Source organism: Mytilus californianus, unplaced genomic scaffold (assembly GCF_021869535.1).
Source record: "Mytilus californianus isolate M0D057914Y unplaced genomic scaffold, xbMytCali1.0.p SCAF_9, whole genome shotgun sequence".
In the NCBI taxonomy this organism is placed as follows: domain Eukaryota; kingdom Metazoa; phylum Mollusca; class Bivalvia; order Mytilida; family Mytilidae; genus Mytilus; species Mytilus californianus.
Window position 1 is genome coordinate 10,987,222 of NW_026262745.1, and position 255,993 is coordinate 11,243,214.

At 32.8% G+C, this 255,993-nt stretch overlaps 4 protein-coding genes and 3 long non-coding RNA genes across 8 annotated transcripts; 5 read left to right on the forward strand and 2 right to left on the reverse strand.

The window, feature by feature from the left end:
- The first annotated feature begins 1,040 nt into the window (after nt 1–1,040).
- Nucleotides 1,041–4,776, forward strand: LOC127714917 (uncharacterized). The gene is made up of 3 exons (XR_007987999.1): nt 1,041–1,255; nt 1,292–1,479; nt 4,513–4,776. It is a non-coding gene; the product is annotated as an uncharacterized LOC127714917 (long non-coding RNA).
- A 5,925-nt stretch (nt 4,777–10,701) lies between these two features.
- Nucleotides 10,702–20,350, forward strand: LOC127715783 (ankyrin-1-like). The gene is made up of 4 exons (XM_052221928.1): nt 10,702–10,708; nt 11,361–11,578; nt 13,401–13,545; nt 15,437–20,350. Exons 1-4 carry the CDS (start codon nt 10,702–10,704, stop codon nt 18,592–18,594), a joined length of 3,528 nt encoding a protein of 1,175 aa, XP_052077888.1. The 3' UTR covers nt 18,595–20,350.
- Nucleotides 20,351–37,902: 17,552 nt separating this feature from the next.
- LOC127714908 (PDZ domain-containing protein 8-like) lies at nt 37,903–83,669 on the forward strand. The gene is made up of 21 exons (XM_052220932.1): nt 37,903–38,073; nt 43,863–43,981; nt 45,214–45,292; nt 50,314–50,403; nt 51,128–51,304; nt 52,085–52,165; nt 52,508–52,721; nt 53,194–53,390; nt 60,828–60,910; nt 66,552–66,606; nt 68,446–68,916; nt 70,325–70,495; nt 71,533–71,676; nt 74,569–74,675; nt 75,069–75,275; nt 75,566–75,641; nt 77,114–77,208; nt 78,259–78,401; nt 79,499–79,722; nt 81,334–81,516; nt 82,659–83,669. The coding sequence occupies exons 1-21, from the start codon at nt 37,924–37,926 to the stop codon at nt 83,166–83,168; spliced, it is 3,576 nt and encodes a 1,191-aa protein (XP_052076892.1). The 5' UTR covers nt 37,903–37,923; the 3' UTR covers nt 83,169–83,669.
- Nucleotides 53,917–60,434, forward strand: LOC127714916 (uncharacterized). Its single transcript, XR_007987998.1, has 3 exons — nt 53,917–54,618; nt 56,151–59,179; nt 59,327–60,434. It is a non-coding gene; the product is annotated as an uncharacterized LOC127714916 (long non-coding RNA).
- Nucleotides 83,670–97,201: 13,532 nt separating the features above from the next.
- LOC127714909 (uncharacterized) lies at nt 97,202–124,569 on the reverse strand. 2 transcript variants are annotated; one of them, XM_052220934.1, is made up of 5 exons: nt 124,498–124,569; nt 118,095–118,624; nt 114,833–114,892; nt 108,710–108,766; nt 97,202–107,569 (listed from the first exon to the last, which is right to left on the reverse strand). In XM_052220934.1, the coding sequence occupies exons 2-5, from the start codon at nt 118,615–118,617 to the stop codon at nt 105,744–105,746; spliced, it is 2,466 nt and encodes an 821-aa protein (XP_052076894.1). In that variant the 5' UTR covers nt 118,618–118,624; nt 124,498–124,569; the 3' UTR covers nt 97,202–105,743. The 2 variants fall into 2 exon arrangements, with proteins under 2 accessions (XP_052076894.1, XP_052076893.1); XM_052220933.1 differs by lacking the exon at nt 124,498–124,569 and having other exon boundaries at nt 118,095–118,785.
- A 44,882-nt stretch (nt 124,570–169,451) lies between these two features.
- On the forward strand, nt 169,452–174,895 carry LOC127714915 (uncharacterized). The gene is made up of 3 exons (XR_007987997.1): nt 169,452–169,581; nt 170,087–170,209; nt 173,391–174,895. It is a non-coding gene; the product is annotated as an uncharacterized LOC127714915 (long non-coding RNA).
- Nucleotides 174,896–199,443: 24,548 nt separating this feature from the next.
- On the reverse strand, nt 199,444–201,425 carry LOC127715784 (uncharacterized). The gene is made up of 2 exons (XM_052221929.1): nt 200,311–201,425; nt 199,444–199,479 (listed from the first exon to the last, which is right to left on the reverse strand). The coding sequence occupies exons 1-2, from the start codon at nt 201,412–201,414 to the stop codon at nt 199,444–199,446; spliced, it is 1,140 nt and encodes a 379-aa protein (XP_052077889.1). The 5' UTR covers nt 201,415–201,425.
- Nucleotides 201,426–255,993: the final 54,568 nt, after the last annotated feature.

The window sequence follows — 255,993 nt, forward strand, 5'->3', positions numbered from 1 at the left end:
AAACCTTTGTCCTGCGACTTTCTGTCCGTTTACCCAGAGACATATATACACAAGGTATCAATAAAACTGGGTCTGCATGAAAAAATGACTTATCACATAATACCAGAACCTATGTTTAGCCGATAAGAAAATATAGCTGTAGGCCTAGTTGAAAATCTTTACAAATTATTTATTCTTTTAATTTCTGTTTGACTGTCTGGGTGCTTCTTATGTGTTTTAAATGCTATGGTCAAGTTTTATATACTGTTGTACGTCATTTGGTCGTTTTTTAAGTTTTTGCCATGGCGTTTGTCTGTATGTCTTCGACTTATAAGTTTTATCAAGGATTTGTATAGTGAGATTGGTTTTATATAATCTGCATCTCTTGTGCTGTATTTTAAAATGTATTACAATTGCTGCATCTTTACACATTCATCAATACACCAAAAAATATGAATAAAGCTTTCGTATATATATAAATAAGGAGATGTGGTACGATTGGTAATGAAACAACTATCCGCCAGTTCAAGTCAAAAACCTGATATAAGCAAATGTGACTTACTTACTTACTTTTGTCAGAGAGATCTTGAATCTGAATTCAAGGATACGAAGTGGGAAGGGTTTAGAGATGGATTAAGGTGAGGGCATGGGGGGCCGCCCCTTTTTTGGAAAAAAATTGGTCGATTATTTAGAGAATGAATGAAGCGGGCCCCTCTTTATGCATGACAGTTAGTGCCTCCTTATGTCATTTTTTGGATCCGCAACTGGTGAGGACTTCATAAAAAAATATTTAGTAAGTTTTTGTTTTGTGATAAATAATGTATTTAGACAGAAATAGGATAAAATAAACTACCGAAAGCTTAACGGTAAGGATGGGGGTTAACAGAATAGAGAATAACGGGCAAACAATAAAGATTAAAGAATAATGAAAATTAATGCTAAAATATGAGGAAAGAGATGATAAAAAAGTGTAAGTTTGTAGAAATATAGCAAAAAAAAAAAAAAAAGAACACAGAAAAAGAAGACTCCCCCCCCCCCCCCCCCCCCCCCCCCACAAGATCCTGACTTCAACTTTGACGCTGCCGGGATATTTTTTAGACAAAGTGCACGTATTAGTAGTCAGCCGAAACCACTAAGCGTTTTGCATCCATACGTTTTTTTTTCGGGATACTGACTGCATAGAAAACTATCAATGTACTAGTTAATGTTCTCGAGGGATGACCCTATTACAGAGACATATATACACATATGTGTAAATATGTCTCTGCCCTATTACGTGTCAGCTGAGACTACTGTGTTATAGTAGTCTCAGGTGTCAGTAACCTCCTCGACACGGTTCATTTTTACGGCGGCTCAGTTTTGTCTTAAGAATAAACATAATTGATAAGTTTCTTTCCCCTGCATTTCTCGATCGCACTTGTAAATAGCACATTGGTCTCAAGACATTGGTTACAACACTTGCCGTCAGTACTCAAAATTGGAAAAATATTAAATAAGAAGGTATAGAAAATTGAATTAATGCACACACACTATTATCAACCACAGACATGATGTTTTTCTCAATTTGCCTAAATCGTTATTCCGCAATACAACGAGGGTGAAAACCCACCACTTTGAACACAGTCACAGGCACCGGCATGCTGTGAACTTGTAAGTTTACCAAATGAGTAACTATCCATTACTTTTCTAGTGTAAAGTTTTATTTAATATATTTTTCCCGATTAGAAAACATTCTAAAAAGTTTTTTTTTAAGGGGAGCTTTATAAAAAAAAATGGGGCATGGCTTTATTGGGGGGTTAAACAAATAATTGGAAAAAAATGTTAAATAAATATACAAAAAAAAAATATTACAAATTAGTTGCTTTTCATGTGGGCCATTTTCTGTTGACAACCTTTTTTTTCTTTTGGTACCCCCACTTCCTTTTGACACCCCAGATTTTCACATGTTACTACTTATACATCTTCAGCATCATTTATATTACAGTACATCTCATTATATTTATAACACAATTATTATATATATATATACCTATATACCTTACTTGGATTCGAACCTCCACTCTTGGGATCTGTAGTCCACTGACTTAGCCACTAGGTTATGACAAGTTAGGTGATATGTGTTTTAAAAATAATTATATCCTTATAGGTAATTCCATATGGGGAAATCAGGGTTATTGTTGCACTTTAAAATAGGTAACAAAATACTTTTGTAAAGTTTAAATAATCTAATTAGCAATACAGTGAATTTTCAAATGAGTATTTTTCACACCCCAGTAGTTACACTGGTCAAAATGTATTGGTTTACTATTGAATTGATTGATTGATTGATTGTTGGTTGCTTAACGTCCAGTGGCAAATATTTCATGCATATTCAGGACGAGAACAAGTTAACAATAAATACAATAGGTAGGTTCTGTAATAGGGGCTTCCGGGATTAAGGTCGGAGAAATTTTGACTGCCACGGGAAATGAGGGTAAATTGGATAGGGACAGAAATTTAGCCTTGCAACAGGCCACCTACGGACCCCTCAAAGAGTTGTTGCAAGGGTTCTTAACGTGCAAAGAGCGTGGCACTCTCTTTACACGAGGCATCGGATTTAACGTCCCCATTCTGACCGGACGTGACTGCGAACTTGTACATCCCGCACAGCCAAACGGACGCCCCACTTTAGGGAGGGTTTTACCGCCGGTCGGAGGAAGACCAATGGTGACCATATTTCTATTCCCCAGTCACCCTTGGGGGGCTATTGAATTGAAACGTACTCACTATTTATTTCATTTTCTTTGTTTATTTGGAATTTATATTGATTTAACAAGGGCGATTCTTCAAGTCCATGTTGCAGTAAGGATAACACATACATGAATTTAAGAAAACTGGAAGTTATTAATAAACCGAAAAATGAGATAAGTGAGGAGGTATCATCAGATTCATCATCATTTCAATGTGGATAATTTAATATAAATACAAGTTTTGAAATTGACAATGAATATGAACCTAGTAAAAGTTTATTTTCATTGTCTGAAGAATCATCGCCTTTTGCTTGTGGTCAACAAAAAACTAGCAACGTAGTTGAAAAATAAAAATTAGAAAACTTTGTTGATCCCACTACATGCACTAGTGGTGCATGCAATAACTTAATTGAGAATCGGTGGTGGTCTATCAAACGACAACTGCCAACCACACATAATAGATCTAAAACTTTTGATAAACATTTAATTGAATATATGTGGAGAACATTATATTCAGATAAAACATCACTTTTTGACAGTTTCATTCAGGACATGTGTAAAGTATATCCCCTTTCTTGATTTGAAATTAATTATTCCAAAATAAAAATGAAATCATTATAAATCTCATTTTGTTTCATTTTCCTTTATAGTTATTATATATATATTACTATTGTACATCAAATACATATTAAATCAATTAATTTTTACAACATTTTTATGACACATATCCCTGTTCCAAGAAGTGACCCCCTATTTCTGTTTGACACCCCCATTTTCCTTAAATCTTAGTTAATACCTTGTAAAACAATTTTTTATTATTGTACATTAAATATATATCAATTAAATATATTTTTACAACATTATGGGTGGGGGTGCCATATGGTCCAACATTTGATTTGAAATGGCATATCAGAGAGATATATAAACATATATCATAGGCTGATCCGGGGGGGGGGGGGGGGGGGCTTTCTTGGGAAAAATTTGGTTGATTATATAGGGATCACTGAAGCATGACTGGAGCCGGCCCTCCCTTATGAAAAGTTCTGGATCTGCCACTGTATATTCATGAAATAAACCAACAAATTATCCAAAAGATGAATAATACTTAATACTTACGACTAAGATTGATTATAAGTATACTTGAGTCGGTTTTACAAAAAAAAAACTTACAATTTATCGTAAGTATACTGTATTGTACATGACTTAATTACTATCAATATTATTTGTAAGTTTTTTTGTGAAACTGACTGCTGAATTGTTTTTCCATGCTTATGGTACATCTAAGTCGTATAATTGTTTTAAAACCACCTCCAGGGTATAATGTCTGCTCGCCCATAGAATCTGTTTGTAGATATAGGAAGATGTGGTATGAGTGCCAATGAGACAACTCTCCATCCAAGTCACACAATTTATAAAAGTAAACCATTATAGGTCAAGGTATGGTCTTCAACACAGAGCCTAGTTTTTATCAAAAATGAAATATATTGATATTAATAGTATACAGGTTAAATAATTTATTCATACATTTTTAATTGACTGACTAGAATTATCATGATTATTGGGGAATTTGAACCATTCCTATTTTTAAAAAGGGACAAAAATAAAATTTATATATAATAACAGGGTGATACAAATGAGAAAAACTCAAGAAATTGTTTTCAATTAAGATAAATACATGGTTTTCAGTTGATTTTTAAAGCAGAGGCAGATTTAGTTTAAAGTTGGAAAAAATTGTTTGTACCAACAAAAATAAATACAGAAAGTTAATCCAGAATTATGTGTTTATCATTTTTTTTATGTTTAGGTTGCCAGCAAGATGAAAAGAACAATGCAGTTCAAAAGTCAAAATGTGGATAAGCTGCGGTACAAGGTCCTACTTTTGCAGATTTTCATATTTTGCATGAATGAATTTGAAGTTTATATCCTGGAGGGCAGAGAAAGAAAAGAAACACTTCAGTTTTCCTGCTTCTGAAGGATAAATGTAAAACATCTTGTTTGGTAAGTTTTATGCTCTGTTATGATAGTGTTTGTGCATCCATCTGTCTTTCTCTAAATTGTATTCACTTTAAGTTTTTGGTTACAGTTCTCCATGAACTTCAGTTAGTAACTTGTGGTTTTACATGTATATACTCAAAATTTAGTACTTTAAAATGTTCATGTATTTTTGTCGAGCCTGCAACTTTTGTCGCAGAAAGCTTGACATAGGGATAGTGATCTGGTGGCGGCTACGGCAGTGGCGTTAGCAGTGGGCGTTAGCTAACTTCCTAAAAGCTTTATATTTTAGAAGGTGGAAGACCTGGATGCTTCATACTTTGTATATAGATGCCTCATGATACGAATTCTGTCTGAAACATGTCCATTGTCCTTGACTTCATTTTCATGGTTCAGTGACTACTTGAAAAAAAAGTTCAGATTTTTTGTAATGTTAATTTCTCTCATATTTTGAGTAATAGGATAACTATATTTGGTATGTGCGTACCTTGCAAGGTCCTCATGCTCGTCAGAGAGTTTTCACTTGACCTAGACCTCATTTGATGGATCAGTGAACAAGAACTTAGTCTTATATGCACGATTTTTTTTATTAGTTGTTAGTGGCTTTGTACTAGCTGTCAGTAACTGCGAGTACTCTCAGATCTGTACTTAGTGTCTTTTTGTTGTTTGGATGTACAAGTACCCGGCCACGTCCACTTGTACTTGTAGTATTTGTATTTTTATCCATCTGATGAGTTAAGCCTCTTTCAACTGATTTTTTTGCGGTCGTATATTGGTATGATGTTGGCGTCGTCGTCGGTGTCGTCGTCGTCCAAAGACACATTGGTTTTCGCACTCTAACTTTAGTTTAAGTGAATGGATCTCTATGAAATTTTACCATATAAGGTTCAATACCACAAAAGAAAGGTTGGGATTGATTTTGGGGGTTATGGTACCAACAGTTAAGGAATTAGGGGCCAAAAAGGGGCCAAAAATAAGCATTTTTGTAACTTCCAGACATAACTTGTGTGTTAGTGTATGGATCTCTGACATTGTACCACAAGGTTCCATATCACAAAGGGAATGCTGGGATTGATTTTGGGGGGTAATTGCCTCAAATTATTAGGAATTAGGGGCCAAAAAAGGGGCAAAAAAACAAGCATTTTTCTAGTTTCATGACAATAACTTGTGTGTAAGTGTATGGATCTTTCTGAATTTGTACTTCAAGGTTCCATATCACAAAGAGAAAGCTGGAATTGAGTTTGGGGGTAATTGCCCAAAACGTTTAGGAAAAAGGGGCCAAAAATAAGCATTTTTCTAGTTTCCAGACAATAACTTGTGTTCAAGTGTATGGATCTCTCTGAAATTGTACTGCAAGGTACCATACCACTAAGGGAAGGCTGGGATTGATTTTGGGGGTAATTGCCTCAAAATTTTAGGAATTAGGGGCCAAAAAGGTAAAAAAACAAGCATTTTTCGAGTTTCAGGACAATAACTTGTGTGTAAGTGTATGGATCTTTATGAAATTGTACTACAAGGTTCCATATCACAAAGTGAAAGCTGGGTTTGAGTTTGGGGATAATTGCCCAAAACGTTTAGGAATTTGGGGCCAAAAAGGGGCCAAAAAAACAAGCATTTTTCTAGTTTCCAGACAATAACTTGTGTTCAAGTGTATGAATCTCTCTGAAATTGTACTGCAAAGTACCATACCTCAAAGGGAAGGCTGTTATTGAGTTTTGGGGTGATGAATCATAAGGGGGTTCAAAAATATTTTTTTTGGGGGGGGGGGGGTTTCCTTTTTTTTTCTTTAAAATTTTCCATTTTAAATTGGTTATTTCTGATTTATATATAAAAGCAAATAATTATGATATGGTTTGAATAGGTAAATTAAAATTTTTTAAGTCCTTAGACCACATTCATTCTGTGTCAGAAACCTATGCTGTGTCAAATATTTAATCACAATCCAAATTCAGAGCTGTATCAAGCTTGAATGTTGTGTCCATACTTGCCCCAACTGTTCAGGGTTCGACCTCTGCGGTCGTATCAAGCTGCGCCCCAGCGGAGCATTTTATTATTGTTCGTTCTTATGTTGTACTGTTACACCACTGTCCCAGGTTAGGGGGAGGGTTTGGATCCCGCTAACATGTTTAACCCCACCACATTCTGTATGTATGTGCCTGTCCCAAGTCAGGAGCCTGTAATTCAGTGTTTTTGGTAGTTTGTTTATGTGTTACATATTTGTTTTTCGTTCATTTTTTGTACATAAATTAGGCCGTTAGTTTTTCGTTTGAATTGTTTTACATTGTCATTTCGGGGCCTTTTATAGCTGACTGCAGTATGGGCTTTGCTCATTGTTGAAGGCCGTACGGTGACCTATAGTTGTTAATTTCTGTGTCATTTGGTCTCTTGTGTAGAGTTGTTGTGTTTTGGTCTGTTTTTCTTAATCTATAAGCAATAGGTCAACTATATGTGTTGTATGGAAGAATTGTAAGCTGTACATGTCTGCCTGGCATGGTTCATCTGATCTTCACCTCATTTCCATGGTTCATTGGTCAATATTTAGTTTTCTTGGTTAAGTCTGCTTCTTAGAAACTATAAGCAATACCGGTAGGTCAACTGTATTTAGTAATTGAATGATTGTAAGGTGTACATATATTTCTTGTCAGGTTTATATGACCTTGAATTCATTTTCTTGGATCATGTTGAGTTTATGTGATATTTGTAGTAAAGCTTTATATTTAGGACTATCAACATGATATCAATGATTAGTAAAGAAGGCGCAACATTTCAGTGTGTGCACTCTTGTGTATACATTAAACACCACATTTACTGTTTTTACCCTGATTTTATGGATCACTGAACATAGAAATGTCATAATGTGAAATTATAGTACATTCTTAGGTTAAAGTTTTAGGTTAAGGTACATAGCTTACCATGAAGTTGAATTTCATGCACATGTTCATTATGTGGTGAATTTTTAAATTCAGTGCCAAACTAAGATTTTGAGCCTGATTACATGATTGACTAGACATTGACACATGCTAGTGTTTGCCAGGCATTGTGTCCTGTACTAGGAATTTGTCCTGTACTAAGAACTTTAATAATACTCGCTGAGTATGGAGTTTTTGTGAAAGTTTAATATTAGTGAGATTTTTGCATGACATCCTGTCAACTGCTTGTTGATCATGTTTATACATGTCTTAAAATTAATATCTGACACATTGGTGTTTTGTGAACTTGGAAATAAGTTATTTGATAGAATAATAATGTTTTGAGATTATCAAAATAAAAAATATCCCATTTTTACTACATTGTGTATTAATGATTAAGTATATAAAAAAGAAGATTTAGGATATATGTATAACCATATATAAAAATGAGACAGCAACCGAACAACACAAAAATAAGAAAAAAAAACCAATATAATTTTTTGTATCAATGTTATAATTTCCAACATGTTCAAAGAGTTCAATGTATTTTCTAATTGAAATAAAACACAAGTGGAACTCTTTCAGAACTTCAGAAGCTTAAAGAAGTGCTGTTTCTATTGTTGGCTTTCTGTATAATATATTGCAAATTCTTGTGAAAAATGGAATTTTATTGTAATTACCTAAAGTTTTAACATTGATCTATATATATATAACTGGGGAAAATACCCAAATGTTATAAAGAAGAATACATAAATTGATTGTTATATAATATTAGAATAGGAAGATGTGGTATATTGCTAATTTGACAACTCTCCATCAGAGACCAAAGGATGTAGGAGGTTAGCAACTGATGACACTGGACAACCTTCAACAATCAGTAAAATCCATACCGCATAGCTATTTTTATTGAAAATCATATGTTCTTGCTACATGTATGTATACAATTTTTTATTATCCATAACTTCGGATTTTATTGGTTCTTTTTCAGAAGGATTGGAATTTATCACTGAGAATAGAAGGAGAAAACACAGAAACAAGGCCAAAATAAATTCAAAGACAAAAGTCAGATCAGTTATTATTTTCATCACTCAGCCAATGAATTGCAGTTCTATTAAATATCTAAAGATATTAAAACCACAATAATGACAATGTTCTGTGCTGAATGGCAAAAAAGTGGACTATACATTACGATCACACAATGCTGGATGATAAGAAACTATTAATTTTTTGGGTGGAGGGATATCCTGAAAAAAAATAGATTTATGTAAAAAGCTACTAGTATGTTAAGCCTATTAATAGAGTTTTCATTGATTTCAAATGGGAAAAAATTGTGTTTCAAAAAAGTGTTCTAGAATTCAGAAATAAACATATATTGATACTTACATTATCTGCTTTGTTGTTTAAAAGTTTATTTTTGAACAGTTATAGAACAATATAATTGCATTAACATTTCCAAGGAAAAAAAAGATATTCAACTAAAAAGATTCATCTTTTAAAAAACAATTTACTACCAAACAGAATTCATTGTAACATACACATTTATTTACTGTATATTTATAATTTGAATCATAGGATTTTATTTTGTCCCATGGGATATTAAAAATCCCATGGGATAATTATAGTCCCATGGGATTTTTTTTGTCCCATGGGACAACAAATATCCCATGGGACTACAATTATCCCATGGGACCCAAAAAAATCCCATGGGATTTAACCAAAATCCCATGGGATAATGGTCAATCCCATGGGATTTGCCTTATCCCATGGGATATTGAAAATCTCATGTTTTTCTAAATCAAATTACAAAATATATATAATAATAACAGCAGAAAAGCAATGAAATTATTGAATCCCATGTAATTCCGCACATTTTGGTTATTTACACGACACTGTAGGTCTAAGGAGAGGCGGCGGCGGATTTGCAAATGAGTGTTTTGCAAATTAAAAGTGTCCAGTGTTATATGTACAAACAATGTATAAGGTTTTTATCGGGGATCAGATTTCAAAAATCGATATCTGTTGAGTCCGAGCTGAGTATCTGCATTTTGATGTGTGGGGTGTATGAATAAACTGCCAGGTTCAATTGGACTGGGCCGTTAAAGCTGAGAAGCTCTCTCTCTCTCTCTCTCTCCCTCAGGGTTTATGAAATTATCTCTCTTAAGGTTATAAGTTATCTTTTTTCACATAATTGCTATTGAACTTTTCAGAATAAGAAAAATGGAGGATGCAATAACAAAAGAAGAAAGTAACTACTTGCGTATTGCACACCTTATTCTTAGAGTGGCGCCATCTGCAGTAAGGATCAAATTTGATGCTGAATTTCATCCAAGTGGTCTTCGGATAGTTCTTAACAAGAACAGATTCAAATATCTTGAACCACTAAGACAGAAAAGAGTCATCAATCAAAAGCAATGGGATCTTCTATTTCCAGTCTCAGGTACTTTATAAGGTGTTCTAAGAATATAGTCGCTGGTTTAATAACTATATGTTGCAATAATAAGCTGACAGAAAATTTTCATCCGGTAGAAAGATAATAAGTGTGGTCACATTTTTGTTAACTTTTATTGGCTAACTAAAACAAAAGTGACTGTTCCTCCTCCATGTCTGGAAGTACCGACTTTTTTTTACATATAGTAACAAATATTCAAAACTTGATGCAAATAGAGTTTTTACTTCATCATTGTAAAAAAAACGAATGTTCTTCTAACAATACCAAAATCAAGATACTATCTTCCTCATAATTTAATTTTGAATGTATTACTAACACCTCTTCTAATTTGTTGAAAGTTTTTTGTCTATCAGCTCATAGACATAATTTTATCATGTGACCGTGACGTCATCAACGTTCTTTCGTGATTTACTCCTTAAAAATGGAATTTAGAATTAAATTATAAGGACTGACTGTAATATTTTTTCTGTCTATTCGAAATAACCTAAAAAATGTGGTGCAAACTTTTAAATACATGTAACACGCTACGCGGATTATTCAGTATGCACCACATATTTGATGTTATTTCTTCATATCGGACAGAAAAAAATATTAGTAATTCCTTGAATAAAAAAAAAAATACAGTGTGTTCTTCAATGCACAGATGAAGCGTAATTGATATCTAGTAGAGATTTTTAAAATTCCACAAAACCATTCCTAGGGGCCGTCTTGAAGTTGCAGTAAAGTGAGAGTTTTTGCTACATCATGAAGGTCTCACTGTGACTTTGAGATCAATACAACAATAAAAGAACATTGCATTTGCTAATAGTTTTTTTTTTTTTTGCGGGCGTGTGAGTGAAAGGATCTTGTGTCATGAATTGATAACCATATCCTTTTTATCCATCATGTTAACATAGTTTATCTTTTGTGTTGTGTGGACGCCTAAAATGTTTGCCATATTTTTTTTAAGTATAATTATGCTAATTTATTTTTACAATAATGGCGTATTTTCCTTCCGATAACTTGTGTGTGTGTGCCTCATTATCTCGCTTTAGGTCAGTTTGTTTCTTGAAAATGCTGTGCATTTCAATGCACAAAGGTAGTATAAGTAGATCGACATCTACATATGAATTCTGCTAAAGTTGGTGATATGGGCCGTCTTGAACTTGCAGTATGGTGAACGGTTTTGAACCATGTTGAAGTCATAAATTGATACACTATAGCCTTTAAATTTCTCATCAACAATGATGCAAGCAGAATGGAGAATATTTTTAATTTCATATGGTTGATTTATGATAGTGACACATACATTTTTTATTACAGGTACGACATGCTCAGAAACTTTTGATGTTACATTGATGATCTGTCTGATTAGAAATCTGACAAATATAACTGTAGTCGATACTTGTCCTCATCTGATTGACACAAGTGCGGGAGCTGATTTATCAAGGATTAAATACTTCAGAAATAGGATAACTCACAGTGACAGTGGAACAATAACAGATGCTGACTTCATCACCTATTGGCATGACATCACACAAGTAAATTTTGGCTTTTTCATAGAATTTGATAAAATGTCGCATTTCAGTTGTACTAACCCCAAGGGTTGACTGCGGTTTAGAGATATGTTAATCCCGTCCTACAGTGAAAACCCGTGCTTGGAAAAGGATCCCGTTTTGCTGTTAAGGGTGTGTAAATACGCAGTCACGTCCGGTCGAAAAAGAGACACTTAGGCCAATTTCTCGTGTAGGCAGAGGGATACACACTCTGTGCGTTAGAGAATCCAGCAACACTGAGGAGTATGATTGGTATTATATTATAACGTTTTGAATTTTGTTGTTTTCCTCCTTCTGTCATGTCTTTTCAGGACGCGATGGTCAAGAGAACTCATCAAAGATACCAGGCTTATAGTTTGGGACAGTAGAGATGCATTTCGGTAACATACTACCTATCAGGCAAAAAAAATAATATGTGTGTTTCCTGTTACACTTTGAAAAAAAATAGGGATTTAGGTAGGGATTTTTTTTTATTTTACCATTTTTTTTTACATTGAGTCTATGGGAGGGACATTCTGACTTTAACAGTGCCTATTGAAAAATGACAAAAAAAAACTTTAGGGTAGGCTATTTTTGAGCTTAAAAATTAGGGAGGGTAGGGTAATAGGAAACACACATCTTTTTTTTTTATTTGGCCTCAGTGGTTTTCGAATCAAAACAGTTGGAGGACCAAAATAAAATACGAATTTGAAGAACATTAAAAACCGAAACATTCCGAAAAGTTGTGCCAAAAATAAACGCTCAATCCTAGTATTGTCAGGAAAAATGAAATGAAATTTAACAAGCCAAATAAATAGAAACGACTACTAGGCAAATATAGACATGATTTTTGAATTTATCTTCCACAAATTCTATTCTTTGTCGTTATAAAAGATGGAACCCGTTTCATTTTTAAGAATCGGACTTTTCAATGTTTCAACATACTATTAGTACTGCATATTATAATTTTACAAGTTAAAATATAAAAGTAGTTGATAGTTGCTATTGCATTAGAAAACTATTAAAAGGATAGACGTCTCTTATTTAGATTATCTGTTCCCAACTTGTTTTCTTTTCTTAAATTGTAGGGGTCTCTTAAACCCCTGGATCTAATAGTCTACGTTTTAATTAAAGGATTGATTAAATGCGACACAAACACCTGCTAAAGTTTGTAATTATTGAATTATTTAGAAAATTGTATTCTATAAAATAGACAGAACTTTCGGTACAATTTAAAAAAGGTCGTCAATATCAGAAGCACGTGAACAATTCATCAAATTGGTTTATTCGCATGTTTCATCTATAGTAAACTGTGACCTGGTTGGTTTGTCGATAATGGCTTTTGGTACCCTTTGAACTATCAAAAAAAAAAGAAATCCGGAGGTGTCGGTCAAGTCAAAAGCAGAATTCATGTTCTATTCGCATTAAAATGTATTAGTTTTTCTCGTTTGAATTGTTTTACATTTGTCATTTCGTGGCCATTTAAATCTGACTATGCGGTATGGGTTTTACTCATTGTTGAAGGCCGTACGGTGACCTATAGTTGTTAATTTCTGTGTCATTTGGGTCTCTTGTGGAGAGTTGTCTCATTGGCAATCATACCACATCTTCTTATTTTATATCGTCCTAATTTTGCATTCACTTCCCAATTGAATGTTAACTATTCATCCACCCTTCCATCCAATCGAGTAAAAATGCAAGATTTTAAAGAATTTAAAAATTTACAAATAGTATGGCTCATGGCAAGATTTTTCAATGTGAGTCAATTATTCCTCAAGTATTTTACATTAAATGTAAAATAAATTTAAATACAATATTTTATTCTTAGGCGTTAATTCGTCTTGGCGGAAGCACTTATCAAGAAAAATGCAATGACTTAAGATCGAGCAAGTTGGACAAAAGTGACAAAGAGATAATCACAGAATTAAGAAATATTGTATTGTCTAGTGATCCTATTCCCAAAGGAGTTCGCAGTGAGTATTGAATAGATTTATTAGTTTATATATATATACCATCTTTTCCACAAGTTTATTGTTTTCTGTTTTAATTAGTATTAAATTTATAATTAAGATCCATTTATTACATCGGTGATCCGTTTATTTGGCAATCGCCAATGGCAGTCAGCAGGATTTAAGAACATTTGTTGTTCGACCTGTTAGTCAAATACGTTTTGTTAAAATATACTTTTTCACTTTTTTGGTCTTTTGGAAAATGTTGTTTGTGCTGTATTTTGACCCCTCTTCCAAGAAATTTGTTTTGCATGCACATGTATAAAAATTGCAGGTTTTATCCAACGCAGTCATAGGACTGGTTTGAACGTTGTTTTCAATTTAGACTTATTTATAGTTTTTCGTTTGGGCTTGTATTATATTTGCCTTCGGGTGTATATGATCCGTCCATCCTATTTTGACTCTTCAAATTCAAGAGTCTATCCTAAATTGAGGTAAATTATATGGCCTTCCAAATACCGTTTCGATTCCTAACATCACTGAAGAGTTGAAATCCGGATATGGTGTACAAAAACCTTTGCACCTTTTGTTTGCGGTATACCATCTTTTCCGCAAGTTTATTGTTTTCTGTTTAGTATTAAATTTATAATTAAGATCCATTTATTACATCGGTGATCCGTTTATTTGGCAATCGCCAATGGCAGTCAGCAGGATTTAAGAACATTTGTTGTTCGACCTGTTAGTCAAATACGTTTTGTTAAAATATACTTTTTCACTTTTTTGGTCTTTTGGAAAATGTTGTATGTGCTGTATTTAGACCCCTCTACTAAGAAATTTGTTTTGCATGCACACGTACAAAAATTGCGGTTTTTATCCGACGCAATCATAGGTTTGAACGTTGTTTTCAATTTAGACTTATATATATATATATATATATATATATATTATTATATATATACTTACTATCCATCGTTATAGTTTAAAATATACTTGTAAGTTGCGTCTGCTGGTTGTTACGCTTATTAGCTTAAAAAAATGGCCTTGTAATAGATGCATCTACGGACTGTTAAAATGGTTGTTTCAGGGGTTCTTTTTATCGTTGCTTACTATATCGAATTAATTCGACTAGACGTAGCTGTGTATTTATACATTATGCACCGCCAAATTGACATAGATCTCGACATGAGTTTTGTTGCCAGATCGAGGAATGATAAGGCATTGTATTTAAAGTAACTGCTTAAAAAAATGCGCGCAATCGAATAACGTTAGTTCAAAACCAGTTGATCAATAAAAATCAAATGGCCACCATTGGAGGTAAATTTTTAATTGAAACCCTGTTCAAAATTACAATGTATCTTTTCTTTTCAAGAACTATTGAAGTGAAAACATAACATTCAGAAATAATCCTCCGAATGTAACTACAAAGTGTTGTTACCTTGGTTTTGATTAAGATTTAGATATTGCATTGAAGAGCTAAAGTGATAAAATTTGGAAGATTTTCAAGAAGTACTCTTTTGTAGAACCACTGAACCTATAGAAAGACCGCCAGCAAAAATTAAAATTTTTATTGAACAGTATGAGCAATTATGTTTTGATTTCTATTAAAGAACAAATGAAATCGAACCATACAAAAATTACCCTTAGAAGTTATATATCATATGTATTTACATTTTAAAGGATTTTTTGGACTAACTGGTCAAAATACATCTAAGTGAGCGATTCAGGTTCCTACATGAAAATAAAACTGTATAAATTATAAAAATCTACATGCATTTGTCCCAGAATTCCTTTAAGTTTTAATGTTCCAAGTAATGATTGTTTTATCCTGAAAAACAAATCGAATACATCAAAAATGGTACGTTTTACTTTAAATTCTTTTTTTTTTTTTTTTTGCCAAATTCGTATTTATTTGCAGGTATCCACATTGTAAAGATTGCCGAGTGGAAAGTTATCGAGGAAAAAGTAGTAGAAACATCAGCAATGAAAAACATTGAACAAGAGCTTCAAACACATGATGTGGTCACAGTAGTCGGACCTGATGGCTGTGGAAAGTCTACTTCTGTACACTATGTTGCTTTGCTTTTAGAAAACAAATTTGGTTATAACATCGTACCTTTAAATTCACCTGCAGATATTTTGCGTTACTATAATCCGGACTGCATGCAGGTATTTGTGGTAGATGATGCATGTGGAAAGTACTCAGTTGATTTACAGATGGTGCGGGAATGGGACTTAGCGAGTAGTGACATAAAGGCAGTTTTGAGTAATAAAACTATAAAATTATTGGTAACTTGTAGATCGCACATTTTTCTCAGTCGTCATTTTCAAATTATAAAATTACTGTCGGACTCAAAATATGATCTGAATTCTACAACGAACCGTCTAAAGTACAATGAAAAGGAACTAATAGCTAAGGCATATCTAACCGACGTTGAAATCGAACAGATATCTGAACATATAATGTTGTATGATTTCTTTCCGATGCTTTGTCAGATTTATAGCGCATACAAAACAGTTGATATTAAGACATTTTTTTCATTCCCGGTTCAGGTAATCCAGGATGATTTGACACGTATGATGAACGCAGTAGACCGTACAACATATGCTGTTTTAGTGTTATTTGTCATTTACAATAATGATTTGCATCAAGAACTATTAAGCCGAAGTTCAGATATCAAATCTATATTAGATGACATTGTCGATGTGTGTGAGCTACAGTTTAATCTGTCAAAACAAATTCTAAAATCCCATTTGGACACTTTGGAAGGATCTTATATTAGGAAAACAGGAAATGCATACCACGTTGTTAGTGATAAAATATTTGATATAGTTGTAGTCTTTTATGGTAATCACATGTTTGATTACATTTTGGAAATGGCTCATTCTGAAATAATTCGGGATCGATATCACTTTAGCTCCTTAGAAGATGATGACGTTGAATGTGTTATAAAAGTACAACTGGACAAAGAGCAGCCGTATTTTGATCGTGTAATTAGTGACATTAGAAACGGCTTTCTTTGTAATGTTTTTAACAATAGGCAATTGCTTTATACAGCATATCGCCAAAAGTTTGTCCAATATTTAGAATCCCAAACTGACATCAGCAAGCTTCTGGAAATGTCGAGCCAGTCCGAGCTGTCTCCTCTATTAACTATTGCTGATCAAGGATATCATGACATTGGTGAAACACTGATAAGTTTTAAACTTGATGTTGATGTTCGAGATAAAAACGGGAGAACTCCACTATTCCTATCCTCGAGAAAAGGGTATAAAGAAATGACTCTCTTGTTGCTGAAAAACAATTGTAACCCTAACCTCTGTACTAACGACAGACTTTCTCCTCTGTATGCAGCAACAAGTCAAGGCCATATCGAGGTTGTCAAAATTTTATTGCAACATGGTAGTGTACCCGATTTGTGTGACAAAAGAGGCAGATCTCCACTTTTGCTTGCCGCAAGCGATGGGAGTACCAAAATTGTAGAAGCCTTGTTGGAATGTAGTAGTAATCCAAATTTGTCAGATCAAGAAGGCACAACTCCTTTACTTATAGCAATACATTGGGGGAACACTGATACAGTGAAAGTATTATTAGAAAAGAAATGTTGTCCTAATTTGTGCAAAGAAGGCGTAAGTCCGCCTCTCAATGTCGCTGTTGCAAATGGGCAGATAGAAATAGTGAAATTACTGTTGGAGCATAAGTGCGATCCAAATTCCTTAGACAAACAGGATTTACCAACTTTATATGTTGCTGCACGAAAATCTTTCATTGAAATTTTAGACATACTGCTTCAGAACTTAGATGTAAATGACAAAACTCGTGTCGAGTCACTACTTACTTCAATCACAAGGTCAGAAGAACACGTTTTGAAGTTACTACTCGAGCATAAATGCATTCCTTCGAAACAAGAAAAACTTCCAATTCTTGGATGCGCTGTGCAACTTGATAAGAGGGATATAGCAGAAATACTTTTACAAAATGACTTTCATTCGACAATATGTAAGACTGGACAAATCACATCGAATAATGTACCAGACTGGTTGCACAGAAAATTTAAGAAATTGGTATCTCAGCAAGAATATATAATGAATCGCATAGCTAACACTGACACCTTATCTGCAGTCCCATATTCGAGTGATTGCTACTCAGCATCAGTTGACGTTTTCATAGGAAATACATTTAATCCTTATTCGAGAGAGGTAAATAGCTTTCCAATGCATGATGCAGCATACAGGAACAGAATTGAGATAATGAAACTGTTTCTGAAGTATAATTGCAACATGGACTTTGGTAACCAGACCAATGAGACGCCAATATATGTAGCTGCTCGATTTGACAATGCAGAATTAGCTGAAATTTTCCTGGAGCGGAGATTTAATCCTGATCTTTGTAATGAAGGAAAGGAATCGCCTGTGTATGCAGCTGCGCATAATGGACATTTACTGACTGCAAAAGTATTGTTAGAATACAAGTGCGATGTCAATCTTTGTAATTATCTCAACCAATCGCCACTTTACATAGCCTCAGCGAATGGTCATACAGCAATGGTGAAGTTACTTTTGAGTCATTGCTGTAAAGTAGATATAAATAACTACTTCAATCAAACCGCTTTGTATATTGCATGTCATTATGGACATGACGCAATCGTTCAACTGTTGTTGGAGCACAAATGCAATCCTCATTTGATCAACAAAGATAATCAGACGCCTATATATATTGCATCGAGGTATGGCCATACAGGAATTGCTAGAAAACTTATGAATGAAAAGTGTGATCTAAACATCTGCAATAAAAACAAATGGTCGCCACTTTGGGCTGCTTCGTCTTATGGTCATATACAGATTGTGAGGTTATTGTTAGAAAATAGTAGTAATCCTGATCTATGTGACAAGGATGGCGAATCGCCACTTTATACGGCTGCATCCAATGGCCATGCTGATACCGTGAAATTATTATTACAGTACAAGAGCAAACCTGGACTTTGTAACAAGGATGGTGTATGCCCAAAGGATGTGGCTGCTTTGAATGGTTATACAAATATTACTAAAATATTATCAGAACATAAGATAACGTAACAACAAGTATCATGTAATTGGTGTGATTCCAAACTTTTGATCACAATTTTTGCGAAGTCGATGTGATGTGAACTTGTTTAAGTTTAAAGTTAATGAAGTGTAAGTTTGCAAATAAAACCCATACTATGGCAAGCCGTTCTCGTCAAAACTATGTTTAAACCATTTTTTCGAAAAAAATCACACTGAGATTTAAGAACCTAAAATAACACACTGAGAATTCGAAATTACACACTGAGATTTTAAAATTACACACTGAGATTTTAAAATTACACACTGAGATTTAAAAAATACACACTGAGATTAATATGCAAATTACTAATGAATATTCATGTAATGAATAATTCAACAGATTAATATCTTAGTCTCCCGAACTCTTGTCATTATAATGAAATGCGGTTCCTACAACCAACATTCGTAATAAATTTCAAGACTTAACAACTATTTTTGTTAACTCATATTCATAAGTTTGTTGCCTATAATTCAGATTATTACTAACAGTAAAACGGGATTTTTTGCTTAAAACTATTTAAGCATGGTCCCTTTTCAAAAGTCTTTCAACTGTTACCCTGATTTCGCAAGGTAATCTTTTATATTTTTGTACGTATATATGCTATAATAGGCACTTGGGAAAAAAATTCACTGCATTGTTTGTATTTTTGCAGATTGTTCCAATGTTTTCTTATAATTTTAATAAAGTTTTTCACCATTTGGTTATATTTTGTAATGAGAGTAAGTGGGTATTGTTCTTGTTCTATTCGTCTTTAATAACGTAGTTTTTCTATACGTTGTACTTTTAATGTTTTTTATAAACCATTTAGCGCCAAATTGAAGGACTAACGAGTTGTGTCCCCTAGTTGTTTTAAGCTTGTAATAGATTCAGATTAAGTATGCTAATTAGATATGTGCGCATAAAAAGTGCGCACAAATCTCAGTGTGTAATTTTAAATTCTCATTGTGTAATTTCAAATTCTCAGTGTGTGTTTTTCAGTTTATTTCATCTCAGTGTGTCTTTTTGAAATCTCATTGTGTAATTTTCAATTCTCAGTGTGTGTTTTTCATTTTTTGTAATCTCAGTGCGTTTTTATGAAATCTCATTGTGTAATTTTTAATTCTCAGTGTGTGTTTTTAGGTTTTTTAATCTCGGTGTGTGTTTTTTTTTTAATTCTCAGTGTGTAAATTTTTCGAAAAAATGGTTTAAACATAGTTTTGACGAGAACGGCTTGCCATACCATACTCTTTGTTTAAGTTGTCCTGAAATACGATAAAACAATAATAGCAAATCTACCAGAAAATGTAAATAAGACAAGTCACGGTTTGAAGATATTAGTTAAGGTTTCTTTTATATGTAATTATGGTGACCTGAAGATTTTAACTTTAGTGTGAATAAAATGAGATGTGGGGTACACGTCAAAAAGACAGCAATCCAACAATGTAACCAAAAGACAAATAAATGGTAACTGCCAGTCTTCAGTAGACGGGTGGTCATACATTGTATTGTCTTTTGGCCGGGTTGGACAAATTCTTGCTTTTATGGAATTGTTTTGGGAATTTTTCCACGCTTTGGAACGGAGTAATTTTTCAGCAAAGTTATCAAAAGATGGTACCAATTTGTTATGTTTTCAATCCACATCTTGGAACTTCACACAATGTTTGTTAACTTATAAAGGTTATGCACCTTATGCAATGGAGCTGTATAATATTTTTTTCTTATTTTTAAATACATTTTTATATTTCCATGATAAATGTTTATAATTATTGACCATTCTCCAGTGTTTAAGAAAACTATGTGCTACCCTTGCCATTTGAGTCTTTGATCCATTTTTAACCGGATTTCCGATGGAAAAATCGGTTATTGATTTGGGGATGTACGGCGGGCGGGCGGGCGGCTGCTCAACAGTGTCCGTGCATTTACTCATGAACCGTTCAATCAAAGCGTTTCAAATTTTAATATGGTGTTACTGATGACAAATTGGAGGTCAAGTTCAATATTGATGATTGTAACTTTTACCGTTCAGAAGTTATGGTCCTTCTGATATTTAAAAATGCCAGGACACAAAAAAAATGTAAAATAATTCGGTTTTCTGTCACTCTGACAGCCTCTTGTTATACTTGGAAATATTCGAGAATTTTAAGGATTCAACATAATAAAAACCCTAGAAAAAAAATACAAAAAAACTAAAATATAAAAGGAAACATGGAAAAGGTATGGTTCAACACAACAATTTATAACACCAAATTAATATAACGTGACAATGCGTTATTCAGTTTCATTCATTCAAAACCTTTCTTTGTCTGCTTCCTACAAAAACTCCGACTAAATGTTATAGGTACACTAGTAGCGAAATGCTCTCTTGTAATCCCGAGTTTTGATTTGTCTCTATGTTTTCTCAGTCTATAAATCCCGATCAATGTGATGAGGAATATTGTTTATCTCAGTAGCAAGTTTTTCTATTATTTTGATGTACTTCTCTGTTTTACTCAATTGTTCTAGTGTGAGATACTGTTTCACATCGATGTCCTCATATTCTTTTTTGCGGATACCTGCTTTCAGATGTTTTGCCATACACATTAAGTCTTTTTCGGTGTATTTGAATTCTAAAAATGCCATCAGTTTCCTGCTTTCCCTCTCAGGGTTCCGTACAAGATTATCGAAAAAGATTATGTATTTCGGACCAACAAAGTCTTTCATCCATTCTTCGTTAAAATATCTCCACATGTCAAACAGACTAGCTATAAATTCTTTATATTTCACTGCAAAAATGCCAAGAGAACGTCAATTGTTAAAACGATGTGAGAAAAATTACATTTTCAATCAGTATAAAAATTTAGGAATGTGAAGTCTGGAACAATAGAAAAGTATCTTTTGTGTAATAAAGGTGACGAAATTAACTATAATTTGTTTATGTCGGTAACCATACTAATGTAATGTTATTTCGAAACTACAATCGTACATTTAAAAAAATAATCTGTTAGACTATGTTATATGAAATATAATGGAATTTTCCTATTTTCATTATTTAACGAGTGAATTACATTAGAAGCTTGTTACATTCATATGTTAGAAAATGTTAATCATTGTTGCAAAATAAAAATAGATGAGATAATTCATAGACATACAAATCTCAAGCTCTTCATAAGCTTATTCTTAGAGTGCTTCACACAGGTTTTAGCATGATACAATTTCCTGAAATCTACCTATTGTTTTAATCTAACCTTTCGAGCAAGCATTTCTAATCAAAGTACTGAGAACTTTCAATACAAAAAATATTGTTTGTGTGTGAATATATAAAGATAAGAAGATATGGTATGATTACCGATGAGACACTCAAGCCTCTGTCACCTAACATGAAACAGTGGTGTAAAAGCACAACATCGTGTTACTAAAGCATGATTTTTTGGTGAAATTGTAATCAGTAGTAACCTCACGGTGAGCGTGCTGAATATTGAAGATTTCCATTCCGGCGATAATTTTTTGCCATAAGGTTTCCCACTACAATTAGATATATAAAACGCAACGCAGATGCAATGTAGAATATGCATTAAAAGTAATACAAGAGTTCTAGCCAATATCTTTCAAAATTATTAGTATAGAGTTTGAGGCATTATAACAAGCTAAGGGAACCAGGTTGTTCAGTCTTGAGCCAACTTCCTCACAATTCTGATGAAATCCCCGTAAAGATGAATAATAAAACTTGTTGAACAGAGAAAAGTAAGAACGACATTTTAACATTCGCTTAGTTGTTCAATTCGTAGACTGGTTCCCGATCGCAATATTCAGTATGTTACACATATACCAATATCAGCTAATATCTGGAACGTAGTACCGTGAACCAGGATATTCAATTCGCCTTTTCCGAATCGATTGCATTCTGGGTAATACTTGCGTAAAAAGCGTAAACCAAGTCGCTGTGATTGACTGACAACGTCATACCCAATAAAAATTCAACCAATGAAGATGAAGAGACGTTATTTTCAATTTTGGTTACGAACAAAATATGAAATTACCCATAATCCTTTAGATTCTGCACCGGCGCATAATGTAAGTAAATGACTTACAATCAAAATCTGCTTTACTGGCTCCTTTTTCAATATCTTGGGCCTTTCGATGGCTAAACAGGGATGCATAGCTTTTATAAGGACTCCGGATAAGTATTACTGCCTTCTCATATTTGTGTTTGTCGAACCATTCTTGTGTTTTGATTGTAAGAACTGTTTCATCGTCAGTACATTCACCTTCAAAATTTTGTAACAATTTTTTGTCACAATATGTTGAACCCGTCAATACTCCTGCAAAAAAATAGAATTAAATGGCATCGCCGTGCAACAGGTTTTCGTGGTAAAAAAAGAGAAGAAGAATGTTACATTAAAAAACATTTCAACAATACCCCAAGCACAGTAGTTTTGTAAAACTTAGCCAATTATACCATCAAAGATATATGTAAAACGCTCACTCTCAATATGATTGAAAGAATCACCTGACGTTAGCTCTATTGCATGTCGAAGCAACTTGTTTCCCGATCCTGGATAACTAGCTAGAGCTGTCCTTTTCAGAGGAATTTTACTGAACCAAACAGTTTTTGGATTACAATCACCAGTTTTTAAGTCTTGGCTCCTGAAAAGAGATTGTTACCAAGGTGTTAAAATTGTACAACTGATATTTTCATATGCATTGTTTACTTTTTCGTCGCTTATTAATGACAAAGAATCACTTTATGCAATAATGTTAGGTATTTAAGAAGACCAGAGTAGAATAAGTGGTACATTGTACTAGTCAAAACAGTCCAGGGACATTACAACAAATTGTGTACACGCATCGCGACATGATGATATTGTAATCCATTTTATTATTAGGGTTTTTTTTGTCTAACAACTTGAATACATGATAAGTTAGATGGAAGTTTTTTTTTCAAATTTAATTACCCTCAGCTTGAAGTTGCATTATATTTTGCTTTTCGCTAAATATTTATAAATGCATATTAGCCCATATTTGTCCGTCACAAATCATTAACCTTGTGGACTTGTTTTATCAATGCCGTCAAAGTTATTATACGTTTATGTGCTAGAGGTCTATGGTTCGCGCATGTGCACGTTGTTAACATTGTTATTTTTTTCTTCGTCATTGACATTTTCTGTATACTAGTTAAGTTGCGTTGCTGATACGTTTAAAGTTATAAGAAGGCTAATATTTTTCCCAACAAATTTTGAACTGAAAGTGCTTTTACTTGTTCTATCGTTAGAGGTTTTAGATATTATCTAAATCGCATACAAAATAGCCGTGTACCTTACCTAAACTTTCTATCAAGAAATGGAAGCTTTGGTGTCATTGTTTCTTTCTGAATGATCAATCTGGAAAAAAAATGAACAAAATATGTTTAAGGTGGTACATAACACTACAGGGAGATAACTCTGTAAAAATCAGCTGAACGTTTTAATCACGTTCTATAGTTAAAGAAATATCTAGCTTCTCGATGATCAAAATAAGTGTTTGTCAAACTACTATATACCATATCCAATGATTTTTTTCCGATAAAGTGTGTGGTTCAAGTTTTTTGAAATTTTTATATTTTTGTCAAAGGGTCAAAGTAAATATTTTGTTTAAATTTTATGAAAATTAAACGAGCAAAATTGATTTTAGTCAAGGTGTTTGGTACCACCTTAAATCGTTTTTATAAGTCAGGGGATCCGTTCCATTTGCATGGTAGGAGGAGGCTTATTTTTGCCTGTTGAGGTTCTGTATAAGAAAAAACTTATTAAAGTTACCAGGCTTATAATTTTGTACGCCATACGCGCGTTTAGTCTACAGCAAAATGTGTAACTTCAGAGATTAGGCCCAAGACCACAATTAATGATCCAATATAATAGTTCCTTTTAATTAGAGTGTATTTTTTCTTAATTTTTTTTCTTTCCCTTCCTCACTCATTTCTTATTTTTTGTGGGTGGAAATAAAAAAAGGGAGGTGAAATAAACTTTTGGATGTTGTATTTTAACTGATTTTGATATGGAAAGAGTGATTAGGCCAGGTGCAAAAAGGTGATATTTACAGTTTTCGGAACATCTCTTGACTTGTCCATAGGGGTATGGATGTGTATTGGCTAAATTTGTAAGAGTCATTGGTTCAATCTTTCTGAATTTTGGATATATTTTTGGACTAGTACTATACATTACACACACAAAAGATTTGACAAAAATGCAAGGTGCAATTTTTTTAATGAAACAAAACGTTATAAAGAACTAATAGGGGAATTTAATTGTGGTCTGTGTTCATTAGGATAAAGAAAATGGGTTAATTGCTTTTGGTAAAATTTTAAAGGCAAAATATTGGGTTAAACATGGGTCAATATGGAACAATGACCGGCATGTAAAACATCAATTTATATTTTCTGTCATTTTCATGTTGTCGAATATTCAATCAGAAAAATTACAAGTGAAAAGCAAAAAAAAAAAAATGAAAATGCAACCATCAAACCCCAGTCAGTAATTTGTATCTAGAAAATTATATTAGTACTGAGGTTATAATATATATGTACAAAAACAAATATTGCACTTTTAATCGATTTATTACAATATCATTTTAAGAATAGTCAGAGTTTGCAGGTTTGAAGAAAACACACTGGTAAAATACAAATCACCATAGAATCCAAAATTAAAACATATATTCTTCAAAACATTTACTAAATTTTATCATCGGTACAAGGACATCATTCGTAAATATAAATCAACATGTAGACATCTTATACGTTCAGGTATTTCACATCCAATATTTTATGGTAATATTCTTTACAAAGCACAAAAATGTCGGCATTCACCTCAAAAGCTAACCAAACCTTTAAACAGACTTATTCGGAAGGGATATAGTTACGATACTGTTGTCAGATCATTAAGGATTGCATATTTTGGTATTAATATTGATTCACTCATAGGGTCTTTACATCGGAAATAAACACATTTATTCTAAAACCAGTTGTTGGCATGATACGGGTGATGTTCTTCTCGTATATTTTATGATGGTATGATTCTAAACCCCTAACGGGAGGGATTGTACCTGATTTTCATATGATGAAGACATATTCTTTCAATCAGTTTAATTGAGGTCTGGAGCTGGCATGTCAGTAACTGCTAGTAGTTCTTTGTTAATTTGTGTATCATTGTCATTTTGCTTAGTTACTTTTGTTATCTATTCTGAAATCGGACTCGGACTTCTTTTAAACTGAGTTTTACTGTGCGTATTGCTATGTGTTACTTTATTCTACATTGGCTAGAGGTATAGGGGGAGGGTTGAGATCTCACGAAACATGTTTAACCCCGCCGCATTTTTGCGCCTGTCCCAAGTCAGGAGCCTCTGGCCTTTGTTAGTCTTGTATGTTTTTTTAATTTTAGTTCCTTTATGTTTTGGAGTTTAATGTGACGTCCATTTTCACTGAACCAGTACACAATTTTATTTAGAGGCCAGCTGAGGACCACCTCCGGGTGTGGGATTTTCTCGCTGCGTTGAAGACCCAATGGTGGCCTTCGGCTGTTATCTGCTCTTTGGTCGGGTTGTTGTCTGTTTGACATATTCCCCATTTCCATTCTCAATTTTAGTATCCAAAAGATTTAACCGAAGTAAAAAATTCTTGTTCATGTACTTGTAAGTTACTATCACTACGAAGATAAAAATGGTCGCATAGAAATATTTTATGTATTGTCTGCTTATAATTCTTGTCATCGTTTGGTAGTAGGCTGTTTTTCTCCGTCAATGCTGCAACAGAATGAAAGAGTGTAATGACTACAAAATGTCTGCAACACTGATGTTCTGTGCGGAAAGTAGTTTCCAGAGTAATATAATTATAAACATTAACTTTCTAATGGAAAGTGTTATATGTTATTCATGACAAACATTGATTAACATACACAAAGGCACAGGAACAGTTCTTGTATTGCTGTTCTTCGTCTTAAGATCACATCGAGGACTTCAACACGGAGCAAAACCTTAATTATTGTTATTAAAAACGGGTTGTGTGTGCATATGTTGCTTTCCAATACGTCAATTTACAAAGTTGCTTACACATTTGAATAAATATGTTTTGTTTTGTTTTTGAGAAAATATAAATTAGGATTTCATCCTAGATAATTGCAAATAATTTAATGATATGTGAAAATGCTATTCTTTTCTTTTCCTTCTGATAACTTTATGAATAAAGAGATGATTCAGCAGCACAACTACACAATGAAAAACAACATACATAATTGAATTCACGGTCATCCCAAGATGGCGGATAAAAAAGTAGGTCAATATCTGTATTGTCTGTTAAAGTGTTTCTATATTTTTTTCTTTACAAAGCATACATTGGTATGATGTAAATTTATAAAAGATCCAAAAGGAAATCACAAATTACTACCGAGAAATATTATACGTATGAAACAGGAAATTCGATTTGAAAAAATCGCCAAGATGACCGTAAATCACAATCGAGATGACCGTGACAGTACCAGCGATTCATAACAAGGGTGACCGTAATGGGTTAAAAGATGACCGTAATTTGTAAAGGATGACCGTAATTTATAAAAGATGACCGTCAATTCTAAGAAATATCCGTTTTTGTCTTAATACCTTTTTTGTATCAAACAATTAATCATGTTGGTATAAAACGTATTTATAAGAGAGTGTTATCCTATTGGTTGAAGAAAATAAGACGTGCTTCAAAAACACAGTTCACCAAATGTATCTTTTTTACAGTTTTATAATTAACATTCAACAAGACATGCACATGAACAAGTGGTGAAGACATTCAACAAAAGCGCGATTAAATGACACCTTACAAGTAAAATGAACTAGAGGCTCTAAAGAGCCTGTGTCGCTCACCTTGGTCTATGTGCATATTAAACAAAGGACACAGATGGATTCATGACAAAATTGTGTTTTGGTGATGGTGATGTGTTTGTAGATCTTACTTTACTGAACATTCTTGCTGCTTACAATTATCTCCATCTATAATGAACTTGGCCCAGTAGTTACAGTGGAAAATATTTTGTAAAAATTTACAAAAATTTACAAAATTTATGAAAATTGTAAAAAATTGACTATAAAGGGCCATAACTCCTTAAGGGGTCAATTGACAATTTTGGTCATGTTGACTTATTTGTAGATCTTACTTTGCTGTACATTATTGCTGTTTACAGTTTATCTCTATCTATAATAATATTCAAGATAATAACCAAAAAGATTTGCTCTGAATGCTTTGGTTTCAGAGATATGAGCCAAAAACTGCATTTTACCCTATGTACTATTTTTTAGCCTTGTCGGCCATCTTGGTTCGCGGGCGGGGTCATCGGACACATTTTTTAAACTAGATACCCCAATGATGATTGTGGCCAAGTTTGGTTAAATTTGTGTTAGTAGTTTCAGAGGAGAAGATTTTTGTAAAAGTTTACGGACGACGGACGCCAAGTGATGAGAAAAGCTCACTTGGCCCAAAGGTGAGCTAAAAAATGGGGTGCACTCCAATTACAAGCCAAAAGATATTTTTATTTCTGGGATTCCTTTTAATGACATATAATAAATACATCTTATTAATAAAATTGAGAATGGAATGGGGAATATGTCAAAGAGACAACAACCCGACCAAAGAACAGACAACAGCCGAAGGCCACCAATGGGTCTCCCGCACCCGGAGGTGGTCCTCAGCTGGCCCCTAAATAAAATTGTGTACTAGTTCAGTGAAAATGGACGTCACACTAAACTCCAAAACATATAAATGAACTAAAATTAAAAAACATACAAGATTAATAAAGGACAGAGGCTCCTGACTTGGGACAGGCGCAAAAATGCGACGGGGTTAAACATGTTTTGTGAGATCTCAACCCTCCCCCTATACCTCTAGCCAATGTAGAATAAAGAAACACATAGCAATACGCACAGTAAAAAATCAGTTTAAAAGAAGTCCGAGTCCGATGTCAGAATAGGTAACAAAAGAAACTAAGCAAAATGACAATGATACATAAAAGAACAAAGGACTACTAGCAGTTACTGACATGCAAAAATGCCAATGCATGTACACCCATTGATATTATATCGTTTCAAATGCCATTGCAAATGTTCTTTATTTCAGATATTAAGTACATGTGTTATCATTATACCACCTGCAAATTCACATTATCGAATGTAAACAGCATTTTGATACCCACTATAGACAATCATGTTGGTCCACAAACATTTAGTTTTAGAAAGAAAGTTTTGGATGAAAACACTGGTCATTCTGCCTATCGGTCCGTACATTTCAGAGTTGAACTAACAAAACTTAAAGTGATGTTAGAAAGATTAAAAGCCAAATATATATTTAGAAGAACAAACTATATCATTCAAAAGATGTTCCTCAAATTACAAGCCAAATGATTTTTTTTATTTCTGGGATTCCTTTTATAATGACATACCACAACCATTGTCTCTGTTGATTGGTCTTCCATTTTGTCTAAGGCTTGCAATTAAAATAACAGAAAATGTTTTAAAAATACTACGACCAAACTAGTGAAGGTGGGCTCCAGCAAAATAGATCCTTAAAATAATCTTGTACGAATAGCGTATTACAAGGGGGAACCTTGTCAAATTGTGCAAACAGAATATTATTCATATATCAAGACAAATTTAGATTTTCATCTGCTTCCTGTGGAACCATACACATGGGCTCGATTACCGGATATTCATATGTTTAATTAATGTTTTTTTCTTCAACTTTTCGTCGTATCGCTGTCAATTTTAAGATTTTAACGTCGTTATCAATAAATATCTTATTGTTTACGAGCAATATGCAATTTACTATCATTGTCATGAACTCAAAATACGGCAAATAGTTAAAAAGAAATTGATTAAACATATTTATATCCACTAACCGAGACCCTATTGAGACAAACTCAACAAAAAGCTATGAATACAAATACGCATATTCTTAAAATTGACGGTCATCCTTTAAAAGTTATGGTCATCCTTGTTATATGTTACGGTCATCTTGAAAATATTTTAATGATGATTTACGGTCATCTTAGCGATTTTTTCAAATCAAATTTCCTGTTTCATACACATTTCTCGGTAGTAATTTGTGATTTCTTTGTGAATTTTTTATAAATTTACATCATACCAATGTATGCTTTGTAAAGAAAACAATATAGAAACACTTAAACAGACAATACAGATATTGAACTAATTGTTCATCCGCCATCTTGGGATGACCGTGAATCCAATTACGGTCATCAGCTTAATTTACCCCAGTGACTATAGCCAGGACATGTTGTAAACCCTTTCAACGGATCCCGCCAAAAAATGAGCCATCAAGACAAAATTCATGGACGATGAACATTAAAAAAAAACAACGTTATTCACTGCCCTGACTTGAGTCAAGTAAATTAACATGTGGCAATGTTCATCTATTGGTAATATGCAAATACTGTTTGATTTGAAAATATCTAAGGATGTCAAATTGTATGTGAATAATTATATTTAGTTAAAGTTCAGTTAAGTGAAACCTGGAAATATTTTCTTGTTAATCAACAGTATACTATTTGTCCGTTATCCTTTTTTGCTACCATTAACAGAAGCACCAAGATCAAAGCGTGAATTCAGTACAGTACGGCTAGTGGTTTATTATTGATGGTACGTGGTTCAACATTAAAAAAAAGTTGATGTATTGTTTTCAAATTTGTCAGCTCTTATCTTTATTTATGAAAATAAATTACTTATTGTGATAATAAGCGATGGAAATTACCTTAAACAGTATTTCTTTCAGTCATTATGTTATGTTACTTTGTACATATCATCGTATTAATTATTTGGCAACATCTGTACACTGAAACATTTGGTGATCAACGCATTAAAAATATCAAACAGGTGTTAACATAAAATTGACACAAGTAGATTTATCATTTTAGAAAGATGTAGACTAAGTTTATAGTTTTGAAATCAAATATAGTAAGTCTTCGCGCATTTTCTGTGAAGTATAATAATCTGAAAATCTACGTTATTTTGCGCAGGTCTGCAAATGTGAACCCGCTTGATGAATGTTGCCATGTAGCAGATCTGAAAATGCTTCCATTGTTAAATTTATAAATGCAAGGAGGTTTGAAAATAAATAAAAAGTGGCAAAACACACTAAATTTTCATTTCAACTAACAATTCTATGAAAGACAAATATTACGTACATTAAAGCAATATTATATATAAAAAGCCACCTTTCAAGGTGAGCGAATGATATTATTAGCATATTGTCAACATGTGTCATTTAACGCGCAGCTAGAATGATATTTGATGTGTTGAATAATTTATCTACATTTTAAGAAACAAGAGGCCGAATGTACCAATGGGACATTCAAAACTAAATAAACTGACGACCTCCATTGCAATAAAAGAACAGAGTTCCAATTCCCCACGCCAAGCACATATTTTATTTGTCCAGAGGCAATAACTAAAAGACTTTATAAATATATTACTTAGAGAAATGTGGCTTGAAAGCGCTTGCTATGCAATTTTCCGTATAATCAAAATTTCCAAGGGACCTCACTCTTTTAAAGATAATTGATCAGCATTGATTTCCAATTTTGTTTGAGACATTGCTAATATAAACCGTTGATATAAATTTCATGAAAATCTGACAAGAACTTTACATGTGAGGGCGCTTACAAGACCAGACGGACAGGCGCACTGACATACGGACGCCGGTATTCCAATGTCCCCCGCAACGCGTCGCGCGAAAAAAATGAATGACAACGAAAAGCCAAACAAGCCAAACAAAACACTACATATAAAACTAAAGATTGGAGGTGATTTCGGGTGTTCCGAAAGGGTAGGCAAATCCTTCTAAACTATTGGCAGCCATCATATTGCTCATGGTAAGTACATGGTAAGAAGTTAGAACAACTTAATTCGCCAATTGCCAAACTTTAATTTCGAACTATATCACCAAAATTAATTAAAGGCGATGCAGGATTTACGTCAATCAAAATATAGATCTCTGATTTCGTTATGCTCATGAAGAGTACACGATTAACAATAGATCATGCAGAGATGCAGTATCATTGAATAATCTGATTGCAATTTTATGTACAAGTGCAAAAGAGCTTTTCTATCAAAATATGAAGCGTAAATTCCTTGTTTTGAGTCATGAAAAATATAATTTTGTGAAGAACCATATTGATTCCCACAACAAATATTCAAACTTCTGCACTTTATATACCCTCTGCTCCGTCGTATTGCGTTTACATATCTCATTTAATAAGTTACTTGACTCGTGCATTTGTACACTATATGCGGACTTCGTTAACAGGGGTGTGTATACTTACAAATAAACTGTTTCAACCGAGTTTAATGAAGAACGATAGTTCATCGAAATCGACACTAAATACGTTGTTCGGTCACCATTGTGTATTGGTTGACTAATACGCTGCGTCGGTGTCTCAACTCATCAGCGACATTTTTTTGCGGTCTTAGATCTTCATATACCAGTATAGTCGTATGATCTGTAAATTTACCGATGATATGCTATTCCCGATAATAACATTTAAAGTGAATGTGGATTCGCAAGGCGGGTGGTGTAATCATGCGTAGTAGAAGACGCTTATATATACTCTGTCGACGCATCCGGTCTCGCTCTTTTTGGAGTTCATGCGATTCCCTCAGTTTTTGGTTTGTTACCTTGATTTGTCTCTTCTTAATCAATTTACTATTTGAATAGTTGTAAACTACTATCGCCTTAATCTGGCATTCTTATCATACCAAACTTTCATTTCAACTTGAGTTTTCTTTAGCAATGTGAGAGGCTTTTGCAATTTTATCTTTATCTTTAGATGTTCCTTCAAAAGTTTATATGGACCCCTATCAATATGACTAAGAATGAGCTTACAAATGGGCTTAACACGTAAAAATTATTGTACCTGTATGCTCCATAGCAGCAAACAGAAGCAAACAAATACCTTCACCCAAATGCTTTTGAAATCAAAACAGTTTGCCTTAATTATATTCTTCAGAGTCTGACGAAACTTGTTTTCAATAATAAAAATACCGAACAAGGTAAATTAAAAAAAGAAGAAAGTCCATAAAAACTGACAAAAACGAACATTAGACTACTAGTATATCAACAAACGAAACGAATGGAAAACAACTTCTAAAGCCAAATGAGATTTATAATTGTATATATATGCACTTGCCTTCAACTGCTATACCAGCTGATACATTACTTCGTGGAAAATTCTTCATAATAGGACGGAATTGACTTTGGAAAATCGAGTAACGGTAAAAACTTAAACAAACAACGCTTTTTAAATACTAAGTTACTAAGTGCTTTAATAAATTAAAATGTAAAAATAAGAAAATGTGGTATGATTGCCAATGAGACAACTCTCCACAAGAGACCAAATGACACAGAAATTAACAACTATATGTCACAGTACGGCCTTCAACGATGAGTAAAACCTATACCGCATAGTCAGCTATATAAAAGGCCCTGAAATGACAAATGTAAAACAATTCAAGCGAGAAGGTTAACTGCCTGATTAATGTACAAAATAATGAACGAAAAAACAAATATGATATATAGCAACAAACGATAACCACTGAATTACAGGCTCCTGACTTGGGACAGGCACATACAGAATGTGTCGGGGTTAAACTAGTTTAAAGGCGCGCCAACCCTCCTCATAACTTGGGACAGTGGTGTAACAATACAACATAAGAACAAACTATATAAATCAGTTGAAAAGGGCTTAACTCATCAGATTGATACAAAGCAGAAATACATCTAACAAAAACAGAGTGGACGTGGCAGGGTACTTATACATCCCCACAACAAAAAGACACTAAGTACAGATCTGAGAGTACTCGCAGTTACTGACAGCTAGTTCAACACCAATAACTACAAATAAAAAAAACATGCATCTAAGATTAAAATATCAATCAGTACACATCCAACATCCCATAGATTTAGGGTAAAGACGTCATTAACAGTCAGAGAAAAACATGACCTTGTGCAATACCAAGATACAGGTATCGACAGATTGTAGAGCCATGAATGTGCATATGTATATAAAAATAATATTTAGTTTGATTGTAATTTACTGGTAACAAAATCAATATTCAAAGATCTAAATTATAGTGTTGAATTGGTAACCTTTAAGAATAAGTTTACTTAAAGGATTAAATGGTTTATCAATGCTGGTATTGATGGTAGATGCGCTAAGGAATTTTCTGATGTGGTTTTCAAGTCCTCGTCCATTTGTGACGGCAGCTACAGTAATATGTAACATCATGATTTAGTTTTGGCCAAAAGGAATGACTTATAATTGTCTGGTCGTTTTTTACTCATAAATTAACAGGAATTGTTGCCTCGTGGTCTGGACTAAATTTTTCTTTTTCTGTAATCAGTTGGCACAACCTGCTGGTACATTATTCTCTATATAAAATAAGATGCGGTATGATTGGCAATAAGACAGCTATATATACAACAGACTCCAGGTGAATTTAACCTGATTTAAGCAACTATAGGTCATCGTGTGTCCTTCAACAATGAGCAAATCTATACCGTATAGTCAGCCATAAAAGGCCCCTTCATGACAAGATGTGTAACAATTCAAACGAAAAAAACCAACGACCTGATCCGTAATTCTTTACAACAGAGACATCAGAGGGTCTCCACTTTCTCGTCAGTATTCTTGACTTCCTATAAGCACAAACAGCTGATTACCAACTTCAACCTTCATTTATCTGAAGGTAAATCATTACCAAGCAAACAAAGTAATTATACCTTCTACTGTAAGAACAGGGTTATGCTTATTGTGACTTCTCCTGATATAATATAAATCATTACCAAGGCAAACTAAGTAATTATACCTTCGACTGTAAGAACAGGTCTTATGCTTATTGTAACGTCTCCTGATATAAAGTAAATCATTACCAAGCGAACAAAGTAATTATACCTTCTACTGTAAGAACAGGTCCTATGCTTATTGTAACGTCTCCTGATAAAAAGTAAATCATTACCAAGCGAACAAAGTAATTATACCTTCTTCTGTAAGAACAGGTCTTATGCTTATTGTAACGTCTCCTGATATAAAGTAAATCATTACCAAGCGAACAAAGTAATTATACCTTCTACTGTAAGAACAGGTCTTATGCTTACTGTAACTTCTCCTGTAACTTCTCCTGATACAATGTTCCATTTCAAATTAATATTATGAAGGGGAATATTATCCAAACTTACATCGACACCCTGAATCAATTTAACACTAATTCTCAGCAAATTGGGACCATATGCCAAAATTATACTTTGAAAATATATTTGTGTAAACAAACTTTTAATCATGCGTAAATGATTTATATATATATATAAGATTTGACAGATTCCAAAGCGGTTGATCTTAGCTCTTATTGTAAAAATAATATCGCTGGTCAAGACTATATGGGTCACTTTTTTCCACATAACAGATACGTTACCGTCATGTTTTATTACCTTAGCAAACGAACTTTCATACAAAGCGTCATTAATTAAATTATTTCCTTCAAAACTATTCTTGAGGTACCTAAGATTCTAAAAATAGTCATAAATCTTGATGAAATACCCTGAAAAGTTTATAATTTGTTCTTGAATCCATATCTTGACCAAATACAACTGTGAAGACAAAAAACATAACATAAAAATGCATTAAGATATTAATCCAAATATATTAAAATATCAATTATCATCAACTGCTCTTGTTAATTTTTTCAACTGTTTATATATCTCATCTTATTTCCAACTTGGAAGTGAACAGATCACGTATCTGTTGAGAAAACGACTTTGATATTGAAAACTCTGTTATATCGTCTCTGGAACTATTAACCATAAGTAAACTCTAAATATATAATATTTGAAAAAAAGAAGTGAGCGTAACGCATAAAACTTTAACGAAACCAATACAATATAAGATGTAACGTATCTGTTCAAGGCATTCAACAAATACGTTACCATATAGGAAACAAATACGTTACTCAATGTTTGCAACCTGAATTACAATACTTTAACATTATTTTTATCCTGTAGGTACCAAATTCAAATGTCTAATTCTTATCTACGTGTTAAAATATCTAATTTAATATATTAGCGCAAAATATATTAAAATATCCAGTTAAAAGCAGTACAATCGCCTAATTTGACGTTGTCCTTCATATATGTCTTCGAAAATTGCAGCTCATAACTTGTTGTATTGATGATATTATTCATTCAACATCAAATAAAAAAAAAATATTAAAGCAGATAGCTCATGTGTCTGAATTCCAAAATGGTACTTGTATTTCATCGTTAATCGAAACATAGTAACGGATTTTTTGGTACCGTATCTGTTTAACAAAATATTCTTAGTCTTTTATTTCAAATATTTTTCTAATAATATGTAAATTTTTTGTATGACAAACTACTTAAAATGACCGTCATAAATATGTACTGGCTGAATGGTGATGGATCGGAAAAGGCAACATTAGTACATGTTTTGCAAACTTTTTAAGTAGAACACTCAACAGATTTCCTGAGAATGAGTGAAAACAACTTCATCAATGGAAGACAATTAGACGCCTTTTAACATTCATGACCTCAGGCGCTATTGGAAGAGTAAGCAGACCCTACTCCACATGCGACACCCGTTATGTTGCTCGTGTAAGTACAAGCTAGCCCGATGATAAATCTAATTCGGTAGGTCACATTCCAGGAAAAGAGGACAGTGTTGTGGTTCCGACAATTGGAACATAATCGTCGTCATCTGTAAAACAGATATACGGTTTACCAACTAATGATGCCGTCTGTAAAATTTCCGAAGAGATAATTTCAACTTCACCGCATGGAACTCATGGTTAATGGCTTCCTTGTACGCAGCAACCCTCTCTCAAGGAAATCATGTCGGGTAAATCCATTTTCTGGAATGTCGTATCAAATGGGAGATATATAAGGAGACACAAAGCCTAAAGGCACAACGATTCATATCCATCCAAGCACAGGGAGTTACAACATTTTCCTTTTTAATAAGTTTTAAAGCGTCTCAATATTGACAACTCCAAGTCTAAACGTCACGGCCTTATTGCACCTTTTCTATTCCTCATTTGTATAGTCCAACTGGAGATGCATGTTATTACTGGTGACTTTAACATTGTCAACAACACTTCTCTGCGAAACGTATTAACCAACGGGTCGGAATACCCAGTTAGAAATTTTAAATACCAATGAATTCAGTCTAGGATTATGTCAAGCAACGTGACAAAGAAGAAGTTAATAATCTTTTTCGAATTGGTTGTGGCTGCGAGGTCGTTGAATTTAAAAAAAACTTTATGGGTCTATCACGCCAAGGATTTGTATAGTAAGATTACTATACAAATCCTTGATCACACTCATGATACATCAATCGTTAAATTCAAAGACCCAAATGTTGCAAAACACCTCAGGTAGTCAGGCTATATGATAGATACACTGTTGTCCTCGCAGACAAAGCCCCGAACAACATCTTTTATGTTTGAAAATATAAAATAGTTATGGTTTAATACAATGTCATGTTAACTTCGTATTCTTAAAATAAAACAATGCATATAGAGTCATTTTACTGTCATCAGAGACATATATATATATATGTCTCTGCTGTCATTTGGGGAAAGTTTGATAATCCAGAAATAATGAAATCAATATGTTACAGATGGTCAAGTGCATAAGAATAATAAAATGAACTATGATTTATAAATCACCCAAAGAAATTGAATTAAAAAAAATTCGCTTTAGACAACAAGAAATGTCCATCATTTTCTAAGTTTGGCCATGGTATGCACAGGAAACTCTATTTACATTAAAAGAGACGACTTTGTTAATCATGGTTTCTCTTTGAGATGATTAATATACAAACTGTATGCATCCGAAGCGCTTTTCTGTATTTAAAGCACTGCATACCTTTTTGGACAGGTTAAACTTTTAAAGTGTTATTTGTATCTTTACATGGGATTAAACTACTTTCGGTATTCAGATGAACAATTCTCGCGCGAATAATTACGTCCCCTGTTTGAACTCTCTATTCACACGAATCAGGAGCAGAAAAAAATCGAAATATTTATTTATTTTTGTGACAACATGATGCGGAATAGGAACACAAAATGAATCTAAATATGTTCTCAATACCCTTCTAAAAACTCAATCTTTGTATACAAGACAAACAAATACATCAAAGCACAAAAAACACCAAAACGGCGGGGGTAGTTGCAGACAGAAAATAATGAAAATAAACAAAAACATTGACACTTTTCTTTACTCGTCATACCTGGACAAATAACTTTGACTCATAATAATGGTGAGCTGAAGAAGTGGAATGTTGGTAGCATTGTGTCTTGCCTCTTTCATTATTGGTGTTGTGGTTACCATTCTAATCCAGACATTTGTCATCAGAAGACGACTTCTTGCCATTCCTTTAGAACCAATTCCCCACAAGCCACAGTTCTGTCAATATAAATTGCCAAAGGTGAGAAAAATGAGATAGAAAACAAAAAAGTTTCTAGGCCATGTAAGTCCTAAAATGATAGGCAGTGTCTGCGCGACCCCACATGCGGGGACGAGTAGCCAAATTGGCATTCGTAGGCTACGCGTACCCGCTTCTGGTTTTATAATTGGATCTTGAATAAAACATGAAATAAACGCGGAAATTTACATTTATTAATCACAGAGATGAGAATCGTCCCTGGTTAGTTTTTAAATATTTTTCCTTTAAATATTAGCTATAATTATTGATATAATGTAATCTATGTTAAAAAAAAATTAAATGACAATCAAATTAAAAAGCATAACAAACAAATGAGAAAAACAAAACAAAATAAAAACAGTTTAAGTTCTTAAATAAAAATATAAATAAAATAGATTATATACATATATACTATAGGATTAAACACATTTTTTTCTAGAGGTTATTGATGTGTAAACTGGGGCGATTAACTCACAAACTGAATAAAAGTCTGAAGGACTTTTATGTAAAGTTTGTGAGTAAGCGACCCAGTTTACACAATAATAACCTCTAGAAAAAATGTGTTTAATCCTTATAATTCTTAAGCCAAAGATTTGCAATTTTTAATTAACAATTTTTGTTCATAGGCTACTATTTACCATCAAATTCACAATTGGTATGTTGTAACTAAAGAGTGAGCCGCCATATTGACTTTCTGAAATCCATAAATGTTCGATTAATGCAATAGAATCTAAAATGAAAAAGCACCTGCCTCAAAAACTTCATGATATCTGAATTTGAATTGTACAAGTAACAAAATAATCTTCAGACAGAGTTTTCATTCGTATGAAGTCATGTTATGCCATGACATTAACCGGCAAGACGATTATTCATCATATTTTGCAGAATTTTATTTTATTTCAATTACATACGTTTTCCAAGCTTTCTTAATGCATTACTTCTTTGTGTCATGCGTTATAAAAAGGAATAACAGTTATGTATTTGTTTTTTTAATCTCAATTTGCTTAGAACCCCTAGATCCCATGCATTTATATCGGGCATGAATAGATCACAGTGAAGGTTATGAAAGTAGTTTCGGCAACATGGTTTATCGAAGTGTAAAACAAAGCAAAAATTTCTAACAGACCAATCCAATTCAAGTATTTGTAGATATGCAAATCATAGAAGAATTATATAGATATAACACCAATTCAAATTAATTTATTCATCATACATAACATTGTTCATTTCAACCTATATATGAACCAGGGCTTCCAAAATTATTTTTTAGCCAGCCGTTCATTTTATATATTATCCCGATTTTAATCCCTTAAGACTAAATAAACAAAAGGCAATTAATGAATTATGGTAATCAGTTGCTGAGTTGGCCATCCCAATGATTGATATTTAAAAAAAACGATATTAAACTTTCTTTGATTCAAATTCGAAGTTCTGACGTAAACTGATAAATCGGCAGTGCGTCATCCGAAGTGTGCAACATCAGCGTACTTATATCTGCCTTAGACTCTTTATTTGTGCAAAATAACGTTGTCAAAAACTTTACTTTCGTTTTTAAATCTGAAACTTGATGTTATCTTGACAATGGTAAAACATGAACCAGAGACGGATATGTAAATTCCGTGTACGTTTGCAAAGCATGAATGAGTGTAAGTAGCTCATTCTATGTTATTTCTTCAAGAAAATATTCGAAATAAACGTGAGATAAAGGTATCAATGACAATTTTAGCATTTTTTTTAAGAAATTAGGATGCATAATTAAATTTCACACCTGGGCACATGCACATGCGCACACGTGTACTAGTTCAAACAGAGACATGTCTCTGGTTCAAACAACGTGGTAATGACGATTTTTCATTTTCACCTCTTTAATTTTTTCATCAAATCTTATTTGTTAATGTATTTCTGATAATTTAAATCTTTTTGACTAAATTAATTAGATGCAAACCGGTGAAATGTAAGAAAATAACTTTGAATAGACCGTTCAATGTCCGGTTCAAAATAGTTTACCTGTCACCTGAACAGGTAAATTTCAGCTGTTCAACAACTAATTAGCCTTGATTAAAATGAGAAGGTATTAAAGTAGGGGTTGTTTTGATAGTACTTAATGATCATGTCACTTTTATGACCGGAAATGTGTGGCTGTTAAAGGCAAAAGGTTGGGTCAAAAAGATCGCGAATTATGTTAAAATGACCGTCTCTTAAGAAAGCCTTGAAATCTAAAAAGTAGATGACCCTTTCGTGCTTTGCCCAGCCGGACTTTTACCGGACATTATACAAATGTCCGGAATATATGACAGTTTTGGAAGCCTTGATATGAACATCTGAAATATTTCATTATATTTCTGGTGCAACAGTAGAAGTAGTAAAAGATGAATCCAGAGTTCTGACTGGATATATAATTGTCAAATTTTAAATCTATTTTTACACATATGGAATTTGATCTTATTACTTGCTTCTTTAATTTATGTATACACTAAAGCTTTATTTTTAGTCATTTTAGATATTTTAAAATTTTGGTTTCTGTTTTGCATTTTTCTAGAAAATTATTTTCACACTCAAGTTTTTACATATCTTTTTATACGACCGGTCGTTTATTGGTATGACGTTGGCGTTGTCGTCGTCTGAAGACACATTGGTTTTCGCACAATCACTTTAGTTTAAGTGAATGGATCTCTATGAAATTTTACCATAAGGTTCAATACCACAAAAGGAAGGTTGGGATTGATTTTGGGGGTTATCGTACCAACAGTTAAGGAATTAGGGGCCAAAAAGGGGCCAAAAATAAGCATTTTTCTAGTTTCCAGACAATAACTTGTGGAACAGTGTATGGATCTCTCTGAAATTATACCACAAGTTTCCATACCACAAAGGGATGGTTAGGATTGGCTTTGGGGGGTTATGGCTCAAACCGTTTAGGAATTAGGGGCAAAAAAGTGGGAAAAACAAGGGTGCCCTGGTTAATGGACAAATACATTAGTACAAAACATAATTTAAAGCAGTGTAAGGGAGGTAATTCAAATACATCATTTGAATTACCTCCCTTACACTGCTTTTAAATTATGTATAAAGTAATGGTTAATGAACAATTAAGACAATTTAAAAGCAGTGTAAGGGAGGTAATCCAAATACAATGTTTTGATTACCTCCCTTACACTGCTTTTAAATTATGTTTGAAGAAATGCATATTTATAAAGGAAGACCAGTAAAAATATCTGCAAATGTTGCATCTTTTTTTTTCAAAAAAATCCATATGAAAGATTTGACACCATATTTTGAATTCTATTATAAAATAGATTAAATTAGCACTATGGTAAATTTAAATGGGTAATTATGGTTGCAAACTCCATTGGAAATTTGAATTGAAATTATGACCATATCTTGAGGGAAAGAATTTTTAAATCTTAGGCCTCACACATGAAATTACCACACTGTGCACTTTAAAGGAGCCTTTCAGCAACTGAGGTCTCTGTAGGAGGCCTCTTGACCTCTTTTTACCTGCATTGTTAAAGGCAAAAGCAGGTCTAGTAGCCACTTGAAGTTTTCTTCATGTTCTTGGCTTTTATGAAAGGGAATGATTATTACACCGGATGTGACCTTGAGAGGTCATACCAGTGTTATGTTGCCGCAGATATTTCCTTGCCGTTTGACTGATAACCGCGAAGGTATTTTGTATAATTAGGCGGATATTATCGCTTGTTATATATTAATTTCATCAATAAATATTCATGAAATAATTTTTACAAACATAGATAAATGATATGAAAATGTTTTGTCCTGAGAAAGATATATACATGTATCAATAACAGATCATGAATACCGAAAATTTGTGTTAAAGCATGCGGAAGAATATCAAAAATTAGAGTTTATTAAAAATTCTAGAATGAAGATAGATTTTAAATTTAGATCTCCACAGGGATTTTGTTATGTAAACAAACACAAATTGTGTGTATTGTCCAAGGTCAAGGTACTTTTAGCTAACATTATTTTAATTTTGCTTTTCACACAAGTTCAATTGATACATGCTTCTACAACCTGACATTTGACCATTCTGGAACGGTTAAGATATTACATTGGCTAGTTTGGAATAAGAAAAGCAGATTTACCATTCTAGAGTGTCTTACATTAAATTGATCTTTTTTCAATTGAATCCTTAGATGGAAAAGTAACAGTATTTTTTTATCGTATATTGGTATCACGTTGTCGTCGTCAGCGTCTTCCAAAGACAGATGGTTTCCGGATAATAACTTTAGTATAAGTAAATAGAAATCAATAAAATTTTAACACAAGGTTTATAACTACTAAAGGAAGGATGGGATTGGTTTTGGGGGTTATGGTCCCAACTGTTTAGGAATTAAGGGCCAAAAAAGGGGCCCAAATAAGCATTTTTGTAGTTTCCAGACAATAACTTGTGTTAAAGTATATGAATCTCTCTGAAATTATACCACAAGTTTCCATACTACAAAGGGATTGTTAGGATTGACTTTGGGGGGTTATGGCTCAAACCATTTAGGAATAAGGGGCAAAAAAGGGGAAAAACAAGTGTTTACTGGTTACAGGACAATTGAGACAATTTAAAAGCAGTGTAAGGGAGGTAATCCAAATCAAAATCAAAATCAAAATCAATTTAAATAACAATGTTTGATTACCTCCCTTACACTGGTTAAAAATTATGTATTAAGAAATGATGATTGTCTGAGATACTGACCATAACTTGGGGGAAAGAATTATTTTTTGGAATAAGGGAAAGGGGGGGAGGTAAAAAAAATTTGAGGGGGACAATTTCTCATTTCAGATTTCAGAAATTAAAAGAAAATTTCTTCAAATATTTTTTTTTTGGGGGGTTAATATTCAACAGCATAGTATATTGCACAAACGCAAAAAAACGGGGTAAAATTTTTTTTTGGGGGGGGGGGGGGGTGGGGGGTCAATTCACATAGTGTATTGCACAAAAGCAAAAAAATATATATAAATTCAAATCGTATAACCAATTTGAAGTTCTTTGACTACAGTTATTCTGTGTCAGAAACCTATTATGTGTCAAAAATTTTATTACAATCCAAATTCAGACCTGTATCAAGCGTGAATATTGTGTCCATTTTGGCCCCTACTTTTCAGAGTTGGACATCTGCGGTCGTATCCAGCTGCGCTCGGCGAAGCAATTTATTTTAGCTTCAAATGGTCTTGTAATTTTATATTGGTCTGGAGCTTGATAATGTTGAATTGTAGTGAGTAAGCAATTTTTACATCTGCTGTGTAGCCACTTCCTGTTTGCTGATGGTTTGAAATTTCACAAAACTCATTACACAAGGAAAATTTACATTCAATTATTTTCATTCCTTTACATTATATCAATGTAAGTACTTTTTTCATGTCCAGTTGAACATAGTTTTGGAAATTCATCATCATTTATGCTTCAATACACAGGTTACCTCAATCATTGGCATGCAGTGATGAAGGTGCAGACCAAGTATTGGTCTTCATGGTCTTGTTCCTGTGAGTAGTAGCAGTCCAAATTTGTCCTTTCCCATTTGGGCGTGCCACTCTACAAAGTTTACCTATATAGCATGTTTAGCTAGGCCCAAATTGTTTTAAAAATCTGCTAATCCTAGTCACTTAAGATTGGAGTCACATGCCATATGTCATGTTAGAACTCACAACCTCAGTGTTGACAGGCTAGTAGTGTTAATACATAATAATCATGATAATGAAGAGGGAGTTTTATGCTAAGCACCTTATGTATACTGTATGCAAGTACATATTCTTAAGAACTCATAGAATTTATTCTTTCACAGGAATTGTTGGCAGTAATACGTGACCAGGACCAGAAAGGATTGAAAGAATCATGTATAGCATTAAATTTGGTCATACAGTTTTTATTCAAAGAGCTACGAGATACAAATCGTGTTCGAAGGTATGGTTACCTATATTGAAGCTATTTATAATTGCTGCATAGTTCTCTTGCTTTTAAAAGTCAAGTTTGACAAAGGAGAAGGTACATTTTGGGCTTATTTGGACCTGTAAAATCTCTCAAAATAGAACATTGAGCACTATTAAAGTCAGATTTTTTAGGCATTAGAAGAAAAGCTTTCACAAAATGTGAAAACTAGTCAAACCATGAAGACATAATTTGACTGGAAGGTTATATTTTTGTGCAAACATATGCAATTTAAGAGCATTTTTGCTAAATTGAAAGAATCATAGACAACAAGCATGAAAATCACAGCCCAAATAATTTGTTTCAGTATATAAACACAAAATACTCTCACTGTTAATATATTTTATTTACCTATGGTTATGCTCTGACACTATTCCAAACATGTACAAGTTATACATGTTATACAGTCACAATTATGTATTACATCAACATTTTACTGATTTAAAAAAAAACAAAATATAGTCACTTTTTGGCCTTTAACCCATGAAAAATATATTATTAAATTTATTGTTTTATTAATACACAAAGATTCAACTTTCATGAATTTTGATTCTGAACATAAGAGATAGTTTGAAATCTATTTGATTTCATTTAAGTGCCATTTTGTTCCTAAATTATACCATCTCATTCTGTTTTCTGTAACACTTGGGAACCATGCATAATTATCTGTAGTTATTGAACTAGGCTCAATGGCTTATTCTGTGAGATAGTCAAGCCCAGCTACTCAGACGTGTAATTTAGGCTAGTACTCATTTCTGGATGCCTTTTTGTTTTTATGTGTCATTAGGTTGATGTCTCATTGAAAGATACTTCACTTCTCTTTTTATTCACATAATTTTGTAGACATACTTTATATAACAAGAAATTCAAACTATAAGGCCAAATAAAAATATAGTTGTTTTTTATGTCTCCCTCCCTACCCTTAATTTTTATGCCTTCCCTAATACACTTTATTGAATTTTTTAGTTATGTATTATTCAAGTTCAGGGCATTTCCCTTAAAATTTATACAGCCTATATGTTAATATTTTTTGTAATAGAATTATTTTACCTTCCTTGCTACTTTTCCGTTTTATTTGCCAGGAGGTAGTAAACTAATATATATATTTTTGTGGCCTTATTATTGGTACATGTATTATTATTTTGATTGCTATATTTGTATACAAGATTTATATCCATAACCTGAATATCTGTTTTATTTTCAAACAGATGGGTAACAAAGAAAATGAACATAGAATTCAACGATATGCTTCAGAGTACAACAGGAAAATTAATAGAAAAAATAACAGTAAGTATGAAGATAGTACATTGGTTTAAATACAAATAATTTGTCTTTTGCCAGACATATGTATTTAATGATATCATTTACCACCCTTAAGAAATGAGGTACATTTATAGATAGTGAAAGTTTTTATGCCCCGCTGTAGCGGAGGGGGCATTAAGTTTTACCCTTGTCCGTCTGTACGTACGTCCCAAAATTGGTTTCCGTTCTCTAACTTTAGTTTGCCTCACTTATACACAAAGTTTATTACCACAAAACACAGATCAAGTTTGAATTTTGGTGGCGTCACTTTTACCGTTCTAGAGTTATGCCCCTTTACAAATGGAAAAATTGCTGATTTTTTTATTTCCGTTCTCTAACTTAAGTTTGCCACAACCAAATATTATGAAACTTATACACAATGCTTATTACCACAAAACACAGATCAAGTTTGAATTTTGGTGGCGTCACTTTTACCGTTCTAGAGTTATGCCCCTTTACAAATGGAAAAATTGCTGAATTTATCGTTTCCGTTCTCTAACTTAAGTTTGCCTCTACCAAATGTTATGAAATTTATACACAGTGCTTATTACCACAAAATACATATCAAGTTTGAATTTTGGTGGCGTCACTTATACCGTTCTTGAGTTATGCCCCTTTACAAATGGAAAAATTGCTGATTTTTTTATTTCCGTTCTCTAACTTAAGTTTGCCACAACCAAATATTATGAAACTTATACACAATGCTTATTACCACAAAACACAGATCAAGTTTGAATTTTGGTGGCGTCACTTTTATTGTTCTAGAGTTATGCCCCTTTACAAATGGAAAAATTGCTGAATTTTTTATTTCCGTTCTCTAACTTTAGTTTGCCACAACCAAATATTATGAAACTTATACACAATGCTTATTACCACAAAACACAGATCAAGTTTGAATTTTGGTGGCGTCACTTTTACTGTTCTAGAGTTATGCCCCTTTATAAATGGAAAAATTGCAAAAATTTTATTTTCTTCTAAATATTAAGTAATTTTTAAATTGGAGTTATCTTCCTTTGTCCATGATTATAGTTGAATCAACTACAATTAATGCTTTATACAATGAAATGTTTAATTTTGACTTCCACTGATAAAACACAGATCAAGTTGAATTTGGGTAGTTTCACTTTAACCATTATTGAGTTATGCCCCTTTATAAATCGAAAGATTGCAAAATTTTTAGTTTTCATTCTGTTACTTAAGTTTGCCCTAACCAAACATTATGAAACCTATACACAATATTCATTACCACAAAACTAAGATCAAGTACAAATTTTTTGTTTCTGTTTCCTAACTTTAGTTTGCCTCAACCAAATGTTATGAAACTTATACACAATGCTTATTACTACATAATACAGATTGAGTACCAAATTTGGTGGCAACACTTTTACCATTCTTGAGTTATGTCCCTTTATAAACACAAAAATTGCTGAATTTTTCCTTTCCGTTCTCTACTTAAGTTAGCCTCAACCAAATGTTATGAGACTTACACACAATGCTTATTGCCACAAAACTCAGATCAAGTTCAAATTGGGAAGCGTCACTTTTACTGTTCTTGAGTTATGTCCCTTTATAACTATATGATATGCAAGCGGGGGCATCATCTGTGTCCACATGTGGACACTATCCACATTTATTTCTATCTTATTTTTTCTCTGATACATATTGTATAAATTTGTGGGATTAAAAAACCCAGAAATAAACACTGAACAGCTGAAAAAAAGGAAAAGAGCAAAAAATGCTCCTTGATCATATAAATTCAATGGAAATTTGCATTGTAAGGCTATCTGATGCTGACAAATGCAGTAAAAAAAATTTTATGAAATATATTTATATCAGTGATGTTAACCATGCATAGAGGGACATAAATTTACCCGCTGTCTTTCTGTCCTATTCTCTTCAGTGCTGAGCTCATGCCTACATTACTTTTAGATATTTATGAAATTCCTATTGAAGGTTCATATTAGCAAACTGCAAATTGTAAGTGCTCTCACAACCATATTTTTTGTTGAATTTTTTAAAAAATTTTAAAGAACAAACTTTTGGAATTATTTCCCTGGTAAATCAAAGTTTATCAGGCAGGCGCCAGTGTAATTCTGTTCTTTTTTTATCACCTAGAAATAATAAGCATCATATTAAAGATGGTCAGTTTTCTGTAGTGGAAAAGAAACTTAAGGAATGCTCATTTCAGTATAATGTTTTATTGAACTTTAGATATGACATCTAAATGCATTGTGAAAAATGACTGATCTACTATATCATGTATATAGTCTAGAAAGTCAAGAGAAACTGAAGAAGGCTAGTGGCCGCTACATCTTATACATGTTTTATTTACATCAATATAAATAAGACGTGGTATGAGTGCCAATGAGACAACTCTCCATCCAAGTCACAATGTGTAAAAAGTAAACAATTATAGGTCAAAGTACAGCCTTCAACACAGAGCCATGGCTCACACCGAACAGCAAGAATGAACTATAATAATATTACTTCTGCTAAGCCTAACAAAAGCGTAACCAAATAATATCATTAGGATTAACTATACTCCTAAACCCTTAATGTTATATTGCATGTTTAGATCATTGAACCAGTTAGCAAATTCATAAAGTTTATTACACATTTTTATACGACCGCAAACAAATTTTTGTGGTCGTATATTGGTATGACCTTGGCGTCGTTGTCGTCGTCGTCTCGCGTCGTCCGGCGTCGTCCGAAGACACATTGGTTTTCGCACTCTAACTTTAGTTTAAGTGAATAGATCTCTATCAAATTTTACCACAAGGTTCAATACCACAAAAGGAAGGTTGGGATTGATTTTGGGGGTTATGGTACCAACAGTAAAGGAATTAGGGGCCAAAAAGGGGCCAAAAATAAGCATTTTTGTAACTTCCAGACATAACTTGTGTGTTAGTGTATGGATCTCTCTGACATTGTACCACAAGGTTCCATATCACAAAAGGAATGCTGGATATTGATTTTTGGGGTAATTGCCTCAAAATTGTAGGAATTAGGGGCCAAAAAGGGGCAAAAAACAAGCATTTTTCTAGTTTCATGACAATAACTTGTGTGTAAGTGTATGGATCTTTCTGAAATTGTACTACAAGGTTCCATATCACAAAGGGAAAGCTGGAATTGAGTTTGGGGGTAATTGCCGAAAGGTTAAGGAATTGGGGGCCAAAAAGGGGCCAAAAATAAGCATTTTTCTAGTTTCCAGACAATAACTTGTGTTCAAGTGTATGGATCTCTCTGAAATTGTACTGCAAGGTACCATACCACAAAGGGAAGGCTGGGATTGATGATGGGGGTAATTGCCTCAATATTTTAGGAATTAGGGGCCAAAAAGGGGCAAAAAACAAGCATTTTTCTAGTTTCAGGACAATAACTTGTGTGTAAGTGTATGGATCTTTCTGAAATTGTACTACAAGGTTCCATATCACAAAGGGAAAGCTGGGTTTGAGTTTGGGGGTAATTACCATAAATGTTTAGGAATTTGGGGCCAAAAAGGGGCCAAAAAACACATTTTTCTAGTTTTCAGACAATAACTTGTGTTCAAGTGTATGGATCTCTCTGAAATTGTACTGCAAGGTACCATACCACAAAGGGAAGGCTGGGATTGAGTTTTGGGGTGATGAATCATAAGGGGGTTCAAAAAATTGGGGGGGGGGGGGTTTGTTTCCTTTTTTTTTTCTTTTAAAATTTTCCATTTTAAGTTGGTTATTTCTGATTTATATTTAAAAGCAAATAATAATGATATGGTAGGAGATACACACCAAACAGGATGTGTAAATTATTATATAATAAGTTTTGTGCAATAGCAAGAAATTTTCAATTGCACAGTATTGCACAATAACTAAGAAATCTTCAATTGCACAGTATTGCACAATAGCAAGAAATATCCAATAGCACAATATTGCGCAATAGCAAGAAATTGTCAATTGTACAGTATTGCGCAATAGCAAGAAATTTTCAATTGCACAGTATTGCACAATAACTAAGAAATCTTCAATTGCACAGTATTGCGCAATAGCAAGAAATTGTCAATTGTACAGTATTGCGCAATAGCAAGAAATATTTAATTGCACAGTATTGTGCAAAAGAAGATACTTCGTATAAATTGCTTATTTCTTGACCAATTTCAATGGGGTTTTATTCTTGAATTCTTGGGGTTCTTTAATATGCTGAATCTAACCGTGTATTTAGTTTTTGGATTTTGTGCCCTGTTTTTAAATTGGTCCACATTGAGGTCCAAAGGGTCCAAAATTAAACTTTGTTTGATTTCATCAAAAATTAATTATAGGGGTTCTTTGATATGCTGAATCTAACCGTGTATTTAGATTCTTAATTTTTGGTTCCGTTTTCAAATTGGTCTACATTAAGGTCCAAAGGATCCAAAATTAAACTTAGTTTGATTTTAACAAAAATTGAATTCTTAGGGTTCTTTGATATGCTGAATCTAAACATGTATTTAGATTTTTGATTATAGACCCATCGGGGTCCAAAATTAAACTTTGTTTGATTTCAACAAAAATTGAATATATGGGGTTCTTTGATATGATGAATCTAACCATGTATTTAGATTTTTGATTTTTGGGCCCCGTTATCAACTTTGTCTACATTGAGGTCAAAAGGGTCCAAAATTAAACTTTGTTTGATTTCATCAAAAATTGAATTCTTGGGGTTCTTTGATATGCTGAATCTAACCATGTATTTAGATTTTGGATATTGGACCATAATAGGTGAATGTCCAATTTAAAATTTTTAAGTTCTTAGACCACATTCATTCTGTGTCAGAAACCTATGCTGTGTCAAATATTTAATCACAATCCAAATGCAAAGCTGTATCAAGCTTGAATGTTGTGTCCATACTTGCCCCAACTGTTCAGGGTTCGACTTTTGCGGTCGTATCAAGCTGCGCCCTGCGGAGCATTTTATTTTAAGACAAATTACCTTTATGTTTGATACTATGAATTTTATGTTTTTTTAATCAATGATTTTTTTGTCTATTTAAGTTAAGAGATTTCAATTTAGGACCAACATTTCCTGTTATAAATTGTGTTACTGTAGACACAGTAAAACTCTCAGAGGATGAATCACTAGAGGTATGTAACTCAATTATTGAAATGCAATATTTGATGATATCAGCAGATTAGTCTGAAATACAAACGTAATAGGAGACTTGTAGGTTATTGGTTGTTGAAGGTTGCTTAGTGCACCAGTAAGAAATATTACAAATTAACATGCATATTCAGGACTATTACATTTATATGAATATACCTACCATACTGGGTCTGATTTTGAACATCTGACATGGTCACAGTGTTCAGAAAGACCACCAGCATAACTATTTCTTTTCTTTTTTCCCAGATATACAGTTACTTTTTTATGCCCCACCTACGATAGGTTTAGGGGCATTATGTTTTCTGGTCTGTGCGTCCGTCCGTCCGTCTGTCCTGCTTCAGGTTAAAGTTTTTGGTCAAGGTAGTTTTTGATGAAGTTGGAAGTCCAATCAACTTGAAATTTAGTACACATATTCCCTATGATATGATCTTTCTAATTTTAATGCCAAATTAGAGTTTTGACCCCAATTTTACAGTCCACTAAACATAGAAAATGATAGTGCGAGTGGGGCATCCGTGTACTATGGACACATTCTTGTTTAGAAACAAATATGTTGCTGCACTGTTGTAAATATCAGTAAATGCATCATAATTTTCAATTGAAATTAGAAACAATGAATGCTTTTTTGATATTTCTTTCCACCTGGGTCATATTTGTGTTTTTATTATACTTAAACATTTTAATATAAGGTTTTATCAATTGCAGGAATTAGACATTATGGCAGATCTTGATTATACTGGTGGATTTCAACTCGCCATAGAAATAGATCTAGTTTTTAAAAAGTGGGCATATTTATCTGTTACGGTTACAAAATTGAAGGGCATTGGCAGGTTACAGTTTACACGTAATCCTTACACACACTGGTCTTTTACATTTTATGAGGTATGTTTATAGCAATTCATATTCAGTTATTACTGGCATTGATTTGGAGTGTTTATACTTGCTAATTATGCAAGATCACAATGAAAATTCCAACATTTTCTTTCTTGAAATTTTTTGAAAGGTAATTTCAAGATATATGAACCTTATATAACATCTTCAACATTTAGTTAATATATAAGGTATAATATTTTAAATACAATTACACTTGTTTGTTTTCATAGCTGTTTGTTTAATGATGTCAGTATTCTATGATATTTGACATCTCCATTATTAAGTAAATATATAAGGTATAATATTTGAAATATAATGATGTCAGTTTTCAAGGAAATATTTTGGGAGCCCCTGTGCAAAGAGATGCAGAATTTTTACACAACATATGGCCAATGAAACATGAACCATGGCCTTATTGATACCACAGTTATCTATGTACCAAAGGAGATAACCCTCTTATGATGGAAATGGCAATTAATTTTTCAGAAATGAGGTTCAGAAAATTTTATTTTCTTATAAGTTAACAATGGAGCTATACGCAAGACAGACTATTTAAAAAAGATATTGCATTCAATATGTTTCCTAAAAGTTTAGATATAAAATGATAATAAAATTACACTCATAAACTCATATTTGCAAGTTTGACTTTTACATTTGAAATCCAAACCTTGTTGTAAATCTGCAACAGAAAGATGAAAATGATGGATTCTACCTTTGTGTGTTGTATAATTTTCAGTAATTTTGTTTGTGCTTCATGTTATCAATAGAATTTCTTGACTTTTTGTAAAGAATCCAGTTGTAGAATTTGAGGTGGAATCCAAATTTGGAGGCCGTCCTGTACCACAAGTTACCTCTCTGATCATTAGTCAGGTTTGTTTCTTGTCAGTTCATTTTAGCCATAATTTCTATATAAATTATATGGATTCAAATTGTCCAAAACAAAACTACAATGAAAAATGGAACAACACTAAACATTTTGTTATTGTCTTGGTTGATATCAGAAGACATCCTAATAGGAAATTTCTAGGATGTGGCAATTATATAGGTTTTGATTTAGATAATTGATTTCAGCTGAAAAATATTGAAATTGAAAATCAAAGATCTGAAAAATAATAAATAATCCTGTTTCAAGATTTTGACAAATTCCTTTGCTAATATTGCCTGAATTTAATGAACAAGACCTAGACTTACAATTATTTGATTTGTTTACAGATAAAGAGAATTCTTAGAAAAAGACACACACTGCCTCATTACAAGATGAGATATAAGCCATTTTTTATCCCTCCTGACGAATCCTATAATCCAAAAGACATTTCTTTAAAAGGAAATCTAATAGGTGAAGGCCAGCTGGAGGTGAAGGTCATTAATTGCTCCGGTTTGTTAGTAGAGCATGCTGAGAGATATCTATTTTGTACTCTGAGTGTTGGTAAGTAGCTTATGTTTGATCTTATATGAAAGAATGGTAGCTGTAAATATCCTCTATCAACAACTATTGTTGATGCAGGGATCAATAAGGTATATTTAAAAAAAATAACTCCTCCTGAAACTTCTTTGTGAAATACTTATGTTAACCACTTACAGTGTAGACAGAGATTTATTGTCTCTTTAAAAAAAGAGGTATAATTATAATTTTAACAAATATTTTTTTATTTGTACAAGTATTTTAATTTTAAGTACTATAAGATATTTTTTTAATGAATTTATCATGTTTATGTATATCAATAAAGTTTTTTTTCAATTCATTTTAATGTAACTATCATTGCATTACATACATTGTAATGTCAAAGGTTAATTGGTTTAATAATGTGTGCTTACCACAGCCCTATAAAAAAATCATGGGGAGAATTGAAAATACACTATATAAACTGCAACATAAAAATGCGGTATACCTATTTCAGACAAATTACGATGGCTTGAGTATGAAGAGTTAAGAAAGAAAGTATGGGTAGTGTACGAAGTGAAGATAATAAAAGGAACAGCACAATCCATAGGACTTACTTTTAAAGATGATTTCATGTTGGAGAAGTATGAAGATGTGGTTGTCGTTGACAACGTAACTCCTAATTCCCCTGCTTCAGCCACTGATATTAGGAAGGTAGTGTACAATTGATTATTCAGAAAATTCATGTATTGGCAAATTACACACAACTTTTTAGAAGTCATACAAAATTAATTTACAAAAAAAATTGGGGTGCTTTTATGAGGTTGGAATGCTGTTGATCTTCAAGCGTCAAATGTCCGTTTTTTCGCTACCGTTACCATCAAATGAACCTTAATAATTTATCGTCATTCGTAAAATCTCATTTTGTAGCTACCGTTAGCATCAAATGGAGTAAAATATTTATCGTTAACGTTATTTTAACAAATATTTTACCGTCATTCGTCATGTGGGGTACCCCATTCCTACCCTCTTTTAGAACACTGAATGCTGATTGTAGATTATGTTACTTTTAAGCTTTGAACAGAAAGGAAATATTTTGAATGAAGTACTTAACATATCTAGATTTTATTATATATGGATTTTTGAGAGATAGTTTTTTAAAGGCAGTGCTTTAATGCCTTTCTAGTTGCCGTGTTAATATTTCTTTCCGCGATGTCCAACTTATCTACGTGGGGGGTCATTTAGCTCCAAGTAGATCCGGAAAATGTTGATTCTCTCCTCTTCTTATTGTGGTATAAAATGTTTTTTGTCTCATTTCATTTACATTGGGAAATAGAGAAACGATCATTGTGTTTTGTTAGTTTTAAAAACTTTTGATATATTTGTATTTTACATTATAAGCAGTCAACCGATTGACAAACTAGAATTATTTGAATTCCGTGTGGAAAGAGCTCGGGTTAATTTCGAGTGTTTTCTGCAATCTAGATGTTTATAAATCATTTCAGTCGTTGATATAATAATTAAAGGTCGACTGAACATGAATTATATTATACAATTTAAAGCGCATTTCTGTTTATGCACGCGAACCCGTCTAACGTTATTGTTATTTCGCAGTTATATAAAGTAGCAAATTATCGTTCCTGAATAGGTGGCGCCGTTGTAGCCGATCCTGTACTTCAACTTCCGGTTTCTGCACTGTGCAACTATTACAGTTGCATTTTTAATTAACGATGCCAAGTACTTGTTGTTGTGTACCTGGATGTCATTTAAGAGGAGGACATGCATTTCCAAATGACTTAAAAAGAAGGAAAAGTTGGATCAACGCCATGGCCCATACGCAGATTGGACGAGAACACGATGAAATCGTGGAGTCCATCTCAATCAGCTGTTGTTTGCAAGGCACATTTTACTGAAAAAGACTACGTGCAGGAAACTATTCATGGTAAAACTCTATTTTCTTTTTAAAATATATAGTTATATATGTAATCGCCATGCGAATAAACCAAAGTCAGTTTACAACCGCAATTATCGTTGTAGAATAAAAGGGGGTGGTTAATTCAAGACGTCATAATTTTTTGGATTACGATTCAATGTGATCTGTTTGAGATTTTTTGGTGCTTGCTACAATTATAATGATTTCTTACAAGAGGTATATCATACTGAGAATTATTTTAGCAGTAATTATGCTTATGTAGTAATGACAGGAATGCATAAGCTATGCCTCATAGACTTTCTTGAAAAATATCAATGACAATGTTAACAGGAACAAAACAATGACATGCTCTCATCTATATTATAGTTATTTAGGTACAAACAATGTATGTTTGTTGCATACGTCTCTCATTGTTTGTCCTTTGGATTTACATAACATACATTTTGATGTACATTGAATCAGGCTAACATAGTTTTATCCAGATTGTAATGAATAAATCTAGTTAATATTTTGCCAGGTTACGAGTACAAAGGAATTATAGTTATCTCGTACCATTGTAACTCGTACCAATGTCAACTCGTACCACTTAACAAAAACTCGTACCACTGCTAACTCGTACCATTGTAAACTCGTACCCACTTATTTAAATGCATTCAAATGGTGTTTAATGATGAATATATACTTTAATTTCACTCAATACCTCTTAAGTCTGTAAAATGTATATAATTTGAAATTACAATAACCAATTTGTAGCTAATTTTCCTTGTCTAATTGAAAAGAGAAAACCGTGGCAGATTGGCTTTGTTGTCTCCCTTGAATAGACTCTTTTTTAAACTTTTACTGACAACTATTTGATTTCATTTTTAATCATTCCAAATCAGTAACATTGAATAGATTTGGGTATTTTTCTATTGTTTCTAAAAGGAATTTTATTTAATGAAAGAATTTATTGATTGTGTTTAAAAGGTTTAAAATTGTTTATGACCAACAGTTAGACAGTATGAAATTTATTTTTATACAATATTCAGCACATTTCAGCAGAATATGACCATGCTTATATGATCATACAAGTTGATTAGTTAAAGATAAAAAAAACCAAGTTGATTAGTTAATAATCAACCAATAATCACACAATCAAAGGAATTTAATATATTTATTAGCATGGTAATTAAGAAATTACATTTGTATTTTTGTCTAAGATTTCATTAAAATCTGGTATAAATTTCAAAGATATTTTAATTTTTTGTATAAAGCTTAAAAAAAAAAAATCATAAAACATTCGTATTTTTGTCTAAGTTTTCATTAAAATCTAGTATAAAATTCAAGTAATTCAACTTTTTTTATTTAGTTTACCAAAAAAAAAAATCATAAAACTTTCGTATTTTTGAATATATTTTTAATGGTACGAGTTTGCAGTGGTACGACTTCCCAGTGGTACGAGTTTACGTTGGTACGAGTTAACTTGCTTCTGTACAAAGTATGCATTGCTAATGGAAGTTCATTTATTTATCAAAAAACTAATGTTTTATAACCTTTTTCAGGGCACAAACCCACCATACAGAGACTTTAAGTCTACTGCCAATCCCAGCCTATTTTCCTGGACCAAGCAAGAGACTGAATCGTCCGCAAAGAGAAAAATCAGGGCAGTTTCCTGTGAAAACAAAAGAACTAAACTTGATGAATATTGTAGTAGAAATCTAGAGGAAAGTTTTGATTGTAAAGTTGGTTTTCCTGAAGAAGTAATTCATACTGCAGACAGGATTTATGACTGTCCACCACCAACTGCCGAGCTAATGTTAAGCTTCACAGATGGAATTACGCAAACACCATCAATGCCTATATTTTCAGCAGAGAATTTTGAAATGAAGACACGTGACACAGCCATGCATTTTTATACCGGTTTAGAGTTGTATACTAAATTTTTATTTGTTTTGACCACACTTGGTCCAACAGCACATTGTTTGAGATACATATATTTTCAAATTGATAGGGTGTCATTTGAAAATCAGTTTTTTTATGACTTTGATGAAATTGATGCATTATACAACCAACTTTGAACTGTCTAGATTCTAGATTGAAACTAGTGTTAAGTATATTGTGTAAACATGGATTGTTTTTATGTCTGAACAGTGGCGTGAGGCTAACACTTGGCCATTTAGTGGTTTAGTCAGGTATTTTTCGCCATCCAACTTAGAATTAAAGTTTCCTACAACTTGGATTATTATTGACAGCACAGAATATCCCGTGATAAAACCTAAAGCTCCTAGAGCTCAGGCAACCTTTTCATCATATAAAAACAGAAACACTGAAAATACTTGTATGTTCGACACCTGGTGGTTTAGTCAACTATGTCTCTAATGCATATGTTGGTTGTACCAGTGACTGTGAAATAGTTGAAAGATGTAGAATAGTTCAATTATGTGATCCAGGTGACAGTGTGATGGCAGACAAAGGTTTAAATTTGAAGATTTGTTTGCTCACTTTTTTCAAAAAAAGAAACAGAATTAGTTCCAAAACTCTTATACGGGATAGAAAAGTCTCCAATTAACACGTGCACATAGAGCTAATTATTGGACTTGGCAAAACATACAAAATTCTAATAAATCCTATGAATGGAACTGAAACAAAACTTTCATCTGAAATAACATTTAGTTGTTTTATGTTGTGTAATTTTAGAACTTGTATTGTGCCAAAGGATGCATAAATAAAAGTGACGCAATGAAGTTTGTTCTGATATATATATATAAATATTATTTACAATTACATGCACATGTAAATTGTAATGCATATAAAAATAAGGAGATGTGGTATGATATTCAGTGAGTTTATCGAACCAAAGTGCATAAGAAATTGGTTAAGCAGTTACAGGTGTTACTGTCACCATACAATCTCCAACAATTAGAAAAACTTGTACCGTGTAAATAATTTCAGAGATCTTACAACTAAGTTTTGTTGTCTCACCTTGACTTTGGTGAATTGTTTATATCTGTTGATGTAAATATAAAAAAGAAGATGTGGTATGATTGCCAATGAGACAACTCTCCACAAGAGACCAAATGACACAGAAATTAACAGCTATAGGTCACAGTACGGCCTTCAACAATGAGCAAAGCACATACCGCACAGTGAGCTATAAAAGGCCCCGAAATGACAATGTAAAACAATTCAAACAAGAAAACTAACGGCCTAATTTATGTACAAAAAATGAACGAATAACAAATATGCAACACATAAACAAACGACAACCACTGAATTACAGGCTCCTGACTTGGGACAGGCACATACATGTACATACAGAATGTGGCGGGGTTAAACATGTTCGCGGGATCCCAACCCACCCCCTAACCTGGGACAGTGGTGTAACAGTACAATATAAGAGCGAACTATAAAAATCAGTTGAAAGAGGCTTAACTCATCAGATGGATAAATACAAATACTAGTGGACGTGGCTGGGTAGTTGTACATCCAAACAACAAAAAGACACTAAGTACAGATCTGAGAGTACTCGCATTTACTGACAGCTAGTTCAAAGCCACAAACAACTGATAAAAAAATCTTGCATCTAAGACTAAATTATCAATCCATAAGCTCCCTTTAGAATTTTATAAATTTTAGATTTTACATTATTGAGTTATGGGGTTTTATTCATTAAAAAGGGGGGGATTTTCCAGTTTTTGGACAACAACTCAAAAATGCTTTAAGCAGTTCGCATGAAACTTTGGTGAATTATTTATAGCTATTGATGTAATCTCCCTATTGATTTTCATAAATTTCAAATATGACATTGAGAAGAAATTGAACTTTATTTGTTTATAGTCTGGCAACAGATTTATTAAGTATTGCGCAACAGCACAGTGTATTGCACAACAGCAAGAAATCTTTAACTGAATATAAATTCAATTCATATAACTGATTTCAAGTTCTTTGACTACATTTATTCAGAAACTATAATATGTCAAATATTTAATTACAATCCAAATTCAGACCTGTATCAAGCTTGAATATTGTGTCCATTTTTGCCTCAACTGTTCAGGGTTGGACCTCTGTGGGTGTATCCAGCTGCGCTCAGCGAATCAGTTTATTACTTAATTAAGAACTCCTTTTTGTCGAGCCTGTGACTTTTGTCGCAGAAAGCTCGACATAGGGATAGTGATCCGGCGGCAGCGTTAGCTAACTTCTTAAAAGCTTTATATTTTAGAAGGTGGAAGGTCTGGATGCTTCATACTTTGTTTATGGATGCCTCATGTTACGAAGTTTCCATCAGTCACATGTCCAATGTCCTTGACCTCATTTTCATGGTTCAGTGACTACTTGAAAAAAAAGTTAAGATTTTTTGTAATGTTGAATTCTCTCTTATTATAAGTAATAGGATAACTATATTTGGTATGTGCATACCTTGCAAGGTCCTTATGCCCGTCAGACAGTTTTCACTTGACCTCGACCTCATTTCATGGATCAGTGAACAAGGTTAAGTTTTGGTGGTCAAGTCCATATCTCAGATACTATAAGCAATAGGTCTAGTATATTCGGTGTATGGAAGGACTGTAAGGTGCACATGTCCAACTGGCAGGTGTCATCTGATCTTGACCTCATTTTCATGGTTCAGTGGTTATAGTTAAGTTTTTGTGTTTTGGTCTGTTTTTCTTATACTGTATGCAATAGGTCTACTATATTTGGTGTATGGAATGATTGTAAGGTGTACATGTCTTGCTGGCAGGTGTCATCTGACCTTGACCTCATTTTCACGGTTCAGTGGTCAAAGTTAAGTTTTTGAGTTTTGTCTTTTTTTCTAATACTATATGCAATAGTTCAACTATATTTGGTGTATGGAAATATTTTATGATCTATATGTCAGTCACGCAGGTTTTTTTTATACCTTGACCTCATTTTCAAGGTTCATTGCTCAGTTTTAAGTTTTTGTGTTTTGGTCTGTTTTTCTTAAACTATAAGCAATAGGTCAACTATATTTGTTGTATGGAAGAATTTTTAGATGTACATGCCTGCCTAGCATGGTTCATCTGACCTTGACCTCATTTTCTTGGTTCATTGGTCAATGTTTAGTTTACTTGGTTAATGTTAAGTTTATGTGACAGTTGTAATAAAGCTTTATATTTAGGACTATCAACATAATATCAATGATTAGTAAAGAAGGCGAGACATTTCAGCGTGTGCACTCTTGTTTCATTCATAAATTACTTTATACTTGGAAATATAATTTTGCTTGGAGTTATAGTTTCTAAAAAAAGTATTGTCATTGAAAGAGTTGACATGTTGCAATGTACATTTATTCTACATAGTTCTATGGTACCAAATCAAAAGTTTATATTAAAGAAAGAAGTCAAAGGTTTCCCATCATAGTTTAGTTACATACATATTTTTTGTACCTGAGGTCGTTGAATATAGATCATTATATAAATAAGGAGATGTGTTATGATTGCCAATGAAACAACTATCATCCATACATTGTACTTACCAGTAACAAACCACATTTGCAAAGTTGAATAAAATACAGTTGATAACATTTACTTATTACTTAAAAGAAAATGCCAAACTATTTTAAACAGTATTTGACTATAAACATAGATAAAAAAGGTACTAACTGGACATAATGCACTAGTTCATAAACAAGTGAGAACAATCGCCTTCATATAGTGCTCAGAATATGACATTCATAAAACTTGTTCAATATCATTAGGGAACTCTAAATCTTAAATACTGAAAGCCACCTCTGATAAGTACAATGTACTATGCAAGATAATGATATAACTGGACTAAAAATACACACAACCTGTAATTAACTGCCTTTACAGCGCTTTCGCGCTTTGATTAATGTATGAACTCAATCTCAAAGTGATATATATTCAGTAATAATATATCTAGAAAAGAAAAAGTCAGAAAAAGTACAAGCAGATAATGTTAGATCACAAATAGATACAAAATTTTAAAAAGGTAAAAACATTATACATGTACCTCCATGTAAATGGATATTAAGGCATTTCAGAAATCTTGGTAAAGGGTCAGAAAGGACATTAATGATTGATTGATGTCGATTGATTCTGAAGATTGACCTTTAATAGAACATGTATTATTTACTGGACAGTAAGAGATTTGTATCAATAATATTCTATGACATAGAAAACTAGTATTTCCTGATGTTCCATTCCTATATATGATAGAGTAACTATTGATAATGTTATTTGTGTGATTTTTGTTTCCAGGGTGATGTATTAGTAAGTGTAGGCATGACAAGGATAACATCAGTAAAACAAGCTGGAAAAATTCTTAGAAATGTAAATGACAGGTAAGCATAGTGTCACTTCATTATATATACCTTGTTCTTTGAACACACAGAAATTAAAAATTAAACTAAGAAAATAACACATGATACATTATGACATGACCAAGTTACTTTTATTACTTGCATATTTTAAGATTGAAGTAAATAAAAAATATGATGAAAATAAAACGACATTTCATCCTCCTATATTCAATAAAGTTTCCAAGTTAGTTTGATATCAGAAAGCATTGATTTAAATAACATCAAACTGTACCAATTCTGCTGCAACATATGTAAATTAGACAATACTGTCTCTTCAGTGATGCTTGTTGCCAACTTATTTGAAAATCCAAAAACTAATACAAATTTTGAAGAGCAGATATAAAAAGGAAAGTACCAAATATATAGCCAAACCTGGACAATGGATCATAGCTATGCATGAGAGAGATACATATCTTAATTTCAAATGATATCTTAAGTTTTATAACAGGTAAATTTCAATAAAGGAATTTCTGTATTTTGATGCCAGTACCATATATAGTACTGAACTACTGGTCTGTTGATATTCCTAGGGACTAGAAGTCCACTAGCAGAGGTATCGACCAAGTGGTAGATGTAAAATTTACTGGTAACAATTTAACTGCACCTGATGCACATTTTCGCAGTAAATAAAAACATGGTAAATTAAATTGCCATGTACAGTGGAAGAAATTATCTCGCACACATTTGTCATTTTTTAAAGGAAGTGCTTTAATGCCTTTCTGGTTGCCGGGTTAATCTTTCCTTCCCCGATATCCAACTTATCTACATGGGGGGTCATTAGGCTCCAAGTAGATCCGGAAATGTTGAATTTTCTCCTCTTCTTATTGTGATATAAAAAATTTTTTGTTTCATTTCATTTACATTGGGAAAAAGAGAAACAATCAATTTGTTTTGTTAGTTTTAAAAACCTTTGATATATTTGTATTTTGCATTATAAGCAGTCAACCGATTGACAAACTAGAATTATTTGAATTCCGTGTGGAAAGAGGTCGGGTTAATTTCGAGTGTTATCTGCAATCTAGATGTTAATAAATCATTTCAGTCGTTGATATAATAATTAAAGGTCGACTGAACATGAATTATATTATACAATTTAAAGCGCATTTCTGTTTATGCACGTGAACCCGTCTATGTTATTTCGCAGTTATATAAAGTAGCAAATTATCGTTCCTGAATAGGTGGCGCCGTTGTAGCCGATCCTGTTCCTCAACTTCCGTTTTCTGCACTGTGCAACTATTGCAGTTACATTTTTAATTAACGATGCCAAGTACTTGTTGTTGTGTACCTGGATGTCATTTAAGAGGAGGACATGCATTTCCAAATGACTTAAAAAGAAGGAAAAGTTGGATCAACGCCATGGCCCATAAGCAGATTGGACGAGAACACGATGAAATCGTGGAGTCCATCTCAATCAGCTGTTGTTTGCAAGGCACATTTTACTGAAAAAGACTATGTGCAGGAAACTATTCATGGTAAAACTCTATTTTCTTTTTGAAATACAAGTTATATATGTAATCGCCATGCGAATAAACCAAATAGATATAAGAAGATGTGGTATGAGTGCCAATGAGACAACTCCCCATCCAAGTCAAAATTTATAAAAGTAAACCATTATAGGTCACAGTACGGTCTTCAACACGGAGCCTTGGCTCACACCGAACAGTAAGCTATAAAGGGCCCCAAAAATTACTAGTAACAAACAGGAAAACCAACGGTCTAATCTATATAAAAAACGGGAAACACTTATGAACCACATCAACAAACGACAACTACTGAACATCAGATTCCTGACTTAGGACAGGTGCAAACAAATGCAGCGGGTTTAAATGTTTTAATGGTACCAAACCTTCACCCTTTTTCTGAAACAATAGTGTAACATCACAACATAGAAAGACACACTATAAAATATCAACTGAAATAGCTTAACTCAATCAAAGGACATATTAACACCATTGAACATACACTGAACAAATAAATTTGACCTATGACACAATGTAAATACAAAATAAATAAACTAAGGGTAGAATAATAAAAGTAACATGTTATATCGGTAAGAAATGTTAAACAATTAAAGAAAAACAATATGCTCGAACAAAAATATCTCAGCCATTTGCAATAATTTTAAACACAGGTAAATGAAAATAATTTTGTTGTGAGGTATACGTGTACAGTACCAATAGAGAAAGGAAATATTTTTACAAAATAAATAATTTTGATGTTCATAGTACGAAGTGAAAATTTATAGTTATACCAAACACTTATCAAAGCTGGTATATAGACCAGATATAACCCAAAGTCTGTTTAAAACTGCAATTATCGTTTTAGAATAAAAGGGGGTGGTTAATTCAAGACGTCAAAATTTTTTGGATTACGATTCAATGTGATCTGTTCGAGATTTTTTGGTGATTGCTACAATTATAATGATTTCTTACAAGAGGTATATCATACTAAGAATTATTTTAGCAGTTATTATGCTAATGTAGTAATGACAGGAATGCATAAGCTATGCCTCATAGACTTTCTTGAAATATATCAATGACAATGTTAACAGGAACAAAACAATGACATGCTCTCATCTATATTATAGTTATTTAGGTACAAACAATGTACGTTTGTTGCATAAGTCTCTCATTGTTTGTCCTTTGGATTTACATAACATACATTGAATCAGGCAAACATAGTTTTATCCAGATTGTAATGAATAAATCTAGTTAATAGTTTGCCAGGTAGTACAAAGTATACATTGTTAATGGAAGTTCATTTAATTATCAAAAAACTAATGTTTTATAACCTTTTTCAGGGCGCAAACCAACCATACGGAGACTACTGCCATTCCCAGCCTATTTTCCTGGACCAAGCAAGAGACTGAATCGTCCGCAAAAAGAAAAATCAGGGCAGTTTCCTGTGAAAACAAAAGAACTAAACTTTTTATATTGTAGTACAAATCTAGAGGAAAGTTTTGATTGTAAAGTTGGTTTTCCTGAAGAAGTCATTCATACTGCAGAAAGAATTTATGACTGTCCACCACCAACTGCCGAGCTAATGTTGAGCTTCACAGATGGAATTACGCAAACACCAACAATGCCTATGTTTTCAGCAGAGAATTTTGAAATGAAGACATGTGACACAGCCATGCATTTTTATACCGGTTTAGAGTTGTATACTAAATTTTTATTTGTTTTGACCACACTTGGTCCAGCAGCACATTGTTTGAGATACATATATTTTCAAATTGATAGGGTGTCAGTTTTTTTATGACTTTATGAAATTGAGGCATTATACAACCAACTTTGAACATTCTAGATTGAATCTAGTGTTAAGAATTTTGTGTATACATGGATTGTTTTTATGTCTAAACAGTGGCGTGAGGCTAACACTTGGCCATCTAGTGGTTTAGTCAGGTATTTTTCGCCATCCAACTTCAAATTAAAGTTTCCTACAACTTGGATTATTATTGACAGCACAGAATATCCCGTGATAAAACCTAAAGCTCCTAGAGCTCAGGCAACCTTTTCATCATATAAAATCAGAAACACTGAAAATACTTGTATGTTCGACACCTGGTGGTTTAGTCAACTATGTCTCTAATGCATATGTTGGTTGTACCAGTGACTGTGAAATAGTTGAAAGATGTAGAATAGTTTAATTATGTGATCCAGGTGACAGTGTGATGGCTGCAGCAGACAAAGGTTTACATGTAAATGTGCAAGATTTGTTTGCTAACTTTTTTCAAAAAAAGAAACAGAATTAGTTCCGAAACCCTTATACAGGATAGAAAAGTCTCCAATTAACACGTGCACATATAGCGAATTATTGGACTTGGCAAAACATACAAAATTCTAATAAATCCTATGAATGGAACTGAAACATAACTTTCATCTGAAATAACATTTAGTTGTTTTATGTTGTGTAATTTTAGAACTTGTATTGTGCCAAAGGATGCATAAATAAATGTGACGCAATGAATTTTGTTCTGATATATATATATTTACAATTACATGCACATATAAATTGTAATGCATATAAAAATAAGGAGATGTGGTATGATATTCAGTGAGTTTATCGAACTAAAGTGCATAAGAAATGGGTTAAGCAGTTACAGGTGTTACTGTCACCGTACAATCTCCCAACAATGAGAAAAACTCGTACTGTGTAAAAAATGTCAGAGATATTACAACTAAGTTTTGTTGTCTCACCTTGACTTTGGTGAATTGTATATATCTGTTGATGTAAATATAAAGAAGAAGATGTGGTATGATTGCCAATGAGACAACTCTCCACAAGAGACCAAATGACACAGAAATTAACAGCTATAGGTCACAGTATGGCCTTCAACAATGAGCAAAGCCCATACTGCACAGTCAGCTATAAAAGGCCCCGAAATGACAATATAAAACAATTCAAACAAGAAAACTAACAGCCTAATTAATGTACAAAAGATGAAAGAATAACAAATATGCAACACATAAACAAACGACAACCACTGAATTACAGGCTCCTGATATACATGACTTGGGACAGGCACATACATGTACAGACGGAATGTGGCGGGGTTAAACATGTTAGCAGGATCCCAACCCTCCCCCTAACCTGGGACAGTGGTGTAATAGTACAATATAAGAACGAACTATAAAAATCAGTTGAAAGAGGCTTAACTCATCAGATGAATAAATACAAATACAAGTGGACGTGGCCGGGTAGTTGTACATCCAAACAACAAAAAGACACTAAGTACAGATCTGAGAGTACTCACAGTTACTGAAAGCTAGTTCACAGCCACTAGCAACTGATAAAAAAATCTTGCATCTAAGACTAAATTATCAATTCCGTAAGCTCCCTTTAGAATTTTATAAATTTTAGATTTTACATTTCAGAGTTATGGGGTTTTATTCATTAAAAAAGGGGGGATTTTCCAGTTTTTGGACAACAACTCAAAATTGCTTTAAGCAGTTCGCATGAAACTTTGGTGAATTATTTATAGCTATTGATGTAATCTCCCTATTGATTTTCATAAATTTCAAATATGACATTGAGAAGAAATTGAACTTTATTTGTTTATAGTCTGGCAACAGATTTATTAAGTATTGCGCAACAGAACAGTGTATTGCACAAGAGCAAGAAATCTTTAATTGAATATAAATTCAATTCATATAACCAATTTCAAGTTCTTTGACTACATTTATTCAGAAACCTATAATATGTCAAATATTTAATTACAATCCAAATTCAGACCTGTATCAAGCTTGAATATTGTGTCCATTTTTGCCCCAACTGTTCAGGGTTGGACCTCTGCGGGTGTATCCAGCTGTGCTCAGCGAATCAGTTTATTTTCTTAATTAAGAACTCCTTTTTTCATTCATAAATTACTTTATAGTTTCTAAAAAAAGTATTGTCATTGAAAGAGTTGACATGTTGCAATGTACATTTATTCTACATAGTTCTATGGTACCAAATCAAAAGTTTATATAAAAGAAAGAAGTCAAAGGTTTCCCATCATAGTTTAGTTACATACATTTTTTTTGTACCTGAGGTCATTGAATATAGATCATTATATAAATATGGAGATGTGTTATGATTGCCTTTACAGTGCTTTCACGCTTTGATTATTTACATATTTTTGTAGTGTTATGCTTAGATTGGAGAGAGCCAAAACTGGGTCTTCTGAAGATTATATAAAGGTTTGTTCATACATCAGTTAAATGTAACAAAACTAGCATGGTCTCTTATATCCAGCTCCTTTTTATAAATATGCATGTATAAGCCTAACTGTTTACAAAAAAAAAAAAACACACAAAACAAAAAAAAATAACAAAACATGAAAATTTTTTTTTTTCCTACAGAAAAATAAAATGTATGAGTAAAAAATAAATAAAAGCATTTGAAAAAATTACAATAGATAGTAAAATGTTGACCAACAATTTAATTTAATTTATTACTGATAAAAACATGTAAAAGTATCATGTTGTTACATCTGTTTTGAAAGTCAACTTTTATTTAAAATTAGGTTACTGATCCTCTTTCATTCCCCGCTACCTTGGCATTAATTCGTATCTGGGGCACATTAAGATGTAGAGTTATTTAAATTTTCATGGATGAATATTTAAGCGTACATATGAAAGTTGGTCTTTAAATGATTCAAGTCTACATCAAAGTAATTGCCATAAAAGTATGATGACAAGTAAAACAAATATGCAAAATCCAATTGTTTAGACCAATAACCTTTGAGAGTTCACCAGGTAGCACCTGTCTTAGTTAGTTTGATAAGATGGACTAAAGCTTTGTAATAATAAGTTACCTTTATTTGTCAATGTGGTACTGTAAATTAAGAAATTTTTACATAGATATAAGAAGATGTGGTATGAGTGCCAATGAGACAACTCTCCATCCTAGTCAAAATTTATAAAAGTAAACCATTATAGGTCAAATTACGGTCTTCAACACAGAGCTTTGGCCCACACCGAAAACAGTAAGCTATAATGGGCCCAAAAATTACTAGTGTAAAACCATTCAATCAGGAAAACCAACGGTCTAATCTATATAAAAAACGAGAAACTCTTACGAACCACATCAACAAACGACAACTACTAAACATCAGATTCCTGACTTAGGACAGGTGCAAACAAATGCAGCAGGTTTAAACGTTTTAATGGTACCAAACCTTCACCCTTTTTCTGAAACAATAGTGTAACATCACAACATAGAAAGACACACTATAAAATTATTGCAATTGACAATATGCAAACTAATCATTGCAATTTTAGGACATTCTGCATAAAAATTATGGTATCTGAATTTTAAATCCAAGTTTTTAATTTTGAAAAACCTGTTCTGTTGAGGACTAAGTCTGGTAAGGGTCATATTTGGCCCCAAATATTAAGTCCAATGTTTGAAGATAAAAAATATTTCAAGTGGATGAATCGGCACGTAAGAAAGTGAAATAGAACTTTTTTTTAGTGTAGCTTTTCTTAAAAAGCCTTATATTTACCCCCCAAAAAGAACAAAGGTAGAGATTTTGACAAAAATTGAATAAAATCCTCAGAATTTCTACCAAATTTAGGCCTAGGAAACATAGAACGCAGACTTTGACAAACTAAATACTGGTATTGAAATCAGATATGTAAAATGTTACAATAAATAATTTGTTAATAAACGATCTTTGTTGTCAACGCAGGTACTCTATGTTACCGGTCAAAAAAATAATCAGAAAATTACCTCTTTAATTTTCATGGAAAATCAATATGTGTGCTATATGTGACATCATGAAAAGTATGTTAATATGTAAATTTTCAACAAGTACAGCATATTTCCTACCTAGTCAATGTTTTAAATATGATTCATAGTAATGTTGGTCAATAAATCCTAATCTGAAATTTAAGCTAGAAATAGTGGCCATTTAAGGGTCTTATTGAACCTGCTCCTTTCTGATTTTACAGTATAAAATGTATATAACATAATTTATAAAAATTGGACAGTTGCTGACTTTTATATTTTATTGTTTATAATTTAATTTTGTTTAGGTACCAGATTCTGATAGTAGCAAAATAAAGGATCCTGCAGTAAAAGATGATTATGTTAACATTGTTATTAAACCATGTGATTCAGATGATAAACAAAGAGAAACAGGAAATTCTTTATCATCCAATCAAATCAGCAGAGACAGAAATTTCAAATCTTTATCAACTCCAAGTAGCCCCCATAGAAAGGTTTTGTCATTGGTCACCACAGGGAAAGAGTACTTAAGAAGGAGGGTGAAAAGTCACACTGTGTCGGAGGGTTCTGTCTCCATGACAACAAGTAGCCAATCAGACTTGAATATTCCTAAATCACCAACAGGTCACAGAATCTCAAAATCAATGGATTCTAGACAGTTGACTAGAACCATTAATGGACAGGATTTAGAAGATGACCAGCCTTCAGAACTTCCAATAGTCACTCAATCTGGAGATTTCTTTAAAAATCGTACGAACAGTGATCCAGGCTTTGTTTTGGTAAGTTTTAACTCACAGATATTCCTCTCTTATACTTGTTTACATAAGTTGCTAGTTTTTATTTGAAATAAAGTTTGTTGATAACACTTCATAAATGAATTTTGTCCTTGTCATCATTATGATTTCACCTTTAATAAATACTGTAATCTGTTCTTTCAAAATTCATTCTTAATTATGTAGAAAACTGCTAAATTATTTGAAAAAAAATGAATTTGTGTTTATTTCTACTGAGCTTACATGGGCTAAATACACACTATAATTCAGAACTGGTATTTGGAAAACCAGTAATTTTTGTTCCATCAGATGAATCATTGCTGACTGTCTAACCAAATGTCTGACAGTCCTTTGATGAATTTTAGGAAGCCTAAACCAATGTGTAGTTGACTATACTTTACAAACTGTTTTCATTTCTCAATTTGTGCAGGAGTTATATAGCAGGGGGCATTTCACTGCCACATATAGCAATTTGTTTCACCATGTCTAATTTAAAAATCCTAAATTCTCCTTTGAACACATAGAAAAAAGTTTGATACATAACACATAATTAATAGTGCCTGGGGATGATTTAAAGCATGACCTTTTAATTTTATACTGTTGTTTATAGACCTCTTATTGTCAGAATTCTCTTTTATCTGTGTATTAATAACTTCTAGAATTTTTATTAAATAGGAATTTGGGTAAATTTGTGCTATGGATACTACATGTATAAGCAGAAGGTCAACTATATTTGGTGTGTTGAATTATTATAAGGTGCACATCTTTCTGAATTCACGGCCTAACAACTAACCCTGTTCATGGCACAGCCTAAGTCAACTAATCCTGTGCACGGTATGACCTAAGTCAACTAACCCTGTGCACAGCACGGTCTAAGTCAACTAACCCTGTGCAGGGCTCGACCACCGTCATCTAACCCCATGCACAGCACAGTCTTAGTCAATTAACCCCTTGCATGGCACGTTCTAAGTTTATTTACCCTGTGCATAGCATGGCCTCAGTTAAATAAACTCAGTAAAAAGTTTTATGACAATAATATAAGCGAATTGCTGTATGTGCACATCTGCAGTGGTAATAGATAAGCTACATCTTACATTACATACATACGGTGAGTCAGAAATCAACAATAGTACTCATTAACTATGTATAGTATGGATATCATGTTGACATGACTCATTTGCATATTCATTTTTGAATACATATTAGGCATAAAAAAATGTCCATAGCACAAATTTACCCAAGTTCCAATTTAATAATAACTCTAGAATTGATAATAAATACACTGTTCTCTATCACTTATCAAATAGAGAGGACTATTTCTATTGATAGTTTATTTATTAGTTTACTGTAAACAAGAGGATATTAATCTTATTGTATTGTTATGTCAGCTTAGTATACTGCTTTTTACACACAGCTCAATAGTGATGATTCAGCATCAGAGGATGAAGATGAAGATCAGGATCAGACAGCTAAGGAACAGGAAGTCAATTCATTACCACAAGATGGCATTAGTATTAAATTGGAGGATGTTGAAAAGCAAGGTCTTGCTGACATGAAAAAAACTAAAGAAGTCAAGGCGCAAAAAGTAATTATCAAACAATTTCTTTTTGAAAAGCACTTAGATGATTAATACCAAATGTTACATATAAGTTTTTTGTCGGGCAATGAAAGTATTTTTTACCTTGTTGTAGGTCAATATGGCTGCAAAAGGGGACAAAGTCTTACATTTGGACACAACTGAAAATATATTGAACTTTTAAAAAAACACACATTCAAATAAATGTAGTACTGAAGGAGTATTGCTTCTTTTATGTGGATTGACCAACAAAGTCGTTCACAAGCAGGGGACTAGGTTTAACAATGTTACGATACATATAATATTTTGATTAATAGGTTCTCCTGTTTATAGGCATGAATTTGGACAAAGTTCAGAATTTTTTTTTCTTTTGAGTAATTTATAGTATGACATTTTTTATCTCTGTTTATTATTAGCAAATTGATTTTCTCCTTTTAAATCTTATTTTCTCAAATTTCCTCAAATTGTCAAATGTTTACAATTACATGCATCAGGATATCAGGAGCCTGTAATTCAGTGATTGTAGTTTGTTGCTGTATATAGTGTTTGTTTTTCTTTAATTGTTTTGCACATAAATCAGGCCGATTGTTTCTGGTTTGAATTGTTTTACATTTGTCATTGTGGGGCCTTTTATAGCTAACTATGCGGTATGGGTTTTGCTCATTGTTGAAGGCCATACAGTGACCTATAGTTGTTAACTTTTATGTCATTTGGTCTGTGGTGGAGAGTTGTCTTATTGGCAATCATACCACATCTTCTTATTTTTATATCAATTGACTTAAACACAATCACAATTAATATTGTATTATATCATGAGTATATGACCTGATTGTATCCCCGTATACTGTTATCATAATTTTGTTCAATATTTGGTTGCTCAAGGCTAATGGCATAGTAAAATATTTTTAAGGAGTAGGATAAAGATCTGTCTGTTTTTTAGCTTCTGAAAGTTAATATTACAGACAGAAAAAAAAACATTTAAAAAGAAAAAAAAGATATAAGAATAAAATGATATTTAAAAATATTCAAAATATTATTTGTTTTAGAATCCAGACTGGAATGAAGACTTTGTGTTTTATACAAGTCCAGAGGATAAATATCTCAATGTTTGTGTCTGGTGTAGGGTACCACCAAAACTTGATAAACATGAAAAAGTAATCAAACCTGGTAGAGAAACTTTGATAGGGCATGTAAGTAATGGAAAATGAAGTTGTAACAGTCAATTCTAAAGGTTTTGAAACTGCTAGTATATCTTTCAAGCTAATAACTTTTGTAATACAATAAAATATATAACAAGTAAGATTTCAGTTTAGAGACTCTGTGACAAATGATAGTGAAAAAATAATTTGCTGAACTTCAAACATGTAATCATTTTAAATCTAGATTTAAGCCTCTTTCCATATCATTTCTATTGAAGACAAGACAAGACAAGACAATATTTTATTTGAGTCTCACCTCTTATAAAACATTTACATAATATTACAACTTCACATATAAAACAAGAGCCACTCTAAAAAGAGTTATGAGAGACTATAAAAATGGTATATACATTTACATATATATACACACACATAAAATGTAAAACATAAAACATAATAAAAAAGTATACATTTTAAGAATATAATAAACATTTTCTTTTCAGTAAAATATCATAACAGATTTTGGCAGTATAAAAGTAAACATTTTCATCACTAAATAAAAATACAAATTTATCGTCATCTGACATACTATTAAAATCATGACAAAAAGAATTAGCATGATAAACAATACAGCACGAAAATCTGCATATAGTGGACATTTCAAAATTACATGTTTCTCATCTTCAATGGTATTGTCATTACATTTAAAACATATTCTTTCATTAATATGTAAGTTCTGATACCGGCCCGTTTCAATTTTTAGGGGCGCAACACCACAGGAAATTTTGCAAAAGCACTTCTATATTTTCCTGCAATAGTTTTACAAATATAATTTTCTACCTTAAATTCTGTTTTAAATAATGTATAGGTACGTAGTTTGGCATATTCATCGAAACCAACTTATTATGCCATTTAGTTTTATATAAATCAATAGCTAAACATTCTATATCCTTAATTACATTTATAGTTAACAATATATCACAATTACAATATGGTTCAAGATTATACTCTTTAAACTTAGTCATTACTCTGAAGCACCAGTTTTTAATTGGGTTATTTCCATACTTATATGACCACATAAATACTCGTTTGTTCAATCTATTATTGTCCATTTTACAAAATCTGGACCATAATCTAAAAACAGCTGTCCATTGCTTTTAATACATTGCATGGAGTCCAGCCCATATCACCATACAGAGATAAGTTTGGTATATATTTTCCTACACCCATAAAAAATCTCATCGCTCTGTTTTTAACTGCATTTATGCAAGAGAATTCTCTTGTTCCCCATATTGAAGCACCATAATCGATGACTGACCATACAAGTGTGTCAAAAAGTTTTGTATAAGTAGAGTAACAAAAACCACCATTTGATTTACATTTTGCGATCAACAACCCAAGAGCTCTACTTGCAGACTTGGCAATAGCTTTTGACATTAAATCATAATTTAAAAATTCTGTAAGATGTAAACCAAGGTAAGTATATTGTAATGCAATTTCAATTTGAATGATAGAAACAAATTAGTTTTTTATTAAATATCATCGAAGAAATAGTTTAATTGATCATCATGTTAATAAGACAAGCTGATAAAAATTTCACAGAGTGTTAGCAAGATTTTACTGTACTTTTGAGAAATTGGTGTAGCTATTTATAGCAAGTTACCTGTGTTGTCACTACATAAATAGACATGCATAAATATGGATATTACTTCGTTTATGAAACAAATAAAGACACAAACTATGGATGGTAGATATTTGTTCAAATAAATAATTAGGAAATTTGATTTATTTAATTAATCAAAGGATTCAAAGGCAGAAAACAAATAGTATTACATAACCAGCTGATCAATTTTTTACTCAAACATCGTGGTGTTGTACCTGAAAAAAATCTAGAAAAAAACACCCTAACCCTTTTCTAAAGCAGTGGTCAGGGCTAGTTACATCTCAGGATTAGGTGAACCCTTTTTTTTGCAGAATATTCAATAAATATACAAATATACTTATACCAAACCTGTCCTAAGTCAGGAATCTGATGTTCAGTAGTTGTCGTTTGTTGATGTGGTTCATAAGTGTTTCTCGTTTCTCGTTTTATATATAGATTAGACCGTTGGTTTTCCCGTTTGAATGGTTTTACACTAGTAATTTTTGGGGCCCTTTATAGCTTACTGTTCGGTGTGAGCCAAGGCTCTGTGTTGAAGACCGTACTTTGACCTATAATGGTTTACTTTTTTAAATTTTGACTTGGATGGAGAGTTGTCTCATTGGCACTCATACCACATCTACTTATATCTATTTATCGTCTAATTTAATATATCGGGTAATGGGATATTTTGCTGACATTTTGTGTATCCGATTTGGCGGAGTCTACTGTATAAAAAGAGAAAAATATATGCCTGCCAAATATGCCCTAGCATATTTATTAAATGTTACCAAACTGATGAAATTATACTTTGTAAAAATCGATTGGTTTATAACAAATAAATTTTATTATCTAAAAATTTTATTTCAGGTAATGGTTAATTTTAATTTAAAATTTCAAACTGAGAAAATTTGAAGCAGTTTTCATTAGTAATCATTCTCCATTTTCCTATCTTTTCATCAACACTTTTTATGTCATGCAATTACTTAATTATGCTTTAACACATTTTTTTAAAATTTTTATTTACCAGTTTGGAAATGCAAAATTATCCAGCTCACTATTAATACCAATTATGAGCTACTATTTTTGGAAAACAATTGAACAAAGTCTGCAAATCACCAATATTAGTATAAAGTGTAAATACAAAAGAGGATTTTTTTTTTACATTTTTACTGTTGTTTTGTCAGTTTTTAAAGTACAAAAAAGAATACACATAGAGAATATTACAACACATATGAGTTTTTATAAGCTATTTTTTCAAAATAATTCAATAATGCATGTAAAAAAAAATTCTTTTTCTACAGATCAGTTTGCCATTAGCAGATATATCTTTAGATTGTTTATTGACAATTCAGAGAGATTCACAAAGATGTGTTAATTTAGTTCCCCCAGAAAATATAGCTGGGGTTAGGTAAGTAAAAAATTTGACTATTACCAAATTCAAAATGTCTGTCACCATGTCATTCTTTAACCAATCAGGATTCATAATCATAGCACATTATTACTTTAAATTCAAGGTAAAGTTGATATTGACCAATAGATTTGTAGACTGAGATGTAAATGAGTGTAAATAAAGATTGAGGTTGCTGTTGGAAGTAGAAAGCTGGATGTTTGCTGAAGTTATTTCCTTTGCAAGATATTGACTTTGCCTTGAAATTTTTATTGGCCAAGGTTACTTTAAAACCATGTCCAATATGACTATATTTATCTCTTATAGTTCATCAGCAATTTTACATGTTAAAAATAATACAAGTAATCTTTGAAACTTTGAAGTTTTACTCTGAAATATCTAATTTTTTTACAGTCGAACAAAGTTCCAGGAATATATGAGCCATCCAGGATTTGATCATAGAATGTGCCATGGTGATATCACCCTTGGGTTTAAGTATGGATCAAGTCAGTCACCAGATACAGAGAGAAGAGTTCCTGAAGTCAAGGTCATCTCAGACAAGGAAAGTTCTGAAGAGTTTGTTTCGTTACCAGATTCACAATTGTTAGGACAAAAAAGCAGGTACTTGATGCTTTCAATTTTCCATTATCATTTAAATGAATTTTCTGAATACATTTCCTGAGACTTCTAGATCAAAGCTATAATTTGACAGGGTTTGACTCAAATAAATAGCTAGGAGATATTGCATATTAAATTTCCTTATGATATGATGCATACTTATGTCGTAATTATCTAAAGGAGAAAAAAGAGACAAAGGAGACAAAAATTAGTTTTATTGGAGATTTTTATGCCCCTACTGGCAAAGGGAAAACAGAATTCTTATACAATTATGTAAAATAAATATATTTCAGATTAGAGATTGGTAAACATGACTTTACAGCTACCCAGTTTACTTCAGCTACTTACTGCCATTTCTGTGGGAAAAAGGTTGGTGTATAGAAAATAAACAAAAGACCTTCAGAAACAAACAAAACAAAGCTCAAACCTGATCAAACAATCAATAAACTCTTGAATAACAGTTAATGCATCTATACAAATATAAGGTTTTTTTGTTTTTTTTTTAAACAAAACTAATGTTACAAAAACTATTATTTAGTGTTTGCATGACTTCATCAGTATTCTATAGCTACAGACTTTTACTTTAATAAGTATGCTTATTATGCATTATGCTGCCACACAAAAAAAAACATGGCCACTATGGCTAAAAGTAGAACACAGGAGTAAAATACAAAATAATCGCCTTTTATTAAAACATATTTTGACATTAAGAATGTCTTTGGGGTTTAAAATCAAAGATGAACATTATCATGAAATTAATTGCTTACTAAAAGTAAAAGATTTTCCATACACAAATGTTTCTGAAAATACATGTAGGAAAAAGAATGTTAAGATGTATGCTCTATTTAAATCATAATGTAAACATGGGTTATTTTACAGAAAAATACATGTCAACACTGAAGGAAAGTGGTATTAGAAGGAATATTTACTTGTATTTAGATTTATATGATGTATCTGTCTTGTTGTCTTTGGTTCTATTATTATTGTTTATTTCTTTTATTATTATTTTTTTTTACATTTTACTTCTACTTCTTGTGTTAAGTATTTAACTAACATGTATAATACATATATTTATATATTTTGGTTGCTAGCTTATAATAATGTTACAACAAAAAATCTGGTTGATGTATATAATAAAGGCACAATAAAAATCTGGTTGATTTTATATAGTAAAGACACAACAAAAAATTTGATTAATTGCATATAATAAAGGCACAACAAAAATCTGGTTGATTGTATATAATAAAAGCACAACAAAAATCTGGTTGATAGTATATATAATAGACACAACAAAAATCTGGTTGATTGTATATAATAAAAGCACAACAAAAATCTGGTTGATTGAAATCTGGTTGATTGTTTGTAATAAATGCACAACAAAATATCTTCAACAGCCAATTATATGAATATAAAGTAAGTAAAACATGATATATACTCTTCTTTTTACCCTATACATTTAGATAATGCTTCCAATACGATTCTAGTCCATAATTGAAATCTGTTTACAGGAAAAATGTGGATCTATTTTTATCAACCAAAAACTCAATTTTGGATAAGCAATGAAATCCAGACAATCTTAAATTGGATTTAGAACACCATATGATATAAATATAACAAGCATTTTTATAATAGAATAGCAAAAAAAAATAATGACATATTGTGGCGAAAATATTTTCTATTTCTTATTTTTCAAAATTTTGAATCTGAAAAAAACCCAAATAGTAGCAGTTGAAGACATTGGGCACAGACTTTGCCATGCACTCTCATTATTTAAAGCAAGACTCATTTATTTTGCTTATAATTTTAATGTTTGTGATAAAATATTATTTCTATATTTTCAGATATGGTTAAAAGATGCCTTCCTTTGTTGTATGTGTTCAATGATTTGTCATAAGAAATGTGTTGTCAGATGTCAGACACAGACACTCTGTACAAAGTATGTTAAAAACATGTCACAAATTATAATATTTTGCAGTCACCTGTTTATTCAACAAATATTTTTATCACACTTTTCTCAGAAACTACTAACTTTATTGACTTCTTGATTGGTTAGCAGCTCAGCAGAAATGAGTTGTAATGTGTGTGAGCTTTTTAGATCTGTTTTCCGATACTTTGAATTATGAGCTTTTTTTTAGCGAGACAAAGTGTGCATTCTTGTTTTTATGGCTTTTTTATTTACTGCAAGTAGATCCAAAGTTACAATTATGATAATAACTATTTGTTTGAAAATTTGTGTTACTTGTTTACTCAGTTTTGAAAAAAAGTAGAATTAAAAAATGTTTATGTTTACCGATTTAGGAACAAAGTGGTAGATATTAATTAAGTTTGGGCAAATTTCAAGTGTCAAAAGAAAAATTTTCCATGAAGTCCTGTTTTAACCTAACAGTTTGCTATTTTGTTGTTAAAATTGGAAATTATTTCATATTTTCAAATTCCTGAATGATTCTGAAGTCCTTGATACAGATTTTGATTGATTTATTTTGGACAATACTTAGCTGCAAATCTGTACATTTTTCAAATGTTATTAAATGACAAGATATGTGATCAACTAAGATAGATTACCAATGCCTCCACTTAAAGTAAACAAATTCTTAAAAAAGATTAAGCATAATGTAGAAATGAATAAATTTTGAAAATCTGAGAAAGACTAATGTACATGTATAAATCATATTTTGACTATGGAACACATAAAACTTCAAAGGGTAGTACACTTTGTCCATTTGGCTATGGGGGTAAGGCATTGTTCTAATGGATTTGATTAAATATTTTACTATTTCTATAAGATTACACAAATAAAATTACATAGCTTATTGGACAAGTTATTTAATTTGCCTGATTCTGTATGTTAATCTTCAAACTTAGGGCTAGCAGGAGGCTGCTGACTTTTACCATTGCCTTTTTTGAATAAGAGTGTATTGTTTTCATATTTAGCAAACAGAATTATGTTATCAAACCAGAAATATTTACTGAAATTTTCTTGTTACAGGGATGGTGCTATGATGAGGTCTAATCCTCAAGACAAATGGAAAGCTCCAATACCAGAATCTAGAAGAAGACAAAGCCATAAATCTGGAGCTGTTGGAATTCTGAGTAAATTCAGAAAAGATCCTAATGTAGAAAATAAAATAGGTTTGTCATACAGAATAACATTTACTTTCTTTAATTTATTAGTGGTGACAGAATAGATTGATGAATATGTGTTCAGCACAAGTAATGTATTTGTATTCACCACAAGTATAAAAATGATAAGATGTGGTATGATTGCCGATAAAACAAACCTCGACCAGAGACGAAATGATGTAAAACTTTTTAACTATAGGTCACGGTAAGGCCTTCCACAACAAAACTAGAGGATCCAAAAAGGTCTAAGTTTAAAGGCCATACCTTCTCGCAATCTCATGAAGTGATTTACTTCAGATTGCATGGAAGAGACAGTAAAAATAGCATCAACAATCTATTTAGTGTCCAAAAATGAGATCTGATGAAAGTTCCAAACAATTTTAATGTTCTATTTTTATTTAAGATTATATGTTTTTTATACAGGATACTATAAAATGCAAAAACAGGTGAGATTAGTGCAGATGAAAAGTCTCTCTAGCCTCCTATCACCAAAAACTAAAAAAAGCACTTGACATTTGCATCAATGGTGTATCATTGTTCATTTCTCAAAATGGTACATTGACTGTCACTGCCAGTAGGAGATGCTTTAAATAAAAAACTCTACTGCAGCCTGCACCGTTTGCCACTAGTCCGATGCCCCAGACTAGTTAAATTTTATTCAGACTAGTAAATTTTGCAAAGCTTTCTTCAGACACATAAGGAAAATGTCTAAATATTTGTCTTCGGACTAGTAGTTGGAAAAGATTTTCGTGCAGACTGCTACTGTCAGAGTATAGTCAAACTATTGATAAAGGCACTGTTCACAAAAAAAATGTTTACCTTCAAAGATTAAGCTGTCCTATGTTCATTTGTTAATTGAATTAATTTTAAATCTATTGACAAACAGATGCATGCTTTGCTTACAAAGATCTTGACAACAATCAGTTCTACTTTCTGTTTTACAGACCTTTCGAGATCCATTCTTTTCAGAAGAGAAATTAGAAAGGAGTGTTGTCAGATTCTTGTAAGGAAAGCATATACACAGAATCTGTATTTCAGTCAGATTGATGAATTTTGATAATATAATTGCACTCTTCCTATAGCTTAATGCATCTTAAAAATTGTAGAAATCACACAGCCTGCACCTTCCCCACAGCCTTCACCAAAACCATCCCCTCAGCCAAGTCCAACGTTTATCCGCAGAAGGAACTCTGCCCCGGGCACAGATGATGTCAAATGTGGGAGCTTCCTTGATATCACGAACATTCCACAGACACGTTCCTCTACATCAATCCAGGCATTGCTTAATACTGGTGTCCTGCCTAGAAGGTTATCAGAAGAATTGTTTGGGGTAATTTTAATTGAATGTTAATGTCAACTTTACTTTTGATACAATTCAGAATGTGAGGCAGGCCATAATCTTGCCGGCGAAATGACGATTTAAGTCGCCAAATAATTTTGAAAATCGCTAAATCTCGCCAGCCGACTGACTTCATAGCGAAGTCAAATCGCTATCAAATTCGGTAAAAGGGAGACAACTTGTGATTGACAAGTCTCACAGGTAAAAAAATGGCGGCTGACAAGGAAAATCGAGATTTTCGAAACGACCCAGGACTTATACTGTCAACGATCAAATTAAATAAATACAAAGGCGACTTTGAACATCCTCGGATATAACTTTCAAAACTGTTCAAACGGAGAACTGACCGTATGTTTAAGTTATCATTTTACGATGATTTTCATCTGAGGATGTTGCGTAATCACTCAGCTGATTTGTTTTATTTTTATTACTTACACGAGTCGAGTCGATCAATTTTACTATTCGGTAGGTTAAAGGTGGGAATTAACGGTAGATTTATTATATTCATTGAATAAAAATTGAAACATAAAAGGTAGAAAGACAGCTGATGGATAATGTGATTGCAAACGTACGACACTCGACCAGATTGTGATCAGCAGTGGATTTTTTCTCATGACCACTTCGTTGATATGGATGATATTTCAAAAAAATTATAGAAATTAGCTCTTTATCGGATAATTAATATGCGATTGAATAATATTTTCATTCATAGACTTACAATCTTTAACGATAATCTCAATTTACAACTAACACAATGTCCTGGACATTCAATAATGATTTACAAAATAATGACAAGTGGTGATGTAAATTAAATTCCCAGTCATGTGAAATTCATCTGGTAAACTGGGAATCATATTTTTCTGGAGTTTTAAAAATAAATTGAGGCAGATGCACATGAATTTAATGCATCAAAATCATGATAATATTACTAGGCTACTCCCTCATGTCCCAATCAACAAATTTTATTTAGAACAGTTCAACACAATGGTATCAATAAATAAATAACAACTATAAATTGTCTAAACCTTTTTATTAAGAACTTTCTATATATACATGGTGTACAATAACATATGAAAAAACTACAAGTATATCTTTTATTGAAGTTAAAACAATTTCCTTAGTGATAATCATGAAAACACGATGCACCCGAAACGGTAATGGAATCTCACTTCTCCAAGAAATTGACCACTTCTCCCTTCTCTCTCATGGAAGGAGAAGTCACTTCTCCCTCTTCAAAATCCTAGATTAGGCCCTGATGTGAGGCACTCTTTAGTTATAATTTATCTCTCTTGTTGATGATGATTGCACTTTTTTATTGACTATCCTGTTATGGTTAAAACATTAAATATTGTGTACTTTATAATTATGTAAAATGAACTTACTGTGAGTAGAAAAAAGATAGAAAAGAACTCATTTTATTATTGAAAATGTTTTTCACTGTATATATATTACTTTTGAAATCTGACATTTATACCTAATTATACAATTTATTGATTAAATGTAAAATTATATGGTGACTCTATTTGAAACAACATGTTTGGTTTATTAATTCTTCACACAAAAACCCTACACACAATTAAAAATAGCTTTATATAATTATAGAGTAAGTACAGAGGTGATTCGTCAGAAGATTCAGATTCAGAATCCAGTTTGTTACAGTTGAGTAAACAAAGGGCTAAAGGTCAAAACCTTGATGAGATGGTTGTGACAGCTGCCAAAGAAATGGGAAAAGAATTGTATGCTGAGCTCTCATTGGAAGAGAGGAAAGAAAAACTTGATACCATGGTAATTGTTTTGTTTATTTGCTGTGTCTTTTTCATTAAGAAGTATATAAAATTTTATTCAACGGTGGAAAATAGGGTTATTAATCATATATATAATAGCTTATTATACATGTAAGGTATGATAAAAAAAGATGAATATACTGTAAACACATTTTTTTGGGGCAAAAAAAAACTAGAGGCTCTAAAGAGCCTGTGTCGCTCACCTTGGTCTATGTGCATATTAAACAAAGGACACAGATGGATTCATGACAAAATTGTGTTTTGGTGATGGTGATGTGTTTGTAGATCTTACTTTACTGAACATTCTTGCTGCTTACAATTATCTCTATCTATAATGAACTTGGCTCAGTAGTTATAGTGGAAAATCAAAATTTACAAAAATTTACAAAATTTATGAAAATTGTAAAAAATTGACTATAAAGGGCAATAACTCCTTAAGGCGTCAATTGACAATTTTGGTCATGTTGACTTATTTTATTTGTAGATCTTACTTTGCTGTACATTACTGCTGTTTACAGTTTATCTCTATCTATAATAATATTCAAGATAATAACCAAAAGCTGCAAAATTTTCTTAAAATTACCAATTCAGGGGCAGCAACCCAACAATGTGTTGCCTGATTGGTCTGAAAATTTCAGGGCAGATAGATCTTGAACTTATGAACAATTAGCCCATGTCAGATTTGCTTTAAATGCTTTGGTTTCAGAGATATGAGCCAAAAACTGCATTTTACCCTATGTACTATTTTTTAGCCATGTCGGCCATCTTGGTTCACGGGCGGGGTCATCGGACACATTTTTTAAACTTGATACCCTAATGATGATTGTGGACAAGTTTGGTTAAATTTGTCATAGTAGTTTCAGAGGAGAAGATTTTTGTAAAAGTTAACGGACGACGGACGCCAAGTGATGAGAAAAGCTCACTTGGCCCTTTGGGCCAGGTGAGCTAAAAAGAGGCTCATAAAAAATTTTTAAGTCATTATTTGACCTCCATTTAAGGTTAGGTAACAACTCATAATATTATTTGACCTGATAGAAAGATTAGGGGAATATGATAGTTTTTTTCTTTCAATTTTATGTTAAACATCCCTATTTACATGAATAACTGTATTAATTCCATACATTTTTTTTGGTATTTCTTCAGGTTTCCAAGCTGCAGAAAGAAATAGATATTGAATCTGAAAATAAAACAGAAATGATCAAAGAGGAGATGGAGTCAGTAGATTCAAGTCAGAAAGAGGCTTTACAGCTAAAAATATCTAAATCTGATGAGAAAGTTGAAGCCTTGATGATGATGATGCTGCACTACTGTGCTGGTCTTCAATATTGTTTGGAGGAGGAAGAAGAAGAACGAAGGAAAGGTAAAGAAAAAGATCAGATGGCAATGTTAGAACAAACAATGGAGGTACAAAAGCTTACAGAACAAATTCACAAAGACGCAGAACAAAGCACATCTGAAAGCAGAGTGTTTGATTGTATTGAAAGTTCTAGTAGTGACTCAACATTTGACAATATACGATCTGATATTATATCTAGTTCTCTTGATGAGGGAAGTTGTGATATTAATACTGCTGTAAAAGATGGAACAACAAAGGAGTTGGACAATGGGTGTATACCTGAAGAAGAAAACCTTGAAGTAGAATCCACATTTTAATTAAGGCCTTTTTTATTGCTAACATACTTGTTGTATTCCTCTATTTTACAGTAATTGTTGTTGTATCCATAAAGTTTTTTTTTTAATTTTTTGTTAAATGCATTTTTGATTGTATGATTATATGCTTCCGATGTTTTATTGTAAGTTAAGGATGAAGAATATGTATGTACATATATGAACAAATTATTTTTTATTTATTTTAGATATATAGTTTAAGTTTAAATTTTGATTAGACTTGAGTCTTTGATATAATTTATTTTTGTATAATCCTATCCTGTAAATTATGATATTTTGTTATTGGCATAGATACAAGTAGAAAAATAGGCATACATAATTCTTGTTTGATACTTGTGGTGCACAAATGACTTAACAGCATGAGATTTAACAAAAGGTCAGCTTGATATTATTCAATACAGTTGGAGGATATTTTTATTACCTGAAAAATTTTCTGTCGTATTTTGTGAAAAAAAAATATTTTGAAAATAATAATGAATGATCTCATTTAGTGTTATTTCATTTATTATAAAAACAAGCTGTGAATTGCTATATAACCCATAAATAATAAATATAATTATGAAGAATATGTAAAATAAAAAGTAAAAATTCCAAGTTCGCTGCATTCGAAACTATACGATTAGATGGTAAAATCGAATAGTAAATGTTTTTAAGTACAAACATGAAAGACATATCAAATAAAGATAATAGCTGTACAGGTATTAAAGTAGTTTGGGTGTCAGAATTCAAAACGATGTATATTTTTTTTAATTTGGCAAATTATAGTTAATGTCATGTTTTTTTTTTTTGAAAAATCAAATAAAAAGTTTGGGTCGGAGAACTTCTTTTGCAAGATACAGGTTGTGCAAAATTGTCTGATTTTGAATAGATTAACCATGGAAAAAAAAACGATTTTGTGTGTTAGAAAGATAATTAAACAATAGAATTTTAAGATAATATATGAAAAGATAGCTCTTATGATGTGCTTTTAGAAAACAAAGAGATTAAATGGGGTCATGGGATAAATGTGTTCTTTCTACAAAACAAAACAGGAAGATTCACTACACATTCCTTTATAAAAGTTAGATATTCTAAATAATCTTTCCTTATATGGCTAAGTTGAAGAAAAAAATGAATCAACTAAAAGTATATTAGTTTAAAAGGGTTGATTTAAGGTTGTTTACCATGAAGTTGTATCTCTTATGAACCCTTTCACCTGATATACTTTTAGTTGATTCATTTTTTTTCTTCAACTTAGCTAGAAATATATAAACAATCTTTGTTTGACACATGCTTATCATTAATCCTACTTTTAGTGTCCATGTTTAGTAAGTACTAAGTTTCAAGTTGATGAGACCACAACTTCTTGGTGTACTACCTTATACCTAAACTTTAACCTGAAACATTTCTGTGTTCAGTGAATGGCAAAATCTGGTTCAAAGCCTTATTTGGCATATACTTTAAAAAGTGCACATCATAATGAACACTTAGTTTAAGGTTTTGAACTTTATTTTTGACAAAATGGACATTTTCCTCATGTTTACAGTGTAATTCATGAGTTGTAGGATTTGTGAGTATCAGCTCTCTTTCTGGTTTATTTCCCAACATGTACTTCTAGTGATTTTTTTTTTTTATATATATTTCTTAAAATAAAAAGTTGAGGTATGATTACCAATGAGTCAACTCTCCACAAGAGACCAAATGACACAGAAATCAACAACTGTAGGTCACTGTACGGCCTTTAACAATGAGCAAAGCCCATACCGCATAGTCAGCTATAAAAGGCCCCGAAATGACATATGTAAAACAATTCAAACGAGAAAATAACGGCCTAATTTATGTAAAAAATTATGAACGAAAAACAAATATGTTACACAGCAACAAACGACAACCACTGAATTACAGCCTTCTGACTTGTATGTACAAGTAAGTACCTAATACTGTGCAATGAGTACAGAGCAGTTCAGAATGTAGTATTTCTGTATTTATGCTAAAAAAAAGCTGTTATCGTGTCCTTTTACAGAAAGCAATAAATGTTCTTAAATTTCATAATACATATAGAATACTTCCAGACTGCAATTTTAGTAGAAAAATATCTATATTTTATAAAGGATTACTTGCAGGGAAAACACACATGGGAGATAATCGGCAAACATTTTAGGGCAGAAACTTACATTTTAAAGTACTTATTATGAGAATCTATGTGAAATAATTACCTCAGATAGTTTTAATACTTACATATATATATATATATATTGTCACTTTGTTCATTTGCTGTCACTCCATTCCAATATACCACATACAGATTTCATATACAAGATAATAAGACATTCCATTATGAAATATGTAATTATAGCACCTTTAACATGTCTTAAGATAATTCATGACTTATATCCAGTTGTACGTCAATATTGATGATAATTTGTATAATTACACCCCACTCTAGAAGTGAGCCAATATTGCATTCACCGTATCCATCTGTTGGTTTGTCCAACAAATATTTCCATCAATTTTTTTCTCAGATACTCTTGAACAGAATGACGTTATATTTGATCAACATCTTGGCAGTGATGAGTTGTAACATGTGGGCACTCTTCAGATCTGTCAGAAACCATTTCCGGTTTAAAGTTGCTTAGATTATTTCAATATATTGAATGAACTTAAAAGTTTTCATCGCACATATATTCAATACTACAGAACAGAATGACATCTTATTTGGTCAAGAGCGCAGTAGTGATGAATTGTAATGTGCATGCTCATTTTAGAACTGTCAGACACCTAATTCCTGTTTTCCAATACTTTTGAAACACAAGTGGGGGTATGCTTAGCTTAAGTATATTCTTCTTGTACTTGACTTTAAGTCTAACCAAGGATTGAAAGTTATATATTTGTTGTAAACTGATTAATCTTTTGTGTATGGTATTTTGTAGTATGGGTGAGGGAGCAGTTATTTACATAATTATGTTGTAAAAGGATTATGAGAATTTATTCTATATAAATTTTTTGATTTGCATAATGTGTAAAAAAAAAATACTCATACACATGTGTTTGAAAAAACTGTTCAAATGAATTATGTTTCAAGTTTTTGATTTAAACCTTTAATGGAGGAATATGATGCCACTTTTATTGCCACTTGAATTCAAAAAGTATTATAAATTGATCAATTAGAAAATTTCAGATGTTCATAAGACATAAGACAGTATTCATATTTTGAATTTAGTTTAACATATCGGGGTTACAGCCTCAAACTTCATATATTTAGTGCAAAACTGCAAAAACTGCAAAAATAGTCTCATTTTGAGATCTTATCTTTAAAATTTATATATGAAACAAGGCTTTACCATGAAAAAGATATTTTGCCACAAGATGTATTTTACAATGATATTAATGTGTCTAAAATATCTTTTAAGGTTATTTCTTGGCTCATATCTACATTGTGTATTTTAAGGTTATTTCTTGGCTCATATTTACATTGTGTATTTTGTTTCAAAACTATGCTTAAAAGGGCAATTCAATATTTAGGATCAAATACCTTTCATTTGTCAGTTATTGTATTTATAGCACATATGTTTGTTTTTTAAACCCCCTTTTGATGAACATGATTTACTGTAGCTTATTAAACATTAGATTTGTTTGCATATCATCAGTACCAGAAATTGGACCCTTTTGGGGGAATATCACATGACAATGCAGGGTTTTCCCTTGGGTCAATTTTCCTTTTCGCCACCCTTTTCGCCAAAACAATAGTTTTTTCGCCACTTTTTCATTATTTTTGGCCAATTTATTTTCCTTGCAAACAAACTAAGTTTCAATTTGCAAATTTGTCGTCTCATGTACATCTGGAATTGATTATAACAAACATGTAATATTAAGTCCCAGGGTACGTTTAACCCACATATTTATATTTCATAAATCAGAATGGATTTTGGAATGCCAATAATTATATTTGTACCCAAAACATTAGCAGGTCAAGATTTGTCTTAAAACAGTTTATCAGACACATCCAGTCTAAATGAAGGGATCTGAATAAAATCAAAGAGTTTTCTTAAATATGCATGTTCTACTTTAAAAAAAAACAACCATCTTTTCCTGTCTATCGGTTAAAGTCAAACATAAAATTAGGTTTAAACTTGGAGTGCCAAAACAATTGTGAAGTACACTCTTCAAAAGGATTTTTATACACCACACAATAAAAATTTGCATAGGGTATAATGTTTTTGACTAGTCCGTCTGTCAGTCTTGTTCTTGTCATCGAAACTCATATGAAACCACACTACAGAATTTCATGAAACTTTGTAAATAATATAAGGACATATTATGTAGATGTGCATATAGACATAAAATTTGCTTGCTCACATATGTTCTTTCATGTTTATAAAAGTTGTACAACTCATTTAAGTGACATGTGAAGCCATTGACAATGCAGTTTTATTAAACCATACAATTATCACCTTTTTTTGATTTGTTGAATGCTGATAGCCATCAAATGCTTGTACCTTTTTACAATCAGCTGATTACTGATTTTCTGTCAAAATCAAAACGCAGGTCAGAGTATTGTCTGATAAGGGAAAAAGTCATAGAAGCTCATGAAAATGGAATGATGTTGACTGTTATACAATGTAATTCTTTTGTAGAAAAAAAATCCTGAAAAATTTAGCATACAGTATCAATTTTTTGTTTTCCTGATCTTATATGTGATATCCATTTTTAGTAGACCTGGTAGAAAAATTTGTAATATTTATAAAAGCACAATTCAAGTAAATATTACTCCATCACATGTTCACCAAAACATATTTAAACATACTTAGTATAAAAATTTTGCTTATTTATAAAATGTTATCATATATGATTGTTTTCATACAAGAATAAGTTGTCTCTTTAATTTATTATATGTACATCATTCTGCATCTCTCTTGGTTTTTCTAGTGATACTCTAATCCCATGAGTCTTTGCCATGTGCAAATATTCACTTGCTAATCTTGCTTAATAATTGTCGCATTGCCAATCCATCCATACCTATATATTCCTTATATAACTCATAATTTAGAAAGTAAATTAATTCAGGACATGGTACTTTCTGCCCTCAAGAAAATTTTAATTTTAATTTAGTGCAGCCCTTATTTGTTTATTGAGGGGAAAATTATAACACATTGTTTGCAGATATCTGAATGCAAAGGAAAAGTTTGTATACAAAAGACTTGTCACAAAATGTTAAAGCCTGCTAAATGTCATTCTTAATATTTCATTCAGGTTTAGATATATGGTACCATAATTACCTGGAATCAGTAATGGCAACAAAAGGGAAGTAATTCATACAATACATTTCAAGAAATATATGTTTAAAAAAAAAATTATAAGAAGTTAGTAATTTAGCATATTACCATTTATAACAAAAAAATGTAAAATATGAGAGGGTCTGGTTGGGAGTCTTCATTTCTGTAGGCCATTTTCTCCATTCTTTATTTTGTCCATTATTCTCTATTCTTTATATTTATTGCGAAAGAAATGATACTTTTCCAGATTCACTTGAAGGTTATCTGTCGATTTAAACTTTTGCAAGTTCTTTTGTCCCATCAAATAAATACAATAGCTATTGTTCTCTGTGGAGTTTATTCAATGGGACCTTTAAATTTCTTCCAAGAGAAATCTATCACTCACTGATAAATTTACCAGGAACAAAAAAAATAAACTTTCAATGATGAAAATACATGTACCAATACTAAATAAGGACTCACACAACTGCATATGATGTTGTATTTATTCAATATCAATAATACATTTTCAATATGTTCAATATAAACAGTGATTCAAAAATTAAAATTTGATTTATGATCAAATTATCAATATTTCACCTATTAAAATTTGCTTTTTTTGTGTGTTTGACAAATAAAAACTTGAAAATGATGTTTAAATTAAGGCCTTCATAAATGTATTCTTTAACTAAACAATCACAAAAAATGTGTGTAAATTCATTGGAACCATACTAAATATTTTGTCAGAAATAAACTTTTTATAATTATTGCGAACCCAATGAAAGTTTTCCACAGTGCCATCTCTATCTTGACCAGGTATTTAAACTTTTGTAAGTTCACCTGTCCTATTGAATAAATACAATAGCTATTGTTCTCTGTGTAGTTTATTCACTGGGACCTTTAAATTCCTTCTAAGAGAAATCTATCATGCACTCATTGATTAATTTACCTGAGTAAAAAAAATTCTTCTAAATAGAGGAAAATACATGTTTTATACTCAAAACTGCATGTGATGTTATATTTATTCAATATTGATAATATATTTTCAATCTGTTGAATGTAAACAGTGATGCAAACATTAATAAAAGTTGACTTCTGACAAAACTTTCAACATTGTTCCTTAAAAAAAAAAATTTTTGTGTTTGACATGAATAAAAACTTGAAAATTATGATGTATTCTATAACTAAACAAAAAATTTCAATAGGAACATTGATAAAACTTTTGTTAGAAATCAGCTTTTTATAATTGAATCAATGTTTATATTGAACTGATTGAAAATATATTATTAATATTGAATAAATACATCATCACATGCAGCTAATGAGTATAAAAAAACTATTTTTGTCTATATCTAAGATAATGGTTTTACTCAGGTTATTTAATCAATGAGTGATAGATTTCTCTTAGATTACACCCCAGTTCTATTGTTATACTTCATAGTTTCTATTTCTGAAACAAGTGTAAATTGAATAGATCTATTGTTACGAATAACAAAGGATTTTGACCACAGGGTGTGACGAGCGGGGTTTCTGGAAACCCCTGCTTCTACATCCCGTAAACAAAGTCCATTGTTATTCGTAACAATAGAAATTGATTATTTTTTAAATAGCATGAACATAAGAAATTACTAATAGTGTTCACTACAAATTGTTTCAAGATATTAAAAAAACACATTTTAGGAAATTCCAATAGCGAAAAAAAGAATTAAGCATCTATTTTGAATACAAAAATAATCCTTTAAATACTCCTTTGCTTGAAGTAATTTTTTTTATCCCAGTCATATGTCTCTATTCTAAAGCATTGGTCTTTAAAAAAATGAGGATTCTAACTCCCGGGATCCCCCCCCCCCCCCCCCCCCCCCCCCACCCCCCGGTTACCCATTGGCCGATCTGGGGTGGGTTTCCGCGGTTTGGACCCAAAAAGATCAATGCATTTGAATGGTTGGACCCCCCTTTTCTGTTGAGTTGGGAACCCCCAGCTGGATCAGCCCCTGTTTGCCCCCCAAAAAGGGAGTTCCTTAATATTAAATCTGTATCTTTGTATGTTGAGCGTGTCTGGTAGTCGGGTCACACCTATCCCTTAGTATGTCCGAATATGAATGTTTGTTTATTCTCGAGAAGAGGGGGGGGTTATAAAACCATAAGATATAAAATACAGTTATGATTACCTTTATTACACTGATACCGGTCAGTACTTTGGGTTATAATATTGTCTTTATCTTAAGTCTCTTCTACCAAATCCAACGCTTGCCACAAAATGTCGTCCGTCTTATACCCGTCCATATTGACAACTGCATACAAGGAACATGAGGTATTGTTTGTTTGTAATAAGAATACACGAAACGGTCAACCTTGACCCTCTGATCCATATTAGCACAGGATTTAACGGGAATATGCAAAACAACTTGGCATTTGTAAAATATACTCACTTGTCAAAGTTTGAACGAAGGTAACCAAAGAAAGGTTACTAGTGGGGTTTCATGTAATAAAAAAAAATTCTTATAAATCATGGTTTAGTATTGTCAATAAATATGCTATCGTTTTTTTTATTCATTTAATAATCAATGTTAACAAATATAGGGTTTAGAATGGGGTGTAAGTTAGTTATACACCTCGGGATACGGTGTGTCTGGATAAGAAACCCCTCCGGCCTCCGGCCGACGGGGTTTCTTATCCAGACACACCTATCCCTCGGTGTATAACTATTACAGAAATTTAAAGGTCCCAGTGAATAAACTACACAGAGAACAATAGCTATTGTATTCATTCAATAGGACAGGTGAACTTACAAAAGTTTAAATACCTGGTCAAGATAGAGATGGCACTGTGGAAAACTTTCATTGGGTTCGCAATAAAACTGTTTATATTGAACAGATTGAAACTATATTAATTTATTGATAATGAATAAATACAACATCACATGCAGTTTTGTGAGTGTAAAACATGTATTTCAATGAACTATGTAGATAATTTTTTGGTCAGGTAAATTAATCAATGAATGATAGATTTCTCCTAGGAGAAATTTAAAGGTCCCAGTGAATAAACTCAAGGTAGGTATAGTGTCCCGCTAGGATGGTTGTTTTTCAAGTGAATCGGTCCACTTTTTTCGAGTGTAGATCTTTTTTTTTCGAGTAATAAAACATGCGATAAGGTCAATTAACTGCTATTTCATAATTATAATAGTTTTTTACATGACTACCCATCTTATTTTGAATTCTACACATGTTTTGAGCAACAAAGAAGCACAATTTCCTTGTATTTAACAAATAAAGTCAGTGTTTAATATTGTCCGTGTTTTTTTGAGAGCAACTGTGAAACAGTCCGGGTTTTTTAACAAATGGTCCGGGTTTTTTAAAGAAAAAAGGTATTCTTGACTTTAAAAAATGACTTTTTCTAGTTTATAACTGTAATTAAGTGAAGAACAATATCATATATTCCCAACAAATCACCAAAACATATTACTACAATGATAAAAATTAACCTTTTTCAATTTAATGCAAATTTTCTGTTTGGAAAATGTTCTACCACAACTTTCCAGTGTTAAATTAGAAATTACTGGATCCTTTATAAAACGGCCTTTGGAACATAGTGCAGGGACTCATAATCTTTTCAAGTTCATTTCATGCTACTTTTTTTTTTACAGTTAAAAATATTTTTTTGTGGTGAACCCTGGAGTTTTTAAAAAAGGAGTAAGAAACCTACTGGACAGCAGTGAAGAATCAGAAAAATGATATGTAATAAAAAATATTCTACTGAAAGAGGCCTGCCCCCGCCCCCACAAAAAATTATCCATTGATAAAAAAAAAAAACACACACACACTTAATCCACCCCATTTTTTTTCCCATTGACAATAAAATTTGAATTAAATTTCATATATAACTAACAATGAAATGAATAGTTCATCAGCTTAACACACTTTATATATGTACATCTCAATCCAAATTGTCTATGCTTACATTAGATTGTTGTCATCACGAATATATACTGTACATGAAATTTATAAGATGTGACAAAGAACAATATATACAAATGAATGATACTTGTTTATAAAATGTAAGTGTTAGTACACCATTATCAAACTGATGAATGCATTGGTTTCATGTCTTGAAAAGGACTTAATTTGAACCTTTTTTTATTGTTTTTAAACGTAAATACACTGACACATAACATTTTAAGCTATAGGAAATTTGTTTAATCACTCGATAAAACCTGGACGCACTGGAAAAAACCAGAACTGCTCTCGAAAAAACCTGGACATATAGAAATGAATTTAGTCTCAAAATGTCGTTCTCAATGCAATAACAAGAATTTTTGTAAAGTGTCTGTATATCTAAGGATATATGGATTGCGTGTATGCATTTCCTTTGACATTTGCATTGGAATGTGTATAAAAATGGCTTTATTCTGTATTTTGGAATAAAAGCATTGTAAGGCTAAATTTAACTTTTTTTAACGAAAAATAATGTCAGATTGATAATATATTTTTATCTCAAATACTTACATACCTTGTATAACCTTGTATATTAAACTCAAGCTTCTATATCACATTTTGTCAGAAAGGAAGTCTGTATGTTTACATTTTTGATCATATTCACTCGAAAAAAAGTGGCCACACTCGAAAAACCCTGATCAAATCACTAACCACGATCCTAGCCAAACACTATACCTACTGTGAAACTACACAGAGAAAAGTAGCTATTGTATTTATTCAATGGGACAATAGAACAGACAAAAGTTTAAATACCTTGACCAAGGGCAGATGACTCTGTGGAAAACTTTCATTTGGTTAACAATAAGAACCCAATTATTCTCCATTCTTTAGTTTTTTGGTCTGTTCTTTAATTTTTGGGTACATTATTTTTGCCCTTTTGCCCAATATTCTCTTTTCTGTAAAACCCCTCCAGATCCTCATTTGTGGCCTTTGAAACAAATGTTGCTGTTATGTATTAAGTGCTAGTATTATTTATCAAGCATAAATATTTTTGCTGAATATGCTATTCTGTAGTATTGTATAATGTTGGGTAAACTCTCTGTGATACCATGTGACGATCTATTTGGTCACATGATATAATTTTTGTGCTGGTCACATGTGTGCAATATGTATTTTTTTTGTTTTATCAAATAAAATATGTACAATTTGATGTGTTAATTTTCTGTGTAGTGATTCCATGACTAGTTAATAGTTGTTTTCATAGGTACCAACAGTTTGTAGTATTCAGTTGTTAAGGTTTGCACTCAAGTAAACTGAAGTGGTATCCTATGTGTAAGGAGTAATGCATACAAACATTTGTAAATCAGCTTTTTAAGTAGTCTGCCAAATGAACTATGATAAAATTGGATGAATACAAACATACAAACTACTACAAATGGGTCACATATCAAGAAATTGGCAAAAAACTTGAAGTGGAAATTAAGATGGAGCTGGGAATCGATTAATTTATTTGTTGCTTGTTTAATGTCCAGTTGCAAATATTTTGTGCATATTCAGGACAAAACCAAAAAGAATCATTACAATAGTTAGGTTCTGTAATAACTGAAAATGCCCTGACGCTTTGTACATTATAGTTCTATGGTGTGGGGGAATAGGTTCTGTAATAACTGAAAATGCCCAGACCCTTTGTACATTATAATTGTATGGTGTGGGGGAATAGGTTCTGCAATAACTGAAATGCCCTGACCCTTTGTATGTTATAATTGTATGGTGTGGGGGGAATAGATTCTGCAATAACTGAAAATGCCTCAAACCTTTGTATGTTATAATTGTATGGTGTGGGGGGAATAGATTCTGCAATAACTGAAAATGTCCCGACCCTTTGTATGTTATAATTGTATGGTGTGGGGGGAATAGGTTCTGCAATAACTGAAAAGGCCCGACCCTTTGTACGTTATAATTGTATGGTGTGGGGGATTAGGTTCTGCAATAACTGAAAATGCCCCGACCCTTTGTATGTTATAATTGTATAGTGTGGGGGGAGTAGGTTCTGCTATAACTGAAAATGCCCCGACCCTTTGTACGTTATAATTGTATGGTGTGGGGGATTAGGTTCTGCAATAACTGAAATGCCCCGACCCTTTGTATGTTATAATTGTATGGTGTGGGGGGAATAGGTTCTGTAATAACTGAAATGCCCTGACCCTTTGTATGTTATAATTCTATGGTGTGGGGGGAATAGGTTCTGTAATAACTGAAATGCCCTGACCCTTTGTACGTTATATTTGTATGGTGTGGGGGAATAGGTTCTGCAATAACTGAAAATTTCCCAACCCTTTGTACGTTATTATTCTATGGTGTGGGGGAAAAGGTTCTGCAATAACTGAAAGTGCCCTGACCCATCGTATGTTGTAATTGTATGGTGTGGGGGAATAGGTTCTGCAATAACTGAAATGCCCCGACCCTTTGTACGTTATTATTGTATGGTGTGGGGGAATAGGTTCTGCAATAACTGAAAATGTCCCAACCCTTTGTATGTTATAATTGTATGGTGTGGGGGAATAGGTTCTGCAATAACTGAAAATGTCCCAACCCTTTGTATGTTATTATTCTATGGTATGGGGGAATAGGTTCTGCAATAACTGAAAATGCCCCGACCCTTTGTACGTTATTATTCTATGGTGTGGGGGAATAGGTTCTGCAATAACTGAAATGCCCGGACCCTTTGTACGTTATTATTCTATGGTGTGGGGGAATAGGTTCTGCAATAACTGAAATGCAATGACCCTTTGTACGTTATTATTGTATGGTGTTGGGTAATACAACATAAAAGTATCATTTCATGGAAGTAAATTCTTACATCATTTACAGATCTTCAAATACTTGAAAAGATTGGTACATTAAATTTTTTCCTTGGTTTACACTTTGATAGACTGGTACCATTTTGCTGAAACTACTTTCGGAATCTCTGTAGCTATTGTCTATTTAACTTTGATATATTTGCATGATACACAAATCGCATGGTTCCAAGAAAGTTGAATTTGAAAAAAATAAATAAATAACTACGGGTGATTTCAATATAGCAGTACCATAATATTATTCACAAACTAAAATTTGAACACAATTAGGAGGTTTTAACATCAAATTGGTGGATTGTTTCAGAGGGGAATATATTTAATTTTGAAGCAAAAATGCAAATGGCAGGGGACAAGTGCTGTCAAATTGAACAGCAAACCCAGTTTTCCAAATTGTGAAGTAACCATTATATGTCCATCCACAGTTTGAATTGCTTGAACAACTCACAATTGAAATCACCAGAATATATGCCAAACAATCCAGGACCATAACTCCAGAATGTAGATAGGGAAAACCTCATTATGGAACTTGACCTTTAAAATTTACCATGCATCTATTGAACTGTTCTCATGTTATTGCAAAAAAATGACAGGAAGTAAATTTTTTTTAACCACTTTCCAATCAATCAAGGACCAGAACTCCTGAAAGTAAAAATCAATATTGTCAATCTTGACCTCCATTTCTTGTCTCGCCTTTTTCGTTGCAGTATGTGAGACATAGGTATTGCCATCTGGCAACAGCATCAACTATTTGTATAAAGCTTTATATTTCAGAAGGTAGAATACCTGGATGCTTCATACCTTGTATGCAGATACCTTATGTTCTGAAGTTTCAATCTGTCCAATGTCCATTGTCCTCGATTCATTTTCATGGTTCAGCGACTGCTTGAAAAAAATTTATATTTTTTTTTCATGTGAATTTCACTTATTATGAGTAATGGGATTACTATATTTTGTATATGGGTTCCTTGCATGTCTACATGTCAGTCAGACAGGGTTCACCTGACCTCGATCTCATTACATGGATCAGTGATCAAGGTTAAAGTTACATGATAAGGTCCTTTTCTCAGATATAAGCAGTAGGTCAACTATATGTGGTGTATGGAATGATTTTAAGGGATACATGTCAGTCTGGCAGGTTTCATCTGACCTTCACCTCATTTTCATGGTTCATTTGTTAATGTTACGTCTTTGTGTTTTGGTCTGTTTTTTAAATATTTTTAGCAGTAGGTCAACTCTATTTGGTATATGGAATGATTGTAAGGTTTACATGTCTCTCTGACAGGTGTCATATGACCTTGACCTCATTTTCATGGTTCACAGGCCAATGTTAAGTTTTTGTGTTTTGGTCTGTTTTCAAATACTTCAAGCAGTAGGTCAACTATATTTGCTGCATGGAATGATTATAAGGTGTACATGTTTGTCTGGCAGGTATCATCTGACCTTGACCTCATTTTCATGGTTCATTGGTCAATCTTTATTTTTTGTGGTTTAATCTGTTTTCAGTTACCATAAGCAAAAGGTCAACTATATTTGGTGTATGGAATAATTGTAAGGTGTACATGTTTGTCTGATAGAATTTATCTGACCTTGACCTCATTTTCATATTTCATTGGTCAATCTTTACTTTTTGTGTTTTAATCTGTTTTCAGTTACCATAGGCAATGGGTCAACTATATTTGGTGTATGGAATAATTGTAAGGTTTACATGTCTGTCTGATAGGATTTGTCTGACCTTGACCTCATTGTCATGGATCTTAAAAAATGTAAAGTCTATGTGATGCTTGTAGTTAAACCTTTATCTTTAAGACTTTCAACTTAAAGTCAATGGTCAGCTTTAAGCAGGCGAGACATTTCAGCGTGTGCACTCTTGTTTTATCAGTAACAATATATTAAAATTTGGAAAGCATCAGTTCAAAGGTTATCAGGTTAAAGCATGAGCTGCCAGCCCGCTGTACAACCCAAAACCAATAACCAATCATTGACAAAACAATAAGATATTAAATATTTTAAAATTTTATTTTTTATAAAATCAGATCTTTATGTATAAAGTATAACGATAAAATAAAAATGTGTATAAAATAATAATATTGCACATCATAGAATACATGCTCATATGTACAAAGACCAAATGAAAGGTTCCTTTTTGATTAAATAGTCTATTTGCCAATACCACTTTGAGTCTGTTATTACACACTTTTAACACAGATTGTGTCCCTTGGTGAATTATAGACTGGTTCTATACTGGATAAAATGGGATGCTGCCCATGTAAAGCATAATAAGTTGAAAGTAATATATAGGTGTTTTAACTAATATTTAATAATCAAAAGTTTGTAGCTTAGCAAATGATTAAATGGAATGAAAAGATTTGAAAAAACTTAGATTGCACACATTACGCACAGATAAATTTGGTATTTCTGCAAGCTCTTCATTGTCAATGAAAAATTTTATCAGTCCTAAGGGAAGCAACTAAAAATAAAATGCTTCGCCGAGCGCAGCCTGATTCCCGCAGAGATCGAACCCTGAACAGTTGGGGCAAGTTTGGACACAATTTTCAAGCTTGATACTGTCTGAATTTGGATTGTGATCAAATTTTTGACATAAGATAGGTTTCTGACACAAAATAAATGTGGTCAAAGATCTTAAAAATTTGAAATGGGACTTTTTATTTACCTAGTACAGTCTGATATCCAAAATCTAACAACATGGTTATATTCAGCACATTTAAAAACACCAAAAAATTCATTTTAGTTGAAATCAAACAAAGTTAAATTTTGGACCCTTCAAACCTTAATATGGACTAATGTGAAAACAGGGCCCAAAATAATAAATCTAAATGCACAATAAGATTCAGCATATCATAGACCCTCAATAATCCAGTTTTTGATGAAATCAAAAAGTTTAATTTTGGACCCTTTGGACCTCAATGTAGACCAATTTAAAAGATTTGAAGATTTCTTGCTATTGCGCATAATGTGCTATTGCGCAATACTGTGCTATTGCGCAATACTGTGCTATTGCGCAATACTGTGCTATTGCGCAATACTGTGCAATTGAAGATTTCTTGTTTTTGCGCAATACTGTTAATCTGTTATATATAATAATTTACACACCCTGTTTGGTGTGTATCTCCAGCCATATCAGTATTTGTTGCTTTTATATATAAATCAGAAATAATCTGTAATAATGTAAAAATGGAAAATTTTTGGAAAAAAAATCCAAAAAGTATGAAAAAAATTTCAGAGAGATTAATACACTAACACACAAGTTATTGTCCTGAAACTACAAAAATGCTTGTTTTTGGCCCCTTTTTGACCCCTAATTTCTAAACTGTTGGTACTATAACCCCCAAAATCAATCCCAACCTTTCTTTTGTGGTATTGAACCTTCTGGTAAAATTTCATAGAGATCCATTCACTTAAACTAAAGTTATTGTCCTGAAACTAAATGTGTCTTCTAAAGACGACATGATACCATTATACGAACGCAAATTTTTTTTTGCGGTCGTATAAAAATAAGCTGGTTCTCAGCTGAATACTACACTTGAGTTCAAACGAAGCAATAAAATTATAAAGGATTCCAGTTTGTTAAAAAATGGATCTCTAATTACACGGTAAATTACAGAATTGGCAAATTTACTTTATTTTTTTTATCACCAGTAAAGAAATACGCCATTTTGATGATTAAAATATATTAAATTTTCATTAGATTATTTATGAAATTATTAGTAGATACCAATTTGTTTTTCATTTTTGCTGCTTACATTTTTTAAATTATTTTTTTCAGAAGAATATGAAAAAATGTCAAAAGTTGAAATAATCCTCATTAAAGGGCAATAACTCCAATTATGAATAGTAAATTGACAGTTTCAGTCTTGTCACTTGTAGATCCTGTCAAAAAGTTTCAATTTTTCAAAATAAAATGCAACAACATTTAAATTGGTAAAAGGTGTCTTTAGAGTACAAGGAGCAGATTGATTGGTTTAATTCCATTTGAATTTTTTTTTTCATCATTTTTGCTGTTTAAAGTTCGTCTACCAATTATAGTTTTCAAAGTATGGTACCTGATAATAATTTTGGTAAAAAAAAACATATCTAAGGATAACTAGAGGCTCTCAAGAGCCTGTGTCGCTCACCTGATTCTACTTTGGTTTTGGAAATCATGTAAAAATAGATTAAAATCATAACAGATACCCTAATAATGATTGAGGCCAAATTTGGTTTTAATATTGGCCCCGTAATTTAATAAAAAATCCTGGTGGCCATCTTGCACAGTAAATCAGCAACAAAGTAGCAACACTTCATCAGTACCTCATAAGGAACAATTATGCCATGTTTGGTTTCATTCCATTCAGAAGCATTTGTATGTATTTCCCATAGGGTGTTATGTTAAACTAAGTCCCCTGCTGGTGGCCATCTTGGATGATGATTCGGCTACAAAGTAACAACACTTGGTCAGCACCTCATTAGGAACATTCATGCCATGTTTGGTTTCATTCTATTCAGTGGTTCTCTAGAAGAAAACTTTTGTATGTATTTCCCATAGGGTCCTATGTTAAACTAACTCCCCCTGCTGGCAGCCATCTTGGATGACAAATCAGATACAAAGTAACAACACTTGGTCAGCACCTCAAAAGAAACATTCGTACCATGTTTGGTTTCAATCCATTAAGCGGTTTTCTAGAAGAAGACATTTGTATATATTTCCCATAGGGTCCTTTGTTAAACCAAGTTCCCCGTTGGCAGCCATCTTGGTTGATAGATTGGCTACATAGTAACAACACTTGGTCAGCATCTCATAAGGAACATTCTTGCAATGTTTGGTTTCATTCCATTCAGTGGTTCTCTAAAAGAAGACATTTGTATGTATTGTCCATAGAGACCTATGTTAAACGAAGTCCCCCCGCTGGCGGCCATCTTGGTTGATGGATTTGCTACAAAGTAACAACACTTGGTCAGCACCTCATAAGGAACATTCATGGCATGTTTGGTTTCATTCCATTCAGTGGTTCTCTATAAGACGACATTTGTATGTATTGTCCATAGTGTCCTATGTTAAACGAAGTCCCCCACTGGCAGCCATCTTGGTTGATGGATTGGCTACAAAGTAACAACACTTGGTCAACACCTCATAAGGAACATTCATGCCATGTTTGGTCTCATTCCATTCAGTGGTTCTCTAAAAGAAGACATTTGTATGTATTGTCCATAGGCTCCTATGTTAAACGAAGTCCCCCCGCTGGCGGCCATCTTGGTTGATGGATTTGCTACAAAGTAACAACACTTGGTCAGCACCTCATAAGGAACATTCATGGCATGTTTGGTTTCATTCCATTCAGTGGTTCTCTATAAGAAGACATTTGTATGTATTGTCCATAGTGTCCTATGTTAAACGAAGTCCCCCACTGGCAGCCATCTTGGTTGATGGATTGGCTACAAAGTAACAACACTTGGTCAACACCTCATAAGGAACATTCATGCCATGTTTGGTCTCATTCCATTCAGTGGTTCTCTAAAAGAAGACATTTGTATGTATTGTCCATAGGCTCCTATGTTAAACGAAGTCCCCCGCTGGTGGCCATCTTGGATGATGGATTGGCTTCAAAGTAACAACACTTGGTCAGCACCTCATAAAGAACATTCATGCCATGTTTGGTTTCATTCCATTCAGTGGTTCTCTGAAAGAAGTCATTTGTATGTATTGTCCATAGGGTCCTACGTTAAACAAAGTCCCCCCCCGGCGGCCATCTTGGATGATGGATCAGCTTCAAAGTAACAACACTTGGTCAGTACCTTATAAAGAACATTCATGCCGTGTTTGGTTTTTATTCCATTCAGTGGTTCTCTTGAAGAAGTTCAAAATGTAAAAAGTTAACAACGACGACGACGGACGCCAAGTGATGAGAAAAGCTCAGTTGGCCCTTTGGGCCAGGTGAGCTAATAGTCTATCAGGATTCAACAGACGAGCATTTTTGTAGATCTTGTATTGCTGAACATAGTTTTTTTCATGATAATTTTCAAGATAAAAGGCAAAATGCTGAAATTGATTCATAAGCATCGTTCAGGGGCAGTTAGTCTTTCAAGGAGTAATCTGATCAATTTTCAAGTATGGTAATCATGGTAATGGCAAGTAGGTAAATCATGTTATTTCAATCCATTTTACCCCATCAAATTATATCTATCTACATGTATTATGATTTCCCAAGGTATTAGACAACTATTTGTGATTTACCCATATGTGTAAAAAATTGTCAATTCAGGGTAATAAGTCTTTTGACAAGTCATGGTTGGTTAGAAGTGACTATTACAAGATACCATTTAACTTCAAGGGGGGGGTTATGGTTTTTTGTCTGAGTCAGGAAAAAAATTTTGCACAAAGCACAATATTTTATTTCAGTTTCAGCGAAAAACGCTATCAATCAAATTATTTTAAAAATTTAACACTATAAGGTATGGGGAAAATCTGGATTCAGAATATTTTTTTTTTTTGTCATCTGCTTGACCACAATATTTTTTTTCATCAAATTGGAGATCAGAATATTTTTTTAGGAAAAACCCATAACCCAACCCCCCTCCCCTCCTGAAGTTAAATGGTCGTTCCCTAGGGATTATTGAGCCCAAGTTTGGTTGAACTTGAGTTCAGTGGTTTCTATGGGAGATTTTATTTTAATTGCATGACTGATTGCAAGGGCGAACACCTAATGCATGGTTTGATAAAATTAAATATTGAGAATACATTCATGTATAAAAGCTGTGCCCCTATAAAAATTAAATATTGAGAATACATTCATTTATTAAAGCTGTGCCCTAGAAAAATTAAATATTGAGAATACATTCATCATGTTCATGTATTAAAGCTGTGCCCCTATAAAAATTAAATATTGAGAATACATTCATTTATTAAAGCTGTGCCCTAGAAAAATTAAATATTGAGAATACATTCATGTATTAAAGCTGTCCCCCTAGAAAAATTAAACAAAAAAATCCTTAATCAACATTTTGGGATTGTGCGATTATGGCAATTTAACTTCTTATTTTCTGATACATCAAGTTATTTCCCTTCATCACAATTCTACATGAATTTCAATTGTACCCTAATGGGCCTAATAACAGGTAAATTGTCTGTTTATTATTTGTGTCCACCTTTCTTAATTTTTTTGAATATTTGTCGTACATGAAAAATTATATAAAATATAAAAATCTTAGAAACAAAGTGACTCTTTCAACATAGAGCAAAAGCTAACTGATGTATCTCACTGCAAGTTAAAGATGACCCCTAACACCAGATTGAGTACTGTAAATCATAAATATTTGCGTTCATTTATTATTGTGACGGTTAAACAATTGAAAAATATGTGAGATTATTATAAAAATTCGTATAGGTTCCACGGAACCCAGTGTCTCGCCTACTTTTGCTGTTAATCCCAGGCTCAACAAAAATGAGGAAAAAAATCAATAAAAATATTCCTTTAGATACTATCTTTTGATTGTAAGACGCTTCTGTCAAAATTTGGTATAAATCCAGGATAGTTTATGAATCTAATAAATGTATGAATCTAATAATTGTTTTAAAAACTTTAACTGCAGACTGTATTTAATGTTAACTGGAAGAAAAACTAAGTCCATTTATAAGTAAAATACGGATAAACAGGTACAAAATTTTAACAAAATTTCCTTCTAGATACTAGCTTTTGATCATAAACAAGCTTCTGTCCAAGTTTGGTACAAATCCAGGATAGTTTAAGAAAATTATTAAAATCTTAAAAACTTTAACCACAAAGTGAATGTATTATTTCCTGGCAGAAAAACTAAGTCCATTTATAAGTAAAATACGGAAAAAATGATTTTTCTTTTTTAACAAATTTACTTCTGGATACTATCTTATGATCATAAACAAGCTTCTGTCCAAGTTTGGTACAAATCCATGATAGTTTAAGAAAGTTATTAAAATTTTAAAAACTTTAACCACAGAGTGAATGTAATGTTTCCTGGCAGAAAAACTAAGTCCATTTACAAGTAAAATACGGAAAAACAGGAATTTTATTTTTACAAAATATACTTCTGGATACTATCTTATGATCATAAACAAGCTTCTGTCCAAGTTTGGTAGAAATTCAGGATAGTTTAAGAAAGTTATTAAAATTTCAAAAACTTTAACCACAGAGTGAATATTTGTGGACGCCACCGACGACGACAACGACGCCGACGGAATGTAGGATCGCTATGTCTCGCTTTTTCGACTAAAGTCGAAGGCTCGACAATAATATAATGAAATGCTGCATAGTCAGAGGGGCATACAAATTATACTTTCAAAATTTGAAAATGTGTTTTTTTTAATTTTTGAGAAACCAGCTATCATGCCTAGTTTTTGCAATAATAAAAACAATGCAAATTTCTGAATTTACATAAACTGTTGATCAAAATGTTTACACATTCAATACAATTTAAATTTACAGCAAATCTGCATGATACAAATATTTTTGTTATAAATACATGTATATATATATATATATATAAAAAAATAAGAAGATGTAGTATGATTGCCAATGAGACAACTTAAGAGACCAAATGACACAGAAATAAACAACTATAGGTCACCGTACGGCCTTCAACAATGAGCAAATTCAAACTTAATTTCATGTATTTCATCCAAGATGATTCCCTGAAAATTTTGCCATTTGAAATCAAGTAAACAATAATCAGTCAGCCTAATGTTAAAACATATATCTGTTTTATGAATCCTAGCTGCCATATAAAAAATACAGTTGTTTCATGATACAATTGATACATCTGTTTTACGTTAAGTCTCATGTTACAAAGTTCATATATACCAATACTATTCTTCCCTTTTAAAAACATTACCTACTTTTAGCCATTATAAACTACTTCAAACGAAAAAAATCTTTTTAGGAACCTATATCAAATACTTTAAAGGTCAAATACAATAAAATTTTATTTTTTTATTTTTGGATATTGCTTTTGACAGTTTTATGATTGCTGGACATCCATCTTCCACTAATTTGTTCTTTGACTACTATAAAACTAAAAAGAGTACAGGAAGTATAATATCATTTCACTTGTTTTAGCATTAAGCCTTGAAAATTAGTCATGTCAGTACTTGAATACAAAGTATTTTAACACTAGAAAGACTTGCCACTGGACACCAATCAATCAAAAATCCATCAATACACAGTACTTCACAGTTTTTAGAAATATTATACAAAAATTAATATTCAAACTTAATTTCATCTTAGTTTCCTTCCAACACTTTTTTTTTATCATTTACTGGCCTCCCTCTCTCTATATATATAGCTAGTTATCCAAATTATCTACCTATCCTTCTGCTCCACAGCCACCTAATCATTTTCTTGTTTGATTTTCTATCTTCCTAAATATGCACCTTATACATAAAATATTTGCTACTAAAAGTTTAATAAATTTGTCAAAATAGGGGATACTACAGATATGGATCACTTCAAAATATATATATCTCATAAGAATCATGAGATCAGATTGGCTTAACCCCAATTACAAGTGTCTATAAAACATTATTAAAAGCTCTTCTACTTGATCGGCCCTAAACTTTGCAAACATGGTAAAGTGACTTTCTATAATACAGTCAGTCAACATCATATTCATTGTTCTTTAATAAATGTAATTCCTAAACATTTCTATATCTTACATGTTGGATAGGCTCAGGCAATAGGTCTGTATGGGGTTTACAGAAAAGAGAATAACCAAATGATATAATGAATAGAGAAAAATGAACAAAAAAAATCAAACAATTGTTGAAAAAAATAATAGTAAAATCATTTTGAAAATTCATGAGAATTTTACAGAATAAGCGCTATTTAAAAGATAAGGAAAAATGACTTAAAACTTTATAGAATACGGAAATTAAGGATCCCCATCCAGATCTACACTCTCAGCTAAAGGTCAATTGCTATAAAATAAAATAAATCAAATTACAAAATCTTTTAAATTCATTATTATTCAAAAATACAATCATATGACACACAAATTTAGCAGTTTTCAGATGTTTGATTTATTTTGCTGGCACATAATTATGTCAAATCTTTATACCAATACATTTAAGGGGCTTCAGTGGCAGGGTGGTCTAAGTAGTCGAACTACTGCATCACTAGCCAGTCAACACTGAGGTTGTGAGTTCGAATCCCACACTCGACTCCAATCTTAATTTACTAGGATTGTCAGATTTCCTACCGAAGGTCGGTGGTTCAATATACCGGGAACCAATACAGGGCATTATTTTTCACTTATATGGCTTTTGTTTTCATGCAGTTTTTAGGAAGTCATTTAATTTATATGTTGTAATGAGCACTTATCCATATTATAATTTCTTGTTGTCTAAACAAATAGTATTAAAGGCCAAAATAAAATCAATTCTGGTAACATTTTAAATAAAAGACTGACTTGTTTAAAAAAAAACTGTTGTGTTCCCATACATAAACATGATAAAGGAAGATAACTCCGGAAGTAAACACATTTTGACAAAATGAAATGATTTATGACAGACAGTCATTAAAGAATACTACAGCTAGACTTATTTTTTATTCGCAGTTCTTCTTCTCTATGACACTGATCAAGTTCTTCCTTTTCTCTCTTGAGTTGTTGGTCATTTTTATATCCGTATAATTTTCCGACAAATTCAGAATCCTCACCATGAGCCCTGATTGCCACAATAATGTGTTTATTAGAAATTTCCACATGATCTTTAAGTAGATGCAGTGATTCATTGTTTCCAAGATGACAAGCAGCCCACATGCATTTTTCTCTTGTACAAAACCACCATTCTATTTCTCTTGCTGAATCTTTAATAGGTGGATGCATTAATATATGGCTTGCAAGTCTTAATTTTGGTTTTTCCTGATGAAATAAGTACCATAAGAATCCATAAAACTGGGATTTTTCTTTCTGTAATAATTCTACATAACTATCAAATTTATTAGTGATGAGATGCTGTTCAATGAAGTCAACAAAGGCCTTATCATCTAATGCTTCGTGTGTTGCTACATTGTCAATATTTCCATCTTTTATCTCCTTAATAAATCTTTCCAATAAGATTTGAAAATGTTTTGGATAAATATGTAAACATAAATCTCTATTTTGATTGTTAATATGATTTCCATGTACTGTAGCAGTTCCTCTATTACGATTTGATTTTCCAACACGCACATATTCTATAAGAAATTTACTACTACATTTATGCAAAGCAAGTGATAAACCTTCAAGTGAGACAGTGTTTAATCCAAGTGTCAAACAGACTGCATCACCAAATGCTTTATGGACAAATTCACACGAATTCTCTTCTTCATTGTATTTGAAATAAATACCATTATACCCTTTAATGGTGAAATTTGCTAAATGATTAAAAATTTCAGAACTTTGAGATTCTTTTATTGAACAAATTTTGGCAAGTTCTTTGAATATCAAGTTTTCTTCATTCCTTAAAATGTTTTCAACATGTTCAATAAAAACCTTTCCATCCTGACTTAGAATTAATAACAGCAAATAAAAGTGGTACTTTTTTCCTTCTTGATCTTCCATTTGCTTTTGCAAATATGTCACTTTGTCGATAAAAAGCTCTAGTGGGTGGTGAAAAAAATCAACACCCCTTCTAAAATAATGGTCATTACATACAAATTTGTAACAACACTCAATGAATCCTACAGGTGTATATATTCGTGAAACATGCCTGAGAGTTCTGGCAGATATTCTTGGGTTTTCCGATTCAAGGTCTTCATCCCTATAATCTAAGCATATTTGTACCTTAGTTAAATCTTCTTTCAATGCATATTTAAAGTACTCATTTATCATAAGATATCGCTCATTTTCATCAAAAGTAAATTCTTTTTCCATATCAAATCTGAATCTTTCAAAGTCTTTAAAAAATGGAAAATCTCTGAGAGAATTTTTATGTTCATTCCAAATGCTGTTCGGCATTGTTGTTACAATTAATATTAAACGAGAACGTTTTATGTATTCTAACATATTTGACAAAGGGCATTCCCAGTTTTTTGAAAATGTATGTTTGTTGAATGTACCACTGGATCCAAACATACCTTCTAACCAAATGATAGATTTATCGTTTGGATGTATATGTATACATGAATTCCATTGCTCGGGTGATGAAATTATCACAGGATTCAAATGGTTATCTGCTATCTCTTCATGAGTGTAATTGTACAATAATTCCTTAACCATAGATTTTTTTCCACACCCAAAATTTCCAGTAATGACAAGGAATTGTTCTCTTTCCAATTTTCTTGTGGCCTCTAGAAAAGCAACTGTTTTATCCATTCTTATGCCTGTGTTTATGTGATTCTGTATGACAACCTTTGTTCTTACTAAAAACATAATATTTGAAATATTAAAGTAGAAGTTTATTTGAGGAAAATTCATGTAGGCACCAATTATTACTGTGCATATTGCTGTGTGTTTGTTTTTTCTACATTGGCTAGAGGTATAGGGATTTAGGGTTGAGACATCACAAAACATGTTTAACCCTGCCGCATTTTTGCACCTGTCCCAAGTCAGGAGCCTCTGGCCTTTGTTAGTCTTGTATGATTTTTAATTTCAGTTCAATTATATGTTTTGGAATTTAGTATGACGTCCATTTTCACTGTACTAGTAAACATTTTGTTTAGGGGCCAGCTGAGGCCCGCCTCCAGGTGCGGGATTTTCTTGCTGTGTTGAAGACCCATTGGTTGCCTTAGGCTGTTTTCTGCTCTTTGGTCGGGTTGTTGTCTCTTTGACACATTTCCCATTTCCATTCTCAATTTTATTTACGATATGCATTTTATGTGTGAGAGGAAGGAAGGCTGTTTTTTTTTTTTGGAAAAAGTACTTTCAAATCCATTAGTATTGTTATTCCATTCATTTCATAATGCATAAATTTAGCTCCCACTATCATCTGGTGTTTTGTCTGTGATGATGATATACATTGTATGGAATGATTACATAAAAAAACAGAATTTAAGCTTATTGCATTTAAATTGAAATACACAATAAAGCTATACACATTTATGTCTTTGAACTTCACTTTTGTTTTCTACCAACCCACTCAATATTTTACATTAAAAATATGTAAACCAACAAATTAAAAAACCCTGGCCTGGCCCTTGCAAACATATACAGGACTAAAATGCAACAAAACCCAATAAGGGCCAATTTAAATAATAAACTGTTTGATAACAAAAGATATGTCTTGTCTGTGTAATTTTTATTAACCTTATTACAAAATTAAACAATAGCTTATGCCAGAAGCACATGTAAGTCTCGTTTCCATGAAATTCATCATTTTTAGTTCCATTTATTTTAAAAGAAACTATGACTTAAATTGCAGTGCTGAGAAAATATGGCAGAAATTTGTTACAGGCAGACAGACAGAGGTTACCCAGTATTTCCCAATCTTTTTTTTTCATTTGTCTGTGAGTTTGACCTAGGGCAAAAAAAAATTCTTTACTTTTCAAAAATGTGTAACTTACAATCTAAATTATCCAAAGTCTCACTAGTATGGCTGTCTGTTCTTTCCACAGGAGCAGCTGTTCATATAACAATTACATGATTAAAAGATAAGAATATTTTTATTCATAATCAGTATATTTATTATGTACTTACATTGACTTATATTTAAGAAAAAAGCTGACCAAATAAACTAATCAATATTATATATGTATCACAATTATCAAATTTATTACATTATTGTGTATTGTCCTGCATTGTCCAACTTGTGCTTATTTCAATGTTAAGATTTCAGAATTTGACTTTATGCTGATATTTTGTATTTTGTTTTTAAGGTTTATCAGAAGGAATTGAAAAATATGACCAGTTTTTTTTCACCCCCTAAAAATTCTGAGTACAGATAAACATCACCATATTTGGTTTATTTTAAGGCTTAAATTCTTTAATTAGCAAAGCAGTGAAACATATAATTTTTCACTTCAGTGGCTTCATTTTACACACTGGTTTGAACTAGAATTTTATTAGCATATATATATACTCTTGAATTGAAATCTACTCACTAGTAATTTTTGTCTCACCTTGATGGAGTCAAAAAGCGAGAATTAGGTATGCTGTTTCTGACGGCGTCGACAGCGTCAACAATGTATTAGTTTGTGATTAGGTCAGTTTAAGAAGAACAACTAGTGGTAGGTCTATGATATTTGGTATGCAGTTGTATTAGCATTGGCACATCTCATTTCCATGGAGATTATTTGGTCCTGTCCCCTCAATCATGGTACTTTTACTTACTTTACATGTATTAGTTTGTGATTAAGTCAGTTTAAGAAGAACCACTAGTGGTAGGTCAACGTTATTTGGTATGTAGATGCATTAGTATTGGCTCATCTCATTTCCATGGAGATTATTCAATCCGCCCCCTCAGTCATGGTTTTTTTACTTTGAAACTTTTGTTTACTTAACATGTATTAGTTTGTGATTAGGTCAGTTTAAGAGGAACCACTAGTGGTAGGTCAATGATATTTGGTATGTAGAAGCAATAGCATTGACACATCTCATTTCCATGGAAATTATTTGGCTCAGCCCCCTCAGCCATGGTCTATTGACTTTGAATGTTTTGCATAATTTACATGTTAAGTTTGTGATTAGATCAGTTTAAGAGGAAACGCTAATAGTCATCGAACAATTTTTTTTACCTAGATACCCAAATAACGATTGTGGCCATGTTATGTTAAATTTAGATTTGTAGTTTTAGAGGAAAAGATTTTTTTTTAAAGTAAACTGACAACGAAGACAATGGATGACATACGACAGACGACGGACACCAAGTGATTGGGAAAGCTCACACTGGCCCTTTGGGCCAGGTAAGCTAAAATGCATCTGGTCACTTTAATTCTTCAATGCCTGGTTCTTAACTGAAGTGAAGTTAGTAGAGATTGGTCCAGGATTCCTGGCTCAAACATTTTATGTTAAATAAGAAAGAACTATCCATATGCAAAATTCAATGGCATTTTTCTTCAAGTTCAAAAGGAGATAAATGAAAAAATCTAATAAAATAAGAGGAGAACTTGAATTCTATCATTTCAGTGTGATTTTCATCACCTTTGGTCTGTAATGTATATCTATGAAATATTAAGAATCAATTCAAATTGAATAAAATGCTCCGCTGGGGCGCAGCTTGATACGACCACCAATTTTTTTAACCCCCTTATGATTCATCACCACCAAACTCAATCCCAGCTTTCCCTTTGTGGTATGGTACCTTGCAGTACAATTTCAGAGAGATCCATACACTTGAACACAAGTTATTGTCTGGAAACTAGAAAAATGCTTGTTTTTTGGCCCCTTTTTGGCCCCAAATTCCTAAACGTTTAGGGCAATTACCCCCAAACTCAAACCCAGCTTTCCCTTTGTGATATGGAACCTTGCAGTACAGTTTCATAAAGATCTGTCACCAAGGTCCCACAGAGCACTGTTAGATAAGGGGGAGCTAACTCGTATGTGCTGGAACCAAGGGACAGGGGGTCAGTCTATCGCTAGACTTAATGTTCTGATAGGCATAGCTAAAACGCGAGGAAGGTTTTCATAATTTAATTAACGATAACAATTTTGATGAATGATGATAACAATCAATTAGTAAACAATGCCAAATAATAATAATAATTAAAGTACAAAGTAAAAATCTAAATATCAACTCCAAAGTAAAACTATTTCTCCTTACAATGTAAAATAAATGCCAAAACTACTAAATCATAAAATGAACTTAATCTCAAAATCAAAATGTAAAAGTCTAAAAAATAAAAGATTCCCAAAAGTATTTTCCAAAGTTAAATTATGAGTCAGAGATAAATTTTGTCTCAACACTACACAGTCAACTGGTAGACTGGTAGACAGTCTTATAGGTCCAGTATCATGACGTGAGTAGTGAGAGGTTACGGTTCCGAAACACTGACTGTTTTCTAAAGTTTTCTCAAAAATAAAAGGTGAGTCAAAAATACATTTTTGTCTAAACACTACAAAGTCAACTGGTAGACTGATCAACAGTCTTACAGATCCAGTATAATAGACTTTAGCAGTGCAAGTTAAGGTTTCCGAAAGGTGACTGATTTTCCTAAATTTCAGAACGCTATTTATACTAAATCCAAAAATAGATCAATAATACTCGACATGTAAATATTACTCTCATTAGCAAAAATAAACTTCTGCTGTTGTCTGTTCTGTGGTCGGGTTGTTGTCTCTTTGACACATTCCCCATTTCCATTCTCAATTTTATTTAATTAACAAAGCCTAATCCTATAATGTTTTGATAAAATCTTAAACTTTCAAAATGACATATGCTAATTACAATTAATATTTCAAAACAAAGTGCTTTGAGCAAACTGTGACACTTCAAGTATTAATGCCACAGCATAGGTAAAAATCAATTAAACCAAAATTAAACAAAAATGTTACAATATACAAACTTAAAATTTTCTTTCTAAAAAATAAAACATATTTTTAATCCAAAATAACACTAACACAAATATAAGCCAAATAACACACCATGACAGATCCATACATTTATACATAAGTTATTGTCCTGAAACTAGAAAAAATGCTTGTTTTTTTGCCCTTTTATGGCCCCTAGTTACTAAAATTTTGAGGGAATTACCCCCAAAATCAATCCCAGCCTTTCCTTTGTGGTATATATGGTACCTTGCAGTACAATTTCAGAGAGATCCATACATTTGAACACAAGTTATTGTCTGGAAACTAGAAAAATGCTTATTTTTGGCCCCTTTTTGGCCCCTTATTCCTAAACTTTTTGGGCAATTACCCCCAAACTCAATTCCAGCTTTCCCTTTGTGATATGGAACCTTGTAGTACAATTTCATAAAGATCCATACACTTACACACAAGTAATTGTCAGGAAACTAGAAAAATGCTTGTTTTTTGCCCCTTTTTTGCCCCTAATTCCTAAAATTTGGAGGCAATTACCCCCAAAATCAATCCCAGCATTCCCTTTGTGATATGAAACCTTGTGATACAATTTCATAAAGATCCATACACTTACACACAAGTTATTGTCATGAAACTAGAAAAATGCTTGTTTTTTGCCCCTTTTTGGCCCCTAATTCCTAAAATTTGGAGGCAATTACCCCCAAAATCAATCCCAGCATTCCCTTTGTGATATGGAACCTTGTGGTACAATGTCAGAGAGATCCATACACTTTCTTACAAGTTATGTCTGGAAGTTACAAAAATGCTTATTTTTGGCCCCTAATTCCTTAACTGTGGGTACTATAACCCCAAAAATCAATCCCCACCTTCCATTTTTGTGGTATTGAACCTTATGGTTAAATTTCATTGAGATCCATTCACTTAAACTAAAGTTAGAGTGCGAAAACTAATGTGTCTTCGGACGATGACGATGACGACGACGCCTAATCGTCATACCAATATACGACCACAAAAATTTTTTTTTGCGGTCCTATAAAAATTCAATGTTTTTTTTCAATTTCAACATGTACAAAGCAAAACAATTGAATTATGATAATAAATTTGAAATTTTTGGGACCATACAGACATTACATGTCAGTTCAGTGAACTTACTTCAGGCAAGAGTTCTTAAACATAGTTATAAAAAATATTTTCTCTAATTCTTCGTCAATTTATCCCTTCCTGCACCCATTGTATAAAAAAAATTTAATCAACGTGTGGTTCGTTCGATCTCAGTTCTTCATTGGTTAAAATCCGATTATGACGTCAAATTTACTTGCTTTCCTCTGAATTTCCTATTGTGACGGCATGAAAAAAGGCGACCATGCCTGATGACGTCACATAGAAAGAACACATCTTTTTACAGATCATTCGAAAAGACGGAATAAGTTTGCCTGCATATGGTTTGAAAATCATTAGAGAAAAAGATTCCACCACCAAATCTTGTGTAATATGATATTTATCCACTCTCGACAGTTAAATTTTAAATATTTAAAACGCTCGGCGAGCCTTGCGTTTTAAATTTGAAAATTTAGCTGTCTCGAGTGGATAAATATCGTATCACACTCGATGCAGTGTTTGCATGATTTTGTCCAAAATAGTTAATGCTCTTTGTCCATTTATATTGTTGACATTGATAAACATGATAAAATCAAATATTAATATCATAAAAAAACTTTTTCTTTTTCTTTTATTTATAAATTCATTACTTTTGATTTGATTGAAAATTAAATTCATCTTTATTTCTTTAAGTCTCTTCTTTTCTCTTTTTTTTTTTTTTTGGCATGGTACTCATTTTTGTTGATTTCATGTGTGTATATGGACCACAAATTAAAGTGTTTAAAGAAATACAAATTTCCTATATAGGCTTGAAATTTCCTTGGATTCTTTTCAAATTTCCTATATATTCTTTTCAAACGGGATGTATAAAGACACACCCACGTTCGTTTTGATCTATAAAGAGGTTAAACTCCTAACTATCCTACTGTCTGTCGATACATTTATTTTTGGCATTGCACTAGTCATGTTTTCTTTGACTGTCCATGACGTTAAAATACTAAATCCCTGGGATGTGTTATAGTTGATTTTAGTCTCTGATGCATGATTTTTTATTATTAATTGTTTTGGCTTTTAACTAGCTGTCAGTAACTGCGAGTACTCTCAAATCGTACTTTCTTGTTTATTTGACCTGTTGATACTAATTGTATTGCTTTTTTGTTATTTAATGTTATTCAGGGTTATATCTGGTCTATATACCAGCTTTGATAAGTGTTTGGTATTACTATAAATTTTCACTTCGTACTATGAACATCAAAATTATTTATTTTGTAAAAATATTTCCTTTCTCTATTGGAACTGTACACATATACCTAACAATAAAATTATTTTCATTTACCTGTGTTTAAAGTTATTGCAAATGGCTGATATTTTTGTTCGAGCATATTGTTTTTCTTTAATTGTTTAACATTTCATACCAATATAACATGTTACTTTTATTATTCTTCCCTTAGTTAATTTATTTTGTATTTACATTGTATCATAGGTCAAATTTTTTGTTCAGTGTATGTTCAATGGTGTTAATATGTCCTTTGATTGAGTTAAGCTATTTCAGTTGATATTTTATAGTGTGTCTTTCTATGTTGTGATGTTACACTATTGTTTCAGAAAAAGGGTGAAGGTTTGGTACCATTAAAACGTTTAAACCCGCTGCATTTGTTTGCACCTGTCCTAAGTCAGGAATCTGATGTTCAGTAGTTGTCATTTGTTGATGTGGTTCATAAGTGTTTCTTGTTTCTCGTTTTTTATATAGATTAGACCGTTTGAATGGTTTTACACTAGTAATTTTTGGGGCCCTTTATAGATTACTGTTCGGTGTGAGCCAAGGCTCCGTGTTGAAGACCGTACTGTGACCTATAATGGTTTACTTTTATAAATTTTGACTTGGATGGAGAGTTGTCTCATTGGCACTCATACCACATCTTCTTATATCTATTGAATGTAGGTTTGTCAAATCCTTGAATTTAAGTATCTACGAAAATCCTTTTTTCTCTCAATACCCCAAAAAGGACATATCCACAAATGCACAGTATATATATAAGAGAGGGACGAAATATCTATATATATATATAGCGCATGATTATCTATTTCTTCATTTATAATGCCTATCATACCTGTAGAAAAGTTGATATTATCAGACTGCAATACAGTAATCTGGTTTGTTACTGATGTACCTACAGTAGAAAAATAACAGGTTACTGACATCACTGATGTCCCTATATTGAAAATTTTACAGGTAACTAATGTACCTAAAATAAAGAAATATCAGGTAACTGATGTACCTACAATGGAGAAATATCATGTAACTGATGTACCTACAATAGAGATATATCAGGTAACTGATGTACCTACAATAGAGAAATATCAGGTAACTGATGTACCTAAAATAAAGAAATATCAGGTAACTGATGTACCTACAATAGAGAAATATCATGTAACTGATGTACCTACAATAGAGAAATATCATGTCACTGATGTACCTACAATAGAGAAATATCATGTCACTGATGTACCTAAAATAAAGAAATATCAGGTAACTGATGTACCTACAATGGAGAAATATCATGTAACTGATGTACCTACAATAGAGAAATATCATGTCACTGATGTACCTACAATAGAGAAATATCATGTCACTGATTTACCTAAAATAAAGAAATATCATGTCACTGATGTACCTACAATAGAGAAATATCATGTAACTGATGTACCTACATTTTGTACAATAGAGCAATATCAGGTTACTGATGTACCTGAAATATTAGGTAACTGATGTGCCTACAATAGAGAAATATCAGGTAACTGATGTACCTACAATAGAGAAATATCAGGTTACTGATGTGCCTACAATAGAGAAATATCAAGTTACGGATGTACCTTCAATAGAGAATTATCGGTTTCATAACAAGTGAGAATAGGATATCTCTTGATATCAACTCAAGTTATTCAATTTCAATATATAAATAACTCGAGTTGATATCAAGCAATATCCAATTCTCACAAGTTGCTTAATCTATTTCTCTTATGGTCAACACTCTCGTTGTGTTAAGGTAGCTGGGGTGTCTTCCTCCAGCTTGGGTTTGAAATAGCAGATAACAATATTAATTGGTCTAGATCTTTAATGAAATTTTCAAATTTCGAGAGCAGTATGTAATTTATGTGTAAGACTTTTCATGTTAATATAGAAAATTATGTGTTTTATCATATTTACGGCTGTATTTTACAAAAAAAAGAATATTTTTGTTGATTCATTTTTTTCAACTTTGCCATATAAGGGGAAATAACTCAGATAAAGTAACTTTTACAATAGAAAGTGTTGTGAATTTTTTATTATGTAGCAAGAAAATAAGTCTGGTGACCCCATTTTTTCTTTTTCTTATCTGAAAGCATATTGTTAGAGCTATCCTCTCATATTTTATCTTAAAATTCTATAGTGTAGTTTTCTTTTTATCTCACAAAATCGGGTTTTCCATGCATAATCTATACAAAATCTGACAATTTTGCACAACCTGTAGCGTGAAAAAAGCCTGGTGACCCATACTTTTTATTATATATTTGAAAAAGCATGATATAAATTACATTTTGACAAATTGTTAAAAATTCCATGGATCTACCTTAACTTAAAAATTCCGCAAATAGTTGATCGAGTCTTTTGCACATACAAGTATCACGTCATATGTCCTGTTCCGGTGTCAAACTTTAACATCAGACAATTTAAAATTTTTGGTACGCTTCATGCAGAATATAATAAAATTTGACATGGTCATGATGGTTGACAAAAAGAAGATTTTCAGGTGAAAAGTGTGATTGTTTTGTGTATTATTGAAGAAATCAAATATGTCTGTTGCCATGGAAGTAATGTATATCCTCTTAACCTTTGAAAGTCATCAATGACCTAACGAATAGCCAATGGAAATGTCGTTATATCGTCTCATGATGCTGGATAAGCCAATCAAATTAACGCAGATTTTCATATCACTTTTTCGTATCACACTCCTTGCAGTGTGATACGAGAAATATCTCTTCATGCAAGAAATAGATAACAGGCCGCATCCATAAGGGAAAGATTAGGTGACTGATGTACCTTCAATAGAGAAATATCAGGTACCAGTAACTGATGTTCCTACAATAGAGAAATATCAGGTTCCTAATGTACCTACAATAGAGAAATATCAAGTAACTGATATGCCTGTGTTAACCTTTCAAAGTCATAGGTTATGATATAGAACATCATGCATTTATGTGTACAATTTCGTACATACATGAAACTACAAAGTAAAAAATATGTTTAAAAGCATACAAAATCAAATCAAATATAAAAAATGAGGACTCTAAAATCTTCACCAAATTGGTTAAAAAATAGATTAAACTTTAGTTCATTTATAGGACTCGGAGGTGCAATGGGGACGCTGAAGTACGATGGTCACGTTGAACTGCGATGGTCCACGCAGAAGTACGATGGTCCTTTCGCTGAGGTGCGATGGTTTAGCATGACGTTTGAATATTGTGACGTTTTCAAATACAACATGGATTCGCAGGCAGGAAAATAAGGTTTTGTAGATGAAGGTTTCATGCTAACAAAGGAAAGGAAGGGAAAAAGAAAGTAACAAATGTTTCAAGTCCCAGTCAGTTTTGAGCATTACATGTGGAGGCAAATCATGGGGCGCAAAGTGGCTGAAAGATGAACTTGGTCAGCAAATGGGCTTACCAGTGTTCGGAATTATGCCGCAAACTTCTTGCACGATATATAAAGTATATTCACTTTCCCTCTGGTATCTTTCGCCCCTCTTTTATGTTTTGGAGTTTAGTGTGACGTCCATTTTCACTGAACTAGTACACATTTTTGTTTAGGGGCCAGCTGAAGCCTACCTCCGGGTGAGGGATCTTCTAGCTGTGTTGAATACCTGTTGGTGGCATTTGGCTGTCTTCTGCTCTTTGGTCGGGTTGTTGTTGATCTCTTTGACACATTCCCCATTTCCATTCTCAATTTTGTTACACAGTTTTAGCTGCTGGGTCCCAATTATTGTCACATTATCCCAATATGTCTGTTTGGGTTGCTTACCCAATTTTGTCAATGTTACAGAACTATAAACAACTGTCATGCATGTTTGAGGTTTAGCTAGCTATAAAACCAGGTTGAAACTCTTAATTTTTTTTTAAAAATGCCTGTACAAAGTCAGGAATATGGCAGTTGTTTTTAGCGTTTGATTTTGTCAGTTTTCATGGACTTCCCCTTTTTGAATTCGAGTTCAGTATTTTTGTTAAACTTTTTTAAAGGAAGATTATGAACATTCTCCTAAACAGCTAGTAAACATAGGGGCTTTTAAATTTAACAACAAGAACTCAAGGATTAAGGCCTTTATAGTTATCACTTACCTTCCTGTGATATGCATGATAACTGCTGCTGAACTGTATTTGCAACATTCAATGCACGATTTATCTTTTCTGGGCTAACATTTGAATTTGTTAGACACAATTTGCCTTCTTTGGAAGTTGAAATTGATCCTACATCTTCAGCAAATTGTCTGCTTTCAGTTGAATCATTGAAAATTGAAACTTGTTTCTGGTTCCAGTTTGGAATTTGAATTGGTGCTGACGATCCATTTTCAGTTGGAACTAGTTGATTTTTAGATTCATTTACATTAGATTTTTTGTGTGTAAAAGTATATACAGGTCCAAAATGTCCACTATCTGTAATTTCTTGCCATGATTCAAGTGATTGAGTATTATGACACACTTCATTTTCAACTAGAACAGAACAAGGATTGTTTATATCTTCATTTAAAGTTCCATCCTTCTTGTTTGCTACAACATTGTGTAATTTAACACTATGTGTATCACAATATTCTATGCTGCTCTCAACATCATTGTCTGTGTAACATGCAGCTGCCCTGGCCATTTTAGACCTTGAAAATACCACAAGAAAATTAACATAAATTCTTTTTGAAGAGGAATTGAAACCAGAGGCTCCAGATCTAAAAGGCATCTGTAGATCACCATGGTCTATGTGCATATTCAACAAAGGACATTCTCCAACATTGTAGACGAGAATTCAATTCACTGGGTTTTTTTTATCTTGTATTGCTGATAATTAAGTCTGTTTAGTTTCTCTCTATCTTCTTTAGTTTTTGCTCAAAACACAAAAGAAGGTAAAAAAAATCCTCATTTAAAGGCAATCACCTCTATAAATAGTGACAGTCTACTAACTATATCTGCAAAATTTGACTTGTTAGTAGATCTTGCCTTGCTGATCATTTCTGTGATTTAAAGTGTCTATTTTTATCTTTTATAATCTGTATTGTATATATAAGGCAAAACGCAAAAAAAAATGGTAAAAATCGTCATTAAAAGGGCAATAACTCAATAAGGAGTCGTCGGACGATTTTCTCAATATTGCCTTAATTGTAGATTTTGTCTTGTTGATCATTTTTGCTTATCTAAGTTTCTATCTATCTATTACAAATTTTAAGATATAAGGCAATAATGCAAAAAAATGGTAAAAATCGTCATCAAAGGGCAATAACTCTAATAAGGAGTCGACTGACAATTTGGACTATGTTAGACTTAATTGTAGAACTTGTCTTGCTGATCATTTGTGTATTTTAGGTTTCTCTCTATCTATTAAAATTTTCAAGATAATAGGCAATAAACTGCTCCGCCGAGCGCAGCTGGATACGACGGTAGAGGTCCAAGCCTGAACAGTAGGGGCAAAAATTGACACAATATTCAAGCTTGATACAGGTCTGAATTTAGATTGTAATTAAATATTTGACACATTATAGGTTTCTTACACAGAATAAATGTAGTCAAAGAATTTGAAATTGATTATATGATCTGAATTTATATTCAATTGAAGATTTCTTGCTTTTGTGCAATACACTGTGCTGTTGCACAATACTTAGTAAATCTGTTTTCAGACTATATACAAAGAATTAACAAAATAATTTGTGACCCCAAATTTTTCTTTGGAAAATTGACAATTTCTTAAATCTTGAGAGAAAAAAAATCCCCCCCCCCCCCCCAAAAAAAAAAATTTGTTTTTACCCTTGAAGAAATTTTCTTTTTAATTTCTTAAATCTTGTGGAAAAAAATTGCCCCCCCCCCCCCCCCCCAAAAAAAAATTTTTTTTACCCCCCAAATTTTTTTTATTTTTTTTTTTTTATTTTAGCCCCCCTCCCCTTTCCAAAAAATAACATTTGAAGAAAATTTCTTTTTGTATAATGTGGTACAATTTAAGAGACATCAATACACTTAAACACAAATTATTGTCTGAAAACCAGAAAAATGCTTGTTTTAGACCCTTTTTGGCCCCTAATTCCTGAACAGTTTGGGCAATTTCCCCCAAAATGAATCCCAACCTTCTACTTGTGGTAATTTGAACCTTGTGGTACAATTTCAGAGCAATCAAAATACTTATACACAAGTTATTGTCCTGAATCAAGAAAAATGCTTGTTTTGGGCCCCTTTTTGGCCCCTAATTCCTAAATGGTTAAGACCATCACCCCCAAAAACAATCCCAACCTTCCTTTTGTGGTATTGAACCTTTTGCTTAAATTTCATAGATTTAGAGATCTATACACTTAAACTAAAGTTATCGTCCGGAAACCAAATGTCTTCGGAAGACGCTGATGATGACAACGCCGATGTGATAGCAATATACGACCCCAAATTTTTTTTGCGGTCGTATAAAAATGAAAAAAAATGGTAAAATTTGTCATTTAAGGGCAATAACTCCTATAAGAAGTCGTCTGACATTTTTGACGTATACGGACAATTGGTAGAGCTTAAAATTCTATACATTTTTGCCCTAGTCAGATTTTCTCTATCTATAACGGTTTTCATAATAATAGACAAACTTGCATTTTACCCCTATGTTCTATTTTAAGCCATGTTGGCCATCTTGGTAGACAGACAAGGTCATGGGACAAATTTTTTAAACTTGATAACCCAATGATGATTGTGGCCAAGTTTAGTTAAATTTGGCCCAATAGTTTAAGAGGAGAAGATTTTTGTAAAAGTTAACAGACGACACCAGACGCCAAGTGATGAGAAAAGCTCCCTTGGCCCTTTGGGCTAGATAAGCTAAAAAAAAATTCAGTAAACAAATTAATGTCTTTCAATATACCATTAATTGAGAGCAGGTAGACTCATGTACCAGTTTGAATCAGACTTACCCACATTGTCTGATGAAGATACATTTACTTGTACAGGTAGTTTGATTATTGAACAAAACTATATAATTGATTGATTGTTGCTTGTTTAACATCCAGTGGGAAAGAATTTAAAAGGAAGAGTATTGATACTAACTGGCCAATGAGTGATGTGAGATTTTTTGCTGCTTGTCGATGGCCTCACTTTGACTTTCAGCTGAAGAACATACATGACATAAGTATTATACCCTTTACTTCAAACTGTAGTGATTTTCTTGGTTTTTGATAAAAAAGATTGGTACTGTTTAAAGTTCAGTGGCAAAATAAATGTATATTAAGGATAAGAACATGCCAATCTAAAATTTAAACTTACTTTGTATTAGACTGACAGACAACAAGTAATTTGAGAAGTAAAACTGTAAACACTTTTAAAAGTTATATATAACACATTTTCTTGATATTTTTCTGACAAGCTTGATCTTTTTATTAGTTAGAAGATCAGGATTCCATTTAAAAAACCTACTATATACATACCTATTAATGTAACCTCTATAAAGACGGAGGAAAAAGTTTAATGATGACATTATCAATATTATACCGTGTTTTTGTAACTTAGATAATTTTGATAAATTTAGATATTTAATGAACTGTTTGGAGACTGATGTTCTCATCAGATTTTTTTTAAATATAGACAAATGTATTTTGATTAGAAATTCATCAGTGGGAATAATTGCATAATATTGAAGTGGTTGTTTTGTCTATTGTTTGTTATAAGTGTCACAATTGTTGTCTCTATGTTTTATTTTTGTTTTGTTTTTCTATGTTTTCATGTATTTCAGCGATGATCCTTTTGTACTGGATTTTTATACTTAATAAAATTAGTTAGTTAGTTACATACAGAAATGTTCTTTTGCTCAATGAGCCTTTCAGTTTTAACAGTTTCTTTGAAATATGCATAAACAGGAATAAATTTTAGATCAGGACATAACCTTAAAGTTGGTCATTGTAAGTGTAAAGAAGACCAATTAGGTTACTTAAAATTGTTGACCTAAAGGCTAAATTTGTCTGGTTGCATGAGAAGTCAATGAATGATTGATTACAGAAAAATTCCCATGGGTACTTTTTAAAAGCTTTAGAGCATTATCGATATCTGACAACAAATGATTTAAAATGTTTAACTGAGTGAACCGTATCAAGTGAAACGCAGGGGCGTGTTTTTTTGTTCTTTGGTAGTAAACCAGAAGAGGTCCATTTCTATTTTTTTGAATAGGGAAGATCTTCTGGCTCTCTTCCACCTCTTCTTTTTTGATAGGTAGTTTAGACGGCAGAGGCACATAACAAATATGGCGTCGTTTAGTCTAAATGACATTAATAAATTTATGAATGCAGATATATTAGAATGTGAGCCGTGTTATAAAGTTGTTATGGTATGACAGTCTTAGTAGGACATCCCTGTAGGACGATAAGCTGGATAAATATATTAACTACACGGACAACAACAGTTAAGGGACAACTATTTGATATTCTAGGGAAGGGATTCTGATTGATTGGTGTTTAACGCTACTTTCAACACTAAGTTGGGCTATTCCGTGGTGGTCAGTTTAAATTTATGGATGAAGAATGGGGAAGGGAAGAGGGCATTATTAACTTTTTTAATCTGTCGCTAATTATGCCTATTTTTCAGCTCTTACCAGGCAACCATATTCATATATGAAATCCTCCTGTCCCCCACCCCAATACATAAATAAATATCAAATGTTTTTTTCTTCTTATTTAACACAAGTTTAAATCGATTGATTGTTTGTTGCTTATTTTAAACGCCCAGTGACAAGTATGTCATGCATGTTCAGGACTCGGTTCAGGAAAACACGAGTTTAAAAGTCAGGTATATAATATAAAAACGAAGAGATGTATGATTGCTAAGGAGGCAACTTTCCACCGGAGTTCAAATATGAAGTGGATGTAAGCAATTATAGGCAACCGTAATTAAGGCCTTCAACAATGACAACACCCAATACTGTATTAAAAGTCGTCTACAAAAGGCTCGACGTGAAAAGTGTGAGAAACAATTCAAACGAAAAAACTAACGGCCTAATTATACATAACAAAATAATTTACAAAATATCAAATATGAGTCGAGGCATGAACCAACGACAACAACTAAACTATAGGCTCCTGACTTGGGACAGGCACACAAAGAATATGGCAGGGTTGATATAAAAACGAAGATTGCCAATGAGACAACCCTCCACAAGAGACCAAATGACACAGCAATTAACAGCTATAGGTCACCGTACGGCCTTCAACAATAAGCAAAGCCTATACCGCATACATGTAGTCAGCTATAAAAGGCCCCGAAATCACAAATGTAAAACAATTCAAACGAGAAAACTAACGGTCTAATTAATGTACAAAAAAATGAACGAAAAACAAATATGTAACATCATGAACATAGCAACAAACGACAACTACTAAATTACAGGCTCCTGACTTGGGACAGGCACATACATACAGAATCATTGTGGCGGGGTTAAACATGTTAGCGGGATCCGGCCCAACCCGCCCCCTAACCTGGGACAGTGGTATAACAGTACAAGAACATGTTTGTGAGCGCTCAACCCTTCCCGAAGCTGGGACAATGGCGTAACAGTACAATATAAGAACAACCTGCACAAATCAATTGCAATAAGATTAACTCAAAAGATCGGTACGAGACACACAAAAAAAAACTTACATTAAGACAATAGACACAAAGCACCGAAATAAGAGTATTTGCAATTACTGGAAGTTTGTTCAAAGCTTTAATAACAACTAGTACTGAAATAAATCTTGTTCTCCCAGACTGAAGTATCAATCAGTACACAACCAACGGATTTATTAAAAAAAAAAGAAAAAAAAACAGTCTGAGAAATGTCTGGTATACATTGTATACTTGCATATTGATACATATACAATGACAATTCGAAAAGTGGTGGTCCGAAGGTTTTGACCATCGAAATTTTGCAATAGAAATAATAGTTAGGATCAGAAGATTTTCTTCAAGGACCACCAGAGAAAAATGATTTTGAGAACTTTCCGATATCTTTGCTTTATACAAAAATAATCAAGTTTGGTTACTTAAGATGTCCTTTTTGAAAACATTGACAATTTTTTTTGCAGTTTAAGATTATTCTTAAAAATCAAATAGTGGGGGTTTAAGTCAGATTTGTCTAGCAAAATTGAATTAGAGGAAAGAACAAAGAAAAATGTCACGAACAGAGCACACTTTTACAGTCATGTCTACCGGACGGATCTTAATTTTCTATAAAATCATCGTAAACTTCATTTATGTCATCCAACATAACAAAAATCTGCTATATTCGACGGCAAATTGAATTTTTGTTTTATTGATCTTCCGTAGAATATCTCCAGAAGAGGTCCAGGTTCATTTTTTTTTTACTCTTCACCAGAAGACATTCTGGAGATGTGCAGAAGAGACCAATAAAACACGCCCCAGGTGTTTCAAAGCAGGAACAATTAGAATATTGTGCACAAAAGTAAACAAAATAAATAAGTCTGCACAAAAACAGGTAAAAATAATACAATGAATTCATCAATGCTCAAAAGATCAAGAAGTAAGTGTTTCTTACTTTTTTGTCAACTCGAATTACTCTATTCTACCAGTCTACAGACTTCAAACGGGCACTTCAAACACATACTTTCGTTTTAAGACTGAAAGATAAGACTTAGAACCAAAATTGTTAATAAAAACATATACAAAAAAGTACCTAAATGAAAGTGTAAATTAACAGGGGCGTAGCTGCCGTTAGGCACTTTAGGCACTTGCCTACGCATAATTTTTTCACAAATATATTTTTTCATTAAAACAAAAATAATGACAACGTTATCTGTAGATGCACGTGAAGTTATGGAAAGCCTCAGCTGTCATATATTAGAGATTTACAAAACGTTATGCTGAAGCTTAAAATGTAAAGTTAAGACAGCGTGATGTTGAATTGAGTCACCAAAATGCTAACTCTAAATTACAATATGCTAAGTTGAATTTGCGCAATGTTGACTTGCAATGACAAGTGCTTTAGTCGTGATAGTATATATATAATGATAAGTCACGATGTTGTGATGATATGCCAAACACGCGTAACGTTGGGTTTAAAGTACATGATGTAAAGTTGACGTTGCATGATGTTAGCTTGCAGATTGATACTGCTCAGTCATCCACATCGACATCTATGATAACAAATAAAATGAATAGCTAAAATGTATGGTGCTGACTTGTTATTAATAAATGTTGAGCTGAGATAGTACGATGTTATATCATTGTGATATTACGATTGGTCTATCATGCAATCTGTTGATTTAAAACACCATGATGCACAGTTGAAAGTACATGATGTTAAGTTAAGATAACACGATGCTACACCACTATATTGAAACGAAAGGTTTACCATACAATTTGTTGACTTAAAACAACACGATGCAACGTGTTAAGCTAAGATGCTCACTGGAAACTACAGGACGTACAGTTGAAATTTTGTAATGCTAAGCTACGATAGCACGATGTTATATCATTATAATGTCACAATAGGCTTATTATACAATTTGCTCATTTAAAACTACACAACGTACAGATGAAAGTACGTGATGTTAAGCTAAGATAGCACATTGTTATATCATTAGACTGTCACGATAGGCTTACCACACGATATGCTCGTTTAAAACTACACGACGTACAGTTGAATGTACGTGATGTTGAGCTATGATAGCAATATCTTATATCATAATAATATCACGATAGGCTTGCCATACAATATGCTCATTCAAAACTACACGACGTACAGTTGAAAGTACCGTGTTTTTCAGCTAAGATAGCACGATGTTATATCATTATAATGTCACGATAGGCTTATTATACAATTTGCTCATCTAAAATTGCACCACGTACAGCTGAAAGTACGTGGTGTTAAGCTAAGATAGCACTTTGTTATATCATTAGAATGTCACGATAGGCTTACCACATGATATGCTCATTTAAAACTACATGATTTTCAGTTGAAACTAGGTGATGTTATGCTAAGATAGCATGTTGTTATATCATTTGAATGTCACGATAGGCTTACCATACAATATGCTCATTTAAAACTACACAACGTACAGTTGAAAGTATGTGATGTTGAGCTATGATAGCACGATGTTATATCATAATGATATCACGATAGGCTTGCCATACAATATGCTCATTCAAAACTACACGACGTTCAGTTGAAAGTACGTGTTGTTGAGCTAAGACAGCACGATGTTATATCATTATGACGTCACGAGAGGCTTATCATACAATGTGTTGACTTGAAACTACACGATGTAAATTTGAAGTAGTTTGGTCTTGACTTGAAACAGTAAAATGTTAAGTTATAAAAACAGAACGTAAAGTCAAAATAAAATAATGATAGGATGACATATACTTGTGCAGAATTGAAGATTTTTGGTGTTGACTTCGAATATAGAACAAATATTAGATCGTTTTATGTTAAATTGAAAGACAATAATGATGCGTAAAACATTACAGAATTATGTGAATTGAAACTGCAATTCTATGGAAAAGAATGAGGGACAAATCCCCAGGATTTTTTCTTCTTCATTTGCAAGTTCGGAGGCAAAATGATATACAAAGAAAGTTTTCCATAAATTCATAAAGCAAAAGAATTACCCATCGCTATATATTACACTTGAATATAGTTTTGCCGTATATGTTACATGTTTTGTTTGGATTTTTTTTTATGATTAAAAAGCAGACTTTTTTTATGAACAATATTTAAGAAAATATTTATCTATGTTGTGTGTTAATATCATATACAACATAATATTGTGCGTATAAGACTCATGACTGTGAGGGTCAAATTTTACTCATATAAAATCACATCTATGTAAGAGTTAACGGAGAATTTGTATTTACCACTCCCGTTTTCCTCGAAATAAAACATAAGAATCTGGAGTCTTAATCTTAAAAAAACAAAGATCAACTGATATGACAAATAATACGATTATAGCGCAGGACTGAGAGGGTCAGAGCTATATCAGAATGTGACCCCCCGGTCTTGTTAGAGGTATCTGAAAATTTGAATTTTCTTTTTCATGAAATAAAACAAAAGAATCTGGACTTAATCAAAAGCGATGCGATTACGATTTCCATAGAATGTCAGAGACAGTTTGTCGACTAGTTCGTTGAAAATTCGGCTAGGCAAGTAAAGTATGTCTTGTAACAAAGCAGGGTTTATTTATATTCATATCACACTTACATATTCTAGTCCTTATATGCATGTGATATTTGCCACTGTACACTAAATACAAATACATTTTAATCAATTCTTTTTTTATGAAAAGGAGCCTATCTTAAACACGTTCATCGATTTGACACCCTGTAGTTTATGTTTTTTGGGATTTCCTCGAAAATTATAACACATTCCTTCTTTACCACATATGAAACAGGATCTGCTTACCTTTCTGGAGCACCTGAGATCAACCCTTTTTTGAGGGTTTCGTGTTGCTCAGTTTTTGGTTTTCTATATGTTGCGCTTGATATACTGTTGTTTGGCTTTTGATCTTTTTTCTCTCGTTTATTTCGGCTCATGAGTTTTTGTCATGACATTGTCAGTTTGGTTAAGATTTTTACTATCCCTTTTGTATCTTGCCTTCTTTTATCCATTTTTGTGTATTTTTTTTGTCGATTCTCCCCTCCCCCTGAACAGTATAATAGATAGATAAATGAAAACAGAAACCCTTTTCAACAAAAGGAGATCTACAAATAACACGACGTGACCGAAGTTGTAAATTTCTTCCTCATTAGACATATTGCCCTTAGGGTAGATCGGGTGTCTTCCGCCATCTTAGGGAGCTACCATTTGATTTTTATTGGGGCTAGAATGAAATTTGAAACAAGAGGCTCTCAAGAGCCTGAATCGCTCACCTGTATTTCAGAGGAGAAGATTTTTAAATGTTGGCAAACTTGATGAACAAATTGTGTAAAATTGTCTTTAAAGGGCAATAACTCCTTAAGGGGTCAATTGACAATTTTGGTCATATTAACTTTTTTGTAGATCGTACTTTGCTGAACATTATTGCTGCTTACAGTTTAATATATCTATAATAATATTCAAAATAATAACAAAAAACTGCAAAAATTTTGTTAAAACTACCAATTCGGTGGCAGCAACCCAACAATGGGTTGTTCGATTCGTCTGATAATTTCAGGGCCGATAGATCTTGACCAATTAAACAATTTTACCCCATGTCACATTTGCTCTAAAAGATTTAGTTTTTGAGATATAAGCCAAAAACTGCATTTGACCCTTATGTTCTATTTTTAGCCATGGCGGCCATGTTTGTCGATGAATCAAAACTTCGGATAAAATTTATAAACTAGATACCCTAAGGAACATTTAGTTAAAGTTTGAAGGTAATTGGCCCAGTAGTTTCAGAGGAGAAGATTTTTTAAATAGTTTACGACGACCGACGACGACAGACGACGACGACAGACGTCGGACGACGACGGACGACAAGTGATGGCATAAGCTCACATGGGGCCCTTCGGGCCTCGGTGAGCTAAAAAGTCAGAATAAACTAATAAAAAAAAAGCAGGACCGAATAGAGTGAAAAATAAAAAGGCAGGACAGAGATTACAACTTAAAATGCCTAAAAAAAAAAGGCAGGACAAAATTTTTCGTCCTAGCACATAAAAATCACACGGTAGCTCCCTTAGATTCTCATATAGCTCAACACAATCGGTTTAGATCTAAAAAATATACACACATTTTTAGAGAGGAATGTTATTCATATGTAGTACTTTTCATCTTGATGAAGAAAATTATGAGATTCATCTGATTAAAACAGCTATTTGTTTTTGAATAAAAGAACGTTTTTTGCATATGTTTTTCAACTTTTCCATATAGGGGAGATAACTCGGATAACATTATTTTTTGTCGTTTTTTATTTTTTTTAATTTTTTGCCATGGCATTCTGAGTCTGTTTTCGACTTATGAGTTTGAAATCCCTTTGGCATATTTCGTCTCTAATGATGGAATGTGTAGGGACTTTATCTATTTTGTTTTGTAAACAGAAAACGAGTCTCGTGATCCCAATTTTTATTTTTATTTTCTAACATTGAGTTTTCCATGTATAGTTTATACAAAATCTGACAATATTGCATTACCTGTAGCGTGCAAAATGCTCTGTGGCCCAAACTTTTTATTATGTTTTTCAAATTAGAATAAACTACATTTTGGCAAATAATAAACCGATTTTAATTTAGACCACACTCATGAAAACCATGAGAGAGAGAGAGAGAGAGAGAGAGAGAGAGAGAGAGAGAGAGAGAGAGAGAAACTGTTGATACCAAAATAATTCATGGACTTTAACAATTTTTACAGATTTTTAATTTTTTTCTCTTTCTTTGAAAACACATATAGATAGAGAGAAGCTGCAAAAAACCAAGAAAATCACTATGGACAAGAAAATAAGTGACGGAAATCATTAATTGGCTTCTTATTATAAGTTATAGGGGTCATTGTCCATTAATGACTTTACCAATTTAAAAAAAATAAAATATTTTCTGAGTGGATATATACATAAACCTGGGCACTATCTTACTTGGTGCTGGAAAATGGTTGGCACTGCTGTAAATGATGTATTTTTTTTGAAAGTTGACGATTTAGACTGGAGGCTCTAGGTCAAATTTCATTAGGTTTCATATAGACTTCATGTATGAGCGAAAAGTATACAACAGAATCTACCATACTTTATGTTTGGGTTGGCCCCATGCAGTAGGATTCTATCACCTATCAATTCTTTTTGTTTTATTTCGTGGAAAAGAAAATTCAAATTTTCAGATACCTCTAACAAGGCCGGGGATGGGGGTCACGTTCTCATATAGCTCTGACCCTCTCAGTCCTACGCTTTATCGTATTATTTGTCATATCAGTTGATCTTTGTTTTTTAAGATTAAGACTCCAGATTCTTATGTTTTATTTCGTGGAAAACGGGAGAGGTAAATACAAATTCTCCGTTAACTCTTACATAGATGTGATTTTATATGAGTAAAATTTGACCCTCACAGTCATGAGTCTTATAAGCACAATATTATGTTGTATATATTAACAAACAACATAGATAAATATTTTCTTAAATATTGTTCATAAAAAAAGTCTGGTTTTTAATCATAAAAAAAAATCCAAACAAAACATGTAACATATATGGCAAAACTATATTCAAGTGTAATATATAGCGATGGGTAATTCTTTTGCTTTATGAATTTATGGAAAACTTTCTTTGTATATCATTTTGCCTCCGAACTTGCAAATGAAGAAGAAAAAATCCTGGGGATTTGTCCCTCATTCTTTTCCATAGAATTGCAGTTTCAATTCACATAATTCTGTAATGTTTTACGCATCATTATTGTCTTTCAATTTAACATAAAACGATCTAATATTTGTTCTATATTCGAAGTCAACACCAAAAATCTTCAATTCTGCACAAGTATATGTCATCCTATCATTATTTTATTTAGACTTTACGTTCTGTTTTTATAACTTAACATTTTACTGTTTCAAGTCAAGACCAAACTACTTCAAATTTACATCGTGTAGTTTCAAGTCAACACATTGTATGATAAGCCTCTCGTGACGTCATAATGATATAACATCGTGCTGTCTTAGCTGAACAACACGTACTTTCAACTGAACGTCGTGTAGTTTTGAATGAGCATATTGTATGGCAAGCCTATCGTGATATCATTATGATATAACATCGTGCTATCATAGCTCAACATCACATACTTTCAACTGTACGTTGTGTAGTTTTAAATGAGCATATTGTATGGTAAGCCTATCGTGACATTCAAATGATATAACAACATGCTATCTTAGCATAACATCACCTAGTTTCAACTGAAAATCATGTAGTTTTAAATGAGCACATCGTGTGGTAAGCCTATCGTGACATTCTAATGATATAACAAAGTGCTATCTTAGCTTAACACCACGTACTTTCAGCTGTACGTGGTGCAATTTTAGATGAGCAAATTGTATAATAAGCCTATCGTGACATTATAATGATATAACATCGTGCTATCTTAGCTGAAAAACACGGTACTTTCAACTGTACGTCGTGTAGTTTTGAATGAGCATATTGTATGGCAAGCCTATCGTGATATTATTATGATATAAGATATTGCTATCAGTGGCGGATCCAGAGGGGGGCGTAGAGGGCGTACGCCCCCCCCCCCCCCCCTTTGCTTGAACTTTTTTTTTTTTTTGTAAAATGATGAATCAGACTAGACTTCGTGAACTTTGCCATTTCCCGGTCGTGTATTTAATTTTTATGCGACAATTCTTTACTTATAAAGATATTTTTCGCTCGTATTTACTGTAATATATTATTGATTATGTCAGTCATATGTTTCGCTACTGTGGAGTTGATCTGTACTTTTGAAACGTCACTCAGTCATTTTGAAATTCAAATTACAGTAACACATTGCTTAGGCGGAGGATGACAAGCATGACGCCTTCAAAGCGACAAAGGATTGAGCAAGAACGTATTGACTTCTATTTCATATGTCCACTCAACAGAAAGTAATACTCTATTACACTCTCATGAAAAAAAAAGTTCCACGGCAATATTATTTACCTACGAAAATATGTTTAACCCCACACGCCCCAGCCAATTAATAACATTGCTGAATAAGGTACGGACCATTTGATTTGATAGGGCAGTCTGAGATATTTTAGAGAAAAAATTCTTACCCTGATTTTTGCCTTTAACAAAAATTCTTTTTTTTTTGGAAGGGGGGGGGGGGGGGGGGGGGGGGTTTGCATGTAAATCCCATATCTGACCGGAATGTCTGTTTCGCCGAACTGATATACTGAATACTTTTTTCAAGGCCCAACTGCAACCTGCCTGCTGGGTGTGACCTTTATGTCTCCATTTGTCGACCGTCATTCACAACTTCGTTGTCATTTGATTTTCAGACTCATTCGTAGCCGTTGGTTGATTTGGAACCCCTCACTTCCCTTGTTGAGTGAAACATTTCAACCAAACATTTGGATAAAAATTGCTTGTTTGTCTTTGTTCGTGTCGGTCGTATTATAAACTTCATTGAATAGCCGTATATCATGTTTACAACAAGTAATCTGTGAGGTTATGCTAACCGTTAACCATACAACAAACGAGAATTTTCCATGTCCATTTTTTACTGACAAATCTCACATCAAATATATTAGTACATAGCTTTAGATCCATTCAATCATTTTATAATAGACAACTAATGGGGAGAATGCGGCATCAAAAATGTTCAACCCAAGCTTACCGGCACTTTAACTATAAAATATACATACCCCACGTTAGGAACCGTCACTAAAAATGTGCATTTTACACTTATTTTATGTTTTGTAGCCAAAAAAAAAGGTCCGCTCGGCAAGTATTACATACTACGCCCCCCCCCCCCCCCCCCCCTTTCCAAAATCCTGGATCCGCCCCTGGCTATCATAGCTCAACATCACGTACATTCAACTGTACGTCGTGTAGTTTTAAACGAGCATATCGTGTGGTAAGCCTATCGTGACAGTCTAATGATATAACAACGTGCTATCTTAGCTTAACATCACATACTTTCAACTGTACGTTGTGTAGTTTTAAATGAGAAAATTGTATAATAAGCCTATTGTGACATTATAATGATACAACATCGTGCTATCGTAGCTTAGCATTACAAAATTTCAACTGTACGTCCTGTAGTTTCCAGTGAGCATCTTAGCTTAACACGTTGCATCGTGTTGTTTTAAGTCAACAAATTGTATGGTAAACCTTTCGTTTCAATATAGTGGTGTAGCATCGTGTTATCTTAACTTAACATCATGTACTTTCAACTGTGCATCATGGTGTTTTAAATCAACAGATTGCATGATAGACCAATCGTAATATCACAATGATATAACATCGTACTATCTCAGCTCAACATTTATTAATAACAAGTCAGCACCATACATAAACCCAACGTTACGCGTGTTTGGCATATCATCACAACATCGTGACTTATCATTATACTATCACGACTAAAGCACTTGTCATTGCAAGTCAACATTGCGCAAATTCAACTTAGCATATTGTAATTTAGAGTTAGCATTTTGGTGACTCAATTCAACATCACGCTGACTTAACTTTCATTTTAAGCTTCAGCATAACGTTTTGTAAATCTCTAATATATGACAGCTGAGGCTTTCCATATGAAGTCGTCAAAACTCTTTAATTATCAAATGTCATTTATACACTAGTCTATCATCCTTAGGGAATGGAGTATTGGATAGAATTGTATGTAAATTATATTAGAGCTTTGGTTCAGATCATTTCACTTCTATCAACAAATACATGAATGAACCTTAACATGCTCAAAACCATGACATTTTATTCTTAGATGCATGATTGTTTTATTAGTTGTTGTTGGCTTTCAACTAGCTTTCCACTTGGTCTTCATCCGACCTACACTAAAACCCTTGCCAAGTGGAGCGTCCGTTTGGCTGTGCGGGATGTATAAATACGCAGTCACGTCTGGACAGAATGTGGACGTCAAATCCTATGCCTAGTGTAGAGAGAATGCCACGCTCTCGGCACGTTAAGAACACTTGCAACAACTCATTGAAGGGTCCGTAGGTGGTCTGCTGAAAGGCAAAATGTCTGTACCTATCCAATAAACCCTCAATTTCCAATGGCATTTCAAGACCTTCATCCTGGACGACTCCTATTACAGGATCTACCTGTTGTATTAATTGTAAAATTTGTTTTTGTCCTGAACATGCATGGACTGTTTGCCACTGGACGTTTAGCATTCAATTAATCAATCAGCTAGCATTCAGTAACTTCCAGTACTCTCAGATCAACGTGTAATGACCATAATTATTCAAATTCCTTAGGTAGGAATTTTACAGTACAGGATATCAGAAAATATGAACTTCTTGAATTTTGTTAGATAGTATGAACAGAACAGAACTTTAACTTCTGGCTTTATTAGGCATCGACTGTGTGTGTGTATGTGTTTGTGTGGCCGGGGAGAGTAAAGGTTTAAGAATCAAAAGATGAATGGTCGATGCCTAGCTCAAAGGATAGTATTATTATATAGTAGTCTCAGTGTTTACGTGCATATTTTTTAATGAAGGATCGTCAAAATGTACTATCTATTGACGTATATATATATCAATTATCCTCAATCAAAAAGGAATAGATATGAAATAACTAAACAGGATGTACTGCTTAATTAAAGGGCTACGCTGATCTACGCTGGACAATGCATATTGTAAATATATATTTTTTTAGATTTCCGATTGTACTGCGTAAATTCATCAGTCAGATGTTATTGTAAAATTATTTATAATTCTTTGAACTTTTCTTCATGTATACTATGATAAAATTACCAGTAAATTTTATGTTTTTTGTACACAAAATTTTGCAACCAAAAATGATGAAAACGTTTTCCGTCGGTGTGCCAACAGTTTATTGGATACCTAACTACGCCCCTGATTAACTCTCAAAAACGCTAAACCTGCTGATATCGTACCACCCTTCAATTAAAGATCGTTCAGCAAACCTCTGATACTTATCAGGAAATAGTAGAATTTCTGAAATCATATCCAGGCTGTAAAGTAACCTTTCTGGAAATTCCGCCAAAAAAAATAACCCTCAGGGACAGCTACATGTTCAAACTCTACAGGGACGGAGTTCACCAAAAACAGACGATTTCAAAAGTCTGGTTTAAGAAACTGGCAACAAAGATACAAAAACAGTGCTGGGGTTGATATCATACCCAACGGTTGGAATATCCACGACGTGCTCCCTGGCTCAACCTCTACATCTGCATGTAAAACGATCACCATTTCAGCTTTCAAGGATTTTGGCTATACACTTATATTTTGGGATCTTGACTTGTATTGCTCTCACCTACCGCATATAATAATTGCTTCAAACAATTGCTCTCCTGAATCATTTATTAATACATATCTGCAGCTAAACCCGTCACCAAACAGAGCCTTTCAACGGTGAGAATATCCACAACGCGTCGGCTCTTTGGCTTTTCGATCGTATTCATACTCGTCTGAATTAAATATATGACTTTGGCTTACATCTCATACAAATCCTTAATACACTGCTTGGTGTAATACGCTACTGATCTCTCTGCTCTGCTCTGCATTTTCATCTAATATATTTGTATATACAGTGCCTCATAGATACACCTGCTTGCACACCTCCTTTCTCCTTAGTAACTTTTAGGCCGAACAATTTAGATCAATATAGATTAGAATAATGGCTTCATCAGAAGTTAAAACAAGACGGATTACCCGTATGAACCTCGAAACCTCACATTGAATCAACAATGAAATCTGGAAATAATTTGGTATTGGAACTTAGTACAGCAGCTTATGAGTATGCTAGGCAATGTCTCATCACAATACTTGATTGTTCTACACAATATACTGGGATGGTTAGACATAGTGAGGAAACATCTGGTGCAAAGGTTGACACATGCATTAAGGTATTTAATCGCAAAACAGATAATTCACAGGGCAAACATCTAAAATTCGTTGTTAATCTATACCATACAAGTTCAACAATGGTAGTTAATGGCTCTAGAGTAGATCTTTATTTGGCTGATATTCACGAACTATTATGTGATGAACTCTCCAAAAAGGGACACATGCTTACATCACTAAATGATTACATTACATCTACAATTTCAAAATTCATCAGTACAGTGCCAAATCTAAATCAAAATCTTGCTGCGGCAAACACAAACTATAATTTGGATGATCTAGCTATCGCATTTAGAACCGATGGAAGCAAAGATTTAAATGAGGATATAACTGACATATGTCCAATCTGCAACAAAATACCACTTCTAGAAACAATTGAATGTAGTGAATGCTCACTATGGATACATTATGAGTGTGCAGGACTCTTACAATCAGCCGTTAGTGCACTGAACTCCTTAGACTTTGTTTGTGCACTATGCACCGACAGTATGCTGTATGAGGAAGTCACAAATGTCGGTACCAAATCACAGAATCTGCATTCCGAAATGAACTCTTTAATAGTAAATGACACCTCTCCTGATACCTATGTGCGATTTCCCTCGCCACCTACTACTCTACCAGAATTTGATAAAAACTCTAGATCTGGAACAGATTTATCGGATGAAACTACTTTGGCGAAGGAAATTTATAACCAACACTATATTCTAGACAATACCACCTCTACATTTATCTCCAACTATAAAACACATGATAGGTGTCCCACCAATATTTCAAGTCATGTACCTGTCAGTGCAAAAATTGAAGTCAAAACAAACGTAAAAAATGAAATAGTCAAACCAAACTTTGCCAGACAATACAATCTTCAGTGGAAAGATCTATAGACTCCGAAACCTTTGATGCACTGATAAACGAAGAACTTACTCAATACAAGATAGAAAGTCACTCCTTGGAAGAAAACATTAAATTTCTGTGCAACTGTCTGAAAAAAGCGGCTACAGTTGCTGTACTATCAAAAATCATCAAACTGAAAGGTCCTAAATTCAAGGCATTACCTACCACTCTCAGCCTACTCCAAATCTGTAAGGAAGAATGTCATCTTTGGAAATCATATTGAAAACTTCAAAACAGACACAATTTTGGCTCAACGTAATCTAAGAAAACATACACAGATAGGGCACAATTTTATAAAGAAGTCATGGACAACCCAAGCAATGAAATGTTCCATAGACTTATTCGTCGTAAAAGAGGCAACCTCTGTAATGTCTGGCACAATATCATCCAAGAACTTTGCGAACAGGAAAATATTACACCAAAATTCAGTACTCAAAATATCTGCGATGCCATTAAGCAGCTTCATTCCGGCAAGGCAATAGATGAATTAGGTCTCGCTGCTGAACATTTTAAAAATTCTCCAGCAATAGTCACACAATTTCTCACAGACTGTTTTAATACCACCATGAAAGATACACTTATTCAACATATATCTAAGTCTGGCATTGTAATACCTGTACTAAACAAAGGGAAAAATCCAATTTTGATGGACAACTACAGGGGAATTGCCGTAACACCTGTCGTTTCAAAGCTTTTCGAATGTACCATACTGCCATCGCTGACTCAGAATTTCAAACAGTCGACACTTCAATTTGGATTTACAAAGGGCATGTCTATGCTTATGGCTGGGCTAATTATCACTGAGGCTAGAGCGGAAGTAAAACATCTCACAATTGAACCTCTGTATCTGGTTACTGTTGACAGCCAGAAGGCATTTGATGTGGTGGATCATATAATAATGCTGGACGCACTACATGATCACACCCAAAACCATCCCCTTTAGACTGTAGTAAAAAACCTTTACAGTGGTCTGGTCGCGAAGGTTAAATGGAAAGGAAACATCGGTGACAGCTTCCATATGCATCAGGGGGTACGCCAGGATGGAATTCTCTCACCTTTTCTGTACAAAGAATATGTCAATAATCTCCTTGAGGATCTTAAATCGCATAGTTTAGGACTTAAAATCGACACAAATTATGTTGGCTGTCCAACTTATGTAGACGATATAGCCTTCAATAGCAACTGCGAACAGGAATTACAATGTATGCTGTCAGTAACCAATCATCATGCCAATCAGGCTAGAGTAACCATCAATCCTTTAAAGACTAAGGCAGTCATCTGAAATAAACCTAAAGATATTAACAGATCCGATTTACAATGGACTCTAGGCAACAACTCTATATATCCTTCAGAAGATACAGTACTACACATCTTGGTATAATTAGAGCAGAAATAAAGGAAAATGAATAAAATATTGACGCACGTATCGGCATTGCGAGACGAATAGAATTGAGAATGGAAATGGGGAACTCTGTATTCCTTGATGAACAGTCTGGTTTGCACGGTACAAACAGCCTTAATCCCACACATCATACAAAATTTATCAGAGCTACGTCATTCCTCGTCTGTCGTATGACATGGAGATTCTACCACTTAACCAGAAACAATTGGGCATCTTGACACGCTTTCATGTAAAAACTTTAAGAAATTTCCAGTCAATGCTACTGGAGCTGTATTCCTCCTCTTAGGTGCACTTACAATTCATAAAAGACAACTCTCAATCCTTTACAACATTATTTCTTGCGACAATTCAACAATACAGGATTTGGTAGACAAACAACTAATTATGAATTTGGATAATCATCACAGTGTCTTCTGTAAAACTGGCTCTCCAAGATTATTGGTTTAAATTTTTTCACGAAGAAATCGAATCTAAAACTACTTTGGCACACTTGGATAAAACTGTTTTAAAAATTGGATCTGTACACCCTGTTTGGACCAGCTTATCATAAACTATTTCAGATGTTAAAAGAGGAGCAATAAAAATACGTCTCTTAACAGGAACTTACGTTTTTGAATCAAATAAACACAAATTTAGTGGTGGATGAGAGTCTTCTTTATGCAGATGCTGTGGAACCTCAATTGAGGACTTAACACACTTTTTACTTCTATTTCCAGCATTACATCAGCAGAGAAAAGAAACAATCTCCAAACTAAAGTCGATAGTGATCTCCATTATTGGTACTTCAGGATGGACTACAAAGTCTAAAAACAGTACATTTTTGTTGCCTGAGATTAAAAGTCGAAGCGATCTAGACAAAATTCGGAAAATGTCTACTTATATGTGCTATAAGCTGCATACCCAGAGAACTTGTATTTCACAGAAAACATAATTGGAAGTTAATTCGCCTAAAAGAAGAAGAAGATCGGTGACTGTCAAAGTGGATTGCATGCAGAAACCTTCAAAATCAATAAAAGAAGACACTATCAATTGTGCAAAGAAAATGTGACAATCTCGACTAAATATATAATTAACCAGATCTCCGTAGTCGCTCTTTTTTTGCTTGGTTGATGCGTGGAAGCACAATATATAACTCCAATCAATTCTCTGTAACCACCGACCATTTCATATAGGGGGTCGGCATGCATAGTTACCAATTTTCCGGAAACTTAGCCTGACCATATAATTAGGTGAAAAAGTAAGAAAAATGCATCCCAGTGTTGCTTGGCCACGGTTGCCATATGAACCAAGTCATTGAGTTTTCCCGTACATTTTGGGGGGATCTAGCATTCAAAAAACTACTTTGCAGGCATTCTGATGCAAAACCAGATTTTATTTAATGATATTTGTTAATAATTTTCAGAAACATGATTCTTAACAAACATAACACCAATGTCATATATAAATAACATTTTGTCTGAATATTGTCACAACCACAGGAGCAGAGGTCATTTTTCATTGTATTTGTGAAGGCAAATTATACACATTTAACAATTACAAAATATACAGTTTTGTATCCACCTCCATTTAAATTCTGGTAATGAATATAAAGTATCAATGTTTCTAGTCAACAATTTACGACAAAATATTTGGGATTCAGGGTGCTAGGATGTTTGCTATGGAAACCAAATTGTGTCATTTTTGTTTTTATCTTCAGAAATTCGACCATGTTATTAAGACTATCCGAAAACAGTAATTACTATTGAATTACTATGCTGTGAATGTAACAGTGGTTTGATTCCGCCAGTGTACTTTATCCGGCGGAAGAAATCCCCAGTGATTTTTATCCACCAACGAAAATTCACTAGGTTTTTCTATCCGGGTCCAGTGTAAAACATCCACCAGTCATTATAAGGTTCTAAAAAGGGTTTTTTGAAGGGGAAATATATATAAAATGTGGCTTTATAGTTTTTAGTGTATTTGGAACTTGCATAGTTGATTTATGTAAAAAGTGGAGAGTTTTCATCCAAGGAATGTTCACACTAGTGTTTTTAAACAAGGAATGATTACACTAGTGATTTTGTACCGGAATGATTGCACTAGTTATTCTATACCGGGATTAATTACACCAGTGCTTTGGATCCATCCATACATTGATGAAGTGATAAGTACTCATTTTCAACGCACGATATAAACACAATAATGCTTATTAACGAATAAGATTTAAATAATTTTTCTATGCAAATCTATCAAATCACATGCTTTTAAAATTGTCACTAATTGTAATATTTATTTTTACTGGATTGCCGAAGTATTTCTGTGTATTTGCTTTTCAGTCGACTTGGAAAGAAAATCATATCTTCTATGTCAATATAAAAGGATGCTTCTATAATTGAAACTTTATGTAAGAACAAATCTGCTCTTTAAATTTGGCTTGTATCATGTTCAATGTCCTGATCATTGATAAAGTATTTTGAGTTATAAAACATCCTCCTCATTATCATCAATATTATTTACTAGATTGACTCAGATTAATTAAACTGGTTCCTTGAAAATCATTTTAATTTTAACCCATTTATTTATGTAAACAATAAACCGGTCTAATATCAACAAAACAACGATATCAAGATCGACGCTTTCACACTATTTACACTATCCAATATTCTCTAGTGAAAAACAGTTACCCGGAATAAATACACGGCGGAATGAAAGTACGCTTACATGAACACTGTTGAGCATTAAATGATTCAATTTAAACCAAGATGACCTTTGATCTTGCGTATATTAATTGGATTTTGTCAAATTAAAAGTGCAACCACCCTTATTTGATACAAAAGAACCTAGTAACGATATATGTTTTGATTCAGGACTGTATGGATTATTATATAGACCAGGGTCAGGGGTAAATGTTATCACACTAGTCCTAAGAAACCTTTCATTTATAGTGTAAAAGTACCTAGCAACCATTTATTTATACTGAAAAATTGCCATGCAACCATTATTTTATATTAGAAAAGTGTCTAGCCACAATATTTACGGTTTCATTGAGACAAAAATCAGAAAAAATTGATATCAAACATGCAGTTTTCTTTAAATTAGTAATCCCTTTGAAGAACACACATTGTATGTACCGAATTGTTTAATAACACCAACTTGATTTTACGCATGCATAATCCAGAATAGGTTTAAAAATAAGGGGTTGATTACAATTCCAAATACAAATATAAGATGTGGTATTATTGCCAATGAGACAACTCTCAACGAGAGACTAAATATTATGTTTAAGACACGTCCTTTAAATCTACAAAAATAAGGCGAAACGAACAAAATTGCTTAGAGAACGAACAATTTATTTCTTTGCTTAAGGTTTGGCTTTTAAACAATCTTGAGGTTTTGTGTGGACAACCGTTAGAAGACTGGATTACTTATTTCATTTTTTTTTCGTCGAAAAAAATATTTTCCGCTGTGTTCACACCAAATTTTTACTTTTTTCAAATCGTATGTGCATCTGAATGTACAGAAAATTCATTTTCAGCATGTATAGGGCAAAATTATTGATCTTCATGTCTAGACACCATCACATTCATTTCATTCAGCATCCCTTATCCCAATCACAAAATATAGAATAAAATTGAGAATGGAAATGGGGAATGTGTCAAAGAGACAACAACCCGACCATAGAACAGACAACAGCAGAAGGTCACCAACAGGTCTTCAATGCAGCGAGAAATTCCCGCACCCGGAGGCGTCCTTCAGCTGGCCCCTAAACAATAAAATTGAGAATGGAAATGGGGAATGTGTCAAAGAGACAACAACCCGACCATAGAACAGACAACAGCAGAAGGTCACCAACAGGTCTTCAATGCAGCGAGAAATTCCCGCACCCGGAGTCGTCCTTCAGCTGGCCCCTAAACAAATATATATACTAGTTCAGTGATAATGAACGCCATACTAAACTCCAAATTGTACACAAGAAACTAAAATTAAAAATAATACAAGACTGACAAAGGCTAGAGGCTCCTGACTTGGGACAGGCGCAAAAATGCGGCGGGGTTAAACATGTTTATGAGATCTCAACCCTCCCCCTATACCTCTAGCCAATGTAGAAAAGTAAACGCATAACAATACGCACATTAAAATTCAGTTCAAGAGAAGTCCGAGTCTGATGTCAGAAGATGTAACCAAAGAAAATAAACAAAATGACAATAATACATAAATAACAACAGACTACTGGCAGTTAACTGACATGCCAGCTCCAGACTTCAATTAAACTGATTGAAAGATTATGTCTTCATCATATGAATATCAGGCACAATCCTTCCCGTTAGGGGTTAAGTATAATACCATCATAACATATATGAGAAGAACATAACCCGTGTCATGCCAACAACTGGTTTTTTAATAAATGTGTTTAGTGCCGATGCAAAGACCCTATATAAGTGAATCAATATTAACGCCAAAATATGCAATCTTTCATGACCTGACAACAGTATCGTAACTATATCCCTATTTAAAGGTTTTGTTAGCTTCAGAGGTGAATACTGACATTTTTGTGCTTTATAAAGAATATTTCCATAAAAAATTGGATGTGAAATACCTGAACGTATAAGAAGTCTGCATGTTGAGCTATATTTACGAATGATGTCCTTATACCGATGATAAAATTTAGTAAATGTTTTGACTAGTTTGTGATATCGAAAACCCTGGTGTAATAATTTTTCAGTAATACATAAATTTCTCTCGTTAAAATCTAAAACATTGTTACATACACGAGCGAATCGTACAAGTTGAGATATATAAACACCGTAAGATGGTGACAAGGTAACGTCACCATCTAAAAATGGATAATTAACGATAGGAAATGAAAAATCATCTCTTTTATCATATATTTTAGTTTTAAGCTTTCCGTTAATGATATAGATATCAAGATCGAGGAAAGGGCAGTGGTCATTGTTAGTATTAGCTTTATTTAAAGTAAGTTCAACAGGATAAATTTCTTTAGTATATATACTGAAGTCGTCATTATTAAGAGCCAAAATATCATCCAAATATCTAAAAGTATTATTAAATTTGTGTATCAGATGTTGTTTCGATGGGTCTTTGCTGATTTTTGTCATAAATTGTAACTCATAGCAATACAAAAAAAGGTCCGCAAATATATATACTAGTTCAGTGATAATGAACGCCAAACTAAACTCCAAATTGTACACAAGAAACTAAAATTAAAAATAATACAAGACTAACAAAGGCTAGAGGCTCCTGACTTGGGACAGGCGCAAAAATGCGGCGGGGTTAAACATGTTTATGAGATCTCAACCCTCCCCCTGTAACTCTAGCCAATGTAGAAAAGTATACGCATAACAATACGCACATTAAAATTCAGTTCAAGAGAAGTCCGAGTCTGATGTCAGAAGATGTAACCAAAGAAAATAAACAAAATGACAATAATACATAAATAACAACAGACTACTAGCAGTTATAACTGACATGCCAGCTCCAGACTTCAATTAAACTGATTGAAAGATTATGTCTTCATCATATGAATATCAGGCACAATCCTTCCCGTTAGGGTAATGCATGGTCCTTCTTTAGCTAGTAGAACTACTTTGAATCCACTCAATTGCTACTTTTGTATTCTGTGGATAATAAAAAAAAACACCTTCTAAAGAATAAATACATTGTATGTTCTACAAAATTTACTTTTTTTCATGTAGATTTTGTCTTGTTGTTCACATTTTCTCCCTATCTATTATAGTTTTTAAACTAATTGTTAAATCTCAAATTAAGTTAAAAAAATTCTTTTCGGGCAATAACTGCTAAAGAAAGTTGATTCACAATTTCAACAATGTTAACCCATTGCTATATCTTATCTTTAAGCTCGTTTAAGCTGTATATGTAAATGCTCTTTTGTTCCGACGTTGGAAAGTTCCGGGCGGAAAGAACTAACTAGGCGAAAAGTTCCGGAGGAACTTATTAACTAGTTACAGTTAACTTTGTTCTTCCTCTGGTTTAAAAGTTCCACCGGAACAAAGTGACTAGTTGTAAAGTTCCAACGGAACATATCAACTAGTTAGAAAGTTCCTTTTTGCCAAATTAGTCAAAACCGGAACTAACAAACTAGCCCAAAAGTTCCAACGGAACTTATCAACCAGGCAGAAAGTTCCATTTGGAGAATTGATGCAAAGTAAAAGCGCAACATATTATATTTGAACCTTTCAAAGGGAAACCAAGATACTGATTACAAAAGTCAAAAGGAACTTATCAACTAGCCACAAAGTTCCTCTTTGGCAAATAAGTCAAAACCGGAACTAACAAACTAGCCCAAAAGTTCCAACGGAACTTATCAACCAGTCACAAAGTTCCATTTGGAGAATTGATGCAAAGTAAAAGCGCAACATATTATCTTTGAACCTTTTCAAAGGGGAACAAAGATACTAGCCACAAAAGTCAAACGGAACTTATCAACTAGTCACAAAATTCCTCTTTGTTAGGGTTAGGGTTAGGGTTAGGTTAGGGCTAGGGTTAGGGTTAGGGTTAGGTTAGGGTTAGGGTTACGGTTAACTATTCAACTAGCTACATTGTTCCGGGACTTTTCAACTAGCTACTTTTTTCCGGAACTTTTCGACTGCACTCGGAATAAAACAAATAGTTGTAAAGTTCCATCGGAACGAAATAACTAGTTGAAAAGTTCCGCCTGAACAAAGTAACTGACGGAACATAGTGGCTGTTACATATATTCCTCTTTTTCCTATTAAAATTTTCAAGAACAGCAAAAAAAAAAAACAAAAAAAAAACAATGGTAGTTTTAGTTTTAGTTTACTCTCATGAAACCATGCAAGTACAAAGGTCACAAAGAAGATACAAACATGCATACAAAATATTAGGTGTGATAACATGAAAAAAATTTAAATAAAATGTTAAACAACAATAAAATAAATAGAAATAGATAAAAATAAATAAAATATATACACACACAAATAAAGAAAATAACCATGTTTAAAGAAATAGTTTAAGTGTTTAAATATGTTGCAATTATGGCTGAGAAGAAGGAGTAATTTTACTGTTGATACATCTTATGAAATTGCAAAACTGTCTGGGTGTCTTTGGTTTTTTGGAGTTAAACAGTGTGTTGAATTCTAAAACATTATGTCTCCTTATTAGTTCGTTTGGTATAAATCTTTTCCTTTCATCTTCTAAAGCCGGGCAAACAAAAATATTGTGATATTTGTCTCTGATATCTATATTCTGGCATATAGAACACTTTCTGTCATTTCTGTCAATATAATACAATCTTCCCTTTTCTGTTGGGAGTGAATAACTTGAAGTTCGGAATTTCCAAAGTGTATATATATATCTCGGTCATTGCTAATATTAAAATAATTTTCAAATTCCAAATTTTCCTTGAAAAGCCTATATGTGATGCATTTACGAGTGTTCTGGATAGCCGATTTCCAAATTTGTTTTAACTGGTCAATCAATCGAAGTTTGAAACTTTTCGGTAACCATTTTGTTAAGTCGGTATTTTGCACATGTAATGGGTTTGAGAATTCAGCATTGTCCAATATGGTTTTATGTACTTTATCCATACAATATCATCATTGCATGTATGATACCGAAAATATGCAAATTTACATAAAATGGATGATAACTTATTTTCATTTACCAGCAATCTGTACAATTATGATATCATTCTACAATTAATGCTAATTTCTAATGGATATCGTCCGGTTTCCGTGTACACGATCATGCTTGTGGTAGATCTTTTAAGATGTAGTAAATGCTTCAGGAATTTAAGGTGAACTTGTTCGATAATGTTATTTTTTTTCCAAATCCCCAAACTTCACATCCGTAAAGAAGAATTGGTGTCACTAGTTTATCAAATAAATCTATCTGACATTCTATAGATAAATTACATTGTCTTCCCTTTTCAGTAAGTACACTGTACACAGCCTTCAATTTTAGTTATGTCAACGTATTTTAACTCTTTTTCGTTGATCTGTTTTTCTGAAAGTATATTTCTATCTATCTTAGTTCTTAAAATAAAACACAAAACGCAGAAAGGGAGAAAAATCATTATTTAAGGACAATAAATGTTAAGGAGTTGATGTCCTATTAGCCTAAGTTATCTTAATTTATTTGCTTATTTTATATGGCTGATCTAATTCCGCTAACATTGTCTTCAAATCTATACTACTTTTCAAGAAAATAGCCATAATGGGCAAACATTATTATTTTTTTCAGTGTATTTAATTTAATTGGCAATCTATACAATAGCCATTATAAGGTGAAGTTTCTAAAACAGTAGTGGAACCCTATCTATACGATGCCACTGCAAAATGTAGTTTCTAAAACTATAACACGACTCAGTCTATTATATGGCTTTAAAAATTGAAGTTTTCTATTTTTTTCTTTTTTGTACAGTTTATTTATTTATTTATTTATTTAGCGAATAAAAGTCTTTAATGTCTTCATCAAAAGAAACATGTTGTTTTATGGTATATAACAGGAGTATTTAGATTGATTTAGATTGTACAGTGTTCAAATGATTACTTGTTTTACTTAGAAAAATAATCTAAAAACTATAACGATAAAATATCAATATAATTTGCACTAGAATGCACATGTATATGTACTGTTCTTTTTTTTGGGGGGGTGAATATCTTTTATTTCAAGTTACCTGGATACATAAACCCTAAGCAGTCCAGGGCAGCTGACAGAGGGGTCCCTGCTTTAATTTTACATATCCCATTTGCCAGGGAAAATACAAATGGGTGAAAAATACACTCTACATAATGATTATATTCAATATAAAAACCAACATCTGTTTTCAATTAGTTACTGTATTCTACACACCATGAAATCTTGCATTTTCATAGAAATTTATCCTTTTTAAATACAATTATAAAAATATATATAACTGTTATGTTTTCGGGTTCATGCTTATATATTGGCGAGTTTTGGATGTGTCTATGGGCCACTCAATATCTCTCGGCCGGAAGTCGGAATAAAATTCTCGGAACGTCTCGAAAGTTTTCGATCATTTATACAGGTAGTTATCTACGTCTTTGATACGGTCCCTCTATGGCTAGGCTACCACGTGACATTAACAATCAACGTAAATTGGAAAGTAAAACAATAAAGACTAAGTTGCAGTCAAAAAATCATTTAACTATTAGAACCTATTTGCCTTTTCATAAAACATGTTTTTTTAATAATGTAAATGATTATTAAATATTAAGTGTAATGATAACGCAATTATAGTATTCATGCTTTGAGACGATCCCTCTTCTCGTTGTGTGTAGTATTAATAAACCTGGGAATAGTTTATTGACATATAATGACCCAGAATAAACTGATTATTTCTGAACATTTAACATTTGAGATTTAGTATTGGGCTATTCCAGAAATAATCACCCCCCCCCCCCCTATGGAAGACATCAGCTGTGCAAAAAAAATTCCATGGAAATATTTTTCACCATTACCAAAATTTTCCGGAATTCCAGCATTTGGAATCATAATACAACTTAGAAATACTGGAATTTTTTTCATGACGCTATCAATTTGTCTGGAAATTTGAGTGTACAGGTTAGAAGCAATATTTATGGAAGACATCAGTTTTATATTTTTTGTCTGGAATTTATCTGTTTCTGTCTAAATATGCAAAAAAATCCTGGAACTTACTTAGTAATACATGTATATGCAGCCATAACCAAAAGAAGCGTAATTAAAAGTGAAGCGCAAACATATTCCTGACTAGAAACTACATTTTTGTATGTTTACCCGTGTATATATGTACACCACCATTCCAGGAGAACTTGGATCCAGCACTGCACATACCCCATCCTTTTTATATCATATTTTTACCTATCAAAAATGTATATCTGTCATAAAAGCATATAAATGTATTTATGAACAAATAATAGACCTATAGTATATTAAACTGATGAAAGTTACATTGCCATTTCCTCTAAACACATCAGAATTTCTTTTTATGATAGTAATGTAGTGTTTCATTAAAAGCACAAACAGCAAGTTAATAGCTGGTAAGAAATTGCATGGGAAAATTGATAGAGAGATAATTGATTTGACCTCTATTGGATACATTTACAACTGTTGTTATTACCCCATCAAAAAATTCTGACATCTGATTAGTTTCAGACATTTGTGATATAAACAGGCAAGTTAAAAACTTGACCTTCATCTAAATTTCCAGATTTTATCATATGTAATGAAGCTTGAAATAGTGACCATGGTGACCAGCTCATCCCTACCACTCAAAACATAGTCATTGAAATTGGATTTCCTGTTTGAAAATGTAAGTTATGCAACAACACTACCTGTTTAAGTTCACTTATGAATGCAATAATCATTCCATAAAATTTCTAGACCTTGAAATCTTCAAAGACGAACATTTCGAAAATGAACATCACAGTTCCTACAAAATATTTCAATGTGCAGAACTAATTAATGACCTTCATCATGTAAACCACACAAGTAAACTGATATTCTTAGGACAAAATTCTTACCATGAAACACTTAACATTAATTCAACATTTATTGAAATAGGTTGAAATAGTTGAAAATCAAAAAATCAAGTTCAAATTCAAATTTAAATTAACAAATTTTGAAATTATAATACATTTTTTGTAAATAAAAAAAAATGTTAACAAAATTTTTAAAAAAATTAAAAGAAATAAAAAAAAAATGAAAAACAGAAGGGTGGTCTCTGCTGAAAGTTTCCCTTTAATTAACACATTTCCGGAAAAACCCAAAACATTGCTACATAGCACAGTATCAATGAAAGGCCAGAGAAATAATTTGCACTAAAAATTATAGGTGGATATTGAATCTATTTAAAATAAACTGCTTCGCTGAGCGCAGCTGGATACGACCGCAGAGGTCCAACCCTGAACTGGACACAATATTCAAGCTTGATACAGGTCTGAATTTGGATTGTATTAAATATTCGACATATTATAGGTTTCTGAATAAATGTAGTCAAAGAACTTGAAATTGGTTATATGAATTGGATTTATATTCAAATAAAGATTTCTTGCTGTTGTGCAATACACTGTGCTGTTGCGCAATACTAAGTAAATCTGTTGTCAGACTATGAACAATTAAAGTTCAATTAATTCTCAATGTCATATTAGAAATTTATGAAAATGTAAAGGGAGCTTACATCAATGGATATAAACAAATCAGCAAAGTTTCATGAGAAATGCTGACAGCATTTTTGAGTTATTGTCCGAAAACTTTAAAATCCCCCTTTTTTTAATGAATAAAACCCCATAACTCAGAAATGTAAAATGTAAAATTTATAAAATTCTAAACGTTGCTTACATCAATAGATATAAACAATTCACCAAAGTTTCATATGAACTGCTGAAAGAATTTTTGATTTTTTGTCTGAAAACTGGAAAATCCCCCTTTTTTTATGAATAAAACCCTGTAACTCGGAAACGTAAATTCTAAAATATATAAAAATTGAAAGGGAGCTCATGTCAATAGATATAAACAATTCACCACAATTTCTTGCAAGTTGGTGAAAGCATTCTTGAGTTATTGTCCGAAAACTGAAAAATCCCCCTTTTTTTAATGAATAAAACCCCATAACTCGGAAACGTTAAATCTAAAATTTATAAAAAACGAAAGGGAGCTCACGTCAATAGATATAAACAATTCACCAAAGTTTTATGCAAATTGGTTAAAGCGTTTTTGAGTTAATGTCCGACATGTTGACGACGGACGGACGGACAGACAGACGGACAACGGTATACCATAATACGTCCCGTAAACGGGCGTATAAAAATTCTATTTTTTACTCTACATGTCAGGTATTTATAGAGTATGAAAAATCTTCTTTAAAAGTTTCCTGATATTGCTTAAAGGTTTGAGGAGGTTATTGATATTTTGTTAACTTCAACACTAGGCTGTATCTAAATGTTTATTGAACAAAAATAAGTCTAATCATCAGTAAAATACAGAATAGATTAAAAAAAACACCGTTTTTTCTAAAGTTGCTGTTTTGTCGAGAATAAACTTCTGTCCTTGTTCTTGAAATTCTATAGTTATATTGATGTCTAAATTCTTTAGCCCAAGACTATATCTAAATGATAACTTCAAAAATGACATTTTAATATCAGTAAACAATAAAAATTGAAACAAATATTTTAAAATTTTACTCTTGATCTTGAAGAAGCTATTTATATCATTCCAATGGCTTAAGTGCCCAAGTGTCTAAGTATTCTAACTACCGTATCATTGGCTCATTGCATAGGCGGATCCAGGGATGGGGCCCCCCTTTTGTGGGAAAAATTTTGTTGCTTATATAGGGAATCACTACGGGTTCTATCTACAAAAGACTCATTAGTGGCGCTCGAATCAAAAAGTTTAATAAAAGGCCTAATAAAGTATGAAGTTGAAGAGCATTAGCCCAAAATTTCAAAGAGGTTTCGCCAAATAGAGCTACGGTAATCAATTCCTGGAATAAAAAAATCTTTAGTATTTTGAAAAATTTTAAGTTTTGTAAACAATGTAAGTGCAAAACAAATTTAGTCCATTATATCAATGAAATATTGAAAAAAGAATACAAATCTGTGGATGCTATCTTTGTAAAGAAGAAGAATCTGTCGGTTAAGCAGAATATTCCATGAAGATTTAACAAAGCTTTTGACGTTTAAAAAAAAAAGAAATTTACCAAAAATGAACTTAAATGTGGATGATACTAGAGCAAAGGATTGCTATGTCTAGCTTTGGCGACTCTAGTCACAGGCTAGACAAATAGTAAATTGTAAAACAGGATGTATTAAGAATGTCAGTTTTTTTTTTTGTGAAATGAATATTTATCAATTTTTAAAATTTTCAAAACTCATTGGGGTTTTTATACATCATTGTTAATACATTTTCAAATTATGCAATTGTTAGGAGAACATTGCATTCAATCATCTTTAAAGTTTCATTCCAGTACACAATAAAAATATTTTTGAAAATAGGTTAATTCTTAAAATATCAGTAATTTCTTATTCATATCCATTTTACTTATCTTAGTTATAACTTATATGCTTTCATATGACAATAAAACACTAACCACAAATACTCAACTATTGCCTCGTATTAAGACTATAAATTTAAAAAAGGGGGGGATCTTCTGTATGTACATTAAAAAGTCAGTAGACAGTTTGCCACTGATTCTGATAACAATCTATTTATGTGTAACAGTATTTTGCAATCCATATTAGAGTCAATAGTACACAGCTGGTCATTTCTGGTCAGTCATCTACAATATTGTGGTAATTAGACAATTACCTGCTGTGAAGACAAACAATTGTGTTTGAATAAATGATGTATCAATTATCTGTTAATTTGTAAATGTTCTGGCTATTTAGTTGAAGTGACTGAAAATCTGGCATTTGTTAATAATGTTATAGGACTAACCCTAAATTTCATCATAAAATTTAGGATATCAAATTGCACAACTTATTGGGGTTAATTGATCCATATATATGAAAAGGGTGAAAAATACAGATTTTAATATATAACTAGGTTGAAATTATCATCTTCTTGATTACATCACAAGTGTCTGAAACAAATCATATGTTAGGATTTATTTTTGATGTGTTAACAAAGGTCATTAACATTAATTAAGGCATCAAATATTTATTAAACTAAATTTTCTCTGTTTTTATCTTTCCATGTGATATAATTTTCCACTAGTGAGGAGTCATAGATGCTATTAATCCAATCATTTCAACAGTTTTGGATACATGAAACAATTCAAGATAAAAATTATAGGTTGCACTTTTCATTCTTCTGTAAATAAAGACAATGCAATTTCCCTTAGGAACTACCTTTACAGCTAAAACTGTGCCTCTTTTACTATGAAGTGTCGTAAAAATTATATCCTAAAATGGAAAGTTATTGATATGTACTACTATTTTATTCAAAGGTCAAAACAAAGGGCTGTGCAGCATACTTTCAACATTTACATGCCCCGAACTTCTAAGAGTGTCGAATCCACCCCGAATCATATCTGGGAACCAGTACATAAACAAAACAAAATTATAATATCTACGAATAATATATATATCTCCCCAAAAGAGAGTTTGTGAAAAAGCTGTATTTACAAAGTGCAACCTATAAAATGAATAAAACGATATGTTGAATGCTCCTGCTCTCTAAACTACTATCACTGTATCAAAGTTTTGTCCCCTCCCCCATTATTTTTAAGTCTTTTAAGAAATGTAGATACATAGGGTATTGATCAGAACTCTTGTGTTTTATACCTGGAAATAATGGGTTGCAAAGCATTTCTGTTCTGGAAATTCTTAACGACTACCAGTAAAAATTATATGGAAATTACTCTACCCTTTGAAAAATTCATGGAATTTCTTGTGCACTAATAGACAAGAAGTTTGGAATTTTTTTGTCCAGATTGGAAATTTGTCTGGAATTTTAGAAAAAAATCGAGAAAAAAAATCTGGAATTCTAGTGTCTCCCATAGGGGGGATGGATTATTTCTGGAATAGCCCATTTCAATCATTGCATGAGAAAATGTCGGAAAGCATGAAGAAAATTAGGAAAACGATATTTCTGTAAAAATATTTTTCTAAGGTCGGATACACAGTGATCGGAGAGCAGAAAGATAATCAAGCAAAAGGATTTTGCTGTAAAAAAAATATCTAATTTCATTAATAAATACTACCAGACTAAGAGAATATACTTTGTTAAGGTCAAACTGAGACTGAATTTATTCCTAATAATTATAGAATATAATCAAAATTGTAATTATATACGTGAATTATGTCTTACATGTTTGATCAGTCATTACATTTATGAAAATTATTTGTAACGTATGAGCACCAATGAGCAGGGATGCGTACTCAAAATTAGCTAATTGTCTAAATTTTAAAAGGTTGTGAATGACAAAATACTTGCGTGGTTTCAATTCACAAGGATTTTAAATCATTGCATCTCACAAAAAACGTAAGTAATGTTTACAATAATCATAACAAAATTAATTACTATCATAATGTCAATTATTTTATACTGTTTTAGTAGGGATTTATAAGTCACTGCTTATATTTTGTATAGCAATATATTCATAATCCTTAAAAAAAGATTCATTTGATAATAAAGTGTCCATCCATTGTGTTGAACAGCTATACCATACGTCTTGATTCATTTACATTATACACCCTCTTCATACGCACACTATCGGTTTCCGTTCACAAAAATTCCGGATAAAATGTCAATGAATCCGGAGTCAAAACACTTGAGGTAGGTAGTTTGACATCCGAATTCAACTATTAGATTAATATATGTGATGACGCAAATGCGTATTCTTATTCAGAGTATCAGTGCATATGCTTTCTATTTACTATTTCTTGTGCAAAAATACCACGTTCAGGCATAAATGTTAATTTCACTCGCGAATGCGAATTTCCGCTTTTCTGATCTAAATTCAGGATGCGGTAGTAAGAGCTTGACATGTGATTTTCAAGCACGATCATCATTGCTAAAAAACGGTATTCTGACCTCTAGCTGTTTCTCTTTTGCTTTCTTTTTTGAGTAATTGTCCTTTTATAAATTTTGACATTTTCGAAATGCCAAGGATTTTCTACCTTAGGAATAGATTACTTAACTTCGTACTATGTTTGGCTTTTTTTTTTTACACATTTTTCATTCGAGCGTCACTGATGATTCTTTGAAGACTTAACTCGCGTCTGGCGTACAACATGTTAATCCTGATATCTTTTCATGTCTACATGTCTTTTTATATAAATTGGTTCTTTTGAGAGTATGTTTATGTATTCATAAAACTTCTGAAAATAAGATATTCTTCAAAACCAAGTTTCTCTGTAGAATATTTGGATTGATTTAAGAAAATCAGGATATGATCCTTAAAATTTAAGATGTTTTATGAGACCAAAATAAGTCTCTATATAAGAGGTCCAAATGAAGCTGGTGTGTTACTCTCAAGAAATATATACGAAACATTCTTAAAAGTTGCATGCCACAGGGTTTCACTTCACATGGAAAATTTATCTATACAATATCTACCATGAGTACAGATAAATTCAATAACGAGTTGATAATATGAAGGAAACTCAATAAAAAGATATGATAGATAAAATAAATGCATCCAGATTATAAAGCTAACTGAGTGCTTAAATTTATATTGTAATTGGTTTTTGCAATTTGCATTATGCATCCGGTTTGTACAAACTGGGATTTGCAATAGGTTTATGAAAAAAATGATGTACAATCCCAAGTAACAAATGAAATAGTCGATCTTTAAAATGTATATTCAAATAGTAGCTGTATATATACACATTTCTATTCACAACTATCCAACATTACTTTCAACTGACATGTGCAAGAATGTACACACTATTACATAGTTTTAATAAAGGTTGTTTAACTTCATCATTATCTTCTTCTTTTCACAGTCAATTATTTCAATTCAAATGGAAACAAAAATTCAGCAACAATTTTTTGGTGACCAGTCAGCGGTCTTAGGTTCACGTTTTGCTTTTCTTTTTAAAAGAAAGCAACTTGTTTTTCTTTCTAACCATTTGCACTGTTTAAGATAGATTAACGGTTTACCGCCAGCTTGGATTGTAAAATAATAGCAGTTCACAAAAGGTCTAGTTCTTTGCTTAAATCTGCAAATTTTGATTGGCAATTAATGGGTTAGACTGTTTAATGGAATAAAGAAAAATATGTGATTTATTGCAATATTTAGACGGAGTTATCAAATACCAAAATTTGTGTTTGTTCGGATCAAATTGTCAACTTAGCCATTTAAGGGGAGATAACTCAAATAGTAAAATTTTTATAAAGGAATCTGGATAAAGAAATTTTCATTTTTTTTGTAGCTAGAAAACAAGGTCGGTGACACCATTTTTCTCTTTATAATCTTAAAGTATATTTAAAAACCTATCATCTCATCTTTTATTTCAAAATTCTATCTCATAGATTTCTTTTTATTCACAAAGAAGTGTTTTTCATGAACAATCTATGCAAATTTGGGCAATTTTGCATGATTTGTAGCTTGAAAAATAGCACGGTGACCCATACTTTTTATGATATTTTTGAAAAAAAGCATGGGAAAATCTACATTCTGGCAAAGTATAAGAAAATTATGTCGGAGAAAATGTACACCAATGATCCACCTTAAAGATTAAATCCCATCACGTGTAAATAAAAGACAACCAATTATGAAATCTTTTGTGATTTAAATTGTGTTCTCGGTTAAATGCCTGTTAGATATTGACATCGACGGTACACGTGCTCCACACACTTTAGAATTTTCGATGAAGGATTATTTGTGAAATAAATGTATGTGCACTAAAATTTTCCTTGGAATTATTTTGTTATTCTACTTTATTTTATAAAGAAACAAAATCTGTGGTGAGTAAAATGCTATTACAAGAAAAGTATTACAATTATGTAGTATGTAATATAAATATGTATAAAATATAAAATCAACTTATATAAATAATGGCGATTGTTGGTAAATGAAGACCTGTGTAAACAATACACTAGTTCAAAATGTGCCTTTTTTATTCAAATGATAACTATTATAAAACCGAGGCACAAGTTATTCCATAAAAATGTATATATACATATATCTACAAAATGAGCAAACAATAAGCAAACTCGACTATTAATAGTAGTTACAATATGTGAGATAAACGGTCAAGTTTGTCTATTCCGAATAAGTTTTTATGTTGGATTTAGCGACCGTTTTAATAAAATCATTCATATCTTTCATAAAAATACGGACTCCGAGGATAGATGTTTCATTTAAATGCTGTTTTGTTGAATTTAATGTCGTTCCGACCTTTCCATATACTTAATTTTCCCGAAAACACTACAAAATTTCCAATATTCATTTGCGTTTTATGAAGATCTTGATTATATCAAATAATCATGTTTTTGACACCAAAGTTAAGCATTATATCTATACACAGAGATAGCAACTTTCTTATTTCTTCAATAATGATTTGAATTTTTTTACACTAATAAAATAGATACTCTTGGGTTTCAAAAAAATCGCCACTTAAGTGACATAGACAATCGGACTTTCGCATTTGGTACAATTTAAATTCAGTATAATGTACAGCGATTCCATTGGAATTGGAAAATATTGTTTGATATACAGACAGTATTTTGACGAGTACATTTATTGTAATGATTTTAATTGATTTTTTTTTGGGGGGATAACTTTTCTTTCCATATCATATATTTTGTTATTCTGGATTTTTATGTGCTTCAAATTTGTTGGATTACTAATGGCGCTTCTTAGTTTGTTAATCCAATCAGTGGGGATTGATTTCTTTATATATATTAGATTGTATTCGCATATCCAATTACGTTTATCTATTAGTTTATCAAATATTATTTTATAACTATAGGTTTCCGTTTCGATATTCCAAACATCTGTTATTTTGGCGATATGACTTTTCGTAAAGGAAGGGAAACGCAAAGGTTTACCTTTCCACTTTATAGTGTTGTTACCAAATATATCCTATTGTTTGAATGTTAGGTCATTTTACTAGTAAAGTTTACATCATGCAGTAACCGCCTTTTGGTAAAAATTTGACATTACTAAATAATAATTCTATTTAGATCTTTACAGGTACATATAAAATATTCAATATCAAATTTTTCTCAACGTGTTTAAGCCAGTATTTGGCAATTGCATTCCAACTTTGTGTTAGACTTTCTAAAATTCTATAAATTATTCAATAAGTTTGCTTTTTATGAAACTTTCCAAACTGGTCATTTTACCCCCCCCCCCCCCCCCCCTCTAAGCTTTCACCTAGACAACATAATTTTCTGTCGACAAGGCTGACTTTAGAGCCCTAAAACAAAATCCGTGAAAAGCGAGTTTATTTCTTTTTCACACTCATTAGGTATACCCCTCATCTCAACCTCGTATCCCAAAATAGGTATTAATTGTTTTTTATAATCAATACTTTACTTCTGTAAGTTAAATTTCTTGTTTTTCCAAACGTGAATACAGATTTTTATCTACCAATTATGGAATCCCATATTTTACTGTTATTAATGTTATAACAATGGTACACCCTAAAGCTTTTACGTTACCCTTGATCCAGAATACTTTTTTTAACCTTTGTTTTTTGCCCTTTAGCTTCCCGATAAACAAACCTTTAGATTTATCGTAGTTAATTTTTGAACCGGAGGCTTTTTCATATATTTCAAAAATTTCAAAGCCGATTGTTCGGATTTGTTTATAAGTTGCGTATCATCCGCAACGTAACATTGATAATTTATTTTCAGTTTGGCCGTTTTCCGTTGGTATTTTGATTCTCTGTATTTCTACAATTGCGCGAATGGCACATGCCATTGGTTCCGCTTGTATTATGAATAAAAAGTCTTATTGATCTGCTTATTGAAAAGGATTTAGACAGAAACCCATTTGTTTTAATACAAGTGTTGGCATTTTTGAATAGCATTTTTGTCCAGCTACAAAAATTATTACCAGAATTAAAGCCCTCAAAACCTTAATCAGCCATCCCCATTCGACTCTATCAAAATCTTTCTGCTGGTCTAGAAATATAATTAATCCCTCTATAACCATTTTCTATATATTCAATAACATCCTTTAAAAGTCTATTTCCATGACTTATATTTCTTCCCTTTACAAACTCTTTTTGATCCGGACGAACAATTTTATTTAACAACGGTTTTAGACGCTCTGCCAGCAACTTTGATATAATTCTATAATCCGCATTCATCAAGTTTAAAGGCCTCCAGTTTTTTTTTTTATATAGATTATCGTTCCCCTCCCTTATATAGTAAAGTTAACATTCCCTGGTATTGCGATTTACTGAGTTCATTTTCGTCAAATACTTAGTCTACCTTTACTACTTCAGTGAAATCCGTTTTGATAAGGTCTCAGTATATTTGATAAAATTCCGATATAATCACATCCGGAAACTTATCTTTTTTTAAGATTTTTAACTGTCTTTGTTTATTCATCAAGGTCAATTAGTTGTTCTATATTTTGTCTATCGTCGTCCGCCAGTTTCCTGTCAATACATCCGATAAGTTTTTCTGTGCTATTTTCGCCCAAAACCTCAGTGCTACAAACAACAACTCGGAGTAAAATTTAACCTACTATGATAGTATTGAATCAATGTCAATTTTATATTTGCCGTCCGAGCATTTTATACGATTCCATAATTATGGCACCCTCAACGGAGTTATTCTACGTTTCTTTTTTTCTGTTTTTTATTTTTCTTCCACTTTTTTTGTCCAGCTTATATCTTGGAATTCTATGAACCAATTGTTATGGAACTATTATACCATAATGTTAACCAGCATGTGCAGATTTGCAATCTGGGTATGGCATTTTCAAGATGGCCGCCGTTTCCATGGAAACAGAAAAAAAGTCCAAAAAAGCAATATGCTCCAAAGTTAATGAAACTTCACACAAATATTGACTGGCATATGCAGATGTCCCATTTGACTTTGGAATTTCCAAAATGGCTGCCGTTACCATGGAAACAGCAAAAATGTCAAAATGTTTAAAATGCTTCAATCTCAATGAAACGTTGTAATAATGTTAATTGGGATGTGTAGATGCCCTCTTTGACTTTGGAATTTTCAAAATGGCTGCCGTTACTATGGCAATGGGAGGACGAGGGTGCCATCCGTTATTGCTAGCAATTACAAATCAAGACTGAGTTTGTTTTTATCTTTCTGTTTTTCTAAATCTATTCTAAATGAGAACAAAAGCTTCCATAATGAGTCGATTCTGATTAATATGATAATTAATTTTAAGATCTTTATTATGTCTATTCTTACTTGTTATAGTTACTCTTTTACTGAACATTTTTTTAATAATTGCCAAAAAGACAAAAGTAGGCAAAACATGACTTTGAATGGCAATACATGTATGTGCCGATTGTCAATTGACTTATTTGTAGATTTTATTTTGTTGAACATTGTTGCTAATTACAATTTACTCTATCTAATATTGCTTTCTTTAAAAACACTTTAATCGATGAAAATTGTCACTGAAGGGCAATAACTCGCTAATGGAGTAGACTAACTTATTTTGATCATGTTGACATGTATGTAGTTCTCATAGATGTTTAAAGTTTGAAATCTCTCTGTGTTTTATAGTTTTTCAACATCTTGTTTTTGCTGTTTGTGTTAGCTGTGTATACAGTTTCTCTTTATCGACCATAAGTTTAAGAAAAACACAAAGGATACAATCATCACATGTAGAAGGGGGAAGTTGACTAAAGAATCATGCCAGACTTGACTTTCTTGTAGATCTTGTCTGGGTAACCATTTCTGTTGTATAAAGTTTTCTCGGTTTATTGCAGTTTAAAGATTACCTTTAAGGACATAACGCCTATATGGAGTCAATAGACAATTTCGGTCATATTGATTAATAAGTCTTGTTGGAAATTTTTGCTATTAAATTTTCCATCTATCTATAAAAGTTTTCAATACAAATAACTTAAATATGCTACATATAAAATAGGACTTCTCTTGAACTGAATTTTAATGTGCGTATTGTTATGCGTTTACTTTTCTACATTGGCTAGAGGTATAGGGGGAGGGTTGAGATCTCATAAACATGTTTAACCCCGCCGCATATTTGCGCCTGTCCCAAGTCAGGAGCCTCTAGCCTTTGTTAGTCTTGTATGATTGTTAATTTTAGTTTCTTGTGTACAATTTGGAGTTTAGTATGACGTTCATTATCACTGAACTAGTATATATATTTGTTTAGGGGCCAGCTGAAGGACGCCTCCGGGTGCGGGAATTTCTCGCTGCATTGAAGACCTGTTAGTGACCTTCTGCTGTTGTCTGTTCTATGGTCGGGTTGTTGTCTCTTTGACACATTCCCCATTTCAATTCTCAATTTTAATTTTACATAACTTTCTATTCGAGGCCCAAAGGATGCTATATGATTCACCTGGTATGTTTGCGTAAAATTGATACAATAAAATTAGAATAACATTCAAAAACGCAAAATCAAATTTTTATTCAACAGTGTCCTTTATTCTATATTAGTGTATTTATGTCTCTTCAGATGTTTTATTTTATCTACATATCATACGAATGGTTCCAATTTGCCCAGTAATTTCAGAGAACCAGACTTTTGCACAAGTTTACAAAGACGGCAGATGACAAGAAATGAGAAAAACTTTATTTGCCTTGTAGATGGCCAGGCCAACTAAAAAACTGGGTAAAATCGTCGTTTAAAGTCATTTTAATAAAATTGAGAATAGAAATGGAGAATGTGTAAAAGAGACAACAACCCGACCAAAGAGCAGAACACAGTATTTTTGTGATTTTCTATCTAAAATAGTTTTCAAGTAAAATAACTGTAAAATTTGCTAAAAGCGGACATTTGATTTCTGTTCTGAAAATTTTAAGATAGATCAACATCTACCGACAATATTATACCGGTAAATTAAGCAAAGAACTATCTTTTAGTTTCAGTGTTCTATTTGTACCTATACCAGCCATAATTGTTATCAGGTGGCAACATAATTATGTTTTTTTACAGAATGTTTTCTATGCATTATTACTGTTAAGTTTAATAACATTTGATTATGCAGTTTCAAAGGGAAATATTTTAGAAGGACAATGTACAAAATGATGACAATGACGAACGCCCAGTGTTTCTATAACCTCATAAAGCTCTTAAGATCCAGGTGAGTTTAAAGAAAAGATCTTTAAATAATGATAAGAAAAAAATGTTTTACATTTTGTCCTCAGCATTACAAAAATTTATGGTTGCTAGGCATTTTCCACGATATGAAAATGGCTTCTAAAGACTACTGTCTGTGACGATATTGACCACTTACCCCCTTGTTTTAATCCTATATATATGTCTGGGAAAACAGACTTAGTACTTATTTCGAATGATTTAAAGTTTTATGAACACTTAATACACACAAAAAGTATTTATGATGTTTTAAGTCAGAACAGGAGACAACGTGGCTGATGATTAACTGAAATACACATGAGCAAAATCATGTCAATAACTTATTCCTGTTCTTAAAATGAATTTGACGTTCTTGAAAGAAAGTATTACATTTTAGTTTCAAAATTTTTGTCACAAGGGATCAAAACATTGATGATTGCTAGGCATTTTCCAACTATATGAGAATGGCTTCTTCAGTCTTTGGTAACGATATTGACCCCTCAACCTTCAATAAGGATCTATATAACAGTTCATATTAGTCTGACCCCAAATATATATGGTTGCTAAGTACTTTTATATCAAGTAAGGGTCGTTGCTAAGAACTTTTGGCAGGACCTTGACCTCTGGCATTTAACCTTGTTACCAACTAAAAACAATAATCGTTTTGAACATTTTTTTATTCAAGGTATGGGTATATTTTTATCCAATTCTGACAAAATCTAATAAAATATAGACTCAAGGTCAAAGGCCAAGGTCATCAATAACCTTTTACCTTTAGATCAAACTTAAGGCCATTGAATGCGCAACATTTTGCAATTGATTTTCATCCTTTATCTGTCATAGTTAATGCGATATTTTAATAACAAGGTCTAAATTATTTTACAGAATAACAACCTGAATCCCAAACCTTTAGCTATAAGTGATATCACTAGGCAACCTTGTTAGTTTACATTAATAACTTCAATGTAAATGGGTGTAGATACAAAGTGTGTAATTAGTTCATGAAAAGTGCCTATATTTTGCCTTCTTTGATGCAATGAAAACTCCCTTATTCTAATCAGTGTTGAAACCTTCTCCCCTTTTCATTAGAATTATTTTTTATATGTTATCTAACTAATTAAATGCTAAATTTTATGAAACAAATGTTTCAATATTCATCAAAATTGAATGTGTGAATGATAACTGCCTGAAAATGATAATTTCTATAACTTAAAAAATGCAATTTTGTGCCAAAATCCAATGGGACCCGTAACCATAGCAACGGGGACATGAACTATTGTTTTTCAATATACATGTTTTATATCTTACATGTTTTATATCTTACATGTTTGTCGTAACAAACAAAAATTCAAAAAAATTTGAGACTATGCGTGTATGGAAGGGAATATCGTTGTTACCGCTGCAAACCAATGAGAAGTTCAATTACTCAAGAAAAGCTACAAGTTACAAATCAAGAAGTTTAACAAATAAAAAATAACATAGTTCCACAATATTCCACACGAGGTCGCTGTGGATCAATGACAACTCGTACCTTAGCCAACTCGTACTCAACCAACTCATATTTTTACCAACTCGAACCCAATATTTTATTATTGATATGCATTTAAGTTTTCATGTTCTTTTATATAATATAGAAAAAATACAAGTACAATAAAGAACAACTTTATTGATAGGTAATCTGATGCAATTTGTTTCCAAATCAGAAATATCTTAAGTTAATCATTCGTCTTAGACAATCAGCTCTATATTCCAAGCACTGTGTTAGACGAATATAAAACAGAGCGAACCAGCTCTTCGTCAACAAATCATGACACGACCCCAAACATGCCTTACTCTAGTGATACCCCACCTAGCTATAGACAGGGGCCGTCCCTTATGTCGTCCACCAAACGCAAATTCTCCACCGACTTCTGGTACGGATAGGAGGTTGGTGCAAGAGGACTATCTAAAAAGAAATTGACCAGTAATGGAACTGTAAATAGTGAATAGAAATTGAACAACGATAGCTTAAAGCGTTCAAGAAGATTTTTCTAGTTAGTTTATAAAGCTAGCACAGGAATTAAACATAGTCCAAACGTTTTTACATATACAGTTATTTAGATACTATAACAGATACGAACCATGATTACAAATGTAAGATCATACATTTCGCCCTTATTCCCCCTCCCCAAGCTTGACTTTTACAAAGTTAATAAGTAAAACTCAACGGACTTTGGTGCAGCATTTATTCCGAAATCTGTGTTTCATAAACCCTTCTATGTTTATTTTTCATTTAAACAACCCCATTCTATTTTTGTAGGTCTGGGCCTACTATCCACTAATCAGCCGCGGACTCCAACAATTTTTAAAAGGGGGTTCCAACACATTCAAGTCATATAAAAAGGGGGGTTCCAACCATATGTCACCATACAAAAGCCACTGATTAATGATCACTGATTAGAGCATTTTATGATTATAATTATTCAACATGTATATGAAATAAATTATCATTCAAACAATTTCATATAATCACTTACTTCTAAAGACGAATGATCAACTTTAGATATTTCTGATTTGAAAACAAATTGCATCAGATTACCAATCAATAAAGTTGTACTTTATTGTATTTTGTATATTATATAAAGTACATGAACACTTTTATACGTATTAATAATAAAATATAGGATACGAGTTGGTAAAAGTACGAGTTGGTAGAAGTACGAGTTGGTAAATATTGGGTACGTGTCGGTTGAGTACGAGTTGGCTAAGGTACGAGTTGACATGGATCCACATCGACTTCGTGCGGAAATTGCGGATCTATTTCATTCTTGATTTGTAAAACTTCTTGATTTTTAAAACTTCTTGATTTGTAACTTGTTGATTAGTAACTTGCAGCTTTTCTTGAGAAACTGAACTTCTCATTGGCTGGCAGCGGAAACAATTACACTGACACATTCTCACAACCTAAGAAATGTAGAATTTCATGTAACGAACGTTAACAAATCAAGAACTTGCATTTACACATTAAGAAGTCACATTTCACAAATCAAGAAATGTAGAAATTCATGTAACGAATGAAAAAAATACATGTTTCAAATTAATAGATTACATTTTACAAATTAAGAAATTGCATGTAACAAATTAAGAAACTGCATTTTACAATTTAAAAAATGTACATTTTTTCGGATATTCCCTTCCATATGCGTGCCGCAACTTGGTTAGTGGTTACAGATATTTGCTATATTAAGTAAATATATATATGTATATATATATCTATGCAAAATTATAGTACACAGTTACACTGTGCTTATCTGTTAATGACAAACACAGTTATTCCGATTGCCAAGTAACATTTGGATACTACATGAATTGGAAGAAAAATTAATGACTGAGAAATTAGACAAACTGAATATTTCAAAATCACCTTTCCAAGTACTGACGGAAGTAAGCAATTCGCTAGGTTACACATAGTCCAAAATTTTCGAAATATCAAAACACAGGTCAGCCTAATTGGTATTAATTCCTTGAAAAATACCAAACAAAAGAACTATTTAGTAGATGGTACTATCTTTTCTACTGGGAAGGCGGGAAAACTTAATGAGTACCGTAATATTGTGCGGCGAAAAATCAGAATGGAATCAAGAAGTGACTAGTGGAATACCCGAGACAGGGGCTAGTACTTGGACCTATTCTATTCGTTCTATTAATAAACGATATGCCTAAACCTGATCAGCCTACATGGGAACAAAGACTTATTTATTCGCAGATAATAATAGTAAAGCATTTAGAGATATATGCAAACATTCAGCGAAGGATTACAAAACATGCACTAGATAGGACTGCAAAGTGTAAAGATAAACAATGAGAATAGGGAAATCAATAATAGAAAAAATAAATTACACCTAGAAAGATGGAATACTACTTATGGAATATGCTGAATCTGAGGGAGATATTGTAGTATAGTAATAGATAATGAACTGACATTCGACAAACATATAACAAAATAGATGAAAAAAGGAAAATTCAATATTGGGAGTCCTACGTAGAACTACGGGATATATGTTGTACAACCCGTCTACTTTATTATGCACAGCTCATGTGAGGTCTCATCTATAATATGAAAATTAAGTGTGGTGACCATATAAAAAAAACCCAAACAATCCATCGAAAATGTTTAAAGAAGAACTAGATAAGTAAAGAAATAACATGTCTTTACGGCACAACTACCATATGAAGAACGATTACGAAAATTTAAATTACCAACTTTGCAATACAGAATACGAGTACAAATTAGGTCATATGGCACAATTATAAGACTTAGTACTATTACTAATTTGCATAGAACAGAATAGAATATACTTTATTCCAAATTAAAGGACCCGAAAAGGACAACTAGAGATTGTAAGTTTGATTGTATGGTTTTAAAACATGTAAACTAGAGTCTTTTCATGAATTTTTCCTTAAAAAATCTTTTATTAATTTGTAACATCCTTTCAGTTCTTTTGTTATACAGCTCATTTTTAGTCCATGAAACCCTCCTGAAGCTGAAAAATGTATACACAGATATGCATAACTGGACACACATTCTATAGTAGGATCATTAAATAAAATGTTTTGATGAAAGATTCTTCCAGCTTTATTAAAGATAACTATTTTGTCTTTTTTTGCATTTAAGTTTCACAGAGCCAAAGCATGTTTGTAAATAAGATGGGAGATCGTTAATACAAATATTAAACAGGGTAGGACTTAAGTTATACCTTGAAAAACCCATAGTTTCACAAAAAATGGGCTGGTAACTGAAACATGTACTTTTACACAAGCTTCTGTCCGCAGTGAAAGAGGGTCTTCAGAAATACTGTGAAACTGTTTACTCGCGTAGTGGTATTAACCATATGTGGATTCTTAAAAACTCTAAAGAACTTCTGGATGATTTTAAATCTCGGTCTTTTTCTGAAATTAGTTCTATCAAAACTTTTGATTTTTCAACCTTGTATACCACCATTCTCCATGTGAAATTGAAAACCCGTCTAAAAGAAATAATCTACAATGCTTTTCATCATAAAAATGGTAGCATACGCTATAAATTTATTACTTTGGGATACCATAAGGCATATTTTGTTAATAGTGAACAAAAGGGTAAAACATGCTATACAGAGGAACAAGTGATCAGTATGCTGGAGTTTCTTATTGACAACATATTTGTTGAATTTGGAGGTAGACTTTTTCAACATATTGAAAGTTTCCTATGGGAACGAACTGTGCGCCTCTCCTTGCCGACCTCTTCTTATTTTCATATGAATCGGAGTTCCTTCAGACACTTGTCAAAAACAAGAAGATCAAAGAAGCCAGGTTATTTAATTTCACTTTCAGATATATTGATGATGTTCTTTCCATTAACAATCCGAACTTTTCTGATTGGGTTCCATTAATATATCCACCAGAACTAGAAATTAAAGAAACAACAGACACGGCTTCCTCCGCCTCATTTATAGACTTATACCTCGAATTTGACATACACAGGCATCTCAGTACCAGAATCTATGACAAACGAGACGATTTTAATTTTGAAATTATCAATTTCCCCCACCTTAGTAGCAATATACCAACTTCACCTGCATATGGATATACATTTCCCAACTTATTCGGTATTCAAGAGCTTGCAGCTCCTACTCAGACTTTGTAAAACGTCACCAGTGTCTGAGCAGAAAGTAGATGAACCAGGGGTATGTCAAAGAACGTCTCGTCCTTTTTCTAAAAAAGTTCATCGGAAGGTACCAAGAACTTGTTGATAAATATTCCGTATCAACTTCACAAATATAACACGATGGTCTTGAAGTATAGATTTTGCGTACTGATGTTGTTTATTATCTTAATAACATGTTATAGTATTCTTTTAATTGTCTTTATTAATATTACTTTTACTGTTAAGTCTGTTTTTTTAGATATCCATTTGACGTGACTCTGTGCTTATGTATCCCGTCATACTTTGAACGACAAAATTATTTTATTTATTAAAATTAATTTTACTGTCAAGTCTTTTTTTTGTGATATACATTTGACGTGACTCTGTACTTATGTATCCCGTCATACTTTGAACCACACAATTATTTTATTTATTAATATTACTTTTTTACTGTTAAGTCTGTTTTTTTTTTGTGATATCCATTTTACATGACTCTGTACTTATGTATCCCGTCATACTTTGAACGACAAAATTATGTTATGTCTACCTGTGCGAATTTCAAACGCGCGATTTTACGCCAGTACTTAAAACCTTCCATCCTTTATGGGTGGATTTTACATAGATAAATAAAATCGTGTAATATAAGCAAAATGAGGATGTTAAATTTGATGTATGCCCTTTTGTGCTTCTTCGTTACATTTGTTTGTTTTTATAGTGATTAAGATGATAACACAATGTTGACTGCTGTACCCCTATTTTTGACATTTTTACCTATTGTGTCTGTTTGTTTTGTTCACGCATTGTTGTCAATATAATGGAATTTGATGCGACTGTCATACAAGTGAGAGGTTTAGCTAGCTATAAAACCAGGTTCAATCCCCCATTTTCTACATAAGAAAATGCCTGTACCAAGTGAGGAATATGACAGTTGTTATCCATTCGTTTGATGTGTTTGAACTTTTGATTTTGCCATTTGATTGGGGACTTTCCTTTTTGAATTTTCCTCGGAGTTCAGTATTTTTGTGATTTTACTTTTCACTCTTATTATATATACTACTTGTAGTATTGTAGAATTTATGTCCTACATTCATTTGTATCAATTTAAGCTTCGTACAATCATGAATAAAACTATCAATTGGCATTATGAAAATCTATAAAACAGGCAATGGTTTACTTTTTCAAATTGTGACTTGGATGGAGAGTTGTCTCATTGACACTCATACCACATCTTCTTATATCTATATATTAAAGTCTTCCGGCCATAGAATTGAAATACAAATGTATTTGACAATAAAACTCTTTATAACAAAGACGTGGTTGGAATGTACTTGTCAGATTTAATGGAAGATTATTGATATATTAAGAGAGATGGTAAAGGGATAAGATGTCGACATCAAATTTTACCACCTCTTTTGTCTTATGATAGGTTGTTGGTCATTTTCAAATTTTGAGACCTGGTGGATACATGATTATACCATTTGAAAGAAAGAGAATACAATTTGTATATATCTTATTTTGAAGATAAAAATTTAGTGGTTAACATTTCCAGAAGCTTTCTTAAAATGTCAGAATACAACTCCATTGTAATTCCCTCTATTCACATGATCGATTTAGTAGTTAACACTTCTTCTAAGCAAGTTAAACACCAACAATGCTTGAAAACAAATGTAGAGCTGGAGATCCTCAGATTAATAAAATGATATTTACTATGTATTTCCATTATTTTATTCATTCATAGTATTTCTTATTTTATTTATTTTTTTTTGGGGGGGGGGGGACATTCGAACTAGTACTATTATTATTGTAATCAACAAAAATTAGAACAAATCAAAACGATTGTAATTTCTTTATTTAATATATAATATTTATTTGTGTATGATTCATTTTAATTAATCTGCTCCTTGGCAGTGACTGCCAGGGGCGTAGCTGCCGTTAGGCACTTTAGGCACGTGCCTACGCATAATTTTTTCACAAATACTTTTTTCCATTAAAACAAAAATAATGACAACGTTATCTGTAGATGCACGTGAAGTCGTCAAAACTCTTTAATTATCAAATGTCATTTATACACTAGTCTATCATCCTTAGGGAATGGAGTATTGGATAGAATTGTATGTAAATTATATTAGAGCTTTGGTTCAGATCATTTCACTTCTATCAACAAATACACGAATGAACCTTAACATGCTCAAAACCATGACATTTTATTCTTAGATGCATGATTTTTTTATTAGTTGTTGTTGGCTTTCAACTAGCTTTCCACTTGGTCTTCATCCGACCTACACTAAAACCCTTGCCAAGTGGGGCGTCCGTTCGGCTGTGCGGGATGTATAAATACGCAGTCACGTCTGGACAGAATGTGGACGTCAAATCCGATGCCTAGTGTAGAGAGAATGCCACGCTCTCTGCACGTTAAGAACACTTGCAACAACTCATTGAAGGGTCCGTAGGTGGTCTGCTGAAAGGCAAAATGTCTGTCCCTATCCAATAAACCCTTAATTTCCAATGGCATTTTCAAATTTCCAGACCTTCATCCTGGACGACTCCTATTAAAGGATCTACCTGTTGTATTAATTGTAAATTTGTTTTTGTCCTGAACATGCATGGACTGTTTGCCACTGGACGTTTAGCAATCAATTAATCAATCAGCTAGCATTCAGTAACTTCCAGTACTATCAGATCAACGTGTAATGACCATAATTATTCAAATTCCTTAGGAATTTTACAGTACAGGATATCAGAAAATATGAACTTCTTGAATTTTGTTAGATAGTATGAACAGAACAGAACTTCTGGCTTTATTAGGCATCGACTGTGTGCGTGTATGTGTTTGTGTGGCCGGGGAGAGTGAAGGTTTAAGAATCAAAAGATGAATGGTCGATGCCTAGCTCAAAGGATAGTATTATCATATAGTAGTCTCAGTGTTTACGTGCATATTTTTGTAATGAAGGATCGTCAAAATGTACTATCTATTGACGTATATATATCAATTATCCTCAGTCAATCAAAAAGGAATAGATATGAAATAACTAGACAGGATGTACTGCTTAATTAAAGGGCTATGCTGATCTACGCTGGACAATGCATATTGTAAATATATATTTTTTTAGATTTCCGATTGTACTGCGTAAATTCATCAGTCAGATGTTATTGTAAAATTATTTATAATTCTTTTAACTTTTCTTCATGTATACTATGATAAAATTACCAGTAAATTTTATGTTTTTTGTACACAAAATTTTGCAACCAAAAATGATACCTAACTACGCCCCTGCTTGCAGTAGTGAACTTTAATCATATATGCAACATAAGTTGTTTCGTCGTAAAACAAAATGTCAATAAAGCGAAAAACGTTATCTCGGAAAACGATAAGAAAAACAACAGATGTCATGTAATTATATATCAGAGACATAGTACTACCGGTATTATTGTATAATTGTATGTGTCTGGTTATATATAATGTCAAGCAAAGGTTAATACTTAGTAAAGAGAAAATAAACCTCTGGGTGTACTGTGAGTAAAATTTATGAACTAATATATATATATATTCAGCTTGCCTCATGGGCTTAGGGCAGTAATATAATGTGTAGTTTTTTTTGTATCAAGCTATACTTATTTTGTGTTTTAGACACGTATGGTAAGTGGATATAAAAAAAAATTATAACTGATACAAAAAAAAATGCTTCACATGTTTATATATGGTTTATTTATGCAGGAATTTGAGGCTGAGTAATAAATTAACATTTGTATTTTACTATTGATTTTATAATGAAAGTAAATCCTTTTGACACCCCCTCTACCTCTCCTTGTTCTTATTCTGTCAACATGGAAATAAAATGGTTCAAATGTATGAAAATAAATCCTTTTGACACCCCCTCTCCCTCTCTCTGTTCTTATTTTGTTAACATGGAAATAGAATGATTCAAATGTATGAAAAAAAATCCTTTTGACATCCCTCTCTCTCTCCTTGTTCTTCAAATGGAATGGTTCAAATGAAATCTTTCATTATTCGTTTCAGTTTATAAAGTGTTTGTCACTTGAAGATAAGACAGTGGAAACGGATATTTGGAAACCATGTCCTATCAACTGCATTTTTTAATGGTATACTTTGGACTTTTACTCACAATGGCGGAAAGCGGAGGTAAATTTGTAATTCTCTAAGTAGTAATCATAATATTATATTAAAACAATTTATAATAATCGTATGATTACAAGGTTGGATTTATTTTAAGAGTGCATGTACTTGTGATACAAGTTTCCTGTAGAATAGGACGGATATGCATATAGTAGAATTTATCTAATACTGGTAGGTTTGTTATACTATGGCTTACACTGGCACCCCTGCAAATTAGATTTAACGCTTCTTCCAATTATTCATTACCATCTGTGTCTAAAGAGCATGTATTTGATTGTAAGAAAAAGAAGATAAGAATTAATCTTGAAAGAAACAAAATATAAAAATATCAGACTATTTTCGTAATAAGAACCGTTAAGAATCATTATTTGGTGTTAGTATATATGGGTCATTTTTCGTGGGGAAAATGTTTGGAAAAGGAAGCAAATTTTAAAAAGTGAATATTGCTCCTTCAACCCTTAATGGTCGTGACAATTAAGCGCTAGTAACATGAGTAATGAAAATTCATTTTCGAAAAACACGTATGATGCCTCAAAGTAACTTCGTTTTTTTGTAATTTTGTTTTAAAATTAGTGCTCTTACATGTATTCTCTAAAACATGGGTGATAAGCAGAGTTTTTTCATTGATAAGCAGGTTTTGTTAGTGATAAGCAGGGTTTGTTAGTTATAAGAAGAGTGTCCGAGTGATAAGGATAAATTCATAAATACCAGTCTCTGACGTTTGTTACTAGGAACCCTCGATCTCTTGACAAATGACGCCATCAAATTACTTAAGGTGTTACATAACACTACAGGGAGATAACTCTGTAAAATCAGCTGATCTTTTTAATCACGTTCTATTGTTAAGGAAATATTAAGCTTCTCAATGATCAAAATTAGTGTTTGTCAAACTGCTATAATATATCCAATGAAATTTATTTCGATAAAGTGTGTGGTTCAAGTTTTTTGAAATTTTTATATCTTTGTCAAAGGGTCAAAGTAAATATTTTGTCAAAATGTTATGAAAATTAAACTAGCCAAATTAATTTTAGTCAAAGTGTTTGGTATCACCTCAAAGATTTGCACGGTTCTCCATTTGGTATCTTCCACCTTTTTTTTTAATATAAAACAGGAAAAACAGGAAAAACAAAAAAAAATATTGGACCGTACAACAGACCTCATCAACCACCCAACTACTCCGGGAAAGTATACATACAAAAACAAAAACATATTGGACCGTACTACAGACCTCATCAACCACCCAACTACTCCAGGAAAGTATACATACAAAAACAAAAACATATTGGACCGTACAACAGACCACATCAACCACCCAACTACTCCGGTAAAGTATACATACAAAAACAAAAACATATTGGACCGTAAAACAGACCACATCAACCACCCAACTACTCCGGGAAAGTATACATACAAAAACAAAAACATATTGGACCGTACAACAGACCACATCAACCACCCAACTACTCCGGGAAAGTATACATACAAAAACAAAAACATATTGGACCGTACAATAGACCACATCAACCATCCAACTACTCCGGGAAAGTATACATACAAAAACAAAAACATATTGGACCGTACAACAGACCTCATCAACCACGTACCCAACTACTCCGGGAAAGTATACATACAAAAACAAAAACATATTGGACCGTACAACAGACCACACCAACCACCCAACTACTCCGGGAAAATAGACATACAAAAACAAAAACATATTGGACCGTACAACAGACCACATCAACCATCCAACTACTCCGGGAAAGTATACATACAAAAACAAAAAAATATTGGACCGTACAACAGACCACATCAACCACCCAACTACTCCGGGAAAATAGACATTTAAAAACAAAAAAATATTGGACCGTACAACAGACAACACCAACCACCCAACTACTCCGGGAAAATAGACATACAAAAACAAAAAAATATTGGACCGTACAACAGACCACATCAACCACCCAACTACTCCGGGAAAATAGACATACAAAAATAAAAAAATATTGGACAGTACAACAGACCACATCAACCACCCAACTATTCCGGGAAAGTATACATACAAAAACAAAAAAATATTGGACCGTACAACAGACCACATCAACCACCCAACTACTCCGGGAAAATAGACATACAAAAACAAAAACATATTGGACCGTACAACAGACCACGTCAACCACCCAACTACTCCGGGAAAGTATACATACAAAAACAAAAACATATTGGACCGTACAACAGACCACATCAACCACCCAACTACTCCGGGAAAGTATACATACAAAAACAAAAACATATTGGACCGTACAACAGACCACACCAACCATCCAACTACTCCGGGAAAGTATACATACAAAAACAAAAACATATTGGACCGTACAACAGACCACATCAATCACGTACCCAACTACTCCGGGAAAATAGACATACAAAAACAAACAAAATATTGGACAGTACAATAGACCACATCAACCACCCAATTACTCCGGGAAAATAGACATACAAAAACAAACAGCATTAGCTGTATTGCAAAACACATGATCCAGTTAGCCTGACTTAGTACAGACACGTTATGCGGCGGTTTCAATCATTTTATGAGTGTTTTAAACCAATTTTTCGAGAAATTTTAATTGTGCTGTTCTGGATTTTGAAAATTTAAATGTGTCTTATTTACATGTAAGACTTGCATTGGCAAGTACATTTATATACAATGATAATTAATTTTTAATGCGAGATATACTTTAATGAGACAGCAACCCAACAACATATTGAAACCAAAATGACATGTTGAGAGGAACGTACGGTCAATAATGATAGACAAGTGTCCATATTCAAATCAAGAGCTAAAGTAATGAATAGCACAGAGACTATGCCAAGGACTCATCCTGCTATTTGATTTAGATTAGAATTTTGACATCATTTCAAATGGAAAATATACATGTTTTGTATCATTCTGTTATTTATAAAATTCTATCTGTTAATATATTACATTTTAAACCATTTGATTAATTTCGCATATATTATTTATGTATTTGTATGTTGATAACGCCTTTTGACAACATATATAACAGAGTTTAGCGGCCAAAGGGTAGAAGAAAATGGGAAGCCATATATTATATGAATAATTTTCAAAATACAATATTTAAAGAACAATTATAATTTAAAGTAAATAATTACCTTCATATTGTAGATACTAAAATGAAAATGATGAGAGCCTTAATGAATAAACGAGCAGTGAACGTAAAAAATGAAAATCATTTGCCCTACACCACAATGCATCCATCGCCACCACCAACCACAATGCCACCGACAACCCTGCCACCAGGATGTGTTTATAGAGGAAAGACATATCGTTTTGGTGAGATGATACAACAGGGACAATCAGGAAACTGGTGCTATTTTACAATGTGTGACAATTCCGGGCAAATCATATATGGGGATGACTTTCATTGTTCTACAACTATATTACCACCAACTACATCACCACGTGGATGTGTTATTGAAGGGAAACATTACCAACCTGGAGAACAAATATCTAGCGGACAATCAGGAAACTGGTGTTATTTCACAATGTGCGACTATTCAGGTCAAATCATTCATGGGGATGACTTTAATTGTTTGACAACATTACGGCCGACAACATTACCACCAACACCTCCGATAATACATATAGGCTGAGATAATAAACTTCGTCGTATTGTACATTTTTTCATTGTGGAATAACTTGTTTATAGGTTTTGATGGAAAACAGTTGAAAAAACATTGGTTCGTGTTGCTCAGTCTTTATGTTGTATTTGGTATATTGTTATTTGTCTTTTGGTCTTTTTCTTTTTTTTTGCATGGTGTTGACAATTTATTTTCGACTTATGAGTTTAAGAGTATCTTTGGTATATTTAGCCTCTCTTTTTGAAATGTGCGAAGAAAACTAAGAATTTTTTTCCCCAGGAATATATTACCTTTAGCTAGCTGTTACAGTATTTGACAAACCCTTTCGGAATTTTTTATCCTCAATGCTCTTCAACTTCGTACTTTATTTGAGCTTTTAATTGTTTTTATTCGAACGTCATTGATGAGTATTTTGTAGACGTAACCTACGTCTCTGGCGTAAACAATTTTCAGCCCGGTATATTTGTTGATTTTTTTGTAAATGTAATTGAAACAATTATTCATTTTTTTCTGAATTATACATCCATTAAATGAAAAGTGTGTATTTTAGTAAATATTGTGCTAATTTTGTTTAATATAAAAATAAGAAGATGTAGTGTGATTGCAAATGAGACAACTGATTAAAGTCTACTACAAAGAATCAGTTTTGGCTAATAAATAAAGAAATTAAGGTTAACTAAATTGTGCTGTTTACATACATACATTTGAAAAGTAATCATATTAACTTATCATCGCCATTTTCTATGAAAATTTTGATTCTTTTTTGTTGGAGCATTAGGACAGGTTTTACTGAGGTTTCATTATTTTTATTTATTCTGTCTAGATCCAATTATATCTTGCGCTAAACTAATGAATGTTCTTTGTGCATACTCGACTGCTCATCATATACATTTTCATCATTTTATTTGTTGTCTCTTAAACTTTTCGAAGGCCGGCTTTGGTACCATCTGGAGAAATGGGTTGCAATATAAAATAATTCTTAACCTAATAGATGAATATATAAAGTAATAATAAATGTGTTATACCAAATCAAGAGTTTTCTATTATAACAAAATATCGGAATTATTTCCATGTAACACTGGAAAGAGCCTATGTCGATCACCTCAGTCTATGTGCATATTCAACAAAGGACACGCTCCAACATTGTAAATTCTCATTTAGATATCTCTGTTTTGTTGATCCTGTATTGCTGATCATTTAGTTTGTTTAGTTTCTCATTGTCGTCTTTAGTTTTTGCTCAAAACACAAAAGAGGGTAAACAAATCCCATTTAAGGGCGATAACTCCTATAAAGAGTGACAGTCTACTAACTTACTAACTATATACGCAAAATTTGATTTGTTAGTAGATCTTGCTTTGCTGATCATTTTTGTGATTTAAAGTGTCTATCTATCTAACAAAATTTTTTATCATATAAGACAAAACGCAAACCAAATGGTAACAAATCGTCATTATAGGGCAATAACTCCAATAAGGAGTCGTCAGACGATTTCCTCCATATATATATTGTCTAAATTGTAGATCTTGTCTTGTTGATCACTTTTGCTTATTTAAGCTTCTATCTATCTATTATTGTATATGATATCGAATATACAAAACTGACACTATACTTAAACGGTGAATCGAATAAATTAATACCTATCACATACAATTAGTTTCTATGTCCTGATTCAATTATTTGTCTCATGAATAAAAACAACACAAATTTAGAATTGGCTTTTTTGTCATGGCTTCAATTCTACAACAACATCATAACAACAAAAAAATTTCAAGAGACCAAAAAATAAATCATTTAATGACAATATAATTATGTTGTTCATTGATTCAGTAAAGGGCAACCCGCACTGAAGAGGTGGTAACTGTGCTTCCAGCACCTAAATAAGATAAATTCCACCAAAGTTAATAAAAATTTGTTAACATCGCCAGATTAATTTTTCACCCTTAAAGCCGATGACAAATCATTTTTTCAACAACATTAGATCAACATAACAAATAATTTTTTCAACAACATAAAATCAACATTACAAATCAAGTAATTATTCGATATAAGTAATTATGCAAATTTTCAATCAAAACAAATAATTAAAATTTGTGATCAAAGCCAACACAAACATGTTTAACTTTGATAGTCTTTCAAATGTTTAGTTAAACAAGACAACAAATAATTCAATACCTAGTTACTCAAGTATTAGTAAAATATCTATGTCCCAAAACAAATTCAGTATTACCACTCATCAGGATACAATGTCCCGAATGAATGGTCAATAAATAGGTCAATAGCAGTTTGGATGGTATTGATAAAAATATCATTCCACAAAAAAAGAAAGATAAACACCATCGGCATCAAATAAAGCTTGATATTTGTCTTCAAAATCCAAGTGTCTAATTGATTTACAACATATCTTACTTACTGATGCGACGTCTAGATTTTCCAATCTTTTCATTATTGAAAGCACCACCCCAACTAAGACGTGGTAAAATAAAAGACCAAATAATTAACGTATTCAGCATCATGAATCTTAAACTATGAAAAGTACTTCTCATATTAAACAACAAGTCACCATTACAACAATTAACCAGATCATTTCCACCACAGTGGATAATTAAAACTGATGGGACTCCTCTCCAATTTATACAGCATCAATTGTCCTATCAAGATTGAACCACTTCATCCATGATTGATTGATTGGTTGATTGGTGTTTAAACGCCACTTTCAACACTCTTGCGCTATATCGTGGCGGTCAGTTTTTATTGGTGGAGGAAGCCAGAGTGCCCGGATGAACCACCGACTTTCATCCCCGAGCCAAATTATGTTGTATACTTTTTTATCGAAACCTACATTTGTTCCTGTTGGTCTGTTTTCATTGTGTTCTGAAGCCGTTTTAATAATAGACGAGCCAATAATTCATATGTCTCTCAATTCTGAAAGATTATAATTAATTTATACGAATGTATCGCTTGAATGAAGAGGACCTCCATCGACCTATGAGTTTTATTTCTTCTTCAGTTTTTCCATTTAAAAATGCATGTGTTGCTGCACCTATCCTGAAGGAATGGGTATTGAATCTCTTAACATCATAATCAAGAAAATTTATTGTTTTTGTGAGAATTGAATGAAATTGATATCTAGTCATTGCTTTCCCATCTAATTGACAAAAGTAAGGACTGTTGTAGTGTGGTATTGATGAATGATAATTTGAGAGCGCACACATCAGACTACTGTTTGATTTTATAGCCAATGTAGTTGTCAAACCTCTTTGGTCTGTTTTAAAAAAACGAATAGTAACATTAATAATGTTTGTTAAAATCCTTTGTAACATCATCTTTTTTGCAAAACATACCCCATGTCTTTAACAGATCTTATAGTAATTTTTCCAACTCTAAGAAATGCCCCAAATTCTTATGAAAATACTGTCCAAAATAAAGTGCTTTCATATTTAGAAAAAAACTAGTAATAATGCATTAGACACTTATGCCATCATTTCAGCTGTTATAGGTTGCCTGATGTCAGGACGTGAATACAATCTGTCAGACCCAGTCAATATCTTCTTAATCAAAAGAGATTGTATAATGTCTTCAAAATTGTCGGCTTTTAGTTTAAAAGACAAACCAGAAATATATGACCTGCAAGTTGATGGCGCATAAATATTTTTGGACAAATAAGCTATGTCTTTTATCATGTAGTCAAGACTAGGTGGCCAAATAATTGGTAATTTGCATTCCAAAATAAATTTGTGAAAAGACTATTCTGCCTGTTCATATACTGCTTGTACTATTTGAAAAAGAGGCATTCAAAAGTTTGGACGCTTCTAAATCAAGTGATCCCAGAATTCCTGTGGTACTGGTGTAGGTTCTACTTCTGCTATTGCAGCCGCCTCTTTGAATTTTTTCAACTGTCCATAAAATAAAGAATCCGCTATTATATTGGTAACTGATGACAAATGCATAGCTGTATTTGAAAATTATATTTGAATGTCCATAAAACTATTGGCCTCACAAGTAACATTACTCGTTCAGATTGGGATATTTTTAAATTTGTTGGTATAAGATTTAATTCATCACAACGTTAACACGCTGCCATGCCAAGGTTGGACCCTGCTATTCAAAATATCGTCATCGGCCGTCTCCAGGCTGGAGTGTCCCAAAGGGAAGTAGCAAGAACTGAAAATGTTAACCAGAGCACAATTTTGCGACTTTGGAACAGATACCAGTAGACTGGCTGTACTAAGGACCGCCCGAGGAGTGGACGACCTCGCCTAACGACTTCTGGACAAGATCGCTTCATCCGGGTATTTCATCTACGGAATCGAACGGTTGCTGCAACAGCCACTGTAGCTGGGATACCAGGATTGAGAAGAATCAGCTCACAAACAGTCCGCAATCGAATGCGACAACATGGCATTAGACCAAGGAGGCCGTATTTTCGACCCGTTTTGAGGCCGTTACACAGACGGAATAGAGTCCGATGGTGCAACAGATTGAGGAGCTGGACATTCCGCAACTGGCGCAGAATCTGGTTCCGTTTTATGCTTCAGAAACGTGATGGAAGAACTCGAGTCTACCGGCGCATGAATGAAAGTTTTGCTTCCTCGTGTGTCCAAATAGTGGACAGCTTCGGTGGAGGAAGTGTCATGGTGTGGGCGGCTATCTCTAATGACCGTAAAACGGAATTGGTACATGTTCCGGGTAATTTAACGGCTCAAAGGTAGAGAGACGAAATTCCCCAACCTCACCTTATGCATGTTCTTGACCGACAGAGGGAGTAAGCAGGACAATGCTAGGCCTCACACAGCGCATTTAACAATGGACTACCTTGAGCAGATTAACATCAATGTGCTACCTTGGCCTTCAAAATCACCAGACTTGAATTCTATTGAGCATCTCTGGGACCAACTGGATAAAAGTGTGCGCCAGCGTCAACACATGACTCAGACTCTTGATTAGCTCCGACAAATGTTGCAACAGGAATGGCGAGCAATTCCACGCTACAACATTAGAACATTGATAGCATCCATGCCGAGGAGATGCGTAGCAGTCTTAGCAGCGAGAGGTGGTCATACACGTTCGAACCTTTTTTTTATCTTATTGTAATAAATTGACTTTTATTCATCAATCTCGAAGGAATTGACTGTCTTCTTCCTTATCAAACACGTTTTGAGTGAATATCTTTATTAGTAATTGTAAAATTTCCATTCAAAATTAATGAAATCCATTATGCGTTTCGTTCTTTTTTTTGCAGAGTATACAATGTATTCTATGACATATTTTTTTCGTAAAAACAGGTAATCAAATCATGCTGCATAGCGACGTAATAATTTCAAAAAAAGGAACTTCAATTTTAGCATGAGGAACTATTGGTTTAGTATCTTCCTTGAATGCAGCATCCATATTTCCATACCAAGTAAATCAAGATATGAAACAAAAACTAGGATATACATCGTACCAAATGAGAAAAACTTATTATTATATGATAGTATGGTTGTCTTATTTGTACTGATTTGAGTTTATTCGATATTTGCACTTACGCGACACTATTATATAATTTTGTCTTTGTCTGAAACTATTTGTCTACGTCATGTATGTATCTTATCAATCAAGCTGTCACTTATTTTTGATTCTGTGAATTTATTTTGTAAAGTACATTGAATTTTTTGTATTTCTAGCAAACCTTGAATGCTGAAAATTTTGTATTGGAGTAAAAGTTTCAAATGTTTGACCTTTCTTGAAATCCCTGAATACTAAAAGCTTGGCGGAATAAAAAAGCGTTTCTAAAGCATAAATGTTTTATGTACAAGTAGTCCATTTGGCATTGATATATTGAAGACTCTTTTGGATGTTGGTGGTCTCATGGGTGTTAGTGTGCTGGCCTCAAAGGTCGTTAGGCCGTGTGTTTGATCCCCGGACGGGTCAATTCAAAAAGTTGATGATTGGTATTTCCGCCTCTCTGTTAAGTAAGAGGCATTTAAGAGTAAGAGCGATGACTGGGCGACCCACAATCAGGATAATGTATCCATGTACTGGTGGGGTGATATGTCTTCTACGGACAGTTTCTTTTTGTAATAGCTCGTTTGATGTCCAGTTCAGTGTGTTGGTCTTTTACAAAGCAGGGTGCACGATGGATTCTAATTCACATCACAAACCATTTTCTCGTCCTAATGTGATTGTAATATTTGCCACTTGACGTTTAACACCAATTCATCCATCCATCATTCAACTGATTTTTGTCTTGCCTTGAGGGAGTCAAAAAGCGGGACATAAGTATGCTGTTTCCGGCGTCGGCAGCGTCAAAAATGTATTAGTTTGTAAATAGGACAGTTTATGGAGAACTACTAGTGGTAGATCAATGATATTTGGTATGCAGCTGTATAAGCATTGGCACATCTCATTTCCATGGAAATTATTAAGTTCTACACCCTCAGTCATTGTCTACTGACTTTGAAACTTTTACTAAGTTTACCCGTATAAGTTTGTGATTAGGTCATTTTATGGGAAACCACTAGTGGTAGGTCAATGATATTTGATATGCTCTTGTATTAGCATTGGCAGATCTCATTATTTCCATGGAGATTATTTCTTCTTCTTCCAATACTGGCCATGGTTGTGACAACAAAGGTGCAAGAAAAATATTCACAGATGCAAGTTAAAAACAGTCTGATTGTGCGATTAAGGGGTGCTGCAGCTCAGTACCCCCTGCTTGAAAGCATCTAATGAGGTATTATCCACCATAGATTGTGGAAGGCTGTCCAATATCCGTATGTTGTTTGTAAGAATTCGTGTGTTGTATCCTCTAGCTACTGAGAATGTATTATGAAGCTCTAGCTATGGTATTGCTACGAAGCCATGTGAAATTCTGAAAATCATTACTGCTTCACATCTGAAAGTTTACACGTATTAGTTTGTGATTAGGTCATTTTATGGAGAACCACTAGTGGTAGGTCAATGATATTTGGTATGCAGCTGTATAAGCATTGGCACATCTTATTTTCATGGAAATTATTTAGTTCTACCCCCTCAGTCATGGTCTACTGACTTTGAAACTTTTACTTAGTTTACACGTATTAGTTTGTAATTAGGTCATTTTATGGCGAACCACTAGTGGTAGGTCAATGATATTTGTTATGCTGTTGTATTAGCATTGCCATATCTCATTATTTCCATGGAGATTATTTCTTCTTCTTCCAATAATGGATGTGACAACAAAGGTTCAAGAAAAATATTTACAGATGCAAGTTAAAAACAGTCTGATGGTGCAGCTCAGTACCCGTGCTTGAAAGCATCTAGTGAGGTACTATCCACCATAGATTGTGGAAGGCTGTCCCATACCCGCATGTTGTTTGCAAGAATTCGTGTGTCGTATCTTTACTGCTTTACATCTGAAAGTTTACACGTATTAGTTTGTGATTAGGTCATTTTATGGGGAACCACTAGAGGTAGGTCAATGATATTTGATATGCTGTTATATTAGCATTGGCATATCTCATTATTTCCATGGAGATTATTTCTTCTTCTTCCAATACTGGATGTTCAAGGTTCAAGAAAAATATTCACAGATACAGTCTGATGATGCGATAAAGGGGTGCTGCAGCTCAGTACCCGTGCTTGAAAGCATCTAGTGAGGTACTATCCACCATAGATTGTGGAAGGCTGTCCCATATCCGTATGTTGTTTGCAAGAATTCGTAAGTTGTATCCTCTAGCTACCGAGGATGTATTATGTTGCTCTAGCTTTGGTATTGCTACGAAGCCATGTGAAATTCTGTACATCATTACTGCTTTACATCTGGCCTTCCTTTCGGCTGGTTATTGCCACTGTAGACTGTTTAGCATTGATGTTACAATGCTGGTTTGTTGGTAGTCGTTCAGTGCAAACCGGGCTGATCTTCTTTGCACACTTTCTAGTTTCTGTATGTTAAGGTTGGTAAACTGGTCCCAAACTGAGCATGCATACTCAATCAAAGATCTAACAAGCGTTGTATAGCATACAACTTTTGTTTGCTCTGGACAGTGGTGCAGATTTCTTTGGATGAAGGCCCTAGTTAAATTTGTGTTTTTAGATGTTTTCTATATGTGTGTTCCAATTAATGGTTTTATGGATTTTGCTGAGTCAACCAATTCTAAATTATTCCCATGAATGTTGTAACTTGTGGGATGAGGTTTACGATTTTTTGTTACGCATATAAGTTGGCATTTGTTGGGATGGAATTCCATTTGCCAAACAAGTTCCCACTGAGCAAGTTATTCATGTCTTCTTGTAGTAGTTTTGAATCTGCATCATTTTGGGTCCTTCTGTACAGTACACAGTCATCTGCAAATAAACCAACTGTTGATAACTGTACGTAGTCTGGTAGGTCGTTGATAAACAGAAGGAACATGAGTGGCCCAAGCACACTGCCCTGTGGTACTCCTTTTTGGACAGGTGCCGTGTGAGATGCTTTACCATCCACAACGACTCTCTGGTTTCTCGAGCTTAGAAAATTCCTGATCGACTGAAGTGTTGACCTGCTGATACCATTGTACTCTGCTTTATAGAGCAATCTCTCATGAAGGACTTAGAAAAATCAAGGTCTATGTTCTGAGCCACGTCCTGTAATGTAAGGATCAGTAGTGAATCGCAGGAACGGTTCGTTCTAAATCCATGTTGAGCATCGTTTAGGATGTGGTGGATTTTAAGATATTTTGCAATACTACAGCAGATTATGTGATCTAGGATCTTGCATGTGACAACCGTCAAGGAAAGTGGACGGCAGTTACTGGGACGTGATGTATTTCCTTTCTTGAAAATTGGTACAACAGCATATTCCGTTCTCATGCTTCCACCCTTTAAACACCGTACACCAAACATGCATCTGTGTGATGTCTATCCACTCATCACTATATCACCTGCGTAGTACCAATTCCCTTCATTTTGGCAGTCACCTCTTACAAAGGAAGGGGTTTGTCGTAGGAGGTGTTGATGGTTATTTAGTTGTAGTTTGACGTTTGACTCTGTTCTTAAGTGTCCACCCTTAACGCACAGCATATCAAACATGATGTCAATCCACTCTTCACTCTTCACTCTATCCCCTGAGATGTACCATTTTCCTTCTTCTTCGCAGTCACCTCTTGCAGGGGGAGAGTGAAAAGATTTTTTTTTTCAACAAGGCTTTCAAAACGGTTATTCCTTTAGTATCTGCAAAATAACCATGAAATTTAATATCAGACATGCAAACAATAAAGGATTAGATTTGCGACTTTGTGTTTTAACAATTGATTGTTGGTTACTCCTGTCAATTATAATGCGTGTAAGATCCTTTAAATGTAGGGGGTTTTAGAGAAAGGAATTTTTCTGACTCTAGAATATGCTGATAATACAGGCATTACAAAAAGGATGTTCGTATAGCACTATAACCATTGCAGCTCGTGATTACAGTTGTATAGCACTATAACCCTTGAAGTTCGTGATTACAGTCATATAGCATTATAACCATGGTAACTCTTGATTACAGTCGTACAGTAGCACTATAACCATTGCAGCTCATGATTACAGTTGTGAAGCAGTATAACCATTGCTGCCCGTGATTACAGTCGTATAGCACTATAACCATTGCAGATCGTGATTACAGTCGTATAGCAATATAGCCACTGTAGCACGTGATCACAGTCGTATAACACTATAATAATCGCAGATCGAAAATGCAATCGTATAGAAAATGTTCGTGGCATTATTGTAATTGTTACTGATTGTTATTCGCTCCTACTTGAGCAGACTCTTTTTTATCATGAGTTTGGTCCTCAATGATTGATAATCCCCTGTAACATGAACAGAATACTGTATCTAATGAGCCATGTATGCATGTCTTCAGTCAATAGTATTTTAATTTTAGATTGGGAAGGCTACCGGTATACAATTCCAAAACAAGACGAAATTCGAAGGAATTTTACCACTTCATTTGTACAATACAAACAGAAGAATAATTGACTTTCTTTAAAACGTCCTTAAATGATTTCATACAGTTATGCATAAAACAGATCACCTTTGAACAATATCAAAGATACTTTCTCAAAACAAAGATACAAAGCAACATCTTTGATTAGTATTTTTTACATATATATAAATATCTTAACGTTTTGAATGTTGCCATATTCAGAACCGAAGTAACAGCAGTTACCTTGAGCTCCAAAAATTTCGGAAAACATCTGTAGGAGTGCCATCAAACAGTAAATAAGCAGCATGATCTTATATCTAATCATGACGTCCATGTCAAGTTTGATCTCTGATCTAAAGACACGCGGGATTAGATAATTTCCTATGTATGCGTGTTAATGTACATTCATGACTATACTATAATATGGAGTGTTTGGAACAATAACCAACAATGATAAACAGAAAATAACCTCGTCACCCTTAATGGAAGAATCCAGAGTTTATAAAAAAATAAAAATAATAATGTAAATGAAAATATACCAAATAATTGGCGATGCAAGTGGTAATAAAGCTGATTATAAGGAGCCTAAGTTGGATGAATTTTAAATTTTATTATTAAACACAACGCGCGGAAATGTTTTTTCTTACATTCTGATGGTACATTTTCTGGAGATCCGATAGATGATATCAGGAAATGATTCGTTGATCATAAATTTATAATTAGATAGTGTAAAAAGTAAGCGCTATACAACAAAAATTAGAAGAAAATGTCCTGTCGTGGTTTCAAACTCTACCAAATGGTATGAGCTAAAGCAGTAGCATTTTTGTATCCTTTATTGTTCGTTTCGAATGTCTGAAATATATACTGTAGCAACAATTATACGAACGTTTCTTGATTCTGTAAAAGGTCAATAAGAAACTTCATTACGGACTATCGACGGCAATGCAAGCGATAACAAAAAACATGAAAGAGATAGTGACGTGTTAAGTTATGGTCGGTTGTCATCTATAACATCGTTTATCCTTCAATAGAACCAAAAGAACTTTACGGAGTTGGTTCAATATTCAACATTCAGCATTCAAATATTTTTTTTTTTTTTTTTGGGTACCATTCATTTTCAACATTCAACATTCAATTTCAACATTCAACATTCAAAATTTTTTTATTTTTAAATTTTTGTTTAAATTTTTTTTTTTTTTTTTTTTTTCAACATTCAACATTCGTTTTCAACATTCGATTTTCAACATTCAACATTCGTTTTCAACATTCGATTTTCAACATTCAACATTCGTTTTTAACATTCGATTTTCAACATTCAACATTCGTTTTCACCATTCGATTTTTAAACATTCAACATTCGTTTTCACCATTCGATTTTCAACATTCAATATTCGTTTTCACCATTCGATTTTCAACATTCAACATTCGTTTTCAACATTCAACATTCGTTTCTAACTTTCAACATTCGTTTTCGACATTCAACATTCGTTTTCAACATTCAACATTCCAAATTTTTTTTTTTTCAACATTCGTTTTCAACATTCGATTTTCAACTTTCAACAATTGTTTTCAACATTTAACACTCGTTTTAAACATTTAACATTGATTTCGTTTTCAACATTCAACATTCGTATTCAACATTCAACATTCGTTTTAAACATTCGATTTCAACTTTTAACATTCGTTTTCAACATTCAACATTCGTTTTTAACATTCAACAGTCGTTTTCAACATTCAAAAATTTTTTTTTTGTTAAACTTTTTTTTCAATTTCTTTTTTTTTTTCAACATTCGTTTTCAACTTTCAACAATTGTTTTCAACATTCAACATTCGTTTTCAACATTTAACATTCGTTTTTAACATTCAACATTCGTTTTCAACATTCAACATTCGTTTTCAACATTCGATTTTCAACTTTCAACATTCATTTTCAACATTCAACATTCGTTTTCAACATTCAACATTCGTTTTCAACATTCGATTTTCAACATTCAACATTCGTTTTCGACATTCAACATTCGTTTTCAACATTCGATTTTCAACTTTCAACATTCGTTTTCAACATTCAACATTCGTTTTCAACATTCGATTTTTTACTTTCAACATTCGTTTTCAACAACATTCAAAAAAATTTTTTTTTGTTCAACTTTTTTTCACAATTTTTTTTTTTTTTTTTTTTTTTTTCAACATTCAACATTCTTTTCAACATTCGATTTTCAACATTCTATATTCGTTTTCAACATTCAACTTCGATTTTTAACTTTCAACATTCAACATTCGTTTTCAACATTCAACATTCAAAGTTTATTTTTGTTAAACTTTTTTTCAATTTTTTTTTTTTTTTTTTCAACATTCGTTTTCAACATTCAACATTCCTTTTCAACATTCGATTTTCAACTTACGACATTCGTTTTCAACATTTAACATTCGTTTTCAACATTCAAATTTTTTTTTCAACATTTGTTTTCAACATTCGATTTTCAACTTTCAACATTCGTTTTTAGGATTCAACATTAATTCGTTTTCAACATTCATCATTCGTTTTCAACATTTGATTTTCAACTTTCAACATTCGTTTTCAACATTCAACATTCATTTTAAACATTCAACATTCGTTTTTAACATTCGATTTTCAACATTCAACATTCGTTTTCGACATTCAACATTCGTTTTCAACATTCGATTTTTCAACTTTCAACATTCGTTTTAAACATTCAACATTAATTCGTTTTCAACATTCAACATTCGTTTTCAACATTCAACATTCGTTTGCAACATTCGATTTTCAACATTCAACATTCGTTTTCAAAATTCGATTTTCAACTTTCAAAATTCGTTTTCAACATTCGATATTCGTTTTCAACATTCAACATTCGTTTTCAACATTCGATTTTCAACATTCAACATTCGTTTTCAATATTCGATTTTCAACATTCAACATTCGTTTTCAACATTCAACATTCAATTTGTAACTTTCAACATTCGTTTTCAGCATTCAACATTCGTTTTCAACATTTAATATTCCAAAATTTATTTTTTTTTTCAACATTAGTTTTCAACATTCAACATTCGTTTTCAACATTCGATTTTCAACTTTCAACATTCGTTTTCAACATTCTACATTCGTTTTCAACATTTAACATTCGTTTTCAACATTCAACATTCAATTTGTAACTTTCAACATTCGTTTTCAGCATTCAACATTCGTTTTCAACATTTAATATTCCAAATTTTTTTTTTTTCAACATTCGTTTTCAACATTCAACATTCGTTTTCAACATTCAGCATTCGTTTTCAACATTCGATTTTCAACATTCAAGATTCGTTTTCAATATATTCGATTTTCAACATTCAACATCCGTTTTTAACATTCAACATTCAATTTTCAACTTTCAACATTTGTTTTTAACATTCAACATTCGTTTTCAACATTCAACATTCGTTTTCAACATTCGATTTTCAACTTTCAACATTCGTTTTCAACATTCAACATTCATTTTAAACATTCAACATTCGTTTTTAACATTCGATTTTCAACATTCAACATTCGTTTTCGACATTCAACATTCGTTTTCAACATTCGATTTTTCAACTTTCAACATTCGTTTTAAACATTCAAAATTAATTCGTTTTCAACATTCAACATTCGTTTGCAACAGTCGATTTTCAACATTCAACATTCGTTTTCAACATTCGATTTTCAACTTTCAAAATTCGTTTTCAACATTCGATATTCGTTTTCAACATTCAATATTCGTTTTCAACATTCGATTTTCAACATTCAACATTCGTTTTCAATATTCGATTTTCAACATTCAACATTCGTTCTCAACATTCAACATTCAATTTGTAACTTTCAACATTCGTTTTCAGCATTCAACATTCGTTTTCAACATTTAATATTCCAAAATTTTTTTTTTTTCAACATTAGTTTTCAACATTCAACATTCGTTTTCAACATTCGATTTTCAACTTTCAACATTCGTTTTCAACATTCTACATTCGTTTTCAACATTTAACATTCGTTTTCAACATTCAACATTCGTTTTCAACATTCAACATTCAATTTTTAACTTTCAACATTCGTTTTCAACATTCCAAATTTTTTTTTGTTAAACTTTTTTTTCAATTTGTTTTTTTTTTTTTTTTTTTTTTTTACATTTGTTTTCAACATATAACATTGTTTTCAACATTCAACATTGGTTTTCAACATTCAACATTCGTTTGCAACATTCGATTTACAACATTCAACATTCGTTTTCAACATTTAACATTCGTTTGCAACATTCGATTTTCAACATTCAACATTCGATTTTCAACTTTCAAAATTCGTTTTTAACATTCAACATTCGTTTTCAACATTCAGCATTCGTTTTCAACATTCGATTTTCAACATTCAAGATTCGTTTTCAATATATTCGATTTTCAACATTCAACATTCGTTTTTAACATTCAACATTCAATTTTTAACTTTCAACATTCGTTTTTAACATTCAACATTCGTTTTCAACATTCAAAATGGTTTTTTTTAACATTTGTTTTCAACATATAACATTCTTTTCAACATTCGATTTTCAACTTTCAACATTCGTTTTCAACATTCAACATTCGTTTTCAACATTCAACATTGGTTTTCAACATTCAACATTCGTTTGCAACATTTGATTTTCAACATTCAACATTCGTTTTCAACATTTAACATTTGTTTGCAACATTCAGCATTCGTTTTCAACATTCGATTTTCAACATTCAAGATTCGTTTTCAATATATTCGATTTTCAACATTCAACATTCGTTTTTAACATTCAACATTCAATTTTTAACTTCCAACATTCGTTTTTAACATTCAACATTCGTTTTCAACATTTAACATTCCAAAAAAAAATTATTTTTTTTTCAACATTCGTTTTCAACATTCGATTTTCAACTTTCAACATTCAAGATTCGTTTTCAACATTTAACATTCGTTTTCAACATTTAACATTCGTTTTCAACATTCAACATTCGTTTTCAACATTCGATTTTTAACTTTCAACATTCGTTTTCAACAACATTCAAAATTTTTTTTTTTTTGTTAAACTTTCTTTTCACAATTTTTTTTTTTTTTTTTTTTTCAACATTCAACATTCTTTTCAAAATTCGTTTTTCAACTTTCATCATTCAACATTCGTTTTCAATATTCAACATGCAAAAATTTTTTTTTGTTAAACTTTTTTTTCAATTTCTTTTTTTTTTTTTTTTTTTCAACATTCGTTTTCAACATTCAACATTCCTTTTCCACATTCAACATTCGTTTTAAACATTCGATTTTCAACTTTAAAAATTCTTTTCAACATTCAACATTCGGTTTCAACATTCAAGATTCGTTTTCAACATTCGATTTTCAACTTTCAACATTCTACATTCGTTTTCAACATTTAACATTCGTTTTCAACATTCAACATTCGTTTTCAACATTCAACCTTCAATTTTGAACTTTCAACATTCGTTTTCAACATTCCAAATTTTTTTTTGTTAAACTTTTTTTTCAATTTTTTTTTGTTTTTTTTTTTTTTTACATTTGTTTTCAACATATAACATTGTTTTCAACATTCAACATTGGTTTTCAACATTCAACATTCGTTTGCAACATTCGATTTACAACATTCAACATTCGTTTTCAACATTTAACATTCGTTTGCAACATTCGATTTTCAACATTCAACATTCGTTTTTAACATTCGATTTTCAACTTTCAAAATTCGTTTTTAACATTCAACATTCGTTTTCAACATTCAGCATTCGTTTTCAACATTCGATTTTCAACATTCAAGATTCGTTTTCAATATATTCGATTTTCAACATTCAACATTCGTTTTTAACATTCAACATTCAATTTTTAACTTTCAACATTCGTTTTTAACATTCAACATTCGTTTTCAACATTCAAAATGGTTTTTTTTAACATTTGTTTTCAACATATAACATTCTTTTCAACATTCGATTTTCAACTTTCAACATTCGTTTTCAACATTCAACATTCGTTTTCAACATTCAACATTGGTTTTCAACATTCAACATTCGTTTGCAACATTCGATTTTCAACATTCAACATTCGTTTTCAACATTTAACATTCGTTTGCAACATTCAGCATTCGTTTTCAACATTCGATTTTCAACATTCAAGATTCGTTTTCAATATATTCGATTTTCAACATTCAACATTCGTTTTCAACATTTAACATTCGTTTGCAACATTCAGCATTCGTTTTCAACATTCGATTTTCAACATTCAAGATTCGTTTTCAATATATTCGATTTTCAACATTCAACATTCGTTTTTAACATTCAACATTCAATTTTTAACTTCCAACATTCGTTTTTAACATTCAACATTCGTTTTCAACATTTAACATTCCAAAAGAAAATTTTTTTTTTTCAACATTCGTTTTCAACATTCGATTTTCAACTTTCAACATTCAAGATTCGTTTTCAACATTTAACATTCGTTTTCAACATTTAACATTCGTTTTCAACATTCAACATTCGTTTTCAACATTCGATTTTTAACTTTCAACATTCGTTTTCAACAACATTCAAAATTTTTTTTTTTTTTGTTAAACTTTCTTTTCACAATTTTTTTTTTTTTTTTTTTTTTCAAAATTCAACATTCTTTTCAAAATTCGTTTTTCAACTTTCATCATTCAACATTCGTTTTCAACATTCAACATGCAAAAATTTTTTTTGTTAAACTTTTTTTTCAATTTCTTTTTTTTTTTTTTTTTTCAACATTCGTTTTCAACATTCGTTTTCAACATTCAACATTCCTTTTCCACATTCAACATTCGTTTTAAACATTCGATTTTCAACTTTAAAAATTCTTTTCAACATTCAACATTCGGTTTCAACATTCAAGATTCGTTTTCAACATTCGATTTTCAACTTTCAACATTCGTTTTCAACATTCATCATTCATTTTCAACATTCAATATTCGTTTTCAACATTCAACATTCAAAATTTTTTATTTGTTAAACTTTTTTTTCAATTTCTTTTTTTTTCTTTTTCAACATTCGTTTTCAACATTCGATTTTCAACATTCAACATTGGTTTTAAACATTCGATTTTCAATTTTCAAAATTCGTTTTCGACATTCAACATTCGTTTTCAACATTCAACATTCGTTTTCAACATTCGATTTTCAACATTCAACATTCGATTTTCAGCATCAAACATTCGAATTCCAACATTCAACATTCGTTTTCAACATTCAACAACCGTTTTCAATATCGATTCTCAACATTCAACATTCGTTTTCAACATTCGATTTTAAATATTCAAAGTTTGATTGCAACATTCAACCGTCGTTTTCTGCATTTAACATTCGATTTCAACATTCGTTTATTTTCATTTAACATTCGTTTACAGCATTCAGCATTACTTTTCAACATTGAACATTCGTTCTTAGTAAAAGTTTTTACTTATTTTTAATATCTATATCCCAATTTATTTTTCGTTCTATATGTAAAAGTGTTCCTGATAACAAATGTTTGGGAGTGAAATTGTTTAAAATACGACAAATTGTAATAAATAGGTATACGATAATTGATTACAATTTAGAATGTGCACACGATCATAGATTTAACAAATTAAGAGAAATATCACGCGTTACCTTTTTTTTTTTTTTTGGGGGGGGGGGGGGGGGGGGGGGGGGAGCGAGGCAGTAAATTAACATTGTCACGGATATCAATTTCAGTCATAGCTGTTGTACTATATAAGGAAATACAATATTACATTGGATGTTTGTTCTCAACCTATCGCATTCTAATGAATCATACATGTAATGTAATTCTTGCAAAATGTAATTGATTACACTTGATAACGATGACATCTGTTAAAAAAAATAAAACAAGAAACTGTGATGATGAAATATACAGACTATTTCTAGTATCTGATCTATAGTTAAAAAGGTCATTACAGAACAGGTAAAGCCTATAGCTGTTTCTGTGTCATTTGGTCTTTTGTGAAGAGTTGTCTCATTGGCCATACAACATCTTCTTTTTTATATTTATGTAAACCCTACATAGACAGCTCTTTTCATATAAATGGAAAGCAAAATAAAAGTCCTGAATGAATAATTGAATTGATACCACAGTAAATTATATCAAAAGTTTCGGATATACTTATAAAGCAAAACTGAAGGAAAAAAGTTATTGAAAAAAAAGCAAAACGTGTAGACAAAAAGCAAAATATTCTGACTAAAGCACTTAAACAAAACCAGACGAACAAAAAGCAAAAGTAACTGACAAAAACATAATGCTTCTGATAATAAACAACGTAAAAAAAAACAAAGAAAACTACGGACAAAAAGTCACTGTATCAATTGATTTTTGTTTATTGCCATGTCGTTGTCTTATTAGAGCCTCGTGGGAACTTCCGCCTCACTTTTATTGTATGCATGTTGCCTTTCATGTGTCTGTTTTGTTTTCTTGGTCTTCTGAGGTTGAAATCTCATGTATTCCAAATATTTCCCTTCATGCAATATTTAGACTTTAATAATACATTCCCTCTTATTTTAAAGTTGCCCCGATGATGTAAAAGTCTGAATAATTCATGCTTAGACAAATACCGCAAAATCCATAAGTTTCCTTTTCGGTTCTTCTTTATAGATATTTCAACGATATGAATCTCATTTAACTTTATGTCATACGCGTTTAAATCTTGGAGTAAAATTATTGCATATGATCTATGATCCCAGGGACCAGCATCTAAACACATTATTTGCCTTTTCATCTAATGTGCATTTCAACATTTTTACATGCATTACCCTCCATAACAAAAAGGCATACCATGAGTACACCAAACGAATGTCGGCAAAAACGAAAAAAGAAAAAAAGAAACGTTCCATTCGTTCTCAAAGGGGTTATCTTTAAAGTCATATGAAACGAGTTTCTTGAAATTATGATACTGAAATTATTGAACCAATAGATATAAGAAGATGTGGTATGAGTGCCAATGAGACAACTCTCCATCCAAGTCAAAATTTATAAAAGTAAACCATTATAGGTCACAGTACGGTCGTCAACACGGAGCCTTGGCTCACACCGAACAGTAAGCTATATAGGGCCCCAAAAAGTACTAGTGTAAAACCATTCAAACGGGAAAACCAACGGTCTAATCTATATAAAAAACGAGAAACGAGAAACACTTATGAACCACATCAACAAACGACAACTACTGAACATCAGATTCCTGACTTAGGACAGGTGCAAACAAATGCAGCGGGTTTAAACGTTTTAATGGTACCAAACCTTCACCCTTTTTCTGAAACAATAGTGTAACATCACAACATAGAAAGACACACTATAAAATATCAACTGAAATAGCTGTCTGCTCTATGGTCGGGTTGTTGTCTCTTTGACACATTCCCCATTTCCATTCTCAATTTTAAGGCAATCAAAGGACATATTACCACCATTGAACATACACTGAACAAATAAATTTGACCTATGATACAATGTAAATACAAAACAAATAAGCTAAGGGAAGAATAATAAAAGTAACATGTTATATCGGTATGAAATGTAAAACAATTAAAGAAAAACAATATGCTCGAACAAAAATATCAGCCATTTGCAATAACGTTAAACACAGGTAAATGAAAATAATTTTGTTGTTAGGTATACGTGTACAGGTCCAATAGAGAAAGGAAGTATTTTTACAAAATAAATAATTTTGATGTTCATAGTACGAAGTGAAAATTTATAGTAATACCAAACACTTGTTAAAGCTGGTATATAGACCAGATATAACCCCGAATAACATTAAATAACAAAAACGCAATACAAATAGTATCAACAGGTCAAATAAACAAGAAAGTACGATTTGAGAGTACTATGCATGCATATATACGGCAGTAAGTCTTTTTTATATACATTACGAATCCATAACGTATTATCAACAAACAAGAATGTGTCCATAGTACACGGATGGCCCATTCGCACTATCATTTTCTATGTTCAGTGGACGTTAAATTGGGGTCAAAACTCTCATTTAGCTTAAAAATTAGAAAGAGCATATCATTGGGAACATGTGTACTTAGTTTCAAGTTGATTAAACCTCAACTTTATCAACAACTACCTTGACCAAAAACTTAAACCTGGAGCAGGCACTATCATTTTCTATGTTCAGTGGACCGTGAAATTGAGGTCAAGCTCTTATTTAGCATTAAAAGTAGAAAGATCATATCATAGGGAACATGTGTTCTTAGTTAAGTTGACTTCACCAAAAACTTTAAGCAGGACATTCAGACGAACGAACGAACGGACACACAGACCGGAACACATAATGCCCCTAGATGGGACATAACAAGAATTTGTCCATAGTACACTGATGCCCAGTCGCACTATCATTTTCTAAGTTCAGTGGACCTTGAAATTGGGGTCAAAACTCTAATTTGGCTTTCAAATTAGAACCATCATATCATATTGAACATGTGTACTAAGTTTCAAATTGATTGGACATCAACTTCATTAAAAACTACCTTGACCAAAAACTTTAACATGAAGCGGGACAGATAAACGAACGAACGAATGGACGGAAGGACCGTAAACATAATGCCCCGAGGTGGTTCTATTCAGTGATTGTTGCTCGCAAGCTTATTACCTTTCAAGTTTCTTGCAGAAGTCAACCGTATCGTGACATTGATAAGAAATAAACAAACAACCCGTGAAAAAAGTGACAAATAAGTCAATTGAAAGAGCCATGACATTTAAGTAAAACTTAGCAATACAAGTATAAAAGACATATTAAACTTTCTTCTTCAAATTGGAAGTTTCATATAACTTTTAAAAAAAGTATAGCAAAAATACCGAATCAGAAAAGGGGAAGTTCTCAAAACTAAAAAAAAAAAAATAACGCTACATATATCAATCACGGAACAATTGTAAAACAACTGCAAAGTTTGCTCGCTAAAGCAAAATAAAAGAAAATACAACAAGAGTGCACACGCTGAAATGTCTCGCCTTCTTTACTAATCATTGATATTATGTTGATAATCCTAAATATAAAGCTTTATTACAACTGTCACATAAACTTAACATTAACCAAGTAAACTAAACATTGACCAATGAACCATAAAAATGAGGTCAAGGTCAGATGAACCATGCTAGGCAGGCATGTACAGCTAACAATTCTTCCTTACAACAAATAGTAGTTGACCTATTGCTTATAGTTTAAGAAAAACAGACCAAAACACAAAAACTTAACACTGAGCAATGAACCTTGAAAATGTGGTCAAGGTCAAATAAAACCTGCGTGACTGACATATAGATCATAAAATATTTCTATACACCAAATATAGTTGAACTATTGCATATAGTATTAGAAAAAAAGACCAAAATTCAAAAACTTAACTTTGACCACTGAACCATGAAAATGAGGTCAAGGTCAGATGACACCTGCTAGCAAGACATGTACACATTACAATCATTCCATACACCAAATATAGTAGACCTATTGCATACAGTATAAGAAAAACAGACCAAAACACAAAAACTTAACTATAACCACTGAACTATGAAAATGAGGTCAAGGTCAGATGACGCCTGCCAGTTGGACATGTACACCTTACAGTCCTTCCATACAAAGAATATACTAGACCTATTGATTATAGTATCTGAGATATGGACTAGACCACCAAAACTTAACCTTGTTCACTGATCCATGAAATGAGGTCGAGGTCAAGTGAAAATTGTCTGGCGGGCATGAGGACCTTGCAAGGTACGCACATACCAAATATAGTTATCCTATTACTTATAATAAGAGAGAATTTAACATTACAAAACATCTTAACTTTCTATTCAAGTAGTCACTGAACCATGAAAATGAGGTCAAGGACATTGGACATGTGACTGACGGAAACTTCGTAACATGAGGCATTCATATACAAAGTATGAAGCACCCAGATCTTCCACCTTCTAAAATATAAAGCTTTAAAGAAGTTAGCTAACGCCACCGCCGTCGCCGCCGCCGCCGCCAGATCACTATCCCTATGTCGAGCTTTCTGCGACAAAAGTCGCAGGCTCGACAAAAACTAGAGTGAAAAACAAAATAGAAACGATACTGAACCCTTTGTGTCCGAATAGCACCTCAGGACCAATCTGCACTAGGAATGCCCAAAGTTAAATAGTTAAACACCTGATAACGGGATGCATCAAAGCCGAGTCACCTTATGTTTTTGAAATATTAATATTGATCCACATTTTACAGTATTCGCTGATATTATAACGTTGAGATAATCTTTTATACTAGCATTAGAACAGTATCATCAGTATCTATCAGATCAAACAATTTTAATTGAAATGTCTGATTATAAACAGGTCAGTTTCAAACGTATCGGAAATATTTTGAGACCGTTTATTTTTGTTTAATAAGAAGTCTATTACATCATTGATATATGGGGAGAAAAAAATCTTCCCCTCCCCCTTTTTTAACTCAGGTGTTACACGAAAGAATTCCAATATTGTATTATAATAGATATCTCTTGATTCGATATAACTAGACACACTTATCATTACTTTAATTATACATTTCGCCATCTTTTAGGATTAAAATAAGTTTATATGACAGCCCATTTCTCCAGATGGTACAATTGTATCAAAGCCGGCCTTCGAAAAATCAATGAATTTCATTAAGTTTAAGGTCAAGGATCAGTAAATGACCAGTCCATAGATTTTTTTAAAATTTAGAATTCAATTAGATATTGAAAATATACATCAGAAAATTAAAAAAAAAAGTATATGTCACCGACTTCGTTTTCGAGAAAAAGCCATTTTTAAAATGGTCCGAGAGGGTACTAAATTACATTGAATATATAGGGAAAATCCTTATTTTTCTTCTACTCTTTTCGGTTTCCTGTATAAATCACGAGATTCACTCCATAGAATTTTTTTTTAAAATGATGATTTCTTCCTCTATGTCTTACAAATAAGATGATGTGAAAAAAATATATGGTCACCGACTTCGTTTTCCCTCTAGAAACGACGCAACCTCAACATTTTGAAAAAAAACATCAAAAATCGTGACGTCTTCATTTTTATTACATAACGTCAAGTTATCATGGTATGAATTTTCAAAGTTCTTGGTGTTGATTACGCATGATGATTATGTGTTTTGTATTGATAGGTTCTTTTTATCATAAGGGTCTGGATAGAGGGTCCTTCATTTATTATTTTTTTATTTTGTACTACCAGTATTGTATTCTTTATTCTTTATATTTAAGCACCTCATCATTCTCTATTCTTTTTTTTTTTGCCTGTTATTCTGCAGTTTTTGCCTTTTATTGTGTATTCCGTAAACCCCAGTCAGACCCTCTTTTATGGACACGTATTTCAAATTAAATTATAACTGTTACAGTTGTAAAAAATGTGATATGTTCATTATCAATAAACATGTTTAAAACAATTACTAATTCAGACGAAAATACTTTGTAAGTACATGAACGCAAAAATAGTAATAACATAAAAATAGAAATCATCCCAATGTCTTGACTCAAAAAAAAAGATGTAATATAATTATTTTATCTTTTGTGACTCTGGCTTTTTCAAAAAAAGAAGTTCCGATAGGAGATTGGCAACACCATCAGACCCCTCACGTTCGTAAGACTGGGAAACATATTCCACTGAGAATGAGTGTGGTGCCTGTGCCACTTTCTCAGTGGGAAGCGACACATGTTCTACTAGTTGTTGTAATGCTTGAACATCTCCAACGGCATTATGTGCGTCGTATTTGACACCAAGAATGTCAAATACTAGGCTCTCCTGGTTATAACCTTTACCCGTTTGTTTCCTCTCTGGTAGCACAGTTTTCAGCAAAGATAGCGAGTCAACAGAACCCTTACATTTTTGTTCAAAACTATCAAAGAAAGAATTATTCTCCATGGAATAAACTAAAACTCTCGAATAAAAAGCTTTGCATTGTGTCAGGTAACCAATTGATAAAATCTCTTAGACTATCTTGCAGGTCATCTGTTTGCATTATTTTTCCGTTCCGATATAAGATTTGGCCACTTTTTGAAAAACCGGTAACTTTACAAGCGGAACATTTGATAGCTTCTTTTGGTACTATATAACGACAGAAAGCGTTCTGCTCATATGCTGCTGCAATTTGTATTATGTCTGTACAGTCGTCTGTTTTACAAAGATTATACAATTGTTTAATAGAATTTTACATCGCATATATAATCGACAAATATTATCATCAATGAATTTTCTACAAATTATTGAAAGAGTGTCATGTGGTTATTAATACATCTGCAAGTTAACAAGTAAAACACGCATACAAACTGACATCTTTGATAATTTCTTTTCGTTCTGTATAAAATTTATTGTATAAATAAAAACGTTAAAGATTACTCCAAAAGTGAGCACGTATATGCTCGAAGTATATATAGAATCAGTACACGATACACAAAATGCAACAAAATAGTGGGGGTATAGTATTAACATGAAACTATACTAAACTAAGGCTTTGATCAATGTGAACTTCAATAAAAATGGAAGATACATTAGGAACGGGAAGATAAGAATATAGTGCATCAAATACAACACCCTCTGCATAATTTGACTAGTGATTTTTTTGTTTATTACCAACAACACCGAGATAATACAACGATTAACTTAAGGGTCTATATGAAGTGTGTCTCCTTAACTTCTGTATTCTTTAATTAATTTTAATGGCAAATTTCTTTAATTTTGAATATAACGCTTATTCTGTTTAATCCTCAATAAATGATTTTATTGTAAAATTCTTCTAATATTGCATGATTGCTTTATTCTGTACATGGTTCATGTCTTTAACCACTACACTTGTACATTAACTTATTATTTTATTAGGTCTTTCCACTTTTCTGTGGAAAGACCTATTGTTTTTGTTCTGATTATTATTTTTTTTTTTTTTTCTTCTTCCGCCACTTTTATTTCTTGCGTATAAATTTTGTTTCGCAAGATGTCGCTTAGATGTTTGGTATATGATATCGAACAGTTTATGCGCCTTTGAAATTCACCCTGCGTAACCGAATACTTTTCTTTGTAGGAGTTATCTCCCCGAACACTGTTTTCCTTGTGACTGCATCTCCTCCGTAACCGTATAAGAAAGAGACAAATTTATTTTATAAAATTGCTCGTTATATCCTTCGCATGATTTGTTCAATTTTGACCGAAGCCATACTAACACTCCATATGAGAGTTATTTCCCCTAATGCATTTGAAATAAGTGATATGCATTTGTAACTGCTAAACCATAAGTGATAGAGACCTAGAGTCTGTTGATTTGAGGTCCTTGGTCCTAAAGAATAGAAAACTAGGTCAAGGTCAAAGGTCAAGGTCATGTTGTGATTTTTTACATTAAGTTCATATCGCTTCTTCCTAGAAAGAGTTATAGATATCGACAAAACAATTTAACCAAAAAGTTTGTCGCGACATGTGTTTACTAGAAAATTTTTGTCGAAATGGTACGCGTCACTTTATTGCAGGGTCAATGTCCCTGTTATGGTCGAATCAACAAATTACTTATCAAAACTTCAAACTTTGCAGCTATCATGTTGTAAATGTTTCTTATCTCAATTATCAACCACAGTCTACCACTACACCCCCCCCCCCTTTTTTTTCAACTGATTTTTTTTAAGTTATCCCGATTTTATGAAAAGAAATAGCTTTTAGAGCGTACATTATACTGTAAAATGCCAATCCTTCTTATGTACAAATTTCTTTCTGAAATAGAAATCCATCCCTGCAAAAATCTGCTCCAATTCATGTATTTTCTGAAATTAATCGATGAGACACGTGCGGTCCGCTTGATTGCGAAATTAAAATCAATGTCGTAGAAATCGCTCCTTTAAGTTCGTAAATATTACTGAAATCCTACAATCAAATTTCTAAACATGCATTAAAATACAAATCTGTGCTCCCGTAAACATGTGTACGTAATATGTATGCGTGATCCGACATCAATGACCTGTACAAAATAAAAACAATAGTTATCGTGTTTCTCTGATCAATACACATGTGCTCTGTTCAACGGTCTCCCCTGAAAAGAAATTAATATTTCGGGAGCCGGTGGTAGTATTGTTCTAATTGGAAGCAATTTATTGTCCTCAACATGCCAACCCCAGTCCTTTGGATCTAATTTATCACCTTTCCCAATCCAAACTTGAGTTTGATGATAAACTCTCATGCAATGTAGCTTAGCAGCGTCAGATGTTGGTGGGAGGGTGTGCACTTGTACATATATATTTCCAACGCAAACTTTGGAGGCTAATATTCTATAGCGCAGCATTTCTAATGTTTCAACATCTTGTAACCCTCCATATAATGCAACAAAGATTTGTTCTCCTGCATTATGAAGGCTCTCGACATTAGACTCCTGGCAAAAGACAGCTGCATGATCTTGTAATTTAATGTTAGTACTAATTTTCTTGAAAACCGTGCCCTTGCCTTGACCAAAAATTCGAGATGTTGTGTCGCATCCGCTAAAGGCGTGAATGAATGGCAAAATATTGCAAACAAGTGGTCCAATTTTTCTCCTTGTCTCTGTTATGTCCCAAATCTTTATTTTGTGAGTGTTTTGCTTGGCTTCTGATTTGAAGTAAATCTTGTTTATAGTATCTTTTAAATGATAACAGAGCAGTATGAGTAGGTCAGTGTCTTCTCCTATGACGGTAGTTGTATGTTGTGCCGACTTTTCTATTGCTGTAAGCACAATCTTTAGATCGGCATCGTCTTCTGCATGGATAACTTGAACATGTCCGTCCTTAAGTTTTTCTCCAAGGGTATTGATAAAGTGCTGTTTATTTTCTGAATTTGAAAGAAATTCATCTTTTTTTGTTTTAATTGGTGTGTCATTGTTAAAATTGACTTTTGGAGATATGATTCCTTTAGTACGTCTGAAATGAGTTACATCTTTTGTAGTTGGAACTGATGGATATCCGTCAAACACAACAGTTGCATCTTTATAGTGATTGCTAACATAATTGACGTAAGTCATACATATGGTGTCAACTGTAGCTCCTTTTGTCCATGGTAAACGGTGTATAAGAGAACCACCATCAAGTACAAAGTGGGTTTCTGTTGGTGCTTTTGGTTTAAGTTCAATCAAATTCCACATATATTCGGCAAGGGTTGATTTTTGGGGTTCTCTTGGAAGGCCCGTGGTTTCAAATATTGATGAAGGAACTCCGCATAATTCAAATTGAAATATCTCTGAAATATCTTCGAAAATACCTTGCGCAGCAGTGGTGCATCTCTGAAAAAGGAGCTGTGAATCTATTCTGATAGGTTCGCCGTCAAGTTTTGCCTGAACTTTGTTTCCAAGCGTAATGGCTTGTTTCTTTCTCCTAAACGTGTGATCAGCTATATTCTTTCCTACTAGTTCTTGTAGAATGGAAGTCCCAACCTTTTTGGCATCATCTACATTCACGGTTTTATCAGCTACTACTCCTGTCTCAATGTTTCGTAGTGAACGGTCTACCTCTAAATCAATGAATGGATTCCGACTTTTCAAGAACGTGAGAAGAGTTTGAATGTCGTTAGTGTCCTTTTTTTGTCTTGCATGTGTTTCGTCTTTGTGTTGTTCACTAGAAAAGTATCCTACCCCGGACAAATCCTGCATAGCTTGATTAATCTCAGCACATGAAAAGTGTTGAGGCCGTCTATCGTTCTTGTGTTGTGGTCAACGTTATCTGCTACAAATTGTACAAAGCTGTTGCTTACATCGCCTGGAAGGTCAACTCCTTGTACAGCTGCAGCACTTAATTCAAACTTCTGGACTTCATAGTATGACGAACAAAATCCTAAGCTGTTCAATGCGGACACAAGAAATCGTGAAGCGAAGTTGTGATGCACTTGTACTCCTATTCCGAGTTGAAGCGGTGTAATAAGTGCTCGAGGTCGTGAAGCTTGCATTACTGCTTGTCCTATGGAAGCTATTTTCACTAATGGGTCCTTCTCAGAAAATATAGTAGAAAGGAATAACAGCAGGCTTTCGGGTAAGTATGATAAATTTGTATCAACTGATGCAATGTTGGCTGGAGTTGGATAAATAGACTTTGTGGTATCTACAGATCGGATGTCGCTTTTTATCAGTTTGGCAGCTGCTTTGATCAAAGCTCTCTTTTCGTCATCTGGATTTAGATTACTTGGCCTCTGGTAATAGTCCTGAAGAATACAACTCACGGTTTCTCGTAGAGTTACAACACTTTTTTTACCTGGTATATCGGTAATAATGATTTCGTCTCCAAAATGTTGCTTCAATCTTTTCTTCAAATATATCTGGCTATAAGCATTCCCATCACACATCTCGTCCATTTTTTCAACAAGATCTGATATCGAAATCTGTTCGTCGTCATGATGTTTAAGGAAGTCGACTATTTTGTAGAAGCCGTCTTCTTGCAAAGCTGGCCTTCCTCTTTTGTTTTCAGGCTTTGCGTCCGGTGATATGGGAGAACGAAATACAGGAATATTTTTGCACGTGCGGAAGTTTACACTACATGCCTGGTGATAAACAGCATCCGCTGCATGGAGGTCGCTCACGCTCTCAAGTCTTCCGCGAACCTCGGCTGCCCAATCATCATTTCGAAGATCACAAGCATCTTGTATGCTACTCTCAAAATCATCAGTACGAACTGGAAATACATTTTTGTCTTTTTTCTTGGAGTCTGTTGCTTCATTTCCACAGAATAAACAATGATGTTTAAAATCAAAATGGGACTTTGATCGTAATTTTGGAGTGTTTGTATTTGTTTCTCGTAGAACAAGTTTTTCTTTTTTGTATTTTTTTATATCATTTGGATTGGTATATGTTTTCCTGCAGAGTTGATGGACAAAATTACCCTCTAATGCGGACAAACAGTCTCCTCTTTCCTGGCTAGCTCTGATGATTCCAAGACAACCTTTTTATCGCAATTTGATCAGCGTTGTTGGGTGGTCATCTTTTAGGCACACAATGCATTTCTCCATGGTATAGTTGTAGCTGAAAAGAGTAAGAACACAAATTATTTGTTGATGCATACTTTAATCATTATATGTCATATAACATATCAATACACATTATAATATTATTCGGAACAAGAAGAATTAACAACGTTGACTCTAAATAATAATGTTTTCTTGTTCGTGTGATGTTTCTTTTTTAGTGTGTCTATACACTGTAATTCATTTGTCCATTTCTCAATTTCTTAGGAATTCTAACCCTACTGAAGATAATGAATTATTTGAAAAGCGAGAATACCGAAGTGTCAAAAAGGATGACAAGAGAAGTTGAATCAATGGGCTTAAATCGCGTCCGAGAAAACGAAAAAGGACATAAAAACAAACAAGACAAAATATACAAAGTACACACAGAAACGAGCAGCTTGAACTAAGCACAATATTTATCATAAAGCATTTAAAAGTATACTATGTTCGATGTTTTCCCATCTTGAAAACTTTCGATTGTGTTTTACTGTAGCATATTTCGCACATTTGTTTTGTTAACCATTCATTTTGAATTGACTTATTGATAGAGCAAGATACGCAATCAAATATTTTTGACTCCATTGTGATAAATTATTTTCATGGAAATAAGAAATTCAGAATAATATAATATAGTACCTGATATAGAAATGATCCTTGCGCTAAACAATTAGCACAGTGACTGTGGTTAGCTCCAATAAAATAATGACGCTGAATCGAACATAGGTCACTTCAAGTGATAGCTGAAATAAAGTTACAAAATAGTTTATTTTCGGCAATAATTCATTAAAAAAGGAAGAAAATAATTATTTACAATTAGTTATATGAAGACAATGCAATATTAGTTAAGAATAAAGGCTTTTGCTATAGTAATAAGTGCAAAATCGACGAAATTGTAATTATGACTATCCATTTTTGTTAATTTGGCGTTCCATACTTTTTTGTTTTCGTTAGGGACGAGTCTTACTATGTTACTTTAAATTATTTTTATTGCTATATTTTGGACTTTTTTCGTTTAAATTTAGTTGATTTTATGTATAGGTAGTTGATTGTATTTATTTTCTTTGAAATAAACAAAAATATAGCGATCTTTGTCGTTTGACCTGCGTCAAGAACTTTTGTACGTCTACACTACCAACAATTTGCCTAACGTTTACATGTACATTAAATGCCGCTATATAAACAGTACTTTTAGGAAACATAACTTATCAGTACATTAAATGCCGTTATATAAACAGTACTTTCAGGAAACATAAATAATCAGTACATTAAATGCCGCTATATAAACAGTACTTTTAGGAAACACCACTAATCAGTACATTAAATGCCGCTATATAAACAGTACTTTTAGGAAAACATAACTAATCAGTACATTTCTTACCCATACATTTTCAGTACATTAATTTATATATCATTTTTTAGTAATGTTGAGAAAAAGTTGTTTACAGTACTGAAAATTTCAGTCATTTTTCAGTACTGAAAATTTCAGTCATTTTTCAGTACTGAAAATTTCAGTCATTTTTCAGTACTGAAAATTTCAGTCATTTTTCAGTACTGAAAATTTCAGTAATTTTTCAGTACTGAAGAAATCTGTCATTTTTCAGTACTGAAAATTTCAGTCTTTTTTCAGTACTGTAAATTTCAGTCATTTTTCAGTACTGAAAATTTCAGTCATTTTTCAGTACAGAAAATTTCAGTCGTCTTTCAGTACAGAAAATTTCAGTCATTTTTCAGTACTGTAAATTTCAGTCATTTTTCAGTACTGAAAATTTCAGTCATTTTACTGTTCTGAACATTTCAGTCATTTTTAAGTACTGAAAGTTGTAGTCATATTCAAGACCTAATTAAAAAAATCTCGGTTATGCTATCACAAATATCACAAGCCCCAAGGGTGAGTAGGGAATAGAAATAAGGTCACTTGGTCTTCTTCCGACCGGCAGTAAAACGCTTGCCAAAGTTGGGCGTCCGTTTGGCTGTGCGGGATGTATCAAGTTTGTAGCTACGTCCTGTCCGAATGGTGAGGTAAATCCGATGCCTCGTGTAAAGAGAGTGCCAAGCTCTTTGCACGTTTAGGACCCTTGCAACAACTCTTCGAGGGGTCCGTAGGTAGCCTGTTGCAAGGCAAAATTTCTGTCCCTATCCAATATACTATCATTTTCCAGTGACAGTCGAAATTCCCCCGACCATCATCCCGGTGGGCCTCTATAATTACAAGACCTACCTGTTGTATTTATTGTTAACTTGTTCTCGTCCTGAACATGCATGAAATATTTGCCACTGGACGTTTAGCAACCAACAATCAATCAATCATCAACAAATATCATAAGTTGGTTTGGGATAAATACAAATATTATTAATTCGTATATTTTATCAAATTTGATTCGTTTAGGGATAGTCACATGTTAAACTATATTTTCGAAGGTAGAGAGAAAACGGCGGATAGCAAAAAGCATATTGCACAGCAAAAAGCATATTGCACGGTTATTTTTAGAATATCTAAAAACCGATATACTTTGTGACGTCATGTAATGAATTTCAGGATATTGTTCAACGTTTTGAAACAAATGACATCTGTGATCGATTATTTGACAAAATTTTTTTCAAATACATAAGATGTCAAACAAACAAAAAAAAAGTAAATGAAATAACAACTAATATGTTGTTATTGTCAAGGAGACAATATAATATCTATAAAATTCCAACAAAATCAAATGTCGATTTTGATACAAATATGGTCGAAAATTAATAATATAACAAATATAGCCTTTGTATGAGGTCGATACAGGATATATCGACCCAAAGAAGTATATCGACCTCGGACTTCGTCCTCAGTCAATATACTTCTTTCAGGTCAATATATCCTTGTATCGACCTCATACAAAGGCTATATTTGTATAGTATTTTATTTTAAAACTCCATCGCTGTATGTATTCTTTCATTTCAACCCATTAATGCATTGAAGATGTTTTTTTTTGATGAACTATATGGCCACATTCTTTATGTGCCTGTTTCAAGCCATGACTTCTCATTTTTGATTGTCGTTGTTTGTTGTATGTCATAAATGATGTTATTCAATGTTTTTGACGTAGATCAGTGCGGGTTTTTTTTTATTCTTACGATTAGTTTCGCTAGTTATTAAGTAGACTTTTACAGCTTTCCGTGCGCTATGATATTTTCATTGTTGATTTGTGTGAAAGACGGAAAAGGAGCTGTCATAAAGACAGTCAAATTCAATCACATAAGCAACAAATACAAAACCATCAGACAGAGGTCACCAATACAGTTCTTCAATGTTTAGCAGTCCACAGCATACATGAAGCTCTGAATGGCTCCGACAAAAAAAAGATGTTATCTAGCTGTACAGCACAATGTCAGAATATCGTTTATTCAACTAAATGTATAACTACACAAAGACGTATCTATGACATGACTTTGTCCGACTTGGGACAGAGGTGCATATAAATGTGGCGGGTTAACCCGATTTTGTCGACGTCTGACGTTGGACATTATGGTTATATATAGTATTCTTGTTCTGTTGTTGATAGTTGGCAAGCATACCACATCTCCTTGTTTTTATAATACAAATAAACATGTATGTTATACATGCAGTCGTCCATATTAAAACTGTTGCTCTTTAAGCAAAAATGCATGGTCATAGCTATTTTTGACTAGGTACTTTCTTGGAGCACTTACATTGCAATGAAGTCTTTTATAAAGTTCACGTTTCTCCTATAGATAGAAAACATTCTTCTGATACCATGACAGTTTAATTTAAAAGAATATGCACACATTTCAAGATCTTTTTTATAACATAAACTTTGGACAAAGTCAAGAGCCTGTAGTCTAGTGGTTGTGGTTTCTTCATTTCGGTCATATTTGTTGTTTTTAAATTGTTTTGTTATAAATTAGGCAGTTAGTTTTCTCATATGAATTGTTTCATATTCATATTTTACATGTTTAAACGTTTTATAGCGACTTTACGGTATGGGTTTTCACTCACTTTATCAAGGCCGTACAGTCGACTATAATTGCTTATATCTACTTAATTGAACTTTGGTGAATAGTTATCTCATTGGCAATTATAACCACATTTCCTTATATATTTTTTTTATTGTAATAGACCTATTTGGCATGTTTGGGAGTTTCAACGTCTGCAAATATGATGCTTTAGATTAGTTTGTATTTCAGATAGCTCGCTATCGGTTTAAACCAGAAACCAGCAATACCAACATTGATATTTTCTATTCAACGGCAAGAAATTAGAACCTTAACTTTGCTTCTTTTTGTTCTTTGTGTGGTTTTAATATTGCATAAGAATTTCGACAGCAGTAGATTTTGAATGAAAAGCTGGACTAATTTTTAGGGTAGTAAGGCAGAATCCAATTAAACTACATAATGTAAATATAAAAGGAAATATTAGTTAAATCCCCATGAAACAGTAACCCTTCTACCAAAGATATTTCAGTCTATTACTATATGAAGTATAATTCGGTTTTCTTCATCTTTAACGTCACAACTAAAAGAGTGTTCAATTGCAAAAAACGGCAACTTTTTTGTCCTTGACCTAAAGCACTTAAATCCAAAGCGGTTGGTGTAAAAGAATTATTTAAAATACAGACAAATTTTCTACCTATGAAATTAAGGTGAATCGAGCTATCACATGAATTTTTTTTTAATGTGAAATGAATACGAATCGAGCCTTCGCATGAATTTAACAGTAACTGAACATATTTTAGATAATATTAATGCTTATCTAGCATACCTTCTATCTTTTATAATACATAAAATTAGAAAATAGAAATGTCTTCTTTTTGGTAGTGAGCATGTGTTCATACTACCATTCTATATTTCTATCTTGTTGTTCATATTTCTTGGTCCTCAACAATAAAAGTCAGTCCTGTAAACTCTAACCAATAATGTCTAAAATATAACATATAAGATGCAACAAGAATGCTCAAGCTGAAATGTCTCGCCTGCTTTTCTATTCATGAATTATTTTATGCTAATAGTCCTAAGGATAAAGTTTTAGTACAAGTGTCACATAAACCTCACATTGTCAAAGATCCATGAAAATGAAATCAAGGTGAGATAAACAAATTTAAGCCAGAAAGACATGTATAGCTGACAGTCATTACACACACCTAATATAGTTTTGCTATTGCTCATCTTATACAAGAAACAGACAAAACCATGAAAATTAAATATTGACCAATGAAACATGAAAAAATAAGATCAAGGTGACTTGTCCGATGAACCCTGCCAGACAGACATGCACACCTTAAAATCATTTCATACACTAGATATAGTTGATCTATTGCTTATAGTAATAGACAAAAAACAAAATTTTAACATTGAACTGTGCAAATTAGACAAATAATAGTACACAAGACACAACAGAGAAAACTAATGACTAAGCAACACGAACCCCACCAAAAACTGGGTTTGATCTCAGGTGCTCCGGAAGGGTAGGCAGATCTTGCTCCACATGTAGCACCCATCGTGTTGCTCATGTTATTACAAACCCGGTAATAGTCTAATTCTGTAGGTCACATAATAGGTAAGTGAGAAATTCACATAACAAAAATAGAAACTTGTTTTCGAGCAGTCACTTGACCATGAAAATGAGGTCAAGGCCAACAGACATATGACAGACCTTCGTAATATAAGCCATCTACACAAGGTATGAAGCCTCCAGTTCAAGTCAATTACCATCTAAAATATAAAACACAATACAAATAGTTTACGCCGAAGGATTGTTATCTGTATGTTTCGCATGTCGCAGGAGCGACAATAAAGCAAGAAGACAAGCAAATGTGTCACAGGTGTAGAATTTCATGTACATCGATGATTCGCATCCTGGATTATAGTTGTATTATTGTTGATCAATTTTGAAACAAATTACCTATGGAAAAAAGAGTCTTACTTGCAAAAGACAGAAATGAAAGATGTTAATCCTTTTATGAAAATTTTGTTAATCTACTAATTAACTTAATATTCTAAAAATAGTTTATTCAAATGCCTGTAGACAGTACCAAGGTAGGAACCTTCCCATTGGTTGTCTCGTGTCAAAAATACATAATAAAAAATATATGTTTTTTGGAAAATTCTTTGTTGATTTAGTTTTTATTTATTTTATTCACAATGGAGAGCATGCTACATGTATGAAGTATACGAACTGCATGTTTCCCTTTTGATATTTGTTTGGTGTTTTTATCGATGGGTTGCTGTCGGATTCATAGGCGTTTGTTGTTTTCTTTTTTGGAAAGGGGGGGGGGGGCAGGGACCCAGCCCCCTTTATGGAGCTACATAAATGGTTAATGCATAAACTTTCTACATTAGGTCCCACAACATGAAATGGACTCAAAGTTTGTAAAAATTCTTGTTATTTCAATGTTTTGTACTTATTTCATTTAAAACTAAATTTTCTATTTTGAGACTTTATCTGTAATGTTCATACAATAATTTTAATTTGAATTGTATAATATTCTGAAAGAGCTTGTGGTTGAGAGAAATATACACTCATGACAAGTTATTACAGGTTCTTTTGACCTCTTAAATACACCACTGTATGTCTCTTACATTGAAGCATTCATTTGTATGTTATATCCTTGTAAGATGTTGATTCAATGATAAAATCCTGTTATGCATAAACCGCATTGGACTCTTGGAATTCTTCATACTGTTGCTGCCATCTAAAAATAAAATTCAGGGTACAATTTTTGTAAAATAATCATCAAATACTACCTTACCAATCAGGGTTCTCACTAAGGAATTTTTAAAGATGAGTACACAGATTTCGCATTTTTGAGATGTGCAAGGGTGAGATTAAGAAATTTTATTGACTTATAATTTATCATTGCAGTCTCCGTGATAAAATAGAACAAGACAATTCTTCTAACAAGTTTATACCAATTACACACTTAAATTAGATCTATGAATATTTTTTGTTATTGGTATAACATTGATTTTATTATCAGTACATTAAAACCATAGTTAAAGGGGCACTAGCTGTCAAATTCATGTTCACCGATTTGACTCAAATTCTCATATTTGATTTATAACAATGTAAAACATTTATCCATATTATAAAAAGCTTAAAATAAACAATATACCGGGCATGGGCTCGATAATATGTAGCTTCGTTTCGTGTGTATTTTAGTCTAATTAACTGTCGACTTGACCTCCGAACACCTCCGATTGCCATATAAGCGATATAAACATAAATATAGATATAAATAGATATCAGACTCGTGCATTTGGATTTTTCTAGGTCTTTTAATTTCATATTATAGATTAAAAATATATGTTAATCATCGTTTTTACCTGTATAAGAATGATTTTTTTGTGGATTGAATCAGTCAATCAAATGATTTACCTTTGTTTCACTTTCAATGTTGACATTCTTTTCATTTAAATAATTGAACATGCACAAAGCATGCGGTATCCATCTCTAGCTAAGGGGTTAAATTGAAGTATACACATATATATCAATTTGTTTAGGGGCCAGCTGAAGGACGCCTCCGGGTGCGGGAGTTTCTCGCTGCATTGAAGACCCATTGGTGGCCTTCGGCTGTTGTCTGCTCTATGGTCGGGTTGTTGTCTCTTTGACACATTCCCCATTTCCATTCTCAATTTTACATATATATTTTTTTTAAATTCTGTACTTTAATACTGATAAATATACTCACTTTTTAAGTCAATATCCCACTTTACCACTAACAGCAGCAATTGCAGGTGAGATACAGTGTTCTGTGGATCCCCTTACAAATTTTTCAATCTAGATATCCAAATGATGATTTATTGTTCCCAAGTTTGGTAAAATAATTTGGCTCATTAGTATATCACAGGAGAACAGTTTTACAATTTTGGATAAGTTAACGGACAATAATAACGGACAAAAACTTATGAATATCTCTTTTAGCCCTTTGGGCCAAGTGGGCTAAAAAATATGACAAACATTTCTTTTAAATGGTTTTTTATAAATGTAATACCTTCTTGTATGACAAAGGAATTGTGTCACTAAGGTGGAAATTTGGTCCCAAATTAAGTGCAAGTTTTGAAGTTACCATCTTTGACCTTAAATTTGACCTAACATTGTAACTTACATACATGTGCTCTTTTGGTCGTGTTGTTGTCTCTTTGACATATTCGTCCATTTCCATTCTCAATTTTATGTACATGCAGGTTAAAGACTGGTGTTCAGGATAAAAGTCAGTTCACATTTGTTGAGTTACAATACCAACAATAACAAAGCATGAAGAAATTGGTATATTTTGTAAAATTTCTTTTATTTCCTTGTTTTGCATCAACTTTGATATGTATGTAAACGTATTTTGAACATTTAATCTGGATTGAAAATTAAAAGTAAAACAACTTTAATTTTATATTTGGTGGAATTCTGTAAAAAGTATAAGTAAAGAATTAGCTTCTCTTAACTTATTTGCTGTTATTTGGCTGCAGTCAATGTTAAAAAGAAAGTTCTGGATCACGAAAGGAATTCTGCAAAAAGATAGCATTTTTTTCGTTCTTGTGAAATATGTGCATATATTATCATGTAATTATGACATCATATCATTATATATTAGCTGCATAGGATTAGAAATCGACCTAATGCAAATGCGTGTTTACATGCATGAATATAAGAAGTTATCCCCGGCTTAGTATATTTCTAGGATTCTGATTGGTTAACGAACGTCGTTACAAAGCCCATAGCCCCTGGGTGTTACTAACCCATATCCCCGGACGTTGCTACCCATTACATCGAGGAATTTCACGCGCGTTTTCCTTAGTTCCATGGTTGTTCCTTATGAAATATCGAATTCTGTAGATTTTCCATGATGTCTGTATAATTAAATATGTAATCCACTAATGATTTTATCTTATTATATCGATTATTTGCACTCATTTTAGTAAATGCATCACTATGCAGCCACATTGTCAATGAATGGTACTACTGACCTAGCTATGCAAATGACCCACGTTGACGTCACACCGTTTATGATGTAACTCTCACAACATTGCGCGCCAAATTCGACCCATTTCAGTTTCTCTGTCTCTAGTTTAAAAACGTCTTATATTTGTCTACCTGTAGGGTTCTACCAAAGGTAGTAAGTACCCTACACCCCGTTAAAAATATGTCAAATTCCCAAATCTCAATAAAAGATATTTACAAAATGAAAAAAACGTTGCTTTCACGTTTAACTTTGTGGTCGAATTTCTCTAAAAATCGCCAGATTTAGACTAAGACCGGGGATAAATTCGTAATCTACGTTCATATCCGTAGATATGGATATTTTAACACCCTTCAGTACCCTGTACACCCTTCGGCTGCGCCTCAGGGTGTACTTGGATGGATACTTCAGGGTATTGAAATATCTATATCTACGGATATGAACGTAGATAACTTATAATGTGGTATGAGTTCAAATGAGACAACTCTCCATCCGAGTCACAATTTGTAAAAGTAAACCATTATAGGTCAAAGTACATGTGTACATGTATTAGATTTTTGATTGATTTTGGAACCTTTAAATACGAAATAAAAGATGAATTTTAGTCTGTTTTGTATCAACTCAATATTTAAACAGTTACAGACTTTGCAAAAAAGATTTTTTAAACTCATCCAATCATCTTCTGAGAACACGTTGATTATATTTTTTTATACAATGGGTTCGGAAAGGAATAAATTTCCATAGAATTAGAGAAACTTGACTTATCACACTTGAAAATATATATTACATGAATTCTGACCCAAAATAATGAAACCGTCAATCTTTTTTCACTCGCTCTGCATGCCAAATGTACAAAGCATGGACATGTATACAATTACATAAATATTGTCTGTTGCAGTTGACCGTAAATAAAAGGGCTTAAAATCAAAAGTCAGATTTTCTCTGCCTATGTTTCTTCATAGCATTTTTCTTTTTACTGCTCTTAACATAACAATTTACATGTTAATTTGGGGGAGAGGCATGTAGCCAATGGTGTTAGAAAAGAGTTAAAGAATAAAAAAAAAACAAAAAAAAAACTGAGATTTTTAAAATTAATTTTTCACGTTTGTAAATGCTACATATTTGTAATGTTTATTGTATATTTGTGTTATTTTGTAGCAGTCCAATTGTTTGGATTTTATACTTTTATATATCTTATATCGTATATAAGACACAGGACCCAACCTCTCTCCCTTTTTATGCTATTTTATTTTCATGTATTTATAAATTCACCCAACTGAAATTGTTTTTGTATGAATGAATTACAACGATTATAAATGACATACTTGAACAATCAGGGTTTTTGTTTCTGTGATATAACAACATAAGCATTGTGACATAAGAATTATATGGGGAAGTGTACTAATTCCAAAGTTGTTCATATCTTGACCTGGTTGGTTCGCAGTGGAATCTCAACCTAAAAAGTTGGGTACAGAGTTGAGACGTCCGGTTGGAGTTTGAATAACACCTCCCGTTCATATATTCTAATGTAATTCTTGTGTATCAATGGCTCTGATTGGATGACGACAAGCGTAAAATTCTCTATCTCCCTGTCTGTAACTAAGAAAGCCGACATGTTGAATTCCGGAATATATTGACATGTAATTTCTCAAATAATAAGCAAATAAACTCACATTTGGACCTACAAATCTTCTTTTCATCCAATTTCATTACATTTAGAAGCGGACAAGAAGCCAGAAAACGCCCGATGTTTACGTTTGATGCCGAAAGCACACCTATGACGTCACCTAAGTTTAGGCGCAAAAGAAGATAACATCATTTCGCGGAATTTGTGTTTAATGAAAATTTTACACTGAAATAATGACTAAAATTGAATAATTTGTTTATTTTGCATTAGAATAGAGATAACTGTATCGTATTTGACGCTTTGAGGACGTCCATCGGTAGTTTTACTGTCGCAAATACCCGTTTACATGTCTCCGCTACGCGTCGCCAGGTAAACTAAATTTGCGACAGTAAAACTACCGATGGACGTCCGCAAAGCGTCAAATACAATACAGTTATCTCTAAATTGATTAATGTGAAAGTCCCTACCCATTTACATATATATTGAATAAGAAAATCAAAACCCATTTATACACATGTATATTTCCAAGCTACCTGTTTAAATTAGGTAATCAAATAAGTTTATTTTCCTTTTTTTTTAATTAACTTCAATAAAGTCTATTTCGACCCTCTGCTAAATGACATTGATGCTCCCTCCCCTCTTTTCCGTGGACTGATAAGAGTTGAAAGAAATGATTTTGCCCAACATGCCCAGAGCATGAGGAAAATTAATTCTCTGCAACTCAAAATGCAGGAACTAAATTGTGTACAAAGTAAAAATGTAACTTTGCTGCAGTAAAATATAAGCATGCGTAGCAACAGATCAAAATGAATATATCTATTCGTAAAAAATTCCCCCACCCCCCCAAAAAAACATCAAATTGTTGTCCCCTTAAAACTAAACAACCCTGACCATGGCAACCATAAAGAACCCTTGTAGTAAAGTTACAGAATACATGACAATTGACCCGGAGACAAGTCGGACCGAGTCCAATCGGAAAGTCTAAAAAGACAACTCAGACCGTCAATAAGACAACTCGGACCACCAATAAGTAAACTCGGACCATCTATAAAGACAACTCAAAGATTTATTATTCAAAGAGGATTTGAACTATATAAATTATTAAATGATAAATTTTGATGGCAACATCATTTCCGCATAATACTGAATTCGCAAAACATAATAAAAATAAATATTGTATTACGTGGATACAATTTTTTATTATTTTTTTATTAATTTATTATTGATGCATAAAATAAGTCTAGGGGTTAAATTAGCTTTATCTTATGCCCCCGCCATAGCAGAGGGGGCATTAAGTTTTACCATTGTCCGTCCGTACGTCGTTCCGTACGTCCCGAAGTTGGTTTCCATTCTCTAACTTAAGTTTGCCTCAACCAAATGTTATGAAACGTATACACAATGCTAATTACCACAAAACACAGATCAAGTTTGAATTATGTTGGCGTCACTTTAACTGTTCTAGAGTTATGCCCCTTCACAATTGGAAGAATTGCTGAATTTTTCGTTTCCGTTCTCTTACTTTAGATTGCCTCAACCAAATGTTATGAAACTTACACATAATGCTTTATATCACAAAAACACAGATCAAGTTAGAATTTTGATGGCGTCACTTTAACCGTTCTAGAAATATGCTCCTTTACAATTGGAAAAATGGCTGAATTTTTCGTTTCCATTCTCTTACTTTAGTTTGCCTCAATCAAATGTTATGAAACTTATACACAATGCTTATTAACACAAAACACAGATCAAGATCGAATTTTGGTGGGGTCACCTTAACTGTTCAAGAGTAATGCTCCAAAATTTTTTTTAAAAAAGCTGATTTTTTTCTTTTCTGTTCTCTAAGTTTAGTTTGCCTCGACCAAATGTTATAAAACTTATACACAATGCTAAATACAATAAAATACAGATCAAGTTTGAATTTTAGTGGCGTTATTTTACCCATTTTAGAGTTATGCTCCTTTACAAATGAAAAAAATATGAGAATCTTTTGTTTCTATTCTTTAACTTAAGTTTAAATTGCCTAAACCAAATGGTATGTAACTTTACACAATACTTATTACGACAAAACTCGGATCAAGTACAAATTTAGGTAGTATCACTTTAATTGTTCCTCAGTAATGTCCTTTTATAACTTTATATGATATGCAAGCGGGGGCATCATCAGTGTCCCATGGACACATTACCTATTTATCTAAATTATGTTCAAGTAACAGATAGAATTTATAGAACAGACAAGGGGTAGTGGCAAATATTTCATGTATATTTTGAACACAGAGAAGATTGCCCCGGCACCCTTTGCCAAAAAAAAAACCTTCTTTTTCTTCTATGTGCCCGCCTTCAGACTCCATGTTTTGAATTGTAGTTTCACTTTCCATATTCGGTATTTATTCTTATGTAAGCGCCACGTGGCAAAAATCATCACGTGATTCCGGAATTTATTATCTTGGAGTTAGGCTATTTCTTTCTTTTCGGGCGGGGACTCCAAGCAGACAACATTACATGTGTATAACGGCACTGTAGAATTTCTCAATAAATAAATAAAGTTGCCGGTCCGGCACATGAAAAGATCGGTTAGAAAGCAAGGTTTTAATTTTAATTCGAAGGTTGAAAAAAGAGGGGGGGGGGGGGGGGGTATTCCTCAGGGTATCTTTTTATCTTATTTTTTTAATGAAAACAGAGAAAACCCATTAGTAGTTAAAGATTTTATTTCATTCAACAAATTAATTTATGACCTGTATGTACGTGTCGCTCAGAACACGGTCATATACCAAATGGTCAATATTAATCATCCATGTAGTTTGCTCTATGGGATGTTTGCATACTTTCAACGGAGGCAATTTCATGACAAAATTGAACTATACTGGCTGCTAAAAGCGAATAATTATTTAACTATTTCACTTTCATTAATGATTGAACAAAAAAAAAATCATATTCTAGATTTTTTATATACCTCGTAGCTAGTGCCGTTTAATTAATCTGTTAATTAAAGTATTCATTTTGTCATAATAATTAAATTGAATCAACAATAAGTAATGTAACAAAAAAAAAAAAAAAAGAGAATCTATCGAAACATTGCAAAAAATATTTTCTCATACAGCTTTCAAACAACAGAAATAACAAGCATCTGTATTTAAGTGAATTTTCTGTCCAAGGGCCATAACTCTGCACAAAATCATCCGACCGGAACAAAATTCAAACTTGATCTGTAACTTGTCATGATGAAACAATACACCAAATGTCAAATTAATATCTTGAAGCATGGAGAGAAAAAGAGTTGAACGCTGATGTGCTGGACTGACTGACAGACAGACAGACAGACAGACAGACAGACAGACAGATCGGCGGAGTGCAAACCTAAAGTCCCAAAAATACTTTGGAACACTAGTATTCAACTGTTGATATAGACGTCTCTTCATGTACGGACCTAGGGCGTGTTTTATTGGTCTCTTCTGTATATCTCCAGAATGTCTTCTAGTGAATAGTTCAAAATAATGAATCAGGACCTATTCAGGAGATATTCTGATGAAGAAGTTACAAAACAACAATACAATTTGCCGTCGAATATAGCACATTTTTTTTATGTTAGATTACATAAACGACGTTTGCGATAATTTATCAGAAAATTTAGTTACGCCAGTTCATTTGGTAGACAAGACTTTAATAGTGTTCTCTGTTTTGGCATTGATGTAATTATATAAGTGTAAAGACAAAAAAATGGTTGGAAGAAATCGCTGTGTACGTGATATTGTTTCTTAATGTTTTTCTAACTTAATTAAGATAAACAAATACGGCTCAGACTATTTATCTTTTTGAAATAATCTGAAACTATACAAAAAAATGTCAATATTTTACTGGTATATATATGACCGAAAAGGACATCTTTCCTTTAGAAATTGTATATAAAAGATATTGCAGAGTTCTCAAAATCTTTATTCCCTGTTGGTCCTTGAAGAAAAATCTACTGGTCAAAACCTTCGGACCACCACTTTTCCAGAACCTTGATCGTACAAATGTATATGTTTTCAAGGTACAAGTATACAAGGTAATGGCGTTTTCCAGACTGTTTATGACTAAATCCGTTTGTTGTGTATGTAATGATTGACAGAGGCGGATATTGGGGGCGGGGTGCCCAATCCCCTTTTGTGGGAAAAATTTGGTTGATTATATAGGGAATAACTGAAGCATGATTAGAGCGAGTTTCCTCTTGCCCCACCCCTCTTATGAACATTTCTTGATCCGCCACTGATTGATACTTTAGTCTGGAAGATCATGTTTTATATGTTGGTTTTAATTGGCTTCTAACAAGTTTTCAGTTACTACAAATACTCTTATTTCGGTGTTTCACGTTTATCATCTTTAGTTAATGTTAGTTGTTGTTGTGTCTCGTACCGATCTTTTGGGTTAATCCAATTGCAACTGACTTTTACACGTTGTTTTTATGTTGTACTGTTACACCACTGTCTACGTTTAGGGATGGGTTGAGCGCTCACAGACATGTTGAATCCTGCCACATTATCATGAGCCTGTAGTTCAGTGGTTATTGTTTGTTCATACATATATCTGTCGACTCATATTTGATTTTTGTAGAATGGGTTCGTTATATATCGTTAGGCCGTTAGTTTATTTCGTTTTAATTGTTTCACATTTTTTATGTCGGGGCCTTTTATAACTGATATACAGTATGGGTATTTGTTATTTTTGAAGGCCGAACGGTTGGTTATAATTGCTAACGCTACTTCATTGAACTCCGGTTGATAGTTGCCTAATTGGCAATCATACCACATCTCCTTACTTGTGTTTTGGTATTCTATACATGACTTTTAATTTCGCGTCTTGTCTAAACATGTATGAAATATTAGTCGCTGGACGTTAAAAACAAACAAACAACAATCAATCAATTTAAACTCGTGTTAAATAAGGAGAAAATCATTTGATTTTTTTAGGAAAAGACGGGGGGGAGGGGGGCAGGAAGATTTTGAATACGAATATGGTGGCCTGGTAAGAGCTGGAAAAAATAAGCATGCTTAGCGACAAGTTAAACATTTTAAATGAATAAAAAATTCCGCAGAAGATCCTCCTGCCCAATTCCCCTCCTTAGAATATCAAAAGGTCGTACCCTTACTGTTATTATCCGTGTGTTTTTATTATTTATCCAGCTAGTTGTCCTTATAGTGTCCTACTAAGGTTGCCATACCATAAACACGTTTATCACATATCTCATATTTTATCATTTCTGTATCTATAAATCTATTATTGTCATTTAGACTAAGCGACGCGATGTTTGTTATGTGTCTCTGCCGTCTAAACTACATATTAAAAAAGAAGAGGAAGAAGAATGCCAGAAGATCTTCCCAATGCCAAAAAAAAAAAAAAACAGAAATGGACCTCTTCTGGCTCACTACCGAAGAACAAAAAAACACGCCCCTAGTTGACGTTATAATTTTATATATACTCAACATGCTCAAAATTGGAATAAAAAAAGTATCAATTTAGATACTTCTCTTCAGACTCCTTATTTTTCCTTAAATCATTTATTTCTTCCAAAGTCTAATTTTATACTTTAACTTAGTCTGAGTTGTCATTATAGATGGTCCGAGTTGTCTTTTTTTGAGACGGTCCGAGTTATCCCAGAGCGGACTTGTCTTGCACGCAACTAAAATGCCCCAAGTTTGAACACCATATTAAATTTCATGACCACCATACCATACATTGTACTAACCAAATGAAATGTGAACTACTTTTATATAATTCGTAACTTTTTACCTTAAAGAATCCTGGTCCTGAGTAGATTTTGAAGTTGTCGTCAGCAAAAGATTAAAACACCGTTCTATTGCGGGCTTCCGTTGTCGTTGATTTCTATATTTTGTGCAATGTCAATTTCATCATGGAACACTTTCTCCACAATCAGGGGTTCATTAGGGGATAAAAATAAGTTTGATATTTATGTTATTATTATATAATAGTTACGATTTAAAAAGCTATCAATGTATTAATTTAAGTTGCAGTATAAAAACAATATTAGGTCAATGTCATAAAGATATAAACTTTTTTGTATTCGGCACAAAACTGGGGAAGGGCTCAGTAAAACCTCGCCCCCCCCCCCCCCCCCCCCCAGCCTCATAAAAACATTTTATATTTTTCTGACATTGACCTAATATTGTATGTGTAGAAGAACTTAAACTCAGTAAGTACTGAAAAATGACTGAAATTTTCAGTACTGAAAAATGACTAAAATATTCAGTACTGTGAAATGACTGAAATTTACAGTACTGTAAAATGATAGAAATTTTCAGTACTGAAAAATGACTAAAATTTTCAGTACTGAAAAATGAATGAAATTTTCAGTACTGAAAAATGACTAAAATATTCAGTACTGTGAAATGACTGAAATTTACAGTACTGTAAAATGATAGAAATTTTCAGTACTGAAAAATGAATGAAATTTTCAGTACTGAAAAGTGACTGAACTTTTCAGTACTGAAAAGTGACTGAAATTTTCAGTCCTGAAAAATGACCGAAATTTTCAGTACTGAAAACAATTTTTTCTCAACATTACTAAAAATGATATACAAATAAATGTACTGATTAGTGATGTTTCCTAAAAGTACTTTTTATATAGCGGCATTTAATGTACTGATTAGCGATGTTTCCTAAAAGTACTGTAAATATAGCGGCATTTAATGTACTGATTATTTATGTTTCCTGAAAGTACTGTTTATATAACGGCATTTAATGTACTGATTAGTTATGTTTCCTAAAAGTACTATTTATATAGCGGCATTTAATGTACATGTAAACGTTAGGCAAATTGTTGGTAGTGTAGACGCATTTCCGAATATATAAATACACGTAAAACATTAGGGTATGTTAAAAAAACACTTACCAGCATATTTGTATAATAACATAAATTTATGTTAGCGATTCTTTCAGTGATATCATCTACTCAGTAGGTTTCTATAAATTGACATATGTAAGAGTCTTCTCCCCTTGTCGATATGGCGGACCATTTCTGACATGAATCGGTAGGCACATCACCGTTATTTTTATTTTCAATTTTCACCGATTTCCGACCGTACGATTTTGTTAGACTTTTTTAATGTTAATGTGCTATAATAATCTCATATGATATTCAAAAAATCTTTTCTGTTGCAATTTGTTTAGATTGAATCTGTAGACAGACTAGACTAATAGAATACTTCCGAGATCACACTGTTTTTCCTCATCACAATTATGTAGAAATAGTGGTGAGCTACAGTTTTTACACTGTTTTAACTGGTCGGCGAGATATCCAAGCTCAAACGTTACCACCCTACCTCCCTGACGCAAGTCAAGTTCCCTATTTTCATTTTGAAGATAGTCTTCTTGACTATATTCATATTAATTTTCAAAATTCCGTAGCATTTCTTCATCTTCAATTTTATTTCATTCTCCTAGAAGTAACATACTTTCCATCAAATTTAACGTTGTCTCGTCAGAAAGTCGCCGGTTGCAACATTGCTAAATCTGGTCAATGGGACGTTACTCGTACAAAACGTCGCAACATTTCGCGGAATCCGCTAGATGGCGTTCATTTACTGTAACTTGACCTTAAGAGACAACAAATAAGATAATGAAAACATAATAAGCAGTCGAGTATGCACAAAGAACATTTATAAGTTTAGAGCAAGATATATTTGGATCTAAACAGAATAAATCAAATTGACGCAACCTCCAGTACAACCTGTCCCAATACTCCAACAAAAAAACATGAAAGTTTTCTTTGCAAATGGCGATGATCAGTTAATATGATTACTTTGCATGTTTATGAATGTTAACAGCACAATTTAGTTTCGATATTTATTATCCAAAACTGACTCTTTTGTAAACCGAAGTCAGTTGTCTCATTTGCAGTCACAATACATTTTCTTATTTTAATATTAAACAGAATCACACTATTTACTACCGCACACACTTTTCATTTAATGGACGTACAATTCCGAAAAAAAATTGAATACCGGTAACTGATTCAATAACATTAAAAAAATAAAAAAACATACCAGGCTGAAACTTTGTACGCCAGACGCAGCTTGCGTCTACAAGAGAATCGTCAATGACGTTCGAATAAAAAAATTTATAAGCCCAAAAAAAGTATGAAGTTGAAGAGCATTGAGGATAAAAAAAATTCCGATAGGGTTTGTCAAATACTGTTAACTAAAGTAATCTATTACTGGGGTAAAAAATCCTTAGTTTTTCGCACATTTCAAACAGAGAGGCAAAAGATACTAAAGGGACATTCAAACTCGAAAAGTCGAAGATAAACTTTTATCACCATGGCAATAAAAAAAAAAGATTAAAAGACAAACAACAATATACACAACACAATATAGAAAACTTAAAACTGATCGAAACGAACCAATGTTTTGTAAACAACTTTTCTAACTTTTTTCCAACAAAACCTATAAACAAGTTATAACAAAGACCCCCTTCCTTTTCCACAATAAAAAAATGTACAATGACGACGTTTATTATTGACCAGTTCAGCCTATATGTATTATCGGAGGTGTTGGTGGTATTGTTGTCGGTCGTAATGTTGACAAACAATAGTAGTCAACCAAAACATAAATGATTTGACCGAATTCGTCGCAAATTGTGATATAACGACAGTTTCCTGATTGTCCACTAAATATGAAATCACATTGTCGGTAATGTTTCCCTTTAAAAACACATCCATGTGGTGTTGTGTTTGGTGGTACTGTTGTTGTAGTACAATGAATGTCATTCCCACTTATGATCTTCCCGTAATAGTCGCACATTATGAAAAAACACCAGTTTCCTAATTGTCTGATAGCTATTTGTTCCCCAAGTTGGTAATGTTTCCCTTTAAAAACACATCCACGTGGTGTTTTAGTTAGTTGTGTTGTTGTGGTTTGTGGTAATGTTGTAGTTGTTGGAGGTAATGTTGTAGAACAGGGCAATGTATTCGAGGATAAAATGTACCCCAAATTAGTACACACTTTAATATAGCACCACTTTCCGGATTGTCCCTGTTGTATTATCTCACCCGATCGATATATCTTTCCTCTATAAACACATACGACGGGTGCAATTGTGGCAATGGAGGCACTGTGATGTAGCGCACAGCTCGTTTATTAATTAAGGCTCTCAACATCATTTTCATTTTGGTATCTACAATATGAAGGTAATTATTTACTTTAAATTATAATTGTTCTTTTGAATAATGTATTTTGAAAATTATTCATATACTATATGGCTTCCCATTTTCTTCTACCCTTTGGCCGCTAAACTCATTTATATATGTTGTCAAATGGCTTTATCAACATACGAATATATAAGTAAATATATGCGAAATTAATCAAATGGTTTAGAATATATATTAATAGATAGAATTTTTGAATAACAGTATGATATAAAACATGTATATTTTCCATTTGAAATGATGTCAAAATTCTAAAATAAATCAAATAGCAGGATAAGTCCTTGGCATAGTCTCTGTGCTATTCATTACTTAAGCTCTTGATCTGAATACGTACACTTGTCTATCATTATTGACCGTGCGTTCCTCTCTGCATGTCATTTTGGTTTCAATATGTTGTCGGGTTGCTGTCTCATTAACGTATATCTCACATTTAAAATTAATTATCATTGTATATAAGTGTATATATACTTGCCAGTGCAAGTCTTACATGTAAGTATGATATATTTAAATTTGTAAGATCCAGAACAGCAAATTATAAATTTCTCGAAAAACAGGTTTAAAACACACATAAAACTAATTTATACCCGCCACATTTTGTGCACGTACTAAGTCAGGCTAACTGGATCATGTGTTGTTCGTTGTTGTTTGTCCTTGTATGTCTATTTTTGAAGGAGGAGTTGGGTGGTTGTTGGGTCTGTTGTACTGTCCAATATTTTCAGTAATTATTGTTATCTCTGTTATGTATAAAAAAGAGGTGGAAGATACCAAAGAGAGAACAGAGCAAATCTAAAAATAATTTGATGGCGTCGTTTGTCAAGAGATCGAGGATTTCTAGTACCAATTAACGTGGGAGAATGTATCATGCATCAGAGAATAAGTGCACTAATTGTAAAACAAAATTACGAAAACTCGAAGTTAAGTTGAATCAACATACTAGTATATACGTGTTTTTTTTTCGAAAATTAATTTTGATATCACTAGCGCATAATTGTGCTTCAAACCAAGTCAAGAAAATACACAGATAACAGGAAGAGCACTAAATAAGCGCAAACCAACGTCAAATAGCAACCAAGAACCAGCTTATTTTGACAAATACTCAACAAAAAGACAACCTTAGAATTGAACAAAATTGACGTGTTTTTAATACTGGAGTTGAAATCATAGAAATTACAGTAGGCTATCACTGTGAATGTCACAACAATTAATGGTTGAAGGAGGAAAAAAATTGTTAAGTGTGTTTCCCTTTCCAAACATTTTCCCACGAAAAATGACCCATATATTATGACCAAATAATCACATTTTGTTATATTCTTAACGGTTCTTATTACGGACATAGTCTGATATTTTTATAATTTGTTTCTTTCGAGAATAATCCTTATTTTCCATCTCTTACAATCAGATGACTTCTCTTTAGACACAGACGGTAAAAAATACTAAAACGAAAAGTTAAATCTGATTTGCAGGGGTTGCCAGTGTAAACCATAGTCTTCATGAATAGCAAACCTATCAGTATTAGATAAATTCTACTATGTGCATATTCATCCTATTCTGCAAGAACATTATGTCACAAGTACATGCACTCTTAAAATAAAAGTCCAACCTGGTAATCATACGATTATTATAAATTGTTTAAATATAAGATTATGATTACTACTAGGAGAATTACAAATTTACCTCCACTTTCCACCATTGTGTGTAAAAGTCCAAAATATACGATTAAAAAATTCAGTTGATAGTACATGGTTACAAAATACCAGTTACCACTGTCTTATCTTCAAGTGACAAACACTTTAAAAACTGAAAGGAATAAATGAAAGATTTCATTTGAACCATTCCATTTGAAGAACAGGGGGAGAGAGGGGTGTCAAAGGAATTTATTTTAATACATTTGAACGATTTTATTTCCATGTTGACAGAATAAGAACAGGAAGAGGGAATAGTAAAGGACAAATGTTAATTTATTACTCAGCTCCAAATTTCTGCATAAATAAACCATATATAACATGTGAAGCATTTTTTTTGTATCAGTTATAAAAATTTTAATATCCACGTACCATACTTGTCTAAAGCATAATAAGTATAGCTTAATAAACTAGAGGCTCTCAAGAGCCTGTGTCGCTCACCTGATTCTACTTTGATTTTTGAAATCATGTAAAAATAGATTAAAATCATAACATTGTTTATGATACCCTAATAATGAGTGAGGCCAAATTTGGTTTAATATTGGTCCTGTAATATAATTAAAAAATCCTGGTGGCCATCTTTAACAAGTAAATCGGCAACAAAGTAGCAACACTTCATCAGCACCTCATAAGAAACATTGATGCCATGTTTGGTTTCATTCCATTCAGTGCACTTCCAGAAGAAGCATTTGTATGTATTTCCCATAGGGTCTTATGTTAAAGGAAGTCCCCCCGCTGGCGGCCATCGTGGATGAAAGATCAGCTTCAAAGTAACAACACTTAGTCAGCACCTCATAAGGAACATTCATGCTATGTTTGGGTTCAATATATTCAGTACGTGGCTCTCTAAAAGTAGACATTTGTATGTATTGTCCATAGGGTCCTTTGTTAAACATTGTCGCTGGCGGCTATCTTGGATAATGGATTGGCTTCAAAGTAACAACACTTGGTCAGCACTTCAAAAGAAACATTTATGCCATGTTTGGTTTCATTCCATTCAGTGGTTCTCTAAAAGAAGACATTTATATGTATTTCCCTTAGGGTCCTATGTTAAACTAAGTCCCCCGCTGACAGCCATCTTTGATGATGGATCGGCTTCAAAGTAACAACATTTGGTCAGCACCTCATAAGGAACATTCATGCCATGTTTGGTTTCATTCCATTCAGTGGTTCTCTAAAAGAAGACATTTGTATGTATTTCCCATAGGGTCCTATGTTAAACTAAGTCCCCCGCTATCGGCCATCTTGGATGATGGATCGGCTTCAAAGTAACAACACTTGGTCAGCACCTCATAAGGAACATTCATGTCATGTTTGGTTTCATTCCATTTAGTGGTTCTCTCAAAGAAGACATTTGTAAATATTTCCCATAGGGTCCTATGTTAAACTAAGTCATCCACTGGCGGCCATCTTGGATGATGGATCGGCTTCAAAGTAACAACACTTGGTCAGCCTCTCATAAGGAACATTCATGCAATGTTTGGTTTCATTCCATTCAGTGGTTCTCTAAAAGAAGACATTTGTATGTATTTCCCATAGGGTCCTATGTTAAACTAAGTCCCCCTCTGGCGGCCATCTTGGATGATGGATCGCCTCAAAGTAACAACACTTGGTCAGCACCTCATAAGGAACATTCATGCCATGTTTGGTTTCATTCCATTCAGTGGTTCTCTAAAAGAAGATATTTGTATGTATTTCCCATAGGGTCCTATGTTAAACTAAGTCCCCCTCTGGCGGCCATCTTGGATGATGGATCGCCTCAAAGTAACAACACTTGGTCAACACCTCATAAGGAACATTCATGCCATGTTTGGTTTCATTCCATTCAGTGGTTCTCTAAAAGAAGACATTTGTATGTATTTCCCATAGGGTCCTGTGTTAAACTAAGTCCCCTCTGGCGGCCATCTTGGATGATGGATCGGCTTCAAAGTAACAACACTTGGTCAGCACCTCATAAGGAAAATTCATGCCATGTTTGGTTTCATTCCATTCAGTGGTTCTCTAAAAGAAGATATTTGTATGTATTTCCCATAGGGTCCTATGTTAAACTAAGTCCCCCTCTGGCGGCCATCTTGGATGATGGATCGCCTCAAAGTAACAACACTTGGTCAGCACCTCATAAGGAACATTCATGCCATGTTTGGTTTCATTCCATTCAGTGGTTCTCTAAAAGTAGACATTTGTATGTATTTCCCATAGGGTCCTGTGTTAAACTAAGTCCCCTCTGGCGGCCATCTTGGATGATGGATCGGCTTCAAAGTAACAACACTTGGTCAGCACCTCATAAGGAACATTCATGCCATGTTTGGTTTCATTCCATTAGTGGTTCTCTAAAAGAAGACATTTGTATGTATTTCCCATAGGGTCCTATGTTAAACTAAGTCCCCCGCTGGCGGCAATCTTGGATGATGGATCGGCTTCAAAGTAACAACACTTGATCAGGACCTCATTAAGAACATTCATGCCATGTTTGGTTTCATTTCATTCAGTGGTTCTCTAAAAGAAGACATTTGTATGTATTTCCCATAGGGTCCTATGTTAAACTAAGTCCACCGCTGGCGGCCATCTTGGATGATGGATCGGCTTCAAAGTAACAACACTTGGTCAGCACCTCATAAGGAAAATTCATGCCATGTTTGGTTTCATTCCATTCAGTGGTTCTCTAAAAGAAGACATTTGTATGTATTTCCCATAGGGTCCTATGTTAAACTAAGTCCCCCGCTATCGGCCATCTTGGATGATGGATCGGCTTCAAAGTAACAACACTTGGTCAGCACCTCATAAGGAACATTCATGTCATGTTTGGTTTCATTCCATTTAGTGGTTCTCTAAAAGAAGACATTTGTAAATATTTCCCATAGGGTCCTATGTTAAACTAAGTCATCCACTGGCGGCCATCTTGGATGATGGATCGGCTTCAAAGTAACAACACTTGGTCAGCCTCTCATAAGGAACATTCATGCAATGTTTGGTTTCATTCCATTCAGTGGTTCTCTAAAAGAAGACATTTGTATGTATTTCCCATAGGGTCCTATGTTAAACTAAGTCCCCCGTTGGCGGCAATCTTGGATGATGGATCGGCTTCAAAGTAACAACACTTGGTCAGGACCTCATAAAGAACATTCATGCCATGTTTGGTTTCATTTCATTCAGTGGTTCTCTAAAAGAAGACATTTGTATGTATTTCCCATAGGGTCCTATGTTAAACTAAGTCCACCGCTGGCGGCCATCTTGGATGATGGATCGGCTTCAAAGTAACAACACTTGGTCAGCACCTCATAAGGAAAATTCATGCCATGTTTGGTTTCATTCCATTCAGTGGTTCTCTAGAAGAAGTTCAAAATGTAAAAAGTTAACGACGACGACGGACGACGACGGACGACGACGACGATGGACGACGACGGACGACGACGACGACGGACGACGGACGCCAAGTCATGAGAAAAGCTCACTTGGCCCTTCGGGCCAGGTGAGCTAAAAACAAATATTATATTACTGCCCTAAGTCCATAATGCAAGCTGAATATCAGTTTATAATTTTAACTCACAGTACACCCATAGGTTTATTTTCTCTTAACTTTGCTTGACATTATATATAACCAGATAATCAAACTATAATAGGATGTCTCTGATATAACTTAATGAAAACCGTCGTTTTTCTGATCGTTTTCTGAGATGACGTTGTTAATCGTTTTACTGACATTTTGTTTTAACACGAAACAAATTATCGTGCATATATAATTTAAGTCTACTACTACAAGGAGCAGATTAATTACAATGAATCATACATAAATATAATATAACAAATAAAGAAATTACAATCATTACGATTTGTACTGATTTTTGTTGATTACAATAATAATAGTACTAGTCCTAATGATATCCCCCCCCAAAACAAAATAATTAAAAGGCATTATATTTGTTAACATTTTTTCCTCGCTAACGCTCGGTGTAAAGATATTGACAAATATAATGCCTACTCATGTTAAATGAGCATAGAACTAACGTTCGGTGTAAAGATATTGACAAATATAATGCCTACCCATCTTAAAAGGAGCATAGAGCATGGCATGAAAGAATAATTTCTTAATTAAATTATAAGAATGACTAATATTTTTTCTGTCTATTTGAAATAACATCATAAATGTGGTGCACACTTTTAAATAACCCGCTACGCCGGTTATTTAGTGTGCACCACAATTTTGATGTCATTTCTTCCTAGAAAGAAAAAAAGTATTACTGTCATTCCTTAATTGCTTACTTCCATCAGTACTGGGAATGGTGATTTTGAAATAACCAGTTTGTCTATTTTCTCAGTCTTTAATTTTCCTTCCATATCATGTATCTAAATATTACTCAAGATGGCAATCGGAATGTCATTGACAGATAGACACAGTGTGTACTATAATTTCCCCTAGAAATATATGTATATAAATATATATATATACATATATTCACTGAATTGATTGAAGTCATATGTTTTGCTTCCAAACAGCAACCAAGCAAAAAGAACGACTGCGGAGATCTGGTTCATATATATTTATCCGGGATTGTCACATTTTCTTTGCACAATTGATAGTGTCTTGCATTGCTTTTGAAGGTTTCTGCATGCAATCCACTTTGACAGTCACCGATCTAAAATTGAAGGGCGGTACAATATCAGTAGGTTTATTCTTTTTGTCAGTTAAGTTACACTTTCATTTAGGTACCTTTTTTGTAGATACAAGATACAAGATATTTATTAACCAATCATGGTGCCCGCAATTTGAGCTTTACAATCAAATGAATTACAAAATAAAGCACAGTAAATGATTGAAATGATTAGAGTGATTAAAATTCATTTAAACAAAAACATGTAAAGACATTTAAACAAAGTAACATAATTATAAACAATGTCATCGACAAAACATTAAGTCATTTTGGAAGCCAGTGTGACCTGGCGAAAATGCGTTTCTTAATCAATTTATAGACCTAGGCCTATGGGAGACAACTCCTTATCGACTTTTTTTCTTTCTATTTTTCAAACTACACTGATTTTTTCAAGAAGTTTCTTTCGTTCTTCAAAAAGGGAGTGCAATAATTTAGATAAGTTTGAAGTAACAAACAAATCTTCAGATGAAAGAATCCAAACAAACGTCATTTCATCAGATAACTTTTAAAAAGTTTTGAATTTAGAATTTAAATTAGACAGATGTTGAGATCTTTTAGAACAGGACATTTTAAAAGAAAATGTAGTTCATCTTCGACTGCGTTCTTTCATAGTTACACTTTCTGTCTTCATCTTTTATACCTATATACCTTCCTCTGTCAATTTCAAGGTCATGACAGCTAGTTATATATCTTGTAATTATTTGCCTGTCTTTTTTTGGAATTTTTTGTAAATCATTGTTCAAACATAAAAATATTTTTAAATTTTCTGTAAGTTCTTAATTTATTGCCCGACTGAATATTGGTACTTTTCCCAGAATTGCTTTCTAAACTACCGACCCAAATTTCTTTAAATTTTATTGCTAGAGATTTTTTTACTTTTTTCAATATATGGTTTTGTTTAAAGTTTGACTGGTTTACAAATAGATAGTCCAAACCTAGGAATTTAAATATATGTTTAATGTTTCCTATCCAAGATTCCTGGTAAGATTTGTTCATAGAGTGGGATAGATTTATGGTCTCCCATAGGATAATATTTGAAGGTTCAATTTCTTTTTATCCATATGTTTTTGTTTATCATATGGTATATAACCCCCAATTTCAGATCCATACATCAAGATGGGTCGGATTGTATGGTTATAATAATGTAATACAGTACTTGGTTTTGGGCTTTCCACTGAAAAGGTCTTCCTTAATTTGACATATGCTTTCATTCCTGTGTTATAAATTCTTTCTTTGCCTTTTGGAAGCTCCCAGATGCTGAAAAATTTACTCCTAAGTATGTGTAGTTCTGTACACATTCTAAAATCTGGTTCCCTAAGGATATTTTACCATTTCTATGTCGTCCTGATTTGTTAAATACAAGAATTTTGGTCTTTTTGGTGTTAACTGTCATTTTACAATACTGTAAATTCAAATAATGTATTAACACAATTTTGAAGTCCTTGCTCAGATGATAATAAAAGAACTAAATCATCAGCATACATTAAAATATTTAATGGGTGTGTGTTCAATGGTATTCGGTCACATGCTTGGTCAAAATAGGTTTAAAAATATGTCAAAGAGGCAGGGACTAAGATCATTCCCTTGTCTTACTCCTATATTTGATTTCAATAGGTTTGTCCTGTGTTAGTCTATTTTTACACAGGTTTCTGTTTTTCCACACATACATTTTATAATGTCATAAAACTTTGTTCCAACACCTATACATTTAAGTGTATAAAAAAGGTGGAGACGTGAAACTGAATCAAATGCACGCTTAAAACCTACAACGCATGCATACAGAGGCTTCGAATTATTTTTGACAAATTTTTGAGTGATGGTATTTAACACAAACATATGGTCTGTTGTTCGACATCCTTTAGTAAAACCAATTTGCTCACTTCTAATCTTATCTTTAGGTTTTAAAAATTTTGTCGACCTGTTATTTAGAATAATATTAAATAACTTACCCCTGTAGTTTGCTGGATCATGTTTAAAGCCAGACTTTTGTATGGAGGTGATAAAGCCTTGACCCCATAATTTTGGGTAAATACTACTTGAAAATACTAAAATAAAGAGTTTTTGTATTAAAGGGGTACAAAGAAGCTTGGCTATTTTTTATCATTTCATTAGAGATCATATACTATATCCACTTGATTTAGAATTCTCAATAGATATAAGAAGATGCGGTATGAGTGCCAATGAGACAACTCTCCATCCAAGTCACAATTTGTAAAAGTAAACCGTTATAGGTCGAAGTAAGGCCTTCAACACAGAGCCTTGGCTCACACCGAACAGCAAGCTATAAAGGACCCCAAAAATGACTAGTGTGAAACCATTCAAACAAGAAAACCAATGGTCTAATCTAGAAACACTTATGAACAACATCAACAAACGACAACCACTGAACATCAGGTTCCTGACTTAGGACATGTGCAAACAAATGCAGCGGGTTTAAACGTTTTAATAGGCGCCAACCTTCACCCTACCTGAAACAATAGTGTAACATCACAACATAGAAAGACACACTATAAAATATCAACTGAAATGGCTTAACTCAATCAAAAGACAAATTAACATAAACAAGTGAACATACATTGAACGAATAAATTTGATCTATGACACAATGTAAATACAAAATTAATAAAACAAAGGGGGTAAAATGTTTAACAATATCGGAAAGACAACCATAACCTTAGACAAAATGTCGCCAAATAAAATAACGTACACAGGTAAATAAAAATAATTTTGTTGTAAGGTATACATGGAATACGGAAATAATTTTTACAAAATAAATAATTTTGTTGTTCCTAGTACGAGAACAAAAGTGAAAATTTATCGTCATACTAAACACTTATCAAAGGTGGTATATATTACAAATAGTGAGACTAGATGTAACACTGAATAAGTAAACATTTAATAACAAAAATACATTACAAATTGTATCAACGGGTCAAATTAACACGAACATACGATGTGAGAGTACTCGCAGTTCCTGAAGGCTAGTTAATAGCAAAAACAATCAATAATAGAAATTCATGCATCAAAAACTAAAATCAACTAAAACACATCCCAGGGATTTAGTGTTTTAAAGTCATGGACAGTCAAAGAAGACATGACTTGTGCAATGCAAAAATAAAAGTATCGACAGGCAGTAGGATAGTTAGGAGTTAACCTGTTAAAAAATAAGTATAATTTAATATATAGATAGAGTAATCTCTATATAGAAAATGAACGTGGATGTGTATTTATACATCCCAAAAAACCGTTTGAAAAGAATACAAATTTAGTTATGTTTTAATCTGCTGATGACAAAATCGATAGTTGTGCCAATGTAAACTATATTCAAAGATCTAATTACAACATTAGTAAGACAACCTTAAGTTTACTAATAAGTTTTTTTAAAGGTTCGATGAGTTAACACGGATCACATAGTGATTTCCGCGCTTTTAGTACAATATTACCGTAAAATTTAGGAAGTAAAATACCGTTTTTAATAAGTTTTCTACAGGTACAATCAAATTTACTAATCAAAGCTTTGTATCTATGAAAGAATTTAGTAAATGCTTTAAGTAATTTATGGTAACGAAATCCCCGACTTAATAATTTACCAGTGATACATTGATTACGTTCGTTAAAATATATGACATCACTACACACACGGGCACAACGAACGAGTTGGGATATATAAACACCGTATGATGGAGTCAAAGAAACATCGCCGTCTAAAAAGGGAAAATTAACAATAGGGAATGAAAAATCGTCTCTTTTGTCGTAAATTTTAGTATGGATTTTCTCTTTTAAAAATTGAAATGTCTAAATCCAAAAAAGGACAACCACTGCTGTTATGTTAGATTTATTTAAAGTAAGTTCCTTTAAGTAAATTTCGGTAGTATATTTAGAGAACTCTGGATTATTTAACGAAAAAATATCATCAAGATAACGGTAGGTATTGTTGAATGTATCAACCAAATTTAACAATGAAGTGTCTTTACTGAGTTTGGTCATAAACTGAGATTCATAGCAATAAAGGAATAAATCTGCTATTAAAGGGGCGCAGTTAGTGCCCAAAGGAATACCTAATACTTGTCGATACACCTTATCGCCGAAACGTACATATATGTTGTCATAGAGAAAATTTAAAGCCTCAATCATATCTTCACATTTCCAGTAAGTGTATCTGCATAATTTCCTTTTTCGTTACAGATAAAGGCTTTAAACGAGTTACAGCAAATAAATTTGCAATGAGATTTTCAAAAGACCATTTAATTAAGTATCAAATTACTTTCTTGATAAGATTGTGTGGAAGTGTAGTGTAGAGAGTAGAAAAATCATAACTGTCAACAGAATTAAAAGGACCATCAAATTTAAAGCACGTATTTTATCTAAAACCTTTTAAAAAAAATATAACACTCCAAAAATGATTAATACCCTAATTTTCATTAACATTATTACAACAGTTAATAACAAGTTCTTTGATGGTAGTAAGGTAGGTAGTTAGAAGCACTGACAGATTAGTAGTAGAACACTTACTAAATGCGGAGATGAAACGAAATTTTAATGGTTGTTTGTCTAATTTAGGTAACCAGTACATAGTCGGGACTTTCAAATGTTCGGAAGAGGCTTTAAGCTGGGTAGTGGCAGTGATATGCTTGTTTACAATTTGACTCTCTGTGGAGCGTACGGACCTGAATGTTGAAGAATTGATAATTTCGTTTTGGAAAACTTCCGTGTAGTATATGCGTCACACTACCACTACATTATTGGCTGCTTTGGAGTACTTGGAGTTGTCTTTACGTTTCCTTTGAATTAAACTAGAATCACATTTGTAATTGTCAAATAATGGTATATGTTTGTCTGAATCCATTTGGATATGATCAATTTAACAAGCAATTCTTGCATTTAAATCCCCTGCTATCATGATTTTTTCCTGATTGGGAATATTTTACTATATCATTTTCAATCATTTCAAGAATATTATAATCCAATTTGTTTTTAGTAGGACGAATTTTCAGGTGGATTGTATAAAAAACAAATATATAAATCTTCCTGAAACCAAAAGAATGTTTTGTCTAACTTTAACCATATACAATCATTTGTGGTATGTTCTAAAAATTTAACACCGTGTCTTATTGTATTGAGTATATACACTGATAAGCCACCATGTCTTTTACCATTAGGTTTGGTTCTAAATCTGTTAAAATGAACCGGTCTTCGAAAATTTGGAAGTTCTAAACAATTTTCCAGATCACAGTAGGTTTCTTGCAAGCAAAAAATGTCTTGCTGTAAAAGATTTGTTTAAACCCCTTACTGATATAACCATTGATATTCCAACCAAAGCAATAGAATTTTTGTTTCCTTTATTGTTCGTTCCTGAATTCTGGTAAAGGACAAGAAGATAATTCATTACGGACACCCGACGGCAACGCAAACGATAACTGAAATTAGAAAAGAGATAGTGACATCCTATGTCATGGTCGGTTGTCATCAATAACATATTGTTCATCATTCAATAGAACCAAAAGAACTTAATCAAAGTACTTTTTATGTTGTACTCTCACACCACTGCCCAAGATAAGGGGGAGGGTTTTGCGTAACCAAACATGTATAACCCCGCCGCATTCTGTATGTACCTGTCCAAAGTTAGGAGCCTGTAATTCAGTGGTTGTCGTTTGTTGCTGTATATAATATTTGTTTTTCATTTATGATTTTGTACATAAATCAGGCCGTTAGTTTTCTCGTTTGAATTGTTTTAAATTGGTCATTTCGGGACCTTTTATAGCTTACTATGCGGTATGGGTTTTGAAGGCCATACGACGACCTATAGTTGTTACCTTCTACGTCATTTTGGTCTCGGTGGAGAGCTGTCTCATTGGCAATCATACCACATCTTCTTATTTTTAAATTTAAGGAGGTAGTTCAATCAGTAAGACTTCCCGAAGAAATTTTAGCAGATGTTCCTTTTTGGGATGCAGTTATTAATTCCGTAATTCAGTCGACTCAATAGGAACACCAGTAGCAGATTCAAGACATGAAAACGGATGCCAATGTGTGTGTGAATTCCGCTGCGGGAAGAAACAAATTAGTCCTTGGTTCTAGACAATCAATGGTGCCAGAGGAACATCACCGTCCAAAAAAGAAAAATTAACAATAGGGAAAGAAAAATCATCCCTTTTGTCGTAAATATTTGTGTAGAGTTTCTGGTGTAAAATTGAAATATATAAATCTAGGAAAGGACACTTATTGCTGTTAATAATTGATTTATTTAAAGTAAGTTGCTGTGTGTAAATTTCGGCAGTATATTTAGAGAATTCTAGTTAATTTAAGGAAAAAATATCATCAAGATAACGGTAAGTGTTGTTAAATTTAGCAATTTAATTGAATTTAGACGGGTCTTTACTGAGTTTGTGATTCATAACAGTACAGGAACAAGTCTGCTATTAAAGGGGCACAATTGGTGCCCATAGAATTGAGAATGGAAATGGGTAATGTGTCAAAGCGACAACAATCCGACCAAAGAGCAGAAAACAGCCGTAGGCCACCAATGGGTCTTCAACACAGCGAGAAAATCCCAAACCCGGAGGCGGGCTTCAGCTGACTCCTTAGCAAAAAAATGTACTAGTTGAATGAAAATGGAAGTCACACTAAACTCCAAAACATATAAATGATCTAAAATTAAAAAACATACAAGACTAACAAAGGCCAGAGGCTCCTGACTTGGGACAGGCGCAAAAACGCGGCGGGGTTGAACATGTTTGGTGAGATCTCAACCCTCCCCCTATACCTCTAGCCAAAGTAGAATAAGCAAACACACATCAATACGCACAGTAAAACTCAGTTTAAAAGAAGTCTGAGTCCGATGTCAGAATAAATAACAAAAGAAACTAAGCAAAATGACAATGATACATAAATTAACAAAGAACTACTAGCAGTTACTGACATGCCAGCTCCAAATCTCAATTAAACTGATTGAAAGATTATGTCTTCATCATATGAAAATCAAGGACAATCCCTCCCGTTAGGGGTTTAGTATCATACCATCATAAAATATATGAGAACATAACCCGTATCATGCCAACAACTGGTTTTAGAATAAATGTGTTTATTTCTGATGCAAAGACCCTATGAGTGAATCAATATTAATACCAAAATATGCCATCTTTAATGACCTGACAACAGTATCGTAACTATAACCCTTCTGAATAAGTCTGTTTATGAATACCTACAATCTGTCGATAAACTTTATTGCCAGTTTTCCTACCGAAGGTCAGTGGTTCTCTCCAGGCACTCCACCTCCCTCCACCAAAAAAAAAAAAAAATGATCGCCACTAAATAGCACAATAGTGCTTAAAGTAGGATGAAACAATCATCTCTCAATCAATCAATGCCTTTAAACCAAAAAATGTATCCTTTTTAAAATTACTTTAAAAAAAATATTTTTTAAGAAATTCCTATTTCAAATACTATAGAAGAATATTTTTGTTAACTTATTTTGAGATTTGTGATTGCTGGACATCTATCTTCATTCATCTTTGCCAACTATAAAACCAAAAAGAGTACAGGAACTATATATAATATCATTCACATGTTTTAGCAAGCCTTGAAAATTAGTCCTGAATATGCATATTAGACATGTTATATTTGCTACTAAATGTTAAATAAATTTTTCAAAGTAGGAAATACTACAGATATGGATCACTTCATATTCAATTTAGACTTGTCTTTATTTTTTCGTTTGGGCTTGTATTATATTTGACTTCGGGTTTATATGATCCGTTCATCCTATTTCGACTCTTCAAAATTCAAGAGTCTATTCTAAATTGAGGTAAATTATATGGCCTTCCAAATACCGTTTCGATTCCTAACATCACTGAAGAGACATTAGTTCTCGAAATCCGGATATGGTGTACTAATTTTTGCACCTTTTGTTTGCGGTATACCATCTTTTCCGCAAGTTTATTGTTTTCTGTTTGGTATTAAATTAATAGTTAAGATCCATTTTGTTACATCTGGTGATCCGTTTATTTGGCAATCGCTAATGGCAGTCAGCAGGGTTTAAGAACATCCGTTGTTCGACCTGCCAGTCAAATGCGTTTTGTTAAAATATACTTTTTCACTTTTTAGGTCTTTTGGAAAATGTTGTTTGTGCTGTATTTAGTCCCCTCTACCAAGAAATTTGTTTTGCATGCACACGTATAAAAATTGCGGTTTTTATTCAACGCAATCATAGGTTTGAACGTTGTTTTCAATTTAGACTTGTATATAAAGAAGTCTAAATTGAAAACAACGTTCAACCCTATGATTGCGTTGGATAAAAACTTACCGTTATCTTGATGATATTTTTTCCTTAAATAATCTAGAATTCTCTAAATATACTGCCGAAATTTACACACAGCAACTTACTTTAAATAAATCAATTATTAACAGCAATAAGTGTCCTTTCCTAGATTTATATATTTCAATTTTACACCAGAAACTCTACACAAATATTTACGACAAAAGGGATGATTTTTCTTTCCCTATTGTTAATTTTTCTTTTTTGGACGGTGATGTTCCTCTGGCACCATTGATTGTCTAGAACCAAGGACTAATTTGTTTCTTCCCGCAGCGGAATTCACACACACATTGGCATCCGTTTTCATGTCTTGAATCTGCTACTGGTGTTCCTATTGAGTCGACTGAATTACGGAATTAATAACTGCATCCCAAAAAGGAACATCTGCTAAAATTTCTTCGGGAAGTCTTACTGATTGAACTACCTCCTTAAATGTAAAAATAAGAAGATGTGGTATGATTGCCAATGAGACAGCTCTCCACCGAGACCAAAATGACGTAGAAGGTAACAACTATAGGTCGTCGTATGGCCTTCAAAACCCATACCGCATAGTAAGCTATAAAAGGTCCCGAAATGACCAATTTAAAACAATTCAAACGAGAAAACTAACGGCCTGATTTATGTACAAAATCATAAATGAAAAACAAATATTATATACAGCAACAAACGACAACCACTGAATTACAGGCTCCTAACTTTGGACAGGTACATACAGAATGCGGCGGGGTTATACATGTTTGGTTACGCAAAACCCTCCCCCTTATCTTGGGCAGTGGTGTGAGAGTACAACATAAAAAGTACTTTGATTAAGTTCTTTTGGTTCTATTGAATGATGAACAATATGTTATTGATGACAACCGACCATGACATAGGATGTCACTATCTCTTTTCTAATTTCAGTTATCGTTTGCGTTGCCGTCGGGTGTCCGTAATGAATTATCTTCTTGTCCTTTACCAGAATTCAGGAACGAACAATAAAGGAAACAAAAATTCTATTGCTTTGGTTTTTACCATTTGGTAGAGTTTGAAACCACGACAGTGCATTTCCCTCTAATTTTAGTTGCATAGCGCTTACTTTTTACACTCTCTAACAAAAAAATTATGATCTACGGTTCATTTCCTAGTATCTTCTAACAGATCACCAGAAAATGTATCATCAGAATGTTAGAAGGAATGTTTCCGCGCATTGTGTTTAATTTCAAAACGTGTGTCATTTTATTTAAAGGAATTTAAAGTTCATCAAACTGATGTTCCTTATAATTAGCTTTACCACCACTTGCATCGCCATTCATTTGGTACATATTTTCACTTACAATAATTTTTTTTTTAATTTTCAACATTATAAATAATTAATGGATTTTTCAATTTAGGGTGACGAGATTATTTTCTGTTTATCATTGCCGGTTATTGTTCCAAATAATCCATAGTATAGTGTAGTCATGCTAACCCGAATAATTCAGTCGTTATATTCCGCTGATCTACGAAGGCTACATGTGTGGGAGAAAATCGGACACGGAAAGGGCTTGAATTATTCGAGTTATAGTCATGCATGTACATTAACACGTACACATAGGAAATTATCTGTGAACTTATTTAGCGCGTAATCCCGCCATATCTTTAGATCAGAGATAAAACTTAGTATGGACGTCATGATGAGAACTATAATCATGCTGCTTATTTACTGTTTGGTGGCAACCCTACAGATCTTTACCGAAATTGTTGGAGCTGAAGGTAAATTCTGTTACTTCGGTTCTGGATATGGCAATATTCGAAACGTTAAGATATTTATAAATATGCCAAAAAATACAAATCAAAGGTGTAGCTTTGTATCTTTGTTTTGCGAACGTAACTTTTATATTGTTCAAAGCTGATCTGTGAATTATTAAAGCCTGTTTTAAAGAAAATCAATTATTTTTCTGTTTTTATTGTACAAATGTGGTGGTAAAATTCTTTGAATTTCGTATTGTTTTGAACTTTGTACCGGTAGCCTTCTTGATTAAACATTTAAATTTTCTTGACTGAAGAACAGCATACATCGGTCATAAGATACAGTATTTTGTTTATGTTGATATTGATTGAAAATAACCTGATCAAGTAGGAGTTAATATCAATAAGTAACAGTAATGTCACGAACATTTTCTAAACGATTGTTATCTCGAACTGCGATGGTTATATAGTGCTATACGACTGTAATCATGAGCTGGAAATGTTTTAGTGCTATATAACTGTAATCACGAGCTGCAAAGGTTATTGCGCTATACGACTGTATGCACTAACTGGTTATAGTGCTACATGACTATAATCACGAGCTACAATGATTAGTGCTATACAACTGTGATCATGAATTTCTTATTGTGCTAAACTACTGTAATCACGAGCTGCAATTATTAGTGCTATACAACTGTAACCATGAGCTGGTTATAGTGCTCAACTACTTTAATCCTGATCTGCAAAGGTTATAGCGCTGAATGACTGTAATCACGAGCTGTAAATGTTATAGCGCTTTACGACTGTAACCACAAGCTGCAAAGATTATAGCGCTATACGACTGTTTTCACGAGTTGCAAAGGTTATAGCGCTATAGGACTGTAATCACAATCGGGATATCGATATAATGCTACACGACAATAATCACATGCTGTAATGGTCATATTGCTATACAACTGTAATCACCTACTGCAATGGTTATAGTGCTATACACAACTGTAATCAAATTTTTGTAGATCTTGTGTTGCTGTTCAATTTGTTGTTTACAATTTCTACTATATATTATGCTTTTCGAGCGAATATCGGCAAAACACTTAAATGAGCCAAAAATCGTTATTTAAGGATAATAATTCCTTTAGGTGTTATCAAATGATTTAGTTCAGACTAGCATTTTCTATTGCTGGTCATTTTTGTCTTTGACAGGTTATACCTATCTAATATAATTATTGAGATAATAGGAAAAACATGAAAATTATCCAAAAATCGTCATTTAATGGCAAAAACTCATTAAAGAGTTATCTGATAATTTTGGTGGACTTTGGAAGTAAAAGAGAGGCGAAAAGATACCAGAGGGACATTCAAACTCATAAGTAGAAAATAAACTGAAAACGCCATGGCTAAAAAAGGAAAAGGCACATACAGAATGTGGCGGGGTTTAGCATGTTTGCGAGAGCGATCGCCCAACACTCCCTCACCCTTACCTCGACAATGGCGTAACAGTTCAACGTAGGAAAATAGCATAAAATCATTTGAATAGATATAAGAAGATGTGGTATGAGTGCCAATGAGACAACTCTCCATCCAAGAAGCATGCTTGACTCCAATCTAATTAAAATATAGTTCTCTGATTTTGTTATACTTATATGTACGAGCACGCGAGTTAATGAAGGTCTAAATTTTAATCAGATTGGCTTGACTCATTAAATTGACACAAATCACACACACAAACAACATACAAATTGACCACAGACAGAAAGTTACGACCTCGGAGTACTTGCATGAAGTCACCGATCAGTAGTGTTCATACCTGTACAGGAATACTACTTAAGTTATGTTTTATATTTTGATTAATCAATGATAATAACAAAATAGATGTAAATGCATGTAAAACAACATTCAAAGATCTTATTACATTGTTAAATTCATAACCTATTAGAATTATTTCATTCAAATGATCAACAACTTTACATGAATCGTATCTAAATTTACGAGCTTTATAAACAACATCACCGTAAAATTGAGGATGTGATTTACCGTTTGTAATGGGTTTATTATAGGTTCAGCAAAACTCACAAACCACAGAATCTTTATTTCTATGAAATAATTAAGTAAAGGTAAACAAATTCCTGGACTAATAAATTTATCAGTGATACAAACATCACGTTCATTGTTTATAACGTCACTTTACAGACAAGCAAAGCAAACTAAAGTGTCCATCCTTTTTGGTTTCAGCCAAAGAGGTCTTCTCAATCTCCCTCGAGCAGCCAAATGAAATAAAGAATCATAAAATCTTAGACAATCATGTATGTTGTTAAAGTTATTTCGATATTGATGACATATCTTTAAGGATATCAGTAATATTATATAGCTAGAGAATGCAGTTAATAAATGTATCGTTTACGTTGATTTTGTAGATACTAGAGCGGAAACTGTTCTAAAAACCTTGCTGAAAAAACGAGTTGTTCAAAACACAGCAGGAGATTCTCTTGCGACAGCCACTACAATGAAACCCACTGCTGAAATGATACCTACTGTAATGTCTGGCTGTCATGGTTTATCTGATGGGAAAATGTACAAAATAGGAGCTATAGTGGCAAGCGGAACAACGCAAGAGGGATGTGGTTTTGCACTGGTATGCGTAGAGGGCGGGCACCTTAGAACAGATCGGGAACAAAACTGTCGATTAATCTTACCTAGAGCTCCACCAATACCGCAAACAACAGTCAAACTTGGATCTCCACCAGCACCAACACCGTTCACAAAAGGTACTACACCTGCTGGATGTGTATTCGAAGGAAAATTGTATATCTTTGGTGAGACGATAGACAGCAATAAATGCTATGCCACAATGTGTGGTTATTTTGGTCAAATTATATATGGTGAAAACTTTGACTGTATTTATACAGCACTAACACCTCCAATAATACATGTGGGTTAATCACATTTATTATTTCATAATGGTAGCATGTTATAATTTGAAAATAAAACCTCAATTGTCGATTGGTTCTGTTTTGTTCGTTTTTTAAACAAAAACAGACAGGTGTGCGAACACATAAAAACAGGCATTTAAACTAGAAAGGTTTACGGAAAAATATAAATAGATAGGTGAACGGACAAAAAAAAAACAGACGGATGAACGGAAAACAAAACCAGATATGTATACGGATGAATAAAACAAACAGGTACACCGAAGGACACATAAAAAGAGATATATGTTTACGGACAATTAAAACAGACAGGCGTGAGGACCAATTAAAATAGAAATGTGCATGGACAAATAAAAAAAAAAGACGGGTATAAGGACAAATAAACATATAGATGCACGGGAAGGTAAAAGTATACACTGAGGTCAATCTATAAACATCTCAGATTTATGACTTCGATGTGTAAGCGAGTTCCGATACATGTATATGGGCACACATAATAAGACAGACATGTGCAAGGACATATAAAATAGACAGATATAAGGGCAGATAAAAACAGACTGATGTAAAGACAGATGCGAGAACATATAAAAAACAGGTAAAGAACAGACAATTGTACGGACATTAAAAACAGATATGTGTACAGACAAACACAAAGGGACATTAAATTTGTATGGACAAATACAAACAGACAGATGTACAGAAAAAATTAACTGACATTTATTGAAACAGACAGGTATACTTTACGGATACATAAAAACAAACATATTTAACAACGTTCATCAATAATCACTTTTAACCAATGATATTCCTAGAAATGTATAGGAGGTAAGAAAATTATATTTACTAGTATATATAATTCAAGTTGAAGGCGAATACAACCTTACATACAATTAAGTGATACTTTGTATCGGGTTCTCCGGACGGATAAGCACATCCATCTTCTCATTCCACACCATTTACGGTAAGAAAAAGTTTTAAAAATATGAATCTTTTATTTGAATAAAACACAGAGCAAAATTCAGATTAAAAAAATATAAAAAGAAGACAGAAGATACCAATTAAAGGGGACCAAAAAAAGGTAAATCTAAGAAAAACAAACAAGACGACTCTTACACTTTAGCAAAACTAGAGGCTCTAACGAGCCTGTGTCGCTCACCTGCATCTTCCACATTGGCCATTTTGTTAGTAAAAATCATAATTCAATGGAAATAACTCTACTTAAGGTAAATTGACAATTTGTGTTATGATGACGTATTTAAAGATATTATCCTGCTGATCATTTTCCTATTCAAAGTTTTTATTTATCTATTAAAGTTTTCAAGATAATAGGCAAACATGCAAAAATTGGGGAAAATCGTCATTAAAGGGCAATAACATGAATAAGAAGTCGACTAACGATTTCGTTCATGCTGACTCTTTTGTCTTGCTGATCATTTTTGCTATTCAAAGTGTCTATCTATTATAATTTTGAGACAATAGGCAAAAATGCAAAAAAGAAAAAAAATGGTAAAATTCGTTGTCTATCAGAAGTCGTCAGTTTTTGTGACAATAAACATTACGTAGAGCTCATCATTCTGAACATTTTTGCGCCAGTTATGTAGATTTTCTCAATTTATAGCAGTTTTCAAGATAATAGACAAATATTGCATTTTACCCTTATGCTCTATTTTCAGCCATGTCGGCCACATTTGTAGGCATGCAGGGTCATCAGACACATTTTATAAAACTAGACACCCTAATAATGATTGTGGCAAAGCGCAGTTAAATTTGGCCTAGTAGTTTCAATAGAGAAGATTTTTGTATGATATAAAAAAATGGGGAAATTCGTCGTTAAAGGGCAATAACTCCAATAATAAGTCATCAAAAGATTTCGACCATATTGACTTATTTGTAGATCTTGTTTTTCTGATCAACTTTCCTTAATAAAGTTTCTCTCCGTTATAGTTTTCATATTAATAAGCCAAAATTAAAAAAAGGGTAAAATTTGACATTTCAGTGCAATAACTCCTATAAGAAGTCGTATGAAAATTTTGATGTAAATGGACAGCAGGTAGATCTCAACATTCTGAACTTTTCTGCCCCTGTATATTTCCTCTACTTTTGTCAATTTTAAAGTTAATTGACAAAAGCTGCATGTTACCCCTATGTTCTATTTTAGCCATGTCGGCCATGTTGGTTTCTAAGTGGGGTCATCGGACACATTTTTAAACTAGTTACCTTAATGATGATTGTGACCAAGTTTGTTTAAATTTGGCTCAGTAGTTTCAGAAGAGAAGATTTTTATAAAAGATAACGACGACGACGGACGCAAAGTGATAAGAAAGCCCACTTCGCCTTTCGGCCAGGTGAGTTAAAAAGGACAAATAGAAAAATAAACTGCATACGAAAATTACACAGAAACAAAAAAACTGCGCGATAAAACCCACAAAATAAGTGCTCAGAAAAGTGGCAAATCCTACTACACTAGTGGCGCCAATCGCTTTGCAAGCCGCATTTGGTGATGTCATAATCGAGAAAAGAGGACACGATTGTGGAAACGACAATTAGCACATATTCGTAGCACAGATATTCCTTTACGGTAAACCAAATCATGATGGTATTCATAAAAACAAATGCAATAGAACACTTTTTTGTTCTTTGCGGTTTTCCGACGAGCATTTATCCGTTGTGTTATTGTGCTATGGTCATTTTTTGTATTCTTGTCTTTCATTTTTGCAAAATTTTTAATGTGCTTTGTCTATAGAGTGTCTACATGCCACTTTGTTATTCTTTGTTGACATAGTTGTTTGTTTTATAGTGATTAAGATTATAACACAATGTTGACTGCTGAACCCCAATTTTTGACATTTTTACCCATTATGTCTGTTTGTTTAACTCACACATTGTTGTCAATATAAGTGAGAGGTTTAGCTAGCTATAAACCAGGTTTAATCCACCGTTTTCTACATAAGGAAATGCCTGCACCAAGTCAGGAATATGACAGTTGTTTTTCATTCGTTTGATGTGTTTGAGCTTTTGATTTAGCCATTCGGTGTTTTTGTTATTTTACTTTTTGGTATTTAAGGATTTCAAGAAAGACCAAGCAGTCAATATACTTTACTCCAATACTAGACATAAGGCAATCATCGTTTTCAGGAAATACTAACCATTCAACATACTTTACTCCAATATTAGACTTTAGGCATTCACTGTTTTCATGAAATACATGTACCAACCATTCAATATACTTTATTAAATAAAATGACCGTTAGGTCACAGGTAGATTGAGGAGGCACATAATGACGTTCACACAGGGCTAGACAGAGAAGATACAACATTTAATTTATAACGGTGTCGCCTAAGTGCGTATATGGGTCATTTTAAAAACAAATCGAATTTTCAGTACACCTATGCTGATTTTGTAAATTTTTAATGGAAAATGCAGTTGTAAGTTTTTAAACGAACGTTTGTAGGATTTATGAGTCAGAACATCAATAATAAACACGATTTAGATCTATTTTGATAAGATTAAAATATATTTGAGTCCGTGTTTTGCGTAATTTATGTAAGTACAGTGTCAGGTAACACATTTCAAATGATTTTTTCCCTAATTTTTTGTGGTCTTGATATCGGCAAAAGGAACTATTTTAGAATGTTAAGGAAAACTCTAACGAAAAATCACAAATTCATTATCATTCTTTTTAACATTTTTTCTACAAACTATATTCAATCGGCGTACATAAAATGCACGTCTATGCTGTAACCGCTACTAGACCAACCGTTGAATTGTTTCTCCCTATGAATATGAAACTATGCAGTGATGATTTCAAAAAAAACAAAAGCATCCTAACAAATTTGACACAGCACGTTGCTTGCATAACAGTGTAGAGAAAAAAAAATCAAGACATTTAGTGACAAAACTAGTGGGTTCCTTTTTATCATGTCTATGCTGTTACCAACACATTTATTAATTACAACAATATTAGACTTGTAAAAGGTGCAATTACGTGTAAGAAACCAAACTCACAGCAGAAAAACATTATCCCTGCATCAAAGGGAGTAGTTATTTCACAACAGCATTCATAAATGAAGAAATGTGTCTATCCTAACCACAGTAACAGGATAGACAATATTTGACTAAAATGTCTTTAAAAAGTATATGATTAAATATTATTTTACACATAACGAAATGTTTGGTTGTTTTAACTCATTTAATGATGACAGCGTCTTAATCTTTGCAATTTATCATATACAAATGCAATACTGCTATCGGTAACAGGATGGACAAAACGGTTAACAGGATAGAACTTAATATGGTGATATATCGTAAACGTACGTTCCTGTTACCAAAAACAAAACGACAAAAGTAAACCAAAATGCAAGGGAATCACTTGATGTTTGGTTTATTAGAAAGAGAAAAAAATGCTGAACATTATGAATTGCTATCCTAGACCTACGTTGCTGGTGGTTATTTTTATAACCTTTTGAAAACCAATTTTTAGAGGTATTTTTCAGTACAGCATGGAAAATTGACAAATAATCTATCATTACACAGAATGAAAAAGTATAGAAGTTTTTACTCTTGAAAACCATCTTATTGACAATTAAAAAACAAGCATAAAATTCTATCGAAACCTTTTCTAAATAACCCAAAATTTCTTTTGAACATTGTTAGACGAGAGACAAAATTATTGTACCACCTATTAAAAAATGTTTCAATATATTCTTGTATGACTCTATCAAGATTACATCTTTTAGTTGCTCCATAAGTATTGGTTATTTTGATTTGCTTATGAAGAGGGTGGTCTAAATTAGTAACTTTTATTCAGTTTTGTAATTTCAAGTTTTGAAAATGACCTATATCAGATAAATTCCAGATCAGTACAAATATTATATCTACACCTTTATTTCAAGTTTTTTTTTCTAATTTGATACGATTTGAATCCTAGTTTTTGTTTCATATCTCGACATCCTTGGTAATACATGTAGATTGCTGCTTTTCAGGAATATACTAAACCTATTGTTTCCTGTGCTTAAATTAAGGTAGGTTGGATGTCTAAATGTTCGGCGATAGGTTTTTCTTCATATTCTGTAAAAGATGTCTTCTTCAATGTACTTTAAAATTTCAATATAAACACTGGAGGTCATTGACCTTGTTTTTGCGTTAAAATACATAGAAATTCACGAAATCACAGTTATCTTATGTGGGAAACTTAATATCGATAAGTTTACCCGGATCGGATCTAAATTTACGGGCTCGGTAAACAAAATTACGTCTTAAAGTTAATGTACAATGTATATATTGTATACGATTACAGGAAGAGAAGATTTGTTCAGTACATCACCACAACGACCTTCTCGGGAGTCTGCTATCAATTCCGAAGCGAGCATTGAGGATTTGTCCAAAACGATAACCTGAATAATAACATGAATAATACATAGGGACTTTACTATTTTAAGTAAGAATTTGTTTTATGATAGAAATTTCCATTGTCTGATGGTTTAATTTAGTGTTGAATAGAATAGAATATTTTATATAATAAATTAAGGTATCAGCTAGGAGGGCTAACACATAAACAATTATCCTTTTAAACATTTGCAGAATCATGATATATCCAATCTAAACAATAAAGTATTCCAATAAAATTGAGAATGGAAATGGGGAATGTGTCAAAGAGACAACAACCCGACCAAAGAGCAGAAAACAGCCGAAGGCCACCAATGGGTCTTCAACACAACGAGAAAATCCCGCACCCAGAGGCGGGCTTCAGCTGGCCCCTAAACAAAAATGTATACTAGTTCAAAGAAAATGGACGTCACACTAAACTACAAAACATATAAATGAACTAAAATTAAAAAACATACAAGACTAACAAAGGTCAGAGGCTCCTGACATTGGAACAGGCGCAAAAATGCGGCGGGGTTTAACATGTTTTGTGAGATCTCAACCCTCCACCTATATCTCTAGCCAATGTAGAATAAACAAACACACAGCAATATTAATACGCACAGTAAAACTCCGTTTAAAAGAAATCCGAGTCCGATGTCAGAATAGGTAACAAAAGAAACTAAGCAAAATGACAATGATACATAAATAAACAAAGGACTACTAGCAGTTACTGACATGCCAGCTCCAGACCTCAATTAAACTGATTGAAAGGTTATGTCTTCATCATATGAAAATCAAGCACAATCCCTCCCGTTAGGGGTTTAGTATCATACCATCATAAAATATATGAAAAGAACATAACCCGTATCATGCCAACAACTGGCTTTAGAATAAATGTGTTTATTTCCGATGCAAAGACCCTATGAGTGAATCAATATTAATACCAAAATATGCCATCTTTAATGACCTGACAACAGTATCGTAACTATATCCCTTCTGAATAAGTCTGTTTACAGGTTTGGTTAGCTTTTGAGGTGAATGTCGACATTTTTGTGCTTTGCATATAATATTACCATAAAAGATTGGATGTGAAATACCTGAACGTATAAGATGTTTGCATGTTGATTTATATTTACGAATGATGTCCTTGTACCAATGATAAAATTTAGTAAATGTTTTGACTAGTTTGTGATATCGAAAACCTAAGTGTAATAATTTTTCAGTAATACAGAGGTTTCTTTCGTTAAAATCAAATACGTTGTTACATACACGAGCGAATCGAACAAGTTGAGATATATAAACACCATAAGATGGTGACAAGGAACGTCACCATCTAAAAATGGATAATTAACAATAGGAAATGAAAAACCATCTCTTTTATCATAAATTTTGGTATTAAGCTTCCCGTTAAAGATATAGATATCAAGATCAAGGAAAGGGCAGTGTTCATTGTTAGTATTAGCTTTATTTAAAGTCAGTTCAGCAGGATAAATCTCTTTAGTGTACACACTGAAGTCGTCATTATTGAGAGCCAATATATCACCCAAATATCTAAAAGTATTATTAAATTTTTGTATCAGATTTTTTTTGATGGGTCTTTGCTGATTTTAGTCATAAATTGTTACTCATAACAATAAATTCAGAAACAGGTCCGCAATAAGTGGTGCACAGTTAGTCCCCATTGGAATTCCGATAACTTGACGATATAAGGAATCTCCATAGCGAACAAAAATGTTATCTAGTAAATATTTAAGGGCAGTTATCGTATCAAAGCAGGTCTAATTAACATAGTTCTTTTGTCTGTTGTTACTAAAAAATGACCTAAAAGAGTTAGAACATATATATTCGCATTCTGACTTTTTAAATGCCCATTTAATTAGGTGTGTGAATTTTTTATTAACAAGATTATGAGGCAAAGTGGTTTATAGGGTAGAAAAATCAAATCTTTGAACAGATTTGAAATCTCCAATATAAGCATGCAATTTATCTAGTACTTCCAACGAATTTTTAACACTCCATAAGTAATTAATTCCACTATTTTCAAAGGCCTTATTTGAACAATTTATTATCAGGTTTTTGATTGTACCAAGTGTACTAGCAAGTAGAATAGACAGTTTAGTAGTGGAACAATGGCTTGAAGACGAAATAAATCTATATTTGTAAGGTGTTTTGTGCAGCTTCGGAAGCCAGTACATAGTTGGAACTTTCATTGTATTTGGTTCTGCTTGTAAAGAGGTAGCTAAAAGTTAATGTTTGTTACAGATGTCATTTTTCGAAAATGGAGTCAGTTTGAATGTTAGTAAATTCGTGATTTCCTTTTGCATAACCTCAATGTAAAATTTACGTCAAACAAATAATGATATTATTAGCAGCCTTATCAATCGGGACAAAAACAAATTCCTTAGCGAGTTCTTTTAGCTTATGTTTGATACGAGAAATAGGGCTATTATGGTTGTTGTTAGGAGTAAAATGTTCTTTAAAATGTTTAATGCAAATATCAACTATGTTCATTACTGAATTAAAAAAAGAATCTAAGGATTTTTTAACAGCTTTATCCATTTCGAGCAGTTATAATGGATGAGTCGTGGATGATGTTACGAAACTCATTCCAATTAATAATTGACGGGGGACGATATTTAGGTCCTTTACTGAGGAATGATTTCAACTCTCGGTCATAAACGATGTTAAGGTCTCCTGTTATAACACTGGGGCAATAAATGTATTCGGAATTACTGCAATTTCATGACGTAGGTGTATTGTCACTGATATTAACATCTTTACACACTTCGCTATAAATAAACACATATTTCCGGGTAGATTTTTTGTAAACATAACAAATAAGAGGGAGTTCAGTATTATCAAAATAGCCAGGAATTTGTTCTTTAACAGAATGATCATTAAAAATGCGGGCAATGTTTACAAAATCAAAACCTTTATTGACATATTTGATTTTAATAAAATGTTTTTTATGATCTTCAAGGCGATCAATTTTGGGAATAACAATATGCAATTATAATTTGGACGATTTCACACTTAGGACTGCAATATGGAATTGTGTTGCAATCCTCTAAAAATTAATATACTTTATTAACAGGTAAAGAACAGAGTTTGGTTAACAGATAAAGTCTACCGTTGTTTTTTGAAATAGCAATTGGTCCGAAATATTTTTATTGTTGGTACGAAATTTTCTCTGATTGCGATTCATTCTACGCCCATGAGAACGGTTTTTACGAACAATTTTAGAAACTATATCCAAAATGTTAACAGAATCGGTTCTTGATATATTACCAATTCCCATGATATTATCATTAAGACCGAGAGGATAGACTGTCTGTAATTTTTTAATCCAATTTAATTCAATTATTTTCCGTGATCGTACAAACTTTGAATGAGATTCTCCAGGCTGCTTATTAACTACTTCTAAAGGTTGAACTGTTAAATATTTAATAAAATTGAGAATGGAAATGGGGAATGTGTCAAAGAGACAACAACCCGACCATAGAACAGACAACAGCAGAATAGGATGATTGTGCTTCTTAAGGTGTTGATAAATTATACTTTTGAATTTATGGGGTCTTTTAAAACGATAAAGGTGTTCTTGTGTGCGTTTAGATAAATAGCGTCCAGTTTCACCTACGTACTGAATACCGCTTCCCGGTTAAATCAGGGTAGCGCCTGAAGTCTGACTAAATAATAGAATGGGGCTAAATAGTGAAATATGAGTTTTAGATAATATTCCTAAAGTAATGAACATAGAGAAGTTCTCAATCGGACACACACTCCATTACCTTGTATATCATAAGAGGATAAACCTGAAGGCACTCTACTGTCTCCACACGGCACTAAAGACAAACTCTGTAAAAAGATAAAATTGAGAATGGAAATGGGGAATGTGTCAAAGAGACAACAACCCGACCAAAGAGCAGAAAACAGCCGAATGCCACCAATAGGTCTTCAACACAGCGAGAAAATCCCGCACCCGGAGGCGGGCTTCAGCTGGCCCCTAAACAAAAATGTGTACAAGTTCAATGAAAATGGACGTCACACTAAACTCCAAAACATATCAATGAACTAAAATTAAAAAAATCATACAAGACTAACAAAGGCCAGAGGCTCCTGACTTGGGACAGTCTACTTGTTGCTTGGTACATTGGTATTTTAATTCTAGATATATTTCCTGATTGGATTTAGGCTAACGGTATATCGGTCATTTGGTTAACTCATTCGCATAGAAGCGTTGTTGATAGAGTGCAGGGCGCCCTCTATAAACGAAATTTAGATAAGTATAGTGATCATTTAATGTGTTTCATTCAGCAGTGGACATTTGTATGTGTGAAGTTCTAGTTAAAGTTCGCATTAAAGTTCCAGATAGAGTTCAGATAAAATTCGAGTTAGAGTGCGAACTGTAGTTCAAATGTAAGTTCGAGATAAAAACTATATTTAAAGTTCGAGGTAGAGTTCGAGTTGCGTTTCGAGTTAAACTTCGAGTTCAACTCGCATTTCGAGTTATTTTTTCAGTTAGAATTACTATTTCAATTTGAGTTTTTTATAGAAACCGCTGCCTTTACAATATAGTATGATGTACATCAGACAATGCTATATATCAAAATAAAAGGTTCTTCAAACGATCATACACGCTGAGAAAAATCGGAGAATTTTTATTATATATTATCGTTGTGTTCCCATGTCCGCTTTCCCCCGTAAACAAATTATCACCTAGTTATACTATTTATAGACATTAGATTCGTGGATCTGTTTGAAGTTTCTTATTACGGTTTTAAAGTTTCATTAATTCTGACGTAATTACCTTTTGTATCTAATTTAATTTTGGATGTAACACGTCTTCTGATTGGGTGAACGTTTTATGTCTATCATCTCATAGACATAATTTTGTCATGTGACCGTGACTTCATCAACGTTTTTTTTTCATGATTTACTTCTTAACAATAGAATTTAGAATTAAATTATAAGGAATGACTGTAATATTTTTTCTGTCTATTTGAAATAACCTTAAAAATGAGGTGCACACTTTTAAATAACCCGCTACGCTGGTTATTCAGTGTACACTACATTTTTGATGTTATTTCCTCATAGACAGAACAAATATTACAGTCATTCCTTAAATAATATATAACCCCTTGATTTCTCAAATATCAACCATTTTCTCTACAGACTAGATAAGTAGATATTGAAAGCCTCTGTAGAGAAAATGGTTGATATTTGAGAAATCAAGGGGTTATATATTATTTAAGGAATGACTGTAATATTTTTTCTGTCTATGAAGAAATAACATAAAAAATGTGGTGTACACTGAATAACCAGCGTAGCGGGTTATTTAAAAGTGTGCACCACATTTTTAAGGTTATTTCAAATAGACAGAAAAAATATTACAGATATGGCCAACTGTATGACTTAAGGGTAAATTGACTACCCCAGCTATAGATGCAAGACTCAAGCATTGCCATTCTGGTAATAGTTTAAAGCAATCTGTAAACGTAATTGCCACAGGTTACTCTGTTAAAGTGTAAACTTACAAAATCTACTAACGATGCAAATACTATGTTAAAAATCATTTAGTCATGGAACATCTTATGTAAAATGCACGTCAGTACATGCAATTTACTATGCAAGCGAACTTCCAATGACCCAATTTAATTGAAATATATATATCTCTGATTTTGTTATAATCATAAAAATGCAAGTTAAGATTGATCGATATTTTAATTAGATTTAGCAATGACCAAGATGTGCCCTGAAACAAATGAAAAGGGTGTTATTCTGAGAAAAATATCAATGTTGCCAATGTATGCAGAGTGGATAAGATCATTTCTTAGTTTTGAGGACACAACTAAGCTAAAGATAACCTCGATGTTCCCCTGATGGATGGAGGAATTGGTGTTAAATGTCAAGTGGCAAATATTACAATCACATTAGGACTAGAAAATGGTTTGTGGTGTGAATTAGAATCCTGCACCCTGCTTTGTAAAAGACCAACATACTGAGCTGGACATTAAACGAGCTATTACAAAAAGAAATGGTCCGTAGAAGACATATCACCCCACCAGTACCTGGATACATTATCCTGATTGTGGGTCGCCCATTCATCCGACTCTTACTCCTAAATGACGCTTGCTTAGCAGAGAAGCGGAAAAAACAATCAAGTTTTTGGTTTGACCCGTCCTGGGTATAAGCCCACGGTCTCTCGCACTCGAGGCCAGCACGCTAACACCCATGAGACTACCTACATCCAAAAGAGTCTTCAATATATCAATGCCAACTGAGACTACCTGTACATAAAACATTAATGCCTAAGAAATGCTTTATTTGTTTTTATTCCGCCAAGCTTTTAGTATTCAGGGATTTCAAGAAAGGTCGAACATTTAGTAACTTTTACTCTTATACCAAATTTTCAGCATTCAAGGTTTGCTAGAAATACCAAACATTCAATATACTATACCAAATTTAATCACAGAATCAAAAATAAGTGACAGCTTGATTGATAAGATACATAATGACATAGACAGATAGTTTCAGACAAAGACAAAATTATATAATAGTGTCGCGTAAGTGCAAATATCGGATAAAGTCAAATGAGTACAAATATATAAGACATCCATACTACCATATAATAATAAGTTTTTCTCATTTGTTACGATGTATATCCTAGTTTTTGTGTCATATCTCGATTTTCTTGGTATGGTAATATGGATGCTGCTTTCAAGGAAGATACTAAACCAAAAGATCCTCATGCTAAAATTGAAGTTGCATCTTTGAAATTATTACGTCGCCATGCAGGACGGTTTGGTTAACTGTTATCACGGGGGAAAAATGTCAGAGAATACATTATACTGTATCAAAATGATTTAAGCTAAAAATACGAATTGAAATAGGAATACGGCAGGTTGCAACCAACAACCTCCGAACTACTGGCTTTATGTTTTTTTTTTTATATCTGAGAAAAAGACTTAAGAAAACTTAATTTAATACTGACTAATAAACCATTCAAATAAAGGTCAAGCTCAGATGAACCCTGTCTGACAGATATGTAAACCTTGTAATATTTCCATACATCAGATACAGTTGACTTATTGCGGAAGGTTCCCACTAGAAATAAATGTAAAATTGAGAATGTTATCGTTTTGGAGTAGAATGGCTAACTAGAGGCTCCAAAGAGCATGTGTTGCTAACCTGCATCTTCTACAATGGCCACTTTTTTGTAAAAAAAAAAAAACAGCATTAAAGGGGAATAGCTCTATTAAGAGTTAACTGACAATTTCATTCATGTTTGACATATTTGTACAGAAGATCTTATCCTGCTAATCATTTTTCCTTTTTAAAGTTTCTATCTATCTATTAAAGTTTTCAAGATAATAGGCAAAAATGGGAAAAATTGTTCCTAAAGGGCAATAACTTCAATAAGGAGTCAACAAATAATTTCGGTCAAGATGACCATTTGTAGATCTTGTCTTTTTGATCATTTTTGCTATTTAAAGTTTCTATCTATCTAATATATAGTTATATATATGTTAGGCAAAAACGCAAAAAATGGTAAAAATCGTCATTATAGGGCAATAACTCTAATAAGGAGTCAACTGAAGATTTCCGCCATGTTTGACTCATTTGTAGATCTTGTCTTGCTGATCATTTTTGCGAATAAAAAGTTTCTGCCTTTCTATTATAATTTTCGAGATATTAGGCAAAAATGTTAAAAAATGGTAAAATTCATCAAAGGGCAATAACTTCTAAAAGAACTCGTCTGACAGTTTTGATGTACATGAACAAAAGGTAGAGCTCAACATTCTGAGCATTTTGCCCCTGATTTTTTCTATTTATAGTGGTCTTCAAAATAATTGACAAAACTTGCATTTTACACCTATTTTCTATTTTTAGCCATGTCGGCCATCTTGTTTGGCCGGCGGGGCCATCAGACACATAATTTAAAATAGATAACCCAATGATGATTGTGGCCAAGTTTTGTTAAATTTAAATTAAAAACATTACCTAATCCCGAGTTGTCAAATATAGATTTCACAATGTGTGTCAATTGTGTAATCTATATTTGACAACTCATGATTATGTTATTTTTTACCTAACTATTACACCTGTTATAATACAGATTCTTCAACAGTGGTTTAGTAATATTGATAGCTCTTCTCGAGGCTAATATCATAAGCTCAGTTTGGTCTTGAAAATTATTTACTCTGTCTTCCAGACAATAAAAGAATCTGGATTTCGAACCTGAGAACATGCAATCTTAAAAGTCCTATAGAAACTGGCAGATGGTACATCCCTAGAACCAATCGTATATGTACCTTATGTAATGAACGTGATAATGTATATGCATGTAATAATACTAGTATGACTGAATTTCGGCAGAAATACATTCCGAAATATCATAAACAAGAGTGCACACGAAAATGTCTCGCCTGCTTTACTGACCTTTGATTTTATGTTGAAAGTCTTCAAGATAAAGGTTTTACTAAAAGTATCACATAAAATTAACATTTTTAAGATCTCTCAGGCTCGACAAAAATAAAAAAAAATGTGGTATGACTGCCTATGAGACAACTCTCCACCAGAGACCAATTGACGTAGAAGATGAGCAAGCATAGGTTACTTAATGGTCTTCCACAATAAGCTAGGCACTGCAGTTGTTATTTTTTCAATCAGCTGAAACTTTTGAATGAAACAATGTTGTTTAAAGAAATGAAAAGTGATTTCTAAAGTGATTGTTATACATGAAGTGAGGAATCTGGTATCTTAATACTTGAGCAAATCAATTTTTTGGCTTCACACTGAACAAATAAATTCCCAGAGG

Bases quoted from the DNA above. Each gene is read 5' to 3' on its own strand.
- LOC127715783 (XM_052221928.1), top strand. The intron at 11,579-13,400 runs GTAAATTTTGGC...TTTTATTCTTAG, and splicing joins ATTGGCATGACATCACACAA to GCGTTAATTCGTCTTGGCGG. The intron at 13,546-15,436 runs GTGAGTATTGAA...ATTTATTTGCAG, and splicing joins TATTCCCAAAGGAGTTCGCA to GTATCCACATTGTAAAGATT.
- LOC127714908 (XM_052220932.1), top strand. From the start codon at position 37,924: ATGTTGGTAGCATTGTGTCTTGCCTCTTTCATTATTGGTGTTGTGGTT. The intron at 75,276-75,565 runs GTACTTGATGCT...AATATATTTCAG, and splicing joins TTGTTAGGACAAAAAAGCAG to ATTAGAGATTGGTAAACATG. The intron at 75,642-77,113 runs GTTGGTGTATAG...CTATATTTTCAG, and splicing joins GCCATTTCTGTGGGAAAAAG to ATATGGTTAAAAGATGCCTT.
- LOC127714909 (XM_052220933.1), bottom strand. From the start codon at position 118,731: ATGCACATAGACCATGGTGATCTACAGATGCCTTTTAGATCTGGAGCC. The intron at 114,893-118,094 runs GTAAGTGATAAC...TTTCTACTGTAG, and splicing joins ATCATGCATATCACAGGAAG to GTACATCAGTAACAAACCAG. The intron at 107,570-108,709 runs GTAAGTTACACA...TTATGTTTTTAG, and splicing joins GACTTTGGATAATTTAGATT to TAAGAACAAAGGTTGTCATA.
- LOC127715784 (XM_052221929.1), bottom strand. From the start codon at position 201,414: ATGCAGGATTTGTCCGGGGTAGGATACTTTTCTAGTGAACAACACAAA. The intron at 199,480-200,310 runs GTTTGCAATATT...GGCATTTTACAG, and splicing joins GGAGAAAAATTGGACCACTT to TATAATGTACGCTCTAAAAG.